Here is a 209,843-nt window from a genome sequence, read left to right as displayed (position 1 = left end):
GAAATAATTATTTTAAATTTAAAATAACAGATCAACATGCTTATTGCAAAATTTAAAATTTAAAAAATATTAAATATTTAAAATTGGAAGATAATATTAAATAAATTAAAATTAAACTATATATATATATTTGGTTTTTCATTTTTAGTTTCTTAAAGTTAAGCCTAAATACATTAACTATTTATTTGGTTTATGCCATATTTATAATTTTCTAAAAAAAAAATTAAAACAAAGAAAATGAAAAATCTAATTTATCTTTATTTCTGCTATATTAAAAGGGACTATCTAGGCAGAATCTTTACATTCCCTTTTTTTTATCCCTACATGCTTCATAAATTTCCATGTTATCCTCTCTTGAGTGGTTGTGTAACTTTTCGAGTGAAACCTTAAATGACTCAATTCATTTGATGTTAATAGAATGCGACTCTTTGAGATAAGAACAAAGTGGAGCTGTGGCGTTATGCATGCATTTATATTCTTAAAAATAAAAATTAATGAGGTTCAAAATTGAACGAAAGTGATCCTTCATACGAGAAAATAAGTCATCATTTCCAGTTTAAAAACGTTAAAATAAAAATCATTACATAATATATATTTACAATAGTAAAATATTAACATATTAATTCAGATATTTAGTTAATTACTTCAACGCTTCTCAACTAAATAAAAGATTCTCTTTTTAGAAAAAAGAAACAATAATATAAAAACATGAGAATAAAAATTATTACATTATCCAACTTCTAATTTTATTTATTATATGTCCATAAATTATTATTAAAAAGAAACTAATCGAGACTACGAAATTTCACGTGCATCGTAGGTGTTTCTCGATGTAAAACAAGGGTTGTTTTGGAAAACGTCTACTTAATTCCAAATATTATTAATAAAGAAAGAAAAGAAAAAAGACAACACATATTATTTAAAATGTAGGATAAAGTTATACTTAGGGTTATGGTTACAAAAATACAAGACACGGTTGCCTACAAGAGAAGAAAATTAAATCAAGAAGACCTATGCATGGTTTGCTGATAAAGATATATCGAGACCAGCAAATTAATGGCTATTTGCTTGCTTTTTCAAATTAGTAAAGTTGTAGCCAACTAATATTATAATTATTAATTATCAAAGACCTTGAGAATATATAGATTTGAAGCTTTAAGTTAACTCCACAAAGGATTGCTTTAATAAATTGTTAAAACGCTATGTATTACTTAATTGACATTGATTAATTAATAATGTACGGTTTTAAAATATATGTTCTCCAATACAATCATTCTCATTTATTCTATGGCATTTAATAAAATGGATTCTTAAATGTATTTTAACCTATGAGTCGTCTAAGGGTTTAGGAAGGATTAGGGGTGATTTTTATCCACTTAATGATATTATTGATTATCTTCTCTCTCGATTAGTACTAATAATTTCAAAGTCTATACATAAAACCGGAGTGCTAAAAATCTAATATATGTTAGAAGATATCATTGATCTTATAAATTAAATCATTAAGTTAAACTTGTGTGATTTTAATAATTATTCTGTTAAAAATGTATTCTATTTACTGTTTTTAATTTTAACACGAGATGCACTCGCAAATATATTTTAATAAGGTCTACACATTTTTAATACTTTTATTATGCTTCGATCCATAGTACAATCGATAGACATACCGATATCTCAACTAGGTGAATTTAATTTGGGTTAGATATTCAAAACAAGGATAATTATTGAGAAAATGTATAAAATAGTAAATTTATTTGTTAATTAGAAAGTAAAAGGCTATAAATGAAGTTTGTATTTAAAGGGTCTGGAGTTGGGTTTGAACTCTAAGGAGTCCTTTAGATTTGGTTCCTTTGAAAACAAAGATCAAACAATGTTTAATATTAAATAGTTGAAACAATGGGAATTAGGTATATAGGTACGTGGTGATCAACTTAGAATCAATTTTCCATGCCGACAAATAAGCTCCAAGTCGGTCATTTTGTAATATAATTATCCATCAAATTGTTGTATTCTTTTAAGTTACATTATATTTGGCAGCTTAGTTTCGTATGACAATATGTCAAGTGGGATAAAGTTTTGCTAATGTAGATCATATACATATAGTTGTGGATTCAGGATTCTATCTAAATGGACACAGTTTATATATGTAAATATAATTTTAGACACGCTGATGTGATATTAAAATCATATAATATCACCAACATGAGCAAAATTAAATAATGAATGGATAGTGAGAAAACATTTTTTTCAATTTTTTTTCTAAAGAAAAAAGTAACATGACTACTCGCTATTCAAAATTGAAAATTCAAAGTTTAATTAGAAAAAATTTTTTTTTTGAAATTTTTAGATACTAAATTACAAGTATATATCTATTACACATTAAAAAATGTATTAAAATAAAATTTAAAATTTAGATATTTATTAGTCATATATATATATATGTGTGTGTGTGTGTGTTTGAACTTTTAAGCAACAAAAATTGGTAAATGAAAAAAAATACTTCCAACCATTTTCAACTCTCTAATAAAATCAAAACTATGTAGTCTCTATTGTGTATGTTTTTCTTTTCTTTTTTTTTTTAACATAAATAATCTCTATTGGTATTTTTCTTTTAAAATATCTCACACATTGATATAAAATTGATTCTACAAAATAGTAAGTATTATAATTTATGACATACATTTAAAAATGTGAGTTAATTTATCCTAAATTTATTTTTTCTATAAAATACTTTACTTTTAGAAAGAATAGAGCTGACTTACGTGACATAAAATTTCAAATTTATGGAAGAATAATTTGAACCAAGGATTAGAACAATAGGAAATGCCCCATAACCACACTACCTTGATATTTCATTAATAAATTAAGTTGATTTTGTTTCTATACATTCTTAAACTGTATTACAAAATTACATTTAGAATAAAGAAATCGATAAATCGAGAGAGGCATGTGTTCCGTTAATCTCTACGTATCCGCACGTGAATATACAAGTCATTTAGATCGAGAGAGTTGAAAAGAGATCCATGCAAAATTACTTAAGGTGCATTATTATTATTATTATTATTTTATGATATAGAGGGCATCATAGAAAAGGGATGCAAATATATAATAAAGTATAATCTATTGGGATCTCAAAAGGACATTAATTGAAGGCATCTAATGTAAAAAGAAAAATAATATTTATATTAACAAAAAGTTGTATTGAATCTAAAAAAAGTAATAAATTAATTGCACAAAAATGTTTTAATTAATTAAAGAGGGTGAGATCGATCATAGAAGGTCTCAAAAGGGAAAAGAAAAAGGTTAGAATCGAGGGTATGTGCATGTGCTTTTCTTCCTACAATATGTGTGTTGACTTTGCCTTTTGGGAGAATGTCAAGACTATTCGATATGCATGTGTCCTCCACCCAATCCCTATCATTATTTATTTTATTTTCTTTCCACTAACTAACAAAAGTATATATATATATATGCAATAATCAAATTTAAAGTATCAGTATATACAAAATTTATAAATATAATAAAATTTAGATTCGGTTTTATTTAAGTTTGTCAGTGATAGATTTGAATATTGATTGATAAATATAGTTTATCGCTAATAAATTTTATATATTTTGTAAGTATTTAAAAATATTATTATATATTTTTCTAATTATTTATTTGTCTTGAAAAGAGTTATTTTTACGATTTACTAAAAAGATTTAGATACATTTTTAAAAATAGAAAACCGTTAAAAAATATTTACTAAATATCAGATTCTATTTTATTATGGATAGAATATGAAATTTTTAATTTTGTAAATATTTTTTTTAACAATTTTGTTCATTTACTTTTCTAAAAATGGTACAGAGATATAATTTTTTTCAATAGTTTTTCAGCATTTTTATTCTTTTATTTTAGAAAAGTCTTGAATTTTAGTGGAATGTTAGTAGTCTCCTAGGAATTAAATATATGAAAAATAATACAGAAAACTAAAGGGTATTTGATATTTATTTATCAATGAAAAAACACTTGCAAAGATAGAATTTGACTTATTCAAAAGCATTTTTGTAATAGATTATTTGATTCTTACATGAATGAAAATGTAAGTACTAAGTTACATTTACTTAATTATCAAGAATAAAAACGTTAGAAAGATAAACATACAAAACATTAGAAGAAGAATGATAAAGACCGAAAACGCGTTTGTCACATACACAAGAGAGTGTGTCACATGGACTGCCGATAAAAAAACAATAACAAAAAGATATTATCATGTATAAATAACCCAAATCCAAATCCTCCATTTGTCGAATATTTGGAGTAAGAGAAGCAATAATTAGGGGAGAGAAAGAGAGAAGAAAAAAAGGATGATGAGAGAGAGAAGAAAGTGTAGTATTGTATCCCTTGTGGTTGTGGGCATAACATTGATGAGTTTATGCATCAGTGTGAGAGGTGAAAATACATTACAATCACCAGTTAAGCTAATATGGCATTACTACAAACTCAACACAACTTGTCCAAATGCTGAGGAATACATAAAACATCAGGTCAAGTTGTTTTGGCAAAAGGATAAAAGCATTACTGCCAAGTTCCTTCGTTTGCTCTCTGCAGATTGTCTTTCCAAAAATGTACTATAACTCTTCTTCTTCCATCCCTCTCTCTCTCTTTTTTTTTTTTATTGGATCTAAATCTTTGTTTTTGTAGGATGTTGAGTAGTATTCAAGAGAGGGTATAGTATTGATGTGTATATTTGATTACTTAATACAGGGTTGTGATGGCTCAATACTTCTTGATGGTCCAAACTCAGAGAAAAATGCACCACAAAACAAAGGCCTCGGAGGGTTTGAAGTAATTGATAAGATCAAAATTGTACTCGAAGACAGATGCCCGGGTGTTGTTTCTTGTACAGATATTTTGAACTTAGCCACTAGAGATGCTGCCCATTTGGTATTCAAATCTTCTCGATTCCATTATTATTATCATCAATTTTGTCAGTGTCTATGACTAACGATTGTTGATCGAAACAAATTTCTCAAAATTGACGGTAGATTGGTTGGATATGCAGGCAGGTGCACCATCTTATCCTGTTTTTACAGGAAGGAGGGATGGTTTTACAAGCAGTATTGATGCAGTGGATTTACCATCTCCCTCCATATCATTGCAGCAAGGGATTCAATATTTCCAATCTAAGGGTCTCGATGTTTTGGACATGACAACATTGCTAGGTAACTGACGCATTCTACAAAAATACGTTTAGTTTTGGGGGGAAAAAAAAAGAGTTACCAAATGCAATAACAATAATTTTACGTTTAGTTTAATTTTTTGTAACTAGTTTACTTAGTTCAAAAGTTTTTATTTTATACTCCTAAAAACACAACAAGATCGCTTCGAAAACCACTTAAAACTTCTCTTATAAATTATATAAATTTTGAGTTCTTTTGATAACATTTTATATATATTGTTTAATCAATTCAGGTGCACATTCAATGGGAAAAACACACTGTCGATACATCATGGATAGGCTATACAATTTCAATGGCACCAGAAAGCCAGATCCATCAATGCACAAATCACTCTTAAAAGACCTTCGAAAGAAATGCCCAAAGAATTCAAAACAAGACCCAACAGTGAACCTAACACCAAAATCTGGAAACGACTATCAATTCACAACTCTTTACTACTCGAGAATCCTCTCCAGAAAGGCGGTACTCGGTCTCGATCAACAGCTTCTTTTCGGTGACGAAACTAAAGAAATCGTCGAGGAGTTTGCTGATCCAAAAACTGGATTTGAAGACTTCCGTCGGTCCTTTGCTTTGTCCATGAGTAGGATGGGAAACATCAAGGTTTTGACCGGAAAAAATGGCGAGATTCGACGAGATTGTCGGCGAAGAAACTAGCCTTGCAACTCCCATTATTTTCTTGAGGATCAAGAAGAATAAGGATACTGTTTGTGTGGATGAGGATTATATTATTTAATTTACTATCACATTGAGAAATGTGAAGAAGAAGAAGAAGAAGAAGAAGAAAAAGTTACCTATTACTTACATCTTATATGATATACAATAATAAGTTTATAAACTAAAATTATATTCATGTGGCAAATAATTAATATTTTTCCCCCCAAGAGGCTTTCCTATTAGATATATGCAAATTATATATTCCTTGTGTTAATTTTGTTGATTTCTCAAAGATTTAAATAATTATATTGAACCAATAGTCTGTTTCGAGTTTAAGTTAAGTTCGTTACGAAGTGTTCAAGACTTTTAGATAATTGTTGTTAGATATGCGTGGAAGCAGGTTGAGTAATAATATAGTTAAATGGTCAAAAATTGCAATTTTTTTTAGGAATAGTTGCAAATATAGCAATTATATTCAAAATAATGAAGTATATAGCAACATTTTAAAAAAATTGCAACTATAGCAAAATCCGTTAAAATCTATCAATGATAGGAATATATCACCGATAGATCATGTAGCAAAATGTTGGTCTATCACCGATAAACCATAAGAGTCTATCAATGATAGAAGTCTATCACTATCAATGATAGAAGTCTATCACTGATAGACTTTTCTATATTTGCAATTTTTTAAAAATATTATTACATATTTAATAATTATTCTAAAAATTGTTATTACCTTTTTTTTATATATTGATAACCCACGACTCTACAACAAAAGACGACTGCAATTATTAAATTATATTTGTATTCGTAATGCCTTGAGATCTATTTTAATAAAATTTTTACATTATAAAGAAATACTTCAATTAGTTTTAACGTGTCTAATCTAATTTAAATTAATTACTCATCGAAATGCACACATAATCTTTTTTCTTTTTTACAATTTTTTATAGAAACTAAATAAAGGAAAAATATAGTAAAAATAATAATACTATAAAAGATATTTGCAAAATATAACAAAATTTAGATCCGACAAAATTTTATTGGTGTCTATCAATATTACCGATAGATATAGATAGAAATAATATAATATAAAATTTTATTATATATCGTAAATATTTTTTAACTTATTCCGACCCTTAAATACATATTAAGTATATATTTGAAAAACCTTAGTGGGGTATTCTTCTTTAATCTACACACATATTCCGAACAAAAGCATCCATTTGATACAAGCTAACACAACTTTATACTTTCTTTTTTTTTCAACGTCGAAGAATATATAACATCAAGATGAACTGTTTCTTATATATAATTAGAAAACATAGTAAGAATCTATAGATATATATATATATATATATATATATATATATATATATATATATATATATATATATATATAATTAGTACAATAGTCTTCGATTACTCCTCTTTTCATGGTGTTGTTCTCTCAAAAGATGTGATCTGTTACACTCTACCTTAGATTACTTTGTTGAACCATAGGGCACATTCTTAGCCTGATGTCTTTTCTTTCACGGCCGATTGTCACTCTATGGCCAACAAGTTTAAGTCTTTGGCGAACCTGCAAGTCCCCTTTGCACTGTCAAAAGGATTTATGGTAGTTTTTCGTTGATGATTAAACTTTAGAAAAAAAATATGCTCGACCTTTTTAAACCTATACTTGACCATAATTGTTGACTAAACATTAAAAAGAAAAATGATCGATGAATGCATATAAAATATAGTTGCACGTACTGTTCTAAGCGATAAAGTTATGAAAATATTTATAAGTATAACAATATATCAATGTCTATTAATGATAAAATGTAATAGATCACTATCACCAAATGATACATTGTGTATCTATTTTTTATAAACATTTACTATATTGCAACATATTTTGTATTAATTTTAAAATGACAAAAATTATTTAACAATTTTCGAATCAATCTCGAAGCTGCCTTAGTAATATATTAACGATTGACTCGAGAAGGATATATATGTCATTAACATGAAAACTTTAAGTGAATACTTATCCAAATTGATCAATCTATTTTGGATTAAGTAAATTATTTATTTAATGATGTTTCATATAGGTTGAATACTCATATATCATGTGGACGGTACTAATAAGATTAACCAAAATAATAATATAAAGATTTTTTTTCGTCGTTATCGAAATAAAATATATTTTTTAATTAACATAGAAAAATAATATTAGACGAAGTATAAATAGTTTGTTCATTTTGCTATTTTTCTATTTTAAGATAATTTTTATTTTCTTTAGAATTCACTTTTATTCATAATTAACCTATTCTTACATGTAATGTTTTTAGGAATGCTTATCATTTATTAACTGTATTAATTTTTTTTTTCTCAACTATCATTTTGACATCTAATATCTTGAAATTTATATTCTTAATCTTTTAAATTTATTGTAATGGTTAAGTCCTTTTTTTTTTCTTTAATTTCTTTTAAATTAGAATACCACAACAACTATTTTTTTGTCGTGGTTCACCAAGATCAATACTTAATCCTTAACCATATAAATATTCAAAATATTGATGACATAACATACTATGATTTAATCATCACAATGTGGTGGATATTTAGAACCCCATGAAAATATTATAGTTTAATCAATCATTAAAAGTTGAGCTAAATTTGTATATATTAAATCGACATAAACTGCAACATAAATTAAGCTGACCTAAATTTGCAATATAAATTTAAGACGACCTATCTACCATAGTATATATATTGCGTTTACCAAAAATTTCAATATAAATTAAGAAGACCCCAATATATTGCAATATAAACTAAGTAGACCCAAATTGCTATATAAATGATCTTGATGATCACTTGAGTTTGAGTTAAATTAGAATTAATAAGAAAAATATGGAAGAACTACCAAAGTTCATTGGGTTGCAATGCAAAAACTACAACAACAAATACTTGCGCTACGTCTATGAAGACAATGAGGCACATGGTTTGCAACAATTCTCCAGCGACACCGTGGTGAGTGGCTATGCAAAATTCCAGGTGGAGAAGGCAAAGATGGGGAAAGGATACGTTCATATCCGATCCCTTTACAACAACAAATATTGGGTTCGTCGATCTCCAACTGAATTCTGGATCACTGCCAATGCCGACGAGCCAGATGAGAACGAATTCACATGGACATGCACATTATTTGAACCTATTCCAGTCGATGGGTGCAACAACAGTGGTCTTACGATTCGCCTCCGCCACGTCAACCTCAGCCACTATTTATGTCTTTGGCGGATCCCCCCACCCTACGAGGCTTGCATGTTTGCAGCGTCTCCAGATCATGATGAATCACGCTTAGACATCTTTACGGTCTTTGATTGGGATTCTCTCTTCGTTTTACCCAAATTCATTGCTTTCAAAGGTGACAATGGCAAGTACCTTAGGAAAAATAGGTTCCAAGGGATGAACTATCTTACTTTTGACATGTCCGATATAAGTGACAGTGACGTCAAAAATAAGGTCTTCCCCACCTCTTTCGGCGACGGTACCGTCGCAATCGAATCTGTTTCCTACGATAACTTTTGGTCGCGTGAACATTGTGATCATTGGGTCGTGGCTGGGTCTTGCAACTGTAACGCCAATGATCCCAACAGTTTCTTCTTTCCCGTAAAAATTAGCAAAAATGTTGTTGCTCTGCGTAATTTGGGCGACAATTTGTTCTGCAAGAGATATGATGACAAGGGCGTCGTTGACGGCCTCAGCGCCATCAGCCCTACCATTACTTTAGAGGCAAAACTCGAGGTGTATGAACTTGTGTCCCAAAGAGCGATCGGAAATGTTGAATTTCACCTCTTGGACGGTCGGATCTACGACAAGAAAGTCATCACTGTTGCTACTGGCTTTGCCGAAAACAGGTTAAATAATTCTATTACCATCCTCTCTTGCTTCCAACCTTTCAAACATAACCATTTTGATGTTTTCAGCTTTAAATTTAGTTTTGTTTCAATATCTTACATTCTTACCATCAAATTTGATTTATTTGTAATACTTGTTTCTCATTTCTCATGATGAAAAATTAGTGAATATTAAGTATAATAAATTTTATAACATTAACTTGACAAGGTAAAAATGTAAATTTTAAAATTTAAGGATTAAATAGAAGCTAAATAGGTTAAAATAATATAACATTTTTTAAACATCAAATTCTATAGAAATTAAAACCAAAACTTATATTAAAGACGATGAAATTAATATAGACTCAAAACGAACAAATTAAAATATTTCCCCCAAATTATAAAATGTATATATATTAGAGTCTATGATTGGAGTAAAATAAAAATTTATTTAGCTTCCTTGCATTTCTATATTTGTATGGATCGGACTATTTTCTCAAAATTAATTTGATTATTTATTTTAAATATATAAAAAATTCAGCGTACAAAATGAAATGAACTTATTTACAAAACAATCTTAGGAAAAAAGTTCAAAGATGATCAAAGGGAAAATATTGAAAGTTTTTGACAAAAATGAAAAACGAGATTTAATTTTTTTCGAGATTAGTAGAAGTATCAAATGACCATGACTATAGACTGTACCAATTATTTTTTAATTATTTATTAAAACTATGTCTCGTTTTTGCCACCAAACTAACTGATGATTGATGATGGTTGATTATAAAAGAGTAATCTATGATAATACAATTCAATTAAACTTTAGGCAATACTCAGCTTTATACTTTTGAACTTTTTCTTATTTACCATGTAAGAAAGATGTATGAAGATGTGTAGCCTATTATTAATATTAATTACTCAAACGATATCGGGTTCGATGGTGGTGAAGGTCGGATCAACCTGATGTGATAGCTGTGAAACTTTCATACAACAACACGAGGGTAAGTGCATGGAGCTCTACAGTTTCGGTGAAGCTAAACGTGGAAACATGCGTCATCGAATCGAGCATTCCCATCATTTTTGAAGAGACTCTAGCGATTGGACCGGAGTCGTTTTCAGGAGAATATGATTGGGGAGAAGATAAGAACTTGACAAAGAAGGTGGAAACTGTCCACAAGGTTTTGGTGCAGCCATGCTCGAAGGTTAGAGTGAATTTGGTGGCAACACAAGCTTCATATGATGTGCCATTCTCTTACACACAGAATGATACTCTCATTAGTAGCAACTTGATTACGACATACAAAATGGAAGATGGGATTTACAAGGGAGTTAATCTTTACAACTTTAAGTTTGAAGAAACTGATTGCGGTTGTTAATATTGAGAAATATGGTTGAATTCAGTGTGTTTGTTGCGTGTTTGATTTGTGTCGACAATAATGGTGGAGGAGTCTGTTCTTAAACATGTCCGCCACCACAGCAAAGGAGCAGTGTTATATGCTTCTTGGTTTGCATTTTCTCTTTATCAGTTGTGTTATTTTGAGTGTGTGTGTGTTAATAAGCTACGCATGTGATGATCTTTTCATGCATGTTTTTATGGGAATTTACCCAACGTTTGATATAAGATATATTTTCATGTCTTGTTTTGTGTTCTAACTTTGCTAAGAGATAGGTATGGATTTTTCATGAATTTTGAAGTTATTATTATAATTTTTTTTTTGTTGGTAAAATTCAAATAGAAGCTAATAATTATTTGCACTCCAACGATTGTAATGGAATAAAAAAGAGAATATATCACATTGTTGAAAAGATAATTAAGAAATCTAATGCAATTTGATATAGTTATCTATAATTCAATTAGTCGTTTTTAATTTGATCTTAAACTAACGAGATTGAAGCATGTTATTCAAAATAGCCTATAACACTTCACATACTCTAATTGAGTTTGATTTTAATCAATATTTACAACTATATTTTTTCAAAAAATTTTAACACTTTGGTATACTATATTTTAGATTTTGAATCTAAACAATTATCTCTTAATTGTTGTCGTAGATTTTAAATTTAGCTATCTATTATCTAACCATTCTTTTTTCTAAGTACTCAGATAACAATTTGAAAAAAAAAATAATAAATTACTTTGAATCAAATAACAATCGAAAAAACAAAATAAAAAGGATCGAAGGAGAAGAAGAAAAAGAAAAATTAGAAGTGAAAGAACATTGAAAAGAAAAGACAAACATAAAATATTTAAAAAATAATCGATTTAATTTTGGTAAATATTTTTTTATATTTGATATATTTATGAAAATTTTTAATTAAATTACTTATCAAACCTAAATGAAGCTTTTAAGTAAAAAAGTAAAAGAAAAAATATTACAATTATTGAGGTATGATTTCACAAAATAATGCATGGCGTGGCGGTTTGTAAGCCTTTCTTGTGCGTTTTGAAGTATTATTAGATAATGTTGTTTAAGAAGGGAAGGTCCACCGACAACCTTTAACCTCGCCGCCAAAGACCACACAATCATTCAATACCAACCCATACTTACCCGCACCCACGTAGTTGCCACGACCCACCATCTATTTTTATCATTCCCGGCATTCAAGACAAAGGAGGACAGCCACGAAAGCAACTCAAGAGTCAAGATTTTGCTTGGTATAAACAGCTCCAGTGAACATAGGATGACTATCTTCAACCTCATCCACACGCTTCACCTACCTCTCTCTCTCTCTCTCCCATAGCTCTTAACACCCCAGAACTTTTACTGCTCTATAAATCTCTATTACTTGTCACTTCGACAGGTAGATGCATGTCACATCGATAATCGAGTCTAACAGACATATAAATGAATTTGTAGTTATAGCTATGGTTTGAAAGGTAAATCTAAATTTTATTATATATCTACGAACTTGTTTGCCTTCTATTATATTTCCTAATCTTCTAGAGACGAAACCCAAAAACCCAAATTAATGTAAGAAAAAAGAGGGAAGATTGTGATAGAGGCTATATATAAAGACAAGGACAATAGATAACAATCAAAAGCACAACTTGCTTTATCTTGTTGAGATTTTGAGAAGAGCTCGAGCTCTCTTGAAGAAAAAAAATGACACCTTCAATCTCAGCCACCCATTTCCTCTTCCTCTTGCTTATCCTCTCTTCCTCCATAGCTTATTCACAACAAGATGAAGCTTTCTTCGTTAAAAAATCCATGGATAAGAAGCTTCTAGGCCTTGAAACAGAGCAACTAAGCCATTTGCGACTATATTGGCACGACGTTTTAAGTGGCGAAAATCCGACTTCGATAGAAATCGTACCCCCAATTTCAGACAAATTCATTTCAGGATTCGGCTACATTAGAATGATCGACAATGCGTTGACAGAGGAACAAGATCGAAGTTCGAAACTATTGGGAAGAGCTCAAGGATTGTATGCATCAGCTTCACAAGACAAAGTTGCATTGTTAATGGCTATGAATTTTGTGTTTACAAGTGGGAAATACAATGGAAGCTCCATTTCGTTATATGGAAGGAATCCATGGTTGGAGAACGTTAGAGAGTTGTCAGTAATTGGAGGAAGTGGACTGTTTAGGTTTGCAAGAGGGTATGCTACACTTCATACTGTTGAGATTGATATTGCTAAAGGGAATGCTGTTGTTGAGTACAACATTTACATATTCCATTATGCAGATTCCATCGCGTTGTTTTAAGTTCTGCTTGGATTCATCTACTAAGCGATTATAAATAAATTTCCTTTTCCATCTAAGAGCGCTTTTTTTAGTCACAATCCGAATATATGTATCTTTAAATTTAGTTTATGGAAGAAATGTATATCATTTTCTCAAGAAAATTTAAGAAACGTTTCTCCAAAAAAGAGCAAAATTTAGTGAACGAGAAGAAAATTTAATAGAACATTCCTGGATACTTAGAAACAGATGACAAGAACCGTTCATAGCAATTTTTTTATAAAATATAACAAATATGACATATGACAAATAATTAATGATATTATAAAGTTATTAGAAGATTATTAGATAATTATTTGTTTTTAAATTTTTTATTTTTTTACTTTTTCAATTTAGAAAATGGAGTGATATAATTATATGCTTTATAATTATTTGTTTATAAATTTTTTATTTTTTTAAATTGTTTTTTACTTTTTCAATTTAAAAAATAGAGTGATATAATTATATGTTTTTAAATTTATTACTTATCCAACGGTGATACGAATTTTATTATCATAAATTATTTTTGCTATTTTTCAAGCGCCTCTTATAAATATCTAGCAACCAAAATTCATCCAATCTTTTATAGCCTATTTTATTTTTCAATTTTATAACTAGATTGTTTTCATGGATCAGTATATTTTATAATTAGATCAGTATATAGCAAAATCTATTATATTGATAGAATTTAAAAGTTTATTATATTTACGAATATTTGTCGTATTTTTTATATTTAAAATAATTTAACTTTGAAATTTTTGAAATCCTATTTTTTTTTATTTTCACTTTTAAATTTAATGTGTGTTTATATATTATTTTAGTTTCAATTCTTATTTTTTATAGAATATAAAACCATTTATAATTTTACAATAAATATTTTTATCACAAAACATTCATTTAGCTTCCCTTTAATAATTTTTCACTTACTCGATCAAATATTATCAACAAATGCTTTCTTACCTATAGACGACACAAAATTATACTACTAGTATGCTTGCATAACTCTCTATTACATTAGATTAAATGATCATCAAGATCATATTTTAAAATATTTTCTTTTCCAAATATAACAACAAGAACAAAAATAAATATGGCAAAATATCACTAATAGATATTGATAAATCACTATTATCATATATATTGATAGACGATGACACATACTAATAGATTTCTATCAATGTCTATCACTAAATACTATAAAATTTTGTTATATTTGTAAATATTTTCAACAATTTTGTCATTTATACCGATATAATTTTTCTATTTTAAATATGAAATAATAAGCTTTTTAAAATCACAATTACTTAACAAAAATCACTTGAATATTACCTTTTACCGGGTGATTAACTTGGAATCACTATAGAAGGACGTTTGCATAAGGTTTATAGAAGAATGGATATAAAGGGTGTTTGTAAATAAAAATGGACAAATTAATAAAAACACAATCGTCACTTACCAAAAATCACTCGAATTCAACTTGTTAGGCTTTCCAACTAGTGATTCACTAGGAATCACTTTTAGGAATTTGGTTTAAAGTTTATGGATGTGGTTGAGAATAACAAATATTGAGAAAATACGATACTTGGGGAATAAGGTTCTCGAGAATCAGAATTCACATACACACAAATATACTAAAAAATATATATATGAATCAAAATTATGTTTATATTAAAAATTTGAAATTAAAATGACAATTTTATATAATTTTAATCCATTAATTAAGTAATAATTAATTAAGAACCAATAATAAATTTAATCACTTTTTCATCATTGTCATATATATGCATGATATAGGATCACAAATACTGTTATTAGAAGAAAAGTGGCTTTCGGTATGTCAAAAGTGATTTTTGATAATTCCACAATAACTCTTAAATCAATTTAAAACTTTGGTGAAATTAATTAAATTACAAACACTTTGAAACATAGGCGAAATAAAAAAATAACACACAAACAATTAATTAAGACTATATATATAGCCTTAAAAAATTTAATTGCATCAAACTTGACAGAATGAAGAAAAAAGGGGAGAAGGAAAAAGGAAATGATGAAAAGGAGAGCAAAACCAACACACACAGCGAATTAATTGTGTGTTCTATTGATCTCCATCACCTTTTCCTGAGCATATGCTATTGCGTATCCTAAATTGTCCTCATAACAACTCTTTTTTCTGTCTTCTCCCTCGAGCGGAACATAGAGGTCACTCAACTCATCTCTTTGCTTCTGATCTTCATATTTCTTTTCTCCAAACAAATTCTCGGTCACCTCCCTGGCCTTGATCTCGATCACCTTCCCCATTCGATCATCGTCAACTCTGCCCACTACACCCCCGACGAACAGCGATCCAGGCTCATCACCTAGTGGTTCAAACGAAAACCCAGACCCATGAACTACACCTCCAATTTTTCCAGTACTGGCTTTCCCTGGTCTCTTTACAGAATCCATTTCATCTAGCTCTCTTGTAAGTGCTTAATTAATTCCTTTGTTGTTTAATGGCAAATTCGAAACCCAAAGGAAGAAAGGATCGATATTAATAGGACCATAAATATATGCTTTTACAATCCGTTATATGATGTTTTCGAATAACCAAATATCAAGTCTAGGCGATAGTGCAATGAGTTGTCATGGAAGACCCACTCTTGGATTCCTAGCAATCCGATATGAATTTTCAAATATAAGTTAATTATTTTTTGTATATTTTTATATAGAGGGAGAAGTTAATATTTATATATAGGTAGATACATTTTAAAAAATAGCAAAATTAAACACCAAAATATAGCAAAATGTTAGATTTTAGGGGGCGTTTGCAAAAATAGCAAAAATATTTATGATAATAGAGCTTATGTCACTACATTTTCTAAAGAGACGTTTGCAAAATTAGCAAAAAAAAAAAAAAATTGATGATAATAAGATTTATGTCAATCCATTTTCTAAATTGCAAAAGTAGCAAATTTATAAGAGGATAATCATCTGATAGCCTTTTGATAACCGTATGATATCATTAATCACTTGCATATTTGTCATATTCCCAATATGCAAAAAAGATGTACTATATGCTATTTTTTCTATTTTTTTATGATACAATTTTATTTATCTAAATTGCAAAAGTAGCAAATTTAAAAATGGATAGACCTCTGATAGCGTTGTGATATATTTAATTAATTATCATATTTGCAATATGCAAAAAAGATGGGCTATGAGTTGTTTTTTTCTAAAAAAAACCTAGATTTTATTGATACAATATACATTGACAGAAGTCTATCAATGAGAATATTGATAGAATCTATAAATAGACTATATTTTATAAATATTTTCAGCATTTTTCATTTATAATAACTTCTTTTATGTTTTTTCAAATAATGTTATTATTGGCCACTCATTTTGTCTGTCATTCTTCTTTATTCATTGTTACCTCCCCTCAATAATTCATGGAGCTTCTCCAAAAAATATCTTAGCACAACTTCTCTCCACATCTCAAACTACAAAAGCAAAACCACCTTCTCGGCCGGCCTCGACAAAGCTAAAAGAATCATAACCAAAAAAAAAAAAAAAAGAAGAAGAAGAAAGCAAAATTATGGAGGAAGAAAGCCAATTAAACACAGTGCCTAAATATACTTCACTCTCAGATCGAGGCAAAATGGCCGTTATCTTCGTTACATTAACGACGATAAGACCATGCATGGGTTTCTCACGTTCTCTGGAACTCATGTCGTGAGCCCTTTCGCCAAGTTTGAGGTTGAAAAGGCTAAAGAGAAATCTAACAAGGGTCTTAGCTTGTTCATATCAGGTGTGTAACGCATTTATTTTTCTCTAAATATTTCTGAACTTGTTTTACAAATATATTTTCTTTTCTGAAAATATGTTAGGGTTTGGATCGAGAGCCTCTATCAAATGAGTTATGCTCATTTTAATAATATGAGTTCAAACTTGAAATACTCACTGAAGATGATGAACGAAATGAGACTATTTTGGGGACAAGAATAAGATCCAAAGCATATACTGTTATATCATTCGAATTAATTGGGTATTTGGTAGATTACATTATTATCATCAATTTATTTGAAGCAAAATAGTAGCAAAAAGGAAATCTACTAATAAAAAAGATTAAAAAGACCAAAATCTCACTCTCAATCACACACAAATGTATTTGTTATAACTATTGTCTCTAAAACAATTTTTCTTTTAAGGTGTTGTTACATTCCATGAGGGCTGAGAGGGCAAGATTCTCATCAATAGTTGATATGTCTTCTACTATTGCAACTAAACAATCATTGTAAGGAAAAGGAGCTCCTTCAGCTATGCAAAGGAAGGTGTTAAGTTGAACATGACGAATGTAACAGAGTTCGGCTTTCTCCGGTACAAAAATCGGTTCAAACAAAGTGCACGACCACTTTGATGTATCATCTTCTTCTTCATTGGCAATGGCTGCAATGTAGTCGGAGTTTTCGGATAAACGAACCCAGAATTTGTTGTTGTAACAACATCTTATGTGGAAGAAACCTGGCTTACTTTTCGATAAGCGGATGGCAAATTTTGAATACGGGCCAACGATGTTCTTGACGGAGTATCGAAGAAGTCCATCCGTGTTTTCACTTTCGCTTATATACCGAAGGTATTTGTTGTTGCGGACGCATTTGAGGGAGAAGTTCTTCGGGATTACCTTTGCTGATTCTTCATCTTCTTCCTCTTCTTCATAGTTTGAATCGTTTATATCACTCTTCATCAACTCCTTCTCTGCTTCATCTATGTCATCGGCTTCGTCTTGATCTTCACCACGCTGCCGTGCCAATTCAGCATTAAGCATCTTCAATAAATCTTCGGGGGCTTTTTCGCTTTCTTTTGAATCGCCTTTGTCAAAATGGAAGTCATCACCATAATAATCTTCATTAATTTGGTCCAATGTAGTATCTTTAAGATCTTTTTTCGGCTTGATCTTTTCTTTGTTTTCAAATACTTTTTCACCCAAATTCTCAGTCGCCTTACCAACATTTTCGATAGCCTTTCCGGTTCCCTCCACGACAGTTCCGATGCCACCAACGACAGGCGCCTTCTCAGCCGCATTCCCCACTGTTTCAACAACCTTTCCTGCTCCTTTCACAGCTCCTCCCAAAATGTCAGTCCCAGCTTTTCCCATTCCTTTGAAAAGATTCATCTTTTTTCTTTTTATTTGTTTTTTTTTCTCTTCTTCTCTTTCTAAATGTTGTGGTGCAACTGAAGCTCCATTGAAGAGGAACTAATTTATATAGGATGATGAGAAGGTAGCTTCACCCTCTCACTTTGTTTACATAAATAATTATTTGAGGTGTAATTTGTCCTTTTTTTTCAGATATTTTTGAAGAAAAAGGAAGACAAGGCTGGGGATAAGTAATAATACACTCCAATTATTTACTCTCAACTCAATCAAAACGTGTAGAAAGCTTAGGATCATAAATGGTGGATCTGATCTTAGCCTTTAGGCTAATTGATCAAATTGGAAAACGATAACACGGCTCAAAGTCGACGATAATGGCTGTATTTCAATAGTTGTATATTTCATTTTTGCAAAATAGATAAATAAATAAGCAAAATATCAACAATCAAACATAAATCAGAGTGAAAATAGTACTTAAAAAAAGAACTGTATACACACCGACTGTCCATAACTCATTTCTTTTAATTTACACGAATAATCGGTATTAATATTCAATATTGGTAATCGTTATGATATTGTTATTTGATATCATCAAATACAAACAACATTGATATTGGGTTTATCATATGACGTCTAAGTGAGAGAAAGGGCAAACTTGAATGTTAACACAAAAAGAGGTACGAACTAGGTGTTCCACATCATGATATAATCCATGGTAATCAAACGACTGATTGGCCCTATCGGCCGGAATGTGATTGAACATAACTTGAATTCCACAAAACTTGAGAAGTGGATACCACATTTTCTCATTCCTATGGATCGTTTACGTTTACAAGTGCGCGGAACACATGGTCTTAAGTATAGGTTCAAACTTATATGGACCGAAATACAGCATGCTATTATTCACGTTGAATTGATGATAGCCCTCGGCCAAAACAATGAAATAATGGACAACCTAATTGGGAGATTCCCTTGCAAAAGTGCATCAAGTTTGAGTGAATGTATAATGTTGTTACAGATAATTCAATGGGTTTAGTTTGATTCCTTGAGCTGAATAATGGCATAAAAAAAACAATAACTTCTCATCTGCTTCAATTTGGTCTTCAAGATCCTCAGATATAGCTTTGCTAATTTTATTCTCAAGTCTTTACCCACTTTTGGACCTTCCTGCTACACAAAGGTAAAATAATTTTCCAGAAAACACACTAAGATATGGAATCCCCCAACATGCTGAATTCTTATTTCTTTTCTGTTTGTACCACCGTAAAACATTCGACCCTATCCTTTTAGGGATGTTTGGAAGAGATTCGAAAACGTTTAGAATCACTTTTGTCTATTTTAAATTCACTCCGATACATGCCTTGAAGTATCAATGGAAACTAATTTTGATGAAATAGTGAAGATTGGATCTAGAAGTGTTAAATTAAACTAAATTAATTTTTAGCGATTTTAGGTATGTCTTGAGGTGATTTTGAACATGAAAAACGTGATTTGCTTAATCAGATGAGAAACATTTGCAAAAGATAAGTTGTTGAGATGTTAAGAATCCTACCTTGAAATGATTAAGAGGATTCACGCTCTTATAAAATATATGAGGTTCTACTCTCATTGTCAATTGATTTTGAAATAAAACTCCGTACGTACTATCAAATATGGTATCAAACCCTATAAGATTCAAAGCGATATTCAATTCAATAAAAGGAAATATAATAAGCTTACTGTCACTTTATAAAAAATGTTTGAAAGAAAAAACACTAGTGAAGTACCTCTCAATTTTTTTTTCATGTCAACAGACTCTTATGGTTACAAATATTTGTAAGATAGTATATAAGTGATAAATTTCTATTATTGATAGACTTTGACGGATTTTGTTATATATATTTGTAATTTTTTTTTAAGTATTGGCTTATACTTTATTGTTTGGGTAATTATAATGGATAACAAGTTTTAGAATAATTATTAAGTATGTAGCAATATTTTAAAAAAAAATTGCAAATATAGCAAAGTTTATCAGTGATAGACTTCTATCGATGACTCTTATGGTTTATCAGTGATAGATCAACATTTCCTATATGGTTTATCGGTGATAGACTCCTATCATTGATAGATTTTGACAGATTTTGCTATATTTGCATTTTTTTTTAAATGTTGCTATATACTTAATTATTTTGACTATTGCTACATTTGCAATTATCCCACGTAAAACAAATGAAGTGAACTTTAAAATTTTGGGCTCCAAGTTCCTGTCTCCACCAATGACAAAACCCAAGACTTTTTGTAAGGATAATATCTCCTCTGCTATTGCCCTCCATGATTGGAAAGCCTCTCTCCGCCCTCTCCCCTTTGAACTGTATTGACAGTGTCGCGACGTTGTAGGGTAGAATGGTATCTTTTCGTGAAAAGCTCACAACCCTGCGGTGATATATATTATAAGGAAGACCACTCTCACAATGAGAAAGACAAGCACTCACCCAAACAACCTTTACACCCCAAAGTTTAGGTATATATATATCGACAAGTCCACAAAGTTTACATCAGTAAATAATAAAGAAAAAATGGGATTTAACTTTGACGATTTTTTTACGGTGGGATTAAATTGTTATTTACCAGTCATAGACAAAATTATTCCCAAAGTAAAATGTAAGGACTAAATTAAATTGTGTTTCAAACCGACACATTTGTCCCTTTTATTTTATTCTATTTTTTCAAGTAAGTTTGGCCATTTCTTTCCGAGTATTCTTTTAAGTTGAGATGTTCCTATCGATCCATCCGTATCTTTTCTAAAAAAAATTAAAAATTTGTGTTTCATCATTTTTAATTAATTTAGTATAAATCTTTTGTTTCAAAGGTAGAAAAATAGAATAAATTATTTTCGAAATATTGAAAATTTTAGTTATATTTTATGAAGTGAAGCATCCTTGTCTTCACTAACTTCTTCTTCTTCAAAATTAAAATTCCAACTTTTCTACCGTTGACTTATTACCTAATCGTCTTTACCTCTAATTCAGATTTGATTGTTTAAATTTATTCAACATTTTTGATCGATGACATCGATCTATACAGTGAAATTACGTTATGAAGTAACAACACATCAAATAAGAGACTTTCAATTATTGACTAATGGTAAAAGTTTGGATTATTTTTCATTCATTTTTTTGACTTCATAATGCTTGCAAATTTGGATCTATTACTATTGCTCTAACTCATCTTTAATTTCCAGTGTCATTAATTAATTAATTCCTATTTGTCCATTTCCTCCCTTCAATAATTCATGGAGCTCCAAAAAATATCTTATCACAAAACAATACCTCAAACTTCTCTCTCCACATCACAACTATAAAAGCAAAGCAATCCTTCCTCAACAAACCTAAAAGAATCAGCACAAGAAAGAAAGAAAGAAAGAAAGAAAAACCATATAGTTAAGTTATGGAGGAAGAAAGCCAATTAAACACAGTGCCTAAATACTTCACTCTCAAATCGAGGCAAAATGGTCGTTATCTTCGTTACATTAACGACGATAAGACCATGCATGGGTTTCTCAAGTTCTCTGGAACTCAGGTCGTGAGCCCTTTCGCCAAGTTTGAGGTCGAAAAAGCTAAAGAGAAATCTAACAAAGGTCTTGTTCATGTCAGGTAGTGTATGTGTTGCATTATATTTATCGTTCTCTAAATATCTCTGAACTCTTGTTTTTCTGGTCATACCTCATATGTCGTTCATAAAATAAATTTCCTTTTCAGATGTTGTTACAACAACAAATATTGGGTTCGATGGTCGGAGAAATCCAAGTACATTGTCGCAACGGCGAACGAACCCAACGAAGACAAAACAAAATTCTCATCGACACTGTTCCAACCGATCTACGACCAAGATCGAAACGTCTTCCGTTTCAAACACGTACAACTCGACCGATACATTCAGCTACGACAACACATCACAAGCCAGTTCCAAGACGCTCTGTTTGCCGACAGCTCGGGATTCGAAGACGACGAGTCAGATCTCTTAACAATAGTCGATTGGTCCACCTTATTCGTCCTTCCAAAACATGTAGCATTTAAAGGCGACAATGGAAATTATCTCAAAGTCCATTCTTCAGGGACCAAATATTTAGAGTTTTCAGGATCGGATGTGGGAGATCCAAGAGTGGGAAACCAAATCTTCACCACATCCGATGGACATGTGAGGATTAAAAATGATTACTTGGAAAAATTTTGGATTCGTGATCCTAATTGGATTCATGTGAAAGCTAGTGAAAGTGATTTCGATGATCCGAATACTCTGTTTTGGCCTGTTCGGCTTGGCGATGGCCATGGCGTGGCACTTCGAAACAGAGGGAATGATAAGTTTTGCAAGAGGCTGAGTACAGAGGGGAAGGATAATTGTTTGAATGCAGCTGTGGACAGCATCAGTGCTGAAGCTAAGCTCCAGATTGAAGAACTTGTCATTTCTAGGACCATTTATGATGTCAATTTTCGAGTTTTAGATGCTCGGTTCTACGACGAGACGCCCATAACTATGGTATCTAAAGAGGTTAGTCTAATATCTCAAACTCTGTTTCATAACTATTTCTTCTTTAATCAATTTGAATAAATTTAAAAAAAAAATTGTAAAAGAATACAAATTTGATAAAATATAACAAAATTTTATTTCCCTATATAGAAATTAATATGCTTTTATTAATCATTTTGATATAAGTTTATCGATTTTTATTATCGATGGAATCCAAAATTTTGTTATATGTTATAAATATTTTAGTTTATTTTACTTGATATTACTTATAGGATTAATTTGCAAAGATTGAGAAAAAATTTCATAAACATATCCATTTTATCTATCGAACACATATTTGTTGGAAATCGTGAGTAAATTTGAAAACATTAAAAAAAATATCGATTGTCCTAAATGTTTGTCCTAGCATGCTTAACGGTGAAGCTCCTGTAAAAACGGATACATTAATATTGGTATGATTGCACTCAACAAAGCCATATGCTTTTAAAAATTGATTTCAAAATTTGACTAAGAATTTAAATGGAAAAAGATTAAAAAGAAAACAAGATCAGAAAAAAACAATCTTTGGAAAAGAAAAAAACCAAAGTTATTATCAAATGAGATTTTTGAGAATTCAAATTCGAACATATACGCACAGATGGTGAACAGAAACAGCGAACCAGAGCTGCAAAAACTGAAGCTTCGGTATGAGGATACGAAGTCGTCGACATGGACGAACTCGGTGGGGATGAAGTTAGGGATGAAAATGTCAATTGAATCAGGAAATCCAGAGTTATCAAGTCAAGAAGTAGAAATATCAGCTGAGTTCAAAGAGGAATATACATGGGGTGAAACTAAAGAAACCAAGTCAAGAAGGGAAGTTGAACACCAAGTCACAGTACCACCTTACACTAAAGTTACAGCCAAAGTGTTAGCCACTAAAGGATTTTGTGATATTCCATATTCCTACACTCAAAGGGATGTTCTAACCAATGGCAAGGTTGTAATCCAACACTTTGATGATGGGATTTATATTGGAAGCAATTGCTATAACTACACCTTTTCCACAGAACAAGAAGATCTCTGATTCAAGACCAGAAGTATTAATTATTTTGAAATTATAAAACTTATCCCATGTAGTAGTACTAAATAATGCCCTAGCAGCTGCTGCTATATATATGTATATGCAGCTATTTGAAGAATTTGCTTTTGTGTGTTGTTTTTTTTGCTTTTGCAATGTGTGTGTGTTGATAATCTATGTTTTGAAGCCAATAAAATGTAATCCATGCATGTTCTTGTTTAATTTCAATTACTTTGGGCTTGTTTAGGGTTGTGAAGTGTTCTTCAATTTATCCAATCTCATGAAAAAAGTATTGTCTTGATCATTGGGATCTATAAAACTTAAAAAGGGGAAGAAAATAAGAAGGGGTTGCTTAATTAATTGTTTACAAAAAAAAATTTATACAGACTTTGTTTGCCTCGTCATAGGTATGAATATTGCATCGACATAAATATATAAAAGAAATGTATGAGTTTCTAAAACTTTGACGACTAATTAAATACTTTTTTGTCCTTATTAAATTCAACAAATATACGTTGATGGTGTGTTATTGAGCAGACAATCTATATTCTATTTTTGTAATCATCCTTTTATAATTTAAGTTTACATTTTGTAAGCAAGATAAAGGTAAAAAAAAAACACAGAGGAACATAAAATATAATTTAGAAGCCATACAAGATGCAATAATAGCATTTGCTAAAGCTATAAAAGCTATTCCTAAAAAAGTTGATAAAAGCTATAAAAAGAATTTTTTTTTAACATTTAAAGACTTATTATAAACTTTTATTAAATTAAATAATTATAGTTGCAACTAATTAAATCCTACAATAGACAAATAATAACCTCATATTTTGGCTATAAAAATATTTTTTATAGCTTTCTTCAAAAATGCTAAACTTACATTTTACAAAAGATCAAAATGTGCTATTTATAATTTGCAAAAATGTTCTAAAAATGTCAAGCATATTATAGCATATATTTCCAAATGGTATGAAAAGATGGAACTTTTTATAGTATTTTAAAGAGGAAAATTATATCAGATGACAAAAAAATTTAGAAAAAAATAGCTCATAGCACATTTTTTGCATGTTGCAAATATGACAAATATGACGAGTAAATAGATATATCAGACGGTTATCATGGGTTATCAAAGAGCTATCCGCATTTAAATTTTACTACTTTTGTAATTTAGAAAATGTAGTGACATGAGCCCTATTATCATAATTCGTTTTGCTATTTTTGTAAACGTTCTTTTTAAAGATGCTATGAAAAGCATTATACTTTTAATAGTGTGGATTGCCACCATTTTGTCAAAACACACTATAAAAGATCAATTATAGCGTGTCTTTTTTTTTTTTTTCTTAATTTCTAGTTATCCTAGATCTTTTTTCTTGTAGTAGTAGTGGGAGAAGAAAACCCAACTAGTTTAGAAGACAATTGAGACTATACCATGAATTCTTTGTTTAGACGAGGCCTCCTAAAACTAGGATTCCAACATTGTAGAGATCCGTTCCAAGTTCATTCTTGCACAGTGATATAGAAGATGTTTTAAAGAAATATATGCAAAGCATCTAGGAAAAGTGTTGATGCATAATATATAATAACTAATAATCTTTTAATCTTGGGTTCATGGAGTTTTTGCAGTTTGCACTACTGAGTTTGCAAAAATTTAGGATAGAATCAAGAAGTTGGAATTAGTCTGTATTATTTTGCACGAATCAATCAATAATGTCCACAACTGATTGGGTTCAACGTGACAGCACCAAATCCATTTACCAAGCAGCAAGTGCCATTGTTAACCTCAAGTGACATCAGGATTTAACATATTATCGAGTTTCTGTTAAAATGTTTCATGAGTATACGTTGTTTACTCCTCCAAATGACCAAACATTCGGTCTAGATAAACTGAATTTGTATTCATATTTATGTTTATATACGATTCTACTTGTGCTGATCTTCATCTATTCATGAACGTAACCAACACACTTTTCGTGATAAATTACATAACTTTTTGTCATTTTTTTACTTTTTTTTTTTTTCTTTTTGGCTCTTAATACATCATTGCAAAATAATATATGAAAGATAATTCTCGAAGCTTTCAAAAAAATAGACATGTGCTTGATTGTATTAGAAATAGTGAATAGGCCAAAGAGATTCTAGCTAAGACATGGATCAATTCGACCATTTTTAAGTCCAATCATCAACCTTGATGTGGTATAAAAGTCCAAAGAAAATTAAAGCATAATATCTTATTTCTTTTGTCAAATTTCTGACTGGCTAAAGACATATATATATATATATAGACAAAAGGATAAAGCTCAATCAATAATGAGTATGGTGTGAAAGATATTATTGATCGAGTATGGTGTGAATGATAATAATGCATTGCTGCTCCACGTTGAATAAAAACAAAAAACGATATATCTTCATTATTCTAATCAAGAGCACGTTTCATATTTTTTTGTCTATCTTTAACTATCGATCTCTTAATCAAACATTGCAATAATAGATGAAAGAGAATATTATCTCGAAGCTTTCAAAAGAACAGACACATGCTCGACTGTATTAGAAAGAGTGAGGCCAAAGAGGTTCAGCTAGGACATGGCTCGGTTCAACATTTTCAAAGACCAATCATCTAAATAACATAATATAAAACTACATAATGAACCTTTAATTAATACTCTAAAACAGATAACAATTTCAATCTAATCATGGTTTAGTTTTCATCTTTATTAAATAAACATTTAGATTCCTAATCATCAAACTCACTTGCAATATATATAAAAATTTATAGTGAACTACATTTACCACACATTCACAATTATTTATTGGGGATTTATAATGGATATCTCCCTCGGCATAAAATATAAAGGATATAGCAACCTTATAAACTATTTGCAAAAATAGCAAATCTTTTATTTCTTTTTAATATATTCCTAAAATACCCCTATTTTAGGTCAAAAATATATGGCTTGATTTTCTCTCCTCCACGATCTTGATATATATATCATTTTTTTCATTCTCTCAAATCTGATCAATTTTTTCTGACTTTCACAATTCGTCCTCTCTCTTTTTTTTTTTCTAATTTTATCTTCGCTTTCAATTGGTCGATTTTTCGTTCCATTCTCGCCTCCAACAACCAATCGTCCTCCTGCGTTCAACAATTTTTAGCCTTCAAAGATTTTCGACGAGTAGCAATTTTCTACAATTTTCCATTTGCGTCTACTTCGGTAGGTCAATGTTATGGTTTTGATATTAATTTTTTAGTATGTAATCAAATTTTCTTTAAAAATGTGAGATTTGTTTCCCAGCTTTTTCATCCAATTTATGTTCATCGTCTCAGTTAGATATTTGTTTTCAGATGTGATTCTTCCCTAAATTTTTCATTCAACGTCATCCAATTTTTACAATTTGATCTAGTTTCATCTTTGTAGGTTGATTTGGTTCAATTCAATTTGATGATTTACTAGTATTTTTATATAAAAAATGTGTTTATTTACTTGTATTGGATTTCATCAGTTTGAGGCTTTGTAGAATTGAACATATTATGAATTTTTCTATCAATTTTACGTTTTAGGTTAAAAGAATACAAGTTATTGATGAATACAAGTTATCACTGTTAGTTAGGCTAGGTAGTATGAGCATGGTGATATTAGTCTATCTGCGATAGATCTACATCTAATATTAGACTATCAGTGATAGACTTGTATCCTACATTACTGATATTAATTCTAAGTTATCATTGATACTAGTCTATCAATGATAAACTTGTATCCTAGTCCATCACTGATATTAGTCAGCGACAGACTTTATCTTTTATTAATGCAATGAGTGTTACACACTAGGATGATAATGGTATATTTTTGTTTTTTGTTTTTTGTTTTTTTTTTTTTTTTTGCAGGAATTCAGAATTATGATTATTCAATGTTATGAGTGTAACACTACCTCTAGTTTGCAAGGGTCAAACAAAAGGACCATGAAAAAAAAAAAGATTGATTGATGAAAAGAAAAGTCACTCAAAATGTAGTTATTGTTGTCGTGCTGGTCACAACCGTAGAACGTGCACACTTCCATTATTTTTACAATTATGTGACATTATGTTGTTGCCTTTTTTTTTTCTTTTGTTAGAAGGAAATACTTTCTATTTGTTTGACTCAAACCTTTCGATAATAAGCCACTTTTTTTATCAATACATTTCAAGTCTATACATGTTACTTTATTATAAAGTAGTAATGTCATAATGGAGTTTAATTTAGTTGATAGTTCTATTGCTTATAGACTTTACTATGAAGTTTATCGTTGATAGCTTCTATTAATGATAGACTTCAACATGTATATTAACAAAACTTTTCCTCAATAAAATGCACTCATTAATAATAATTTGCAATTATTCAACATGTATAATTCTAATTTCTCAATGGGAACACAAAGGCACATAACTTACAATGATTATTCCACCTGTGATCCAACATTTTTCTATATTAATATGTAAAATCAATTCTTTCACCGTTATGGTCTATCTGTCTATTATTAATAGATTTTAACATCAATTAAAAAGTCACAACTATTTAAGAATATAAAAGGCATAACTTGCAATGTTCAACTTGTGGTCCAACCTTTTCTATATCAATATAACAAAATTAAATAAAATGAGAAGTCTATCGTTGATCTTTTCTATCATGAAATATTCACAAAACTAATATACAACAATATCCATTTACTCGATGAGAGAGTTGCAATCAAACTAGGGACAAATCAATAGGTCTCTTGCAATTTTCTAGTCTTCTGCAATCACCAACATTCTCTTTGATCGGTTAAGTTGTATCTTCGGCCTAACATTTTTAACATTCTTCGCTATTTCCATAGTTTTCATCTTTTTTTCTTTTCTTGAACAACCTGAAATGATAATATTGAATGAAAGTTTATAAATATATATATCATAATGCAAGCAATCTAAATATCTTCCAAGTCTACTAGTGATAGAAACCTATCACCAATAGACCCTAAGCAACAACACATAAAAAATACATATTAAACTAAAGTATCTACTAGCATCCCATTGCAAGCAAGCTAAACATCCTCTAAGTCTAAGTGATAGAAATCAATCACCGAAAGACCTTTAAGCAACATCACATAAAAAATGCACATTAAACAAAAGTATCTACTAAACATCCCTAAACATATTCCAAATCTATCAATGATAGAACATATCATTGATAGTTTTTAAGAAACATCGCAGAAATAAATGCACATAAACTATAAAACATTTACTAACACACCTTAGCGCAAACAAGTTAAGCATCCTTAAAGTCTATCAAGATAGAAACAAGTTAAACATTCCAGCACAAACAAGTTAAACATCCTCCAAATCTATCAATCAGTGATAGAAACATATCACTCATAGACTTTAAGCAACATCACAAAAAAAAAAAAAAAACACATTAAACTAGACTTCTACTAACTTCCCAAGTCAAACAAGCTAAACATCTTCTAAGTCTATCAAGGATTGAAACATATCATTGATAAACCATATCATTGATAGACCATATCACTAATAGAACATATCATCGATAGACTATATTACTGATAGACCATAAGCAATAACGGATAATAAATGCAGATTAAGCTAAAACATCTAATACCAAACCAACACAAACAAGTTAAACATCCTTTTTAAGTTGATAGAAACATATCACTGATAGAACCTAAACGACAACACATAAAAATTTACATTAAACTAAATTATCTAATAACATTCCAATGCAAACAAACTAAACATCATTCAAGTCTATCAGTGATATTATATATCACTGATAGACCCTAAACCCTAAGTAACAACACATAAACTAAAAAACAAAGCAGAACCAAACATAAAATGAAGAAATTGATTTCAAACAAATAGAAAAAGAAAAAGAAATCTATTTCAAACAGGTTACGACTAAACGGAAAACAAAGATACCTTATGAAAACAACTTATTATTTCAAAAGAAAAACAAATAACTTACAATTGAAGCGGAGAATAACGAAAAGCAGAGAAGTCTGTAGATGATGAAGTCGAGAACGTGAAGCGAAGCGGAAAACGAAGGCACCGGCAAGAGAAAACCAAATCGGAATACGAAGAAAGGAGAAGAAAGTGGAAGATGGAAGGAAAACGTGAAGACCGAAGAAATCGGAATACGAAGTGTACGAAGCGTGAAATGTATCTACTTACAGGGGCATTTTCGTCTTTTACTTGGGATTGTATTTAAAATTTGTCATATTTGCAATTTTTTTTATTTTTTGCTATATCCTTAATTAATTTAAACTCAAATGTTATATCCCCGGTCGCCCCTTATTTATTTCCTAATTAGAAGATTTTGCTTCTCTCATATATCTACATATTGAATGTGTTATTTGTATATATATGTATTCATTGATTTGTTGATACTCATCTTTATCATTGCTAAACTAATATAATATTGGAGATCTAAAAGTATTTTGTGGATGATATTTCATTTTTTTTTTTGTGAACTATGTGGCAAAAAATCTCAACATACATTTTAGCAATATATATTATTATTCTATATCAAGATATGGTTTTGTCTTTGTTTGTTTGGATCACAATGGAACCATTTTTGTTTGCCCATGTTTAATTTTATAGTATTATTATTATTATTATTTATTTATTTACTACATTATTTAATTTTACTTGTAAGTTTGCAGAAAGAGAAATAATATTATTATTTTTTGTACTTCAATCATATAATAGTGTTGCGTGGAATTTATATAAACTTTCTTTTTTCTATAGGATATCGATATCGAATCCGATTTGGAATGATATTGTTGTCGCTTTTAAAATAATTGATATTAGGTGTGTTTAATTTTAGAATAATGTTGTCAAAAGAAATAAAATAGTGTTCGATAAATTTCAATTGAACTTAATAAATATGTACTTATAGTGTTTGCTACAAAAGCATCTTTATTTTAGATACAATAACTAAAATAGATTTTTAATTAACTTCTTTTAAAAAGAAAATTTGACATTTGACAAAATATTAATATTTTATAAAAAAAATCAATAATAATAAATTTTATTTTTAGTGGTATATATTGTTCCATGGGTGTAAATAGTTTATCAAATTTTTTTATTTAAAAAGAAAAACCTCTAATTTAAAATTTAAAATTATTATCAATTAGTTTTAAATATCAAGGAAAATAGCTTTCTTTATGTATAAAAATATAAATGTAATATACTTTTTTTAAAAAAAAATAGTAATGTATTTAACTTAGGAAAAATTAAAAGTAGGTTTAATATGGTGAAAAATAAATAAATATTATTCTTAAAGTATAAATTTGAAAACTATATATTAGTTTAAAATTTTACATTTTTGGAATCTAAAAGCTGGTAGGATGTTGTTTTCAAAACGACTTAGACAACTAAAAAAATTCAAACAACTTTTGACATAGCTAACGCAATGCCAAACGTAGTCGTACAATTATTATAAAGCCATATTGATTAGAAAACGACATGTACTTGAGCTAATTCTCTTTCTCTAATAATTAATGACTATACATATTATAAAAAAATTATAAAACTATTATAGTGTTTACTATTTGTTACCGTACGTATTATATTTCGTTATGTTACATAATTAGTTACTATTATAATTAATGTACCGATCATTATAATCATGGACTATATCAATTCTTACTCAAAAAATTCACTATATATACACAACCTAATAAAAGGTTATCCTTATATAAAAAAAATATAGGTTACAATATGTTGGATAAATAATTCCAACGTGATTGATGCAAAGCTTTGAATGTGTTGTTGTTGTCAATAATTGAAATTGTCGTTTTCTATAATTAGTAAAAGACATGATATGATATGAACATCAAAATAATTAATTTTATATACTTATATAAGATATAAGCAATTTGATATCATTTCATAATGATTTTTTTTTTGTAATTTTATATTTAATTTAGAATTCAAACGTCTTAACTCTCAATTAGGATAGTTGTCATCAATGTTAACACAAAACCAATAGAATTCTTAATTTTTTTAAAAAAAAAAAGATAAAAGATGTTAAGTATGGAAAAGGTTAATTAATTAGTGTAGTTAATCTCATGCTTTCCCTCTTCCTTGCCCATTAAAAATAAAAAAAATCGTTTTAATTTTTTCCACGTGACACATTATCGTCGGGGGCAACCTAGGTTCGGTATCTAATTTTTTTGTTCATGTGTCATATCGATTTTTATTAAATACAAATTGCTAAATATAATCGACAACAATTCGCCTTTTTGGTATGTTTCTCACATACTTTCGTTATAACTACAATGGTTTTATCATGTTCTTGGGATACGTATTGTACGTCGAGTAATCCCACTAGCTTTAAAAAACAAACTCAAGCTAGAGACCTAACACTTCTTGATTATATAAAATATATAAATAGTTACTTGATTGTCTTATTATCAATCTATTTTAAAATAAAATATCATATATATTCATTGATATAAAAAGAGAATCAAACATCGATGTCGTGTACGTATTGCACTATTAATAAATGTGTTGACAAAGTGTACTCAAAAGTGAGGGGTCATAGCAAGACCACAAACCCAATCTAAATGATTAAACTATGAGAAACATATGATTCATTTAGGAAAGATAAGAAGTGGAATAAAAAATGTATACGACAACTACTTTATAATTATCTAAATTGGTTCCAAACAAATATCATCCACAAGTACTTTGACATCTCCAACATTAAATCTAGAAATGAACAATTGAATAAAAACAAAACTCTAAATATGCACATGATATATATATAGAAGCTGGAATTGTCGTTTTCTATATATACACATATATATAATCCACACACACCATATATTTAATATAAGATAATATCATTAATGTGTCACACCGGCCAAAAATTGATGATGAGAAGAAAAAAAGGCGAATTTGTGTTTCTCATAAGTGTGACATATAACACGATAAGTCTAGACTTCGTCGGTAAGGCAAAGACCACTTCTACAAAATACTATAGAAGTTACAATTACACTCTTAAACTTTTATTTGTATATTTGAACATCAAATTATTATAATTTATAATTATGTAAGTATGAGCTATATCCGATTTTACCACTAATCAACCTATATTTGAATGCTTAATTACCAAATTTTATTACCCACTTCTTATCAAAATTTTCAAAAACCAAATCAAGTTTAATTTGAAAACTTATTGTTTTATTTTCACTTTTACGTATGTTGGTGTCAAAACTTGAATTAGAAAAAAACACACGTGACTTTCACGTGACAACAACAGTAAATTTATAATTTTGGAAAACATGCATACATTTGGCCTGTCTCATTTATTAAGTTTGGAAGTTCGGCCTCGATCTCATCATAGCTAAGGTCAAGAGAGAGAGAGAGAGAGAGGAGGTTCTTACACCAATATATCCTCTTGATTACCCAGTTGCTTGTCTATCTACTATCGTTTTTTTGACCTCGTTGCTTCCTCTTATTCGATACTTTATGCTTCTAACCTTAACTTAAAATGTATGGGGGTAAGAAGTCGTGTTTATCAGTCGTATTGGATTCAAAAAGTTGTAATTAAGTTTGAGGGTTTGGTTTCATTTCATTGTTAGCTTTTTCTTATTTCAACAATTGCGACAATGGTGAATCCAACTATCTAAATTGGTGTCTCTTCTCAGCTAATTATTTCCAACTGCACTATTTTCATATATATTATGGTTTTCTAATCATAAATATTATGATATTATTTTCTTTAATAAAGCATATGATTTCCAAACTTATGTTTGACGACTTGATATATTTTTTTATATTATTTTCTTCCATAAAATTATATAACCAATACTCTTTTATATAAAATTAAATACATCCATTTTTTTAAAAAATATTCTTAACTCATTTAATTTTTTTTCTATATTATAGTTTCAATTTTTAAACCACAATATTTAGAAATATTTTTATTGATACTATTAAAGAAATTAAAAGCAAATTTTAAATGTCTCAATTTTTTAATTTGAAAAACTATTTAAACAATAAAATTGTAAAAATATTTATAAACATAACAAAATAATTTTACTATTTACGATAGATCACAATATATCCAAATAAACATCTATATCATCTTATATATATTTATCATAATTTTTATCAAATATATATACATATACTTACTGATACACAAATAATGGGTATAAAATTAGAATGGTTCTATTTAAAAATTACGCATAATCAAATTGCATATATTTTGTTGTATTAGTATCCTTGTATGTCATCTCAATACCAATTAACAATGAAAATGAAAAATTTAGAATGATATATTTAAGGGATAGTTGCAAATGTAGCAATTATATTCAAAATAATTAAGTATATAGTAACATTTTAAAAAAATTGCAAATATAGCAAAATTTGTCAAAATCTATCGATGATAGAAGTCTATCACTGATAGACTACTAGTAAATGTTGTCTATCGCTGATAAACCATAAGAGTCTACCAACGATAGAAACCTATCACTGATAGATTTTGCTATATTTGCAATTTTTTAAAATATTGCTATATGCTTAATAATTATTCTAAAAATTGTTATCTATTATAATTATCCAAAATTTAATCTCTATAAACTATTTTCCAAATTATTATCAATCTCTCAACAATAATCTTTTTTCACCTTGACTTAATTGATTACTAATTTTTTAACACCAAGGAGCAAGATACTTTAGGACACAACAAGTTATTCTCGTTTGTCACCCTTTTCAGATAAAATTACCTTCTTTCTTTCCTATTTTAGAGTTCTCGACTAAATTAATTGGTTCTTTTTGTCTTCTCCCCTTTATTCTTTTGTTTAAATTCGAAAAATCACTAACAAATCACATCAAATCTCATAAAATTAAAGTAACAAATCATTCTAAAGACAAGATAAAGATCGTACTTTACGATCGCATTTTAATGTATCCATGTGAATTAAGTCTTTATGCATTATACCCAATCTCTTATGCTACTCTCTCGGTTGACAACGATCGAGAACTTGCTCTTATGCCCTCTCCCATATAGAGCACAGATTGCACAATGTCGCATGATTTTGTGTAGACCATGAGAGGTATGATAAAAGAGAGAGCTTGAAATATTTATTGAGATTCAATTTCCAAACTAAAAAGAAGAAAAAAAACACTCATCCACACATACCTTTTATTATACTCTTTGAGTCCCCCTTAGATTTCCCTTCACATAACAAAACATTAAAATCACAATCTAACCCCTCCTATTCAAACATTTCCTCACACACAAACTGAAAGTAAATTAACACATCAAATCAAATCACTCTCTCATCACAAACATTATTATTCTACACATGCATGCAATCATGATCAAAGTCTAATCACAACGATTCTACTTTTTCAGTCTCAAACTTATAGTCATAAGTTGTAACACCTGTGAAAAGCCCATCTTCCAAACGATGTGTCACCTGTCTCCCATCTTTCAAAGTGTCCCTTCGAGTATACGAAAAAGGAACATCACAATAAGCTTGTGTTACCATTGCACTAAACTTCACCTTCGACATTGCCGGTATCGTTATTGTCTCTGCCGTCTCCACAAATGATTTTTCCTTCTCTGTTTCTTCCCTCGTGTTTTCACTTGAAACCTCCAACGAAAGCTCGAACTTCATACTCCCGACCGTCGGAATCTTTGTCTTAAACTTAGTAGCAATTCCAAAAGTCGACGACACGGATGAACTCCATGTTCTTTCCACCTTCTTCTCATACCTAAACTTCAAACTTATTTTATCACTAACTTTAGTATTGTTAATAGCAACCCCTTTGGACACAGTGAGGATTTTCTTCCCATAAACTCTTGCATCATTAACACGATAATCCACATCTTCTACACTTCTTGCTACAACAATCTCTGTTACTTCCAAACGTGCAGTCTCCGTTATCGTTCCGACCGCGGCATTAAGGCAATTCGTCTTCCCATCTGTTGACAATCTCTTGCAAAAACGGTTGTTGCCTTTGTTACGAAAAGCCACGATGTTGTTATCCACTTTTACAGGCCAAAATAGAGTGTTGGGGTTGTCTCTTTTGATGTCAATTGAATCACACCATATCCAATCCGGATCTCGAATCCAATACTTACCTGAACTCACATGTTTTATACGAACGTATCCATCTTGCATGGCTATTATCTCAAACACAACGGCTGGATCTTCCACGCTAGAAGCTGAGAATTTGAGGTATTTTCCAGATGGTTCGAGATATTGATCGTTGTTGCTTTTGAAAGCTACGTATTTTGGTAGTATAAATATGGAGTCCCAATCCGTCACGGCCGAGAGGACAAGATTCTCGTCGATGGCTGTTATGTCTTCCACTCTTGCAACTAAACAATCGTTGTAAGGTGAAGGATCTCCTTCAGCCATGCACAGGAAGGTGTTGAGCTGAACATGGCGGATGTAGTAGAACCCGGTTTTCTCCGGTACAAAAATTGGTTCGAACAAAGTGCACGACCATTTCGATGTATCATCTTCTTCTTCATTGGCTATGGCTGCAATGTAGTTCGAGTCTTCGGATAAACGAACCCAGAATTTGTTGTTGTAACAACACCTTATATGGAAGAAACCTGGCTTGGTTTTCGATGCATGGACAGAAAATTTCGAATACGGTCCGACGATGTTCTTGCCGGAGTATCGAAGAAGTCCGTCCGCGTTTTCACTTTCGCTTATGTAGCGAAGATATTTTCCATTGCGGATGGATTTGAGGGAGAGATTCTTCGGGATTACCTTTGTTAATTCTTCATTTTCTTCCTCTTCTTCGTAGTTCGAATCATCTATATCACTCTTCATCAACTTCTTCTCTGCTTCATCTATGTCATCATCGTCTTCATAATCTTGTCCGGCTGTTGAATCATCAACATCCTCTTTGTAATCTTCTGCACGTCGGTCCATTTCAGCTTCATACTGTTTCATTAAATCGTCATTGTTTTCACTTTGTTTAGGACCTTCCTCTTCCTTGTCAAATACTCTTTCACCAAAATCCTCAGTCGCCTCACCAACATTTTCGATCGCCTTCCCGGTGCCCTCCACGACAGTTCCGATGCCACCAACGACCGGCGCCTTCTCAACCACATCCCCCACTGTTTCAACAATCTTTCCTGCTCCTTTCACAGCTCCTCCCAAAATGTCAGTCCCAGCTTTCCCCAGTCCTTTGAAAAGATTCATCTTTTTCTCTCTTTTTTTTCCCTTTCTTTCTTTTCTTCTTTTCTAATGTTTGTGGTGCAATTGGAGCTCCATTGAAGAACATATTTATAGTAGCTTCAACTCACTTCGTTTACATAAATTATTATCAATTAGAGATGTAATTTGTCCTTTTCTTTGAGATATTTTTGAAGAAAAAGGAAGATAAGTGTGGGGACAAGTAATAATACACTCCAATTATTTCCTCTCAACTCACTCATCAATCAAACATGTACATAAACATTAGGACGATCATCATGGTGGATTTTGGTGTTTCTCTCATCCTATACGTCCATGGTAAAATTGAAAAACGACAACACAGCACATATGGCTATACTTCAATTATTGTAGATTTCGTAGTGAAATTAATACTTCAAATAAAATTGACACAAACTCCATAATTCATTTCCGTTACGAATAGGTTTTAATATTCAATATTGGTGATCATCCAAATCTTGATACCTATACCGTTGTTTCATGGTCATTCATGGTGATACTAATTGATGGTTTTCATAGGAATATTGATATTGGTTTATCATTTTACATCTAAGTGAGAGAAAGTAGCTTAACAGAAAACGAGGGATAAAGAGGGACGCAGTTCCATGTAAATAATCCATGGCAATCAAATTGATCGTCCCTATCAGCGAGAATGTGATTGAGAATTCCACATAGCATGAGAAAATGGATGCCACATTTTCTTGTTTCTATCGATTGTTTATGTTTACAAGTACCTAAACATGGTCTTGAGATATACTATAGGTCTATGATTGAAAAATTGAAAGTACAAATACTAAAATGTTCAAAGTATACGAACCAATAGGGTAGTTTTCTAAGAAAAAAACTACTTGGTTAAAAGCTCCAACATGCTATCATTTTGGTTGAATTGATGATAACCCTCTGCCAAAACAAACAAATAATGGACAACCTAATTTGGAGATTCCTAGCAAAATTGCATCGAGTTTGAGTGAATGTATGTTAACAAAAAGTTGGTCTTCAAGATGTATGTTAATTTAGTAGTTCAGTTTGATTCCTTGAGCTGAATAATGGCATCAAAGAAGAACTTTTCATCTGGTTCAAATTGGTCTTCAAGATCCTCATAGCTTTGATCTATTCTCAAGTCTTTACCCACTTTTAGAGCTTCCTGCTACAATGGTAAAAATTCCAGGAAATTAGAGAAGAACACTAAGATATGGAATGCGGCAACATGCTGAAATGTTATTTCTAATCTATTCGTACCAACAGAAAACTTTCAGCGCGTCATGCTATCAAAATCAGAACATGAAAATGCAAATAATATCTTTACCTTTTCCACATATGCAGCAACAGTAGAGTTGATAACTTCCTTAATAACTTGTTTGTACACCTTAGAAGGTCCCAGTATCTCTAATAGAATGTCTCGGGGTATCTGTCGAGAACAAATGATGAACTTATCAGTAACTTCTCATGTCTTCCCAATTAAGATTGTCAGTAGTTACTTCCTAAAAACCAAGAAATTGAAAGTAAAGAAAACTTACATTTGGCGTCTTTCCTAACATCCAATGAAGAGCAGCATGTTTCAAGTCCAATGAAATGAATTGAGGAAAGAAAAAAGAAAATTAAGCAAATCAATTTTCTGATTGTTTAGAGGTCGTTTAGTAACAATTTCATCTCTCTAAGATGAAGATATCCCCCAAAAAAAGATTGTTTACAAATGCTCGCCAGAAAATTAAAGGTGCCAGACAGTGTTATGATGGTTTTGAGAACATGAAAATGAAGACAACGAGCACTTCAAATAAGAAACATACTCTGGATATTACCTCCTTTCACTCTTCTAAAACCTGGAATAGGTTGGGCTTCAGCAACCATTCTGTCAAACACGACGTTGAAAATTGCTCGAGTTTTGGTTCCTGACACCTCAACACGAATCTGGTTGCCAACTCCAAAAAATGAAACGTTATGGTAATAATAAGAGTTCCTAAATTTGCATTAAATTGTTGTACATATAACAAGGGTTTAAATCCAACTTCAAACCTGTATTTTCATACTCGTTTTATTTTGGTCCCCAGACAATTCAAATATTCTATTTCAATCCCTAAATTTTTGCCACAAGAATCATTTCAGGTGTGAACGTTAGTTTTTTCATAAATTTTTAACAGAAACCCAAATAGGTATATCTCTTCGTCTTAATTATTTACGAGATGACTGATTTCTGTGGTGGATAGGTACATTGGCCACTGGTAGGTTCAATTTTGGATTTCAAAGTGAAGTAGTTTTTTTTTTTTTTTAAATGACTGATGAATTATTAATGGCAAGGACTAGAATATTTCTTAGGGATTAAATAGAATGCATTAAGGTGAAGTAACTAAAACTTATATTTGAAAGTTTAGGGTCAAAAACAAAATAACTGAAAACTCTAAATTCTAAATAGGATTTAAACAAAGAATAAAAATGTGAGGGTTACAGACACAAGGATTCTGAGAATAAAACTCACCATGTTTCATACCTTTAGTTCTTTATTCTCAGTTGTATTGGTAACATTAGTGACGGAGAAGTCTTCAAACTGAGAAGATGAAACACTCGCATTTTCTGCTCAGAATAAAATTAGAATTTTTATCCAACATAGTACTTATACAAATGGAAATTGTTGAAATTGCTCTAGGAACAGAAGGAAATGTATTGTAACCTGATAACACAGCACAAGCAGCTGGAAGATATCTGTTATTTTTACTGCAGAGTGAACATATAACTTTTATAATTAGGAACATACACAACTACTTGTCTTTCAAAACCATACAAATGATTATGGCTACATAAAATTCTATCGAAAAATGTATTGGCCGCCCTGATGATGAATCGGTGATTCCTGTTTCGAGTGACTAAATAACAGGACTGGATGTGAAGCATGTAATTCGGAAAATGTCAAAATGGAGCAGACCATGAGCATTTAGACTGTCGTGCACAAAATTTGCTAGTAAAGCTAGTCTCTTATGAGTTTATATGTTTGGTAAACTTCGATGGTTAACCAATCAGCTTCATCATATGAAAGAAAAGACCGAAGTAAATCAATTAGATGCTGAAGTCTTTCTAATTTGGGGCACCATCATTCATAGTTTGGCTTATCATTAGAAACATGGTCCAATTGATATGAAATTACCTCAGGGAAATTTTGCTGCTACCATATTTAATTTGACTGGGAAAAGATACACTTGTGCAAGTGAGGTTTGGAGTAAAGTAATCTGTTGTCTGCTTATGATATACAGCCTACATACAATTAAGAAAGAAGGTTGAATGAATAAGAATGAATAAACTTCAGATGAATATAAACAGAGATACCATAATTGTAGTGAGCTATGTCAGCACTTTATATGAATAAACAGCAATGTTAGCACAAATAGTTCTGACCCAATACACAATATTCAGTGTTATTGCTTGTTACGTCTGTTCTTCACTGCTCAGTTAACATAAAGCAATAACAGACTAGAAAATTCCATAGATTTATGATTCACTGAAAGTTGATCGAGAATTGTAAGAGAAACACAAACTGAGGCGGAGAGAAAGGGATAGATTACCTTGGGGTTTGCAGAAAGAAAGAAGTTGGCAGCTGCAATTTGCATTGTCTCTCTCTCTCTCGTCGCTCTTATCCACTGTCACCCAAACTTAACCTCCGTTTCTTTCAAAACAGTGGTTTTCGCTTCTTCCTTTTTTTTAATGGTTTGTAACTATTTAAACTCCAACCGAAACGGCGTCGTATCACAACTCGGATAAGTCTCTATTCCGTGAGAACCGAAGAAAGACCGCCGACCCGCGCTTGGAAAAATGATGTCCGCCACCGCAACCGCAACCGCAACGGTGACCAACATCGCCTCCTCAGAATTCCCGCGGCCAATATTCACCAAAGTAAGCAATTCAATGCACTTTATCTTCTTTTCATTCCAAGTATTCTTCATAAGCCAAACCAATAACTTGAATCTTTAAGCTCCACCGCATTTTGCCGCCTTCCGATAAGTTTTAGGATATTATCATTTTCAAATTCCTTTTTTATGCTTCAGGTTTCTGTTAAAGGCTATTGCCACAATGCTCTGGTTTGTTTGAACTTTGGTGGCGTTGAATTTGATAATGTACAAGATGGTTTGTGTAGGAGGTAAACATGTATTTTGGTTGGTTTCCGATTTCGATATTGATTCTTAATTTCTTGTTTTTTTTTTCTTGGGAATTGTAATTACATGTGTAGCTTAGAATTGTTCGTTACAATTCCAATTGTAATGACATATGAATTGAACATGAAAACTGATGGATAGAAGTGGGAACATCTTTTTCATTTCCAGGTCGTCATTTTCTTATAGCTCCCATAGAATTGGTTCCAGATTTTTGTCCAAACCGACGTCCATAGCTAGTTCAGGTAATTCTGCATACTTAGATTGTTATCATATTGATTGAAGCTTTTAGACTGAATTACCAATTTTCAACTATAAGAACGAAGTCATTTCATACTTTAAGTTCATCGACTGGGTCATTGGAAATTTTAATATATAGGAATCAAATTGTTACATGGTAAAGTTCATGGACTAATTAAATTGTTTATTTGACAGTATTTTTTAACCTTTATAACCATTCTTCTTTTCCCTTCCCCTTGTTGTTTGGGAGTCTCATTTATTTTTAATGTAGGTTGGAAAGAGAAGTACAAAAATAGAGTAATTAGGAAGCAAATGACAAAAGTAAAGACAGTTTTACTATTGAATCCTATGCAGAGTATGATATTATTATCTTCTATAACATGTATTAGAAAATTGTGTAAATAAATCATGGGAAGAAACATAGTAATGGATTTGGTAAAATCTATCCCAGTTTTGTCATTAGTTTTAAATCATTAACTATCACTTTTCAGTCAACTCTAGGTGTGCAAAAAAGACTCTTTTCTGGTCAGGTTATGTTAGTTTTGTTGATCTTCTGTCTTGATGTCATAGGTTTGGAGGCAGCCCTCACAGATTACAAAGGGAATGCAATAACGTTGAAAAATGCTAAAGTAGTTGTAGAATCTGAGGAGGAAAACAAGATACAAGTAAGATTTGAATTTCTAGTAATAATTACTAATTTTATTTTGGAAGGGTCCATGCCTCTCAAAGTGTGTTCGGTTATTGTAAATTTTCTTTTATATGGAAATCCAAAAGTGTTACCTCTTACTTCCATTCTCAATCTCAATCAAGATTGAGTTCCTATCATCATTCCCTTTCATATTTTCTTTGATATGCATTTAGTATTAGTGATCTATAAACAATGTCTCATGATGTCTAATTGACAGCTAAGAGTGGACTTGACTGGGGATGAGACACAAAAGGTATTTGATCAGGTTTTGACAAACTTAGCCCGGTCAGCACCACCCATGCCAGGATTTCGTAAGCAAAAAGGAGGTAGTACCATGATTTTCATCCCCTTCCACCTTGAATGTTACAACCATCCATTCATCTGAGACTGACTTTCCTGTCCTTATGCATTCATATGTGTAGCTGCTTTTACAGTTATAAGTTCTTAATTCTCGTAGCAGATGACTTTATATGGTTTCTAATGCTTTCCTGTCTTCTTCATGCACATTGATGCTTTGCCAGGGAAAACATCAAATGTAAGTTGCTGTTTCTCTTTGCTTTTTCTACTTTACCAGCTTTGTGTTTGCAAGAATTTTCAAAGTTGTTTATATCTAACTCATCTAATACCTTGTCATCTTTGATAATTTTCCTAAGTTTGGTATTTTTATTTCTAGTGATTTAGTTCTAATGTTTTATTGTTAAGAAGTTTGAGTCATCAAGTTACAAATGGTATGAGGTGATTGGATAATGTGTTCATTAAACATTTTTTTTTATTTGGATAAATTTGGTTTCACACATGATTCATTTCTTCTCGGTATCCTTGTTCATTTTTTTTGGCATGTTATGCGAGATTTACATCCTAGTTACGCATAATATTCTATTCTTCACAAGGTTTTTATTTCTCAATAATTACTTCCATCAGGTCCCAAAAAGCTTCCTCTTAGAAGTCCTTGGTAAGGACCGAGTCACGAAGTTTGTCATACAAGAAATATTGAACTCAACTATGGCAGATTATGCAAAGAAGGCAAGTTTTATCCTCATTTTCTCATTCCCATTGCCCATGTGGTGATTGTTATTTAGAGATGTTTTTAAATTGGTCTTTCAAGATGGCTTATAGAATTCATGATATTTGGTTAAGTAAATTCACTATTTATGAACACATGAATTCAAAAAATTTAAAAATTGTTTCGAATTAACTTGGATGATTATCTATATATAGTTAAACTATACTCTTAAAATTTAAATTTTGATTTTACGTCGTTTCTTCATCATTAACTAAATCATATCCTGCACTATTAGAAAAATGTCTTGTTGATTTGGCAACCATAGCTATGGAAAGAAGTTACCATTTGATAAAATAGGAGTGCCATGATTTATGGATTGAATTTGATATATTACTTGCAAGTAATTGATATGTTTCGTGTGTTCCCTTCTTTTGTTAAAGTTATCCATTTGCTTTTTTCCATCATCTGTCCTGCTGTGCCCAATCAACCAATGTCTATTTGGTTAGAGCATCTGATATATTACTATTTAGTCAATAGTATTGATGTTAGATACAACATAGTATCCAACATCAATACTAACAATATCCATTCAAACTTTACATATGCAACCGAACCTTAAGTTCAAAAACATGGTTGACAATTAAACTTGTAATTTTATTCAAAAGCGGAAGTTTAGATAAACATAAGCTCAACTTTTTTCTCTTCTTTGGACTCCCAACACAGGAAAACATAAATGTGAAGGACAATAAGGTTAACACAACACAAACAGCAGATGAACTGAAAGTGTTGTTTAATCCAGGAAAAGAGTTTGGTTTTAATGCCATACTTGAACTTGAATCTGCTTCAGATGCTGAAAGTTGAGCTTAAACATGTCCCATTTTTCAAGTGAAGATTTTGTCATTTCATTCTTCAATGGGCCTCCTGGTGTCAAAGCCTTGGAAATTTTACCTGAAACTGATGAAGCCTTATGCATAGTTGAATACCAATTCTAGTTGTTTGTTTCCTTGTAATTTATTTTGTTTAGAAAAAGTAAAATCATCTAATTTATTTTTTGTAAACGTGAAATGAATAATTTGGAGTTTGTTCTGATTAATCTATGTTTGATGCACTGTCTTCTTTAGTTTCCATTATTGATATTCCCATTTAGTTTGTAAAAATTAAGTAATTACTTTTTAGAAATGTTATCAAAAGCTAATCCAAAATTTGAAAAAGTTAAATCTATTTTCATTTTATTTCAATGCTATATCTTTCCTCTTTTTTTATATCTATTTTCATTTTATGAATTGTTTTTGTTTTGAAATTTTGGTTAAAACTTCATGTATTTCAAAATAAAGACATAAAGATATAACTTAAAAATCGTAAGAAATAAACATGGTATTTGAAAATTAAAAAAAAAAATTAAAAGATTTACGACTTAAATTTCGTTTTAAGTTTTTAGATTCACTAAATTCAATTCGACGGAAAATCTAGATTTCATCTTTAGAAAAAAACTTTTTCAAATTCTGTCTCATAAAAATTTGTATGTTTTTAATGTAGCATCATATATTTTAATTAAAATACATAATTATATTCAATAGAAATAAAAACTTAATAGAGAAATTATTAAAATTGATAAAATATTTACGCAATAATTATTTTTCGTGTAAATATATATTTTTTTCTCTACTTTTTTCTAAAATCCCAACTTAGAAACTTAGAAACTTAGAAGAATAAAAAAGAAAAAGAAAAAACAAAGGAAGAAAGACGTTGTTAAACCCTAACCCCTTTATTTTCATCTCACACTCACTCTCACGTGCTCACCTTCTTCCCGCCGGCGCCTCTTTCCTTTCAGTTTCATCAGCTCAGTGTCGCCGTCGCCTTTCTCCGATTCAGTGCCGCCGTAGCCTCACTCCTACCGGATTGCACTAATTTTCTACTCTCTTCTTGTTACTGGTATTCTCCAACTTCCCATCTATTTCTTCCTTCTCTGTTGAAAAATCAAATTAGAACTCGTCTAACGAAAGAATGGAGGAGTTGTTTTGATTTTGATTTTTTTGTTGATAAAAATCACCGAATAGCAATGGAAAAAGGAAAAGAAAAAAGAAAATCTTCAGCCTCGCGGCAAAATGGGATTTTTCGTAGTGATGTAGGCTGTTTTATGCCTTTCAGTTTCTCGCATTTGTTTGTCAATTGAGGCTTTGGTAATCTGTACATCTCTTTGGTCTCTCCTGAAAATTGCGTTGTTTCCAATCCCCCAAATCCTCCAAAGCACCATCCACCATGAGTTTTCCAGCATCTCTCTTCTTAACCAGTTGAATTAATCTATCATATTCCAATCTCCAAATTTATTTTGGAGACTTACACCTTGGAAGCTGGTTTTTCTTTTGGATACATTTTTTGTGCAAGTTGTTATTGGAAATGGATGCTATTTATACAATTGACTTTCTGTGAAACATGATTCTGGATACTACGACAACCTATGTTTTATTCTACTCTTTGGATGATAAAACTTTGAAATTTGATGCGATTTATTTTTGTTATAGGCTTACAGCCAACAAAAAGTTTGTTGGAGGTGTATTATCCTCTTCATTGAATTGAAGTTAGCTAATTATGGGCAAGAGAAAGAGTTATAAGCAAGACAAAAAGAACTCTAAGAGAAGAGTTGCTGAAGATGATGCTGCCTCTGAGGATATGGACGATGAAATTGATGCCTGTAAGATCTTTGTGTCATTTAACGATGTTTTTAATGTTTTCTTGTTCTCGGATGTTTCAATTGTTTTCTTTTTTGGTATCTTTAATATCCATGTGCAAAATGAAACTATGAAGTCTAATGATGTGTGTCACACTTTTAGTTCACAGGCAGAGGGATGTCATTCCTCTTGATATCAACGGTGATTCTGCGGAATCGGACGATGATGCTGAGCAACCTGTTTTCAATTTAGAGGTTCCTACGTTTTCTTTTTTCTCCTTGTGAAAATCTTTTTCAATATTATTTACTTCCAGTTCCATGCATTCTCCTAGTTTAATGCACAGTTGACCTGAGCATTTCTTGTGTTTGGATGAACTTAACACAATGACCAGAATTAAACTGTATGTAATATTCTTCTACAATTTTGGACCACAAAATTTTAAACAATAGGTAGGGATTGGGGTTGTATCATTTTTATTTGGCGAGAGATTGAGGATAAGTGGGGGGACGTGAGATGGTAGAGCTGTATTTTCTTGAGCAGTGACAAGTAGAAATTTAGGTGCTGTTGATCTCTTTAATCAGCGTTACATTTACTTTTCTATATTTTTGTAGTTGTGAAGTTTAGTTTTCTTCCCTGTTTTCTCAATATTTAATTTTATGCTTATTGAAACCTCATTGTACGTTAAGTAATTTTTCCCATGGATTTCAGTAATTTCTCTCTATTGGTGCTTCTGTTGTTTGAATCAGAAATGGGTATAAGTAGATGACCAATGGGGTGGAATCTTTCCTCATTCTGCTTTGTTACTTTAGATGCTAAGTTTTCATTCTCTTAATATGTGTGATGTTGGAATATATGATGAAAGTGCGCTCATGTACTTGGAGCTTGTCGAGGAATCACTTGAGAATTTGGTAGAAATCAAACATCTTTAATTTCTATTATATGTTACAAACACTGTTTCTGCCTTTCTCCATTGCAATTACTAGTATAATTCTTTCGCTGTTCCATGCATAGGAGTTTCTAGTTTCTGCTAAAGTGATCTTAATTATTGTTGCATTTGTTCTATCTTTTCAGGGCATTGATGATGAAGATGAGGAAGATGAGGAAGATATCCGTGATACTGGTTTGGCTGCAAAAAGTAAGAAATGTGGTTTGAGAAGTTCTTATATTTGGAATCTCTCTTTGCTCATTCTTGTTGAAGAGTAACAAGGAATGGGTCGAGTAAATCAGTCAATAGTTATTATGCTTTTTTATTTTTATTCTGTTCCCTTGAAGTCAAACATGACCCAACCCAAATACAATTGCAGAGATGTACCATTTTGTTGAAAAAATGAAAGGGAATTATCAAGTTACATTTAGTTCTAGTAACTTTGCACATTAATTCTCTCGGTCTAATGTAAAGAAGTCAAAAATACAAGCTTCAAGCTATTGTTGCCATTTTTGTTTAAAGTACATGTTAATATTGTGAAATACCTAACATGACATTTTTCTTATACAAAATAAAATCAATTATTCCACAAAATATCCAACCATTTCCACAAAAAACTTGCACCTTTGGCATCAGTTTTTATGTTGCTCACCATATCAGAAATTTCTATCTAATAAATCTAATTATTATTATGACTTATTTCTTAGTTCCTGAATGGTTTTATTCATTTTTCCATATTCACTTCTTGATGTAAATATCTCTACTCTATATTGAAAAATGTCATATATTTTTTTTAATTATATTTTTTTCATTTTCAGTAGCATGTTTTCCAACACACGTGTCCCTTAGATCCCCAATACCTCCAGAATTTTAAAATTAATAAAATAATCAGACGCATACATGTTCATAGTGTCTCCTTGTTGGACACATCACATAACATCTACCATGTCTGAATAATTAGTATACGCATTTTGTTGATTTTATTTACATGAAAGAACATCTTTCATAAAAAAGAAAGAAGTTCGAAAGGTCACAAGAAAATAAAAGACCAAAAGAACTCTGGGATTACGAAAAGAAGTGTACGAAATTTCCTTTGGCCCATGTTTTTTAGACTCCATGTAATTATCCTTTTTTGATATTTAAAAACCTACTTGAGTTGATGATCCTCAATCTCTCTGTTTTCATTTTATCAATATTGTGTGCTACCTGTAATAAAATTAAAGATTCCCTGTCATCTCTTTCTTTGAAGATTCTTGATCAATATGGTTGTTAATCCTTTAACCAATCCAATTTTGTCTGTTTGTCATAGTTGCTAGGCAACAGAAGTTCTTGCGGGAAAAGTTTGGTGGGGTGGAAGATGAAATGCACGAGGATGAAGATGAAGACATGGAAGAGCAAAAGACTGTATGGGGTGGAAGGAAAAGCAAATACTACGATGCTGATAATCGTGATTTTGAAGTGAGGATCTAAATATGATGCCTTCATTTTCTTACCACTTATAACTAGTCATTTTACCTTTCTAGAGTTTGATTGGCAATGTGATTGGAACTGTGTTTCTTTTCTATTGTTGTCAATACAATGTGTTTTAGTTTATATTTTCATTTTTATCTCATAAATAATTGTTTGTTTTTTAACTTAATGAAGATCCAATCAAGTGATGATGAGTCCCTTGCAGAAGAGGAGGAAGAGGTTATTCGATTGCAGAAGGAGAAAGCAAAAACTTTCTCCTTGGAAGATTTTGGCCTTGAAGATGAAAGGGACAGGGAATTAACTCTAGAGGTGCTTGCTTCTGCATTTGTTCTCTCATGTTGAATTATCAAATTTCTTTCTAGGGAAAAAATAAATCAGTTGGAAAAGTACTTGGCTCATTAGACTATAAACTCAACTCTTTTATGACTAAATTCTCTGTCTTCACAGGAAATAAATGCAAAAGGAGTTGATGCAAAAACTTCAGCAAGAAAGGAAGCTTCAGATGATATGGATGCTACATATCAGGAGATCACTAAAGACGTGAATGCTTTGACAAGGGAGGAGCAGATGGATGTCTTGAGCAGGTATTTTTTATTTCATCATTTGGTTGTCATCAACTTCATTTCATTTTAACTTGGCCTCCACCTGTGGTCAAAGCCTTCTCCAAGAAAAAGAAAAAAACTCAGTTACCGGCAACCGCTGGCTTACTGTTCTCTTGTACTAGTCAAGATTAAAGTGATTGTGAAATTGCTTGTGAGTCCTTAATCCATTCAAAAAGATCTTATGAGTCTCTCATCTTATCTCTTCGCTCAAAAAGATCTTATGAGCCTCTCATCCTATATAAAGCATCCAAAAAGGGTGTTTGACAATTATTAAAAGGCCCCCTCCACTACCTCTTCACTCGATGTTTCCAAAAGCTCTCTCGGTCGCATGCCTAGGTGTAGTGTACCTAGGTGCTCTGCGCAGGTTCAAGGCAAGACACAGAAAATAAGATGCGTATTAGGTGTGGCCTTTTTCTTACGCCTTGTGCTTAAGCCCCATTAGACTATTGAACTTTATTGTTCCTTGAAGGTTTAAAAAGCAAATCCCCTCAGGGAAATTTTTGGACTTGTAATATGAAAATGAACAGTGTCCTTAAAATCTGTTTTGGATTGCCTCTTTCTGTTGGAGGTTGAAGTCCTCAATGGTTTTCTTACATTTTCTGGTTGTGAAAATCTTGGTATTACAGTTCTGCTCCAGAGTTAATTGGTTTGCTGTCTGAATTGAATGAAGCAGTGGATCAGCTTGAGAACAAAGTCAATCCTATTCTGAACAAGGTACACTTTTCTCTTGTTTAGCCTGAAATTGACGACATTCATGCTTAATGATAATGAGGATAATCTAGAATGTCCAGGCAAGTATGGTTTCCTAGTGAACATAAGTATTTAAAATGGGCACTTGTGTTTTTTTTACGAAGTTATATACTCTAGGAGTACAGACTCCATGTTCATCAATCATTTCGGTGTTTATTAGGATTCTGCATTCTTGAGTTGAGTTTGTACTCAACCAATTTTCTGTTTACTTAGACGATGGGCATTACTAACTTACTGGTCTTTACACTGTCAATGATTTTTTAAGGTTCAAAATGGGCAAATTGCAGTGGGAGGAGGACTGCAATATTTGGAGCTAAAGCAGGGTATTTTGCTCTCTTATTGCCAAGCTATAACCTTCTATCTTCTACTGAAGTCTGAGGGGCAAGCAGTACGAGATCATCCTGTGATTGCTCGCCTTGTAGAGATTAAAAGTTTATTGGACAAGGTTTTCCCCCTTTTCGATTTAGTTTATATGCTTTACTGTTGTCTGTTTTTTCCTTTTAATTTTGCACTCTCCCGTGTTGTAAACTTGTAAGTTTGAAAATTGTTCTGCACCTGACAGGTAAAACAACTTGATGAGAATCTTCCATCCGATTTAGAAGATATCATTAACATATATCATCAGCAAGAAACAGATGGAAAATTGAACAAAGAGAATTCTTCTGTTCCAGCTGAGTTCTTTGCAAAAGATCAGGGGTCTTCTCATCACTCTTATGATAGCCAAGAAGGGGAATTGGTATTACTTTAATCCTGCCCTTGGGTTTTGTTTACGCATAATTTAAAATGTCGTAATGTCTCATAAGCATGTCAATTTATCACAACATTTCTACGTAACAACGTTTATTCTATGTTTGTTACTTCTTCCAAAGAAAAATAATTTAGAAATATTTGTCCATTCCACTCTGCATGTGATGCTTTTATTTTTGAAAAAAAAAAAAAAACTTTGGTAAATATTATAGTTTTTTATATTTGTCATATGTTTGGCCTAAATTATGATACATGCAGTTATGATCAATCTCCATGTACCATTACTTTTCTCTATTGTGACTTTTCCATTATTTGGTTATTTGGTCTCATACGATATTGTATATCTGCAAATTGGAGTTATTCTTAGTACCATGAATGCCCCTCTATAATTGCAAAATCGGGAATTCAAAATATTTAGGCTATGGGCTATTTTTAAATTTAAATAGTTTTTTGCCAAGGCATAATCCTTACATGTATATGTTTGTATATATATTTGTTCTGAAAATTTAAATTACAGAAGTTCCGGTACCTTTTTTATTTTTCTTTTGATTAATCATCATCCGGGATGGTGCCATATATGTAGAAGGCTTGACATATCCTGAAAGTAAGCTTTTATTGTAGAAGCAGCCCAATCCAAAAACTGGCTCAAAGAACGCGGACAAATTGAAGGAGAAAGCGAAGCATAAACAAGTGGTAATTATGCACCACAAAATAAATGAAAATTTCTCATTCTAATTTGTTATTGCTCTAACCATCCTGTTCCTGTTTGGGTTTTTTTACACATTTTTTCAAAATTTTATTTTTACGTTTGCAGGATGATCAAATGAGTGCCCAGAGCATGGAAATGCTAAAAGTAAGAGCCCTCCTTGAAGAAAAACTAAAACAGAAGAACTTCACTCTGGTTGAACCAAAGCAATCTGGAGCCAAAAAGCATCTGCAACCAATTAATCGGTATTGCTTTGGTTATTTTATCACATACTCCTATTATTCTCTTGTATTATGACAATTAATTTATCTTATTTGGACGATGCAGGAAGCTTGAAGCATATAACGATTTTAATGATGAAACTGATACTCAGGCTGCTAAGCGGAAGGGCCCAGATACTGCCAGAGCAGCTGATCTCACACGACTTGTTTCTGCCAAACTGAAGCCGAAGGTATGAACAATGGTATTATAACTCTAATAAGGATTATTTAGATAAATGAGGAAATTGGGTTGCGCACTAACTTTAGGAATTGGATGAAAACAGTCAAATTGAGTCATCTTGTAGATTAAGCGTTGATCTTTTTATTTTTTAGTTTTTAAGATGAATACAAAAATGGATAGCCCAAACCCAGAGGAGCTGTGATGAAAGAAAGGAAAGCCAGACAAAACTAAACAAAAAAACTTCAACTATTATACATAAGAAACACTAACTCTTTGGTTATAATCTAAGAAGCACGGACATGGATATAAGACACGAATACGACACGGACGCGGCGACACACTATATTTTAAAAATCTAGGACACGACACGTCAAGGACACGTTTATTAAAAGAAAATTCATTTACTATAAAAATGATACGTTTAAATGCTTAAATGACTTAGCTTGATGTATTCCATGCTCAAAAGTTATTATTGTTGTCATATATGTGTCTTTTTAGTCTACTCAACGAGTGTTCTATGCATGTCTAATACTTTTGTTGCAGTACCAAGCGACCAATAGGTGTCCACCAAGTGTAGAGTGTTCAAGTGTCCGACACGTGTCGGACACGGAGACACTATCCAAACTGAAGTGTGCGTGGTTCATAGGTTATAATTATATGTACCAAATGAATTCGACATAAACATGAATATGATTCATAGCAGAAAGACAGAAATTGCATGCGGGGATATAAAAATTCTTTTCTAAATCACAATGCCTTGCATTTAGAACTTTTGTACCTAATGGTATTTTTGGGTGGTTTTGTTTAATTCCTTTCTATCATCTGAAGGTCATTTCTGGTGATGATGATTTGCCTACAAGAGACGATATTGGAGAAAGGCGGAGGAGATATGAACTTCAAATGTTGGCAAGAGCTGGAGTCGAGCCAAAGAATGGTACTAGTGTCCTTGAGAGTAACAGTGATGACGACGACAGTGTTTTGAAAGGAAATGGTGAAGTAGACTCTGAAGATGAACTCTACAAGCAAGTCAAACAACAACGTGCTGCGAAACTCGCTGTCGAAGCTGAAATTCACACCAGGTATGTTTCTATCACCGAGGCTGAAATTAAATAGTCTGTTTTAGGTAATATGTTTCTGTATGACTATGTCTGACAAACAATCTCTGCAGGACTATGGAAACTCCACCGTCTCCCGAAGTGGTGGGTGGAAAACGCAAGATCAGTTATCAAGTAAGTACTTTCTCCCTTTCTCCCTCTTCCGTTCATTCAGTTTTTTGCACATGGATTCACTTACGTTCTCACACTTGATGTTATCAGATGGAGAAAAACCGAGGCCTAACTCGAAAACGAAAGAAGTTGACAAAGAACCCAAGAAAGAAATACAAGGTACTTAACTTACACTACTTGAAATCATCAACCCTTCCACCAGTATATAACACATTTCTCCATCCATTAAACTTTCCACTTACATCTGTGTCCATATATTTGTGAATGTGAATGGCGCAGTTGAAGTTTCAAGATGCAGCAAAACGTCGTAAAGGTCAGGTCCAGGAGGTTAAAAAGCCGATTCATCTGTACGGCGGAGAGACAACAGGAATTAACCCGGGAATCAGTCGGAGCATTCGGTTTAAAAGTTAGAGCTGTGGGATTGTACAAGTTTTGTCTTCTTGAGGTATTGTTCTTCAAGTTATTTCTTTTTCTTAGTAATTAGTTGTCATGTAGCATTATTCTTTATGAGTGTCTTGATCCTAACTAATTCAAGAGATCTGTTTTGGACTTCAGATGGACCAAAAAGTTGGTCAAGCTGTAAATTTTCTCAAGAAAATGTGCGTCAGAACCGATACCAATTTTGTTCTTATTTTCTCTTTTCGAAAAATGCTCAAACTAATCGAAACTTTTCGTTCATTTTTTACTTTTGAAATTTAGTTTAAATAGAAGTAAAGAAGAAAGGTAGAAGAATTTTTATATTTATAAGAATATGTCTCTATCGAACAAATAATAGATTCTCATTTTGATTGCTTAATTTTAATTTGATAAAATTAATTTCTTTTAAAGAGAGATTGGATTTCACTTATACTAAGCTATTTCCTTCCTAGATCTAAGTTAAATTATGAATTAAGTTTCTGAATTTTGATGAGTTCATCGTTTAATCTAAATATTGAAAAAAACATTCATTATTTTAGTCAAATTTTTTAACCGACAATTGCATCAAACGTAAACCTTAAATGGTTGTAATAATTCACTCGAAGATAAAGTTATAAATTTCTATGAACAAAATTTTCTCAAAAAAAAAAAATTCCATGACCAAATTAATTTGAAATTTTAGTGTTGATTTTTTCAAAAGTTATTTTATAAATTGAATGAACCAAAATATCTGTATATTCATGTGGATCGAAATAAACCAATGATAACTATAAATTGTAATATTTTACTATATTTAAAAATAAAATTTTGTTATTGTTTCAAATTACAAAATTGTAAAAATTTTATGTCAATTTTATCCAAATTAGTCTCTTGTAACTCTCATCTCCGTAATTAATATTATTGAAAATTTAAGAGGTGTTAAAAAGGCACGAAGAATCATGTTTGATTGAAAATGGAATCATGAAGCACGAAAACAGTAAAAAAATTTAAAAGGTGTTAAAAAGGCACGAAGAATCATGGACTGATTGAAAATGGAATCATGAAAACAGTAAAAAAAAAATGGATTAAAAAATGTATGAAAAGAAGAAGTTTGATATTACAAATTGATTTCGAGATGGTCCGTACAAACAAAATTTAGGATTACATTATACTCCAAACTCATTGATTACATCCAAAATAGCTTAAAATGTATTGGTTTCACCGGTGAGAGTAAACATCGAGTAAAAGATTTAGACAAGGAAATCAATTATATTTCCACTACTAACCTTGAAATTCACAAAATCCAGTGTTCACTCACCTCAATTTTTTTTTCTTTCTTTTTTCTTTTTATGGCCGATAATAGTTTCATTCAAATTCTAAGAAGTTTTTTACATTGATTAAGAGTTGTAATTTAAAATTTATATTAAAAAAAAAAAGGTGAAAGAACCTTAAATTGCGGAAGATCGCTTAACCTTCTCTTGCAGGAACTGCAAAAAATGTTCTCGTTTCCAATTATCAATCCTGCAAAAATTTTAAAAAAATAATAAAACATCAAACATTTTTATACATCGAGGTTATCATTAAGCTAAAGTAAATTCTCTATGGCTATACTTAGCATCTTAACCTCTTCAAACACGTTCTTCATTCATCTTACTACATGAGGGCGCTTGGTCCATCAACTTCATGAAATACTACTCATAATCGAAGTTCACACATTTATCAAAAAACTTCATTTTATAACTTTATACTCAATTTTGACATATTAACTTTAGATTTTAAAACTCAACTCAGCTTTAACTCAAGGCTCTAGACAACTTCTAACATTAGTTATATGTACTATGACTAACTCAACTCTCTAAACGTTCTTCTAGAGATTGTTATAGCTAAGTAAATTGGAAAAGTAGAAGTTACCTGATGCTTTCTTTATGCTGGCCCTCATCATCCAGCAAAATCAGCTTCGGTGGAGAGTTGAAGGTATATTGAACCTTAACTGAAGGGAATTGATCCTTATCCTCTTCGATGAAGCCAACAATTTCAGGATAGAAGACTAGCTTCCTCATGCAGACCTCCAGCACGGCACCAGAATAAGTTATCTGCAGTCAGTGAACTTAGTGAATTGGATTTCATCGTTAATAAGAAAATTAGTTATGAAATACAATAAAAAAAAAAGAGTACTGAATTTGGATAAGGGTGGAACTGAAAACTCAATCTCTTGGAGAAGCTCTAAATTCTGGATATATATCGGACATTTATCCCTGGTAATATTTATGACATATTGGCGGGGCATTCTTTTCGTTATAAGAGAACTTTATCCAGCCATCAACCAAGCTTTTTTCTGGAATCTTTGGTGTGAGCTCACTAGTAGAATTTGAAAGAACGTTTCTTGGACTTTAAATGGTATTTTTGGAAACCAAGCTTTCGTGAAGATAAATGAAAGAACATATCGAGACATACAAAAAAAAAAACCAAGCTCCCAAAAGGACTCATCAACAACTTACAGAATAGACACCAACAAGAAAAAGAATAAGACTAAACTAATAGTTACAAGAAGTCCAAGTAACGGACCTCCCAGCTCCCCTACCAATCTTACTATTCTTCTCGAGATACATATCCCACTATTCTTCTTGAGATACACTTCCCACGAGATACCGAAGGAGCAAGCATGCTACAACATTCCATCTCAAAAAGGGGTGTTCATGAGGATAAAGGGCATTTGTCCCTGTAACGCCATGGAGGGGTATAGAGCTAAATGGAAGAGGGAAAATACTAGAATAAGTAATTGTCTCCTATCGAGTGTGGAAGTTTGAAAAATCTGTCCGGAAGTTCGACACGCTGATAAAAGAATATTGAAACTATGGGTATGTACACTCAATAAGGTAATTGGTGAATTAATAGGGTACACTAGAGCTCAATGATGAGCCAAGTATTTCTAAACCCCCCCACTTTCAATAGGGTTGTGATATGCATTGATAGAGTTGCACATTCCTTGAATTATCCTTTTCTAAAGATGAGTTAGTTTCTCTTGTTTACTCAAAACTTGTTTTGACGCATAGCCGGGACAATTACATCTGTTGAACTAATGTGTTTTACATTCACAAATCTACCAAAGGGACGTACAAGCATTCAGTTTAGTAGTGTCATATGTTAATATAAAAAATGGAATGGTCAGATAATGAAATTTTTGGGGGAGAAACAAGATTTCATTGATTCCCCTTGAAGAAATCAGCATGTTTATGACGTACCTTACTCGTGGCGTCATCAGAATCCTCTGCACAACACTTCAAACAGTCCGCCACTAATTCTGCACTACGAATCTAGGCATGAGGATAGTGTGTAATATCTTCAATTTAACTAAAAGAAATAGATGTATGTGAAAACAAACTAGAAAAAATAAGTTTACCACTTTCCAAAAACAGTTGAAGATGTTTTCACAAAACATTATTTTAAAAATACAAACAGTTGATTCTCAAAATTGTGTGGGGAAGTCATGAAGCCATTTCCACTTGTGAATAAAGTTCATTGCGAAAAAAAAAAAGAAGTTGCTGACAAAAGGAATAGCACTAACAATCACTAATTGCATTCAAATTACGACTTATCAGAAAGACACGATACGTGTTTTCTGAAAAACATAATCGACAAATTGCATGAGGAACAAGATAAGTCTATCGCTTCAAAAAGTTGAGAACTTTTTTCTTCCCGTAGAAACTATTTTGTAATCTTTTGAAAAAAGGATGAGCTATTACATCAGAATTTCAGGAACCATCTTCCCTAACAAATTCCCACATAATCAAAGAAGTAGGACCTTAACAGTTAACTCTATCACTGAACTCATCACTATCGTATCTTTGAACAAAATATGAACTAATATGAACAAACTCTATCCATGATACTAGGAAATTAATTGAACATATCCAAATTAAAACCAACACTTTATACATCAGACTATAACCAAGTAACCCAGAAATCCAAAATCCAAATCAAGCAAAAAAGATACACAAATAAAACAACCCACAAGACGAAAAATCAATTGTTCAATCAAGAAAACAAGCGCACAAAATCCAATAAGATGCTGCTAATATACGAGAACGAAAGAAATACAGTGATAAAGATGTAAATTCAAAACCGAATCAAGAATTAGTGTAAGACACACCACTGAATTGAACGCATCACCTTGATCTTTGATATATTCAGCTAAAGTGTGACAATCGGAACAGAGAGCAAGGCCGGTGAAACCTAGATCCTCACATTCCCTCGAGCTGAGTTGCTCCTTTGACCAAGCCAACGGCATTGACGAGATGAAAATGATCGCCGCCGCAGCTAACGTTACCGTCACCGCCGTAGCGGGATTCCATACTCCGGGGAGAAGCTGCATCTCTGTTGTCGCCGGCGACTGAGGGTGAAAAAGCGAAGTCTACGAACGATTGGAAAACTCTCTCTACAAAAGACGAATTTTTAACTTCTAATTTGAAGAAATAACCCTTTTCCTTTTTTTATTTTTGACCCATTGGGTCAATTTTCCTTATTACTTTTTTTATTTTCAAATTTTGACTGTACGACGATATTTTCACATTTTTATAAGTTCAATTTTCTTTCATTGTTATTATAAAAAATCTATAAAAATAAAAATAATAAAAGCAACAAAATATGATTTAATTTATTTTTAATCTTTTGTTTTCTATAATTTGTTCGGAGATATTCATCGACGTCCATGTCAAAAGTTTCGAAAGTTAAGAAAATACAATTTATTAGCCGGTGTTTTTTTAAGAATATGTTCGTTTCATTTAGTCTATTAAATTTTTTTTTTAATATAACAATAATGGTGTATAGGATTTGAACTTTCGACCTACAGAGAAGAGATATATGTTTGGTCCATACAACTTAAATTTGGTTAAAATTTCAAACGTTGAAGGGACTAAAGTGGAAATTTTGCAACAACAGTCGAATCGAAAAGTACTCAAAACGTTTTATAGTGAAAAAGTGAAACATAAATTTAGCTTCTTGTTAAATCTCATAAAAACTCGTCCATTGATATGCAACTCAAAATATAAATATAAACATAAATCGGAAAATGAGTACTAAGAAGCTATTTTACTTAAAATTAAAAGAAGAAAGGTCAAAGGCTAAAAGTTATTTATGACAATCTAATAATAATTCTAATTTTATCTAAATAACTTAATTGGCAAGAAGATCACTTTAGATATAGTCTTCCACCTCCAAACTAAACCTTAAATGTAATATCATCCGGGATATCAAAATAATTACGATAGTAATACTATTTATATTGTCATAATGAGCATAGCTTAATTCATATAGTGTTTTATATTATTAACTTCGAAATTTGATGGCTTCGAATTGCTCTAATCGTTAAAAAAGTATATCACCTCTTGTTCAACGAAAGAAGAAATAAAATTGCAACAAAGATATTGCATAAAAGGCTTCAAACAATGGTCTTATTTTGAATGTAGATTGAAAGTGGATCATAGTCAAAGTCAAAAAGGGAATAAGTAAGAGTTGGAAAGAAAAAGTGGTAGGATCCATATGGGAAAATTGTGCCAACTTATGTTTTTGTTTGAAACCCTCTTTTTGTTTACATTTTTTTTTTCTTTTAGAGGGTTAGGGTTTTAGGCCCCTCAAGATTTTGTTTTAGATCCTCACCTTTCACAAACATTCGCCAAATTACCATTTATATAGTTCAACAAGTATGTGTTTGAACCTCAATCGATAAGTATTCACATATTGTCATGAATCTTAATAATACAACTATTTATTATATATCGTTAAAGTTTAGCTAATCAAAATTATGTTTGTCTCATATATCTTGGTTGAATTAATTAAATTATGTTTGTGTCAATTCACTTAATTTAATTAATATTATAGCGTAACAAATTTTAAATTAAGTTTATATTAATTGGCTTCGTTTAAATAATGATTAGATTAAAATTTAAAGTTTAATAAGTTTATGTCGTCTTTGGTTTCTTTGGTGGTGACTAAATCTTTTGAACACTTTGATCAATGGTCTCAAGGCATGGTGGCCGATGGTTTGGCTTTGTAGGCGATGGATAACTATTTGTTTTTTTAAAAAAAAAGAAAAAAAAATTAAACCTATAAATACCTCTTTCGTTTTAGGCTTTCTCTCTTTTTGATATCTACTTTCTACTAATTTTAAAAAATTGATCCAAGTTTTGAAGAAAGAAAAAAAAAAAGTAGTTCTTACAAACCTATTTATGTTTATGGAATGTTAGTTATAAGAATAAAATTCTTTTACTTAAAACAAACACGATTTTTTTAAAATAAAAACTTAAAAACAAAATTGGTTACCAAACAACTAATCCAACAAAGAAGATACCAGCGAATTTATTTAAAAAAAATTGTAATCTTATATATCTATAAAAGACACACGCGTATGCACAATAATGTGTGGTTTAAAAGAAGTTTATGATTGGAATCCATTTTTGATTTGTTGAACTCAAAAACATAGTTTAAGGAAAAAGAAGTGATGGGATCAAGAATTCTCATGTTTTATTAAAGTAATTAAACACATGTGATTAAATAATCATGTCTCACATGCACACAACTTGTCACACATTGATATTAATGATATGAACTAAAGAGTAAGGCCTAAAGTTAAGTGTTTGATTTGATTTCCAAATTGTTTATTAAAATGTATATTTTTAAAACATCTTTTTTTAAAAAAAATAAAAGTTCAATAAACTATGCTTAGATAAAATGTTTTTCTAAAGAACTTGTGGATGATATTTTTTTCCCTAAATTAAAGAATCGAAAACAATTTAGTTCGTTGACACTCATAACTCTTACCTAGAAATTAATTTTTTACAAGTCTTATTAACATTGAAATATAGTAATTAAAGATTATGCGGATGAGTCTAGATGCATATAAATTAGTTCGCACATGTTTATGTTACGTAATTGTATGTAAAAGTTAACTCCGATTACTTCTTACTCAATAGGATACAAACTTTAGTAGTAAATTAAATCATTTCCACTTACAAAAAGAAAGTTTATTTCCAATATATGAAAGAAATGTTGATCTTTTTGCTTTGGGGGCAGCTTTTAAGGGGTTGTGAAATTTAGACCATCCACAAAGGCACACACACAAGGTTGCATTATGATGATGATGATGCCAACCATCCATTGCTAAATTATCATCAATAACAATCCCCAATCTCTTTCCTCATTATTCCTCCTTTTGAGGAGGGATCACTTTAATCTTCTTTAAAGGAAAAAAAAAAAAAAAAAAAAGGTGAACTCATATTAGCTTCCCTTTTCAAAAACAATTTTCAACCAATGTAATGGTAAGTAATATCACATTCATCTATCAAAATTTTACGTTAAACCTAGCCAAAAGTAAGTTTAGTTTAGAGGTAATTGAGATTCGATCTTCTATTTCGAACTAAAAAAGGATAAATAAATCTATAGTATGCGAGTTTGATTGGTTACGTCCGAAAGATTTATATATAGTGATTACGGTTCATATTTTTCAAATAAACCTTTTTCAAAAATTAGAAAAGAAAGGTCAAATATATATAATATATAAACAATTTTATTAATTAATCTTATTTTAATAATGATAATATTATTATATGAATGCAATTGGGGTTTTTTGTGTGGTTACTAATGATTATGGATCTTCTAATTTTGATCTAAAATAGAAAATCTTAGAAGCTTTTGTGCTGTGATTCAAAATCTATAACTTTTCTTAGTCATAATTCACACAACAAGATCAAAGCCTTAGGAAAATCCCACTACCAAAAAGAGCATCAAAAGAAGAGTTTATATATATATATATATAGTTCAAAAGAAAAAAAAAACATGTGTAAATGACTCTTTCTTCTCTCAAAAGGACAAGTCAAAATGTAAGAAAAACTTAAAATATTCCTAAATGTAATAGCTCAAGATCATATTATAAATATTTATAAACTACATTTTGAGTCTAATATTTCAAAATTAATTGGTCTCTATTGTGTTTATACATTTTTAAATTAGCCTTTTATCTGTCTATATATATATATATATATCCTTGAAGTTTATTTCAAAACACCTTTGAAATTGAATATAAAGGTATATAATTGGAAGGTTAAATCATAAGATAGGTCCAAAACCCTACCCCATATGCTATCAATATAAATATTATACAAAAACTTTCAGTTTTTTTTTCTTCAAAATATCTTTATACTCTCAATTTTTCATTAATATGTACCCTTAAACTTTAAAAAAGAAAAACAAGCTTTATTATTAATATATATGGAAATTGTTAGTAAAATGTCATTAAACCTTCAAATTTTGTATTAATATATAACCTTCACCTTAATAAAAAAGAGATTAACAAATGAGTCATTATAATGTCAAATTCTAAATGTTAGGTCGTAGAGTAGATCGAGAGAAAAAATATATCCCTAAACCCTAAACCCTAATATGGAGTCACCATTTTGAATTTAAATAACTGAGAGAGCTAATTAAAAAAAAGGGTCATTAAAGGATAATAATAATAGTAAATAAAGAATATGATTAATTAATTGGCCTAGAAACTTTCCCAATCTCAAATCCCTTATAGAAAAAGTTGTCAACCAGTTTCTCAAAATTTTCTAAAATGATAAAAACACTGTTGGGAGAAAGTACTAATCACATCAAAAGCATCAAGTTTTACTTTTCCTTTATTATTATTGTTTATTAAAAACTCTCTCTCTTCTTCTTCTTCTTCAATATTCAAAAGAGTAAAAGAGAGTAATAATAATAATAATATATAATAAAAGAAAAGGAAGTGAAATGAAAAAGCAAGAATCAATAGGAATCCATATATGATAGAACTCAAGAGATCAGACTGTAATAAAGAATATCAAAGAGAGATCTATAGAGAGAGAGAGAGAGAGAGAGAGAGAGAGAGAGAGAGAGAGAGAAGGAGAAGGCATATTTGGTAGCCTCATTTACAAAATCTTGAGGCCAAAAAAAACCCCAAGAATTCTTGTTTGGAGAGACTCTCTCAAACAAAGTGTCTTAAATGAGAATTTTTGGGTGTCTTTGTGAATATTATTCATCTTCTAATTTGCAAGCTCCATATTCAAATCTAATTAGCTTGCTAATTTGTTCATGCCAGAACCAAACACCTCAAATAATCCAAGGTACTACAATTTCTCTTCTCTCTTTTCAATTATACACACACACACACACACACACACATATATATAGCTAATTATATGCTTTAAATTGTTAATTTGAAGACAATTTTGAAAGTTTTTCGTTGTGGGTTTTGTACCTAAATTGTGGCAGCTCTAACTTCTCTCTACAAATCATTATTGTGTTAAATTGTGAAGGGAATCAAAGTCTCTTTGTGGGTTTTACTCACCACCTTATTGGCTCTTTTCCTATAATATTATGTTATATTTTGAAGGCAATAATAATTGGAAGCTTTACCTTTAATTCTGTGCCTCACACTATCTTTCACTATAAATTCAACCCTTCATTCATCCCAAATTTTTGCTTACTTTCCTCGAGAAAACTAAGAGTAGAATTTGATGAGTTTTTTAGTAGGGGATATAAGGGTGGGGTCGAACCATCCATCAATTACTACTGAACTTAAAGCTCATTTGAGTAGAATTCGACAGTTTATTTTTTCTAAAAGGAGTTAGGAGAGAGATTTTTTTTCATAATTTTTAGTTTATTGTGTTATATATTCTATAGATAGTTTAAAACTTTCAATGATAGGTGAAACGTGCAAACCATAACCTTTTTGCTATTCGTATAAAAACTGGTATAATTTGATTTAAACAATAGAGATGTTTGAAAAATATTGAGGACATGATTTTGGTTGAAAATTAAAACTGGGCCACTAGTATCACTTCTTAGGTTTGGGCTTAAACTTTAGGCCCATTGTTAATTAGCCCAAAATTTTCAAATTATCAAAAATAAGAGTAATTAACTATTTATCATTTAATTTGATAATTAAAACATAAATATAGCTTCACTTTTATAAAGTTTTATTATCAAAATAAACATGTCACCTTTTAATTTCATCATTAATTCTCTCAATTCTCTTTGACTTTCTAGTTTTGAAGTCATTTTATTAACTTTTGCACATGAGAACACATTTCTCTTTTCTTTTTCTTTTCTTTTCTTTTTTTTTTTTTTTTTTTTGAGAAAAATAACACTAATTTTACTTTCCTTAAACATTAGAAAAATTCTTTAATTATAGTAATTTAGACTTGGTCCCGATATGTGTTTTGAACAAGTCTTGTTTTGTTATTTGTTAGTCTGTTTTTTAAACTCAACAACTCTAAACCTAAAGTTGGGTTTGTCTCATCGACTAGTGAAAATAGAGCCTCCCATTTTTGGAATTTTTTTTGTCTACAAATTAGTCGATTCCTAGCTCTTTCTTCTCAAATTCTAACCCTTTAAAGGATTTTCCTCTAAAGGGTTTTTCCCATTTCTCAATTGAAAAAAAGAATGTTAACTCAAACTTTCGTGAAACAAATTGGTTCAGTAGATTCTTATGTTCAAACATCTACATTGTTATTTCTTCCTTAGTTAATATTCATTTCCACCCCTTGTTGGACCTTTATGATATAAGTTTTCGTGTCAATTGACGACGAAAATGGTGTTTAGCAGGAAGCCGTGGTATCAAAGAGCAATGGAAATAGTGGGAACTCAATGGAAAACAAGTTCAAAGTCAAGAGAAATCACAATTACAACACCAAATGGGACATTCAATTCCAAGGCCAATAATGGGAATAAGAACAACAACAACAACAAAATGAGAAAATGCACTTCTCTAAAGATAGCAACTTCATTCACAAGAGTATGTCTTTGTGCCCCAATCTCTTCTTACAATGAAATTTTTCAACAAGCTGAAATTCCACCAAGAAGAAGCCATAGCTATCCAAGATCTAAGCCATTTCCAACCAATAGTAACAACAACAATGGCAATAACAATCATATTATCACACATGAAAGAATACTTCTTCCAAGTGCAAGACTTAGCGGCGAAAGTAGTCGACGGTTTTTTCGAGGAAAGTCTCTCACAGACGACGTTTTGATGCGGAGATTCGTGGTCGAAGAAGAGGCAATGATGCAAGTGAGGAGGAGAAACCAAATGGAAGTTATAAGGAAAAGGAATTTGATGAGGAGAAGGAAGAAGCTTGGACCAAGCCCTCTTAGCAAAATGGTAATAGCTGAGGAAGAACTATGACATACACATTTAATATGTAATATACCCTCAAAAAAAAGTTGTTTAATTAATTTAGTTCTTATGTCAAGACTTGTAAAGTTTTGAACTTTCTTTTCATTTTTCTTTTTGCAAAATTTTGCCAGTAATGTCTTTGTGCAAAGGGTGTTGCATTGAAGCACTTTAGGTGCAAATTTTGCTAATATATATAATTTATTAAAAAAAAAAAAGTTAAATACATATTTTTGTGTATTCCATCTCTAAATTTAAAAAGTAATTTGTAATAAATTTTTGAGTTATACGTTGTTTAAACTATTTTCGATTCAGTTCCAAAACTTTTTGAAAAGTAATATGTAAACAATTTTCAATAGAAGAGATAAAAACATCAAAACGTAGGAACAATTAAAAAAAAATTGAAGTATGGAAATGAATAGATAGTCGAATATATACATATAATTTATATCCTAACATTCTTATAATTTTTAAAAAGGAAATCACTTTACGATATAAAAAAGTTGTATATTAACCTATAATCATATTTTATTTTGTAAAATATTCGAACCTTATGATTAGTCCATGTTCATGAGTGATTTTGATTTGTTTGTATCAAACTAATCGGATTTCTTTTTGTAACATACGAAATTGTTTAAACCTCTATAAAAGTTTCTATGGGTTAGAAAAATGATTTAGTTGAATTTCTAATATATAAGTTGAACATAGTTGACTCAAATATTATATATTTGTAAAAATTTTATTTCTTTTTTGTGTAATTTTATTTTTAAAAATTTTAAATTCAAAATCATGTATAAAAAAATTGTTGACAAAATTTATCATCGATCATAAAAATAAAATAAAATTAGTTTCAAAAACAAATTATGAAAAATAAATATTTGTTGAATCATTTCTTTAATAAATCTAACGATATAAAACATAATTTATATCACGCAAAAACAAATCAATCGGAACTTGGTTAAATTTAAACTATTTATTTAGCTTATTATAACGATAATAGGGTTCATGTAACTATATTTTCTAAATTACAAAAGTGACAAAAAAAGATATTATCGACTGTTTTTTTTTCTTTTTTTTTTTTTTTTTTTTGGTCATAGGATACAATTTTCTTATTATAGTTGAATAAATAGTTAATTATATGTAATTTTTATGTGCATAATAGGGTTTGAGGGCAAATGGAAAAAAAAATTCAAGTCTAGAGGAATATATAGAAAAACAAATTTTGAAATAAAATCCTTTTTTTATTATATATAAAATTGAAATAAATAAATAGTAAATCCAAAAACTTGACTTAATTAGAAGCCAAATAATTATTTAAGAACCTCAATATATAATGTATTGCTTAAAAGCCACTCTCCAAGTAACTAACTTTCAAAGGAAGCTTAGTGGTTGTGTAATCCATTTCAAAGAACTTTACCCATTTTATTTTTTTATGCTTTTAATTCTCTTTTAAATTACAATTTTTCCCAAACTCCTAAATTATTATTTCTTAAAATATGCAATTATTTCTCATGTGTCAATATCATATAGTTTGTTAAAATATAATCAACTATATATAACAACAAACCTAACCAATCTCATTATTAGTTTCTTTCTAATATTATTTTTGTTAATATATTTTAATTTCTCTTTTTATAAGAAAACAAAATACCATCCATCTCACCTTTGCACGTATAAATATAACCTACTACTATATATGTTTTTTAATCATAGGATTGAAAGTATATACGTTGGTAATTATTGATCGAAAATTATAAAAGATAAATGAGCGATAAATATCTTTTTTGGCTAATTTCAATTATGATAATTGTTCTCAATTATTTAACTATATATGATCATTTCTTAATGTGAGACTTTAGTCGTATTTTCAACAATTTTTATAAAGTTTTAAGGTCACGATTTTGATATATACATGATTTTTTTTTATATATATAAAAATCATCATTACTTTTATTAGAATAGATGAATGTAGGTCAAAATTAAGAAAATAAGCATAGTGATTACTCTACACAAAGGGACAACAATTGGGATTCCAAAAATAAACATAAAAAATTAGATATTTATCTTTATATATAATAATAATAATAATAATAATAAATGGAACAAAAGTATGAAATCAATTAGTGCCCCCACCAAACACATATTTGTAAGAAAAAGCAAAATTCAAGGAAGGAAATGATAGCTAGAAAGGATGGTTTTAACTAACTTGTATTATGTAATACACAACAACAACCTCATTATTTATCATATTCAAAATCAAAACTAAAAGATAGAAAATTAAAACTCATCCACTCTTTTGGATTTTCATGAAAAATTTTAGTTTTCAAGAGGAAAACATAGTATTTTTTAAGTATGGTATATCCTTATTTTTTAAGAAATATAAATATATATAAATTTTTTTAGTTCTAAGTTCTCTAATATATTTGAACTAAAATACATTTTTTAAATTAAAAAAAATTATACGAATTAATAATAGCCTTTAAAAAAAGAACAAGAAGATTTTTAATTTTACACTTTTCGATTCATTTCACTTTTATTTTGAATTTTTGAAAGAAAAATAAAATTTAAATTCAACGTCTGAAAGGAAAAAGGTATTCAAACGTTCCAGTTATGCTTAGATTCAAAATTTTACTCTTGTAAATAAACTACCAAACATCAAACTTTGCTTTAAAACTATGATATAAATAAAATTTTCTTTCACTAACCCTAGTCATAGAGGTAAGTTTAATAAAATTTTAAAATGTCAAATGTTGATAAAAATGTCAGTTGTCTCAATGTTATTATAAAATGTTGATGGAAATAACGACAAAATGTCAATGTCAATAGATTTCGTTGGAGAAAAAAAATATGTAACTTAATAAATAGGAATTTTATGCTCGTTCAACGACTTGAAATATTTATCATTTATAATCACCATAGGTTGATCTAGTAGTAAAGAATGAAACATAACTATCTCAATGAGTTGAGGTATGCGTAAGCTGATATGTACATTCATAAATATATATAAAGAAAAAAATTTACCGTTTAGATTATGTTATAATCATACTTTATTAACATCTTGTTGTGCATATTTTATATTTTTTATGAAATTTTTAAGACATAATAAAAAATTTAATTAACTCTTCTACGTTGACCTTTAACTCAAAATAAAATGTAGAAATATCGATAGAAATTAAAAGCTATATTAATGTAAAATTTAGAAAAGTAAAAATTATGTATATATATTGAGAGAATTGTAATGAACATAGAGCACGTGGCTATGATCACCAAGGTGTAAGGATCTTCACATGCTTTCTCAGAACTCCGATCCAACCGCTGTCATCGCCATCTTAAACAACGGACATTCCTGGTCCCACCATCTCTCCAATAAGATTCTGACAAACGTGGAGTGCTGCAATCTTATCTTTCACACTTCCGTACCCGATTGCTCCCCATATTACCAACTTTATTAGATTTGACCTAATTGGTTTAATTATTTGTTTCAAACTTAAATTTACACTATTTTATCTTCTTTCTGTACTTCACACATTTTTTTATCGAATAACTTTACACAAGTTTCGTATTTCTATCTTCCTCTACTTTTTATGTTTATCTCAAATAAAAAATTACTAATCACGATATATTAGTTTTAGATTTTTAACTCTATTTAGTGGGTCGAACAACTACTAGATGTTTGAAAGTTAATTTAAAATTGGTTGGCAATATATGATATTTCCATTTCAGGACTCATGACCAAATCTAAACACGAGTTAAAAGTACAAAGGGAGAATTGAAACTTTCCGATTTGATCCAACATAAAAAAAAATGCAAATAATAGTTGTAGTTGTATGATTCAAAGCAATAGTTTTAGTTGATAGTATATACCGTATAACCAATACTTTATTGTATTCTATAAAGTCAGTAGCTCTCACCTAAATGAATTGGTAGAAAATGTTACATAATAATTACTTTATCAAAGGAATATATATATATATATATATATATATATATGGAATGATGAAATGATTAAGGGAAAAAAGAAAGAAAGAAAGAAAGGAAAGATGGAAATAATTATAGATTTTTCTTTCCTCTTTGCCAAACTATGTGTGTTGGATCAATTATTCTTACCATTGAAGTAAAGTTAGTTGGGAATTGGGTTTCTTCATTGAGTGAGAAAATGGCTAACTCCAATATATATTCTGATCTCATCATACAAATTTAAATAAAAAAGAAAAAATACTTTATATAAATTATGATCTCTTAAAAAGGTGAAGAAAGGTGGCAACAAAAACAAACCCCATTATATATTATTCATTTTTATACAAAATTATATAAGATCTAAAGTTGTTTTCTTTTAAGAGAGAAAGCAGATCAGAATTTTTCACACAATTTTCTTTTGAAGATATGAAAGTTTAGAGAGAGATATATATTGAGGAATTGTGTTGTTCTTCTCTCTCCTCTTTTGCCTCTTTCTCTCTCTCTCTCTCTCTCTCTCTCTCTCTCTCTCTCTACCTCTTCTTCCAATTTGATTTTTCTTTCTTGTTGATGTCCTCCAAGCTTTGTATTATGAGGTACATAATTTAAGTTTAATCTCTCTCTCTCTATATATATATATATTTATTTTTGGTTCAATCTTTAATTTACTAGGGTTTTTGTTTTCATTGCCCTTCTTCTTCATCTTCTTACAAAAATTTAAATTCTCTGAGCATATAATCTTCCAATTCTAAAGAATTGGAAACTTTAAGAGAGAAAATTGGAAACAAATTAGCAAAATCATATATATACATAATAAACTTATTAATGTTGCACTCATTTAATTTTTTAATAATTGAGAAGTATATGAAAAATATATAGTAATTGTATTTGGTCTCTAAAATTTTAGAATATAATTTTTTTATTTTCATATTTTCATTAATAAATTTAAAAATTCATTGAGTAGTTTCTATTAAAATTTTAAATGTTTTTATCCTTACATTTTAAATTAAAATAAACATTCCAAAAAAAAAATCCATTGTTATTTTTAGTTTAAAATATAGAACAAAAAAAATATTCATCTTGAAAACTTGTTGGCACACTAAAAAGATAATTTGATTTAATGAAATTTTCTAACAAAATAATTAAAATCTTAATTTTGTATTTTTTTTTTTAATTTACTTGTTGCCATTTGTAATGTAGGGATAAAAAGTAATATGCAAGGTCCATGGGTAAAAAGGGGAGTTGGATTGCTGCTATAAAGAGGGCTTTTACACCCAACTCCAAGGAAAAGCTTGGAAATGTAAGTATAGTATATGTTAATTAATCATTTTTTCAAGGGTACTTAATTAGCAATTTCAATCTCTTTACCCCTCTATAATTTATAGTGCTAAAATATTTACAAATTTTATGGATATTAGAGATGTGTTAAATAATGAAATGAAAAATATATATAAATATATACCAAATTGTTTGCCAAATTAATTATTAGCACAAGAATGCACAGATGCATATAAGTGCAAATAAATATTAAAAAAAAGTGACAAATTTTATATAATTGAGTTTGGAAAGTTTCTATAAACCCACTTTTATCTCAAACCTCTTCCACTTAAATTTTGAAAAAGTTACTTATTGATTTTATAATTTATGAGGACTTAATATCTATATAAATTAGAGTTAAAACTCACATATATTATTTTTTTTTCCTCCTTCTTGATGGTATTTGTTAGGAATTTGAGAAAAGGAAGAAGAAAGAAAAGAACAAAGGAGTTGGAAAATTAAGAAATGGAGAGTCCAATTCCTTCATTCCTCTATTTAGGGAGCCAAGTAGTGTTGAGAAGATTTTCTTGGATTTTGAGAGAGAGCAACAAAGAGTAACATTTAGGCCTTCTTCACCACCAACACCTCCCTTTGTTACTCCTAGAAATGGCGCTTCTCCTAGAATCTCTTCCGCTCGACGACCCTCTCCGCCCGTCTCTCCTCCTAGAACTGCCTCTCCAACGTTCATAAATCGACCTGAGGGGTTTCGCTTTCGACCCGAACCAACTCTTCGGAACCACCATGCATTAGCAACTAAAATTCAAGCTGCATACAGAGGTTATGTGGTGAGTTTTGTTCTTCAAGTCTATATATGAAACGAGACTGAACACGGAAAGTGATAATCGGTATGGTTTTGTTGATAGGCAAGGAGGAGCTTTAGAGCATTGAAGGGGTTGGTGAGACTTCAAGGAGTGGTAAGAGGGCAAAATGTGAAGAGACAAACAATGAATGCAATGAAGCAAATGCAGCTTTTGGTTAGGGTTCAATCTCAAATTCAGTCAAGAAGGATTCAAATGCTTGAAACTCAGTCTCTTCATCATGGCCCTAACCACAAGGACATTGACACTGCCTTCATTCAAGCTGTGAGTTTGTTATTATTATTACTACAACTTATTGATCTCCAAATTCATATATGTGTTCTGATTGTTTGTCTCGTAATTTTCGATCATTCGGTCATTCAGAAGAATATTCAACTTTACGTAACCCTAGTTAGCATCAAATAATGTTATTTTAAGCTTTTTAAATTTAGTGGTTAGTTTGATATGATATTGGAATAAGACGTTATAAGTTCGAATTCGTAGCTACGATGATGTCGTTTTCGTTTCTTTTTAACTTAAGGTAAGCAAAAATCTTGAATTCAAATATTTACTATATAATTTTTTTTAATTCCTATATAATGTTAAAAGCTAATAATAATGGAAGGATGTAAATATATAGTCAGAGGCAGGAGGTAACCAAGAAGATTGGGATGATAGTTTGCTAACAAGAGAAGAAATAGAGGCAAGATTGCAAAGAAAAGCTGAGGCTATTGTCAAAAGAGAGAGAGCTATGGCTTATGCATATTCTCATCAGGTACTATATTACAAAACGTTTTAAACTTTATACAATAATCATTTCGTTTTCATTTTTGAAATTTTTTGTAACGAGATTTACTTTGAAAGAAAAATTAATTGGAAAGTCTCGTTACATAACTATATATGTTTATTTATTTATATATTAGCTTGTTTTCTTAATTTTTTTTTTACCATAGTTTTTATATTTCTTTGTACGAGCGATTTCTTAGCTAAAATTTCAAAATGAAAGAAAATTTTTAAATTTAAAACTATTATTTAGTCCGATTTCTTTGTTACCATGTAGTTTCCATCTTTCTCAAGGCTCTACCCACCCTTGATTTTCAACCATGTCTAGCTAGCTTACTTCAAGATGGCTTAGAACAAATTTTTAACTAAAAAAAATATATAGTTTCCAAGTTATATATGAAGTATGTAGGCATAAACCATACCCTATATATATATGATTGAAGAATATAATATTTGTATTCATGTAGTTATGGAAGGCAAGTCCAAACTCAGCTCAAACAGCAATGGCAGATATCAGAGGAACTTCAGCATTTCCATGGTGGTGGAATTGGTTAGAGCGCCAGTTACCTTCTTCTTCTACTAATAATAATAACAACAACAATAATAATATTTCCAATTCTGAACCTCAAACTCTCAAAAATTTTCTTCTAGCCCCTCAAACTCCACAACAAAACCAAACCACCACCACCACCCCAACTAATAACAAAAACAGCAACATTATTGATCATCATCATCATCATCAACAACCAATTACTCTCACCCCCAAATCCACAAAATCAGCCATCCTGATCACCACACCCAAACCGTCCCGACTCTCCCCGAACATGTTCCGAACCCCGCCACCGGGAACCTCGAGGTCGTTCTCAAGGGCAAGAGGTATTGATCATTCTTCACCATTTTTTGACGTGAGAATTAAAGATGATGAAAGCCTTACTAGTTGCCCTCCTTTCTCAGTCCCACATTATATGGCTCCAACAGTTTCTGCCAAAGCCAAATTAAGAGGATGTTCAACACCTACACCTATTACTAATAATCAATCAAAAACAAGAATTTCTTTTCCTTTCAAATGGAATAATAAACCCAATTTGTTGTTCTCAAATAATTCTTCAAACAAAGACTCATCACCAAATATTAACTCTCAAAGGGGTTTGGATTATAATAATAATAATAATAATAATCATAATAATCAATCTGTGGGGAATTTGAGTGTGGATTCTTCGACTTCATTGCCTGCTGGAATTGGAAGAAAGCCATTTAATAGATTTGTGTGATTTTTCTTATTATTATTATTATTATTTCCATTTTTAATTTTTTTCCATTTCTTGTCTCTTTATTATTGAATGAGTGTAAACTAATAAAAGATATGCAATAGATGGGGAATATATAAATTCATATACAGTTCGAATGTAATTGGATTTGTAAAGGATTTACAACAAAATCTTGAGTTCTTTCTACAATTTAGTATTATATATATTATTGTTGCCCATTTCTACTATATATATGTGTAATAAGGACCGTCAAAATTCCGTCATGAACCGCTATATAATCTGAAAAATATTACATTTTGAATGGCATTCATCTTAAAATTTAATCCACTCGATCACAAATTGTCGTATGTGGTAAACTTTTTTTTCATAGTCTTTTCTTTTGATATTGAATGAGTATGGTGATTTTATAAGTCCAATCAGTGATAGATTTGAAATTTTGTTATATATTTTTAAAAATTTAGTTCATTTTGCAAAATACGTAGGATAGATAAACAAAAACATATAAAATGAAATTTATAAAGAAAAATACGATAGGTTGAATTAAAAATACTTTGGTGTTTTTCTTTTGTAAAGTTATTAAATTAAAATGTAGGATGAAAAAATCGAAACTATATAACTTTGGTCATCGGTATCAAATTTTAAAAATTTGGTATGAAACATAATTTAGAGAAATTACTCTCTACTTCTCTTCTGGGCCGTTTTCTATTGCTACAAACCCATAAATATTGATGAGACTCAGCCCAACACATTTTTTATTTTTTATAAATTGTTTTTTCTTTTTTCTATATATATTTTTTAAAATATTGAAAAATGAACCCTAATATTTATAAAAACGAGCTTTAAGGTCGAAGATTCAAGTCTCCATATCTCACATTTATTATACTAAAAAATATATGTGTTTGTACCTATATTTTATTAAAAATGATATGTCTCCGTTCTTAATCGCTAACTTCTTTCTTTTATTATTGTCTATTGTAATCACTTTTGAGTTCTAAATTTGTCAAGTTATACTAATCGTAATCGTGGACTTTCAATTTCATCAAATTGCACGGAACTTTTTTATTTAAATTTTTAAAAATAACGTAGTTTTTAACTCTCTAGTAATTTCTATTTCTAAATTTCGGTAAGAAAAATTTCTCAAATACACTCTGCAATATATGAATGGTAAAACATGTATACAATATAAAATTTAAAAAGTTAGAATTTGTGTTATTCAAACCTTCTTTTTTTCTTTCAGTTTTATAAATTATTGGGTTGATAAGGATGTTTACATTATTTTCTATTAAAATTAAGGAATAAGTCAACAAATATAGCATTGACAAAAAAATTTGTGACACTACTTCCTTAAGTTTAACATCGGTTTGGATGAAATTAAAAATTTAGAGTTGTCGTTAATATAACATGACGTGTTTAGAGTCAAAATAGATTTGCCCCTTTTCCAAACCGACGACTAACGACTATCTTTTACAACTATATTTATCTTGTCGATATTAACCTCTAGATGAGTCTTTTCTCGTCACATTGTTTACGAAAGTCTTAGGTACTAACAACTATTATGCATCTTTATCTTTCTAAACTATGTGTCATAATATGAAATGATTATGGTCAAGAAAAGTGAGGGTGATAAGATGGTCTAAACCTAATTAGGAAGAACACACGAGCAAAGCTTAAAGCAAAGCCAAATTCCCATAATGATCATCATCCAAACTCTTCCATTATGACTTATCATCATTCCCATTCATACTCTAAATCAAAATTACCAAAATACCCTTTTATCTCTCTAGAAAGAAAGGAAAAAAAAAGGTTTCTCTCTCTCTCTCCCCTAGACAAGAGAAATCATTACACACCTCCCCCATCCCTTCTCTTGGTTTTGCCAAACCTAATCATTCTTTTTTTCTTTCCTTTTCCTTTCTTTTTTAAACCTCTTCTCTCTTACCTAAACTTTTTTTCTTTTTTCCCTCTATTTCTCATCATCACCTCTTTCTTCCCATTTTACCCCTACCTTCTTCCCTTATTACCTTCTATCTTCCCATTTTCTTTTATATTAGAAAACATTTGAAAAATCACTTATATGTCAAACCACCGTTAAACTACAAATATGGTTATTCGTGTTTAGATTTTGTTCCAATTGAGGAGTACATAACACTAGGGATGAAATCGAGATCTTGCATTAACCGTATACGAATTGAAACTATAATTTCATCACTAAAGGTAACATTGATTTGACACTATTGTTGATGCATGCCAAAATTTTAATGGACATTTTGAAATGACTTCAAGGTGGGAACAATGGTAAATTTGTATTTTGAAGGAGGAAGATCACCTACAATTTAACAAAAGAATGCACATCAATGTGGTGTAGGTCATGCACACTCTCATGCTTAAGTCTGAAAGTTGGTAGGTTCATCGTAGAACAAGATTACTGGTGGATAGTTTGCTTACATTTTTTGCTTCCTTCTTTTTAATATCGATATAGTTGGGTGACCAAATTGGCTTGATTTAGTGACCTCGACCTTTGTCAATGTTAAGACAAACCAGGCTAATCGAAACGAATATGGGCCAAGTTAACTCCCTTCTCATATAATGCATGAGGTGATGGGCGCAGCCTCGACCTTAACTGAAGCTCATTCGTATAGTTTGGTCTTGGGCCAAACTAGCTTTCTTCCTTTGGCCCTTCTCATCCTCTAGGTGTATAGTGACTTGTTCGTTCGTTCGTTGTCGCTTTCTCAATCTTAGTAATTTCTTTTTCTTAATTATCGACGTTTTATCTTTAGCCTAAAAATTACTCATAACAGAAATCGTCTACAACAACATCCAAAATTTTTGTTTACTCGTTAGCTACCATGTCAAGTTTTCATGAATAATGTTGTAAATGATATCACACACGATCTTTAATGTTTCCATATCAACTATTATATCAATATTTATATTCATCATTTTAATATTGAAAAAATTCCAAATATATTTCCTAAAAAGAAATCAAATGAATTTTTTTTCAAAGCCTAAAAGCATGCATAACTAAAATATTCATTTAAAAGTTTTGAGGATATTTTGTATAATTCAAAAAAACCATTTCATATTTTTCCTTTCAAAAAATTAGAAGAGAGAGAGAAGTACAACTTTCATAAAATATGTTTTTGATCTTTTCAAAATGGTACTTTATTTAATTTTTTTAAAAAAAATTGCAAAAAATAATATATTATTGTGAGTATTATGATTTGTTATTATTATTTATTTTGCCATGTCTTTAAGTAGAGGTTTGTTGCATTATTATTTACCCAGCAACTGTTGGGTGGGTTTCCTTCTACAAATATAATAAAAATCCTTCGCAGTGATAATTATACCCTTAAAATATATCGAAATCGAGTAGTGAATATTAATTGAACCTTCAAACTTACCTAAACGTAACGTTTATATAAATTTAAGAATTCAATTTTAACACTTGTACAAAATGAAAATTTGAAAGTATGATTACAAATATCATCATAGTTTGAACAGTTCGTATTAAAATAATTGTTATGTTCAGAAAAAGATAAATTTGAGAAGGGGTTGATAGTAAAATTCTAACCGTTTTTTTAGGTAAGAGAGGATTGGTTGCTACGAATCACATATAGTTGCAAGTTAGGGGAAATGAAAAGGAAAAAGAAAAATCAAAATAAATATTCAAAGCTTTGTTTTTTTTTTTTTATCAAAATCTCAACTAAGTTTCAATGATAATAATAACAATGAAATGAAATTATCAAATTTACCTTATTAAATTGATGGGGTGTCACTAAATTTTTAAATGTATATTTTTTTAATTCAAGCATAAATAACAGATAGAGGTATATGTGAAATTTTTATTATAGTAATTTTTTTCTACACTATGATTATGGCAAACAATTAAGGAAATTAATATGAAATAATTTTGAAGGTTATCGAAATTGTTGTACTAAAAAATCAAAGGGATAAAGATAAAAGAGTTTAGAAAAAGAATAAGATACTCTTTTATAAGGTAAGGGTTCATCCCACCGTTCAATAATATTCCTATAATAAACGTCGTAAAAGAATTGAAAATTCAAGTACTGATCATTTGAGATTAATATTATTAAATACACTTGAAAATAAAGCATTAATACATTATAATAAAATAGAAATATTTATAAAAGTAAACATGAATGATGAGGCTAACAATAATAATAATAATTACTCGTTCTCAATTTAGCTTCTAAACAACTAAATTTGAAGGTTTGTAAATTATCACATTAATCACTAACTTTATATTGACACGAATCGTTTAAAACTAAAGCGGTAATGTAATCAAAATTATAAAAGGTAATATTGATTTTTTTCTCGTTTGATAATTTGAATTTATTTTAGTGGGTCAAAAGGAAAGACACCTTAGTCAACTGGTCAATAACTTTGTCTTGTTTTTATTTTGCACTATGAAATTATTTCAAACTTAAGAGTAAAAAAAAAAAAAAAAAAAAAGTGTTCATTTTACTTTGATTTGTTGAATGAGAGAGATGAGAAAGGTATTTTCTCCTTTATTTTGGACTCACTTTACATTTGCAACCAAAAGTAAGTTACTAAATACAAATGTTGGGAGAATATTCATCTTTTCATTTCCACTTCATTACATTCACATATATATATATTTATATGTAGATTAATTCATCTTCTCTTGGTGTTATTATTATTGTTATTATATTTTGGGAATTCCAAAATATTCATCTTCCATTAATACCAACTTTGGACTTTCAATTAACATCTATTTGATGTATAATCTTATCTTCAATTCAATTGGGTGTCTCTCTCTTTTTTAGTTTTTGGGTTGGAACCTTTCTACTTTATAATATAATGTTAAAAAATATATTCTTTTCATATGTTATTCTTCTTTTCTTGATGGGAATTAAATCTCATCTTAGTTGTTATTTTTTAACAAAATATTTATTTAAATTATCTTTTCTATAATAAAAAACAGTAAAATAGTAAAATATTTACGGTTCATAATAAAATCAAACGTGATCTGTTTATGTCATTTCGTGATTTTTTTACCTTGAAAGTATAGATAATTTGTTTTTAAAAATTATTTTTTAGAAAAATCTTTTATTATTATTGTTTTTAATTAGAAAAATGGTCAAAGATATATGATTTTCGTTTTTAATAAACAAAGGATTTATGAATATAATTTAGAAAGCAGAAAAATAATGATAAAAAATTAAAATGATTATCAAACAATACCTTTATAATTATTTATAATTACATGAACTATATAAAAAATTATTAGAGAAGAAGGTTGATTTTATCTTTATAGGAAAAACACATCCCTAAAAATTTCATTAAAAATATTTTATATTGAATTTTTAAAACAAAAAGTAGAAACACAATTATCAAACATTCTTTTAATTTGAAAATTCCTTTTGAAAAACATAAAACCAAAAACAATTATCAAACATGCTTTTAGTTTTTCAATTGAAAAAAAAAAGAACTAAAAACTAAAAATAATTATCATATATTGTTTTGTTTTTTCTTTTTTCTTTTTCAAAATAGTTATCAAAACACATATGATATTTTATTTTTAAAATCTAAAAACTAAAAGCACATCTTTTAAAAAAAAACCCAAATAGTCTCAAATAGATATTAAATAATTACCAAATGAAGTATGACTTTTCCAATTTTATATTTAATCGGGTCTTCGACTTATAGTCAATAATATTTTTATTCGTGTATCTATTAAACATAAAAATCAATTTTAAGTATAATAGATTTGGATATGAACTAATGTTTTTAGAAATTGAATACACTATAAACTGATTAAATATCAAATTAAAAGTTAAGAAATAATCGTAGCTAGTCGAGTAGTAAATATATATATATTAAGTAAATGTAGCGTTATCTATTAATTATCTTAATTTTCGAGATGTTATATATTTATCGAATAAAACTAATATAATATATTTAAAAGACTAACTCAAAAATTATATTTTAAAGTAAACAAAGTTATTATTTGTAGAAAATATAAAGTGGTGATGATTATTATCAAACGACCTTTTAGTATCCATTGACTATAGGGACGAGGGATTAGATAAGTGAAGTCGGTAGAGAATAAAATTGAATCTTTTTCTTTCTTTCTTTCTTTCTTTTTGAAAAAGTAAATTTTAATCTTTTAAAAATACAAAGGATTTTTATAAATGTGAAAGTGTTGATGGAATTTATTCAAAAAAGAACTCTTTTAAATTCAATTTCTTTTCATTAATTAATGAATTATTGGTTAAGTTGAAAATTGGGAGGTACGACCAATAAATCTTTAACGAGTTTCTAAATTTTTAATTGGGTGTGTCGTTAAGTCAAAGTTGTAATGAGTATTTCATGAATTTATGCAAAAACTTACGATTCAAAATTTTATTAAATATTAGTTTAAAGTACAAACTCATGAAAACATATTAATTTCAAGCTTCCTATCTTAATTGCATCTTTTTATCTATTTAAAAAAAATTAGAAAAACAAAACATTATTTCAACGATTATAAAGTCAACGGAACCATGTCAACCTCAATCGAAGTGCACAACTAAACAAAAAAGTTATCTTGTCAAAAACAAGAATGAGAACCTTCGACCACCAATGAGCCAAAATCATTTGTCACCAAATTTCATAATCAACACCAAATGTGTTGGACTATTAGGTACTTAAACATTTTATATCATCGATTTGATTGAAGTAAGCACTTTCTCCTTTGATCTAATAAAGGGATTGCAACACTATAATGTGCACTCATGGAGTTACGATATGAAGCCCATGGGTGCAAGTTACAGTGTTGCAATAAACAACCCTATGGTCTCGAAGCACCCAACCAATATGATCCCCTTTACATATCTAACTTAAATCACTTGCATTAAAATTACTAATATTATGCGGTGACAATAGAAAACTTTACTTATAAAATACTTGAAAATTTTAATTTTTCGGCTTGTTTGTAATCTCGAACGTTATATTTTCTTTTTTCTGAGAGTTTTTTAATCCATATGGTCAATTTAATTAACCATTGAACAATAAAAAAAAAAAAAAAAGAAAGAAAAAAAGCAACTCAATAGCCTCTTCAAACTCATCTACTTATGTAATAACACATGGTGGCAACTTCTATCATTTTTCAATCTAAAAATCTGCCCATCCTCTAAATTCATATAGAAAAAGTTAAATAATGTCAAGCTTTTTAAATAACATAAACTAAAAATAGTAGAGGAGATAACTAAAACAATATTGTAATACAATTTCAAAGTCTAAAATGAAATTTAAAAATAAAATTAAAAAAAAAAAAAAGTCTTTTGGGGACCAATAATGTAAAATATATATGAAAAAGAAAATCACATCTATAAAATGTAATAAAATGGAGTTGACTTATTAATAATCATAGAAAGATGTAAAAAATAAAAAAGGGTAAAGATTCTTTAGAAAACAAGTTCAAATCCCATAGCAACCAACCCACCTACAAATTAAACATTTTTTTTTACCACAAAATAAGATAAATAAATTAAAGTGTTGGATACAAAAAAAAAAAATCCAAAAAATAGATATGATTATAGAAACCTTTAGGTTTTGATCAATTACCCATTCTAACTTGCAACATATTGCAATTAAGACCTTTAAGTCATCATAAAGATGCAAAACTCACACTGTTGGCCGATAAGCCAACACTCTCAATCAAGCCCTTAAAACTATAGAATGTTACAATTTAATCTAACTCTATTCTTATTTTTATAATATTTTGAAACTGTTAGAACAACAAACCCTCAAATATCTCCATCTCTACGATGGTATGATATTGTCCACCTTGAATATACATTTTATGACTTTGTTTTCGATACCGTCCCAAAAGGCTTATCTGACCGATGTAGGACTTTGGTCGCATTACGATCTTCCCCTTGAACAAGTTACCAAGATCCTCCCCTCAAATAGTCATTCATCTACCAAGCTCTATCTAAGCTAACTCCTCCTCCCGTCCAACAGAGTCTAACCATGAATTTCATCACGACCTATTTTTGATACTTTTGAAGTTCTACTACATCTTTATTTGACACCTGAGGATCATACTAGCATGGTTAAATTAGAAGCATACTTCAACGATTACCCTCTTGATTTTCTAGTTTTTTTTTTTTTAATTTTCCTTTTAAACTGCAACAACGATAATAGTTATACTAATTCCATCATTTTATCGTTGTATTTAAAAGTTTTAATGGTAAGCCACTCATGGTTAAAAAATTGGAAAGAAAAGAAAAAAAGAGGATAAAATTAATTTAAAAATTGGCAAATAAAAGGAAAAAAAAGGTGTAAATGAAATGAGTAGGGTGAATTTAATTTAAAGAAAAAGGAAAAAAGAAAAAGAAAAAGAAAAAGAAAAAATAATAATTGGAGGAGGGGGTAATAATGAGCATAATGAGAAATGAGTAGAAATCAAATAAAAATAGAAAAGGAAGGGGGGGAAGGGGACGGGGACGGGGTCCGTGAAGCTCGTTTGGTACTTCCGTAATTTTAACAAAACCATCATTTCTCAAAATTTTCCCCAAAAAGATTAAATATTAAATAAACGGGGTCGGTCAATCATACCGTGTGACCCTTTTTTTTTAAATTTTTTTGATTCATTTCATCTCGGCCGTTCATCTTCGACATACCGTGGGCCCTATTTTCCCCTCCCGTCTTCTTCACCATCCAATCCTTTCTCTCCTCACACACACGTGGATACGAGTTATTCCACTTTTTTCTTTTTTCTTTTTTCTATTTTTGCTTTCTGAGTGATTTTACCTTTCTGCCCCCCCCACTTCAGGAATCTGCATCATTCATTATTCCCCCATTTTCACTTTTCTACCCTTTTCTTTTTCTTCTTCCTTCGTCCGGTCTACTCCAACCGCCGGTCGGTGTGTGTATATATTTATTGGTTTTTTTTTAGTGAGAAAATGGAGGAGTAAGCCTTCAACCTTAAGTCTTCAACAAAGATGGTCAAAACGAGTATAACCGAAATGGTAGGTATGCGAGGGTTGTATAATGAGTGAGTTGGAATTATGATGAAGAATGATTTGCGTTTTGACTATGTTGGTATTTAGTAGGTTACCTTTTGATGATTGATGCGTGACTCTAGCTTAAAATTGAGGGATCAACGAGTTTTTTTTTTCTCTCTTTTGGATCATTAGGATGTGATTTAACCCAAGTCCATGTGACTTACATATGATTATATCTAAGAGAAGTTTGAGTATATAGTAAATTTTAGGGTCTTGTTTGATAGAATATGACAAAAAAAGGGGTTTCGGTAAATTTATATTAAACAATCCCATGCACATATTTCTAATAAATGTTTGTGTTGAGAGGATGGAATGTAATCAAATTAATGGGAATCGAGAAATCATCTGTCAAAACTTGAAGAGGGAAAATCTATGAACATTTCATATCGAAACTAAAATCCTTGAAACTAAACTTTGAATTCCTCGTGGGAATTAAATTTCGTGAGGATAGAGAATCAAACGAGTAACAATAATGGCGATAGAAAAACCATCCCTTTGCCTCGTCCAGACTCAAGAACATCTCTAAGGCCAAGGTTATGTTCATGGTGTATCAAAAGCTCTTGAAGTTGATATTACATCGTTGTAGGGTTGAAACTGATTAAAAAATTAAATGAAATCTTATGGTTGAAAATACTATACTTGCAAACGAGATTTAGGATTCTATTGATGTCATCCGATATTGTCACATCTATGATTTTGTCCTTTGTGTTTTTAGTAATAGGAGTAACTTTATTGCGCATTAGTTAACATTCCATTCTCGTAGATTTAAGTTTTGTATTACATAGCTCGAAAATGATCCTCCCCTTAATGAATTCAACTCTTCTTTATTGTTTTGTTGTCTGGATAGTTTCGGTTTAGTCTAACGTACTTAAAAAAACAACTGCATTTGTGGAAAAAAAAATAAAAATAAAATAAAACTTGTTCCAATTAATTTGATAATAATGCTGAAAAAGCAAAAAAGAAATAAAAAAACGGTTAGGTACTTTTGGTTAAACCGAACCGCAGAGTAAGAAGAAGAAAAGGGGAAGGGTAAAATAGGAAGAAAGAAAACAAAAAAGGCATGGAGAGAAAATAAAATGAATTTAGTTAAGGAAGGGGGAAGAAAATGAAAGATGCGTGCGGGTTCATTACATTCATGAGAAATTCGGGAGACCGGATGACGTGGCAATAACTGATTCGTAGATCAAATACTGAAGAAAAAAGAGATTAATTTGGAGAGAGAGAGAGAGAGAAAAAGAAATAAGAAAGAAGAGAGAGAAAGGTAGGAAGAAAGTGAAGAGAGAGAGAGAGAGAGAGGGGAGCTCTCTGGGCATGGAAGGCCTGGCCATGCTTAGGCAGCTCATCGGTCAGCTTCAAGAGTTCTTGCAATTCTACCACTCTCATCCTCCTCCACCACCACCGCCGCCACCGCCGCCACAACCGCCGCAGCCACTGGCTCTCACCCTAGCTTCATCTCACCAGAGGTTTCCATCTATCTTAACGCGTTTATTTCATCTTCCTCCGATCTCTCTCTTCTTTCTTTCTCTACTATCGGTTTCCTAAATGCGATGTTTAGTTGCTTCTACTAACGTTTTTTAGTACGTATTTTGTCGGATGTGTTTTTCGCTTGTTTAATTCGTGTGATTTAGCTCTTGGCGTTTTTGCTTATGTGTTGCTTTCTCGTTTTTTTTTTTTGTTTGTTTGATTGTGTTTTTCAGCTGTGAGCTGTGTTTACTGTAAGTTTTTTGTTATTGTCTCTGTTGCGTAATGTAATTTTCGATTTTGGTGAAATTTTCATTCTCTTCTTTTGAATTTGAGTTTTGGAAGTGTTATTGAGGAATCGAGGATCGCTTGTGAATGTGGTGAGGTTGAATTCGGATTGGAATTTCGTTTTCTTGAATCTGGAGTTTGGATTGTTTTAATTTAGTGATGTGAGTATGGTAACTTTACGCGTTTTGTTGTAATGTATAATATGTGATTGCATAATTCTACTGTTTCCTTCAACTTCGCTGGTTTTGTTGATAACCAACTCATATCGAGTGGAAAGAGGAGTGGTAACTTTGAATTTGTTACGGGTAGCCACGTTTTATGAAGAGGAGAAAAAGGAGAAAACTGAGCAGAGAAAGGCAGGGTCTCAAAAAGGGTTGAAGGAATCCAAGAAGTCAGAACTGTGCTGAAGGAAAATCTAGAAGGTTTAGTAATTATCATGTAACCACCTAATTTCAGTTTGTTGATTTTGATTGTTTCATTCATTACCTTGAATCGGTTTTTCTTTTGAAAAAAAACTACTTGGGGCATAAATAAACCTAATATAGTTTCTATAATTGCATATTGGTGGCTTAGTCAAGAACACCAAAAAGCGTGGTGATTGATTCAACCTTCCTTGAGTAGGGGATCATTCATCTACAGTAATCAGACTGGAATCACTGTGGGACTGATCATTACACTCTCGATGGTAAAATACATACTATATATTGCTTAGGTTAGTCTGCATTAGTGATTTCAATGACTCTTTTAGAAGGGGTATGGCCCAGACGATTGATGGTGGGTGAAATTGCACATCAGCACTTTTAAAAATGGCATTGAAAACTGGAGGAGGTGCCGCAGTAAGATCCAAGTTGTTTGGAGACATAGTTGAATTGTGAAACGTGGATTGGTTATATCAAGCCTAGGTCAGTGAAAAATCGAATGAGCGGCAGCTGGATTATTTTGGAGAGAGGTTCCTGAACTTAATCAATCACTCTATTGCAAAACTACTTGAATCAAGGCCTAATCTGATGTACCTAAGAAAACTTTTAGACTAATTGAAAATGCACATGTTGAGAATTTATTCATGATGTCATTTATTTCACATAGTTTTGACATTTTTTGTAAGTGTCTTGAAACCACTAGTTTGCTATTTATTTTATGTTCTATTCATCAAGAATGTTGGTCGTACATGTAGTAGTTAGTCTTTTCCTCTTTTAGTCTTAATTTACCTTTGGTTTGATCTACTTGTTCCTGAGTTGCTAACAGAGGTTCTTATGATGATTGTTGCTTTATTTAAGCAAAGCAGAATTTTTTATTATTTTTGGCTCTTTTTTCTCATTTATGTGTTGTGATTTATATGTTTTTTTAATAATTCTTTTGTTACTCTTTGGATATTTCAGTTAATTAATGAAATTGTTTCTTATCCTGAAGTCTCTTTCATCTTGTTATCAGTTATGTTTATATAATACATTTGAAGTATCCATATGAATGAGACGTGGAGCTGGATTGTATATATTGCTAATGTGCCTTCTTTTGTAAATAAAATTATCATTTTCCTGTCATTTGCCTTGGCTCTTCATCAAAATGAAAGTTCCGTACAGGCAAAAGTGGTGTCTGGTTTTAACTAGGACACTTTTATTAAGTAGGGTTTTCTAAATTTCTAGTAGTCCCCCCAACTTGCACTAATCATGGCTTTTGTTTGAGCTTGGCTCGATTTTTTGTTTCGTTTGGTTAGATTGGACGAAATTTTAACAATGCAGATCTGTAGAATATCTGTAGAATGAGTGAGATAAAGAAGGGACGAAAACTCTGAGAAAGAAATTACTTGGATGGCTTCTTTGTGTTCCAACATTTAAATGTGTGTAACTGCAAATTCATTAGGGCTGAGAGTTCTTCTACTAATTTAAAGGATGTGCTTTTTGTGTGGTCTTAATCTTATTAGGGTAGATATTTTGTTATGCAACAATTGACATATAATCAATGCTTGGGAATATGTTTGGAAGTTGGTTGCGAATATCCAGTGATGAAGTAATACTATTATATATTGCAATTCAACTGTCTTGTCAATTGCTGCGAAAATGCTTTATCTTAAAATTCTATGAATCTGATCCTCAAGGAACAATTGAACATTAGAAGGTTATGATTGGGAAGTATTTTTCTCGCTTTTGCATTCTTGGATTCTCTTGAAACTTTTCATGTTTTATATGATCATATGACGGTTGTTGGGAACCCTTGTCTCGACTAGTTTATGACCATCTTCAGTTCGACTATTGCACAGGTGGTGCTTCAAAGATATTGATGACAACTCTACAGATGATTATTACGGTCTTGTATTGGTGGCTGGTAGATCAGACAATTGTAAGATGACAGAAACTTGCATGCTTCCACCTTTGAAAAAGCCAAGAAAGGAGCGGAACCGAGGAAAATTGTTAGGATCAGCAGCAACAACCGAGGTGATGGAAGAAGAAATCTGGAAAGATTTCCCAGAAGACCTCTTTGAAGCTGTCATTGCTAGACTTCCCATAGCCACATTCTTCCGGTTTCGTGCTGTTTGCCAGAAATGGAACTCACTGCTAAACTCCGAAAGTTTCTCTTTTTACTGTGCGCAAGTCCCACAAACCATCCCTTGGTTCTACACCATTACTCACGACATGGTTAGTTCCGGAGCCATATATGATCCTTCTCTGAAGAAATGGCACCATCCATCCATTTCATCTCAGCCTATTAAATCACTTGTCCTTCCGGTTGCTTCTGCTGGAGGCCTTGTATGCTTGCTTGATTTCAGTCATAGGAACTTCTATGTATGCAATCCTCTGACTCAATCTCTTAAAGTGTTGCCAGCTAGATCGGTTGAAGTGTGGTCTCGTGTTGCAGTAGGGATGACTCTAAATGGGAGTTCGACGAATGGGGGCTACAATATCTTATGCCTTGGCTGTGATGGAGAGTATGAGATTTATGATTCTGTAAAAAACTCATGGATCCACCCCGGTAGCATGCCCTCGAGTATTAAGCTTCCATTATCCCTGAATTTCCGCTCACAAGCTGTCTCCATTGACAGCACACTTTACTTCATGCGTTCGGACCCTGAAGGGATTGTGTCCTACAACATGGTCACTGGGGTTTGGAAGCAGTTTATAGTTCCCACCCCGCTACATCTGACAGACCATACGCTTGCAGAGTACGGAGGACGGATCATGCTCGTGGGGTTGTTGACGAAAAACGCAGCCACATGCGTGTGCATATGGGAGCTGCAGAAGATGACTCTCTTATGGAAGGAGGTTGACAGAATGCCAAACATATGGTGCTTGGAGTTTTATGGAAAGCACGTTAGAATGAATTGCTTGGGAAACAAGGGGTTGCTCATGCTATCCTTGAGATCGAGGCAAACAAACAGATTGGTTACGTACGACGTGACGAGCAAGGAATGGTCGAAAGTTCCTGGGGTGCCTCGTGGGAGGAAGCGACAATGGATAACATCAGGCACTGCATTTTACCCTTGCCCGACTGCAGTCGCTTGACTTAGCTGACATCTTCCGGGTGACAACTTCTCCTCTCATTGGGCAAAGCTTGTTAACTTGTAAGAATTTCGTTCCACGCAACCCTTTTTTTGGTGCTGATTTTTCCGATCTTCTAGTTTTCCTTTTTGTATTTCATCAGTTAATTTAGATTTTCCCCAAATTAGACTTTTGTGACGATTCTGGTGTAAAAACCTATTGTACAAAACAACTTAAAATGTCAAAAAGACAATTTTAAAAATTTCCTCTCTTTTTTTTGTGGGCTCGGAATTGTATAATATATTAGCTTCCAAAGCAAAACTACTACTATGTTTTTCAACCCTTTCTTTCTTCTTTTTTCTAAACAGAAAGGAAACTGTAGAAGTTCCTTCTTTTGGGTCAATTATTTCGGATGGAATGATGGAAAAGTCTCCTTTTCTGGGTGTCTTTGTTGAAAAATAGTGGTTTTAACTTTATAGCGATTCTTTCAAGGACTTGAAGATGGCTTTTGACCTAAAATAGGTTAATTGTCCTTGTACACATTCTGTACATGATGTGTCAAATCTTTTAACTTCAAGTTTATAAATATAACATGATTTTTTTTTGTTTTACAAGTCAATTATTTACTTAAACATTTAATCGTGTATTTTTCATTTTTAGCATTGCAGGATATCTAGTCCGTTAGAAAGCATTCCTATTATTATTTTTTTTTTCATTTCTTTGTTAAAAGGATTCCGATGTCTCGAGCATTAAGCTCTAAAATCAATTATTAGATTCATCCTTCAGAGGTCTAAAGATTCTTGTGGGTCGGATTGTGCTCTTCCTTATAAATGCTATCTTGCATAAGGTTCAGGGTTTAGCGATTTTGTTGAGGAGAGATTGTTGTAGCTCATGTTCCTGACATGTTATTTGGCATTGGTTGTGGTGCATGTTTTCCACAAATGATATGGCTCATAGGTTCTTTTCCTTTTAAATTCTTCTTCTAGCTCTAAAGATGTGATTAAGGTTCTTTGTACTATTATTCCAGACTCTTCACCCTGTGCTCTTATTGGAAAGGGTGGTGATGGTGGTTAATGAAAAAAGAAAGAAAGAAAACCCTACAATACTGATATTTCTAAGAAAAACAATATGTGAACGCCACCGTTTTTCTTTAAGGTAGAATTCAAATTCTGGTCGTACATAATTTAAGTTGAAATGTACCTTTTTTTTCCTTTTTTTTTTTCTTCTAAGGTTGACAACAAAGTCGATGGTTACAAGATATGTGAAAGCAGAAAGAGAGAAAGGGTAACAATACTATTGTCAAAAATCTTGAAATCTCCCACAAGAAGAAGGAACAACTGCGGAATCAATTCCATTTAAAAGCGAAAAATAAAAAAAAATAATAAAAACATTTCCTTTGTGTTCATCTTTCTGCCTTAGAAAAGAGAAGACACAACGTAATGTGTAATAATAACACCATCATATCTCAAAATCAGAGGATTATATATCGTATCAAATCAAATCAAGCCATGCCTCCGCCTGTTGCTGTCCTGATTATCTGGAAGAGAGCTGTTGAATAAACAAAGATCAGAAAAAATATATATATATATGTGTGTGTGTGTGTGTGTGTGTGTGTGTGTGTGTGTGTGTGTGATTCTTTGGATACAATAGAGACTCTAAAGACACAGCAAGTTCGCACGTTGTTAGGATCGTGAGAGTCCCAAATCTAATTAGAGATACGATAATAGTAAGGGCATAAAAGGGCATTGGTTATATAAGTAAAGTGTGTTGGGGACTTGGGATGAATCATTTTGGTAAGAATTTTCATGGTGGGAATTTGAGGGAAAGTAACCCTTCTCAAATGTGGCTATCATATATTGTTGCTAGGTTGTATCCTAATAAGATATTCAAATTGAAATCCGGTGATTATTGTTAACAGTGTATAGCCATAGTAAAACAAGTAATGAAGGTTGTTCTAACACGACGAGGTTTAAACCACCTAAAATGTAAGTAAAGGATCTACCCAGATTTAGGAAGCTACGCTGAGGAACAAGATTGCACTTAAAAGCATAATATGTGCAGAAGAGACGAGGAGAAAGATGAATCACATGAGAGTTGGGAGAAAGATCGACATTTTTGTCGGCTCAAGAGATGGATACCGACAAAGCTTACCGAATGCACCATCAATAAATTGAATGAGTGGGGATAAAGGTCTACTCTAACTTTGTATATATGGCCTAAGTGAAAATATATAAAGAGAACTTATTTTTATTATATAGTATATACTATCTTGTGTCCTTGGTTCCATGCTTTACCTAGAACTAAGACTTGTATACTTTACTTGGTTAGCCACAACAATTATCTATCAGATAAAGCAAAAACTAAAATGATATAGATACTACAAAGGATTAGACTTACATGATCCGATGACAACAAATATGAAGAATCCAAGCAGCAGGGGCCCAACAGGATACTCCTTCCCCTTCTTAACGGAGGTCTCTGGAACAGACCCCCTCTTTGTGATATTCCTCTCAAACTTCCCCACCTTTCGGTCCGCAAGACGCCTTGATGTTGTCTACAAAAGGTTAGGTTCATCAACTATTGTTCAGAAAGGCAGCTCAAGATATCGAGATTAAATATAATATATAGTCTCATTTGAGTAACACTAAGAATTCAAAACCAAACGATATCATCACGAAGCTCAAGATTTTCTACCTTAAAAATAATGCCCTTGCCATTTTCCAACCAAAAATCTCAGTTTAACATGATCTAAATTTAAAAAGTGAAACATGTGAAAACAATCCTCAACTTAGATTAGCGGCCAAGCGTGATTTCCTTTTCCCACAACTTAAATTCAAACAAGGAAACAATATTCAACCATTCGAATGCCGAATATTTCTCTTCACTATAAAAAATGTTCCCGCTTGTAAACAACGTTTTGCTCAATCTTCTCCGGTAGGTTTCATCTGGAGATCTAGGCGAACTAAAGAGCCTTTCGAATCAAGAGACTTGGGCAATCCAAATTACTCACATAATACAATGTCTAAAGACCAAGATACAAACATTTTAACCACTTAATTCCGGTAGTGAGATTCAACCTTAGGCAATTAACCAAAAGCCAAACCGGAGAAGAAGAAAAAAAACCCTATAAAGGGGAAACAGAACAGATTCAGATTGAATCCTCGGCAAAGAAAACAGAAAAAGGATCCAAAATCAACAAGTGCTAATCTAGATAATTACAAGATCCAACTCTAGATAAAGACGAATAACACGAATAGGAGATCTAGAACCTAGAACAATAATCCATCACAATTACAATTTGAGAAGGAAAATTACCATGATTTCGTAAGAAATTGGGTAGCCGGAGAGATGAAGAAGAATTGCAGCGAATCGATCCTCCTCCTGGCCGGCCGGCTAGTCTTCTCTCCGGTCACCACTCTGATCGAAAGAGATTGAATGTTGACTTTGATTCTTCGATTTGCAAATTTGGGGATTAAATAGTTCGCCTTAATGGCTCGCATTGATATGGTTCCCGGATTTTGCGTCACAGTCAGACTATTATTGGACGCCGCCACGTTTTACGGCATACGTGGCATTGTTCTATTGGATACCTGCTGAACACCTAAAAACGTATGTTTTTCTAATTATAATTTTAAAATTACGGTCACTTTTTCTAAAAAATAGATTTCAAAATAAAATATTTTAAAAAATAGTAAAATATTTAAACTATTTACGATATACAAAATCCATAGAATTAAAAAAAAAATCATAGTTTGAAAGTTTAATTATTTTATGTCATCCATAACGACTCTCCTTATAAATTGCTTCAAGGATGAATCGTCTTTCTAATGTTAAATTAAAATAACAAATTTTAACTTAAAACAATAGGTTATAATATTCGGTAAATAAATAAAAAGATTAATATAGATTTTCTTTAGCATTTTCAAATACAATGTAATGAGTTTTTTTTTTTTGATAATTTTAAATTTTAAATAATAGTTTAAAAAGATATGTTATGTTTGTTATAGATCAATTTTCAAATGGTAAGAGAATTAATTACTATTTTTAAAAAGAAGTTAATATGGAATACATTTATAAAAAAAAATTGATTCATTCCACTTATAAAAATGAGAAGAAAGACTTGATTAGGTGAGTAATAGATAGACATATATAAAATGAATCTAAGATTTAAGGGATAAATTTGAAAATTAAATATTAATTAAAAACTCTACCAAGATCAAAAGCCAAATTTAATTCAAATATCTTTTGTCAAACCCAAAAAAGGATAACATTTTTTTTTATAATTACTTATATCCATTTCAAAACTTCGAATTATTCTACCTAAATCACCCTCAAACACATCATTAAACTCGCCGGAGTAACAATAGAGTGAATGGTGAATGGAAACTTTTATAACAGTTATGAGGTAATAAAATTAGTGCTAAAAGACCAAAAAAGATTTAAGTAGAAAGGTTTTAGTATTACTTGAAAATTTGGCACCTTCCTTTGAGAATGCTTCAAATCTTCTTCTAATCATCAACCTCAGCTTTAATCTCCATTTGTAGTTTTTCCTTGTATTTCGCAAAAGTTCCGAGGAATGATTCTACGCTACCATTTCAAGTTTTCAACCCACCCAAATTTCACTTTTTTCTTCATCCTCACACACACTTGATATGAGTCTTGAATCATGGCTAACCAAACGACTCCACCACTGAATTCATCTAAGGCATCTGCTAATGCATCAGTACGTTGCACATCTAAGTGATTTGTAGGTTCATCAAGCAGTAATATGTGAGGCTTTGACATGGGAATTGATGTAAAAACAACTGTGGCTTTCCGTCCTCCAGATAATTTAGCAATTTGGGTGAGGTGATATTGTGACTAGGGAGTCCGAATTTGCCTAACTTAGCACGAACAGCTTCCTGTTTGCTTAGACCGTCTTGATCGGGATAAAGACGAAGAAGACACTGAACTGGTGTTTCCTCCATTGATAGAAGGTCTACAAAATGTTGCGACTACCTCCCAATTCTCAACTTTTGACTCCTGCGTACTTCCCCTTCTGTTGGAAGTTGGAACGAGATCACCTGCTAGCAGATTCAAAAGAGTTGATTTTCCTGCTCCATTCGGTCCGACAATAGCAACACGTGTTCCCATGTCAATGCCTACATCGACTTCAGAAAGTCTAAAACCTTTCCTATTTGGATAACTGAAATTGAATTCAATCAATTGTAATAATGGTGGGGTGAGCTCTGTGGGTTCAGGGAAGTGGAACTCTATACTGTAATCTCTCCATTTTCTGGGGGCCTCGGGTAAGGGATCGTCCTCATCAACCTTTACCTTCGACTTGTTTTTTTAGGCTTCCTTAGCAGAGCAGCAAACTTTGCTCGGTCTTTCACCTTCTCTTGTTGAGCTCTGCTTCCAGATCTCTCTTAGCAGCTTCTACCTCCTTATCATATATCTCAAACTTCTTGTTCATTTCTTTCCCACGTTGCTCGTACCCACTTTCGAAATCATCGAAATTTCCACGATAAAAATGAAGCAAAAAGTCATGAAGTGAATAATCTCGTTGCAATCAGTGCTGAGGAAATCTCGATCGTGTGACACGACAACGAGAGTTTTCTTCCACCGACGGAAATACTCCTCCAACCAAAGAACAGCGCTGAGATGTAAATGATTGGTTGAACAAAAAGAGCCCGAGCCAATGAAATTCTCATCCTCCATCCACCACTAAACGAATGGGTGAGTCGTGCCTGCATATCCTTGGTAAAACAAGTCCACCAAGAATTTAGAAGCTTGAGCCTTGAAGCGCAATTCTACCATCACCAACCACTTCTTGTTCAACCAAGAGAACATCAATATTTTTAGGAACCGGTATCTTCCTCCCATGAGATCTCTTCACCGATACATTTTTTAAAAGCTCTTTCCCTCTAGCTGAAACAGAAAAATTCTCAATTGTTATGTCTATAACATTTGCATCAGCTTCATCATTACCATCAAGAATTGAGGCTCGCTACCAATTACAACAGTGAAAGCATCATGATCATCTTTTAGAGCCTTCCGTCTGGGCCTGTTCGGCAGCATGGTTTTTTTAACTCTTTGTCACTTGCAACAACCTCTAGAGGTTTCACCTCAGCCTTGTCTTGCCAAGGTAGCCGTTTCTGGGAACCAATACTCTGTTGTTCCTCCTCAGACACAATTTCTTCTTCTTCATCTGAGGGAGGGATATCAATGCCATCAGTGTAAGATGCAACTTTTTTTGGAGCTTTTGCTCGAGGTTTAGCACCACTGCTCAAAGATGAAGATCCCTTTCTCGGTTTATCTGGTTTATGACCCATACTAGCAAGCATTTCTGACACTGAAAGCTTGTCTCTCTTCCTAGAAACATCTTTACCAAGCTTGACTTTGGCATTTCCACCAACTTCTTCTGTTTTCTTTCTTCTCGTTGCTCCAATCAATCTGATAATGCATGAAAAGAATATAAAAATCTTGAAGACAAAAATACAGACAGACATATAACGTTGAAACAAAAACCATCAAATATGAATTGTTCAAAACAGACGCTTACAATAACATTGGTGTTCAAAATCACATTTAGTTGCTAAACTTTCATAAAAGAAACGATTAAGTCTCTAGACTTTAGTTTGATTAGTCAAATGTCAAGGTAACCAGCATCTTGGAACCTCAAGACACATTAGTAAAATTCTTCCAGTAAGTTATACTCCATAAACAAGTATAATCCAATGACCGATACATACATCACAACTCATATCAATCACAGATAATCTCATCAGAAACTTCAACGAGTTAGTTCATCAATTCAACATGTTTATAATTAGTCAAACAGTAACCAAACAAACAACTCATAATTACAATAATACATATAATCAAATCAAGCAGAATATATACAAGACACAAGATCGACAAGTGAGAAACCGCAATTGCTAAACCAAAATCCAAAGTTAATAGCGGAAGCAGAATCTCAAAAAGTAATTAAACTAACCTCTCAACCGAATCAAGCTAATAGGTACTAACATACCAGATTGACGAGATTTATAGATTGGTTATCTGCTAATTTAAGTCCCAAAAAGATCATCATTACTACTTATTTCGCTTCAGGCTAGTGTGAGTTTTCAAATCTGAGAGCGTTGAAAGTGTTTTGAAGTGCAACGGACAGGAGTACGAATTGGCTCTTCGCTCCGGAAACTCGCCGGCGTTTATGGTAATCGCGTGGATGTATTTGCGGAGAGAGGAGATCGTAGGTGAGGAGAAAGAGGAGAATATTAGAAGAGACTTAGAGAGTGAAATGCAAATGTGTTACGTTACGAAACATTAGTATTTGTAAAGTTTGTTTATAAGATATAGTTTTTATTCCTTGAGAAAGCAACCTGAATTGGTATAACATCCCTCATTGTTATAATTTCAGCCCAAACTATCAATCATATAGTAGAAATGCTTCACGAGTTACATAAAAAAAAATTCTAGCACGGATGGAATTCGACTCTTTGCTAAGTTTCTTCATTATCAGTAAAAATTACGACATGTTTATCTTTTTTTGAACAAATTTGATGATCTTCTTACATACCTTCTTCGTTTTCTTGGTCTAGTTGGTCTACCTCCTTGTTTAATTTGAATGACCAATGGAAACTTTTTATTGATTTATGTTATTCCAATCGAGTTTTGATCCCTTTCTTTAGTAGCATATAATTATTTAGAAGAAGGTGATTACACATTGAATTGTTATATATACACAATCATTATTAATGCAAAGTGAATATTTAAGAATTCAATTACACAACATGGTATTTAGAAAATAAATTATAAGTAAAGCAAAATAGAAATAAAATTTGTACAAGATCCAAGTTGGATTAAAATTTACTTCCTAGTTAGATTAAAATTGACTAGTATTGTATATGGTTTGAATCTTAATTTGATCCAATACAACTTTATATAGACACGATATCGAGAAAGTAGAGCAAGAAATCACCTTATATCATTGATATCAAAAGAAATAAAGTTTTTCAACGATGTTATAGAAAATTGTCTCACTTCTTTTTTAAAAGTTCAGCTCGAACTTCTTCAGAAGTTTCGTGAAGATCCATCGGACAATTGAACAAAATTTGAAAGTTTCTTTTTTTGTAAGAATGACTTGAACAAAAAATCAAAACTCAAATATAACTGCGTCGTTTTATAAGTCACCACCACACCTATTTCAATCCCACTCAACATAGTATCGTAGCGAGTAAATAACAAGAAATCTTGAAAATGGCTTTGTACCAATGATTCTTAATGAAAAAACAATTCAAACAATTAATTTGTATCCAAATCTTATAGCTTAGACATAACAAGATAATGACTGATGGATTTAACGAAAAAAGAAATTGGGAGGTTTTGAATTTGGTTCGGTTCACATTTATGCTGAATAAACCATTTGAAGCCCATATACAACTTCAAAATCTTATAGTTTCACAGCTCATTTTTCTCGCAACAAAGTAATTGGTGCCATCAATTATACAGATTAATCGAAGAGCACAAATTTCCTTACAGCTCCACAACAGAGATATATGAGGTGAAATTATCTATTTGTTCAATGGCCAAAAAGAAATTCACCATTCTCCAATATCAAAATGCTAAAAGCATAAGAACAATACCCAAGCTTCTTACTTCAAACCATATATCAACCTAATCTTGCTTCTCTTGCTAATACCTGAAAGGGGATCAAGAGAAAAAAGAGAACATGGAATCATTTGAGAGGAAATCCTAAAAATGAGACATCAGAAAACGATTATACATCTATTTGTTATGTTTGAGTGGTTAATACGTGTTGTCTAAAAAGTGTCACCATATTCGTTTTGTATAAAAAATGTGTACATAAACCTATTGTACTAACAAGTGTCCAAACTCGTAATCTAAAGTGTTCATCCTTGTATCCACCCACTCAGCCCAAATAAGTAATTAAAAAGAACTCCAGTAAGTATTAATCATAAAAGAACCATATGTCAATACGGACAAGTGTTCGTCTTTGTATCCACCCACTAGGCACAAATAAAGAAAGATCTCCGATAAGCCTTAATCAGGAAAGGAGACTGGAGAGTAGAGTTGAAAGGTCAACGAGGGTAACACTTACCTCTTCTGCAAATTTAATCAAAATAGTCGTCCGTGGTCGCTGTTGGCCCTCCACCGGAACAAAATGTGCCGTTACAACAGCGGGAAATCCAGCATTGTCCAGCACACCCTTTAAGCAAGACGAAACACATCAGAACTTACATAAACTAGATTACCATCCATTTCAAAGAGGTCTTGCAGCACTTACTCTGACTATGCCAGCAACAAAAGCTCCGCAGTTAAACGCACCCATGTCTTTTGGAATTGAAATAAATCTAAGGTAGATGATAAGGTTATTGAGTGAATAAAAAATAAAAACAATAACAATAATAATGATATAATTAAAAAATAAGTAAATAAAACCGAAAGCATGACGACTGAGACAATAGCTACCTATTCACAAGCAGCTCCTTTTCACTGATCATGTACTCATCTTCATGTTCAGTGCCTTTCTCAAGTGAGTCAGCAACCTGACAACATGAAGGCAGAACTTAGTGGATGTTTTGTACTCATTCTGCCATACAGTTTAAGGGAATTATTTTGAAAAAGTGGGAGTTTGTATGATTACGTTTTTTCTGCTGGTTTTATGCGTATTTACGAGCATTTTCATTTACTTTCTAGTCTACTTTGGAAAAAAATCTTAAAATTCGTGACCAAGTTCTAGAAACAAAAACTAGCATTGGTTTAGGAGTTGGATATTAAACCAATAGGTTTTAAACTACATCAATTACAATTTACAACAAGGGAGAAAGTCGACAATTTCAAAGCCCTGAAGAATGACCCTCCGAATACAATTCATGTTATCAATTCTCTAGGCTACCCAGCCTGAAAGGTTTATTTTTTGCTATTGATAGTTAGGAGATGCAAGTATAACAACTACCGTACTCCATACTTTAAGAGCGAATTGTGCAATCAAATGCAAGTACTCACCTTTCCAAACAAAACCTTCCAAATTGTGCTGTGTACAAATGAGAGAATGCCTAATAATCGTGTCTCCCGTCTATTTCCCTGTGAGAACAAAGAAGCATAAAGCAGATTTGAACATTAACTTAAATGATAAAGTAAATTAAAAAGAACGAAACGGATCCAAATGAAAATCTACCATCCTAGAACCAAGGATTAGAGTATCTATCAATGTGTTTTAAACCAAAAATAAAATCCTGAGAACATAAAACAAACATTAGCAGGAAAACCAAAATGTGGTGATTCAAATTAAAAAAGTGAAAGGCTCAATTAGCTTTTGACATAAGACTCAATACCTTCTCTCGGTGACAAAAAAGTTCCAATACTCGAGCACCAACTGCATAGCCCGCATCTTCCAACCTGATTCAGTTTTACCTCAAAGCCATCAAACTTTGAGTTAACAATTCTAATGTGCAGTTAAAAATCTTAACAAGAAAGGACAAAATTCATGTTACTATTCCTAAACAGTATCGTTGCCATTCTTATTACAAGTTGTACGTATAAATTTGTGAATGTACGAGAGAGAGTATGAAAAAAGTATTTTGTCAAATAACTAAAAGGTTTTGAGATTCAACTTCATCCTCATTGGAATGTCAATATAGCTTAATCCTTATAAAGAAGACCTAAGTTCTTTCTCTTAACAGCAGCATTAACTGCCTAAATACTTCAAATGAAGTCAAGAACAAATTTAAATAGTGTAGTCCAATGGACTAAAGGAGAGAATTGGATGAAAAGTTAGGATATGTGAGGGGAATTCTCTATCTGGGGAGAATTATAAGCAAACTAATAAAATTGGAAAAAGAAACTTGAAAGGAGAACTAAAATCCAAATAGAAAACTAGAAAGATTTCTTTTTTTTTCTTTTTTGCTTTCTTTTGTACCTAGTAGGCTTCATGACCGTAGAATAAACTAAATTATAGTCCACCTTCTCTAAGCCATCATGCTACAGAACTGTTTGGTAAAGAACTAAAAAGAATCAATAACCACAACTCACAAACCCCCCTTGCAATCGGCATCAACAAAAGTTTTCCAATCTTGGCTGGTGGAATATCAAAGCTTGGAATTGAGACCCAAAAATCGAAGCTTCAAGCCAAATTTTACAAATCTTGTGACAAAACCAAATATTACAAATTGAAACACAAAAGAACGCCAATGAATAATGTCAGCCTCTAATATGCCCCCATCCCCCCAAAGACCATGTGAAACAAGCATACTAGAGAGGAACATCCGTAAGTCCAGATTTTTCAATAAGTTTGTTGAACTTCTGCATACCTTTAGTTAGTCTTCCAAGCGGGAGAAGTTTATGAGCCCATCTCATAATATTAAAATCTCCTCCCAAGCACCAAGCGTCTACATCATTGAAACTTTTCATCTTCCTCCTTAAATCGGGCCTATGTGTTTCAGAGATGAGAAATTCTCTAATCACCTCTTCATTTGTTCCTTATGGTTGAAATTTTACTAGTGAACTTTTTGAGTTAGCTTGGTATTCTTCAAAGAAGATGGAAGACATTTTCATTAAATTCTCTATTTGATGAGGACAAAGCTAGGATTTAGCTCAAATGCAGTCTTTAGCCCTTTGTGGGTAAAAAGCTTTAAAACATCCTTTTCATTCGTGTTACCAAAAACAATGCAAACCTTCAAGTTAGAGTGCTCCAAAATCATTTTGCAATGTTCCTATCATTGTCATAAGCTTGAACTAGAGATCTTTTAGTTGATTATAACTTTTGGTGAAGGGTAATCTTGTCCCCACTAAATTTTAGTTTGTTTTTAGTTGGTTGTTTATACAAACTCTATTTATTGATAAAAAAATAGAAAGATATCAAAAGGAAAAGGATAAAGATGACATGCAAAGAACATTAGAAATTTCAAATCTATATCATTAGCCTTCATGTATGTATGAAATATTAATCACGTCTCTGTTAATTTTTTGACCCCCTCCAACAAAAACAAAAACCATAGCGATGAATGGTTGTCGGTTAGAATATATAGCTTCAGATAAAATATTACCTTCGTTCTAACTCAGCAATATTGTCAACTTGAGTCTGATTGTATTGCACAAGTTCGGAGAACAAGAATGCAAAAGCACTCAAGCTCACCTATAAATAAACAAATTAAACGTAGTCACAAACATATTGTAGATTTGTAGCTAAAATTCACTTAACTAATCACAATATTGTTGACAAAGGGAATAAAGAACTAATATGACAAGCTCAAAGGATTCAGCTCCAGATTAATATAAAACTTCTTTTATTAAAAAAAATAAATAACTAATACTCAAGTTGAAATCGTCAAAAGCCTAAAAATGATGAGATCTTAAGTTTTAACTTTGTTAAACTATATCAGTTGAGGGATTATAGTGACATAATTTGAGGGGTTATAACGGAAAAATCCAGGAAGGAACTGACAAGCTCTACTTTAAACAAAATGATCTGTACTGAGGTGAGGTATGAAGTTTGATTTTTTTTTTTTAACAAGAAAAAGAACGAGTATATAGAGAGAGGGTACAACCTCCTGTTTTCCCTTGCTGAGAGGTCTTTCGAGGACATTAGAATATTGCTTGATCTTCCCAACTCCAATCATGATTCCCTAATTCTTAAGAACAGGGCCCTTGGAAGTCCCTGGAGAATCGTCAACATAAAATTAGCAACCTTAGAAGCCTCAAATTTGAAATCATTTTCAATGTTTGGTAAGAACCAAAGACGTGGGATTTGAATTGTAACAACTAACCTTTTGAACTAAAACTAACGAGGGCCATTACTACATGCATGTTAAAGTCATTTAAAAATCTTTGAGAGAGGATAATTTCTATTTTCAGTAAAATAATCAAAAACTTTAATCAGGAATCCTTGAAAACAGTTTAAATATAGAATAAAATAAGAACAGTTTAAACGATCTCATACTCAACTTTTACAAATAAGACTCAATAACTCGTGTATGTAATAATGTGGAAGCGAAAAATATGCTTACACTGAACCAACCCGGTGGCACAGCTGAGCCAACAAACCATGTAGGATGCAACACGAAACAACTTTCACGATTGTCATATCGTCGTTCAACTATTAACATGAACTTTCTACGTTTATAATATTCATCATGCATCATCAAGCTTTCGACTCTCAGAAACTTCAAAAATCGTAGATTTATCAAACCTAGCACTGGGGCAATCTGAAAGAAGAATCAGATACCTCAAGTAACTCCAAACAACTTAATCGTCCTTTTCCTTACAAAAAATCTTGACCCAAAACCTAAAAAACGTATTCTAAAATTAAAAACAATACATTTGGTGTCCAATCAACGCGGTAAGATTACCCAAAAAGCACTTAGAAAGGTTAACCAACAGTCCGTTCCTCCAAAACTGCATCTACACCCCAATCAATCAAAATTTAAATCGAGTTTGAAAAGCAATTTAGATCAACAATACCTACGAAACTCGTTCAAAAGCCTTTTAATCTTGCTGAACAGTGTCCAAAATCCTTCCAACTCACAGATTTGCCGCCAAAATGAAGTGGGGTAATCAGATCCAGAGTCGATCGAGCCGTGGGCGTTGGGGATTACCACTACCGGAAGGAGTCTCCGCCGATGGAAGCCGCGGGTTCGCTGGGAGAGGTCGAGCGCGAGCGGCACAGTGCTGGAGTGTCGTTTGAAGGCCACCGATCAGTTGAGAAAGCGTTGCTGAAGCTTACGATATATGAGTATCTCTAAACTATGAATCGCTAGGATCGAAACGTCCGCCAGAGTTCACTGCTGTAGCTCGAAACAGAAAAATAACGGGGGCCGACTGAGGAGCGGCGTTGCCGGCGTACTGTTCGTCGTTCGTCGATTACAGCAGGTGGATTCAACCCACAGATCTAATGTCAGGCCGCCGCACGTAGACGTTCGCCGTCGCCGGATAAGATGGCAGTTGAAACCGTGGGGGCAGCTGAACGTGAAGTGAACCTCTTCCTCTTTTTCCTTTTTCTTTTATTTTCTTTCCCTTAGTTGATTTTGACCCAAACCTTATTTGATTTTTTTTAGTACAAAGTACGAACCTTATTTGATTTGATAATATGAATTTCAACCCAAATTTATATGATTGATTAAACTTCCATTTGATACTAATCATTTGTTACTTAGAAAAATGATTACAATCAAACTTCTAATTAACATTTTCCTTTCTTTCTTGTCTTATTTATTTATAGTTTTAGTTTCGTTTTTATGTTTTTAAATATTTATAAAATCAATCCAAACGTATCGTACCTTCATTTCTATCTGCTTCATCAGCTTACAATAGGAATAAATTTAATTTACACTAAAATCCATAACAAAGTACTCTCATTATCAGGTTGATCATCAATATTGAGCTACAATAAGTTTTTCGGCGTTGATCTGTCGTCTTCTTTTTCTATGTTTTCATTAAAAAGTGTCAACGGGCGGAGTCGGAGACGTCATTCTCCATTCGCCATTTATTTCTCCATTCTTGTAAAATTCTCCATTAATAAGAGCAAAATCAAGTTAAATCGAGCCTTTTATTTTTTAGTGAATTATTTTTATAAATAGTTTGTTTTTGTAAATTGTGTGTCAATTATTTATCCATATCTACCAAGCATTTTCGTCTTTCATCTTTCATCTTCCATCTTCCTTGTCAGTTGTACTAACCATTATATTGTTAATATTTCACCTAGCTCATTAAATGGAGCCACAATACCATACCATGAATTCAACTATCATTTGTATAATTAATTAAATGTTTCAAATATTATTTAATTCAAATGTTACTCAATAATAGTAATTATTTAATTCATTATTGACATAAATTACATATATTAAATGCAAAAGTATTCACCCTAACTTGTTTTTTAGGTTCAATATTTCAAATATTTCATCTCGCACACTAATGTTTTATCGTAAAATTGTACGGTAATATTATCAAACAATTACATAACACTTTTTATATGGAAAAAGTTGATTAGTTCGAATCAGCTTAAACGTCAATAACGGAAAAAAAAATTATTCTGCGACAAATATTAATTCTAAAGATTTAATAATATTACAAAAATCCACTAACACTAAGTAAAAGTAGTCTCTAAATTAGCCAATTGTAATGAGATTTAAGAAGAAAAAACACCTCCACGTGAAGAGTAACATAATCATAAAGTTAAGTTGACGTGCTAGATTTGTTTTCTAAATAAATATCAAATATGAAGACTAGTTATTTTTTGCAATTAAATAATTGGGGTTCTTATAAAATACAAAAATATAAAAGATTCAAAAATTCATATATTTCACGAGAACATATGCAACAAAAATTATTTGAGTAATATATTGAGAGAACGTATGCAACAAAGCATCAAGTTTATCTTTATTTTTTTTTCAAAAAAGTAATTTGAATGTAGTTGATAATTTGAATAGATAGTTGTGACACTTTTATGAAAATAAATAGAGCGATTCAAACATTTATATACTCTTCAATTGAAGAATGTGACATTTTCATGTAATTGTAACGATCCAACGTCTTTTCGACTTTCTATATTGTATTCTTGTAAACATAAGCTATTAATAAACCTATATCTTTATGGCTAATGCAAACTTAAACAAATAAGAACACATTCAAAGATCATAAAGGTTTTTGTCCTATATTTAGGATAAAAAAGTAGTCTAGTATTTTATTTTTTGTAGGCTAAAATAATGTCTTATATTATGTTATTGATTATATAAAAGCTTGGTTTTATTTTAGCTATTTCAATATTGAACTCAACTTTTTATACTAATATAAGCGATTAGTCAAATCTAGATTAATAATGGAAATAAATCACCAAAGCAAATCATAAGAAAGAAAGAGTAAATTTACTTTTTATGTACGAAAGGTTTTTTCTTCTCATTTGGGGTATTTACATATTTGAGATGATGCGTTGAATTCTTGTATATGTCGCCTATTTCATAATATCTAACGACCAAAATATTTTCGAGACTTAATAGACAAACAAACCGTGTTGAGTATTGAGGTTGAAATCACAAATAGGAAATTTTCACAAATCTAAAAAAGTTTGTATTGTAATTCCTTAACAATTATGCTAAGTTTTGCTCTTTTCAATCTTAAACCACAAAAACATTACGACAAACAATTTCTAAAATTAGATTTTATTCTAACATGCTCAAATGATTTTTCTCCAATATAATTATCTAAATTCTACTACAATTAAAACTAAAAGTATGCAACAAATAAGTGATATTTTAGTCTTATTAGCCTACTAAGTTAAAACGAACAAGACTTAGCCAAAAAATATAAAAAGCTTTCGGTCTAAAATTAGTTGATATAAAGTGAGATTGCGTTCAAACTCCAAACACCAAGTATAGTTATGTAAAATGGTCCCGAGAAAACATAAACAAATTCTTGACATACATGGTCACATCAATAATAAATTGCAAATCATAAGGTTACATACACTTCGACCCAAATTAGTTATTGTACTAAATCGAATTCGGTTGATCAGTAACGAAAAACAAAAGACCACAATTAAATCATTTGTTGGAGAAACCATGTCAATCAAACTACATATACTAATGATTTAAATGGTTTGATTACCCGCTCATGATCTCGTTTTAGACACAAGTTGGTAACGAGGGTAGACAACCGTACAGAAAAAACACAGATCATAATCTAATTTAAAGAACAATGCATCTAAAGCATAAATTTAAGTGACAAAATATAAACCATCAAACTACAAGCCAAAGTCAAATCCTTTGCTTCAATAAATTCAAAAGTCGATGATTCGATCTCTCGGGTATATCATTACATGTATAGTCTATGGTTAGCAACGAAGAAGAATTATTATAGGAATGTCTTGAATGTGTTGATTCGAATACAGCGAAGCAAATGCTAATCCAGACCAATCCAGCAAATATAATAATAATAACAAAAAAGAGTTTAAATATTCTATTTTTGGTATTAGCAAAAATCTCTCTCGAGGCTCTGTCGTCGTGCGTGGGAACCCACTAGCAGCTTTTTTGTCTTTCTCTCATTTTCTCTCTATCTCTCTTCTTCTTCTTCTTCGTCGATTATCATATTGTCTTTTGATATTATATAATCTCTAATTCCTCTATATATATATATAGATACATTACATCTCATAACAAAACAAAACAAAAGGGGGTTTCTTTTTTTCTTTTTTTCTTTCTCCTTTTTTCACCCTCAAAAACAGTAATGATTTTCTTGTTAAGGGTATCATTGTTGGAGGAATCTGGGTAGTTGTTTTTGTTTGTGTATGTGGATAAAAGGGTAGTTATTAGAAAAAAGAAAAAAACAAAAACCATTCTTTTTCCTTCTCCTTCTCTTGAGAAAGAGAAAAAAATGGGAGTCCATTGATTTGGTCTTGAAAACATTTGTTTGTTTTTTGGGGTTTAGATTTCTTTGCATTCTAGACTAATTTTGTGCTTTTTGGGGAGAGAGGCATATTTTTTTTGTGGTTCTCTCTCTATTTTTGTTTTTCCCTTATGTCTCAACAGAGGCAATTTCATAACATTAACAGCAGCAATAATAGCAGCAGCCTTAGCCTTGGAGGTCAATACAATGATACCACTTTCACCAAAATTTTTGTTGGAGGTTTGGCTTGGGAGACTCAAAGACATACCATGAGAAGGTATTTTGAACAATTTGGTGAAATCTTGGAAGCTGTTGTAATTACTGATAAAAACACTGGCAGATCCAAGGGTTATGGCTTTGTAAGTCCCCTTTTTTTTTTTCCTTTGTTCTAGTCAAAATGGGGATTTTGATTTTGATTTTGATTTCTGGGATTTGATTGATTTCTTTTTGTTTTTAGGTAACCTTTAAAGATCCTGATGCTGCCATTAGAGCCTGTCAAAACCCTTCTCCTGTTATTGATGGAAGAAGGGCTAACTGTAATCTTGCTTCTCTTGGTGCTCATAAGCCTCATCCTCCCACTCCTCAACATGGTTCTCCTTGATTCTTTTTCATATTTACCCTTTTTCTTTATTAACTAAATGCTTTGATCTCTTCAATGGATTATAAATTTTCCCACATGCAATGTGTTTGTTTTTTTCCATTGATCTCTCTCAATTCTCACCTTCAATGGAGGAGGTTGAATATGCATTTTTAAGGACATTTTTTTTGTCTTTTTGGCTGTGAAACATATGAAATCTAAAACAAACATGAGGGGAGTAATATTTTCTCAAAATTAACCATAAAGTTTGTGGAACAAATTTGTAGGTGTTGGTGGAAGATTTAGAGGTGCATCTGGGATTGTGACACCTCCTGCTTATCATGTTTCTTCATCATCTTATATTCATCAACCCACTAGTCAATACTCATTCCCTCTTTCAGGATATGGGTAAGGTTGAAAAACAAGAATTATAAATGCGATCAAACAAGACCCAATTTTCCCATTTCCCCTTTTATTGATTAATTAACACAATACTGTCCTCTTTGTTTTTTTTTTCGGCCTCATTTCAGGTTTGCTGGATATTCACAAGACAGAATTTATCCATTGGTGTGAATCTGTGTTTTTATGTCTATATGAGTGTTGTTTCCTTTTGGTTTGATGTTGTTTTGTGTTTGTGATCTTGTTGGTGGAATTGATTTTGGTTTAAGCGTTGTGTTTTCGATGCAGAACTATTACGGTGTTTACGGGGGCCAACAGTTTTCTCCTTATTACTCTGCCAATGGGCTTTCAGGACCGGCTGGAATGTTTCAAAATCTCTATCCATATTACGCTCAAAGTAGCCAGGGGTACGGGTTTGGAATACAATATCCACACTTGATGCAGTACCCATATCTTCCTCAGCAGCACGGTTCGACTGGTATCCTATCACTTCCTGGCTCGAACGCATTAGGAACGACAACTTCAGGTGCTAAATGAAATACAAATGCTTGTAGTCTAATCCATTAGTATGACATTGATGTTTAAGATTTGTTATCTGAAGAATGTCATTTTGATGTTGGTTTTGAAAGTGGTTTGGAGATTTATGTGAAAAATGTAACAGGTACAACAGCAACATCGACAACAGCGGTTGGATCGGGGGCTTCACAAGCTTCATCTGCAGTAGCATCTGAACCAAATTCATCTGAGTTAATTTCAACTGGATGACGATAACGTCTTCTTTATCACACGCTAACCACGTAAACAAAGCTTGGAAAACAAAACTGTCTGAGGGAATACTGAATAACAATGGAGGGGGTGGGGGCAAGTTTCTTAAGTCGTGTGATTCGATAAGAAGGATGAGAAGAAAAAAGAAATCCATGTTCCAGCATCATCGAGTTGTTCGTTAAAAGTCGTTAACAAGCATTCCAGAGATGAATTACAAAGTTGGTTCAGTAACATATCATATCCATCTCTATCGACATTATTTTATGTTTTGGTCAAGTGTATTTGAAGAGGAGTCTACAAGTAGTTTGTTTAGAATTAGGTGAAGAATTTTATTCATTCATGTATTTTAAGCGAAAAGACTGGGAGAACAACCGAAAGAAGGCGCTTTCGATTCTCTTCCTTGTCTTGACGATCGTCTTGGGGAAGCATGGAGGCATCCTATGACACACTCTTGTTTATATAATTTAACAGTGAAATGGTTCAAAAGATTGATTTTATGTCTTTTGAGCATCACAATTTATGGTTGGGTCAACATGGAAAGGCAAGCTCCAAAAAGCTTAGCTTGGTTGATTTGTAATTTATGGATCTTCCTTTGATTAAAATACTTTTGGATTAGTTAGAACATTATTGCTTTTCTTTCTTCTTCATATTTCACTATCAGTTGGTTTCTTTTTTGGTTATTAGGATTTTTCTTTTTTTTCTGCTTTAGCATAATCACTTCTTTTGGACTTTGCAGACTATGTCTGGAATCCTAAGGCTCCTAATAGTTAATTGTGTTTTTTTCTTTTTCTTTTACCTTTTTAATTTATATATTAATATAATACATATGTATATATATATATATATATATAATTTTTTGGTGGTTCCATCATAAAGTTGGTCAAGGCAGGTTTTAGGGAATCATGTGCCTGCTTGGGATCCCCTTCATGGAATTCTTTTGGTTGAGAGAGAGATTGCTTTTGCCACTTGTGAATTTCAAATACTTTTATTTCAACTAATGTTTGAATTTCAAAAGGAAAAAACTTCATTATCTTTAGATTTAAAGGAAAAAAGAAAAAAAAAAAGGAGAAATTCAACATTGATTTTCTACTCTGATCTGATTGGCAAATGACATGGTGGAGTTGGAATGGCAAAGAGGCTGTTTTTTATAATATGTATTGAAAGTATTTTAGATTTAGTTATAAAAATTACTTCTAAACCTTTCCCTTTATTTTTAAATATTTTTATTATCTTAAAAGTTGGAAATAAAAAAACATTTTAGGACATTTATAAGTGTAAATTTAGTGTGGTGATGACTTAGAACAATATGATTACGACATTTATAATAATAGTTTTGAAACATTTGTAAAAGGTTAAGGATAACATTACAACTTTTGAAAGAATGAGAGTGTGTTTAAAACAAAAGTAGTCCAAGGTTTGAATCTTGCTTCTGTGAGATTAGTCGAGTAACCTGGACACTCACGGATATAAAAAAAAAAAATCCTTTTAACTTCGTTTCATTTTCACTCATACTCTAAAAATGTTCAATTTTTAAAAAGTACTTGTTTTTTTTTTTTTTTTTTTTTTTTTAATTTATAGAAAGTTACCTCAAGAATCTCTTCCTCCATAGGAATGAGGTAAGTAAATCGGTTATTACAAGGTTTTCAAAAGCCACATCAGTTAGAAAAGTTCAACAACAAACTAATCCAATCATCTCGAAGAAAATTTAAGTGAATCAACAATATCATTGTTTGTAGATAAAAAGAGAGGATGACACTAAGTATTGATTTCTTTCACCATCGATCAAGTTACATATTTACTATACACATAAATATAAATCTATACGTCACGTATATAAGTAGAATATATACTATCGATGTGTAAGATAAAACGAGTAGAGTGCAAGAATCGAATCTCAAGAAAATGGAGTATAATATTTGTTCGTTAAGGATTGGAATTTCCGACCACCTTGCGCCCGTAAACCACCATGACCAACTTGACTCGGGTACAACTTGGCATGCAGTCCATGAGCGCCCACATCTTGCTTTTTCCAGCACAAAAGGCTCCTCCTACTCATGGTTATCATCTAGTGGGCCTTGAGTTGAGGTGGCTACATTTTCTTTTTCTTTCCATTTGTTCTCATTCGTGCTTGGGTCTTAACGTTAGATCAAAAGATTGAAGTTGCAATCACATCATTTCTTCCCTCTTAAAAAAGTTTCTAACGCAAATTTTTCTACAACAAAAGAAATTAAAGACTCGTTTATTTTCGATGAATGTGATTCAAGAAATCCTAATCAAAATTATATTTTGACAGTGTTAACCGAAATTTAAGAATGAAAATGAAATGTGTCGCCCAGTTCAAAAGACTATACTAGTGTCACTTTTTCATCCTCTTTTCCGTAAGCTATCAATCTCGTTTTCTTTTTTAACAATTTTGTGTACTTTTCTCACTTATTTTTGCATTATAAATGATTTCCTACATTACAATGCTCCTCATTAATTTTCATAGCTATAATTGTCTTTGTAGCATTTTAATGTCGTTTGGTTTAATGTTTTATAGATGTTGAGAATAAAGGATGCATTGGAATAAAATGTTTGATGTTTTTTTTGTAGATTTGAACTAGAGAGTATAACCAACTTTATAAAGTTTACAAACTACTTGATAAAGAAAATGGTAAAACTCGAACTAGGAAACCACACGCGATGGTCTAATGAGTCCTAGCGGAGGGGTAAAGACGAGCAAAAGCGGCTTGACTGTAAGGAGAGGAGCCGTAGTTAGGAGTCTAAAGACCGAAGGACTTGGTTATACATATTAACTATCTGAAACCCTTAAGAAGACTATTGAATGAGGTTGAGGTTGACCTTATCTATTTGATGCATCAGGCATGCTTTGATATATATTTGGACCTCGAGAAGGAAATAATTTGGGTTTTAAATCCCAAACTAATCACCTTCTTTTTCTTGACCTCGGTCAATGATGAGATTGAGGTTAGACCTCTCCATTTTAATGAATGGAGCATACTACAAATGTATATCTTGACCCATGAGCCCTAATATATGGACGTCTTAAGTCTAAATTTCTTGCCGCATGAGCCCTAATACGAATGCCTTAAGTCTGAATTTCATTATAAACACAGGATCATGACTTCATAAGAATAAGTTTATTTTCATTTTTAAAACTCATGCTACAACCAAAATCATAAACGACTTAGGCGTGCTAAATATCACATTGGTAGTTGTATTCTTCTTGTTTTGCAGGTAATGTCTATTCCTAGTCAAGAGTAGAGTAGGAATATATCAAAAAATGGGAACCACGATGAAATCTTAAAAAATTCTCGTACCTTTTCCCTTATAGTATATAGATATAGATATAAATAAAATTATTTTTAAATGTAACTAAATGAACCAAATTATTTATAAAAGATAACAAAATAGCATTGTCTATCTATGATGTGATTAAGATAGACTACTATTAGTTTAAATTGATTTATCCTGGTCTATCATACAAATTGTTATACCTCTAAATATTTTCAAAAGTTGAATCATATAAATTTTAAAATAATTTTTCATATAAATAGTAAGAGAAAAGAAAAAGTCAAAATGGTATGTAAAAAGAAAAATTGATAAAAGTACAATTTTATTTTTGTTTTCAAAAGTAGTATATTTTTGTAAAATTCGAAAAACTGTTTTTCTCGATTATTCTGAGTGAAACATCACAATTTTCTAAAATATTGAAAACATAATAAATAAATTTTGAAATTTTTTTTAAAATGATAGAATCTAATATTTAAATATTTTAGGAAAATTTCGAAGAAAAATTAGACCGCGGAAAAAATAATTTTACGAATTTTGAGAAAAAGTGTTATTTTGTAAAACGAAAACCAAGTAGGCTACTTTTGCGAATTTCTCCATAAAAGGGGTATTGGTGTTCGGAGTTATCCTTCCTCGTCGATTATCTCAGAAATCTAAAATTCGAAGCTCTGCGATAATGGACACCCGCGAAAATGTCGAGATTTTCAATCTCTTCGTGAGGCTGTTAGATGGCAAAACCCTAGCTCTAAAATTGACTTCCCCTTCCGTAGACGGCCATGCCCTCAAGCACCGTCTTTTCCAGACCACTGGAATTCCCCCAAATCACCAGCGTCTCGTCTCCGGCATCCGCCAGATCGAGAACGATTCGGTTCTCTCATGTTCCGGTGACCCTTCAGGAAGATTTCCCACTGTGCATCTTCTTCTCCGGCTTCTGGGAGGCAAGGGAGGGTTCGGATCGCTGTTGCGTGGGGCGGCGACGAAAGCGGGACAAAAGAAGACAAATAATTTCGATGCTTGTAGGGATATGAGTGGGAGAAGGTTGAGGCATGTGAATGCTGAGAAGCGATTGGAGGAATGGAAGGCGGAGGAGGAGGAGAGGAGGTTGGAGAAAATGGCTGAGGAGTTTCTGAAGAAGAAAGCGAAGGTGGGGAAGAAAGGGGTTGGGGATTCTGCAGCTCAAAAGTATGTTGAGAAGTACAGGGAGGAATCTGCTCGTTGTGTGGCTGAGGTTGAGGAATCCGTGAGAGATGCGGTGATGAAGGGAAAAAGAAAGGCTGGTTTGATGGCCAATGGTGCAGATGCCAAAAAGTTGAAGATCTGGTTAGTTTCTTGCTTACCCTTCTTCTTTGATGTGTTGTATTATGTTTTATTAGCTCGCAAACTGCCTTCAAGCTTTTATTTCTTATCATAAAGAGTGAATAGGGGCATACTTAATCACTAATCAGGCTGAAATTTGGTGGAGCTTTATCAATCGTTTGTTTATTTTAGTACCATAGAAACTAAGAGCGTTTGGATTGATTTTCTACTTCCTTTTGAAGTTCTCTTTCCCTTTTAGATTTCCTCATTTTTCTTGCTGTTTTCTATTGGAGTGGCTTGTTCAAATGATCAATCTCTTAAGATTATTCTATAGTGAGTGTTTTGTTTATATAGTTCGTTGTTGAAATTGCCACCTCAAAAACTTTTTTGAAATGTCCCTATCCAGCCCATCACTTTTCCTTCAGTTGTAGCTGCCTTCCTAGTTTTTATTAGAGCCTACTGCTGGGATATTTGTGATGAAAGAATTGGAAGAATTTTCCCTAACAAGGAACACTAATACAAAAAATTACCGTCGACCAATTACGAAGGAGAATGCCTCATTTTACTCTCTCCTTCATGTTGTGTTTTTTTTTTTTTCTAACAATGAACACCCTGGTCATCCCTTTTCCCATTGTTCATATGTATCTCAACTTTGGTTAAAAGTGTTTGGAACTTTTGGCTGGTCTGTGGCCTTGCCAAATGATATATTCAGTATTCTTGCCTTAGTCTTTGTGGGTCATTCATTTCAATTCATCATAATCTTGTTTTGGTTTCTTGGGTGTGAAAGGAACTCAAGATTTTGCAGGGATGTTTTTTCAACCCTCAACAGTTTTTTGGATTTAATTTTATTTCATTCATATTATTTCTGTAAGCACAAACGCCCATTTAATGATTATATTTTCTCCTCTTTGATTTCTAACTGGTGGGAGAATTATTTATAATCTGGAGATTTTTAAATGTAATGATTTCCTATAACTGAGCATTTTCTTATTAGCCTTGTGCAAATGGTTATTTGTCTGCTAGGATGGGCAAGAGAAAAGTGGGTGAAAGTGACAGTGATGATTCAGATGAGGACGAAGCTGAAAATGAAGAGGAAAGTGAGAAATCAGTCATCTTGAACGATGGTCGATCTGATTTAAATAAGGACGCTGAAGGGAGTTCAGACTCTGTGAACTATGGTAAAGCCGGGGATGGTTCTGGGGGATCCTCATGTGAAAGTGGATCTGAGGAAGAAAAGGACATGGCAGCGCTGGAAACCATGGAATTAGTTGGAAGTTCTAGTGAAAAAACAATTCAATCTGAACAGGTTGATGTGGTTGAAACGAATGATCAGACTACTCAGAGTGCAGTTTTACCATGTTCAGAGGCTGTTGCTGTTTCTCCCCATCAAGAAGATGAGATTGTAAAACAGGATGAAATTGCAAACGAAAATGTATCAGCTAATCATCAAGATATCTCAAATCCAAATAGTTGTGAAATTATTGAAGATTTGTCTACGCTTCCTGAACCAAATGGCCCTCCAGTGTCTAAGTTGAGTGACCATGACGAAACGACTGCAACTGTGAGCAATTCAGAAATTCCTTTGAATTTTGATGGTTTTAGTTCTGCTGCTGAAATGGAGGTATGCTCAAGAAGTCCAATGATTATTTTTCTTATGCACAATAACTTTAATGTAAAATTTCCTTTCTCATTTAGGGTTATTTTCATTGAAAAAAAATCCTAAAAATCCTTTCTCATTTATTCTTCTGCTAGGAGGGAGGTAGGTAGGTTGGTTGCATCTTATTATTAAATTTTTTGGGCAAATTGCAAAAACCACCCTTAAATTAGGGTGATAATTGTATTTATACACTCACACTTTCAGTTGTTAAAATCTTTTACAAGTGTTGATATCAGACCCTCGAACTTACATAATTATAGAATGATGGTTCAATTTTTATCATTTGAACGTTCACTCTCTTTTTACTACTATAAGTTTGAGGGTCTAATTTTAACATGTTTAGAAATTTGAGGGCCCAATTCTTACAATTGGATGTTTGAAGGTGTAATTGCATCCCCCCACCATACTTTTAGGCTGGTTTTTGCAATTTGCTCAAAAACTTCTCTTTTTTCATTTTTATCAATTTTCCCAAAAACTTTTCTTAAAAAAGACAAAATCTATATTCTAAACTTCTGTTTGTTGTTTGTTGCAAATATATAATCTTGGTTATGACATAACAATACCTTCACACATGGGTAAATTTAGAAAATCTCAGGGAGTCCAAAAGCTTATGTCCTGACATATTATACATTTACAATTTTTTTCCACGTTCTAAGGAGATTATTATTAAATATTTACTTTAATACACTCCGTCTTTCAAAATCGGAAGGGGTAGTAACTAATTATCATTGTTTGCTTGGTAAATGTTACATTAGACAGTGAAACTCAGATTGTTTTAACCTCATGTTATTGTTCCCTTTTACGATCCAGGTTCTTGGTTTGGAAAGGCTAAAGTCCGAACTGCAAGCACGTGGGTTGAAGTGTGGAGGTACTTTACAAGAGAGGGCAGCAAGGCTTTTCTTGCTCAAATCTACCCCTTTGGACAAGCTTCCAAAGAAGCTTCTTGCCAGAAAGTGAATGTAACTTTTTACCATTGTAGCCACTTTGACTTCTCTCCATAAACTTGTAATGGAAATTAGGATGATCTTCTTGTATTTTCTTTACGATCTTTTTACAAATAGTGAAGTAAGTAGTCATTAGTTGTGTGTGTGTGTGTGGTCCTTGCACTTTTGATAGCTATAATAAACTAAAACGACATACTTTTCTTTTTTGTGTTTTTGTATTGGAGTTAGTAATGGGAAATTGTAAATTTTTGTATACATGATTAGCGGTTGCTCTATAAAACTTATTATTGCAACTTTTATTGTATGCTGGTTTTCAGTTTGAAAACCAAACTCTCATTTTTGTGTTATTAATATCGTCTCGAGTAATTGGAAAAACACAACTTAATCAATATGTACATCAAAATCAATCTATTATTCTAGACAGACAATAAATTCAAATTCAATAAATCAAGCAATAGATTTTTTTTTTTTCAAGTTTTGAATGACAAAGAAAATGATTTCCATTTTAAGAAGTAGAAAAATGATTTGAAACATAATTTGTTAATGAGAAAGGGTTAGAAAGCAAAAGGCATTAATTTGTAGAAATGGTTATTTAGTTTAGTTTTCGTTCGGGTATATACTTATTTGGCGCATGGTATAGTGAGTTGGGTGTGAAGTTCAAAGGGGAAAAAGAGAAGGAATAATAAAAGAAGGAAGGAACTAAAGAAGCTGCTGAGAAATTCGGATAGAAACCACCTCTCCGTTTGCTCCGGCTCTCATGGCTTGATATTTCACGTGAACTCCTGCATTCGCCATACAAATTACACATCTCAATCAACCACTATACTATGCTCAATTCTAATCATTTATATTACTAATCAATGAATTCAAGAAGTTGGGTTATGTTTAAGAGTGATTTATTCTCATGATGAAAAACATTTTTTTTTCTCTATTTTATATAAATGGAACTTGTTTGAATTGAATTTTAAAGTATTAAAAAATTTAAAGTATTTAAAAAGTTAATTCAAACATATCATAAAATGTTTTATTTACGAGTGTATTTAGAGTGCATAGAGTTGGAAAGTACGAGTGATTTTTGATGTGGCTATAATCACTTTTTTTCATGATCAATATCACTTCTAGTTGAAGTCACCATGTTTAAGAGTAATTTTGAGATGCTTAAAATCACTTCTATCATTTTTAAAATTTTATTAAATATACTCTCAAGCATTTAAAATCAATTTTGATAATATGAAAATTATATTTACGAGTATAAAATTAAACATTTGAATAATTTTATATGACATAAAAGTGTGTTTTAAAAGGATTTTAAGGAACGACGAAAGCTTTAATAATTTTAAAATCACTCTCAAACATAGTTAAGTCATTAAACTGTTTGTTTGGACTAGGATGATTATTAAGAGACATCTTGAAAGTATTTTAAAAGTATAGAACCTATCACTTAATTCTTTTAATGAAGTATTTACCATGTTTCTAGAACCCATCTTATAATCGAGTGGACTGAAGACTAAGAAAATTCTAAAAAAAAAAGTTTTTTAAATGATAAAAAGTAATTTTCACCGTCTTGAGTATCGTATAAAAACTGGAGGTGATCGATTTACCTTCGTTGTCTTGTAAATAGGTGTTTACAGCAACAGCGCTGAGAGTAATCATTGCCTTTGGTTGCCAATCAGCCCGACTTCCTGTCCATGACTTCAGATCCAGTATTCCTGTTCAATTCATTTGGGAAAAATCTCATCATATTGTTCATAATTCAATCTCTTGAATTAGCTCAATTTCTCTTGACGTAGAACAATGTCTTATAATAACATTCAACATCTAAAAACTTAATGAAGGTTCCAGGAATTTGAACTCAGTTCTTTCTCGTGTTGTTGAATTTGTAACACGTTAAACCACTAGGCTTAGGTTAATTATAGAAATTTAGCATATTTCACCATCTATGATTATAATTTTCAGCTAAAGAAAGAACAAAAGCATTCTTCAATAGTTTACGAATTTCATTAAGAGTAGATAAAAAAGTGTTTTTCAAAATAAACTTCGAAAGTTTTTCGAAAACCATCTTTCAGTGTTGTCAAATATTTTAACTTTTTTTTTTTAAATGATTTATTTTTACGTCAAAAGTTAAACTAAGCATACTTTAAATTTACATGGATGGTACCTAAATTATTAACTTGATGTTATACCTGATGTTGAAGAGTCTTCCAGGTGCTTGACATCAAAAATGGCCCCTGAAGCTGACTCTGTAGGCTTCCTGATATCATGAGAACCTACAATCTGATACTCCCAACTACCATCTTGGTAACCTTCATTTAGGAACAGCTCTATGTGCCTAGCATCCAACGTCTGCATTGTTCCTGATAATAATAGTAGGATCAGCAATAGCCAATTGTAGTTAATTTTCTGCAGCTATATATCCACTATTTACAATTTTGAAATACGAATTCTTTGATGATGCGCTTAGATTGAGTTCTTATATGGGCGTGTTTCTATTTACAATGAACTAATGCTGATTAGCAGATGCATAGGGTATGTGCTCGTATCATCCACTTTCCTAAGGTATTGGAAATCAAGATTTAATTTATTTTCAATGAAATTTGGAAGTGAATAAGCTTATGAGTTCCTCAATTATTTTAAACATAGTATGGGATACCAATTACTAGAAACTGCAGGCGAAGATCTTGCATTTGGCATAAAGAGGTTCCTATACGTGGGGTGCTTACCATCACATGTATTCAGGTCGCAAACGGGACAACGAACAAGTTGCAGATCTGAAAGAAAATGTCAAAAACATTAATCCATTTGGAATATAAACTTACTCGAGAAAAGGTTAAAGGGAGTATCAAGTTATAACAGCAATTGAAAGAAAATGTCAAAAACATTTAGCAAGCTCGATACCAGCTATCCAGATCCCAGTTTTAACATTGTGCAATACACAACAACCGGACTCCAATGTGTTAGCCGTTGAACCCTGTTTTGGAACTTTCATTTGGGAGCCTAGCCTTTCTGACAGTAGTGCTACTGAAGAATCTAGGAAAAATGCCCCAATTCGCATCCAATCTGATTTCAATGAAATCAATAAACGATATGGTATAGAAGCAAACTATAATTCAATAGTAAATTGGAATCAGGATCACTATATATCTACTAGGTAAGATTTGATAAACTGATATAAGATTACACAGTAGCCGTGGATAAACAGGTCCTTGCCATTTTGTTGTAGTTAAGTACAACAGGATGCCAAATAACTTTAAGGGGTCAAGTGGAATCAAAATCACTCACCGAGATGTTTCTCCGGCTGCCGGAAAATGTAAGAGTGGCTTCCGTCTGGAACACAGGTCATTCAATAGTTAAGCAAACGCAATACGCATTCACCAGAGCAGGAATACAAATGGGAGAACTTGAATCCAATCCTTACCGAAGGCAGAAACGTAGAGTTTGATCCATTTAAAGGCAGTATGTTGAGGAGCAGGGACCTGAAGATCACGCAGGCAAACATACTTCCATATGCTGTCTTCCATGACTAAACGGTAAAACCACCGGCTAGTAGCCGCAAGCATCATTAAAGATCTTCCATCCAGAAACTTCGCTACCTCTGTCCAAACGTCCGCGTCGTACCTTTCATGTTTGTTCAAGGAAATTGTCATACGGAAGGTTAAATTACATATTGTTCCTCAACTTTGTTTCTGATTAAACAGTCAAACTGTCGGAAACAATTTATACTTTCTATGATTCATCAATCTTAAACCCCATCAACCAAAGTTAAGCCAGACTAATGGCTGAATAAACAAATGAACTTTTGATTACTGAAACTGAAATAACAACTGATTTAGAATTGAATATGGAAACATAGAACAAACGTCTTTTTGAAATCATATATGTAGAACCAAAAAATATAGGAAAGTAAATAATGAAGTAAATAAGAAAACCAGGGGACTCGGAATACTTAATTTGATCGAAAGTAAGAAATGTACTACTGAAGTAGCTATAAATTGAAAGAATCCTGAATTTACTTCGATCCTTGTGACAAACAAACAATCAAACTATACTGAAAATTTGGAAAAACTAATTATATTACAAAATGTACTTGCGATTAAATTTTTAGAGTTCCAGAAAGTGTTTATCAACGCGTAGCGATTTTCAACAAATATTTTCACATTCAGTTTGCAAATCCTAAAATCACGAGTAAACGTTTCTTCTTCATCATCTTCTCTGATGGAGAAAACGAACAAGTTTACTCTGCCTAGATTTAACTCTGCAGACGTTCACCTTGAGCTTCGGAATCTCACAGAAACAACTCTAATTATTCATTTCATTCTAATTCAAAGTCCTCAGCAGTACAAAACAGATGCGAGCTACGCAATCGACCTCAGAGAGCTTTAAACTATAGGAAAAACTTTGCATCTCAATTTCGTGAACTAAGTAATTCAATCACTTCTAGAAACTTAAATTTCAATTTCCTAATTATCACTATACTAAAAAACACATAGGCATTTACCTCTACAAGCAGACACATGTTTACGCGCGAAACTCGTATCAGAATCGAAATTGCGTACGAACAGCGACTATGAGGATTGAGACAGAAAGAGGAAGAGAACGAACCAGCAGGAAGACGAAGATGCAGAGGATGAAGCAGAAGAATGTGCAGTAAGAAAAGCGGAATGAGGAGAGCTACAAGAATGAATCGGCTTAATATCTCTCCGCATTCGCTTTACCATTCCTTCCGGCTCTGCAGCAACAACTGGATTATTTTTTGGCGAAGATCGCTTCGACATTTTTGCACGCTCCATGGAAATGGATTGAGATCTTGTAACCACTCGATCTCTCGCTGAGGCAATGCTCAGTTTCTTCGCCATGGACGTTGTTTAAATGCAGAGCCTCTATTTTGTTTTCTGTTGCTTAGAGATTCAAAAAAAGCTCCACTCGTTCTCAAACTTCGCTATTTATATACGCGGGAAACACAAAATTTCCGCTTTTTTCAAAATAATAATAATAATAATAATAATAATAATAATAATAATTTAAAATCTTAAATTAACATAAACAATAAATTAAAGTAATATTCATATTATTACATTTAAATGTGACTCCTAAGTGCAAAAGAGTAAATGCACTATACTATGCTATTTATGCTTCATTTTTTATTTTAGGAACAAAATGATGTTAAAATCAATATACATGTTCATAGTAAAATAAACTAAACTCTATTAATGACATAAACCGATATACTTCTATCACTTTCCATCAATTGAAACATATCAATGTCTATTATTGATAAAATTTGAATTTTTTATTGTATTTTGTAAATAATTTATCAAATTTGTCATTTTTTATAATTTCTCTAAAATCAACATTTTTAATATCGTTAGAAATATAACATGTCACCAAAAATGGAACATTTTTGTTGTAAAAGATAAATAAATTCAATGGACTCTAAGCTTTGAATTTTTACTGTACATGTCAGGTATATTAATTTTGTGTTCAATAGCTTATAGGTTTTTTAGCTTTAAAATTATTAAGTTTCAAATATTCAATTATGTATCCCACAAGTCATCTTTAATCTTTTTTTTTTTTTAATTTTATTTTGATAATTTATTACACATAATTGAGATTTGTTTTTGAAGAACAATTACATGAAATCTCAAAAATTAAATTTGTAATTCGAACGGTATTCAATTAGAATTTAGTCATTAAACGTCCTAATCCATTCGCATTGCAAAACACAAACATTTTCACTATTGGATTTTAAAAATTTGATTATTATATTAGTACATAACAAAATATTTGATTTGTGAATAATTCTCATACTTATTGAACTAATTCCACCACTCACTCAAAATTAGAATAGAAATTCGACAAATAAAATAACAGGAACGATATTATTTCTTCAATTCTTTATAGAACCAAAGAATTATATGCTTCAAGCCTTCAACTAATAAGAAAAGTAGTACAATAATGTTACAAAAACTTTACAAGTTTAACTTTCAAATGTAGGAAAATAGCAAAATTAGAAAGATTAGGGGCCAAAGATGGCATTAAAATAAACACTATGGAAAGAAAGGGACTTTATATATATATATATATATAAAAAGCCTCATAAACCTAAGCATAGCATCCAAAGAGCCGCAGATTGAATTTACACTTTTATTCCACCTACGCTACAAATTGCTATACAAATGGTGGGGGTAGAAAAGGAAGAGTGAAGAGGGGAATGACTATACCAAAACAACTGCCTTTTTAATTTTTTTCTTTTGAAGAGAAAAGAATGTAGCTGCACTCCTAAAGAGGTTGTAGAGGAGATGTAGCAAAAGAATTAGATTTGATTTGAATTAAGTTGAGTCCGAGTTAAATGTTAGTTCATGAATTTCCTGCAATTGGGGGCATTACAGTGGCAGGGGACTTTGAGTTCATCAGGTTCATCGGGATCGAACAAGTAATCGTACCTGTGTGGTTGTTAGAGGAGAGAGAGATAAAGCTGTAAATGAAGGAGAGAGCTAAAGAAGTGATTTATATTTGAAGTTGAAGAAGAAAGAATGTGGTTCTTACGTTAGTTCTTCTCCGGCAGCTACATTGGTCTTGGCAATCAAAACGATTCGGCTTTCGTTGTCACCGACGCTCATGATCCTTGCATAGCAGTTCGGCATGCACTGCAACACACAAGACACATTTACATTTCAGTCTCCCACTCCAAAGTTTCAAACAAAAAAATTACAAGAAATAATCAATTTCCGACTTCGACCATATTTGCTTACCGAATGATTGATCAGCCGTGCTATATTTCCTTTCTCTGTGGCATCAATGACAACTTCCTCACTGATCTTGAAGAGCTGCAACAATTTAATCAATGTTAAACTTTGGTGATTAAAATACTTGCACAATCAAACTCCAGCATTTCATAGAGAGAATATATTAGGAACAGAAAACCTCTTGGATCTGAGCAAGGGTAAGGTAAAAGGAAAGGCGACCCCTTCAACTTTCCAAAGATACCGAGTGTTTTTGAGATGACATTTCTAAAGTAACTTTTGGAGAATAATTACTTTAAGAGTAATTTAAATGCCTTTTGAAATGTTCTATAAATTTTTAAAATGGCTTTAAACTTACCACTTCAAATGGGAAATTTTGGAAATGCACATATATTTAGTTGAAAGTACTTTTTTTACTATTCTAGACATATATCAAACTCAGTTATGGTGTTTCTTAAAATAGCTTAGTAGTCAGAAAAGACGTTAGCGGGATAGTAATAGGCAGGGTAATATTAAGGTGCTTAGGAATATGTTTATGGTGTTGAGGATATATGAGCAAATAGAGAGTTTGTCGGGATAGAGAGTTGATAATTGATATACATAGACAAAAGAGAAACATTGAGGGTAGGCAATTGTTTAGTTTCTTGGGATTAAATCGTCTAGAAGGAAATAGTCCAAGTCCCTCAAATACTTGAGAAGTTAGAATTGTAATTCGTTTATCTTTTATACTTAAATATATTCGGATGCTATCAAATAAGCAAAAAGAGATTGTATTTTCATCATTGATAACATAATCAACTTCCAACATATGGAATACTTCATGCATAAAATGAAAACGATTGTCAACTCACATAGCAATCTTTTCCTTCTAATTGGTACCGAGCCTCCCTCAAATCTGCTACACTGCGCCGTACTTGCTCACCCCGATATTCAACAACCTAAAGATAGATTTGAACACCTGATTGGTTAGATAGCTAAAATTTATCTCAAAAGACTGCCTCAACCCCATGATTGTGTATGATGAAAATGTAATAAGTTAAAAGTATAAAGGAACACTGAAGAAGAAAACAAAAAGTGTACAAGCTCAAATGGAGCTCGAAAAAATTAGCAACATCCTTACCATTTCTCCCTCTTGCACATTCCTACGAGCAAAGAGGCCCCATCCATGAATTCCAGATTTACCAAAACAAACTCGATCCTTTTCAGTTCTCTGAAGGCATTTAGGGAAATTAAGCAAATAGCAACAAGATTTCACTAAAAATATAATATAAATAAACAAAAAGAAGAGATATTGCAAGAAGAGGTAGCATTTACCTGTAAATATTGAAGCCGTTCCTTGAATGAGGAAAAGGATTTGGGGTCTGCTCCTTCCTTAAAAGAGAAAAAATGTATTGATTAATAATCACTTGAAAATGAGCTAAAACTGTAAGTTAAACTATCTAGGACAAGATTATTACTCTGCGTGTGCTCAAGCTAATAATCTCATCCAGTGGATGATGGTTGGGCCCCATAGGTCGATGAAATATCGGTTGCCCTCCAACCCTCTAGAAAAATAAAGATAATAATGGTGAGGCAGAAAGAAAAAAGAAAGAAAAGTTAGTAGTGAAGGAAAAAATTTCTGAAATGGTCGGTGAGCAACCTTATCGTTTGATCTAACATAAGCACGACATCTGGCTGCAGAATATGGTTCAAAATCATTGGTTTCAGAGGCTGAAGACTTTGATTGTTCTTCTGTCTTTGATGTAACTAGCCTTGATCCCCTGTAACATCCCTTCTGCTTTTGCAGCAAGTTTTTGCCAGAAAAAACCCCAGAAGGACTACGCACCACTACAACAGCATCAGGGTTTGGTGCTCTGCATGACAAAGAAGGATCTTGAGACTCAGGATCTATTGAATCAAACAGGGAGGAAAAGAGTAGAATTATACGCAATAAAGTAATGATCTGACCTATGAACAGCACAATATATCAGTTTTCGAGTAATTTGTCTCCCTTTCTCCTCTGAGCACTGCAACTGAAAGTGAATATACATATAGAGTTAAGAAATTGTCAACCTGTAGCATCTTCAAAAAATTCCCAACCCAGAAACAGAAATCAAACCTATGTCTAAAAGAGAAGATGCATTGTGATTGTAGGTCAAAAATAGTAACACTCAAATTTATAGAAATATTCTAGAGTAAATATCGCAAAATATCAACCAAAAATACTTGCCTCCATGAAGTATCCAGCCCTGGAAGCACACATTGTATGAAAATAAGTAGCACATTTGCAGCATTGCGTGCAGGAACCGTGACTTTGCTTGCAAATTACACATCTCTGTTATCCATAAAAAGAAAGAATGTATAGACAACAAACATCTCTTTGCATAATAGAAAATCAACATTATAATTTTGATCCGAAATAAGAATTAAATTTTAAATGGTACAATTACCTTTAAAAAAGAACTCGATGGAATTCTATAGATGCCAACAGCAGGCTCCATTTTCTCATGGTTCAAAAAAACAACTTCAGGGCGAAACCAAGCACAAGTGACATGAACCCAGAGTTCCTCAGCGTCAGTAGGCTTTAAAGCGCCTCCTGTAAAAACATACAATAATCAAATTTTTTGTGCCCTTAATCATATTGCAAGACAGCAAAAAAACAAATAGGCACGAGGCAAATTCAAATGAGAAGTCACTTTCTCATGAAACTAACCCATAAATAATCTACAATAAAAAATATGAGTAAAAATCAGGTGCAAGTGATCTAGGGTAAGAAAAGAGGCAAGAGGAAAGAATGAACGGAAGGGATATGTTTTTTATTTAGGAAACAATCCTAGTTGGAAATGGATTCATTCTAGGTCTGGTGTGTAAATTGTAAATACATGTCAATAAGTTGTGATTTCAGATTTATTTGTTTTGGTTAGGAATCAGGAGAGACGGGAGCTCTCGAAATCTCCCTAATATTGTCATTTTCATTCTTTTATCAATAATTGAAATTTATGAAATTGGTTTAATCAAGAAACCAAAAGGTGAAGAAATGAAGACAAAAATGTCTGCATGAGAGGAAATATGGTAAGTGGGTAGGGACCTTAGAGAAAGAAAAAACAAGGAAAAGAGAACGTAAGACTCACGGAGGAACTTACAAGAACAATATGTTTTTTTTGGGGGGTTCAAATTGTCAAGAAAACAGACCAACCAAAGCTAGTATTGTAAGATTTGACAAATCCCACTACTCGTTTCCCCCACACGTATGTTCAATGGTCATGAAAACATATAGTTAATGCCTGATTGAAGTTGCTTCTCGTGCCCAATGCAAGGGTGACCGATGCACCTTTCATGTCACCACAGGCAAATATCCAAGCACCTTAAAAGCACTTGATAGCACTCAAACACCACCATGATGCATAATAAACATGTTCCCATTTATGGCCATATCCCTCTTTTTCACCTTACCGGCCTTTAACCTCTATAGGAAATATTTCCTTAAAACGATCTTATTAAAGGTCAAGAGTCTTAAGACTTATAGCCACTGAAATTTTAAATATAGAATTGATTATTTGCCAAAATTTAGAAACACAGAAAACCCAGAAATAAAATACTATCATACACACCTTTAACAGGACATAGGCAACACTCTCTGTTGGTATCTGGTGTTTCACAAGCTCGGCAAACCCATGACGTAAAATCATGAATATCTTTTGCCCCATAGCATTCCTGGTGCACAGCAACTTGGCATCTATAAAAGAAAGGAGAAAGGTTACAATTCTCCTGTATAACTTATAAGTAGTTCACATAAGTATAGATCCCTGGATGTGTTGAATATGAACTGTCACAAATCCCAAACAGTTAAACTATGAAAACAGCTAGCTTTAATCTACATTATCTTCTATCCAAAAACAGAGCTTTAATGGAGAAAAATAAAATAAAACAAAAGCATACAAGATAACAGACCAATAAAGAATCCCAGTTTCTCACATGTGGGCTCAAAACTTTACTTTCAGTTCACAACACAAAAACATGGACAAATAATTTTGAAATGGTGATGAACAGATCTGTGATAATATAAATCTAGAACCTAAGGTGGTATATGGTAATATTCACTTCAAACTGTGAAGTTTGTTTGTTGAAGAAAGTTCTGTTTTCATTTTAAATATATATGTTGGTGCAAAATTATGTAGATTTTGTAGACACCTGTTACAGATGATAATTTTGTTTTCTTCCCAATCTTCAACCCATCTACAAACAGCGCATCTCTCCGTCGTCCATTTTGCATGGATAGGCTCATAATCCTCTGTTACAACAAAGATACTAACGAACTTTAAAATGTAGCCTCAATATTTGTTTTTTGTCAATGAAAATGCACAGTGAGAATAGACGAACAGCAGGCATATACTGCAACCTTCTCAACATATATATGTTTGTGTGTATTAAAAGAGAGAATCTATACCGCGTAAGAAGGTGCTTAGCTGCTGATTGTCCAATTTCAAAGGCCTTGAGGAATCTATGCCATTCGTGTTGAACTCTGCAATCTGAAATTTCATTGATGTCAGTAAGGAATGATGAATAGCGCAAGTACAAGGCATTGGCTAAAACCAAAAAAGAAAAAAAAGAAAGGAAAGAAAGAGGTGTCACTACGAACCCATTGTTCCAGGGGTAACATTGTAGCCTTCACTTTAACACTGTATTTCCATTTCTTTGCTCTACATCCAGTGTGCTTTTCCCATTCACTAAGTCTTTGTTTTCTTGACCCACAAGAACCGCACTTACAGACAACCCTAAAAGATGGGAATCGAGGTCACAATTTCATCATCTTAAACAATTTTTCCAAACCATTAAAATGATGCGTAACTTGAAATCTTTGGTGAAAATGGGAGAAATAAAATAAAATGTGACTTAACGTCATGTTCGGAGGACTTGGGACTTACAAATGCAAATCAGGAATATAAGCTCCTTCCATGCCATTGCACACCACTATTATCTTATCTGGAATGGAAGCCACAGCACCTTTGTCCGCAGAACTGGTTTATATAAAGTGTAAGATATCTCACATCAAATGTATAAATTTTAAGATCAGAAAATGGAAACTGATAACATGAAAAAGTTCCTGTTGCTTCCTAAATTCCTAATTGCATCTGATGCATGAGAGCTTCATCGCAGCAATAGTAAAGTGGAATTCCAAACCCCTCTCTCTTAACAAAAGTATTAATGTGAAATATTTTAACAGGCCAATAAAAACATAATAACTAAAAAAATATTACAAAAAGTGCTTGTAGTGCTCACTTGGCTTTTGATTGATTATTGTCAACATGCGGAGGTTCAAGATTGAATTTAACCTTGCAGTCAGGGCAATAGTATTCGCTGTGCGCCAAATCCTTCAAGCACAATGAGCATACCAATTAGACATTCCTGAACTTAGGTAAAAATATTTGTGCCTGTATGTGAGAGAGGGAGAACAAGGGCACATCCATTGAGGTGCCATTGAGGTGCAGAAGGCATACCTTAAATAGCTTGCCTGAAATTTTGTCGCACTCAGCATGCACCCATACATTACAACCATCACAGCATACCTAGTTCGACAACAAACACACAAATAAAATCAGATAAAGAAGGAAGAATGCAGGTAGCAAACAGATTGATTTGGAAAAATGACAAAAAATGCTTACCCAATTTCCACCATCAGAATGGTGCCAGATTTTCTTGCATACGCCACAGTATTGCTTTGATTGTCTTAACTGTAAATACAAGAATTGTTAGATAATCTAGATAAATACTGTCGGTATTTAATTAAGAATAAAAACTATTTTCTGGGTTTTTTTATTTGGTCAAGATTGGCAGGGAACTATTCCCGCACAACAAAATATGTTGAAAATAAGCATCTCCAACCTTATGGCAATGTTTGCATAATAGTTGCGTGGCAGAAGTCGGCCCCTTTACTTTCTTAAGTGTCTTACAAAGTGATAACAAGCCACATCCGTCACAATGTCTAGAACCTTTGTTGACTACTTTCTGTAAAATAAATTAACTGGTAAGAGCTCTCAAAAAAATCGAGCACATTACACTACAATGTGCCAAGAACAAAAAGACAATAGTGAACAGAGTTTATAAAATCAGCTTGTAAGAATGTGCAAATTATGCATTAACATGAATTGACGCAAACATAAATGACAGTGTTAAGAAAGAAACAAGTCGAGGTTGATATGTTTCATAATTCATCAAACAACAAAGCCTAAAATTAGGGTGAAAAATAATTGAGAACGAATGTAATGATTGACTATAAAGATCCTTAAGCCCACACGACGACCTTAAACTCCAGAAAGTTTACTCCTAAATTCCTAACCTTTTCGGGTCAAATTAACCCTTCTTTTACCTTCCGAATTCGAAATTTGTTCAGTTGGATTAACAACTTATCCAAATAATGTATAATTCAAATTCTAGAGTAATTGAGATTTCTAAGTTAGAGACCTTAAGTACATTTTTTTTTTTTTTTTTTTGCTAAAAAGTGTACTAAGAAGACTCCAAGAGTTTTCCTCATACAGCTCATTCAAAGATTCAAAAACCCATGACCTCTCCGTGGTTGTTACCCAGATGGCAGATCTCAGCCAACGGGGACACCTCTTGGGAGCCATACAGTGACATGCAATTTTAACAGATAGAATAAAATTACGGATTCTTATACCAAAAAATATAATGATATGTAATTTCAATCAAAAGAATAAAATTACATATTCTTGTAGCAAAAAATACAGTAACGAAATTAGAAGTTGGACAAGGTGACAAAACCAGTCATATGAATAAAGTACAGGTAACTGTAAACTCAAAGGCCAGCGTACAATAAATCACTAGCCGAAGTTCTTATAACACAATAATTTTGTGCGCGATTATCCTGTATCGTATTCCAAGAAATCCAAACCCACCCACGATAATAACAGTAACTCAAATTCATTCAGACCTCAAATAAAAGGCTCGCGAGTTCATAACATAATTCAGATAAACAACAAACGAAAAGTATGAAATGAATTCTCAATAATCTCACCTTCTCGGAATAGTACTCCAGATCCTGGTTGGACGTCGAAGCATCAGGCAACCCACTGACATCTGCCTCTCGAAGAGACATTAACATACTGCCCACACTGGCATCCACGTAACCATCTTCTGCTAATAAAGCCTCCTCGATAGCCATCTGGAAATCACTTGGCTTGCTCTTGTGCAACTGCTTCTGCCCCTTGAATCTGATGAATAGGGAAATTTTCTGATCATCTTATAGAAAAAAATACAGACAATTCATGGAAAATAGTTGGCTACACACCTTTCCAAGAACTCCGCAAAGGGGTATATCATCCCTTGTCTCACCCATGCATAGTCCTGTGAATTATGAACATATTCTTAAACATAACTAACGAACGCGACGACTAAAATTAACATTACCCGTATTTTAGGTGCGAAGAAATTACCCTTTGAGTTCCATTCTTTGAGTATCCGAAAAACATTACACATATAGAACCTGGGACGCAAGATTTTAGAACCGATTCGGGAGCTTGCAACAAGGGATCGATAACCACCGCTGGCCAAGCTGGGTATCTTTTCCCACACTTCGCCCATACTAAATCTCCCAGAGCAAACTCCTCTGGCTTGTAAATATCCCTTTTCCTTTCAGAATTTGTGTCTGTCTTCGCGCCCATATAAGTTAGCCTAGTGGGTTTCTCTTCTTTTTCCAATGGCAACACAGTTTTTGAACTGCAATATCTTGAACCATTCAAATTAGAGAACCCCATAAAGGGATTATCTTTCTCCTCTTCACTTTTACCCGAAGAGTCCCACTTTGAATTCTTCGACCTGCAATTATCCTTCCACGGCTGTTGTTTCGATAGTGTCAATCCCTTATTTCTCATTCTAGATTCCGCTAAGACACCGTCTTCCTCTTCTTCCTCATCATTATCCTCAATGCTGGAGTCCGTAAAACTACCCTTCGCATCTTCGTTCTTCCATACATGAAGAACCGAGTCACTGAACCTCGAAGGAAGCATCTGAATTCTTCCTCGCGATGACTTCAGCAGTGGGGGTCGTAATTTCTCAACGCTGCGGTTCACTGCTCGCTGGCCATTCAATTTTTTTGGATTTCGCTCAAATTCATCACCCCAATAGAATCCGTTGTTGTACCAAGAACCGGAACCACTACTTAAGTCCTCAACCTCCCGTTGGATGCCATAAGAATAATACCCATCCGTCCGCCGTTTCTTAGAATTCACCGAATACATATAATCCGCAGAATCGGGCTCCTCGAGCTTACAACGTTTAAGATTCGGCGTTTCGAATTTCATAGTTCGTTTGATGATCATCTTGTTACGAATATTAAAACCCAATTCCAATACAAAAACAATGCGAAGCCCTAATTATCTTCTTCCACGAAAAGGAAACGAACACCGGACAATGTCGAAGGATTTCTCCGTCCACCATTCAACTCCGCTTCATACCCACTCCAGGCGACACATATACTCAACATACACACAACGGAAAAATTCGAATAAACCCTAAATCAACCACAAGAAACGATAAAACTCAGACAATTCAATTCGTTCCAGAAACTTTCACGTCCGCGAAACTCAGATTAAGAACGATAAAAGAAATCGCAACGAAACAACAATAAATTTTCAGTGTCGAAAAACAAAAACCCGCGAGAAACGGAAGAAAAACGCCGGGGAGGGAAAATCAAATCGAATGCTAATTTCAAACGAAACAATTCACTCAAACTCGCATAGAAAGGAAACGACGATGCTACGAGCTGTGTCAGAGTCGGGGATCGATCCGCCTAAACTGAAAAGGAAACCGCAAGGGAACAATTTTCTTTTTATATATACATTTTACTAATAACGATGGAAAATCGAACCTCAAACCTTTTTAATCTTAATTAAATTTTTGATGATTAAGTTAGGTTTATTGGTTTGAATTAAAATTTTTAATAATATAAATAGCAAAATATCAAGTTAAATTCTAAACTTTGATCGTATCCATTTAAATCTTGAATTTCTATATGAATTAAACTATCTTAGTTAATTATTCATTATAAATTACATTGTGCAATTTATAGGTGTTCAAAGTAAATTAATACTTGTCTAATTAAATTAGTACGAGAATAGTTCAACGGTTCAAATTTATCAATATCTATTGTATTTAAAAAAAACATAATTTATACGTCTAAGTCAAATTTACTACGTTAAAAAATGTGGTCACGTAACTTCTAAATATAATAAAATTAAATTTCATCTTATCTCAATTTTACTAGACACTAGTCAAAATTGAAAACTTTTAGAGACAAAAACAATAAAAATTAAAAACCCATTAAACACATCTTAAATTGAAAATATAGAAAAAAAATTACGAATAACACAAAAAAAATTAAAACTATTTTCAAAATATAGGAAACAAAATTTTATATAATTTATTAAATTTTGTTATTGAGAGTCGTATGAATTTTGTTATATTTTGTAAGTAGTTTTAACGTTTTGTTATTTTTTAAAATGTTTGAAATATTCCTTAAATATATCATTCGAAAATAAAGATGTAACCATTAATATATATTTTTTAATATACATAAATTTGCACTAATTTTAAACCTAGAAGACTAAATTTCTATTAATAAGAAAAGACTAAACTTAATATTATATTGTTAAATTTTAATCGACCTTCCAAGAGAGGAATTTTTATGGTCAGGGAAGATGAATATGTATAATTTTCTAATAGACCTTTACTTTAATAAACTTAAAAAACAAAAAATTTTACAAATCAACCACAAGTAATTTAGATAATTTTGAGAATTTACAACTTAAAATTTATAACTCTTATAATGTGAATATAAATTTTTGTTAGTAAAAGAATAGTAAAACATATACAAAAACCAACAAAATGGCTAATAAGCATTTTTATTTACGTTAAGAAAACCAAATATATATTTATTGATTTAAACACCTTTTATAATTATTTATGTATAGACATTCATCGACAATGTTGTAAAATTAAGAATTGATTTATTTATTTATTTTGGTAAGGGTGGGTATTTTAAAATAAGTTTGGGATTTTTAGTAAATAAAAAAGGAAAGGGGAAAGGGGAAAGGGCGGGTAAGGTGCAAAATATGGAATTTATTTTTGGCTCCAAAGAAAATTGAGGAAAGCGAAGGAGGGAGGGAGGGGGAGGCGAGTGGGAAGCGCGAACTCCAAACTGCAAAAGGGAATTTATTTATTTATTTATTTATTTATTTATTTATTTATTTATTATTTTTTTCCTTTTCTTTATTTATTATCTTTTTAAAGATTGAAAAGGAAAAGTGCCGAAGAAGGGAAGGTAGCATGGAGATTCCGTACTACCTCCTTTTTTTAACTGACGTGGCGGGCGGCTACGGCCCAGTCTACGCGGGGAAAAGAAAAATCTCCGCTTGATTTCGTCATTTATTTGCTATTCAAGATAAAAACAAATTATAATTGTGCGAGGACGCATTTTTCAAAACGTCCTTTTTAAAATATAGAAAAATAAATTAAAATATTACGTTGGATCTCTTTTAAAATGAAAAATTTTTGACAAACTTTTCATGCTCCATTAAACAAAATCACTAAAAGGATACTAAAATTTTGCTCGATTTATGTATGAAGTGCAAATATTTTGTCAAAATTTATATTTTTAACGATCTTTTTATTTATTGTACAAACTATCTACAATTTTTTATTCTATCAAAAATATAAATTGTTTAATTTTAACTGAGAGAAGCATATTAGTGTCTATTATTAATAGAATATAAAATTTTTCTATATTTTATAAATATATTGTTGAATTTGCTATTTTTGATAATTCTCCTTTTAAATATATAAAAAATGAATCGAAATATTTATAAAATATTACGGTCAATTAATGATAGATCGATAAACTTCTATCAATACATTTAATCGAGTTTTCCAATCTAATTAAAATAACATGAAGAAAAAAAATGTAAATGGTGAGGTTGAATGACAAGTTTATCATTAGACTGGAGTATCATTTCAATTTTGTCTATATATACCGTATACAAAGCAGGAAGTTGAGGGGGCTCGAATCTGTAATAAATTTATCGGTGAATACATAATTGGCAGAAGTTTTAATTGATACAGTATAGAAGAATGCTACATTTTGTAAATATTTTAAGTATTTTGTCATTTACAACAGCTTCCGTGTTTGAAAGTATAATGTTCGTTTAGTCCATGTCATAAATTTCTCATTGTATCGTAAACATAAATTGAAAAAAAGTGAGAATTATTGCACACGACAAACTGCAAATCAGTAGTACCGCATATTTTATCAACAATAAATGGATACGGGTAGAATTCTACAACTGTCTCTTAATTAAAATTTTGTCAACTAATAGAGACCCGATGATCTAAGGTTTTTATATAATATATAAATATTTATTTATTTATTTATATCCATACAATTGCCCATCAAATACAAACCTTTATAAAACACCTTACTATAGGCAGAAATTAAATGGTTAAATCTCATATAATCCATTTATAAAAAGTTGGAAATTTAAATATTACAACACTGTAGTTTTGTAAATTAAAAAGAAATACAAATGAAAAGAAAAGGAAATAACGAAATAACGAAATAACTAAACAGAATAGTAGCCGTACCAAAGATTGGAAACGTTCAAGGGACTCGGATTCGTAGCCTTCTTCTTCGCCTTCACCTCTTTTCTCCATTTCCAAACTCCATCAATGCCCGCCCCACATTCTCCCTCTTTTTCCTCACTCTCAAATTCCATCGTTAATTACTCTCAGCTAAACTTCAGCTGCAATCCCCACTCTTCATCGTCTCATCGATCCGATTTCCCTCGCTCATGGAAAATCTCATTTCCTTGGTCAACAAACTTCAGAGAGCTTGCACGGCTCTCGGCGACCATGGCGAAGAGAGCGCTTTACCCACTCTCTGGGACTCCCTTCCTGCCATTGCCGTCGTCGGAGGCCAGGTCATACCCCGCTTCCTCACATTTTCATTTTCTTCTACTTCGATAGGCCAGTTTTACTGCTATCTTATCAATATTGGCCCGAGTTCTTAATTAGCTTTCTCTCGGAATTATCTTTCACGACGTCATTTTGTTTCTACGGTTGCTGCTCTATTCTCTATTTCGTCTGATTATATAATTGAACGCACGAGTTGCTTCTCTCTCTATTTCGTTTCAGAATTTATTGTGCAAATTTATTAATCTTCGCTAGGAACTATATTCCGTTGTTCCTTTATTAATTTCATCAGAATTCCACGAGTTAGTGCCTTTTATCTTACCTGGAACATTCATGTTATAAAAAAAATTGATCATGTCCTTCTTTTAGAGAAATATTTGATAGAAAAATCAGAATGATAGTTTTTCCCCTTCTATCAAACATTAGATCACTTGTTATCAGTATTACAACTATAATTTAGAAATGTTTTTCATCCGAGTTAAATTTGATATTTCATATATACTTAGGCTCACGGTTTGTTTAGATTGTGCACCTCAATAAACATTGCAAAACTTTGCAATTGACATTAGTTCTTAGATTGCAATTCGTCTTATCACTTCACATAACGTGTTGTAGACGAAAAGTCCACTCAAGCTGCTATCTTATTGGTTGTAGAGCTCTGGCAAGTCTTCGGTGTTGGAGAGCATTGTTGGAAAAGACTTTTTACCTCGGGGAGCTGGTAAATTTCTGCTGTCATCTCCTTTTTGATGACTGTCTTTTTCATTCGGAGGGTGCATTGTGAACTTGCAAAGTACTTTAGAATATAATCTTTTTGCCGTGTTGTTCATCGTTGGCCCTGACTTTTGTCATGTAGAACACTCGATGTTTGTAAAAATCAGTAGCTGAAAGAAAAGTGAGTTTTTCAAACTAAGCTTTCAGAAGTTTCTCTTTAAAAGGGGATCTAACGTCTTAAAATAATAGACCTTGCCACTCTCGGTAATTACAATCTGAACGGTCAACTTCTAAAAGTTGTAATTTAGGCATCTCACTCCTGGTAATTTGTATTGTATTTCATGTCAGCTCTATCCATGTTTATTAATTACAAGCTGAACTTGGGAAGCAGACGAATGAAGCTTGTCAGGCAGTTGTCTTCCAGTAGATACATAAAATATGCTATATTATTAGCAAATATTATTATCTCCCTTATGTCCGCACTCTTTGGAATTTGAAATAAGATACTAATATGTTGTTTGCAGGGATTGTCACCCGACGCCCTCTTGTTTTGCAGCTTCATAGAATCGATGAAGGAAAAGAATACGGAGAATTCATGCATCTCCCTAGGAAAAAATTTACTGATTTTGGTACTTGATTTCATACATTTCATATTTTCACACTATTGAATGTTTATTTGTTGATTAATTCATCTCTACTCGTTACTCCTGTAGCTGCCCTGAGACAGGAGATCTCAGACGAGACTGATAGAGAGACAGGGCGAAGTAAACAAATTTCAAGTGTTCCAATCCATCTTAGTATCTACTCTCCCAACGGTTAGATAAATATATTTATATTGCAAAATTTATTCTCTGGTTAAGCAGCTTCTGTTGCTTTTGTTGTAGGGATACTCTTGATGACGCAGGGTAGATAATATAAGATTTTAATTTCTATATCTAATTTCGACCAAATTCTTCTTCACTATTTTTTTATTTTACAAAAACCCTGGGTCTAGAATTAGGTAGTAAAGTTGATTTGATTCACTAATTAGTTAATGATGTAATTAGCAAAGAAAGAAATAAGCTTGATTGCTTATCCTAGAAGGAGGATTGCCAACGGACAAAGAGAAAGGAAGTAACAATTCCAAAGTGGAATTTTTAGTTAGATTTTTCTCAATTTTTCTATAAGTTACAAACAATTGACCTATGAGGTACTTTTTTGAATAGTGCATTTTTTTTATTAATCTATAGAATTTTTGCAAAGGTGAAGAAAACCTTTTATGTCAATTTGATACGGTTGTATTTCTATAATGAATACGCATTACAGTATAATTTGGATGTGGTCTTTTTTATTATTGCAACATTTCCTTGTTTTATATTGATATGGTTGTATTTATACTTATGAAAATTTACTATCAACTGACTTTCTCGAAACTTTATTTTCTAGTTTTCTTATGGTGTTTTAATTACAGTGGTTAATTTTAATTTTATTTTAACTGCAGTCGTTAACCTGACACTCATTGATCTTCCTGGGCTGACAAAAGTAGCTGTTGGTTAGTTAGACCTCCTCAACTATTGTTTATAATTAATCCAAGTTCTCAACTCCATTTGATCTTCTTTTAAGCTATTTGTGATGGCTGAATTAAAAAAACTGCATGAATTGCAAATTTGAGTGAAAGAAGATACATTGACTTTGATATGTAGAGGGCCAATCTGAAAGCATTGTTCAAGATATAGAGAACATGGTCCGATCCTTCATAGAAAAGGTAATTGTCAGAGTTCATAATTTAATATGGGGCTCCCTTTTAATATAATAGTATTATTTAAATGGTGCTGTTGCGTTTCTCTGATTTTTTTTTTTTTTTAATTGAAAATTTTAGTCTGATAATTAACCTGGTTTGTAATATCTTGTTACAGCCTACTTGTTTCAGTTTTTGTGGCATATAACTGTTTGACTCATGTGTGACGTGTAACTGTTTCACTTATGGGTGACATGTCTCTTGTTACAGCCTAATTGCATCATTCTGGCCATTTCTCCAGCAAACCAGGATCTTGCGACATCTGATGCAATTAAAATTTCTCGTGAAGTAGATCCAAAAGGTGAGACAGAAACTAGATTCTCTTAGATTATGTAAAATGAAATATGTGCCAACCTTTATATTAAGTATGCATGACTCGATCCATTGTTCTTTTGTTTGACCTCGGATTAGTTTAAAAAGTAGAATCTCAATATATGGCATTAACTACCTTGACTATGTTTTGATCAATTACACGTGACTTGAGCCAAAGAATAATTGTCTTCTACTTTTTCTTTTTTTTTTCTTTTTGTGAATTGAACTAGTTTTAGAAATCAGAGATGTTTTTTTTTAATTCTTACACCTATGCATACATCAGTGAAACTGTCTATAGGTTTTTATTTTAATTGCTTGTTGGACTTTGTTTAGAGTTTTGTCCAGGCCTTTTCCTTTTACTTTATATCTTTTAAATGAAAAACTAGAAGAATGCATAAAGGGAGGAGGGATAAAAAAATAAGGCCCAAGGCAAGAGGAGCCATATAAACAAAGAACAAAGGTTCTTTGCATCTTAGTTTGAGATAAAGATAATTTCCTTATACATGAAGTTGGGTTGAATATGAAGGGATAACAAAAGTCAATTGGTCAATTTTGGGAATGGTCGAATATAAAAGAAGTCATCTACACTTTGGTCATTGTTGGCCTTGGAACTGATACCAACTATAAAGAATGGTCAGACCCCTTGTTATTGGTAATTTTTCCTACACGTATCTTGGCCTCCTTCTTGGGAAAAATTCTTGGTGTTTATCGTTTTGGTGTTGATCTCATGGAGAGGATCGAAAAATGGCTTTCCCTCTTGAAAAATGGTATTTATCTTTTTACAGAGGTTTACTCTCTTCCAGTGGCAGATCTAAGATCGTAATCTTCCAACTTAAATTTTAAGATTTTAGATAATGGCGGGATAAGGGATTGGACAATAACATGGATGGAGTTGTGTGGTAGAAGAAGAGCAATGCAGTTGCATTAGACCTCGATGACAAGATCTTTTTGTTTACTTGCTAGGTCTTATTTTGTTGGATTAAAGCCCATTTTTGCAGTTTGTTGCCACTCTCCATTTTTGTGGGCTTACCTTTTTTGTATGCTCTTGTTTTCTATCATTTTCTTCTCAATTAATGTCTGATATCTCATAAGTAAAGAAAATAAATAAAGTATTGAAGCTATTTGGATTTGGCTTGAAGGCTATTTTGTTTTGTGGCCAACTATATTTTCCCCTTTATTTTGTCCTAGTTCATGAAATTATTAAACTTTCAGGTGAGAGGACATTTGGAGTTCTGACGAAAATCGATCTTATGGACCAAGGGACAAATGCAGTTGATGTACGTGTGGCGGCCTAAAGTTCCAGTCCCAACTTGTCTATTGCAGTATCTTGTTTAATATGTCTATTACAGATATTCACTTCAATGCTTGTTGGTTGAAAGAGGTCTTGATAAAATGTTCTAATTTTTTATCTACGACGGCTGCCCTGGAGTTGGATCAATTACACCCACCCAATAATCAAACTCATCCAGGTCAAGATTTAGAACTAGCTGAAACAGAGGTGTAGAATCAAGTAGATATTTGCCAGATTGTTTCACCAAATTCATAGAGAACGAATAAAGATAAAAAGCTCCTCAAGAATGGGATTTTTCCATGAAGAAGAACGGCTCTCTTATCCTTAAGCAATGGGATTCTTCAACTATGCTTTCTCTTCTTTATATAGTACTTTTATAGCCTAAGCCCCAGAAGACCATTTCACTTTATTGCCTCCATAAGGGGAACTTTCCTGCATTTCCTTCTCTGTTTTGTTTGGTCAACACTTTCGCTCCATCTTGTTTTTGCTCACTTTTGGAAGCTCAAGTTCTTTGTCTTGTGAGGCCTAGATGATCAGGAATATTAAATGAAAATGGTTGTAGCAACTTATTCAAATAAGTCATTTTTGGGTGCTTAAATTTTCCTCTTTCCTGGGGATATTTGAATGACCAATTCTTCTGTTATTTTTTTAATAAATAAAAATATAATTTCTTATGGGTTTGCAGATTTTAGAAGGACGAGCATATAAACTGCAGTTTCCTTGGATTGGGGTTGTTAATCGTTCACAAGCTGATATAAATAAAAGCGTTGATATGATTGCGGCTCGTCGTAGAGAACGTGAATATTTTGCTACTAGTCCAGAGTATCAGCACATGGCCAGTAGGATGGGTTCTGAACATTTAGGGAAGATGCTTTCAAAGGTACAAAATTGCCCATGCAGGTTAAAATTTTCATTTTAATAATCATGTGATTTTCTCCTTCTTTGTTTGTTACGTTTACAACATTTTCCATCAATCGCTCACTTTAATTTTCAAGGAAGAAAAAGATTTAGAACCTTTTTTTTTTGTCTGCTGAACTGCCAGTGAATTCTCACCTATTTTGACATTTTCTAGTCTTGTTTGGATGACTAATTTGAAAAGCGTGCGTGGAAAAAAAATTTCAGCATCTGGAAACTGTCATCAAGTCCAGAATTCCAGGCCTCCAGTCTCTTATTAACAAAACTATCGCTGAATTGGAGGCAGAGTTGAGTCGTCTTGGAAAATCCATTGCAACTGATACTGGAGTAAGCATTATAAAATCGTTCACTTCTTACTGTTTTGATTTCTTTGAAGCCATTTTTTTGCTGCAACTTACTAACACATAAATAAGTGCCGGTAGAAGTGTTTTGAGGGGTTTTATTCGTTAAAGAAAGTGACATTTAATTAAATATTCAAAGTTGAAAAGAAGAATAAAACGAATGAAATGAACCGGAAAAATGAAAGAAGATTTTTTTTCTTGAGAAAAAAACCTGTTAATTTTACAAGTAATTTAGGAGCATAGTCGTTAAACTGAAAGTTTAAGAAGCTTAGCTGCCTTCTTAAGAGGCCAGAGGGTTTTCATTGGCCATACTGAGCTTGCCTGCCTTCTTTTCTTTAAAAGAATAAAAAAATATAATTTTCTTCAATATGGTTTATGCAACATTTTCCACCCCCTTCGTTTCTCAACTGGAAGAATACAATCATTCCACTGAAGCTGCATGATTTGTGTTATGCATTTTCTCCCCTCTCCTTGCACTGTTTTGCCATTTTTCAATAAATAAATAAATAAAATACAAAAAGAAAAAGGGAAAGGTTTTGCCATTTTTCTTGCACTGTTTCAACTGAGAAAGGGTTTCTTGAACGATCTGATGTCAGTCTAGAAATGTAAAAAATGTGATTTTCTATAGTTTTCAAGGGAAATTTACCCTGAAATTTAATTTTCTTTTATAAATCTCAAACATATTGGAAAATGTAGAGGAGTTTACGAGAACATCTATGAAAGGATAATTGCTTTTAGTGAATGATGTACATTGATTGATTATATACTAATTCCAAAATTTAAATATAAACAGTAGCCGGAACGAATTATATAGCATTTAGGACATATTTAGTTAAAATGTGTACTTGGTAGATTTATCCTTTTCTTTCTCATTCCTAGCTTTTACAAACTATTGTGTAGTGTTAAGCACTTGTAACGTTGCATTCCCTCCAATCCCTCCTAATGCAGGGAAAATTATATATGATCATGGAAATTTCCCGCACATTTGATCAGATATTTAAAGAACATCTAGATGGCGTGTATGTATATGTGATACTCCATTGCTTATCCTATTTTTATTAGTGGTTGTTAATCATATCTAGAATGATTTCCTTTGGTAACGTGTTTGATTCTTTAGACGCCCAGGTGGAGACAAGATTTATTCTGTGTTTGACAATCAATTCCCGGCTGCTTTAAAGAGATTGCATTTTGACAAGCATCTTTCTATGGATAATGTTCGGAAGATAATAACTGAAGCGGATGGATACCAACCTCATTTAATTGCACCTGAACCCGGGTATCGCCGGCTTGTTGAATCTACCTTGGTAACCATTAGAGGTCCTGCAGAGGCAGCTGTAGATGCGGTACCACTTTTTTTATTGCTCATCATAATTAAAATGAGGAACCAACCATATATCTTTTTTCTCACCTGACAAATGCATCACGTGGTTCAAAGTATTAGTCAAACAACTCCGGAGGATCTTATGACAGGGATTAAAATGATATTGTTTATCCATACCAAAATAGATAGTGCTTTCAAACTTAAATAATACAAGTAATAATTTTTTTTTGAAAAAAATGTACTTTTGGTATTTGAGATTTGAGATTGATGTCCATAATTTTAAATGGTCTTTGACTTAATTTTAACTCAATGAAATTTTGACTCGTGGATTAGCTCAATTTTATTTGATTATGTGGCAAATAAACTTAAAAGTGTTAATTTTTCTTTAAAAAAAACAGTAAACCCTTGACTAATAATTAACATGGTCTAAAATAATTTTTAATGTTTCAAAATTCTCTTCATCTCTTAAGTAGCCACAGGCTGCCAAGTGGTCAAAATTTATGGTGTCATGCAATGGTCTCCAGATCTAAGATCGAGAAATTTTCTATCTATTTGAAAGATGGACTATTTCAAGAGTAATCTATCTTTCAAATTTTAGTAAATTTCTTGAGAAACAAACTTCTTTCTTGATGGTTGGTGGTCAAGTATTAATGTTAAAATTAATCCAAATGGATAAATAACAAAGTATTAGTTGAAACGGTTCTGGTTTAAAATGGTTCTAAACCTGCCATTGACAAACATTTTCTCTTAAACATACAATTTTATTTATTTAATTTAACTAAGATACATCAATTCCTGTTCGTGGTTGCTTTTTCACATCTATGTTCATTACTGCAGGTTTTTTCTCTTCTTAAAGAGTTGGTGCAGAAGTCAGTCAGTGAGACTGCGGTAAGTGAACTATGAGTCCGTACTTACATAGTCTTTATAAGTTTTCGTGAATGAGTCCTCTCTCTTTCCCCTAAACTCCTAGCTCCAATCTTGCTAGTTTTTAATATAAATGACTAACAGTTTTCTTCTCTCACTTTGTCTCATCCAGGAGTTAAAGCAATATCCTACCTTGAGAGCAGAGGTTTTGAAGGCAGCTATTAGCTCATTAGAGAGGATGAAGGAAGAAAGCAAGAGAGCCACCTTACAACTAGTGGATATGGAGTGTGGTTACTTAACTGTCGAATTTTTTCGCAAGCTTCCACAAGATGTTGAAAAGGGTGGAAATCCAACACATTCGATTTTTGATAGATACAACGATTCTTATCTCCGGCGAGTTGGTAAGCAGAAATACCAACATTTTTTCCCTGTTTAGCAATGGACTGGAGATTCCCCCTTGGCCTGAATCATAAACCGAGGAATATAAAGTATTTTGGGCCCCGGGTGTTTAACATACGGTCTTTTTAGCATGTGACATCAAGTCATTGTGGACTTGAGGCTTTAATGAGAAAAAAATGAATAGTGTAAGCACTTACGAGTAGTTTGTTTTGTAGCAATTAAGGTTTGCCCCTTCTTTTACAGGATCCACAGTATTGTCCTATGTCAATATGGTTTGTGGAACTCTGAGGAATTCTATTCCAAAATCAATAGTATATTGTCAAGTCCGGGAGGCCAAACGCAGCTTGCTCGATCATTTCTTTGCAGAATTGGGTACAAAGGAGGTAAGAAACTCACCATCTTCTCTCTTCACATGAAATAGAAAATAACTAAAGGGTCAAATTACAATTTTAGTCCATCTATTTTAACCTTTTAACTTTCTTCTTCTCTAGTTGCTTTCCACGTAGTTATTATCCCTATGCTCTTATTAAAGGCTAAAGCATATCAGATGTCTAGGTACTAAGAAAAGTAGTAGAAATCCAAAACTGCAAGTTATATCGATAGATGTGGCCCAGTGGACTCAATGATGTGAGCTTTGTTTTAATGTTAAAGTTTAGCAAGTCACAAGTCACATTGGTCGGGAACATAAATGTGAGCTAGATTGGGAGGACTAGTCTCGTTTTGGAGTGCCACAAATATAATTTTAAAAGCCCAATGTGCCAAATCAGAAAAGTTCTCTTGGATTTTTGTAATTTCGTTTAGAGTCTACCACAAATAATTGTTAGCATTGGATTTTTGTTGATGAAATCATGGTAGATAGGATACAAGCCCTAGTTTATTTATCTGAAATTAGATCTAAGCTTTATTCTTTCTTTAACATTAGGCTAGAATTAAAGCTTCGATTTTGTCTTCCTAGACTTCATTCTTGTACCTAAATAATGCTAAATTTTCACATAACTTAAACTTCATCTATTAGAATCCACTCTCATTTTCTTAGCGTCCAAAAACACAAAGATCGGACTCTCATATTTCCATTTCTTCTCACAGTCGAAACAATTAGGAAAATTGTTGGATGAGGATCCGGCCATCATGCAACGAAGAATTTCAATAGGGAAGAGGTTGGAGCTATATAGAAGTGCCCAAGCCGAGATCGATGCTGTTTCTTGGGCTAAGTAGAGAAATCATCAACAAAACACATCCCTCTGGAAGATTGAAGTATGGTTTCTACAAACACTCATTAATTTAAATTCTTTATTCTTTTATAACTTTTATTAATCATAAACGCAAATCTCTCAAATTTCCTTTGCTTTCCAAAACTTTGGAACTTCGTAAATTTGGTGTTTTGTGAGATAAAGCTTTACAACCTAAATCCTTCGGTTTAGTTAGCTCAAAAGATTATAGAATTTTATGTCGCATCTATTACTAGGTATTACACTTACATTTACCTAAATTAAAGCATTCTGTTAATTAAAACAAAACAAAAACACAAAACTATGTAACGTTTTAAAATATACGAATCAAACAAAAACTATTGATATAAAATATATGGAAAAAAAAACGATTTTGATCATTTTTGTGTTTCTCAAAATTTATAACTAATTTTTCTATATCGTTTGATCTCTAAATTTTAAAGGAAAAAAAAATCATAAACGGAATTCTAGACTTCAACTATCTTATAAGTTCACAAATCAACCAAATTATAGACTTCAACTGTCTTATAATAAGTTCACAAATCAGCTATACACCAAATGAAAGGCTTTTTATTTTTGAAATAAATATATCAAAAACCCATCAGATACAATTGGTAATTGTAAATCCCCTTTGTCACGTATGGTTAAATTGAAAATCATAAAATAATAACTAATGTTCTACTTGACTTGGAACACGAATAATCCATACAACAAATGATATAATATATAATACTAGCTTTCCGTTTCCCATTGAGATGGGAACATGTAACACAAGTTGTCAAATATCGATCGTCCACATTGTCAATTGACATGTGCTGTAACATTCACAACTCCTATTTGAAAAAAGAACTCGGGTATGACTAGTAAGAAAAAAAACAAAATTCATACTACCTTTCATTAAGGTAGAATTTAAAAAGGGTGGAATTCATAAAATAAATGAATAATAATCATTTGACACATCGTCAAATTATTCCCACCTACCTTCTATATAAAATAGTTTAACTAAACATTCTTAATTTGAGGGAAAAGGATCCAACAAAACCAAATGTCACTCAGATTGCTACTCCTATCATATAAAATTTCCAAAATACTAAATTCTGGACCACAAATATCACAACAAATTAAAACATCTCAAAATCAGACATTATTAGAAAGTTGAAGATATTAATGGGAGCAATTCCTTATTCTTTTGGCTCATTGTTATGTCATTAGAACATAAAAAAGGTTCTAATCAACTTGATCATGAAGAAGAAGAAGAAGAAGAAGAAAGGAAAAAAAAAAAAGAAAGAAAGGGAATGAAAAGTTTATGGGTCAAACATAAATGAAATAATCAGTGGTATACACTTTTAAACTAACCCTACCAAAATCACAGCTATCACTATCCCAAAGCCAGAAACCAACTTATCTTTGAATGAAAGTGATCCAATTTCCAACTATATAATGAAGAATCACCTCAAGAGCTGCTTAATTCTTCACCACATGTTTATCATGCCTGCACATAGAGTAAATACCATGTAATTGAATAGTTGCAAATATAGCAATTAGATTCAAAATAATTAAGTATATAACAACATTTTTTAAAAATTGCAAATATAGCAAAATCTGTCAATGAGTCTATCGTTAATAGACCATGTTGCAAATATTAGTGACCGATAAACCATAAAGTCTATTAGTGATAAATGTTTATCTATCACCAATAGACTTTGCTATATTTGCAATTTTTTAAAATGTCGCTATATACTTAGGGTGTGTTTGGGGTGGGGTTTTAGGGGGAAAAGGATCAGGAAATTGGGCCAAACACGGAATATGATAAATGATCCTAATCCCTAAATAACCATATCTTATCTTCTCTTTTACTTTTTACAACCCTACATTACCCTACCCAAATAACCCAATCTAAATTTTATTATTATTTTTTAAATTACTACAATCATAATCCTTCCCCAAACACATGTTATTATAACACTATCTATTAATATATTATTACTAAAATTGCTACCTATTATTATTACTCTTTTACCATAACCCTCTATTTATAGATGATTTAACCCCACCAATCCAGATACCAGCAAACTACTTAAACCCAACTACTAACCAATACAACTAACTAAACTCAAACCTAAGAAATGGTAGCACCAAAACTAAAGCCTATGAACACCACCAACTCTTTAATTTATTCTTTTAGTAGCAAATTAAGGAACCGAAATTTTGACCCCGATGACAATTAGATTTATAACATGAGGGTGACATTTAATTAAGAAACAGAAAATGGCTAACTACTTCAATCAAAGGAGACATGAATCAACCTTGAGATATAGACTTCTTATAAAGGACCTAAATGCTAGTTTGTATACTTAAAAATGTATCGGTGAAATATTTTGTTTATGCTACAAAAAAAGATGTTTGCTTATATAAAGATAATGAAGATAAAAGTCTTGCTTTAGAAAACAAACCTCAATTGTTCTCTGAGTTTGTTTGAATCATGAAAGTGACAAGGCAGGGATGATATGTAGACATGAAGCCAGACGACATCGAGTTCCAGTAACTCCATTTGCTTAGAGGACATAATATCAGCAATATCCTTCTCTATCTTTGAACAATCTGTCTTCAAGTATGACATAACCCACAGCTATGTTGCACTAGCTGTACATTCTTTGTTTGCTGAATAGCTGGTAAATTTAGAAAGATCGCTTCCTCTAACCACTCTGTTATAATTTACTTTGAATGACTGTGAGCCATAAGGTCGACTTAGCAAACTAATCGGCACTCTGAGAGTCTGTTTCCGGTTTCTTCTTCCCCTTATCAAAATGCTGAAGGTTTTCTCCTCCTCTACATTTTCGCTACTGCTTTTCACATTTCCATTTAAAATGGACTTTTGTACGGGTTCAATAGTTGAAGTTTCAACCATGCATGGATTTGAATGACACTTTTCTTCCACATTCTCTAAACCAATCCCAGCACCTCTATTTTCACTAACCATACGCTCAGATGTCAGAGAATTATTCTCCTTTTTAGCTTCTCCTAGGGTGTCAATATCTGCTGGCAGAACTTTCAAAGAATTGTCACCATTGACATTCAAATCTTTCATGAAATCATTAGCAGGATCAACAGGTGATGGGACAGGATGGCTACCAGGCCAAACTGTGCCTGGAACACGTTCCGATGGGTTCCCGTTCACACTGCATTGCCAAGGAAAAGGATTGGGATGGAAAGCACTTGTGGTTACAGGAAATGTACTGGTTGGTACTGGTTGGGAATAACCAGGTACGGATAAAGGCTGAGTGTAAGTTGGTATTGCCTGTGGTTGGGAATAAGGAGGGTATATAAAGGGCATGGATTGCATCATACCAGGAGTTGGTGGAGGGGATGGATATGGTTGGTGAGGAGATGAGCATAATGGATTAATTGTTGGCAATACTGAAGCAGGCCCTGGGTGAATATTCATGTTTACTGGCCACGGTGCAATAGGTGGAATGGCACGAGGACCGGGAATTGTTATATTCATGGCCACGGGTGCAGCACGTATGATAACTGGTGATGGGTTAAATGGAGCTGCAGAAGCAGATAATTTCTTGTTATTGAGTCCTCTAGTCTCGCCAGAACTTAAAACTGATGACTTGTCCTTTGAATCCTCAGCTTGTTCATGGGAGTCAAAATTGTCAGATTCAAAGTCGTTTGATAGATCCTCCACAGCAGGTCTACTTTCAGAAGATCCACCAGGATAGGACGTGCTATCCTCAGGTACATTGTCCTCCACAACTTCATTCACATCAACAACACAGGACTTAAGTCCTTCCACGGGCTCAGACACCATTTGAGAAGGGCTATTTTCCACAGTATGTTCTGGCTGAGTTTCATCATTCTTCTCCTCAACTTGTTTATCCTCTTTCAATAAATCAGAAGATTCCACAATAGAAATGTTAGAGATTTCCTTCATTTCATTTGATTTTTCTTCATGTATCTCAACTCTGAGTTCCTCAGCACCAGTTGTATCACTCTGAGGAGCCTTGACCTGCAACATGGCAATAGTACCTGGTGGGGCTACAGCCACTTCTTTGTATGAAGGTGATTTTCCAAGGCTAACTATTGTATTCTTCAATGAGCTAGCATCAATTGGAGTTGAGGATCTACCAGGTTCTACTACAAAGCTGACCTTGTCAGCAGTTTCAGTGGCAGACACCACTGTTGCAGTTTCTGTAGATGAGGGAATTGACTTAACCCTGTAAGTCAAAGTTTTGACAATTCTCCTCCCAAATTTGGAACCTTGATAGGAATTCATAGAATGATGATCTGTATAACTACCATGGGATATTGTTCTTTTCTTTAACACATATAATCGACTGTTTGGATTATTACTCTTCAGTTTATGAGCTTCACTCTCAACATCTATATTCATCTTCTGGTAACTGAAAACCTTGCCAAAAGTGGCTCGACGTTGCTTCAGCCGCCGCCCATATGACCCAGCTGATCTTGGACGTTGAACTGATTGCCATCCATCTTCTCCTTCAGGGTGGAGTTCAGATATGATATCATCTACAGTTTTTGGCCTTTCCTCAGCAGCTTCCTCAGTAACAGGCTGCGGGGCTTCAACTGGTGTCGTAGTCTCCTCGTCTGTACTTGGACCATCCCCTGGTACAAGTACAAGTGTCTCTTCATCAGAAACCTCTTTTGAGATCTCTTGGGGAGATTCTTCACTGTGTGCCATGCTTGCACTATGGTCAGATCTCCCCTTTAGCTGCAAGGAGAAAAGAACAATGAGATGAACAAAGCAACAGTAAGGTTTTTCAAATGCTGTTTAATCGATGTAACAAATGACCTGTCTTTGTTCGTTAATTAATTTTTTTTTCTAACTAGGGTCAAAGCTTTGTTTTCCTATACCCGAGTACCCATGGCCACCCCAAGGGTTAGACTCAGGAGGCATCAAAGGTATTGAGTATTAAGCTCACTCGAAAGTTTAAACTTGGGACCTCAAAGCCGATATGACCAACAGACCTCAAGCCCTTGCCAACAAGGCCACACCTTGGGGCATCTACTCATTATTAATTATAACTTAAAAAACAGTTATTAGTACTTCAATTTTTGTTCAAAGGAAAAATATGATGTTCAAAATAAAACAAATATATGATTTTTTTTTTTTAAAAAAAAAAGCAAGATTCATCTGAAGTGACATTTTACAATAGATAACCCACTTATCTTTTGGCATTGAGGTAATAAGCATCGTCCATCGTCAAAGACAAGTACATGTTCCAGCCCCAACCTTATCAAAAATTTCCATTTCCAACATAACCAAGGGCAGACATGTTGACTAAAATTATAAGTAATTAAAGTTTTCTACCAGGGATCATCAATTAACCATTTATGAAACTAACGATACATGTAGTGACCTTAGTTGATTCGTTATCTAATCAAACTATGACTAAAATTAAACTACCTTCACTATATAGTTTTTTCTCTTTGCTGCAGCATCCCTTCCTTTGGCATCATGACTGGGATTTATATAGTCGAGCAAATCTGAGACACTGCCAAGTTTGAAAGAAGAAACAATGATTTTTTATGTTCAACAACGTCTTGGGGGTTGGAGGATTCTAACCTCTAGCCCCTAGGATTGAAAGCATCATATGTCTAAATCAAGAAGAAACAATAACAATAAGCTCTAAAATGATATTTCTCAGATTTTTTCAATCTTACAATTTGCAAAACCACTAAAAGCATCATACAGAAGGAACAAGAATAAATTAATTTTCTAATAACCCAAAAAAGGGAGAGCAAACACAATGTGGATATGAAAAGTTCTAATTCTAAACTGATGAGATTATGATGCAAGGAAACGAGGGAAAATGCATACTGGATTTCAAAGCTAAACTTAATCTTTTTCACATCTATTTTGTACGTGTGGTGCAAGTGATTGCCACAAAACAGGCAAAAGATCCTAGGAAAACGACTGTTAAATAAAATACTTCCTATAATAGACAAGGACAAGCACACAAAAATTAACTTGTTCCAAGCTCAGCCAACCAAAAATCATTTGCATGCATCATCCAGTATGCAATTAAAAACAATAGAGAAAAAAGAAACACAATAGTAAACCTGTAAAAGCAACCAATAAAGAGCACGGAGTTGCATTACAGTTTCGCTACTTGTCAAATTGACCTACAAGTCAAAAATCAGAAAATGGCATTTACCTTAAGTGGCCTTTACTAGCTATTGATGCATCAGGCTTCCGAGTACCATTCCTTGCAGCTTCCTGTTGTTCAAAAGCTTTGGATTCAAAGTATTCTAGCCAAGCAGCAGCATCCTGTAAGATTGAATCTAACATGAGAAGGTAGGAAAATTTTTAAGAGTAAATTATTTTAAAAGAGCAGAAAGGAATTATTTGACATAGCCAGCTTCCTTCTTTGATCATGTTACACAATTATGAATATAAACTGTTATCAATAAAAAGAAACGACAATGCTATAGTCCTCTAGATGAGTTCAGATATCTTGAATTACTTGAGTGCGCAGATCGTCTGGGCCCAGCTTTGCTCTCAGAATTTGCAAAGTTGTCTGCTCATGTTGAACACTTAAAGGGTATGCTTCCATTAGCGAGAGTGCGATGGCTATAGCATGGTAGCTTGCTGCTGTCTGAAGAAATAAGAAAAGCTAAATCAGTGCTCGATAAATGAGTGTGACAACTATATATACTCATTTATTGTAAATAAAATGATACAGGTTTGACATTTTAACAAATTTACAAGTATGGGTAAAGGGAAAAAGAATGGGAAATAATGATCAAAGAATAAGAGCTACTGAGCCACAGCATTAGAGCCTACACCATTGTGCCATAAATTTCCCAAGGATTCATGTGAATGAAGTATATCCTTTAGCCACGACCCATTACGTTTAGAGCAGACAATCTACTAATTATTACTCAGATATTAAAGGAATTAATTTCTTTCCATGAAAAGGGGTAAGATTAAAATAAGTATGGTCAAGGCAAAACCTGAATATGATCAGGGCCAAGCAATCGTTGGTTACACTTGAGAGCTTTGTGGAGATATCTGAGGGCAACATGCACATTTCCAAGCCCTTCCTCCATCATAGCCACATTGATGTATGTTGCAGCAGTGTTTGGATGAGAGGGGCCACAAGTGAGGTGTAAAAGATAGAGAGCCCGTTTTACATACCTGAATTTTTTAAACAACAAACCTTTTTTTAGTGATATCTCAAAAACATATTGCAAAACAAATAAAATTCATTGGTGACAATCAAATTAATATATTCAATATTTGGTTGAAAATTTAGCTGGGTACATGATGTAAATCACAAATATGGAAATTCATCAGGAACAGTTATCCAGATTAACTCATTCAGTAATTCTAGCGTGGCTATGAAAGACAAATATTGATTGGAAAGAGAGCTTTAGCATGCAGTTGTAAGAATATATTGGATCACTCAAAAATTAATAAAAAGAAAATCATAAATACATTTTCTATTACCCTAGATCCATTTTATACAATGTAATTAGGGACTCTATAGTAGTGAGGATGGACAACATACTTCAGAGCTAACTCTGTATGCTGAAGTCTGTAATAGAAAACCGCTAAATCCCCATAACTCTTCATTGTATCTGGGTGATCAAGTCCCAATTCTCTCTCATTGATATCCAGGGCTTTTTGCTGGTAAATAGTAGCCTATAATGGAAAACAAAGAATTAACTTTCAACTCGATACCTTCCTTCCCAATATATATTATATTACGGAAATGGATAAATAAGCTAGAACAAAAAGAAGGTGCCGTACATGGTCCAATAAGATACACTTCAAAATGACTTTACTACCTGATTAAAATCACCAGTGTGATATAGAACTACAGCAAGGAGGCTGTAAGCTCCAGCTGTCATGCGATGATAGGGACCACAAACTGCAACGAGCTTTGCAAGAGCCTGAGGTAGGAAAGGAAGAACCAAGCAAGAATTTTAATTAATTCATGCATTTAAACACATTCACAACTCATGAGGTAAAGGCCTCTAGGAGTACTTGATTTTGAGAACTGCACCTGTCATAAACCCTCCTAATCAAAAAACAACAAGGAAAAATAAAACCACAATTGTGAATAGCATACCTTAGTACCGTAGGTTACAGCATCTTCAAGTTTTCCTTTATCTAAAGCTGTTTTCGAAGACTCTAAAAGCTGCCTTCCATCTGCGGATGAACATGCTGCTTGCTGAAAGAAGTTTGCATGGCATTCAAATTCAACTCAATCATTCTTATTTTCATGACCTTATTAAAAGAAATATCCTACAGTTAGGTATCCATTCAATCACCTTATGCACTGGGACCAGGCTTACGACATCTGATTTTTGAAACGGAAATGGAGAGTCCATATCAAAATCTCGTGGAACCAGTTCAATACCGACCTAAAATATAAACAGTAAAGGAACATAAGAAACAGGCGTCAATTATCATTTATAACCTGTGCATGCTTTTCTGAAGCTCATGGCCCTTCAAGAAGGCAAGACACTCAAAAGTCAAGGTCTTCGCCTCCCATAAGAAGGTGAGGCCACCTTATCCTACAGAGTTCCTAAAAGTCGGCACATATCTGTTCTCAAATAAGAAGCGAAACTAAAGACATGCCCCTCCCACCTGAGACTATTAGACTCGAGGAGACATTTTACAAAAAATAACCTTTGGCCACTTGACTTTGTTCAGGGTTTCAAAACTACAATTATAACCATGTTTCCATCCCTAACTTCAAATAATCATGAATCTTGCATTGGCAAAATTGTCTCCCTTTCCAAAAGAAAAGACAAATTACTGTAATTGTTCCCATGATATGTTGTTCTTTCTTCCTATTTTGGATCGTAATGATGTTGATTTGGCAATATTGAAGGAGATCTTCTGTCCTCTATTTAGGGACAAAGGAAGACCCTCGCAGATCGCTAATTTTGTGCAGCCCTTGGTTAGAAAGAGAAGTAAAATATTAGAGAAATGGAGAGAGTTCTAGGAGAGGTGTTGTGAACAAAGAGTTCTATAACTATGCATGAGCTCATATCCTGAAAAGTTGGAACACTTTCTTGTAAACTTATCTTTGGTCTTTCTCGACTTTCTTTCTCTTCTTCTTTTTTTTCTTTTTGTTTGGGGGGGGGGGGGGGGGGGGGGGGGTGTTCCCTTAGAGGCAAGTTGATTTTTCTGGACTGCCTATGTTCTTTGATCTTTCATTAGCAAAAATACATGAAAGAGCTAATAAGAATAAAGTCACATAAAATGTAGGAAGTGAATTTATATATAGCACTGCAGAATGGATCCCCATCCTGAAATGAAGTTCTTAATAGTTATTACCTTGTGACACATGCCACGCAAAATTGCAAATTTTCTTAATTCTCTGTAGTTGAAGCTGCTTATGTCCCATTCATATCGCTTCATTAAGAATAGCTCCAGCCATCTCCAGACAAGGGAATGGACATTGCAAGGTTTTTGTGGATCTACATTTTCAGGAACCCCAAGGAGCAGATTTAATGTAGCAGCGACAGAAACAGCCATTTTATCAATGTCAACAGCAGCTATGACAGCCCGAAGAATATGCTTAAAAGCCCGTACTATCATCTCATGTATGCAAAGTGATTGCACATGCGAGAGCTTTTCTGAAAGCTTGACCTAATAAGGTAACAGAACTCAAATATAATATCAACTAATAAAGGAAATTTCAAATGAAAAAGAAGTATTATCTTTAATATTTTAAAGAAAAAACATTAAGGTATATATATACACATACATACATAAATACATATAAGCCATATTCCATAGTCCAACATATAAAGTCGAGCTGTTTTAGCCTGATATATGTGATTTATAAATTATAGTCAGGTCAAATCAGAAAACAAAGAGCAGCACTAGTTGAAAGAATGAGATAAGCATCGAAAGAGATGTTGCAGCTAAAAAGGTTGTTTCTAAAACCTCGTTCATTCATACCCGGCTCAACAGGAGGGACCATAATAAATTGATCTAAATCATGGAAGAGAGAATCTGAACGGAGGAGCTTCTTTGAAGATTGGCAAGATGTAAGAGCAAAAGTAAAACAACCCACAACATGTTCATTTTGTACCTTTCAGCTCGTTGATATAAATACAACAAAACAAGCAACAAGAAATTGTGGAAGTATGGCACGGATACATCATGGAACTTACAATATGACCAAGTGAACGCATCTGAAGACCTCTTGTGTGCATGAAATCTGTTAGAGTACGGCCATCAACTGGTGAAAGCTCCAAAGAACCAAAATCTGATACCTGTAAAGCATGATAAATGCTAGAAAAGGGAATCACCATGACAATATTAACATGCAAGAAAAATAAACAAGTATCTGACTATTAAATGTAAATTTACCAGTTTTGGAAGAGCAACTTCCACGTAATAGTTCTGTGACAAGTCAACTAATTCTTGCATCGACTGAAATAAAAAATATTAAGTGAGTTGAGGTATGGTTGATGGTAGAAGATGCAACAGCGTTCAAAGAAGTATTACCTTGCAATGCAAACCAGTGTCCAGATTTTTCAGCCGATCAAAGGCCTCTTCAGACAACTTCCTCCTTAATGCTATTTCATTTTCTTTTGCATTCTTTTCATTTTCAGCTTCACATGAGGAAGCACCGTTGACTTCACCAGTCATGCCATCTGAACTGGTATCATTTTTAGCTTGCATCTTTAATGTTTTCATATCTTGCTTTTTCTTATTCTTAAGAGATTTGAGAGGTGTCCCTAGTCCCTCCACCTTCATTTCATTCTTGGCCTTTTCACTGGATGGTTTCTTATCTTTTTCTGTGTTCTTTTGATCTTGCAAATGTTGAATCCAGCAGGCTCCAAGTTCCCATCTAACAAAATGATTAGGTTGTGTCTCCTCCTTTTCAAGCTCGACAAGACTTTCTTTTAACAGTTTCTCTATGAGAGCTTGGGCAGCACCAAGCTCTTCTTGGTCCATACTTTGCAAATGTGTGAGAGATCTGTTGTGCTCCGAAGGTGTAGTTTGGTGAAGCAATAATCTCAAGCTGTAAGAAAAATACCAAAATCAGATTCATCAGACACTCAGTGAGAATAAAAAACTGGCCTGACTAGGAACAAGCAAAGCTCTGGCATCAAACCAAAGCTTTGACATCTTCCTTGTTGATAGTTAACGCCGATCACTTAACAACATGAAGTAACATCATGTCCTTAAAAACTAGATCCGTACTTTTCGATTGTGTGTGAATAAAATTAAAATGTTGGTAAGTGTCAACAGAAGGAATAGGAAGTTTAAGGTGAACTCTTGATACTGCTCAAACTTGATTTAAATGAAAGATTTTATCCACCAAGAATTTTAAGAGCTAGCAACAACTTTCACGGAAGCAATAGGAGTTCCAACATAATTTTTAAGGTTTCACAAATACTTTAACATGGCCAAATACTCCCAAAAGATAGAAGTGTTTTCAGACAATTAAAAATATTTTTAGAAATTTCAACGGTTCAGTCAAACATTTAGTGGTATATTTGTTAACAAAAGGCAATGAGCAGAATTGACATACAAATCAGGTTAAATTCCAAAGTATAGTCCCCAAATTTTCAAATTTGTGTCTAGTTAGTCCTACTTTAAAAAGTATAATAAATCTTTGAACTTCTAGTTTTATGTCTAATAGGTACCTCAACTTTTAATTTTGTATCTAATATGTCACTCAAATTATCAAAATGCTTGGAAATTAACAAGTCTCAAGGATCTCCTAGGTATAAATTTAAAATTTTAATTGACCAACTGGACGTAAAAATTGAAAGTTTGACCTATAATGTACTTCAATTTTAAAGACGACTAGACACAAAGCTTAAAGTTCAGGAGCTAAACTTGTAATTTGGCCTAAATAAGATACTTGACCTATATTTATGAGCGTCATAGCAAAAACCAAAGGTAGAGATTATGTTCAAGTGCTGCAACAAGTGACAGTACGTATACATAATCTGCATGTAGAGAGTTGGGAGGAAATTGCAATACCATTTAATATGATTGTTTATACCTGTTAATGTTAAGGGCATTGGCACCACCTTCAGGCTGGTCAAGAAGTTCAATGATTTGATATTGAGAACTAACTTTCTCGTTCTCTTTCTGCTCGACTTTCACTGTAGAGATATAACCACAATATCTCACATTTATGACACCTAGGGCTGCAGTATCCTATACCCAATACAAAACTTAATGAGTGATGACGAGAATCGAAGCCATAAAAATTAACTGCTAAAGTAGAAACAGAAACAATTAGAAAGTTGAAGTAACAATAAAAACACCAATCCAACCACAGACATTGTTGAATGAAACTTTAAATGGAAAACATCTTACATGGGCAGCAGTATTTTCATCAGCAGTGATTCCCTTCAATAAATTCTTTTCCACCAGGTTCTTTTGGTCCATTCCAATGGCCTGTTTTCCATCGATTTTGGTATCTACCTTGCAACTTGCATCAGGAACATCCTTTGCTGCAACCGTAACTTTTAAATCCCCTACCCTCTCGGTAAAGAGAACTTCACCCTCTGAAACTAAATGGTCCACTTTTGACACTGCTATAACATGTTTAATTGCTTTAATGGCTCTGAAAATGGCAACATCAACAAAAAGGCTGTGCAGAAGGAAAGCCCTTCTGTCTCGAATCTGTCTCTCTTCTGCCGTCTTGCAAGGCATAGATGCTAGAAATAGAAACTCACTGGCCCATGGTATCAAGTCACTTTTACCATCCCTTCCTAGACCACCACCATTTCCTCCCCAACTTTCATCTTCCACAGGAAGAGGAGGGAAAACTGAGAGCGATTGTGCTGACACAGGAGGAACAAGCCATGTATTGGCTCTAAACCCGTAAGGAAGATTTCCAAACTGCAAGGAAATTCAAGAATAGCTATAAGAGAGAAATTAAAATTTTGAAGCAGTATATATTACCAACCAAAAAAAAAAAATCACCGCCAACCTTGTTGCGTTCTGAGAATGCTTTGATGAGATCTCTATATGCCTGAAACATCAGAAATTTTTCGACCAATATTTCAGAATCTTAAATAAAAAGAAATACTAAAATTCGTGATAATAAAAATTCTTCGGCAAAATAAAAGCTTGCCGTTCGCTTTGGCAAATCTTGCACTATTCGAGGTACTCGTAGAAGAGAGAAACTACAAAAGTACCATTAATTTGTATATAGTACTAGTGGATATTAGAAGCATGAATATTTCTAATTTGACATCCAATAGTTACTAAGAAGCATTCACAATGTGAAGATCTCATTGAATAATTTTTTCCACTCGCCTAATTCTAGATTAAGAACATTATATAAAAGCATCAAAAGACTTTCACATTTTCTCACTAATTTGCTACCCGAGTTTTTGAAATTATATCCAAGAAGACTACAACCCGAAATACAGATTCTTCAAGGAAACAAAATATTAAAATAACAGCTACGTAAAAATATAAATGTATATAAGTTTTAAGCAAAAATATAAACGTATATAAATTTTATTAAAAAAATGAGATTAACCGATAAGAGAGAATGAAAGAAGCTGACGTTATCGAAGGCTCTACTCAGCTGGCGTAATAAATCAACCAGGTTGTGACTCAAAATCCGGTGTTTTCCAACACAAAAGAATCCCTTCCTGCAAGATTCCACGCGCACAACCTTCCCGTTGCAAAGCTTTGCCTTAAATTCAAGAAAGAAAGAACGGCCAAATTCATCAATACAGTATAAATCTAAAAAAGTATAGCCATAGTCATGTACAGAGTGACGTTATTCTTGACTACTAGAAGAACATAGCAACTTACTTCAAGCGAGAAGAGATGGTCGTCTGGCAAAATTCCATCCACTGCCTGCTTAGTCACTCTCCGTATAACTACAGCACCATCAGCTTATACAACATTACGAAATGCTAAAAACAACTAACACTACCGGAAAGAAAAAGAGAATATACAAGAATTCTCTCAGAACAAAACTGATTTGTCTTTCGTATAAAACCGAACAAGCATGCAAACAGAGACCACAGAGAAGAAAGTTACATTGAAGAGGAGGCGTGAGGTGGGAGAGAGAGAAAAAATCGTAGAACGTTCCAAGTTTAGGGCACGAATGACTGATCTCCGCCTCCGAATCATCTTGCTTAGCTGCAGACCCGTCGAACTTACCGGAGACGGTCGAAGCAGCGGAGTTCGGGGACTTTTTCGCTTTCTTATCCAGAGCACCGGACAAGTTCCTGCCATTACTGTCAAGCTTACCGCCATTCTGATCCTTCCCCGAAGGTAACGTTCCAAAACACGTGGTGCAAGCGACGACGTCAAGGAGTCGCCGAACGTGCGCCGCCGCAAGCTCCTCGTCGTAGTCCTCTGTCCGGCAACGAGAGGAATATGATCAAATAAATTAAAAGATAAGACAGTGAGAAGTAGAGAAAGAGCGGGAAATGTTCCCTAAACGGCAGCGTTTCATACCTTCCACTAACGTTAGGGTGCACGGTTTCAGTGCGGACACGTCCACCGAATCCTTTAACCGAGGCCCTCTTACCTTTTAAAATAGAAAAAGACAAACTATGAAATTACAAAATGACCGAAATACCGATGATTGTATTTTGTTAAAATCATTAGGTGAATTAGAGAAAATTAACTGTGGATAGAAAAGGTAGTAATTACATAAGTTTAGAGTACAATTTAATTAGATGAAAAATTTACGTTGAAATTAATTCATCGGACAAACACACGGGTAAAATTCAATATCTTATATTGTTTTTTCTCGACGATAGTAAATGACAAAACATAAAGACCTACTATATAAAAAAATGTTTATAGTGTAGATTTAAAAAAGTCATAGATGTTTTGATCCAAGTTAGAGCATAGTCTATCAAATATTAGTAAAAATAAATAAAAAAACCTGTGAATAAACATTTCACAATTTAAAAAAGAAATCAACATTTATATTATTTATATTTGTACTCATATTTGTCACAGTTCATTGCTTATTTTTACATTTTGAGAATTTTTTATGAGACGGCGAAAATTTATATATTTTCACCACTCGTGTCTGTATTAATCATTTATTAATGATCAATCTTGCCAAACAATTAAAGAAGTTAATATTTGTACATACTCACTTTTACCATTCTAAACAACAATCATAATCAAAATAAATAAACTCGAAACTTAATTTCAAAGCCAATAATTGATATTGTTACAATAAACATACACAAGATGAATTTTCGTATTTGTTTAATATGACATTATAGCTTATGAGTGTTTGGTTAGCAAAAATTAGTAAACTCCAACATTGCAAACACGAAGAGAACTCTCGAATCTTATAATTAGTTATTAGGATCTACGCTAGAAAAAACAAGAGAGATAGTAACAATATTTACAAGAAACACAACTTTTTTTGTCATTCATAACAACTTTTTCAGATGCAACTTTATATCTACTCGATAAACTAATGAACCATTCTCATCTTAAAAATTCAAAATTATTTTTAAAAATAAATAAAAACAATTTATCTCAAGGTAAATTATGTCAAACAATTGACTGAACTATTATTATTTTAAAACAACACTATTGTTCATAGATATTTCAAATATATTTTTTATTTATGGTAAACAACAATAGATATCTATCTATTATAGCGCGTAGTCTATCACATATATAAAGTAAAATTCCATTATATTTATAAATATTTCAATAGTTTTCTATTTAAAATTTTAAAACACTTTTTCTTACTAAGAAAAAGAAAAATAAATAAAGAAATTTACCTCATGAGCAAGGGAGAAATTGGTAATATTGCATGTCTCGGTCTTGACAGAAAGTAGCCGACGAACGTCTATTATTTTGTCCGTTGATATTCCCTGCTTTATGAAACACTTCCTACGGTCACTCTATTTTTCACATTTATTTCTTTGAGTTTATTAGCAATTTTAATCCAAAATAAAATCATTTTAAAATTAAATTTTCATTACCAAAGAAGAAAATAAAATAAGAAAATAGAATTCTATCGTTATACTTTGATAAAACATCTGCATGGTTTGATAAATATAAAGATTTTGTTAAACTTGTAAGGAATAATTATACAACTTTTTGATATTTTATTGTCCTTATAAATGAGCATATGCTCGCTTTTTGAATATCTTGTACCCCACTTTGATTGTACTATAAAGATTGAAACAACAGGAGAAATGTTTCTCAAAATATTAATACAGTCATTTGAAACTAACCAATATCGTTATGTTCTGTAGAGAATCATTCCTTTCAAGTTTAACAAAATCTCGAAGATTCACTATCGTGTTATTTTTTAAAAAATATATTTAAAAAATAAATGCCATAAATTTATTAAACCTTTTGGTCTTCTTCTTTTTTTTTTTTTAATATGTCACATAAGAGTAACAAAAAAATTGAATATAATACATGGAAAAAGAAGAATCTGAACACAGATATTTTGTTTCAAAAATTATTATATGCTTTAATTTTTTTTAAAAAATACATGTCCTTGTTTACCAAATATAACCAAATTTTAACCAAAGTCTGCTGAATTCCTTCTGCTTTATTTAAGGTTTCTTTAGTTATATTTTGCAAAGAATTTCAACTTTTTGATGTATGTGAATATATTTCAATAAGAATATCTACAAGTGATAATTAAAAATTGAAAATTCTTTAAAAAAATATTTAAAAAGGAAGAAGAATAAAATCAAATGAATAGAGATAGTTCCATTAATACATAAAAGTTTGTATTATTAATTTCGAGTTCAAAGTTTGGATTCTTGACCAAGTTACACGTGACATCAAAATTTCACACAAATAATGAAAGAAAAAAAGAAAGGAATGAAATTGAAAAGGGATTGAGACCTTTAAGACAACATGGGTGTCATCAGGAAGAAGAACAGAGATGTCCATAACAGCTGGAAGAACTGCAAACCAAAACCCAAAATAAATAACATAATAATAATATATCAAAAGTTGATTTTTAAATCAAAAGAAGAAAAAAGAAAACCCAATAGTAATTTGTGTAAAGAGATGGTGTTATAGAATTGAAAATACAAAAGTACCCTTCTCTTCCTTCTTCTTCTTCTTATCATGAGCTTTAGGCTTGCCATGGCTGTTCCTTGGTGCCATTGTTTTTTTTGGTGTGAAGAAGAAATTAACTGAAAAAAATGAAACCCATTAAAGATTACATATATATTATGTATTGAATGAATGAATGAAGAAGGAAAATGGATATATAGAATAAAAATGAAGGCATTAATGGAGAAACAATAATGACCTGAAGAAGAAGAAGAAGAAGAAGAAGAAGAAGAAGAAGAAGAAGAGAGTTAAAAGGAAGAGGGGAAATTGGGGAGAAGATAAATGGATAATGGAGAGAGAGAGTAGAAGGAGAGGGAATTGAAATGAAGGAGTAATCCAAATACAAATAAGAAAGAAATGAAGAAGAAGAAGAAGAAGAAGAAGAAGAAGAAGAAGCAGAAGAAGAAGAAAGGGGAAAGGGGTGTGTGTGATAAGGAAGGAAGGGTTGAGATTAAAGAGTCAGAATGAGAATTTTGGCATTTTTTGGCTACCTTCTCTTTTCTTGGGTTCATATATTGATGTATTAATCCCTATTTTATCTCTCTCTTTTTTTTCAAAAAAATATAAGAAAAAATATTGTAAATAATAAGAAAGTTAATTTTAAAATGTTTTTTTTTTTAAATATTAGGGTAAATTTATTGGAAAAGAAATAAAAGAGTATATTTAATTGATGTTAATGTTATTATTTGGGTGGAAAAGAGAGGCATGGATGCAGCCATTTGAAAGGCAGAGATTAAGATATGGGATTGGGAGTGGGGGCCACCTACAATGAGGATGTTTTGGTGGGAGCTAGAAGGTAGTATGTCTCTATTTTCTCAAAAAAAAAAAAAAAAAAAAAAAAAAAATTCTAATCGCATTTTTAATTTTCTTCGTCCATTTTGTAAATGATATTATGTCAATTACGATTGAATTAAATTTATTTTGTCATAATTCAACGATATGGAGAGAAAGTCGAATCCATGTACAGTAGGGGCTGGTTTAATTTGTGTTTAGAACTTTTATATTTTTGTCCAGTTAGGTTGAGTCTCGAGTTTCAATAATATTTTTGATATTATTTTTTATTGAATGCTATGGTGTTTGTTTTTGTTTGAAGCTTGTAACATAGATTGCGGATATTTGGTGTTTGATATTTGAACTTTATTAAATTTTAATTATTAGATATGTTTTGTAAATAGATTTAAGTATTTTAAATTAATAAGAATACTAAGATAAAATCAACCTGAGTGTAGGTTGATGACACAGTGATTATTAATGAGAACGTAGTCCAATTGATATATAGATGTACTGAATAACAATAGGTCAAAATGTACTAAAAAAATGATATCTAAACATCGTAAAGTTGAGGTTAAGAAGTATAAATTATATTAGGATATTTTTTTTCATGAATTAATGTCATGAAACTATCCAACCAAAAAAGTTTTAAATAGAAGAAGTATGTTATTATTGTTATTATTATTTAAAATAAAGGGATGGTTTGACTAATAAAATTGTAGTTTATGGATATTTTTCATATGAACTTTTAATTTTCTTTTACTTTAAAATTCATTGAAATAAAATTTTGAATGCATCTTAATTGACTCTTTGTCTTACAAATAAACAAACAAAAGAGTCGTTGATATCCCTAACTACTATTGACATTAAGTTTTCCCTCTCCTTCAAAACTAATTTGAGAGAGAGAGAAAAAATTACATTGAATAATTATTTTAAATTTCGTCCTAATTTCTAAACTTAGATTTATATGCTAACAATATTATTACATATGAAACAAAATAATAATAATATAACAATGTATACGATCTAAAATTTAACCAGTACACTTAAAATGGAATAGAATCTAAACCAACGACGTGTCGTTTCAAATCACGAAACTTTACATATATTTTGAAAATTAACTATTTTTATATATAAAAGATTAGCAAAAGAGTATTTCGTTGAGTTAGAAATAATTGAAGACTTAAATTCAAGGAAATTGGTTTTTTAAACTAAAATAAAAAATATATTAATTTAGTTAGAAGACAAGTAATTGATTTGGAATTGGAAGTTCGAAGTTTTACCATATGTAAGAAATATAAAGTAGGTAGGTAGGGACGTAGAGACTTTAGAGAGGGATAGAGGCTTTCACAAAGTCTCATGATTTGGAACGACACATCGTATGTTTGGATCCTATTCCATTTGTATAGCATTGGTTAAACCACGACAATAAAAAAAAAAAAGTGATTATTTGATATATTACTGAATGGTTTATTAATTGATAAAGTATTTATTGTATGAACTTTACATCGTTTTTAAATACAACTCATTCGATCGGGTATACTTTTTAAGATTATTTTAACACCTTGCTAATTTCCACATGTCAAATCATTTATCATTGTTTTAGTTTGTTCAAAATACTACGTGGAGTGAGGTAATCGATGGATCTCAAATATTTGTAGTCATTGTTTTAATTTTTCAATCAATATTTAATTTAGTCGTTCAAAATTAATGTTGTATAAACATCTGTTAAACAATAGCAATAACTTTTATAGATGAAAGAGATGGTATGTGAATATTAAAAAAAAATGCTAAATGCATACACCAACCGTTTATTAAGATGCACCGGAAATTTTAATTTGTTTGAATAAATATGTTTATTTATTTATTTTTATAAAGACCGGTTTAAAATAATATTCAAAAGACACTTTATTTTTTAAGAAAATAATTTTCACGTATCTACGAAGGTCGGTAGAATGAGCTTAGGTCCAATACAGACTGCACCTAAATATTGCTAACTTAAGGATGTTTCAAAAGCTATTTTTCGTCACCGTCGAATATTTCAAATATTTTTTACTAACTTATCTTCAAAACTAAATATTTGAAAAGTTAAATTAAACAGACATTCCCAACACAAAAGTTAAAGACTCGACATTTAAAAATAAATGAATTAAAGTAAAATGTTTTTTTAAAATGAAAATGACGGAAAATTGTAGAAGTAAAGAAAAATACAAAGGGGAGATTGGTACATGTTTGGCATTGAATGTTTGAATTCCTTGACCAGGAATATGGATATCTCTGTTTCCTAACACGGCACTCACTATTTTTCATTTTCATTTTTTCCCCTTTCTTTCTTTCAACTATTTTCTTCGTTATGAAATTTATTTTATTTTATTTTATGTGGTTCATAATTTTCTAATTATAATTTTCCAATGCCATTATAAAATAAATTTCAGACATCTAATTTTAATTTGCTTCACTTTGTCGTCCCACTATTTTGTATTTATCCACCAAAAAAAAAAAAAAAAAAGATAATCAATATCCAATGCCATACATTATATATATACATATTTATTTATTTATTTATTAATTTCACACTTGTAATATTTTAGTATTTTTTTTATTAAATAATTATGTCATACCTTTCCAATCTTTACTCAATTTTTTATTTTATCTTTCGTGCAAGTTTGATAAATTGAGTAATGTTTTTAATTTAAAATTTTGGTTTAGGTTAAATTGTAGAAAGTAGTTTTTGAATTCCTCTGTTTCCCTATTTCTTTTTCTTTTGTTTTGGAGGAATTCTTTTACGGTTTTAAAATGCATATCTAGAGTGATTTTTTAGAATATTAAAATTATTTTTTGGTTGGAAATTGTTTTTAAATATATATATTTAATCACTTAAAATCAGTTAATATTTTTTAGGGACATTTTTAAATATAGAAAGATGAACTAAAATATAACCTATTTTCAAAATATTATTATTGATAATTTGTTTTACCAATTATGGCAATTTTCTTACTTATTTTAATACAATTTTCATGAAGAAAATTATTGTAAATAATAAAACTGTCGAATTTTTTTTTATATAAATATAACAAAAAATTTCAGATTTTATTGATAAAATACTGTATTATATAAATATTTTGATTTATTTTGAAAGGGATTGTTTTTCATATATTAAATATTGTTTTGAATAATTGAATAATATTTTTCTAAAATGCCAAAAGTGATTTTAACTCTCTCGGAATCTCTTCCAAACAAGTTCAATGGAGAGAATTGTTTTCAAATATAACAAAATGAATATAATTATTTACAAATCTGTAAATATTACAAACTATTAATGATAGATACTATATGACTAACAAATAGTGATCTATATGGTAAATATTATTAACAGTTACATCATTTAAAACAAATATTTTTCTATCATTCAATGGAAAATAAAGGACAGAATAATGAATTAATAACAATCACAACCTGTTAACTATGTAGTCCCTCAACTTAAAATTGTAGTGCTATATATCTACTTGATTAATTATCATAAGAAGAAAAGGTACAAGTAGATTAGTTGACTAAGCATTGCCATTTAGCATTAATAAATATGTTTTATTTGATTAACATGAAAACACTTTTGTAAGATGAAGTGCTTCTTTATCAAAATTATTTTTTGAAATGCACTCAACTTTGTTTCCTTATTTTGTATATATCACATGTATTTTAGGAAATGCATTAACTACTTTTGTCAATTGGTTTCCCTTAATGGTTTGTGACAACAATTTGAATGGCACCCTTTTTTACCCCAAAGTTTTTAATGCTTAGAATTCTTATAATTTTATTCGATAGACAATCTTATTGCACGAACAAAGTTGCCTCAATTAAACGCAAAAATGAGCATTACTCATTTAATATAAAATTTGTACTATATCGATTTGTATAATATTTGAGTACGATAAACTTATTTATCCAAATTTAGGAGAAAAATAAAGTATTTTCTCTTTTGAAAAATGAATAGAAATGATTGTACGAACAAATAAATTAACAAACTGAATGGGGCGGCCATTGATTCTAATTGTTTTCTTATTTACCAAATAATTTGAATACTTTTATTTAATTAAGTTTTTCATTTTGTTTGTTTGAACATTATGAGAAATTTTCATTGTTCATATGATTGCCGACCAATTCTTTTAAATCCAAAGTGCTTAAATGAGTGTCGGAAAGCGTAAAATATTTTAAGTTACAAAAATAGAAAGTGTATGATACTTTATCAAATGCAAATCCAGATTTCTAATTGGTCATCACCCCATTACACTCCTAATTTAGTATATGAAAATGAGAGATTAATGTTTAAGTATAATTTCACATTAAAGTTTAGAGAGATATTTTATACTAATGTCAATACCTACGCTTCTTTTCACAATGATATAATATTTTTCACTTTGAATGTAAACTAATTTGAGATTAGCACAATTACATATCGTTTTGAATTACATATCGTCTTGAAGATAAAGATATACTTCCATCAATACTCCGATTCCAATTGATAAAGATAATGAACGACATTTATTCGTCACTTTGAACATAAAACACTAATAACTTTGCTTTCAAAACCACTCAGAAGATCTTGCACCGATAGAGAACAATTGTTCTCATCTATATGTTATAGATTTCTCACTTTCCAAATTAATACGAGACTTCCATTGGACTTTGTTCATGCACTTTTGCACCTAACAAGGGGCTCATTTCTCTTTTTAAATCCAAACATAAAATAAAGCTTAAGTTGATAGTCAATTTTAATACTAAAAAGGAAAGAGAATATTGACTTTTCCTCTATAGTCCATGGATAAAAAAAAAGGACGAAACATCCTCCCAGAATAAATATAATGAACTTTGAGTTATTGGTTTTGGGGAAAAACAGACCTCACATGTTTTTATATGGCACCAAATTGTGTTTTTTGGCTTGAATTTCCCACTAACATTAATGGAAAAAGAGTTCCATCCAACCCAACACTTCAGAGACACATCCATTTGTTCTGGGAGTGCTGGCTGAGTTGGTTCAAATCTAATAAACTTTTCTTTCCTTTTGACATTTATATCAGAAGTCAAACCTCACCTATGTATTCAACTTGATGAAGTATTCAACGAAATTTAATCGATGATATAAACTTTTTTCGAATGTTTTCTCTATCTCATATCTAAACTTTCATTCAAGAGCTACCGAGCTTGTTCTTGGATCAAGAAAGAATATTGAATCTTCTCTGAATATAAAATGAAGAGTAGTCTTCTCTTCAATAATGTTCTCATAAGCCTTATGTACGAATTATACAATTATTGATTTGATTCTTAAATGAGATAAATAAAGTACAATTATAACATAATACAAATAAATCGCTTCAACTGATATATTCACTCCGCCCAAACAGTGTCGATGATCAGTGTGAGAATATCCATACACGAAAATCAGAACTCTGCTTTCTTGAATCATCAGGTAGTTATGCAATGCTCGTGTTTTTAATTTCTGCCCTAAACCATCCACTGGAACATTCTATCCAAGTTTTGCAGATGTCAAGCTAGAGTCGAGCAGATATCCATATAAATTGTATAAACTTGGATGCTTCGATATTACCGCCACCTACTTCCGAGGCCAGAAGGTAATCAAGATTTCTAGAAACTTGAGAAATTTTGGAATTATAAACCGAGCCCAAACCATTCATCCATGGGATTTAGATTACATTTCATTATGCTGCCAAAAAGCCCCTTAAGATGATCCATGCTAGACAAATGACTCATGGAATCTGCAATCATATATAGCACAAGAGAAGCAATCGTCTCAACTTCACGCTTGTTTCACCATTACGTTACCAACTTTGATTTTTTCTTATACGTATTCAACAACCGATCCATTAATCTATTGTATGTTGCAATATCGGGTATAAACTCCTTATCCAACATCTCCTCCACAAGCCTTTGCCCTTCCACCTTGTTGCCTTCCATTGTGTAACCAGAAACTAAAGTATAGTATGTTTTGTTGTCTGGTTCGAACCCCTTGCTTGAAGCCAACAATCTCAACTTATTAGCTTCCACAGTTTTTCCCACATTGCATAGATCTTGGAGAAGGGAGTTAAAAGTCACGCTGTCGGGAACCATACCTACTTTAAGCATTCTCTCTGTTATATTCATTGCATCATGCACTCTCCCCTCTTTCCTCAGTCCATCTATCAAAGTGGTGGAAGTAATGAAGCTGGGAACATTTCCTTCCATCCACAGCTCGTTAACAACTTCTACGGCTTTGCCTGTATTCCCTTTCCCACAAAGCATTTCAACAACGCCATAGTAATCATAATCCTTGGGCAATACTTGCTTCCTCGAAAAATCAATCAAAATTTCACATGCCTCAAAAATCTTGCCTTCCCTACAGAGCCCATCCATTAAAATTTCACAGGTGACACTAGAGAATTTGCATCCCAGTTCAATCATCTCGTAAGCCAGGGCAATCCCGTCCTCAAACTTCCTCTCCCTGAAGAACCCTTTAATTAGTGTATTGAAACTTATTACATTTGGGCTACAACCCTTTTCCCTCATCTCCTTAAACAACTCTAAAGCCTGTACAAACTGTGAATTACGACAATACCCGCTAATCAAAATGTTAAAAGTGTACACATCAGGCTTAACCCGGTCACTAATCATCCTACCGTAAAACCCCAAGGCCTTGTCAAATCTACCAGACTTCACAAACCCATTAATCAAAATATTATAGACCACGACACTAGGCCTCCCATCAATCAATTTTCTCATTGAGTCGAAAGCAAAAACAGCCTCATCAAATTTCCTAGCTCTACAATAGGCACTAATGGAAAGTTGAAAAACGGATTCTGTTTGAGGGCAAGAGAAAATACCATCAGAGCAAGGGCAAGGAGAGGAGGCCAAGAACCTAAGAAGGGACGTGAGCTCAGTGAAACGATCTGTGGTCGCAAGGGTCCTGGCCATCCACGCAAAGGTAGAGTGATCATGGCGGAAGGAATCGATAGTGGAAGCCCAATTGAAGACATGGAAATCGTAGTGGGTGAATTTGGGGTGAAAATGAAGCTTGGATTTGAGAAAATGCAGGAGACTATTAGGTGTGAAGGGAAATGTGAGGTGGGATTTGAGGAAATGGAGGAGTTGATTGTAATGGTGCGGAGAAGAGAGGGATAAATTGAGAAGAGGGGCCGGAGGGGTTTGAGGAGAAAGGGGCAAAATTGCATTGGGCAATGGAGAAGGGGATGTTGGTTGAGGGGTTTGAAGCTTTCTCAGGATAGGTGGGAGCTTCTTCATTACAAATCAGAGCTCTGCAGAAACGGGGGAGACTGAGATCAATTAGCTCATATTGTTTTTAACAAAAAGTTCTAAATATGAACTTTACAAAATTTATAAGAAGCAAGCAGTTCCTACACCAAGGTTTAAAATTCATTTTCCTTCAAAAATTACAACTTTATCAAAATACCTTGATTGAAAACCTACAGTTCTCAGTCCAAAGTCCAATCCTCAAATAAATGTCAAAATCCTAGAAGCTTACACAATAAAAACAATGTTTATATGTCAAGACTACTGAGAGACTGCTCGTAAGGGATATTCTTAACCAAAATCAACCATAGACTTCAATCGAATACTACGAAACCAACCCATACATAACAATAAATGAGCTTCAATGGTATGAATCTAATTCGAACACTTCACTCCAATGGAAAAAAAAAAACTAGAGCAGTAATACTCACTGCATTTTACCAAAAAGGGATCTGCACCTTGCTGGTTAGTGTTCAAAACTCAAAAGAGTCCAAACTTGCAATATCTGAATCTTATGGGTTGTAGCCAATAAACCAATTCAGTTCAATGGCAGGACACTAAATCACCATCATTGATCGAACAAACCTATTTCCTCTAAGTCCATTATGAAACCCATGACCTTTTTTGACCATTAGGCCGACCCAGGTTAAAGTAAACTCTTTACATGTAGAAACAAATATTAATGCAAATGTGAAATGTCAACACATAAAAGAGCATAGGTTGTCTTATTCCTGAAAATAGTAATTAGATGACTTGTAAAAGTCATTAATGTTCTTGTTGACACTCAAATTATCCAACCATTCCTTTCATTCCAAAGAAAAGATCACTCTTTTACAACAATTTCCAAAAAACCCGTCAACTTAGGGTGTGTTCAGATTACCTTTAATTTGAAAAACAATAATTTTCGAAAAGTTTGAGGTGTTAAAAATGTACTTTTCATAAATCAGATTGAAAAATAATCCATTTAAAGAAAACACTCAAAACCAAAATTTGAGAAATTAGGTTTTTAAACAAATTATGATATAAACACTTAGAAAAATATCTAACCAAACATGTAACTGTTTAAATTTCAAACTCATTTTAAAGAAAGTGTTTAAAAGAAAATGTATTATTGAAAACATTTTTTTACATGGATAATCCAAGCATAATCCAAACGCACTCTTAAGCTCAAGATCTATTATGTTTTTACCACACCTATCTTCTTATTTGGATTGTTATATTAACACAACATCTAAAAACCTAAAAAAGAAGTAATTCTTTTTTAATCCCTTCTCAACAAAATTCAACAGCTACTCAACAACAACATTCAAAGCTCGCTGTAGATCTAAAGCACAGAAAAAATGCAAAAGAAATGAAGAAGGATCAGTGTGAAGGTTATGATCAACGAAGAAAGAGTGGAAGTAGAAAGCAAATGTTTGAGGCAGAGGGAAATCCAAATGTCGGGCGAAGTCTAGGTAAGCATCCAATGTTAGAATGCAACCCACGCCTTTTATTCAAACCCGTTATTGTTACCAAAAAATTTCTTTAGAAGAGGTTGCGAAAGTCACAATGTGATGACTCTCACAAGGACAGGGGCCCTCTTCCATTATTCCCTTTGTTCCCTCAAACCTCAAACATCGTCTCTACCAACATAATCTTCCTTCTCAGACCTTTTACTAATTCAACATCATATCCTTGATGAGTTTAGAACGAACAAAACTTGTACACAGAAATCAAATCACGGCACAGTGAATAAAATCATACATTGTAATGGAAATTATTAGCTAAAATGAAGGGTAATTGCAAAATGTTGGAAGGAATGGAGATTTTGTTCAACAATACAAAAAAAAAAAAAAAAAAAGGAGAGAAACTGTTGTGTTTTAATGGGTTTGAGACCTACAGTAACGTAGAAATGAAAAACCCACAAAAGCTTGAGACCTCGTCCTCCTTTTCTTCTTTCTTCTTATGCCTCTTCTTGATCTTCTTCTATCAAGATGGAGACTTGGAGATACTGAGAGGTGGGCGGCGGCGGAGGAAAGAAAATTAACCCTAAAGGCATAAACTTGGCGGCAACTTAATACCAATAGTAAGAGAGTATTCTAATTTTTTTTCTTTGAAGTTTTATGATATAATAATTAATGAAACTTATGATTATTTAAAAAATAAACCAACAATTTTTACGCAAAGCACAAAATAAAAACAAGATCCTGAGCAAATTCTTTTTTAAAATAACATGAGAATATAAATAAATGAAAAAATCTCAAATCTCATAGCATACAATTTAAGATATACAAATTTTAGTTTAAATATATTTTAAAGAAATTATTGGCTCAATGATTTTTTTGAGGTGATCATCGATTAGTCGGAGTCGATTTTTTGACAAAATCAACCTCGGATTGCCCATAGTCGACTTAGTAAAATGTTAAATCGATTTCGACGTTAAAAAATAGAGGTCGGCTGATTTATTTTTGTCAGGTAGGAGAAAATTTATGTTCCTATGTTTTCCATCCTTTTATGTGGCAGCTATAGTAAACGAGTGAACGTGGCATATGGAAATTGAGAACCATCTAGAAATTTAATTAGAAAATCAACAAGTGGGTTAAGAGTAGGGATAACGAACGGCACAATAATGAACGGAAAGGGCGAAAATTTGCTAACAATTTTACCAAACCAAAACCAAATTTGGAAAGGCAAAAAGAAGAAATAAAAGTAAAAACCCTTTCTCCTTCCCTATCTTTCCTTTCCCTCGAAAATTCTCCTTTTCTTCCCCCTCCAAATCCTCATCCATGGGTGAACCCTTTCGATTAGAAGAAGATCTCTCAACAAAATGGATCATGGAATTGAAAACCAAAGTTGTTCATATTAAGATTGCCGCTTCAGATCTCAATGCTACATGATTTTCTTTTTCTCAATTCTTATCCCATTCAACCACGCCGGATAATTCTCAAATCTTTCCTCGCCCTTGGATTTCCATCGCACCGTGCCCGGTGCCGCCGTTCCGCTTGTGCTATACCCGACCCGAGAGTGGTATGTATATATATATATTGCTGCTGTTGGAGAATTAGGATGATGTCTTTGTTTTGACTAGTCACCATGGAGGAAGAGCGAGTAGAGGAATCGAAGGTTAGGGTTTTGATAGAGAAGGCTACGAATTCTACGGATTCGGAAGTTCATCCTCGGCTTCTCAAGGCTATTAAATCGGTTGTGCGGAATTCTGATTCAGAGCTCCGAGTCGCTGCCCAAACTCTTATGGACCTTATGAAGTTTGATCATTCTCAGGTTTCTTGTCTAATCTCTTTTTCTTTTGAATTTCAGTTTAGGTTTTATGTTCATGAGTTTTAATTCTTTGATGCAGACTTGTTTTTTATGGTATATGCGTTCATTATTTGTGATTTTACCTTAAGTTTGTATTCGTTCGTTTTGGCTTTTCCGTTTGTTAAGTTATCTGCCTTGGAATTGGATTGAAGTTTAGCTTAAATGGTGCCTTGATCTTAGTTAAGGACTACTGATAGATGGAATACAAAAAGAAATATTGTAAGAGCATTGGCGTTTATTAGGATGCCGTGGGTCATCGTAAATCTTCTTCTCTAAGTGGTTTTTTCTCTAGGCAATGGGCTTAGTTGCTGCAATCGTTGTTTGATGGAAGTGCTTGGATTGACGAGCCTTTTCAATGCATCTTTGTCTTTGGCTTGGAATGATTATGCTTGGGCAAAATTGCTAGTAATATAGTTCACAATTAAGTTTTGATGTTCTTGCCACCCAACTTGTACGTTTTGTACTGCTCCACTGCCGTTCTTCTGTAACTTCTTATCTTGTAAAATTGTTTGTGGACTGTGACTGTGAGATATATGTTTTCATCAAAATATATACTAGTTATTAGGTACTTCTTCATAGTGGAAACTAGAAGGTTTCTCTCATTTGAGGCCTATGACGATTTTGATTTTAGTTCTCTGAGATAGAAATTTAATCTTGTTTACTCTCAATTTCTTTACTGTAGTTTTCACCTTTCTCAAAGAAACCTTTGTATTATCAATCAAATTCCAAAACAAAAGGTTTCTAAACACTTTATTTTTTGTTTTTGTTTTGAAACTTGTTGGTAGAAAGTGAATAACGAAATTAAATAAACTTATTAATGAAAATTGTGTTAATAAGCTTAATTTTCAAAATAAAAAATAAAAAAAGTCAAATGGTTATCAAATGGTGCCTTTGTTTATGGTAAATCTCAGTTCTAGGATTGACTTGTTCATCAAGATAAGGTCCTGATGAGAAGTTTAGTAATGTGTATTTTGTTTAGGAGATCATAAGTATGAGAGGTTTTTACACACATTTATTTATTATGTAGTAGAGAGCAATACCTTTTGCTTAATTTTTTGTCTCTCTTTTCCTGGGAAGGTAGTTGAACTTTGAAGGAACATAAGTGTTATCACGGCTTTAGTTTGTCTTATTTGAGGGTTTAAGTGTTATTTATCATGATATGTCTTCGTTTTAGTTTTTACAATAGTACGGAACAAATTAAAGAACTCAGAATGAACCAAATGTCCTCTTTGTTACTGTATGTCATTGTTTCATCTTTTTGAGCTGTTGCAATTCATTGTGAAGAGAATAGCAACAAAGAGTAGTCTGATGGCAATGGTGGAAATATATGACCTTTGATCTTTTTTCTATTTGGCAGGTCCGCTATCTCACGCTTCTGGTAATTGATGAACTTTTCATGAGATCAAAGCTTTTCAGATCTCTTGTTGTTGAGAAATTAGATCAACTGTTGACGTTAAGTGTTGGATTCAGAAGAAATATGTTACTTCCCGAACCAGCAGCTGTTGCATCTACATTGCGTTCAAAGGCAATCGAGTTTTTGGAGAAGTGGAATGATTCTTTTGGTATTTACCACAGAAAGCTTAGATTAGGCTATGACTATCTGAAGAACACTCTTCGACTCCAGTTTCCAAATATACAAGCAAATGCAATGCGACGCCAACAAGAGAGGATGGAAAGAGAAAGAAGATCAAAAGAGATACTGCTTGGCAAGTTTGAAATGTTGAAAGGGAATTTTTCTTCTATCAAGGAAGAAATTCAGTCAACTTTAGACGAGATCAAGGAGTGCTTGGATATTGTTCATTCTAAAGAGGATGCCAGAGACATGATTCCTTTGGATGATGACACCACAGAAGAGTTTCGATCTGTCGAGCTGAGACAGATCCGTCTTGATGCACTGAAAGGAGAAATGGTTCATGAGAATCACGAGAATAAAGTGATTTTTGATGCATTAAGGGAGCTTTACAAGCTCATGTCAAAACATATGGTTTCTATCCAAGAGTGGATCTCTGTTCTTGTTAGGGTTGATTCAACGGACGTGAGATTTAGGGATTCAGCCTTAAGGGAGTTCATCGATCTCCAAAATAGTCTACGTGCAGTGAAGAGGAAATGTGAAGAATTGGGTTGTAACTTTACAGAAAATGCAAACCATGATGACAAAGACGAAGATTTCTGGGAAGAAGGTCCCGTGGGACCAACGAAGAATGGAGGTTCCTTTACATCCGAAAAGAAAAATGAAGATCTTGTTGTGGAGTTGACATCTAATGTGATTAAAAATGCAGATAACTCTAAAACTAGTGGTGGGGCACATGTTGATAATGTGGTGAAAAATGGTGAAGTTTGTTGTAGTAATTCAGCCTCCTCCCTAAGGAATAAGCTCTTAGCTGATGCTCCAGTTATTGAGTGGGGCTCTTTCTTAAATACTTGGGATTCGAGGACAGATATTCTAGCTAACCAGCGAGGATTAGAGCTTCAAAGCCACTGGGGTCGAGTAGACTACGATGCAACTATTCCTGCTGAGAAAATTGCGGAACTGAATGTCCGCGCTTCATTGTACAAGGAAGACCAACCCGAAATTCAACCTTGTCGTGCTCCTTTAAGGAAAGGAGGACTTTGTCCAAGAAGAGATCTAAAAGTGTGTCCATTTCATGGGCCTATTGTGCCCCGTGATGATGAAGGACAGCCATTGAACGTGAGCTCTACATTAGATGACACAACTCCTGATCTGAATATTGGATCGGTTGAACAGCTAGCGAGGCAGGCTGTAAAAAATGTACGTTTGCGAGATAAAGAGGCAGCAGAGAAGAGAGAACATGACAAGAAAGCACTGAAACGTGCCAAACTTGCAAAAATTAGAGAGCACAATGCAGGTGTTTTGCGCGACGCTGCATTGGCATCGACATCAATATCTTCTGCTCTTGGTGAAAATATGGAAACAGGTGGTGAAGGGACCGGATCGGGTAGGAACAAGAAGAAAACACTTGCATCTATGCTGCGTAAGAAAGTGTCGACGAAAGATCGGTTATCAAGGAGGCTGTTGGGTGCAAAATCCAGCGCTTTAACTAAGAGGGAGCTTACTTTGAATGAAGATGCAAACTATAGAGAAGCATTCCCAAATCAGTGGTAAACTCACTCTCCATTTATTGTGGGTATTTTCTTTAGGATTGATTGTTCATAAGGTGAAATTACTTGTTGGATAAAATTGTGTATTCCTTTGTTTTTTTTTTCCTTCCACTGAGATTTTTTGAATTAAGCAAAAAAATAAAAGTAAAATACATATATTCCTATGTATATTTACCTGCAATAAAATCGGTATCTATTTGGGATCAAAAGGTCTTCGGTTCATATTTCAACATATATATATATATATATATATATATATATATATATATATATATATATATATATATATATAAAAGAAAACATAAGATGATGGTGGAATTGTGTTTATGTTAAAGAAAAGTGGAAATAGTTTTTTGACAAAACCGACCTCGAACCAACCATAGTTGGTTGAGTAAGTGTTCAAACCGACATTGCCATCGATGAGTAAGAGTCGGTCGGTTTTTGTTGGGTCAGGTCAATTTAACACTTAGAAATACTTTTTAAAAATTCTCGATTTTAAATTTTTCAAAATCGATCGATTTTGATCTAGTCAGTTGGCTCGATTTATCGATCCATCATGTTTACACATGGGTGAATTGTGTTTGTATTAAGATAAATGGTAACAGTTTTAAAATTTTATAAATTTTGTTGTTGAAAAAATATTATAAACCATTAAAAAAATATATGTTCAACACACTCTTAAATCGACGGATTTTTAAAAAAAGATTGATGCTAGTGAAATTTTGAGATATAGCAAGTTATTTTTCTAAAATTGTATTCATGGAAAAACAAGTTAAGTCAAAGACACCGAAAGAAAAAATTAAATAAGCAAATTCAAAATTTATAAAAATCAAGAAATTAGATAAATTATTATGAATGACAAAATTGTTTAAATATTTACAAGATATGTCTACAATTTTTTCTTTTTTATTATATTTTATAAATATTTTGATCAATTTTCTATATTTAACATCCTACATATAAATAAATAAATATATTTTAATTATTTTAGGTGAATTTATCGACTAATCTAATTCATAAAAATTTTATTTATTTTATTTGAATGGAATTGAAAACTCAATCAAACTGTATATCAATAATATAATAAAATATATTATACTTTTTATACTTTAACCAATAATATAATTATATTTATAGATATCGATAAAATCCGAAATTTCATTAATTTTTTAAATCTATAATAAATAATGGAAGAAGGAAAGCATTACTTGTGAAGTGAGAAATTATATAAAAGACCAAACCATTAGAGCATCTCTCTAATAAATGCCATGGTTTGCTTAACTTTGGACTCAAGTAATACTTTTATTTCATATTATCAATTCCAAAATTTTCCTTTTAATTCATCATTGATTGCCTCAAAATTTATTGCCAATTCTTCTAATTCTTAGCTTATATTCCTTCTCTTTTATTATTTTCTTCACAACTCAATATTAAAAAAATTCTTCATCACTAAAAAGAAAAGAATTTTTTTCTTCATTTTTCTTGGGATATTTTTATTACCTTTTTGAATTATTTCTACCTATTTGTTCCTTAGTTTTCCCCCTAATAATGTTGGAAATGTTTTCGTGTATATTTTGACTTTTTATTTTAAAAGATATGAAAAAGTCATTGTTATTATCATATAAATAGTAAATTATTCATTGAAAATATGAAAGTGGAGAACATAAAGGTAATATATCATAATAGTTTAATCTGTAAACTTTGAAGTTAATTTGTTAAGAAAACACTGAACTTTTAAATATTTTCGATCTAACAGGACTCAGAACTATTTATTAATTTAAAATTGAATTTTATGTATAATATGATCCAAAATTTTCATCTTTTTTTGGTAGGTTTATGAAGTTATAGACCTATTGACTTTTTATCTCCGAAAGTCAAAGGTTCGATCCTCTACTCTATAAGGTTCCTATAGAAATTTAAAAACATAAAATTCCCGAACAAAATAGAGGCAGTCCCATGCCTTTGACAATTATGGACAAATGAATTGTAGATTAATATCACACCCACCACTACCTCACATTATTCAAACTTTGGATCAAACATCAATTAATGGAACCCCACTATCCATCCAAAGGTATGTTTTGGCCACCAACACTATTATTATTATTGCCTATATACTTCCATTCTTTGTTCTTCAATTATTTATACCATATCTATACCTACCAAAATCTTACTATAATCTTTTCCTAGGTTCATCCACCATTTTTTACGTACGTTTTGTTTGTAATTTTATGTAGAACATGTTCGATATGTTTTCTTTTTGCAAGATAATGAAGTTTTTTTTTTCATTCAACGATGTTGTGGTAAGGGAGGATTTGAATTTCTCGAATTTTGGTTGAAATAAATATTTTACATTGATTGAATTAGGCTCACGTTGGTAATAATTAATTTGTTGAAGTTATATGGTTTCTACTTGAATGGTAGGTTTGGAGTTTCTAATAATTTAGGTATAAAAACATAATTGTTCGCTTGACCCAACTTTTTGCGTCCCAAGATAGAATCTATCTTTTAATTACTTGCATTATCATTAACGAAAATTTTCCAAAATAACTTTAATGTGAGCATTTGTTGGGCTCTCGACTCTCATTATCGCTACTATATATATATATATATCATAAAATTCGACGTTTTCATTTCCAAAATGTTTACCGAAGTATTAGGAAAAAAAGATAAGTTAAAATATTCTCTAAAAATAAATTTAAGGCCACCCTTAAACCATTTAATTTCATACATCATATGGGGAAATTTTAGTTTGTTGCGAACATTTTCAATTTAATTTCGATCACAATAATTATTTTTCTTTTTATAAATATTTTCAATCTTATTATTGGTTGTAGAAGATAATTTGATATGATAAATGTAGTTGTTTCCAAGCTTTTGCTTATTAGCAATTTTCTTTTTTTATTAAAATGGATAGCTTAATATATCATAAATTGATGTGCATATCAAATTTATTTTTATTTGACCATTTCATTTAATATGACTCTCTATATTATTTATTTATTACTATATGTTTTTTGGATTTTATTAATCAACATATCTAATAGACACCATTTATCATTATTACTATTTCGTCATTATCTTCGGTTGGATCAATTTTGGTTAATTACTCGACTTGGTTTTTCGATCTATCACTACTCATTTTTTCTAAATATTAATATTCTTATTTTTATTACAAATTTTCAAAACTATATTTGACAACAAATATTCAAGAATTCTCGAGAATTTTGTACTAAGCTAAAAAAAAAAGACAATTAAATTTCACCCTATTTAGATTGAAAAGAAAAAAGAGGTTTAGGAGTAGGTTGAAAATGACTAATATTTGTGTTGGGGAAGAAAGAGAGAAAGAAGCTAAGGGTGTGGGAATCTCTTAATATTATATTATCTTAGGAAAAATAATTATTTCAAATAAAACAATTTAAAAATGAAATTCCATATTGAACTAATTTATTCCAAAGTACAATAATTTGAGAGAGAAACTAATTATTGTTATTATTATCGAGTCAAATTAAATATTTTAGTCCTACTATTTAGTTTCTATTTCATTTTGGTCCTAATCTTTTCAAGGTTTCAATTTCATCCATGATATAAATATTTTTCAATTATATTCTCATTTTTACAATACCTAAAATTAATTAACAAAATATTGATGCAATGTCAAGATGGATTTCGTTAATTGAACAACAAATCTCTTCGTTGCTAACAAATACTATATCTCAGTTGAGTTGTGCTCCATTAAACTTTTGGTATTAAAGAATTAATTGCATATGCTTTCATAATACAATTGTAAATTTTATTTATTTTTCACCTGATATGTTTAAACGACACGTATGTCCACATGTCATAATAATAAGTTAATATAACAATACATCGTTACCGTATTATCTTAATGTTAAATTTTTTATAATAAAACGACTTAATTAGAGTAGATTTTGTTTAAAGATTAAAATTAAGAACATTAAAATGTGAAAAACATATTATATAATTTTTTAGGTCAATAATAAGAAGTGGAATATATTATATATACTTAACCTATTTGAAACTTTTGTAGTATTTGAATCTCTCTTTTTAGGACAAATTTTTATCTATGGTTAAATGTCTTAATTTGATATGTATATATATGCATATGGAATATTATTTGGCTTTTATTAAGAGGTCCCAAACAATTTTCTTCAAATGAGACAACATCTATTTGTTTTCTTTTTTGGAAATTAGTCATTTATTAATGTTTTCCAACTAAAAAATCTATGTAGTTTGTTTTCTTAAAAATAAATGAGATATGATTGTTCCATTCAAACCAATCCAATAATTTTTTACAAAAAAAAAAAAAAAAAAAATCCTTAGCTCGATCTAGAGAATTTCATTGAATAAAATAGAAGGTAGGATCGAACATTGATCAGTCGGAGTCAATTTTTCGACCAAATTGACACGGAGTCGACTATGGTCAGATTATTGAATGTTCAAATCGATCTCGGTCACGAAGAGTACAAATCGACCATTAATCGATTGGTCAATTTCAGTCATTTAAACCTTTGAAATTTTTTAAGTCGTCTGTTTGGATTTTTCTCAAATTGACACTTATAAAACCTCTCTTTATCTTCGACCGACCAACTTTTATTCAGTCGATTCAATTTTTTGGTCTATCATGCTCACTTCTAATAAGAGGTGTGTAGCTAGTTCCCTTCTCATGTTCATTTATAATTTTGATTGCATAGTACAAATGACTTGAGCCTAACTAGTTAATCTATATATATTTAAATGAGCACCGAACACAACTCAACGAGTTATAATAAACGGGTTAACATATGTAATTCAAACATCCACCCTTTGTTATATTAAAAAAAACAAACTAGCCTAGTTATGCTTATACAACAAAGGATTAGAAAGATTTAAACCTTCGTCAATAGAAAATCCGCCAATTATCTTTGAACTATATTCACTTTAAAGATTGTTTAATTGTATTCCATAAATATTTCAATAGTTCTTATACTTAGTTTTAAAGTTATCCAATCTTAAAATTGGATAAATATTTATAATAATTTTGTTGAAAGAAAATATAACAATGAATATGTTTACTACAATCTACGGTCACAATGCTATTAGATAACGATATTTTTTAAATAATCAACTATAAACTAATACATGAAACTAAATTTTAAGATAAAAATAAAAAAAATTGAATATTGAAATTATTTAAACTTTATAATTAAAATGAGTTTTCCAAAAATATAGAAAAAATCGACAAATTATTTATAATCCATATAATAAAAATCCATAAAATTCATTATATTTGATTTTTTTATTTCGACAATTTTTTAAATGACGTGATATTGTAGGTGAATTATTTATTTTGGGAATGAAATAATAAAAAGTAGCAATTCTAGAAAAAAAAGAAAAAAAGAAAAGTGAGAAGGAGAAGAACAGCTCAGAAAGAAGGAACTTTCTTCATTTATAACCGATCCACATCGACATCTCTGTCCCTCGTATCGACCTATCAGAAATTTTGGAATGAAAAAGGGAAAAGAAAAAACTTCCATTATTAACTAATCCCTCCTTCTAAATCCCTCCTTCCTACTTCTTTCTCCTCATTTCTCCAATCTCAACCACCCATTTCATCTCTTTGATCATCCATTTTCATTCCTTTCTTCATTCATTCTTCACTTTTTCTCGACACCCTTTTCATTTCTATCCCCAATTCGCCGGTTTTCATGGCGAATACCTCTTCCCCTACAAAACCCATCATCACATTTTGATCCTCTTTCGATTTAATTAATACCCAGTTGGATAGGTTTTTGTTTGTTCCGTAAAAATGGAGCTGGATGGCATCGATGGTATGCCATCCATGGATGTGATGGACGAGGAAGATAAGACCCTTCAACGTCACTGTCAGTTTCCTTCGATTTCCAAGCCTCGAATCAACAATAACGACAATCCCACAACCACAAGTGTCCATGAGCTTCTTGAATGTCCTGTTTGTACCAATTCTATGTATCCCCCAATTCATCAGGTTTCTTTCCCCCAACCCTCTTTTCCTTTTCTTCAATCACTGTTTTGATCCGTTTCTGCTTTCTGTTTTCTGATCTGTTTCATATTGTGGGTCTATTGTTAGAGGTTCTTGCGATTCTTCTCTTCCATGGGGCCTTTGGTTTTCTCGATCGATCGGTTTTTGTAATGATTATTTTTATTGTTATTTGCATTTTCATTTGCCTTTGCCTTTGCCTTTGCCTTTGTGGAGATTTCTAATCTTCGTTGGTCTAAATTGTTTGCTAAAGCCCTGCCCTTCAATATACTCATAATCAGCAAAATGACGAGCCATTTTATTGTGTTGCATCAGTTGTTGTGGTTTAGTCAACTTTATTCAGAAACTGAAATCATGTTCCAATTGTGGCTCTTTTTTAGGTTAGTTTAATTAATACATGGAGGGGGAAATCTGGGATCTCTTTCTCATATTATCTTAAATATCATCAATTGGGGAAGTGGGAATCCTATGTTTGACCTTTAGAGCGACTATCTTAGCTGCAAGATCAGGCTTGCGTAGGGCAGGTGAATGGAATGGTGAAGGTGAAATTTGAAAAGAATTTACTTCATTTTTACCTTCCCCCTTCCAAATCGAGTTCTCAGTGGTACTTGCAGGCTGGAATAGCTGGAATATAGGATTGTCTTGCACTCACAATGCTGGAATCATCTCTTTCTCTATTTCGATTTAGATTGAATATTGTCAAAGGTTTTGCTCTAAATCAATGCTCAGATCATCTCTTTCGCTTATAGCATACGGTTTCATAACTGAGTTAGAAGGTTGAGGCACTTAGGATAGGCATTGGACATGGTAAATAAATGGTTGTGTTTTTCAATATAGCATCATAAAGTTGAGTAATTGATCTAATCTTCTGTTTGATTTCTTGTTGACTATGTGGTGCTATGCAACGATGTTAGTTTTGCCCTGCGTTAGGTTAGTACAAACGACAGGTCTCGTCTCTTCTTGTTCGATGTTGGTTGATGCAGAACTAAATTGAGCTCCGATTTAACCAATTCCTAAAATATAATTTGTTCTTAAAACATTTTCAATAAAACTAGTTGTAAAATTAACTTGCTTATAGGTGTGGTTAACATTTTCTAAATTTTTAGTCACAAGTTTGTTTGGTCGCATCACATCTAAAAGTTTACAAATGTGAAATTACCATATTGATTTTATTCGATTCTCAGTCAATAACATTAGAAATCATTTTTGTATAATCTACATCAAGTGTTCTAAAATCATTTTGAATTTCTTAGTCTGATGTTTTTTTTCATCCAAAATCACTTGTGAACTTATGTTATACTCAATCTTAGAACTCCTGGACGATTTTTGAATACTCCCCTCTTGGCTTAGCCTGGATATAGATATTTATGTGTATGGGAGTATGTATATTTAACACTATCATATAGGAATGTCTTGTCTATTTTGGTGTTCATACCATGATATGTGTGGATTCGTCGAAAGGACAAAACAACTAATTCATCAATCTTATGTAATCGCTAGCGTTAAATAATACTGAATTTCCATGAATGAATTTCGGGTAATGACTATCCAGTCTGGGATAGTTGACGAGAAGAAATTGCTGAATGTTTTGAACTTTTTGTTTTGTTTGTGCAGTGTCCCAATGGACATACCCTCTGTTCGTCATGTAAAACAAGGGTAGACAACCGTTGCCCGACATGCAGACAAGAGCTCGGTGATATCAGATGTCTAGCATTAGAAAAAATAGCTGAATCGCTTAAACTGGCTTGTAAATTCTCCACATTTGGGTGCCAAGAGATATTGCCTTACTACAGCAAACTCAAACATGAATCTGCCTGTTACTATAGACCATATACCTGCCCTTATGCTGGATCAGACTGCCCAATTGATGGCAATATTCCTTTCCTTGTTTCTCATCTTCGGGATGATCACAAGGTCGATATGCATTCTGGATGCACGTTTAATCATCGTTATGTAAAGGCTAATCCATGCGAAGTTGAAAATGCCACATGGATGCTAACTGTACGTATCCATTCAACATGATCGAACAGTCGTGGGTGACAATATTCAAGATTATTTTTCCCTTATATGAGCTCCTATTTATGCTCTTATTTCACCTTTGCTCAGGTCTTCCACTGTTTTGGCCAGTATTTCTGTCTTCATTTTGAAGCCTTTCAGCTGGGTATGGCACCGGTTTACATGGCATTTCTGCGATTCATGGGGGACGAATCCGACGCTCGAAACTTCAGTTACAGCCTCGAGGTTGGTGGAAATGGCAGGAAGCTGATTTGGGAGGGCAACCCTCGAAGCATTCGGGACAACCACAAGAAAGTTAGAGACAGCCATGATGGTCTCATTATACAGCGAAACATGGCGTTGTTCTTTTCGGGAGGAGAAAGGAAAGAGCTGAAGCTGCGGATCACTGGACGGATTTGGAAAGAACAAAATAAACAGTAAAATTGTTAGAGATTCAACTCTTTATGTATTGACTGTAATGCATAACATTTGCTTCAACTTTATCCAGCAGAAGCCAATCTTGAATCAGTTCATATCTCTATTTTTCAAATCTAACAGGAAGTAAAAAAAAAAGGCCTTAAAACCATTTCCAATTCCAACCTTCTTGTAATTGAGATTAGCTTTTACAATGTCAAACATTGAGAGCCTTTCTTTTAAAACTGTTTTCAAAATTATTTATTCATCCATTCTGTAGAAGTAGTTCTTTTCCAGGTCTGTTTTCAAGACTTATCCCATTTTAGAAGGAATTGATTTTTTTTTTCTGTAAATGAGCTTGCCAATAATAAATGGAACAGATCGAACTCTTTGAAGTCTATGATTAACGTTTCCAAAACATGAATTAAAACAAAAAAGAAAGTTTTTATTTAATTATAAATTTGGCTTCGATTGGTTTGAATAAAGTTATAATTTGAATCTCATAATTTGATAAAGTTTCAATAATACCTCATAAAGACCCTCATAAAGTTATACTAGTTGGTCTAGGTTTCAAAATTAGGTATAAAAGAAATAATAAATAACAAATAAAAAATAAATTATTACTAAATATTCATCGATTTTTATTTATATTTATGTTTTAGGGTCCCAGATGGGTCATGAAAAAATTATTCTAAATGATAAAATGGTTGAAAATATCAATAAATACCCTCTATGATTTGATAAAGTTCTTATAAATAGTTTCTACTGAATACCAATTTTATGATAAATAACTAAATTCTAGCTTTCTACTCCGACCAAGTTTATCATTTAATCTAACTTCTTCTGATTAAACTTTGACATCACTGAGACTAAAATCTGGCTACACTAATAAGGTCAAGTTTCCAAGTAAAAAAAGGGGCAACACAATGGGGTGAAAACGTGCCTCGTGTATAAAGATAAACTACAAATTATACACTACAAAGTTAAAAAGAGACTCAAAATCTTGCCTTTAGTAGAGGCTTGCTTTGTAACGAAAATTTTAATACTTTATTTTAAATTTCCACAAAAAAAATGCTTCACAAAAGGAACAACAATATCCTCATCAACATGCTCTGTTCAGTCATTCATAATTATTAACAGAATGAGAAAAATATTATTAAAAAATTCATAAATATTTTATTAAATTTCCATTGAAACTCCAAAGGAGAAAGACCCCTTAGGAGGGCAAATACAAGCATAAAATAAGAACAGCAATTCCAAAGAAGTGCCATTGAAAAAGCCAACGAGAACCCTTTCTCAGCGGCTATTACAAAGAACAAAGAAGCAGAACAGATATAGTTCTGTCATTTCGTTACATGAGATCATAATAATATTTCATTAACATATATATTATATATATCATCATCGTATATGTGCATTATCCACATATTTTAATTAATTAATTACAACTATTATTAGTTACTAAAAATGATCTTTAGCTTTCCCCATCAGGACAATGAAGCAGCAATCTGATCGAGGCGGCGATCCATTATTTCATATACACTTTCAAGGAACGTTGCTTCACTTGTACCAGGAACCAAAGAATCCATTGCTTCTTCCACGCACTCCTCGATCATTGATTTCTTCGTCAAGGTTTCTCTACACATAAAGCTACCAATGTCGAATGGCGTGAGCCCTCTCTTTGCCCCTTTCTTCAAAAGCATGGTTGAAATGCGAAGAGTACGTGCACACTCCAGAGGCAGGTCCCATCCATGGAACTTGAGAAGGGCAATGTCTTCCTCCGCATCCAGTGAATTTATGTAGTCTAATGTCTCAGCATCATATGGTTGCTGGGATTGTGGCCAATAGAGCCAGTCAAATGTACAATCTTCAAACTGAAACGACAGAGAATATCAACTCAGATACGTTTTGATGGAATATGAGTAAGGCTAATTCGAAAAAGTCTATGGAAATCTCCCTGAATAAATTAAGTTCCAACCAACAAATTTCAGCATAAGAATGAGTCTAATATTCTTCAGCTCATGAAAATTTAAAGGTTAAATTAACAAATACCCTTGAATTTGCCCTTGTCAAAAATACCGCCACACTTTAAAAAATCGCAATATTACCTTGAACTTTCATAACCATTCAAAACTACCATTGGAATAGAAATCATTAGTATTTCAAATCGAAATCGAGACTCAGAATGGTGATGATCTGAAGTTTCTTTTTAGGTCCACAACATTTCTCAATTTTCATCCAAATTTTTTTAAAAATTTCAACTCCAAGATTATATTTGAAACGTTTGTGAAAGTTGAAGGGCAATATACATATTTTTACCATTTAAAGTGCAGGGGTTTTTGAAACAAATGACAACATTCAAGGGCCTTTCACATATATATATATAATTTAACCAAATTTAAAATATGCAATGAACAGTGAGTAAAGAAAACTTACACTTGTTGGCAAGCAGTATCCATGATCGATTGGAATAAGCACAGTTTGACCCCCTTCTCTTTCTTTTCCCAATAGAATATTTCCAGCATGTCTATCTGCATTTGCCAATCTAATATCCAAAACAGAAATTTTGTGCACCTCCTTGGTAGAGAAAGCACCAGCACCAAAATCCTCACAACTGCCATTATTTTCCATGAACATCTGCAAGGAACCAATTTTAACTGACTTATCACTAGGATGGTTGAACCCATCATGAAGGCACTTCACTAATGCTGTAGGAGGAACGCCAGCAAAGCCATTCTTGTCACCAAACATTGAACGCCGTCCACTTATTGGATGATCTAATAGGTAAGCTGCAACTTCCCTAAATGCTCCTTCTCCAACTTTGGTTCCTTTCTTTAACCCTTCACCGTCTAATGACAATGGAAGGCCCCGTGGATTGTTTAAGGCCATTGGCTCCTCATCGATTGGCTTAAAAACAGATACATACTTCTTTCCTGACCGGTCTAACATAAGATATGCTCCACCAGTTCCCTCCAAAGACCTAACTGGAAAATGCCCACAGTCTAAGCCATCTACAGTAGAGTTCACCATATCCCAAATGGGTATTGGTAATTCAACCTTAGGGTTAACCACAATGGGCTCCAAAACACTACCTCCATTGGGATACGGCCTTCTTGGTGCAATTTCTTTGTCATATTCATACTTTGTCCTATAAGCTTCCTTATCCTCTTTGTATACCTTCTGGTTATTTTCCCTAGAAAACTCAGATTTACACTGTTCTTCGAAATTTGATGCCACAATAGAGAGCTCAAAGTTCTTATCAACGGGTTTGCCCCGTACTTTTGCAGACTTCCGAACAAACAAATGTATGACTGCATCCTGCCTATTACAAATATCGTCTACAAGGCTATGATCATCTAGTGGCTTTCCATCACACACTACTTCATGCTCATCAACAACGTCCACAAAATCCTTTACCTTCGTAGCAATCTTCTCTTTTACATACGCAACATCTCTATCCCGCTCCACATGGAAGGTAAACTCTTTCCCACAATAAGTCTTGACATTGATGACCTGAAGATCTGATAATCTAAGCACCAAATGCAACACATTTCCATCCGTAACACCATAATCGCGAACTAACGAATTATTCCGAGACAATTCTCGACCTCCACAAACTAACTTCTGTTTCTTCACCACAAATCCTTTGCAAGATTGGATCCTCAACTTCACAGATTCAATGGATTCCGACGCAAAGATGGGCATGGGACTCATCGAGCCCGAAACAGAAACATATATCCAAATCGACTCGTTAGATTGCAAAGCAGATGGAGTAATTAGACGTTTATGAGAAACTAAATGCTCATTGCGAGCCGGACAAAGAGCAATGACACCCGTAGACGACATTTTGAAGAAGGGATTAAATCAAAAGGCCAAAACTAGGGCTTCAAAACTCAAAAGAACAAAAGGGACAAGAAATCACATCAACATAGCCATAGTTCTAGATTCAAAGACCATCAGAAAGCAGAGAAACAAGACGATCAATGAAGTAACGTAACCTCCAAGAGAGGAAAAAAAAAACAATAGTAGCGATAATAATAAAAATAAAAATGAAAAAGGCTAGCGACCCATTTCCGCCCAAAATGGATCAAGAAATATAAAATTTACCAAAGAACTAAAAAGGCAATTGAAATTAAAGTCCACACGAACCCTGGGAGAGGCTTCGGGGATCTGTCGCCTTGTGAAGAACAAGAAAATGAGGGACGATTGATCCGAGGAGGAGAGGAAGAAGAAACCTAGAGGGGATTTAAGAAGGGCAAGAAAAGGGGGGGGGGGGGGGGGAATTGGATTCTCACAGAAACAGGAAGAACCAAAGGGGAAATGGAGAAGTGGGGAAGTTTAAATTTGAGGTTCTAAAGATAGAAAATTGGAAAAAAAAAATTCAGGTAATTGGGAAAGAAAGGAAGAAACTGAAGCAGAAAAATTAGGGATTGGATGAGACTGAGGGAGATTGAATTGAACGAACAGACAACATAGACCAAAACGCTCATCGAACAGGAAGACGCGTGTATTCATCGGAGCTTTATACGCAGCGCGTCTGAATATTTGACTTTTGACTTTTTCACTTTCTTCTTCCATTCAAATAAATTAAATTAAATTCCAAATACCCATTTTGCCCCCCTCATTTTCAATAACATTTTTTCTATAACAAAATTTACATTTTTACTCTCACATGTTTTCTATTTTATTTTCAAGTTTTATTTTTTTTTAATTTTTTAATTTTAAGATTTAAGATTTTTTTTTTTTTATTTTCAAATGTCTAATTTTAAGTTTTTTATTTTCTTCCCATGAAAAGTCACAATCTATGACGTTAGAGTTCATGAATATTTTAAAAAATAATATAAAATAAAAATATATAAATTAGTAAATAAATATTTTACGTTGATCAAACATTTATCATATTTATTTCTATATTGTATTTACATTTTTCCTTATATTTATCGTATATGATGTTAATTTTTGATATTATGGAAAAGTTAATTCTTCTTTAATTTTGATATTGAGTCTATATAAATTATAAATATATGTATATATATATAGTAATATCGATAAAAATATCTAACATGTCAACAAAAATTTACCTAATAAATCCGATGTTTAATATTTTAAAGTTATTTTCTTGTTAAAATCGGTTTAATACCAATAATATTTTTTTAAAAAAAAATTAATCTAGTATGAGGTTAAAATTGAAGTAGTTGGAAAGCAAGGGATAAAATGGTATTTTAACTCTAAAGTTTTTTCATTTTTGGATATTTTTTCTTTAATTTAAAAGGAAAAAAAAAGATACCCTAATTTCCTATTGGTTGAGGTGAGCTGTTCTTTTTTTCTTTTTTCCCTCTCAGTCTCATTTATTTGGCTGATTTGTTAATTGTCCCCCAAGTCACCATCCTCTCACCTTCCTTTTATTTTCTTTAATTCCTTTTTCTTTGGGTCTTAATTTAATTTTGTTTAATTAATTTACCCTTTTTTGTTCTTTGGAATATTCTAATTTAAATTGAAGAGGTGGATTGGATAGATATTGTACAATTCTATATTTTTTTTTTCTTTGCTTGTTTAACACAATAATTAAAAGATATTAATTCCAAACGCTCTAATCCCTCCATTTAATTTATTAATTAATTAGGTTATATTATTATTTAAATTTTTTATCTTAATTATTAAGATTGGATCTTTTTAGATTTCTTTTAGAAATAACAAATAAAACGAAATATTTACAAAAATGATAAAATTTTATACTTTATCTTGTTCATTAATTTTTGTCATTATGAAATTTTACTACATTTGTAAATATTTTCAGCAATTTTGTCATTTACAATAACTTTCTAAATCTTTTATTATTATTATTATTATTGTTATTAGTTTTTATATAGCTTTTTCTTTTTCTTTAGTGTATTTTCATCTCGGTAAACTATCATGAAATTCTAACTAAATTAGAATAATCTAGATAAAGAATAAAGATACTTAAACATTATGTTGTTTATGTTTAAGTTCGACAGATTCGCAAGATCTTTTTTCTTGTTTTTTAATAGTATCGAGAAAAATTAAATCTCTAACTACTAAATTGATGATACATATTTTATGTGAGTAGAGGTAACCCTAAACCACAACATACTTTTCCAATCTTCGAGTGGGCTCGTCTAACATCAAACTCATGAGTTACTTTTACCTTATTGCTTTTATTTCCCTTCCCTCAACTCTCTATCTCACTCACTTAGAAACCATTTCTTTCTTATTCCTCCCCACTTCTTTAAATATTATTATGATTACCATTAACATATAAACACAAAAAATGGTGATGCAAATTTGATTTACCACATTTAAAATTCCTATAAATAATAGTGTTTATTGACATGTATGAAGAAGAAAAGGACTTTGGAAGGTGTCATTCTAAATGGTCAAAAACTTTTTTATGATCGAGTGGATCATAACTCTCCAAGTTAACAACTATGATTCTCGATGAAACAAGAGCAAGAGTCTAAGATTTTTCAAATATCTTTGTCAACTTAGAATTTGTTAGGTTTTTAGTAATATATATATATTTAAAAAAGCAGTTGTCCTATATTGAAAATGTATAAGAAGTGTTAGGATCCAAAGCACTACTAGACTAGATGGATTTATAGCTTTTTAGTTACAAATTATTTGAATATGGAGCAAGTCAAACTTGATATATCAACGGTAGTTAGTGGTATAATGTTTTGAGAGAGTGTTTGTTTGTAAGTTAGAGAGAGTCTATGTGATTGGAATAAATTTGCACATATTTTTTTTAGTTCATAATATTTACTAATTAGTTGTGGGAGGTTTTTTTTTTTCAATGTGAACGGAGTTATTGAGCTATTGAAACTTGTACTAGACAGTGAAACAATAGTTAGGCATTTGAATCTTGGACTCCCAGAACAAAAACGCTTGGAACCTAGTCGCCTAATAAATTGGTCGGCTAGTTGAAGATTGTTTGGAAGATGGTCGTTTGGACAAAACACCAATCCTAGTAGCCTTCTTGGTTGTTACTTAGACATAACACTTAGACCGGTAGTTGCTTGAACATAATGGCTTAGCTGCAAAACAAAAAGTTGTTAGATGAATGCTAAGTTGTTGAACACGTTTTCTTTAAGACGTTTCACGACTCTTTTCAAAGTGCAAATAGTTCTTAATATTGTCACATCACCCCGGGATAAAACAGGAATGACTTTGCTCGAAAAAAAAGAAGTTTAGAGAGAATTTTATAAGAAATCAAATGAGTAGATATCAAAATTTACTAGACTCAAAATAAAAGGTTTTTCTTAAAAAAAAACTGAATACAATATACTTTTGATCTTTGAAAATTTGAAGCTCATGTTAATTGGGTGTTTATTTGATGATGCTTGAAAATAATTTTCATAGATATATTTTGAATAAGTTTAAGTAGAGAGAGCATTTTTTGGGGGGTGAGAGTGGAAAAGTTGAAGCTTCGTGGAAACAAACGTTGGGTCTGACATCAACACTCAACGCAACGGATACATAAAAAACGGCAATTTTTCAATATGGATTTTGAATTTTTTTTTTTTCCTTTAAAAAGTTCACTGATAATAGTCACCAACTTTTCCTAAATAATTATTATATTCTCAATACTTACTATTTGGTCTAGGTTTCAAAATTAGGTATAAAAGAAATAATAAATAATACATAAAAAATAAATTATAACTGAATATTCATTTTAGGGTTTCAGACGTGTAAGTGAAAAAAATATTCTAAACGATAAAACGATTGAAAATATCTATAAAATATAACAAACTTTCATGAAATTTTGCTATATTTAAAAATGATCATATGTCATGGTCAATAATATTGAATTATTTTCAAATATAATAAAATAAATAAAACTTTTACAAAACATAGCAAAATTTTAGAATGTAACTATCAATAGTGTTTGTCGTTGATAAATTTAAAAAATATGATACATTTGTAAATATTTTAAACAATTTTACTATTTACAGTAATTTAGGGATATGTTTTTGTTATAAAACTAATGAAACTTGTGTAACTGGTTTGATTGTTGGTTAGAAAATATAGCATCTTGAAGTTAGGGGGAAAATGTTATTACTTTAGAAAAATCTCATTAAAAACAAATGTCAAGAAAAGAACTTTCCAAATGGTAATAAATGTTTTCTTATTCATGGCACAAGTTGGAGTTCCTTGTAACAAATTCATCCACAAATAGCTTAACATACATAATTTTCCTAACTAAAAACATAAGTGTCTCTTGAGGTAGAATTGAAAACATCAACAACAGGTCAGTCACCAAATGGCTCAGAAAACAAAATGTGCCTTGAGGCTTATGCCTCTGAATGTTTAGCATTAGCTTCAGATAGCATAGGTTCGAGTTCTCCTTTTCGGTATAGTTTCACAGTATCTGCATCACAATAGCAAGCACGAAATCGGTAAACCATACAAGTGATGCAATGTACATTACATTCGAATGATTTAAGGCTTTGATATAAAATTATGCTGTAAAAATGTACCTGTACAACCACCTATATGTTTGCCCCCTGACCACAGAGAGAAATGTGAGTTTAGACAACAATCAATTCCATGAATAAAACAATAATGACTAATGAGTAAACATCCAGGAATAAAATGGTAGTAGCTATTTAAAACAACACGAAGGGGCAGTAGTATTGTTAGTTTGCCAGAAGATTTTGGGTATATCACTCTCTTGTTTTGGTTGCCTAATGCTCTTCCTAACAAGATATTGAGACTTCTCTCTTTTACCCTTACGTGTGTTGTAAATATTTGTACGGGATATACGAGGAAGTATCCCGACTACTAGTCCCTCCATTGCCCTTTTGTGGCAAAAGGGTGGCGTACGCTAATTAAGGAATTTGGAGTTATATTCTGCCTCCCTTAGACGATTGATGGTTGGCTCGAGGAGACACTTGATGGAAGGGTCGTTAGTGATAGGGGAAGAGTCCTTTTGGCGTAGTGTAGTGTGTTATTTTATTTGGGGCCTTTGGAGGAAAAGGAACAACTGAGAGTTTGACGATAAGTCCTCTCCTATCCTTGAGTCTTTTTGGCTTTTTGTACAACATAATGCATACAACATAATGCCTCTTAGTGTTGTACAAATCATACCTTCGTTTTCATTTCGTTTTTTTTATTTTTGGATAACTGGGAGTCAGAGTTTCGCTCCCTTAAACAAGAGGGCACCTCTGCTTGCCCCAAGGCCTAGACTTGGAGACATCAAGGGCTTTCGATATAAAGCTCGTATGACTAAGAGACCCCAAACCCTAGCCAATGGAGCAGGCATGACCATTATATTGGCAGTCTAATTTCGTTTAAAATTACAGCTTTTAAATTCTTTTGCTCTTAGATCACCTATTTTGTCACCTTTTTCTGAATATTGTTTCCTATAAAAAAGGTTGTGAAGTTTAATGGGTATACGGAATCAGCTCTCTCTCTCTAGGGTGCAAGGGACATTCCTTTTCATAGCAGGAGAGGAACGAATACAACAGTATAACCGAGCTATTTGATCCTTTTTCTGTGTTGTTTGGTTGTTTATGATAAATACAGAGATTTTCACTAAGGAAGAATTGAAATATGAACGAACAAGGCTTTTAATAAGATATGAGCTCATTTCAAGAAAAAAAACAAAATAGGAAACAAATTTAATAGGACTGGAGCTCGCCCTAAAAGAAAAGAAAAGATTATGAGCTCATCTATCTTATTTGCATTGTTGATTTTTAGATCTTTTTCTTTTGCAAACTTCGCATACCCAATTGAATTTGCAACCCCCACCCTTTTCCATTCTTTCCTTTCCTATGCTTTGGACGGTAAGAATTCTGATAAATATAAGGTATTTCATGTGGCTAGTTCCTCTTGAAAGGCTTAACAGCATAGAATTCTTTAAAGACCCGTGTGCAAACATCAATAGTACTTTCTTCTGTGAGAAGACAATGGAAGATTTGAACCATTTGCGACATGAATGTATTTTTCTATTGAGGTTCAGCACAGTTTTTGGAAATTTTATCCCCCAACTCTTTATAACCATGTTTTCAACTCGCATTTCAAAAAGAGGGGCAACTTTCAATGGCAAGTTAACTTTACAGTTTGTAAAGCATTTTGTTAAAAAGAAATAGAAGCATGTTTTCGTCTCAGTGTTTACATCAAGTGCCGAAGTGTCTAATATGTGTTGGGCACAGCCACCTACTATGTGTACATGATGCCACCTACTACGAGCACCAGCCAGCCCATTCTTTTGAGTGTACCACGCCATGATCAGATCTTGGCTCATGCAAGGCGCAAGTCAAGTTTTCCAGGATGGAGGGACTACCACATTGTTCTCTATTCATTTATTGAGATCTAGAATCCTAAACCCCTCTACGTGCATCTGTTCTCATCTTATAGACAACCATTATAATTTCTAGATGATAAGTAAAGGTACTCAGATGGAGATTAAACAAAAAAAAAAAAAATCTGTTAAAAGCAAAACTTTTGCATGAATCAAATGGTCATTTATTACGGAAGATATTATGTCAAAGAAGAATCTTCGCAAATTAAGCCTACAATGCTACTACCACATATTGATCTCAGTTTTCAATAAATTGTTTTTGTTCTTAGAATTTGGCTTAACATTCAAATGTCTACTTAAGAAAGAGGAACACATGTTGAAGAAATTGTGAAAAAACAAGCACAATTCTAAAAAACCATGATTATCAAACAGGAGCTAAAAGTTCCAAACACAATACTGACCAATGAAAACGTTTGGTACCGTATGTTGTCCTGTAAGCCTCTCAAGTACCTTTTGCAATTGTGGCCCTTGGGGACCTGAACGGAAAAGGCTTGTCAGCTTACAAAATGCATAAACGGATTCAAGAAAAGGCAACTAAATGGTATGAAAAACTCGTGCTGGTTCAATACGAAACATGGAGTCATCACTTTGATTCATAAAAACCAACACATGAACTAACATCACCAATTTGGGAGAAAATAACATCCCAGGGATCAATTCAGCTCAAATTAAGAGTCTCCTAATCTGATACCATATTAGCTTACCACTTAATCCCAAAATTCAAGTTAACAGTTGAGTTAGAACATATAACAGGAAATCGAGTTATCACCATAAGGGGAAAAAAGGAAAGTGATTTCAGTCCTCAGATTACCAGAAAGTATTAAAAGAAGCGAAAGAAAGAGTACCTAATTCATCCAATTCAATGACCAATGGCTGCACTCCAAGCCTCTTGAACAAAGCCTTAACCTCAGAAGAATACCTTGAAAAAAAAGAAAAAAAAAGGATCAAACTTCTAAATATTTCCAACAAACTAAAGAAAACCCAAATCATGGAAAGGACATAAAGGAAATCTAAAAAACAAAAAGCATTACAAATATAAAGATGAGATGGATGAGATTTGAACTCACGAACACCATGTCTTGGAGTAAACAACAACTGGGTTCTGTGTAATTGTAGTTTTGACACTCTCCTCGAGCCTAGAACCAAAAGAAGAAGAAGAGGAGGAGGAGGAGGAAGAAGAAGAAACGGATTGAATCGACATGGATCTAGTCCTCGTAAAGCCATTGAGGGAATTGTGTTTTGAGATGGAAATGGATTTGGAAGTGCAGGAATTGTAAAAGGGGAGGGAAAAAACGGAAGCTTTGAAGAAGAAGGAAAGAGGGCGAGGAGAATTTGGAGGAACGGAGGTGAAATTGGAAGGAACCGCCATTGATTTCAAGCTCAAGCTCCAATTCTTCATCTTCTCAATTTGTTGTAACCTATCAAAAGGTTTCACTTTCTCACTTTACTTTTTGACCTCCTAAAGCAAACCATATATAAACCTTGAAGGGGCACCAAAAAGAAAACTTTATTTTATGATATTTGTTTTCTCAAACCACATTCTACCATTTAGACTTGTTATAGACTCTTTATTTTTTTACTAAATTTTAAATTTTATATCATTTTCTTTACTCCTAATATTTTTATAAACTTTTGCAATTATAAGTTGAAGTTTATTAGGATAACTTTTGTTTTGACAAAACCAAACCATAAATAATCCTTAAAAATTTGCTAAAAGAAATCAAAGAGTGTTTTTACAGAATTTTTTTAGTGTCATCAAACGGTGTCGTGGTGTAGTTGGTTATCACGTCAGTCTAACACACTGAAGGTCTCCGGTTCGAGTCCGGGCGACGCCATTATTTTTAATATATCTTAACTAACCTTTTATTTGCTCCTTTACTTAGTTTGTGTTGGTATTACAACGTGGGCTTGGGCTTCGTGGGCATTTAGGCCCAATAAGTTAGGCATTGGGTTTAGATGGTTTTTGGGTCCAGAGAGCCCATTTTTACCGTTAGAACTGATTCAAATATCATGGGCCCAATTGGACGAAACCAACTTTTTCGATCCAATTTTCATGGCGAGGACACATGGCAATGTTAGGATCTAAACTTGTATTCACATTTTTTTTTTTACTTTATCAATTTGATTATTTTCATAACAAAATAATATATTTATGCGTGTACGTATGTATGAGAATGTTCTCATGAAAAATCCATGGATTAGAAAAACATCCAAAACTTTCTTAACGTCTTTCATTTGAATGCTAAAAAATCTTTAGATGACAGGACATCTTACAATACTAGAAAACACAAGAGTTTATAAGGTCACTCGCTCCAAAGAAATTTAAGATGTTCGTTAAACAAACAATTTCTTAATGATTTGTCCAAAGTTTTCTACTCAATGGGTAGATTTATATATCTTTACGAAGTTTTATCATGATTAAAAAACCAATAACAATAAATCTGAGTTATTTTGTTGAACCCAACCCTATTTTTAGAACGTATATATACCAATGATATAGGTATTGAAAACACTAATGTGACAAGATCTTAAGAAGCTTTTAGAATTAGATTAAGATCCAAACTCCAAATATGTTAAAAATTGCTCATAAAAAATGTAGTTGGGAAATGCATTGAGCTTTTGAATTATCTTTGTGTTTTCCTCCTCATTATAAGGCAATGAAGATTCTTTTTGTCATTTTTACTTTGGTCTTAAACATCAATCCTCCGATCTATAGATCATGGTCTCTTGAAAAATTTATATTTGACTTTCTTTTTTAAAAATTTATATTTAACTTTCTTTTTTAAAAATTTATATTTAACTTTCTTCTCGAAAATTTTATATTTGACTTTATTTTTGAAAATTTTATATTTGACTTTCTTCTTGAAAAATTTAAATTTGACTTTTTTCTTTAAAAAATTATATTTAACTTCCTTCTTCGAAAATTTATATTTGACTTTCTTCTTGACAAATTTATATTTAATTTTCTTCTTGAAAATTTTATATTTAACTTATTTCTTGAAAAATTTATATTTGACTTTCTTCTCAAAACTTATTAGTACTAATGATGGACGCACAATACTAAGAAACCATAGGTTGTAGTTTTAAAATTTTTGTATTTGACTTCCTTAATAAAACTTTTTGAATGTGATTAACGATAGCGTGCAATAAAACATTTTTAGCACTCGTTGATTGATCTTTTCTTAAATTGGAGTCAAATCAATTAAAGTATTCAAACGAATTGGATATAAGTCTATGAAACATCTTAATTAGTCTAAAAGTTTTGAAAAATCACCTGTTCTTTCAAAAAAATTAAAATGCACAAAAGTAAGCTTAGTTAAGTGGTATTGATATAAATTTCATTAGGGGAAGTGCAAATACTAATCATGCAATCATGTCAAAGGCAATGAAGAGAAAAACAAATAAAAGAATTACATATTTGTAAACATCATACAAAGGGTAATATTTTAATAATTTCTAACAAACTTACGTGCTCTCTGACGTTAATGGGCTTGGGCCAAGCCCAATTCTAATACATAAAATAAGATCGTTTGACCATCGGTGGTGTCGTGGTGTAGTTGGTTATCACGTCAGTCTAACACACTGAAGGTCTCCGGTTCGAGTCCGGGCGACGCCACTTAATTTTTCTTTTATTTTTAAACATCTTCTTAAATAAACCACTCAATTTATTTATCAAATTTTAAAAAGAAAATTAATTTCTAACTATTTCATTTCGTTTTAAGTTTTCAGTTCTATTTTCTCACATTTTTTTTTAATAATATCTTTTTTAATTTGCAATATTTGATTTTTTTTCGGTAAAAAAAGGGTAACAAGAACAAATTTTAAAAAAATATAGGTAAAATTTGTTTGATAGGTCATATGACAAATTCTTTTATTTCTTATTTTAAAATTCATTTTTAACGTCGATAAAGAGATTACATAAAAATGGGTGCATCCAAATATTATTTTAAAATGAACGATTGTATTAACAAAATTTAAATATTACAATATTTAATCTAATCTACCCTCTGATTTGATGAAATTGAAAGGTGTAAAAATAGTAACAATAACAAGTAAATGTTTTTACATTTTGAATATATGGTGGTTTAGCCAAACCTAACACCAAATTGAAACTAATAAAGAAATGGGAAAGTTTGTAAAGGTGGTTGTCATGAAATGTTTTTCCAAATTTAGCCAAAAGCAAGAGAGCAAAAAAAGGTTGAAATTTTAATTAATTGAAATGAAAGTGTGATAATTGGAGGTTCCATGTGCAAACCAATGCCAACAAATACTAATGATCATGCATTATTTCACTAAGTATTGGGGTCAAACCCATTAGATTATTCATGCCCTCATCTTCAACTTGCTTCTCTTTTATTCCATTTCAAGTGAGAGAAAACTTCTATCTATTTATTATTTTATTTTTAAGAAATTAATGGTAAGAGAAGAGAAGAAAAAAGTATTCAAATTTCTGACCTCTTGTTTGAAAATACATATTTTATATCTGTTAATCTGTCTTCTTATGTAATCAATCTAAATGTTCTTTCATGTGACAAACATTTTTATTAAACATAATTTCCATTGCGATTGAAATGATGTATAAAGATGAGTGTAACTTGAGTTATACTCAACTATTACCTTAATTGATTATCACTCACGATGTTCGTCCCTAAAGATAAAAAAATCGATCCTCAAATTCATTAGGGCTGTTGTATGCAAATATATCCTCAAATATACATAAAAAATCAGATATTCGAATCTTCACTCACACAAATTATGAAGACGAGTAACAATAATTTCGATTGTTCATCATCTTCGACTCTCGATGTTACAAGAAAGAATAAAAGAAGATGAAAAATCAAAGTAAGATAATTGTATATCAACTAAAGATTCATAGGTATGAATTGAAAAAAAAGAGAGCAATTTTTAGAGATGGAAATTATCCAATGTATGAAAGGCAATGATGATTTGATTTGACTTGTTACCAAAAGAATGGTTGATGAAAAGAACTGTCAATTACAACTACATTCCATGAACAAATGAAGGAACATTCCAAAAGAAAAAAAAAAAAAGAAAAAGCCTCATCTTCCATCTTTTACAAAATGCCCAAAACAAATTTGTCAAAATGGGCTTTTGGAGAGGGCTCTGTTTCTATGTTTTTTTTTTTTTTGTTTTTCTTTATACAGTATGATTATTTGTATTGTTTCTTCTTTACATTGTGTAGCTCAATTCATCAATGGCAGCCATTTTCAGAATTGGGAAATGCAGCGTCTATGGCAAGCAGTTGTTCTCTTTTTTTGTTGCTTCGTTTCCGCCTTCCACACATTACCAATATCTTGAGCTATTTTCATGGCGTCTGATGAAGCCCCAGATAGCCCTCTTCTTGAAAACCCAACTGCGTAAAGCCCTGCATTTCCCTTCCACGAATGTGGTGATGCTGCTTTTGGGAATCCGTTTTTCGAGAAGAATTCGCCTTCCTGTTCATTTTAATGAAAAATGTTTGGTTAGTTATGTTTGAGAATGGTGGTAAGTTTTCTTTTTTTTTTTTTTGTCTACTACATGTTCGACGAAATTACTCTGTAAAAAAAATTAAGTTTAAACTGAGCGTTTGCCTCACCTGAAGCCAAGAAGGGACATTGCTGCGGTACCCAGTAGCCAAAACTACTGAATCTACATCGAGCTTTTCGCCATTGACAAGCTCTACTTGGTTGCGAGTGAACCGTTTGATTCCCGGAACTACTTTGATGTCACCGGATTTGATTTTCTCCAACGCTCCAATGTCAAGAACAGGAGTCTTTCCTATCTCGTTTTTGAGTTCCAATGGCCCCATCGATGGCCGTTTGAGGCCGTATTTTTCAATGTTTCCAAGGATCAGCCATGCCAGGACTAACAAGAGCTTGTCAACCAGCCAGAGGGGCAGCCATTTCATCATCATAATAGCTAGTTCGAATGTAGATTTTCCAAAGATCTCTCTTGGTAAGACATGGACCTGTTGGAAACAGAGGAAGCAAACACCATTAGAACCAAAAGTAAAAGATTCAAATTGCATTGAGCTGAACATATTTGAACAATGATATTTTAGTTTGTTCTAATTCTTACCGAGCTTCGGACCACCATTGAAGGTGAGGCATTGTGGTTGCACAAGTCTAGAGAAACTTCCATGCCCGAGTTTCCGCAGCCAACGACCACCACTTTCTTTCCGGTGAACTTCTCTCCAGACTTGTATTCACAAGCATGTGAGACATCACCACAAAACTCGCTCAATCCTTCGATTTCGGGCATTACGCGCTCAGCATTCTCGCCTGTGGCCACAACGAGCCACCGGCAAATGTATTCGACCTCGTTACGGGCAGAGCCAGCTGTTGAAACAGTCTTGACGCGCCACAGGCCGCTGGTTTCATCGTACCTTGCTGATTGAACACACTCATTGAATTGTGGGTTGATCTCAAAATGCTTGGCGTATGATTCAAGGTACTCAATGAACTGTCTCTTGGTTGGGTATTCAGGGAAGTCTTCTGGGAATGGGAGTTTTGGGAGCTGGCAGAATTGCTTTGGAAGGTGAAGTTTAAGTCTGTCATAGGTGCGCTTTTGCCACAGGGAGGCTATGCATTCAGCTCGTTCAAGGACTACAAAAGGTACCCCTTGTTCTCTAAGACAAGCAGCTGTAGCCAGGCCTGATGGCCCGGCCCCAACGATCACTGGACCGTTAACCCAGATGCAACGTCGAGAGAAGAAATCATCATGATCGGCAAGACGAAACAAGTTCTCCATCACTACTGAGGTAACTCAAAGACTTTGTTTTGTTTGATTGAAAACTGTGGTTGTGTTTGTGTTCTTTAGGATGGATTCCAATTGGAAACAGGTAGATGTTTGGAAGTGTTTTTGGTTGTAAGAGAAGATTGTGAGTAAAGTTTGAAGGCTTTGGGAATAGGAGAGGAGAATTCTGATTTTTGGAAAGGATGAGAATGAAAGGAGGATGGAGGGGGCTTAAATAAGGAGAATTGGATGGCACTAAACGAAGAAAGAGAAAGAGGTTGAGAGAGAGATGCATGTGATGGAAGTGGGAGTCAATGAGCTTTGAAGGGTCATTCTCAAATCATAAGCTTCTGCCTACCCCTTGATTATTTTATTTCCTTATTCCCTCTTCCTCTTCTCAATATAATATTAGATCTCACTAATACATTAGTTCATACTCTTCATTAAGAATTTAATGTTGAAAGCCTCCCACCATAAACTCTATATTTAATCTTAATCATTATTTTATCCCTCATAGGTAAATTTTCTTCTACACATGAAGAGAGTGCTAAATCTATATAGATAGATGGTTCAATTCTTTACCCTGCAATTGTTCGACTAACACAAATTTAGACAAAAGGGTGGACAATCTAATCCTGAGTTAAATCAGGTCGTGTCTGTAGTGACAGTAAATGGATCAGATCAAGTGAGAGAGAGAGAGAACAAGGGAGGAATGAAAGGGAGAGATGGAGTTTTCAAAGGAAGTTGAATCAGGTGAGCCCCCAGCAGAGAGATTTAATGGCAATGATGAAGAGATAAATGGGGGAGGGTGTATAATGCTGACTGGGACATGTAGAGAAGATCCCACGTGGAGGGAGGAAGAGGAGGGCATGGGGTGAGGGGGCCACACGTCAGCATCTTTGGACCTCAAAAAAAACCAAGCTGCAAAGGGAATTTGAAAATTTTGTTTGAGTTGAAAGGCTGTTTTGTTTTATGGCTCAGACCACCCATCTTGCCAACTGGTACACTTCAATATCTATGCTGATAAAGCATTAACTCTATATTTTTATGTTTTTTTTCTTTTCTATTTTAATATGATATGGATTTTTCCTTTTCTTTTTTATTTCCTCTCTGGAAAAGTCACTAATGACTAAACCTCTTCCTAGGCTCTATATTTCGGAGAAAATTATGTTCTTTGTTATTTTTTTTTTTTTTTTAGTTTTGGAGTGTAATGATCATCAGTGATTTTGAGGTTAAGTTTTAGAAAAGTGTATTGAAGTGTTTATTCTTCTCTATACACTTTTTGAAAAAAGTTTTAGATACACGTGGACAAATTAACATCTTTCAATTCTAAACAAAATGTGATTTATATATCTCTTTGTATTTATGTTTTTTAGGTCAACAATCGCAAGAATGAGGAGCAAGATACTTTTGAAAAGGTAATCAATATCTTATCGACTGAACTATATTCGGATTGATGTTATCATCCATGTGAATTACATTGAATGAATACACATCTCTTAAAGCATGAGAACTAAACTATCAAAATGTCGAAACCTAAAAAGATTAAGCTTCTTTTTTTCCTCTTCTTTTTATGTACATGCTAAGTGGCCACAAGTGTTTGGTTGTATGTAAATCTTGAAAAGAAGAAGAGACGTAGAATGAATCTAAAGGTACATTTTAGGTAATAATGAAGTAGATTTAGACGGTGAAAGATATGATATGGAAGTGTAAAAAGAAGGGTTATGTGGCCATTGGGACTAATATAAATATATTATTTATTGAAATTACAATCTCAAACTCCTTTTCATGAAAAGTGAGATTTGGAGCCTATTATATATGGGGTTTGGCATTTTCTTTTCTCTTTTAGAAACTCATAATTCCCAACTTAGTTGCTCCTCTCACTCTCATCATCAAACCCTCAACTTTACATACCTAACACCAACAAAAATTATGCAACATTACATAATATGATAGAGAGAGAATCAATGTGTTCGTATATAAAAATAACATCATTAGCTATTTAGTCAAAACTAAGTAGGGTCATTCCAATATGGTAGGATGATATCTTTTTTGTGGATGTTCATAGTTAAAATTGACGTACCTCAATTTAAATATCTTGCTAAAAGTATATATATGACTAGATATTTAAACTCACAGTAATCTATTAGAAAAAGGTAGCCAATTTACATTACATTATATTTTGGTGTTTGAACTATTTAAAACCATTGTTTTTAATAAACAGATAAAGATTGCTCGGAGCTTATGTATTAACAACAACCTTGAGAATGCATTGGAGCAACATCAATTACGACGAATATCAAGTAAGTAATTACAAAATATGTTACATCACAAATTTAGTTTATAAACATTGAAGTTTCTACTTATTTGATCTAAGAACTTTGAAAATTATAAATTCAATCCTTAAGCTTTCATTTAATTTTCAATTAAATGATCTAATAAATATAAACATCAACCGTTAAAATAGATATTTTGAAAGTTCAAGAACCGAACTTTTCTTCAAGATTAGTGTTTGTTCTAGTTATCAGCAGTCACCCAACCAGCCTTGCAATGCTCCACACCCAGCTTGGAATTTGATGAACAAGCCTGCCCTAGCCTTCCACTTTTAGCATGGGAATATACACTTTTCCACCCCCCCTCTTGTTTTTAAATGCCCATTTTCTTTTTTCAAATCCTAAAAAGGTCCCTTTTCCTAAAAATTGAATAAATAAATAAATAATTGTATTATCATTTTTTAAATGACTCTGAAAAGTTGTTTATTTATTTTATCAATACTTTCTATGAAAAAAAATTAGAGTGTGATAATAATTAATTGTGAGTTTTCTCAGTCACGCGTATAACAAAAAAGGTTTGATGAAACCAAAAAATCATTGGTTTTTGTATGCAACCTTACCAATAAGCTGGCATTTTGATGTTATTTTTTTAAATACTCTTTTCTTATTATTATTATTTTTATATATATATATTTTTTTAAATTTGATTATATAAAAAGGTATAATAGTGGACTGATTTGTAAAGACTAATGGTGTTTTTTTTTTTTTTTTTTTTATATATAATTAGTAATAAATCATCTATAAAAACATTAGTATCTCGAGCAAAATAAGATGCTCAAACATATACATACAGCTGCCAACCAAAACTTGCTCATTATTTAGATTCAAATATCCAACGTTTTAACTTGCAAATTTTGTCCTCCAATTTTAGATTTTTATTGGTTTAGTCCCTGCATTTTTTTAATATGTGTTTAATAGATTTAACTACTTTTATTTTATATATTTTTATTTATTTATTTATTCATTTGATCTCTCCAAACAAAATTAAAATTTGATGTTTATCAAATATGAATTGAAATTTGTGCATATTTAAATAGTAAAATTTAATTTTACGTTTAATAGATAGGTAAGTTAAAAATATATGTTAACACTTATTATATTTAAATTTAATTTTTTTGGTTAATGGGTTCGTTTTAAATTTTTTTATTTTTGAAACTTATCTTTGTTTCCTCTTAATTTTTAAATTATATTTTTAACCTTAAAAATCATTTGGATTTTTAGTCAAAATTAAACAATTTTTTTGTTTTTAAAATTTGACTTGATTTTCTAGTAAATTTCAAACCAAACTTGGAATTTTTTTAATCATATTAAATTTTAAATAGTTTATGTGGTAGAAAAAATTACATCCAAGTTAAGAAAGAACATTTCAATGAACTAATATCCTATTTGAATAAACGCGATCCTCACAATATGCAAATATAACTAAAATAATACGTCGATCGTTTGTTTCCTTAATCAACATAAAGTGCATTTGCATTTTATGTGACTCAATTATATGAATTCTAAAATTAATTGAATCAACAACAATATAATGTCAGATGGTCTCTTGAATATTTTTCAGGAAGAAAATGGTTAAATACAACATATTCTAAAACTGAAAATTTAAAAAAAAATTCAAACAGAAAATTGAAAGTATAAAGATTTATTAGACATTCTCGACAACCGACACACAACCCTAAAGAAAATTAATAACTAGCAATTTAACACATTTCTTCCATTTTAGTTTTTAAAAATCAATGCTTATGATAAAGCTGATTTGTGTGACACCTTACAAAAGGACATATTATAAAACAATACCATAGTGTCAATATGATATGCTGTATTCAAGAATTTGTATGATTATATATTTGTATGCAAATTGCAAAAATAATATATTTATTTAATTACCATTTTAATTTACCAAACATATATATATATTTAGAGAGAAAGCATCTTGAAATTGTTTCAAATAAAGTTCATGAATGTGACAGACACCTACATATCTTGCTTGGAATATATGACAGATTGGATTTTTTTTTTCTTTCAAAATTATTACCAAATGCATTATTATTTGGACCAAAAATATATACGTTTTATTCAAATTTAATTAGTCCCATAATAATTAATATATCGATTAATAGATTAGTGATGTTAAAGCTTGATTATTGTAAGCATTATCATCATGCTCTAATTGTTTGCCTAATCACTCCATTTTAATTATGGTATAGTCTAAAAAAAATAGTTTAGTTCCTAAACTTTTATAATAAAATTAACAATTTAGTCCTTTAACATTATTAAGATTTAACAAATATATTGACAATTACTACTTATTAAAATACTTTTCGTCCTTCAACTTTTAACTAAATTGTTATATAAGATAGAGACTATTATTATATCTACTATAATCTTGGAAATGGATTGTTATATTAAAATGGGTTTTTAACCTAAGATTATTAATTAGGGAAGCACTTTAATTTTGGTCAATCTCAATGAAGAGGGGAATATATACTTTCTGGTAGAATTTGGGTGGAAAGGGAATATATATTAATAATTAATTATGAATCAACAAAATAAATTAATTATATAATTGGGGGTTAGGTTCTGTTCATGATTATAAAAGGGCCCATTAGATTTGCAAATAGTTTTTCTTTTCAATATATTAATTTTTAGTCCCATCTCTCTCAACCCCACCCCTCTATGTGGATAAGAATTCCTTAATTTAACTAATTTTTAAGCTAATTAATTTAGTCCATTCAATTATATATTTTGAATTTTTGCTTTAACTTTTATGTTATTGTTATGTTACTCCATAACTAATTATTTCCTCCCTCCAATTTGTTTATATATTAAGTTAGTTTATACAAAATAATCCTACTTTCAAAATTGGGTATACTTTAAAATTTTTGATTTCACGTAATTTTAAGTTTCGATTGTTTTTTCAAAATTCTAAAAGATTTGTAGGTTAAAGGTAATTTTGAAATGAACAATATTTACGATTTTTTAAATTCGAAGTTACTTTTTTTAATTGAGAATAAAATTAAAAGATATTTTTGATATAATTTAGCCCAAAATATTATTATCTTTTGAGAAAATATATGCTTACATTATATGTCACAAGGAGATCAAACATAGATGCAATTCCACAAACATTGCAACAATAAACAAAATTAATTATTACTCCAAGTTTTGAAATTGAATTAATTTGAATAAAATACAATTAAGTAATAAGAGATGGGTATGTGTCATACAAACACACCATGAGAATTGTTTGGAGAAATATATATATATATATATATATATATATATATATATATATATATATATATATACATAATTAAGATAATTACAAAGAAATTAAAAAGAAAAGAAAAGAAATCTTGAAGAATCTATAAGGGCATAATATTAAAGGGCTTGGGAAAGATTTAGAAAATCCACATAATTAAAAACACTCTTTTAATTTTGTTTTTTGTTTATTTTTTTTCTCTTCATGTGATTCATGGGTGACTCACTCTTACTTATTTATTATATATAATTTATAATTTTGGGTTATTGTAAATTAAAATTAGTAATTGGACTTCAATTTAATTAAAGAGAGGTGGGAATATTTCTTTCATGTGTTTAGATATTTTGTGATCTATGATCTTTGTAACTATGATTGGTACCAAGATATGCTATTATCATCACTTTAAGAACATGGGACTTTTCTTTTTTTTCTTTTTTCTTTGTCAAAGACAAATGACTATGTATATAAGACACATAAAACTTTGGTCAAACAATGTTTTTTTTTCTTCCTTTTACTAAGTTTTAATTTAATATGTTTTTGTTAAACATTATTTATTGGAAAAACATTCATAACAACTATTAAGGGGTTGGGTATTTTCAAATACCAAAAAATGAACTAAATATTTACAAAATATCTAATGGGTATCGATAAATTCCTATCTATAAAATTTGTTGTATTTTGTAAATATTTCTAATAATTTTTTTAGTTACAATAATTTCTTAATCATGATTAGTTCAAAGCAAAAAAAAATTCCATCACCTTTCTTGTCATATATGAGTTATTTAGTTTCCAATATTTTTTTTTTTACTTTTGGTTATATTTTTTAATTAGATATATTCTAAAATTCATATTAAAGAGAGTACGTTTATAAGTGAAGCGATATAGAATTAGACCATAAAATTCCTCGTAATTATATAAATATTATAGATATATGATTTGAGTTTTTTTTTTTTAAAAGATTTAGTTCTTAGTTTTGTCTTTTAGATTTTAAAACTTTTTATGTTTTTGAATTATTCTTAAATATCATTATGATAAGGCTTTCATGACATAAATCATGAGGTATCCTTAAGTGTTGATTTATGTGTATTCGAAGTTCAATTAAAGAGATTTGTAAATTTAAAATACGGTATAAATATAATGAAAAATGCAAAAATCAACAATTTGTCATTGTATGATTGGCTACATATTAGTTTTTTTTCAAAAAAAAAAATAGTATAATTATTTTCTTTTAGTGGAGTAAGAATTTAAGACAAATTTTAAATAAATTAATATGCCTAAGAGAGAATAATTATAAAATTATTTAAAATGAAAGGATTCAACTGAAATTGGAATAACTTTCACATGAAGAGAGAGAGAGAAAGAGGAGACTTAAAATAGAAGATTCTAGAATATAAACTATGTAAGTTGATCAACTTAATTATTTAATCCTAATTAAACTTATAACTACAACTTCAAAAAATCCATACATATATATATGTATATATGTATGTATGAACATGATATTAAGTATATATATATATATATAAATATATATTACCTCTTATTATAAATATATGGGTTAACTCACATGCAATACAACATGGACTTCATATTTCATATACTTTATAATATAATGAATAAAACCATATTATAAAAGAAATATAAATATTTAAAAAGATTGGTTATTTATATAAACTAATAAACTTAATCTTAAATCATTGTGCTAGCTAAGCTAGAATGTGGCTTACCTCATTCTTCAATTTACACACTTATTCCACTATTTTCACATTAATTCATTCATTCATTCCCTTTTAGTATATTTATTTTCTAAAATCATCCCAATGTATTTTTAAAAACAAAAAAATAGTTTCTAACTCACCCCTAACTCTCTTACAAACATCTAATCATAACCCTTTTATTATACTGATTTATCAAATTAATTTAGCAAATAAATATAAATTATATGATTTCAAAAAATAAATTAAAAATAAATAAATACTTTACAATTTCTTTACGCGTTTTAGATATATATATATATATAGAAAACATATTTTTATATGATGATTTAAATTATTGCCAATTTTAATTTTTGTTCCTTAAATTGCTTGTATTTATATATATATATATATATTAGATTCGAATTCTCGTCTGAATTTTTATTATTTTAGAGTTGGTTAAATTAATTCAACAAATATAAAGGTCAGAAATTGAAATTGAACATCCTAATTTAGGAAAGTTAATATAAATGGATGGATATTATCCTTATGAGATAAACCCCTTATTTTCTCCCACTTTTATGCTATATTATAATATCATCAAAGGACTAGCAATATAAACGATCACTATAAGTATGAAACTAATTCAAATGCCAACGTAAACGCAATTTTATTGACATCGATTATATGGTTAGATATTTAATTATTTCACCTCATGTTTTAATTAAATATCTTTGTAAAAGAAAATCAAACATAATTGTATCTATTACTTATCAAAATAAACGAATTAACATGACTCCGTTCTTCCATTTACATACTATATTCAATTATTTACCATATTTATTGAGCTAAAAGTTTGGATGGAGCAGAAGGTAACATTTTTATAAATAAAAAAGTGGAATAAAGAAATGATATTAGTTAATTTAGAAGAAGAAGAAGAAGAAGAAGAAGAAGAAGAAGAAGAAGAAGAAAAGAATTAAAGAAGGGATTAGTGATAAAGATGGCATGTTAGAAGGAGAGGCATTGCATCTGCCACATTCCCTTCAGTTGTGCCATTATTGATTTGATAACTTCAATAAATAAAATAAAATAAAATAAAATATTAAATAAGAACATTAAATTCAAAACTAAAAAATTAAAAATTAAAAATTAAAAATTAAAAATTAAGAATTAAAAATGAATTAAAATGGGGTTTTTTTTAATTTAATTAAATATATAATATCTCTTAAATCTAGGTGCCGCCCCTTCTTCCATTCTCATGGACTTTGCTCTTACACACACAGCATTTAGTTCTTCAAAGTTATATATATATATATATATATATATATATATATTAATTTTGATCTCCCCAATGTATTGTATTTTTTCTAATTCTTACAATTTTAATTTTAGCATGTGTACTTAGGGCAATCAAAAGGATGTTCTCTTCTTCTACTACATTGAATATATATTTGATCTAGGTTTATTTTGATAATACGGTTTCTAAATTACCTTAGTATAATCGTATAATTTATAAAGTTGTGAGATTTATTACGTTTTCCGTTTGTTTAGAGTCAGTCTCAACCAAGCATCTTCTCCTAGGTCCATTTTGGTACTCTATGATAACGCGGTTGGTCGAAGAATGTATAAGACATGTCCCGGTCTATTAGTTATTTTCTAACGATTAGAAGTTCTCAAGTCAGTCAGATCAAAATGTTACCTTTTCGTTTTTAAATTTTAAACAATGTATTTACAACTTTATAATTAGATGATATTTGAAATTAGAAAAATAATTTTAAATTATCATTTTTTTCTCGTCGATTATTTTTTAAATTTAAAATATCATATAATTATATAAAGTAATGAAAAATTATTTTAACAACTTTTAGACCTATTAAAAGATATATTTTGATAACTTATATAAATTCAATCTACCTACGTTCTTATAAATTCGAATATTTAAATCGATGAACTTTGAATAATTAGGGAGAAAAAGTATACATATTTCAAATTTTGGGGTAAAATGTTAATTTTTTTCTACTTATTCTTTAAATCGTACTTAAATTTCAACTTTTCCATTAATATACATGTTGCAAAAATTAAGTATAATATTTGAAGCATTAATCTATACTAATGTAGTTGGTGAGTCATGTAAATATAAACTATAGGAGTTTTTTTTTTTTTTTTTTTTAATTTTCTTCTATAAGACAATGATAAAAGTGTAGAGATTTTTTAGAGAAAATTTATAATATATAAGGACTAAATTGAAAAAATAAAAAATTTATAGGGATGAAACAATATTAACTCTCAATGTTTGGAAGAAGAACACAACTCTGGGAAAATCTTGGATATGTTTTTGACAATGAAACAATTATTAGATATGTTTGTCTAAGACAAATATTTTTCCTACCCCTAAGATGAGACCATATGCATCTACACATATTATATCCATTTATATTAAATAATCATTCATATTCTTACATATTTTTCTATTTTAAAATTGTAAAACATGTTTATTAAATTTTTCTACATTTTCAAATTCATAACTAAAAGCACAATTTTCAAAATTTGAAATCAATTTTAAAGTTTCTAAATCAAATTCAAATGTTTTTTTTTTGTAAGAACGATTAGAAGTTCTGCCTATGCAACATGCTTTCCGTAAGCAACGTGTCCACGCAAAAAGAAAAACGTTGGCAGAAGTTCTGCCAACGTTTTTCTGCGTCAGCAAAAACGAAAATTCTTGTAGTGTCAATATAAGGATAGTAACTTGTTTGATTTATCTTTCAACTTCCCTATTTTCATACAGAAATTTTCAGATTACATATCAAAACAAGTTCTAAGCTTTAGTAATCACCACTTTAATGTTTCATAAGTTTTGTGAATTTAACCTGTGACTAATAAGTTTGTAACCAATACTCTTGTGTTTATTAAAAAAAATGTATACATTTTTTTTTACCTTAAGAATGTGTTAGCTAGTTTATGTTTTTAAACGTGGATCTACCGATTTTTTTAGGGTTATATACACGAGTAAGCTTTAGTAAATGGTAAACTTAGATCCATGACTACTTGGCTGACATGACATACTACGAGGCATCCATGTTTGACTTGTTGAATTCATAAACCTAATCCATAAATTTGGTATCCATTTTCGAAATAATTTTCTACAAGTGCACTATTTTTTGAATTAACCCTAAAAATTAAGAGGGACGACACAACTCTAAAATGACAGGTTCATTCTTAATAATACTTAAACTATTCGTTTCCTATTTTCAAAAGTTGTCTAGTCTAGTTTGTTTCTTCTCACAAAAACATTTCAAGTCATTTTTCATTTTAAAATCTTTTTTTTTAAATGATTTCATTATTTTAGTGTGAATTTTGACGATTGAGCCAAATGTAAATAACAAAAACACAACATTTCTTTTAGTTTTCGACCACATAAATTTTAAAATCATAGTTTAAAAATATATACAAAGCAAAAGTAATTCATATAGGTAGAAACAATTTTCAACTTTCTTTTTTTTTTTTTCTTAAATAGTCATCATTTCAATTTTTTTTATTTAGTTAGTTTTCTAAATATTGTAAAAGAAATTGACAAGAAAATCAACAAACTCACAACTATGCTTCTAAAAGACCAATAGCAAAATGTAAGAAATGTTCAAAACAATATTGAGGAAAAAGCAATAAAAAAACATCCCATATATACTTTAACGAACCTATACGGTTAAAATGTTCTTATACTCACCCCTCCCCTGAACAAACCACAAATCCATCATGAATCAAACATCTAAAGAGTCTTTCTTTTTAGAGGAAAATATCATAGAAAAACTAAGCAAAACCACAAACCTCACCAACAGAGGTAGAGGAAAACCAATTCATAGTTCAACGAGATAATCCATTTACAAAACGTGAACATCACATTAAAGACTTTAACAAGGTCAGACACGACAGACAACTGACTTAACAAGACCAAAAATTATACATCCAATATAATTCAATGATTAAGATATTGAAAAAATTGGACACAAATGATAGGTGTTGGTCATAGGAAAAAGGGAATAAATTGGTTTGTTTAGAAATTTGGGTAAAAGAGAAATAGTAATAATAGAAATTATAGATAGGAGTTTGAGAAAAAGGGGAGATACATGCATATTCCTTTGGGTGTGTGTGTTGGTGCATGCCTTATTCCTTTTAATTGGCTTCCCATATGCCCATTACATTGCTTAATGCTCTTCCTCTCATTTCCCTCTTCCCAATTTCTCTCTTAATTAATTTTATAATCCTCTTTTTAATTCTTTTGACTTAACTAAACTACCTACCCCTCTCTCTCTCTCTCTCTCTCTAACCTTTCTACCTTTTATTTATTAGTTTACTCCAACCCACTTCAAAAGTGCTTTTCCACTCTAGTAGTGCTTTTCTTGTTCCTAATTAAAATAT

General features: G+C 31.8%; 26 protein-coding genes, 3 long non-coding RNA genes, 2 other non-coding genes and 1 pseudogene across 46 annotated transcripts; 19 read left to right on the top strand and 13 right to left on the bottom strand.

Annotated features, from left to right (window-relative positions):
• Nucleotides 1–4,298: 4,298 nt before the first annotated feature.
• LOC103498963 (probable peroxidase 61) lies at nt 4,299–6,215 on the top strand. The gene is made up of 4 exons (XM_008461803.3): nt 4,299–4,610; nt 4,750–4,929; nt 5,048–5,207; nt 5,458–6,215. The coding sequence occupies exons 1-4, from the start codon at nt 4,350–4,352 to the stop codon at nt 5,877–5,879; spliced, it is 1,023 nt and encodes a 340-aa protein (XP_008460025.1). The 5' UTR covers nt 4,299–4,349; the 3' UTR covers nt 5,880–6,215.
• A 2,565-nt stretch (nt 6,216–8,780) lies between these two features.
• Nucleotides 8,781–11,139, top strand: LOC103498962 (uncharacterized). The gene is made up of 2 exons (XM_008461802.3): nt 8,781–9,787; nt 10,713–11,139. Exons 1-2 carry the CDS (start codon nt 8,781–8,783, stop codon nt 11,137–11,139), a joined length of 1,434 nt encoding a protein of 477 aa, XP_008460024.1.
• Nucleotides 11,140–12,643: 1,504 nt separating this feature from the next.
• On the top strand, nt 12,644–13,526 carry LOC103498961 (dirigent protein 20-like). Its single transcript, XM_008461800.3, has one exon. The coding sequence runs from the start codon at nt 12,868–12,870 to the stop codon at nt 13,468–13,470; it is 603 nt and encodes a 200-aa protein (XP_008460022.1). The 5' UTR covers nt 12,644–12,867; the 3' UTR covers nt 13,471–13,526.
• An 8,358-nt stretch (nt 13,527–21,884) lies between these two features.
• LOC103498960 (uncharacterized) lies at nt 21,885–24,410 on the top strand. Its single transcript, XM_008461799.3, has 3 exons — nt 21,885–22,248; nt 22,354–23,143; nt 23,760–24,410. Exons 1-3 carry the CDS (start codon nt 22,043–22,045, stop codon nt 24,186–24,188), a joined length of 1,425 nt encoding a protein of 474 aa, XP_008460021.1. The 5' UTR covers nt 21,885–22,042; the 3' UTR covers nt 24,189–24,410.
• A 2,856-nt stretch (nt 24,411–27,266) lies between these two features.
• On the top strand, nt 27,267–28,353 carry LOC127151764 (uncharacterized). Its single transcript, XR_007824955.1, has 2 exons — nt 27,267–27,391; nt 28,063–28,353. It is a non-coding gene; the product is annotated as an uncharacterized LOC127151764 (long non-coding RNA).
• Nucleotides 28,354–35,549: 7,196 nt separating this feature from the next.
• On the bottom strand, nt 35,550–37,382 carry LOC103499080 (uncharacterized). The gene has a single exon (XM_008461973.1). It carries the CDS (start codon nt 37,380–37,382, stop codon nt 35,550–35,552), a length of 1,833 nt encoding a protein of 610 aa, XP_008460195.1.
• Nucleotides 37,383–38,140: 758 nt separating this feature from the next.
• On the bottom strand, nt 38,141–41,096 carry LOC103498958 (uncharacterized). 4 transcript variants are annotated; one of them, XM_008461794.3, is made up of 8 exons: nt 40,946–41,096; nt 40,531–40,637; nt 40,060–40,103; nt 39,880–39,962; nt 39,182–39,302; nt 38,912–38,925; nt 38,701–38,802; nt 38,141–38,541 (listed from the first exon to the last, which is right to left on the bottom strand). In XM_008461794.3, the coding sequence occupies exons 1-8, from the start codon at nt 40,988–40,990 to the stop codon at nt 38,416–38,418; spliced, it is 642 nt and encodes a 213-aa protein (XP_008460016.1). In that variant the 5' UTR covers nt 40,991–41,096; the 3' UTR covers nt 38,141–38,415. The 4 variants fall into 4 exon arrangements, with proteins under 4 accessions (XP_008460016.1, XP_008460017.1, XP_008460018.1 ...); XM_008461795.3 differs by having other exon boundaries at nt 38,141–38,538; XM_008461796.3 differs by having other exon boundaries at nt 39,194–39,302.
• A 28-nt stretch (nt 41,097–41,124) lies between these two features.
• On the top strand, nt 41,125–44,588 carry LOC103498959 (uncharacterized). Its single transcript, XM_008461798.2, has 8 exons — nt 41,125–41,273; nt 41,426–41,517; nt 41,702–41,775; nt 42,341–42,435; nt 42,676–42,784; nt 42,980–42,993; nt 43,380–43,481; nt 44,185–44,588. Exons 1-8 carry the CDS (start codon nt 41,193–41,195, stop codon nt 44,320–44,322), a joined length of 705 nt encoding a protein of 234 aa, XP_008460020.1. The 5' UTR covers nt 41,125–41,192; the 3' UTR covers nt 44,323–44,588.
• A 598-nt stretch (nt 44,589–45,186) lies between these two features.
• Nucleotides 45,187–53,682, top strand: LOC103498957 (protein THALLO). 3 transcript variants are annotated; one of them, XM_051092100.1, is made up of 18 exons: nt 45,189–45,393; nt 45,984–46,153; nt 46,293–46,384; nt 47,202–47,265; nt 48,365–48,513; nt 48,700–48,834; nt 48,973–49,109; nt 49,754–49,841; nt 50,143–50,322; nt 50,440–50,613; nt 51,246–51,317; nt 51,439–51,575; nt 51,658–51,781; nt 52,600–52,850; nt 52,940–53,000; nt 53,088–53,156; nt 53,277–53,442; nt 53,553–53,682. In XM_051092100.1, exons 2-17 carry the CDS (start codon nt 46,051–46,053, stop codon nt 53,406–53,408), a joined length of 1,968 nt encoding a protein of 655 aa, XP_050948057.1. In that variant the 5' UTR covers nt 45,189–45,393; nt 45,984–46,050; the 3' UTR covers nt 53,409–53,442; nt 53,553–53,682. The 3 variants fall into 3 exon arrangements, with proteins under 3 accessions (XP_008460015.1, XP_050948057.1, XP_008460013.1); XM_008461793.3 differs by having other exon boundaries at nt 45,187–45,393; nt 51,249–51,317; nt 53,277–53,682; XM_008461791.3 differs by having other exon boundaries at nt 53,277–53,682.
• Nucleotides 53,683–54,642: 960 nt separating this feature from the next.
• On the bottom strand, nt 54,643–57,854 carry LOC103498956 (uncharacterized). Its single transcript, XM_008461790.3, has 4 exons — nt 57,564–57,854; nt 56,636–56,694; nt 55,305–55,486; nt 54,643–54,914 (listed from the first exon to the last, which is right to left on the bottom strand). Exons 1-4 carry the CDS (start codon nt 57,763–57,765, stop codon nt 54,842–54,844), a joined length of 516 nt encoding a protein of 171 aa, XP_008460012.1. The 5' UTR covers nt 57,766–57,854; the 3' UTR covers nt 54,643–54,841.
• Nucleotides 57,855–62,167: 4,313 nt separating this feature from the next.
• LOC103498954 (uncharacterized) lies at nt 62,168–64,670 on the top strand. Of its 2 annotated transcripts, none has more exons than XM_008461789.3 (2): nt 62,168–62,530; nt 64,014–64,670. In XM_008461789.3, exons 1-2 carry the CDS (start codon nt 62,499–62,501, stop codon nt 64,591–64,593), a joined length of 612 nt encoding a protein of 203 aa, XP_008460011.1. In that variant the 5' UTR covers nt 62,168–62,498; the 3' UTR covers nt 64,594–64,670. The 2 variants fall into 2 exon arrangements, with proteins under 2 accessions (XP_008460011.1, XP_008460010.1); XM_008461788.3 differs by having other exon boundaries at nt 62,257–62,530; nt 64,011–64,670.
• Nucleotides 64,671–68,842: 4,172 nt separating this feature from the next.
• Nucleotides 68,843–72,870, top strand: LOC103498953 (protein IQ-DOMAIN 13-like). Its single transcript, XM_008461787.3, has 6 exons — nt 68,843–69,131; nt 69,736–69,835; nt 70,263–70,637; nt 70,716–70,934; nt 71,290–71,424; nt 71,900–72,870. Exons 2-6 carry the CDS (start codon nt 69,761–69,763, stop codon nt 72,701–72,703), a joined length of 1,608 nt encoding a protein of 535 aa, XP_008460009.2. The 5' UTR covers nt 68,843–69,131; nt 69,736–69,760; the 3' UTR covers nt 72,704–72,870.
• Nucleotides 72,871–82,960: 10,090 nt separating this feature from the next.
• Nucleotides 82,961–89,214, top strand: LOC103498950 (F-box only protein 6). Of its 4 annotated transcripts, none has more exons than XR_001763909.2 (3): nt 82,962–83,195; nt 85,739–87,037; nt 88,185–89,214. XR_001763909.2 is itself a non-coding variant. In XM_051092097.1 (2 exons), the coding sequence occupies exons 1-2, from the start codon at nt 83,044–83,046 to the stop codon at nt 86,976–86,978; spliced, it is 1,392 nt and encodes a 463-aa protein (XP_050948054.1). In that variant the 5' UTR covers nt 82,961–83,043; the 3' UTR covers nt 86,979–87,216. The 4 variants fall into 4 exon arrangements, 1 of the variants encoding a protein (XP_050948054.1); XR_001763907.2 differs by lacking the exon at nt 88,185–89,214 and adding an exon at nt 87,808–88,063; XR_001763908.2 differs by lacking the exon at nt 88,185–89,214 and adding an exon at nt 87,802–88,063.
• Nucleotides 83,795–84,575, top strand: LOC127151763 (uncharacterized). 2 transcript variants are annotated; one of them, XR_007824953.1, is made up of 2 exons: nt 83,795–83,903; nt 84,055–84,575. It is a non-coding gene; the product is annotated as an uncharacterized LOC127151763 (long non-coding RNA). The 2 variants fall into 2 exon arrangements; XR_007824954.1 differs by having other exon boundaries at nt 83,891–83,919.
• LOC103498952 (uncharacterized) lies at nt 88,229–91,566 on the bottom strand. Its single transcript, XM_051092099.1, has 4 exons — nt 91,419–91,566; nt 90,270–90,555; nt 89,352–89,508; nt 88,229–88,502 (listed from the first exon to the last, which is right to left on the bottom strand). The coding sequence occupies exons 2-4, from the start codon at nt 90,270–90,272 to the stop codon at nt 88,456–88,458; spliced, it is 207 nt and encodes a 68-aa protein (XP_050948056.1). The 5' UTR covers nt 90,273–90,555; nt 91,419–91,566; the 3' UTR covers nt 88,229–88,455.
• LOC107991691 (ABC transporter F family member 4-like) lies at nt 91,173–93,923 on the bottom strand (annotated as a pseudogene).
• A 1,388-nt stretch (nt 93,924–95,311) lies between these two features.
• Nucleotides 95,312–101,016, bottom strand: LOC103498948 (uncharacterized). Its single transcript, XM_008461780.3, has 9 exons — nt 100,419–101,016; nt 99,506–99,615; nt 99,005–99,093; nt 97,295–97,358; nt 96,966–97,043; nt 96,429–96,505; nt 96,244–96,310; nt 96,058–96,165; nt 95,312–95,637 (listed from the first exon to the last, which is right to left on the bottom strand). The coding sequence occupies exons 2-9, from the start codon at nt 99,575–99,577 to the stop codon at nt 95,608–95,610; spliced, it is 585 nt and encodes a 194-aa protein (XP_008460002.1). The 5' UTR covers nt 99,578–99,615; nt 100,419–101,016; the 3' UTR covers nt 95,312–95,607.
• A 2,787-nt stretch (nt 101,017–103,803) lies between these two features.
• LOC103498947 (uncharacterized) lies at nt 103,804–106,699 on the top strand. The gene is made up of 6 exons (XM_008461779.3): nt 103,804–104,695; nt 104,794–104,926; nt 105,201–105,321; nt 105,444–105,480; nt 105,601–105,838; nt 105,974–106,699. Exons 1-6 carry the CDS (start codon nt 104,468–104,470, stop codon nt 106,075–106,077), a joined length of 861 nt encoding a protein of 286 aa, XP_008460001.2. The 5' UTR covers nt 103,804–104,467; the 3' UTR covers nt 106,078–106,699.
• Nucleotides 106,700–109,959: 3,260 nt separating this feature from the next.
• Nucleotides 109,960–113,520, top strand: LOC103498946 (uncharacterized). The gene is made up of 3 exons (XM_008461778.3): nt 109,960–110,688; nt 111,688–112,285; nt 113,132–113,520. Exons 1-3 carry the CDS (start codon nt 110,045–110,047, stop codon nt 113,276–113,278), a joined length of 1,389 nt encoding a protein of 462 aa, XP_008460000.2. The 5' UTR covers nt 109,960–110,044; the 3' UTR covers nt 113,279–113,520.
• Nucleotides 113,521–113,819: 299 nt separating this feature from the next.
• On the bottom strand, nt 113,820–118,166 carry LOC103498945 (probable F-box protein At3g61730). Its single transcript, XM_008461777.2, has 8 exons — nt 117,865–118,166; nt 116,681–116,880; nt 116,545–116,589; nt 116,161–116,322; nt 115,986–116,033; nt 115,449–115,619; nt 114,867–114,974; nt 113,820–114,047 (listed from the first exon to the last, which is right to left on the bottom strand). Exons 1-8 carry the CDS (start codon nt 118,116–118,118, stop codon nt 113,965–113,967), a joined length of 1,071 nt encoding a protein of 356 aa, XP_008459999.2. The 5' UTR covers nt 118,119–118,166; the 3' UTR covers nt 113,820–113,964.
• Nucleotides 118,167–119,113: 947 nt separating this feature from the next.
• LOC103498944 (histone-lysine N-methyltransferase ATX3) lies at nt 119,114–128,791 on the bottom strand. The gene is made up of 23 exons (XM_008461776.3): nt 127,436–128,791; nt 127,291–127,346; nt 127,018–127,213; nt 125,868–125,990; nt 125,648–125,716; nt 125,483–125,551; nt 125,265–125,356; nt 124,910–125,002; nt 124,624–124,759; nt 124,432–124,513; nt 124,176–124,275; nt 123,596–123,720; nt 122,435–122,580; nt 122,215–122,319; nt 121,953–122,017; nt 121,645–121,858; nt 121,463–121,549; nt 121,320–121,376; nt 121,126–121,215; nt 120,857–120,943; nt 120,015–120,089; nt 119,809–119,909; nt 119,114–119,705 (listed from the first exon to the last, which is right to left on the bottom strand). The coding sequence occupies exons 1-23, from the start codon at nt 128,318–128,320 to the stop codon at nt 119,615–119,617; spliced, it is 3,144 nt and encodes a 1,047-aa protein (XP_008459998.2). The 5' UTR covers nt 128,321–128,791; the 3' UTR covers nt 119,114–119,614.
• Nucleotides 128,792–131,625: 2,834 nt separating this feature from the next.
• On the top strand, nt 131,626–141,302 carry LOC103498942 (dynamin-related protein 5A). The gene is made up of 16 exons (XM_051092095.1): nt 131,626–131,971; nt 132,618–132,681; nt 133,199–133,303; nt 133,388–133,489; nt 134,155–134,205; nt 134,357–134,418; nt 134,662–134,752; nt 135,976–136,040; nt 136,740–136,934; nt 137,177–137,296; nt 138,259–138,329; nt 138,428–138,653; nt 139,469–139,519; nt 139,668–139,896; nt 140,138–140,277; nt 140,981–141,302. The coding sequence occupies exons 1-16, from the start codon at nt 131,843–131,845 to the stop codon at nt 141,107–141,109; spliced, it is 1,830 nt and encodes a 609-aa protein (XP_050948052.1). The 5' UTR covers nt 131,626–131,842; the 3' UTR covers nt 141,110–141,302.
• A 976-nt stretch (nt 141,303–142,278) lies between these two features.
• On the bottom strand, nt 142,279–158,650 carry LOC103498943 (protein REDUCED CHLOROPLAST COVERAGE 1). 3 transcript variants are annotated; one of them, XR_007824952.1, is made up of 25 exons: nt 158,373–158,650; nt 158,158–158,253; nt 157,958–158,019; nt 156,871–156,963; nt 155,570–155,642; nt 155,147–155,467; nt 154,916–154,983; nt 154,662–154,793; nt 154,077–154,118; nt 153,458–153,985; nt 153,138–153,295; nt 151,625–152,144; nt 151,487–151,549; nt 151,288–151,389; nt 150,443–150,757; nt 149,428–149,520; nt 149,226–149,327; nt 148,942–149,046; nt 148,662–148,795; nt 148,105–148,288; nt 147,615–147,746; nt 147,306–147,418; nt 146,555–146,642; nt 143,577–145,858; nt 142,279–142,615 (listed from the first exon to the last, which is right to left on the bottom strand). XR_007824952.1 is itself a non-coding variant. In XM_051092094.1 (24 exons), the coding sequence occupies exons 2-24, from the start codon at nt 158,222–158,224 to the stop codon at nt 143,753–143,755; spliced, it is 5,601 nt and encodes a 1,866-aa protein (XP_050948051.1). In that variant the 5' UTR covers nt 158,225–158,258; nt 158,396–158,623; the 3' UTR covers nt 143,421–143,752. The 3 variants fall into 3 exon arrangements, 1 of the variants encoding a protein (XP_050948051.1); XR_007824951.1 differs by having other exon boundaries at nt 158,158–158,258; nt 158,396–158,623; XM_051092094.1 differs by lacking the exon at nt 142,279–142,615 and having other exon boundaries at nt 143,421–145,858; nt 158,158–158,258; nt 158,396–158,623.
• LOC107991693 (uncharacterized) lies at nt 145,752–146,337 on the top strand. The gene is made up of 2 exons (XR_001763915.2): nt 145,752–145,897; nt 145,978–146,337. It is a non-coding gene; the product is annotated as an uncharacterized LOC107991693 (long non-coding RNA).
• A 5,499-nt stretch (nt 158,651–164,149) lies between the features above and the next one.
• LOC103498941 (pentatricopeptide repeat-containing protein At2g36240) lies at nt 164,150–168,319 on the bottom strand. Of its 4 annotated transcripts, none has more exons than XM_051092093.1 (2): nt 168,119–168,319; nt 164,150–166,248 (listed from the first exon to the last, which is right to left on the bottom strand). In XM_051092093.1, exon 2 carries the CDS (start codon nt 166,232–166,234, stop codon nt 164,774–164,776), a length of 1,461 nt encoding a protein of 486 aa, XP_050948050.1. In that variant the 5' UTR covers nt 166,235–166,248; nt 168,119–168,319; the 3' UTR covers nt 164,150–164,773. The 4 variants fall into 4 exon arrangements, with proteins under 4 accessions (XP_050948050.1, XP_008459993.1, XP_008459992.1 ...); XM_008461771.3 differs by having other exon boundaries at nt 164,150–166,266; nt 168,123–168,319; XM_008461770.3 differs by having other exon boundaries at nt 168,123–168,319.
• A 531-nt stretch (nt 168,320–168,850) lies between these two features.
• On the top strand, nt 168,851–172,866 carry LOC103498940 (UV-stimulated scaffold protein A homolog). Its single transcript, XM_008461769.3, has 2 exons — nt 168,851–169,501; nt 170,895–172,866. The coding sequence occupies exons 1-2, from the start codon at nt 169,316–169,318 to the stop codon at nt 172,659–172,661; spliced, it is 1,953 nt and encodes a 650-aa protein (XP_008459991.1). The 5' UTR covers nt 168,851–169,315; the 3' UTR covers nt 172,662–172,866.
• A 5,272-nt stretch (nt 172,867–178,138) lies between these two features.
• LOC103498939 (E3 ubiquitin-protein ligase SINAT3-like) lies at nt 178,139–181,199 on the top strand. The gene is made up of 3 exons (XM_008461768.3): nt 178,139–178,664; nt 180,291–180,677; nt 180,783–181,199. The coding sequence occupies exons 1-3, from the start codon at nt 178,467–178,469 to the stop codon at nt 181,110–181,112; spliced, it is 915 nt and encodes a 304-aa protein (XP_008459990.1). The 5' UTR covers nt 178,139–178,466; the 3' UTR covers nt 181,113–181,199.
• Nucleotides 181,200–182,238: 1,039 nt separating this feature from the next.
• Nucleotides 182,239–185,590, bottom strand: LOC103498938 (phosphatidylinositol 4-kinase gamma 4). Its single transcript, XM_008461767.3, has 2 exons — nt 183,522–185,590; nt 182,239–182,959 (listed from the first exon to the last, which is right to left on the bottom strand). Exons 1-2 carry the CDS (start codon nt 184,929–184,931, stop codon nt 182,573–182,575), a joined length of 1,797 nt encoding a protein of 598 aa, XP_008459989.1. The 5' UTR covers nt 184,932–185,590; the 3' UTR covers nt 182,239–182,572.
• A 3,613-nt stretch (nt 185,591–189,203) lies between these two features.
• Nucleotides 189,204–192,932, bottom strand: LOC103498937 (glutaredoxin-C5, chloroplastic). Its single transcript, XM_008461766.3, has 5 exons — nt 192,474–192,932; nt 192,252–192,325; nt 191,808–191,882; nt 189,581–189,607; nt 189,204–189,471 (listed from the first exon to the last, which is right to left on the bottom strand). The coding sequence occupies exons 1-5, from the start codon at nt 192,803–192,805 to the stop codon at nt 189,395–189,397; spliced, it is 585 nt and encodes a 194-aa protein (XP_008459988.1). The 5' UTR covers nt 192,806–192,932; the 3' UTR covers nt 189,204–189,394.
• Nucleotides 192,933–193,167: 235 nt separating this feature from the next.
• On the top strand, nt 193,168–193,241 carry TRNAV-AAC (transfer RNA valine (anticodon AAC)). Its single transcript has one exon. It is a non-coding gene; the product is annotated as a tRNA-Val (tRNA).
• A 1,707-nt stretch (nt 193,242–194,948) lies between these two features.
• Nucleotides 194,949–195,022, top strand: TRNAV-AAC (transfer RNA valine (anticodon AAC)). The gene has a single exon. It is a non-coding gene; the product is annotated as a tRNA-Val (tRNA).
• Nucleotides 195,023–196,632: 1,610 nt separating this feature from the next.
• LOC103498935 (probable indole-3-pyruvate monooxygenase YUCCA8) lies at nt 196,633–198,159 on the bottom strand. Its single transcript, NM_001319317.1, is given in 3 exon segments — nt 196,633–196,862; nt 197,003–197,374; nt 197,485–198,159. Coding segments are annotated over 3 exon segments (1,272 nt in total). The 5' UTR covers nt 198,157–198,159; the 3' UTR covers nt 196,633–196,634.
• Nucleotides 198,160–209,843: the final 11,684 nt, after the last annotated feature.

The sequence above is a fragment of the Cucumis melo genome, chromosome 11 (genome assembly GCF_025177605.1).
Source record: "Cucumis melo cultivar AY chromosome 11, USDA_Cmelo_AY_1.0, whole genome shotgun sequence".
Lineage (NCBI taxonomy): Eukaryota > Viridiplantae > Streptophyta > Magnoliopsida > Cucurbitales > Cucurbitaceae > Cucumis > Cucumis melo.
The sequence above is the reverse complement of the archived record's forward strand: the minus strand, read 5'-3'. Positions and strand labels throughout refer to the sequence as shown.

What these genes read in the sequence shown, in the direction of transcription:
- LOC103498961 (XM_008461800.3), top strand. Translation starts at nt 12,868, where the DNA reads ATGACACCTTCAATCTCAGCCACCCATTTCCTCTTCCTCTTGCTTATC.
- LOC103498944 (XM_008461776.3), bottom strand. Translation starts at nt 128,320, where the DNA reads ATGATCATCAAACGAACTATGAAATTCGAAACGCCGAATCTTAAACGT. An exon ending in CATCGAGTTCTTTTTTAAAG is followed by an intron (nt 122,320 to 122,434) that starts GTAATTGTACCA and finishes TATGGATAACAG; the next exon opens with AGATGTGTAATTTGCAAGCA. An exon ending in GGGCTGGATACTTCATGGAG is followed by an intron (nt 122,018 to 122,214) that starts GCAAGTATTTTT and finishes ATTCACTTTCAG; the next exon opens with TTGCAGTGCTCAGAGGAGAA.
- LOC103498948 (XM_008461780.3), bottom strand. Translation starts at nt 99,577, where the DNA reads ATGATTGGAGTTGGGAAGATCAAGCAATATTCTAATGTCCTCGAAAGA. An exon ending in GGAAGGTTTTGTTTGGAAAG is followed by an intron (nt 96,506 to 96,965) that starts GTGAGTACTTGC and finishes TCATGTTGTCAG; the next exon opens with GTTGCTGACTCACTTGAGAA. An exon ending in TGATTAAATTTGCAGAAGAG is followed by an intron (nt 95,638 to 96,057) that starts GTAAGTGTTACC and finishes ATCCCCTTTCAG; the next exon opens with GTATTAGCAAGAGAAGCAAG.
- LOC103498962 (XM_008461802.3), top strand. Translation starts at nt 8,781, where the DNA reads ATGGAAGAACTACCAAAGTTCATTGGGTTGCAATGCAAAAACTACAAC. An exon ending in ACTGGCTTTGCCGAAAACAG is followed by an intron (nt 9,788 to 10,712) that starts GTTAAATAATTC and finishes ATGGTGGTGAAG; the next exon opens with GTCGGATCAACCTGATGTGA.
- LOC103498950 (XM_051092097.1), top strand. Translation starts at nt 83,044, where the DNA reads ATGGAAGGCCTGGCCATGCTTAGGCAGCTCATCGGTCAGCTTCAAGAG. An exon ending in CTAGCTTCATCTCACCAGAG is followed by an intron (nt 83,196 to 85,738) that starts GTTTCCATCTAT and finishes ACTATTGCACAG; the next exon opens with GTGGTGCTTCAAAGATATTG.
- LOC103498937 (XM_008461766.3), bottom strand. Translation starts at nt 192,805, where the DNA reads ATGAAGAATTGGAGCTTGAGCTTGAAATCAATGGCGGTTCCTTCCAAT. An exon ending in CATTGAATTGGATGAATTAG is followed by an intron (nt 191,883 to 192,251) that starts GTACTCTTTCTT and finishes TTTTCCGTTCAG; the next exon opens with GTCCCCAAGGGCCACAATTG. An exon ending in GGTACCAAACGTTTTCATTG is followed by an intron (nt 189,608 to 191,807) that starts GTCAGTATTGTG and finishes CTCTGTGGTCAG; the next exon opens with GGGGCAAACATATAGGTGGT.
- LOC103499080 (XM_008461973.1), bottom strand. Translation starts at nt 37,382, where the DNA reads ATGAATCTTTTCAAAGGACTGGGGAAAGCTGGGACTGACATTTTGGGA.
- LOC103498958 (XM_008461794.3), bottom strand. Translation starts at nt 40,990, where the DNA reads ATGCAAATTGCAGCTGCCAACTTCTTTCTTTCTGCAAACCCCAAG. An exon ending in TTCTTTCTGCAAACCCCAAG is followed by an intron (nt 40,638 to 40,945) that starts GTAATCTATCCC and finishes AATTGTATGTAG; the next exon opens with GCTGTATATCATAAGCAGAC. An exon ending in CTGAGAATAAAGAACTAAAG is followed by an intron (nt 39,303 to 39,879) that starts GTATGAAACATG and finishes GTTGGCAACCAG; the next exon opens with ATTCGTGTTGAGGTGTCAGG.
- LOC103498938 (XM_008461767.3), bottom strand. Translation starts at nt 184,931, where the DNA reads ATGTCGTCTACGGGTGTCATTGCTCTTTGTCCGGCTCGCAATGAGCAT. An exon ending in GATACTGCTTGCCAACAAGT is followed by an intron (nt 182,960 to 183,521) that starts GTAAGTTTTCTT and finishes CTGTCGTTTCAG; the next exon opens with TTTGAAGATTGTACATTTGA.
- LOC103498942 (XM_051092095.1), top strand. Translation starts at nt 131,843, where the DNA reads ATGGAAAATCTCATTTCCTTGGTCAACAAACTTCAGAGAGCTTGCACG. An exon ending in TAGTATCTACTCTCCCAACG is followed by an intron (nt 133,490 to 134,154) that starts GTTAGATAAATA and finishes TTTTAACTGCAG; the next exon opens with TCGTTAACCTGACACTCATT. An exon ending in TCGTGAAGTAGATCCAAAAG is followed by an intron (nt 134,753 to 135,975) that starts GTGAGACAGAAA and finishes TTAAACTTTCAG; the next exon opens with GTGAGAGGACATTTGGAGTT.
- LOC103498941 (XM_051092093.1), bottom strand. Translation starts at nt 166,234, where the DNA reads ATGAAGAAGCTCCCACCTATCCTGAGAAAGCTTCAAACCCCTCAACCA.
- LOC103498953 (XM_008461787.3), top strand. Translation starts at nt 69,761, where the DNA reads ATGGGTAAAAAGGGGAGTTGGATTGCTGCTATAAAGAGGGCTTTTACA. An exon ending in CCAAGGAAAAGCTTGGAAAT is followed by an intron (nt 69,836 to 70,262) that starts GTAAGTATAGTA and finishes GGTATTTGTTAG; the next exon opens with GAATTTGAGAAAAGGAAGAA. An exon ending in CTTATGCATATTCTCATCAG is followed by an intron (nt 71,425 to 71,899) that starts GTACTATATTAC and finishes GTATTCATGTAG; the next exon opens with TTATGGAAGGCAAGTCCAAA.
- LOC103498956 (XM_008461790.3), bottom strand. Translation starts at nt 57,765, where the DNA reads ATGCAGCTTCTCCCCGGAGTATGGAATCCCGCTACGGCGGTGACGGTA. An exon ending in CTGATGACGCCACGAGTAAG is followed by an intron (nt 55,487 to 56,635) that starts GTACGTCATAAA and finishes CACTGACTGCAG; the next exon opens with ATAACTTATTCTGGTGCCGT. An exon ending in CAGCATAAAGAAAGCATCAG is followed by an intron (nt 54,915 to 55,304) that starts GTAACTTCTACT and finishes AAATTTTTGCAG; the next exon opens with GATTGATAATTGGAAACGAG.
- LOC103498963 (XM_008461803.3), top strand. Translation starts at nt 4,350, where the DNA reads ATGATGAGAGAGAGAAGAAAGTGTAGTATTGTATCCCTTGTGGTTGTG. An exon ending in CTAGAGATGCTGCCCATTTG is followed by an intron (nt 4,930 to 5,047) that starts GTATTCAAATCT and finishes TTGGATATGCAG; the next exon opens with GCAGGTGCACCATCTTATCC. An exon ending in GGACATGACAACATTGCTAG is followed by an intron (nt 5,208 to 5,457) that starts GTAACTGACGCA and finishes TAATCAATTCAG; the next exon opens with GTGCACATTCAATGGGAAAA.
- LOC103498946 (XM_008461778.3), top strand. Translation starts at nt 110,045, where the DNA reads ATGGACACCCGCGAAAATGTCGAGATTTTCAATCTCTTCGTGAGGCTG. An exon ending in GCCAAAAAGTTGAAGATCTG is followed by an intron (nt 110,689 to 111,687) that starts GTTAGTTTCTTG and finishes TTTGTCTGCTAG; the next exon opens with GATGGGCAAGAGAAAAGTGG. An exon ending in GTTCTGCTGCTGAAATGGAG is followed by an intron (nt 112,286 to 113,131) that starts GTATGCTCAAGA and finishes TTTACGATCCAG; the next exon opens with GTTCTTGGTTTGGAAAGGCT.
- LOC103498952 (XM_051092099.1), bottom strand. An exon ending in ATTTGTTGTCATCGGATCAT is followed by an intron (nt 88,503 to 89,351) that starts GTAAGTCTAATC and finishes TTTATTCAACAG; the next exon opens with CTCTCTTCCAGATAATCAGG.
- LOC103498940 (XM_008461769.3), top strand. Translation starts at nt 169,316, where the DNA reads ATGGAGGAAGAGCGAGTAGAGGAATCGAAGGTTAGGGTTTTGATAGAG. An exon ending in TGAAGTTTGATCATTCTCAG is followed by an intron (nt 169,502 to 170,894) that starts GTTTCTTGTCTA and finishes TCTATTTGGCAG; the next exon opens with GTCCGCTATCTCACGCTTCT.
- LOC103498957 (XM_051092100.1), top strand. Translation starts at nt 46,051, where the DNA reads ATGGGCAAGAGAAAGAGTTATAAGCAAGACAAAAAGAACTCTAAGAGA. An exon ending in AACCTGTTTTCAATTTAGAG is followed by an intron (nt 46,385 to 47,201) that starts GTTCCTACGTTT and finishes CTATCTTTTCAG; the next exon opens with GGCATTGATGATGAAGATGA. An exon ending in GAAGCTGAAATTCACACCAG is followed by an intron (nt 52,851 to 52,939) that starts GTATGTTTCTAT and finishes CAATCTCTGCAG; the next exon opens with GACTATGGAAACTCCACCGT.
- LOC103498943 (XM_051092094.1), bottom strand. Translation starts at nt 158,224, where the DNA reads ATGGCACCAAGGAACAGCCATGGCAAGCCTAAAGCTCATGATAAGAAG. An exon ending in GAAGAAGAAGGAAGAGAAGG is followed by an intron (nt 158,020 to 158,157) that starts GTACTTTTGTAT and finishes TTTGGTTTGCAG; the next exon opens with TTCTTCCAGCTGTTATGGAC. An exon ending in ACACTGGTTTGCATTGCAAG is followed by an intron (nt 151,550 to 151,624) that starts GTAATACTTCTT and finishes TTTTTATTTCAG; the next exon opens with TCGATGCAAGAATTAGTTGA.
- LOC103498959 (XM_008461798.2), top strand. Translation starts at nt 41,193, where the DNA reads ATGATGTCCGCCACCGCAACCGCAACCGCAACGGTGACCAACATCGCC. An exon ending in CGCGGCCAATATTCACCAAA is followed by an intron (nt 41,274 to 41,425) that starts GTAAGCAATTCA and finishes TTTATGCTTCAG; the next exon opens with GTTTCTGTTAAAGGCTATTG. An exon ending in CAAGATGGTTTGTGTAGGAG is followed by an intron (nt 41,518 to 41,701) that starts GTAAACATGTAT and finishes TTTCATTTCCAG; the next exon opens with GTCGTCATTTTCTTATAGCT.
- LOC103498939 (XM_008461768.3), top strand. Translation starts at nt 178,467, where the DNA reads ATGGAGCTGGATGGCATCGATGGTATGCCATCCATGGATGTGATGGAC. An exon ending in TGTATCCCCCAATTCATCAG is followed by an intron (nt 178,665 to 180,290) that starts GTTTCTTTCCCC and finishes TTGTTTGTGCAG; the next exon opens with TGTCCCAATGGACATACCCT. An exon ending in ATGCCACATGGATGCTAACT is followed by an intron (nt 180,678 to 180,782) that starts GTACGTATCCAT and finishes ACCTTTGCTCAG; the next exon opens with GTCTTCCACTGTTTTGGCCA.
- LOC103498945 (XM_008461777.2), bottom strand. Translation starts at nt 118,118, where the DNA reads ATGGCGAAGAAACTGAGCATTGCCTCAGCGAGAGATCGAGTGGTTACA. An exon ending in GCATCTTCGTCTTCCTGCTG is followed by an intron (nt 116,881 to 117,864) that starts GTTCGTTCTCTT and finishes CAAACATGAAAG; the next exon opens with GTACGACGCGGACGTTTGGA. An exon ending in CTATTTACAAGACAACGAAG is followed by an intron (nt 114,048 to 114,866) that starts GTAAATCGATCA and finishes TGGCGAATGCAG; the next exon opens with GAGTTCACGTGAAATATCAA.
- LOC103498954 (XM_008461788.3), top strand. Translation starts at nt 62,499, where the DNA reads ATGCCAGAACCAAACACCTCAAATAATCCAAG. An exon ending in AACACCTCAAATAATCCAAG is followed by an intron (nt 62,531 to 64,010) that starts GTACTACAATTT and finishes AATGGTGTTTAG; the next exon opens with CAGGAAGCCGTGGTATCAAA.
- LOC103498960 (XM_008461799.3), top strand. Translation starts at nt 22,043, where the DNA reads ATGGAGGAAGAAAGCCAATTAAACACAGTGCCTAAATACTTCACTCTC. An exon ending in AAAGGTCTTGTTCATGTCAG is followed by an intron (nt 22,249 to 22,353) that starts GTAGTGTATGTG and finishes TTTCCTTTTCAG; the next exon opens with ATGTTGTTACAACAACAAAT. An exon ending in TAACTATGGTATCTAAAGAG is followed by an intron (nt 23,144 to 23,759) that starts GTTAGTCTAATA and finishes ATATACGCACAG; the next exon opens with ATGGTGAACAGAAACAGCGA.
- LOC103498947 (XM_008461779.3), top strand. Translation starts at nt 104,468, where the DNA reads ATGTCTCAACAGAGGCAATTTCATAACATTAACAGCAGCAATAATAGC. An exon ending in TCCTCCCACTCCTCAACATG is followed by an intron (nt 104,927 to 105,200) that starts GTTCTCCTTGAT and finishes ACAAATTTGTAG; the next exon opens with GTGTTGGTGGAAGATTTAGA. An exon ending in ATTAGGAACGACAACTTCAG is followed by an intron (nt 105,839 to 105,973) that starts GTGCTAAATGAA and finishes AAAATGTAACAG; the next exon opens with GTACAACAGCAACATCGACA.